This window comes from Salvelinus alpinus, chromosome 24 (genome assembly GCF_045679555.1).
Source record: "Salvelinus alpinus chromosome 24, SLU_Salpinus.1, whole genome shotgun sequence".
NCBI classification, from domain to species: domain Eukaryota; kingdom Metazoa; phylum Chordata; class Actinopteri; order Salmoniformes; family Salmonidae; genus Salvelinus; species Salvelinus alpinus.
In genome coordinates, this window is record NC_092109.1 from 38347028 (window position 1) to 38635385 (window position 288358).

The 288358-nt window shown below is 42.9% G+C and overlaps 8 protein-coding genes and 1 pseudogene across 17 annotated transcripts in view; 3 read left to right on the plus strand and 6 right to left on the minus strand.

Annotated features, from left to right (window-relative positions):
- LOC139552801 (GTPase IMAP family member 4-like) overlaps window positions 1–1923 on the plus strand; it is a 5008-nt gene extending 3085 nt beyond the window's left edge. For 2 of the 3 annotated variants that reach the window (XM_071364846.1, XM_071364847.1), the window contains exon 3: window positions 1–1923. This exon is cut by the window's left edge and continues 832 nt beyond it. In XM_071364846.1, coding sequence (XP_071220947.1) covers window positions 1–181 — 181 coding nt within the window. In that variant the 3' untranslated portion in view covers window positions 182–1923. The other variant, XM_071364845.1, reaches the window with a different exon arrangement.
- Window positions 1924–8949: 7026 nt separating this feature from the next.
- Window positions 8950–11155, plus strand: LOC139552803 (GTPase IMAP family member 4-like). Its single transcript, XM_071364850.1, has 2 exons — window positions 8950–9274; window positions 9667–11155. Exon 2 carries the CDS (start codon window positions 9699–9701, stop codon window positions 11022–11024), a length of 1326 nt encoding a protein of 441 aa, XP_071220951.1. The 5' UTR covers window positions 8950–9274; window positions 9667–9698; the 3' UTR covers window positions 11025–11155.
- A 13052-nt stretch (window positions 11156–24207) lies between these two features.
- LOC139551896 (sister chromatid cohesion protein PDS5 homolog B-like) lies at window positions 24208–176772 on the minus strand. Its single transcript, XM_071363234.1, has 4 exons — window positions 176554–176772; window positions 166799–166972; window positions 24535–24693; window positions 24208–24351 (listed from the first exon to the last, which is right to left on the minus strand). The coding sequence occupies exons 1-4, from the start codon at window positions 176770–176772 to the stop codon at window positions 24208–24210; spliced, it is 696 nt and encodes a 231-aa protein (XP_071219335.1).
- On the minus strand, window positions 105411–108677 carry LOC139552804 (GTPase IMAP family member 9-like; annotated as a pseudogene).
- Window positions 144726–148881, plus strand: LOC139552802 (GTPase IMAP family member 4-like). Its single transcript, XM_071364848.1, has 2 exons — window positions 144726–145347; window positions 145722–148881. Exon 2 carries the CDS (start codon window positions 145754–145756, stop codon window positions 146564–146566), a length of 813 nt encoding a protein of 270 aa, XP_071220949.1. The 5' UTR covers window positions 144726–145347; window positions 145722–145753; the 3' UTR covers window positions 146567–148881.
- Window positions 176773–180632: 3860 nt separating the features above from the next.
- LOC139552805 (GTPase IMAP family member 4-like) lies at window positions 180633–212981 on the minus strand. Of its 5 annotated transcripts, XM_071364855.1 has the most exons (4): window positions 185285–185577; window positions 184417–184509; window positions 183772–184311; window positions 180633–182990 (listed from the first exon to the last, which is right to left on the minus strand). In XM_071364855.1, the coding sequence occupies exons 2-4, from the start codon at window positions 184454–184456 to the stop codon at window positions 181885–181887; spliced, it is 1686 nt and encodes a 561-aa protein (XP_071220956.1). In that variant the 5' UTR covers window positions 184457–184509; window positions 185285–185577; the 3' UTR covers window positions 180633–181884. The 5 variants fall into 5 exon arrangements, with proteins under 5 accessions (XP_071220956.1, XP_071220954.1, XP_071220955.1 ...); XM_071364853.1 differs by lacking the exon at window positions 185285–185577 and adding an exon at window positions 212571–212981 and having other exon boundaries at window positions 180634–182990; window positions 183772–184509; XM_071364854.1 differs by lacking the exon at window positions 185285–185577 and adding an exon at window positions 212567–212981 and having other exon boundaries at window positions 180634–182990; window positions 183772–184509.
- On the minus strand, window positions 204804–209881 carry LOC139552806 (GTPase IMAP family member 8-like). Its single transcript, XM_071364856.1, has 3 exons — window positions 208670–209881; window positions 206952–207533; window positions 204804–205608 (listed from the first exon to the last, which is right to left on the minus strand). The coding sequence occupies exons 1-3, from the start codon at window positions 209277–209279 to the stop codon at window positions 205562–205564; spliced, it is 1239 nt and encodes a 412-aa protein (XP_071220957.1). The 5' UTR covers window positions 209280–209881; the 3' UTR covers window positions 204804–205561.
- A 5725-nt stretch (window positions 212982–218706) lies between the features above and the next one.
- Window positions 218707–222665, minus strand: LOC139552807 (GTPase IMAP family member 9-like). Its single transcript, XM_071364857.1, has 3 exons — window positions 222539–222665; window positions 221967–222038; window positions 218707–221367 (listed from the first exon to the last, which is right to left on the minus strand). Exons 1-3 carry the CDS (start codon window positions 222564–222566, stop codon window positions 220412–220414), a joined length of 1056 nt encoding a protein of 351 aa, XP_071220958.1. The 5' UTR covers window positions 222567–222665; the 3' UTR covers window positions 218707–220411.
- Window positions 222666–237967: 15302 nt separating this feature from the next.
- Window positions 237968–288358, minus strand: part of LOC139552820 (sister chromatid cohesion protein PDS5 homolog B-like) — a 95117-nt gene continuing 44726 nt past the window's right edge. For 3 of the 4 annotated variants that reach the window (XM_071364880.1, XM_071364883.1, XM_071364882.1), the window contains 22 exons: window positions 286712–286793; window positions 286557–286605; window positions 283447–283586; window positions 280434–280549; window positions 279876–279981; window positions 279525–279685; window positions 278563–278686; window positions 278101–278259; window positions 277916–277984; window positions 277002–277138; window positions 276645–276768; window positions 276092–276296; window positions 274063–274177; window positions 266329–266461; window positions 266058–266177; window positions 259588–259650; window positions 254329–254474; window positions 253963–254032; window positions 253124–253527; window positions 251411–251494; window positions 247404–247536; window positions 237968–239395 (listed from right to left, as the gene is read on the minus strand). In XM_071364880.1, coding sequence (XP_071220981.1) covers window positions 239363–239395; window positions 247404–247536; window positions 251411–251494; window positions 253124–253527; window positions 253963–254032; window positions 254329–254474; window positions 259588–259650; window positions 266058–266177; window positions 266329–266461; window positions 274063–274177; window positions 276092–276296; window positions 276645–276768; window positions 277002–277138; window positions 277916–277984; window positions 278101–278259; window positions 278563–278686; window positions 279525–279685; window positions 279876–279981; window positions 280434–280549; window positions 283447–283586; window positions 286557–286605; window positions 286712–286793 — 2773 coding nt within the window. In that variant the 3' untranslated portion in view covers window positions 237968–239362. The remainder of the gene's footprint in view (window positions 239396–247403; window positions 247537–251410; window positions 251495–253123; window positions 253528–253962; window positions 254033–254328; window positions 254475–259587; window positions 259651–266057; window positions 266178–266328; window positions 266462–274062; window positions 274178–276091; window positions 276297–276644; window positions 276769–277001; window positions 277139–277915; window positions 277985–278100; window positions 278260–278562; window positions 278687–279524; window positions 279686–279875; window positions 279982–280433; window positions 280550–283446; window positions 283587–286556; window positions 286606–286711; window positions 286794–288358) is intronic. The other variant, XM_071364881.1, reaches the window with a different exon arrangement.

The window sequence follows — 288358 nt, forward strand, 5'->3', positions numbered from 1 at the left end:
GATTGAGAAGAAGAGGGTGGAGAGGGAGAGTATGGAGAGAGAGAAGCTCAAAAAATTTTGGGCTAGATGCGGGGAAAGTATTAGAGATGCATTGATAGTCCTGGGTGTTGCTGTGGTAGGTGTTGCTGTGGTAGGTGTTGCTGTGGTAGGTGGTGCTGTGGTAGGTGTGTTGTTTTTGTAGGTAAAAAAAAAAATAGGTCCACCGCTTTATCTTGTCTGCATACATTTTTAATTTTTATTTTTTTTACATACAGTATAACATGATTAAAGCTATAGTATATAACAGGGGTCTCCAACCCTGTTCCTGGAGAGCTACCCTGTTCATTCTTTCTACACATTTTGTTACGTTACAGTCTTATTCTAAAATTTATTAAATTGTATTTTTTCCCCTCATCAAACTACACACAATACCCCATCATGACTTAACAACAACTTGTTTTTATACATTTTTGCAAATATATTAAAAATAAAAAACGGAAATATCAAATTTACATAAGTATTCAGACCCTTTACTCAGTACTTTGTTGAAGCACCTTTGGCAGCGATTACAGCATCAAATCTTCTTGGGTATGACGCTACAAGCTTGACACACCTGTATTTGGGGAGTTTCTCCCATTCTTCTCTGCAGATCCTCTCAAGTTCTTTCAGGTTGGATGTGGAGCGTCGCTGCACAGCTATTTGTGCCTTTTACTGAGGACTGTCTTCCGTCTGACCACTCTACCATAAAGGCCTGATTGGTAGAGTGCTGCAAAGATGGTTGTCCTTCCTGACCAAGACACAATCCTGTCCTGGACAATTCCTTCAACCTCATGGCTTGGTTTTTGCTCAGACATGCACTGTCAACTGTGGGACCTTTATATAGACAGGTGTGTGCCTTTTCAAATCATGTCCAAATTGAATTTACCACAGGTGGACTCCAATCAAGTTGTAGAAACATCTCAATGATGATCAATGGAAATAGGATGCACCTGAGCTCAATTTCAAGTCATAGCAAAGGGTCTGAATACTTATGTAAATAAGGTATTTCTTTTGTTTTAGATTTGCAAACATTTCGCTTCATCATTATGGGGTATGGTGTCTAGATTGATGAGGATTCTTTATTTATTGTATACATTTTAGAATAAGGCTGTAATGTAACAAAATGTGGGAAAAGTCAGGGGGTCTGAATACTTTCCAAAGGAACTGTACTACAAAATATAACTTTGTGGATTTCCCCAAATCTTTGTAGCACTTTCACTCTTAAGAAATGCTGGATAGAAGAGGCTTTGGGTTATTTTGACCCAGTTGGATCACTTGGTTTGTTTTTGTTGAAGACTGGAGGTGTGCCTTAGTAGGGGCGTGGCTTTCAGGTAGTTATTTTTGGCGACCCATGTGAGTCAATGTTATTCTCTTTAATCTGTTATGTTGTATTGTCATCACATGTTAATCTTTATATACTGTACGTATCCATATTGCCCAGGTATCGTCATGTCATATACATCATAACCCGTGGGGGTTCAAAGCTGTTCAAATGTTGCATATACATTTTTTAGTATCTCGATATTGTGTCATATGTTAGAATGTCTAATAAACAACTATATTGTATACATGAATAATATGCTTTCATTATTTTGCATAAAATCTTTATTGACCTTAAATTATTATTGAATGCGTGTAAAACTAAGTATATGTTGTTTTCTCGAGTGTACGAAAATTATTCTAATGATTGAAGTGTATGTACCTAGTATGTTGTATTAGTATAGACATTAAGCTGACTTTTAAAAAAACATATTGATGAGTTAGTTAATTAAGAAGCTAAATGTAAAAAATGTGTCTTCTTCCATAGAAATAGGCCAGGCCTCTTGCTCAATAGTACAAAGCAGATCATTCAATCTATGTTCTTACTGGTTCTAGACTATGTTGAAATAATCTATATGAATGCAGCGTTCTTTTCATATAAAACTTTAGATGCATTTGACTGTAGATCATTTTGTTTTATAATGGGTACATGCTCAGTACACATCCCTGCATTCTCTATTACGGCTGTCCGTCTTTGAGGTCACGTAGTTCAATTTGTTGCTCTCTTTGCCTTTATACAGCTACTGTAAACTCCCTCGGTTGTTAACAAGCATAAATACAGTAGATTTTTAGAGTGGAGTGAAATATTGTTTATGTTGAGAACAAGAACTTTTGTTGAATCAAAGAGTCACGGATGTTTGATATACAGTACTACACATATCCAGAAGACAGGTCCGTACTTCAGTACTACACTATTACACTGTTATGTACAACTAATGTACTAATATCAAGGATGGTAAGGAATATCTATCGGGGGGAACATGTACCAGATATAACGCATTCCCCACATCATCGAAGGATGCAGACACTGACACTGACATTGTATTATGTTATGTGAAAGTAGTTTAAGCATGTCAAAAGAGTTTACAATTTAGTTTAAAAGTTCAGAATATGTCTCTTGTGAAAATTGCGATGGGGTACATATATTAGGTAATTCATTTTCTTACATATTTTTTATTTTCTATAATTTCAAGAACTACAGGCAATTACACTAACATGGGTAAATTACATGTAGTTGTTACAACTCTAAAATAATCTAAACGTATGTGTTGTGCAAAGTATTTTTATTCTCAGTCCACAGAATGGAACACCTTTCATTGAACCATGATTAGGTGAGTTACCAACGATATACACTATTAGTTTCTGGGAAATAGATCCTTGTTTCTATCGCTTCTTGCATATTTATTTAATTGGCCTAGGAAACATAATTTTCTGTTTAATGTTCTGGGTTTTATTTTTAGAATCTTGTTTAGTGTTCTGGGGCTGCATGTGTTGTTCTGGGTCTTATTTATAATGCGTCTGCCGCCAACACAATCGCCCCCCCGGACATTCCTGCTTCATAGACAACAGCCCTAAGGGCACTAAAATAGGTGGGATGTGGGGCCATCCTCTTTGAAATGTTCAAACACATCCCCCCCAGTTCAACCAGGTCCCTACACATCAATCATCAATGACAACTTCAAAGGAATAGATGCAATATAGCCATAAAATAACACACACACTCTAACACGTGATAACAGGAACAGGATGCACTTATATTGGCATAACCAATATGTAACACCTTCCCGCCAGGATGTCCTGGATAGATGCCCATATTTGGGCATATACGCGTCATCCAGACATAGGGTCATAAATCAGACGTTTGACGCGCGCCGTCTACTTTATTCTCTCTTTCATCTAATAAGATTCATATTGAAAAAATATGCTGCACCTTGAAAGTACGTCTTGGACAACATAAATCCACTTTTAGACGTCAAGATATCATCTCGTCAGTAGCGAGACACTTTATAGAACAACATCATTCTGTTAATGAATTGTGTTGCATCAGGGTCGAAAAAGTTAATCCACCACGTAGAGGAGGTAACTATGACAACCAATTACTTCAAAGAGAAGCAATGTGGATATATACATTCAATTCTGTTTCTCCACACAGTTTAAACAAAGAAATAGATTTCACCTCCTTCCTATAAGCCACATTTAGACTGTTATACAAGAACACTGTCCATATCAGATTTTGCATATCGTTTATGAGTTGACCCCACATATTTATGAACGGCTTTGCCTTATGTCCCTTGTGGCGGGCTATCTCATTAATTGATATGATGTATTTAGGTGAGCGAGTACACCTGGGGTGATTGATTTCTGAGTTGCCCTTTGTGCTCGCTCCCATAATTCTGTATTTCTTTGTGACTAATTTGTATACAGGTAGACCAAAATATCCACATCCCTGATTGGCAGATGAGTGACAACCCTGATTAGAAACACCTGCTGTTCTTTACAAATGTTGTTTTGAATTCAAATAAAATTGTACCTGCACACTGAAGGCTGTGAAGCCGAAACGTCTGTGTTTGCTATCCCTGACGCAGTGAAAATAATTAAAAACATTGAATAATGAAGTAAGCTTTATACGATATCTTTTTAGGTGTGAACCCATTCCACCTCTTAGTTTGTCTGAGTAAATGTACCAAACATAAAACTTCTGATATATAAAACAAAAAAGAGCAGGTGGGATACAGGATTCTAACACACAGCATTCTAACACACAGCATTCTAACACACAGCATTCTAACACACAGCATTCTAACACACAGCATTCTAACACACAGTATTTTAACACACAGTATTTTAACACACAGCATTCTAACACACAGCATTCTAACACACAGTATTTTAACACACAGTATTTTAACACACAGCATTCTAACACACAGCATTCTAACACACAGTATTTTAACACACAGTATTTTAACACACAGCATTCTAACACACAGCATTCTAACACACAGTATTTTAACACACAGTATTTTAACACACAGCATTCTAACACACAGCATTCTAACACACAGCATTCTAACACACAGTATTCTAACACACAGTAATCTAACACACAGTATTCTAACACACAGTATTCTAACACACAGTATTCTAACACGCAGCATTCTAACACGCAGCATTCTAACACGCAGTATTCTAACACACAGTATTCTAACACACAGTATTTTAACACACAGTATTTTAACACACAGTGTTTTAACACACAGTATTCTAACACACAGCATTCTAACACACAGGTAACAAGTCAATAGCCTGATGTGGACACCAATTCAGAGGCAAACTATGTGAAAGTGTCTAGGAGTCATCTATAGGTAATACCATACAACATGAGAAAGAGACACCTTGAGAGCATCATGCCAAACAGGAAGTGTAAAGAAGGTGCTTTTCCTGAAAGAGGGGAAGGAGAGGAGGGTCTCAGCTGAGGTCCAAGCATTCTGATATGTTCTGTCCAGTTGTCCCTCAAACAGTCCTGTAGGTGCCATCAACCAGCCGTCATACCATCTGAGTGAGTGAACAGTGAGGATGGCAGAGAGGAAGAGAGAGAGATCAATCATCACTGTTGAGTGTTCCATTTAAAAAATAGTGTAATACTGTTGTCAGATTGTCTCAGCATGGTAGGGTACAGCAGGGTTAGAGAGACAAGCAAACGTACAGTCATGGGGGAAGACTTTTTAACTTCTCATCAGGGTGTTGTAAGAGGAAGTAGTGTAGGACCTTGCGAGCTTCTGAGTGACTGGACTGGATAGGGCTGAGTGACTGGACTGGATAGGGCTGAGTGACTGGACTGGATAAGGCTGAGTGACTGGACTGGATAGGGCTGAGTGACTGGACTGGATAGGGCTGAGTGACTGGACTGGATAAGGCTAAGTGATTGGACTGGAAAGGGCTGAGTGATTGGACTGGAAAGGGCTGAGTGATTGGACTGGAAAGGGCTGAGTGATTGGACTGGAAAGGGCTGAGTGATTGGACTGGAAAGGGCTGAGTGATTGGACTGGAAAGGGCTGAGTGACTGGACTGGAAAGGGCTGAGTGACTGGACTGGATAGGGCTGAGTGACTGGAATGGATAGGGCTGAGTGACTGGACTGGATAGAGCTGAGTGACTGGACTGGATAGAGCTGAGTGACTGGACTGGATAGAGCTGAGTGACTGGACTGGATAGAGCTGAGTGACTGGACTGGATAGAGCTGAGTGACTGGACTGGATAGGGCTGATTGACTGGACTGGATAGGGCTGAGTGACTGGACTGGATAGGGCTGAGTGACTGGACTGAGTGAATGGAATGGATAGGGCTGAGTGACTGGACTGTGCGAATGGTCCTGTGAATGAGAGAAAGGGAGAGAGTGTAGGGGGAATCAGTAATTAAGTAATATCAGACTTTCTTTGTATCATTGATCATGATACATTGATCAGACAGAAGATCTAGCGAACTTAGCAACAGAAAGTAATGTAGAAATCTTACCTTTCTGCAGAAGGTACATATGGCTGGGCCGTTTCATCTTGTAGCATCAACATACTTCCACTAGCTACTTACTACTAGCTAGCATGAGGGACTGACTTACTTCCACTAGCTAGCATGACTACAACCAGTAGCCTGGTAGGGCTAGCCAGCTTGCTAGCTAGTCAGCAGTAACGTTAGCCGGCTAATGCATGCCAACTTTGTTCAGTTGTTGTTGAGTTCGTTCTATTGGCATGCTAACTTCATCATAAGTTAAGCATCGTAGTGAACATTACTATTTTTATCTTCAATGTCTTCTATTGTTTCCTGTTCCTCGATGCCCAATTTTGAAACCATAAACGAAGAAAACGAGTTGATATCAATTTTGGTTTTGAATAATAAAATTATAAAACTATTAATTTCCTGTTGATGGCCTTGCGGAGATTAGAGGAAATATGAATTATCAATAAGCACACGTAGCCAAAAGACACTGTATTCGTGGAATGACCCAATACATCATCCATCTATTTACTTTTTATTCAAATATTGAAATACCAAAAGTTGTTACAAAACAAAATAATTGTTTAAATGTGTATGTTTGTAATATGATTGTATTATTTGATTTTCATTGTGGTTAATCTTGTTGTAAAGGGTGGGTAACTGGTGGCAGGGAAGTCAGACACAGGAGAGCAGAACTTGGTAAATAGCCGGAGCAGTTTAATAGTAAAACCAACGGCATAAGAAAATACAAACTATGTGTACAATAACCCGACGCACACCAGTCAAACATATGTGCACAAGCAATAAACAATACCACACAAAGACATGGGGGGAACAGAGGGTTAAATACACAACACATAATGAGGGAAATGAGAACCAGGTGTGTTGGGAAACAAGATAAAACAAATGGAAAATTAAAAATGGATCAGCGATGGCTAGAAGACCACGTCGACTGCCGAACACCGCCCGAACAAGGAGAGGCATCGACTTCGGCAGAAGTCGTGACACTTGTACAGTACAATGAATATTGAATATTGTACTTAGACCTAATCTTTTAGTCAATTGTAAGGTCCTATGGGTTTTTAAAGCACTAGGGCTAGAAGCACCTTATCTAAAGCAGGGGTCCTCAAACTCTGGGTCTGGGACCCCTTTGTGATAGAAAATTCACTAGGGACCCTCTCATATTCTCATATAAAAATAGTATACAAGGAGTTTTACTATGATGTAGGCAGTGCATGGCTGGACAAACCAATTCTTGGGCCCTGTGAAGGAACATTTTAAAGGGTGGCCTCTTGGCATTGGAGAGAACATTTTTGTTGTTGCAGCTTTAAATCTAATATCTTGCAATTCTACACATTTTGCCAGGAGGAAGAGAGAACATTTTGCAATTGAAAGCTTAAATTGCAGTGCATTTATGTTAAAAAATGATTTGGGGGGTACACAAGAGATAATTGGTGGAGTACTGTGGATACCGATATCCCTGTGAGCCTCCCAGGCCCATGTTGCCCAGGGTTAAGAACATAGATTCATAATATTTCATTGTATTATATTACACCCTCTAAACTTATTCCACGGATCCCTTGGCCAAATATTGTTCAATCTGTTGTTAGTAATATTAATTTAAAAAATGAACTGTAAAAATACAAAATGTTATTTTATTTGACATATTTTGAGATCTGACCACGGACCCTCTGCAGTACCTCTGCGGACCCCACATTGAGAACCCCTGATCTATAGGACTGCCTCTGAATAAATACCTGGTTGGGCCCTCAAGTTGTTAACTTTTGTCAGACGCCAAACTGTTAACTTTTTAATTTACCCAGGTGAACTGTATGAAAAGTGGTGAAGCAGCGTTTTTCTTTTACACCCCCACATTCTGGAATGCCCTGCACGCAACATCAGAGAGGGAAAACTGTTAACTCTTTTTAACACCAAATAAAGACTCAGTTTGGCTTTTAATTATCTGGCTGGTTTTGTCTTTTAATATCCTATTTCTGTTCTTGTGTTTGTACTCATTGATATTCTTCTGTGAGTTAATGTTTACCATGTTTCCTTTTAATCCATATTTTATTTGTATTATGTACAGCACCTTGTGTTGTGGTTTCTGTATGCAGTGGCGACCAGTCATTCAGGGCTGCCCCACCTGTTTTGAGCCCCACCTGTTTTGAGCCCCACCTGTTTTGAGCCCCACCTGTTTTGAGCCCCACCTGTTTTGAGCCCCACCTGTTTTGAGCCCCACCTGTTTTGAGCCCCACCTGTTTTGAGCCCCACCTGTTTTGCTGTTTTGCATGTTATATTGGGATTAATACTGTCACATATCAGTTTGCAAACAATGTAAAAAAAATATTGAGTTAATAAAGCTGCATACAAACATGGTCTCTTTTTGTTTTCTTGAGGAAAGCAGCTCCAAAATGCAGGTGTTTCAGTCTAGCTCAGTGCTTTCTGTGGTGGAGGGGCAGCCAGAGGAAAATACAGAGCGTTGGTGTACAGCACCTTAGTTAGTGGTCTCTGTATGACGTGTTATATAAATAATGTGTTGGCTATTATTATAAAATAAAACACTGAAATAAAGTAAACAAATACATGGAAATACATTACTTAATTAACTAATTGTATAATAAATTCGTTTAAAACCTTGAATGTACCATTTCCTCCTGAGAGACTGGTATAAAAGTAAGATACATGATCTATGTTCATCTTAGTGAGGAGGGATACGGATGTTTAGTAAATTTGCTTTATTTATAGCTGCTTCAAGGCCTTGTGAAAGTAGGGTTGGCATGAATTCATCAATTCAGTAGCCTAAATTCAATGAAGGATGTAAATTGTGAACTGAAAAATCCTCTTTGAAAATAGATGACAGTTGTCAATTCTTGATTTGTAATTAGGGGCCCTTAGTCCATTATGGCAACTTAACATATATAGGGCAGGTCTATAATTGGCTACAACATTTGTTTTATGAAGCCTAACAAAGGTCTAGTCCTATTGTAAATGACAGTCGACCTATGACTACTATAAAATGCCTGCGAGACGAGTGCGACAGGCAGGAAACTGGTTATGTGACCTCACCTTCTCATGTTCTGTGTGAAAGTGAAACTAAACAAACAGGCGCTGACATTTTGTTCAGGATAGAGACATTTTACTGTTGACTGCAGCTCATATCCTCGATTGATGTCTGTAACCTGGTTATAGGAATATAGGCTTGCCTACTCTTGTCGTGGCATATTTTCGAGGTTAAAGCCGTCTTTGGATCAACAGCGTGACAAGTATAGACTACTCAGAACATGTTGCAGTAATAATTGTTTACTGAAATTACCGAATAATCTTCTTGTCACTATTTGGTAACTTGTCTGTGAGGAAGAAAACGGAGTAACAGTCGGGACCATTTCTTGAAGACAGACGGCGCACTCACACTCATTGAACTATCAGACTTTACATTCTATACCCCTGTAAGTACATTTATATACATTTTATTTTAAATACGTAAACCTTTAGTTTATATGACAAGCTTTAGGTCTAATATAATGCGCAGATTCTTCATCATTCAATTGTTTTAGTCTACGGCGCCATCTGCCCTTGTAACATGATATTACGACTTCAAGACAAAGTTTAATAAACACTATGGGCCACATTTGTGTTAACGCAAAATGGTAGAACTAGAAGTCAAATTAAGAATGAATTTGCTATAACAGTTACGTTAATAAAGACAAAGACTAGGCCCCATTACACTATAATTCATGTCATGTTTTAACTTTGTTAATTGTTTTAATCCCTTTGGGACAAACAGGTGCAAATTTCACAGAGCCTTTAGTTTGACACATTTGTTGTCTATGATTAACAGGACTGGTGGTTAGTATCCTACAACAATCGACAATGGACAGACCTGGATTCACTACAGCCCCTCATCCTCCTGATGTCAGGATTGTGCTGCTGGGTAAAACTGGAGTGGGGAAGAGTGCAACAGGAAACACCATTCTGGGTCAAGACGTGTTTCACTCAGCTTTGGACTTTTCCTCAGTTACCATGAAATGTCAGGAGAGAACTGTTCTCATTGGACAGAATAGAGTCAGTGTGGTTGACACTCCAGACTTCTTCTATGCAACACACACACAGGAGGGTTTGAGTTCAGAGATAGAGAGATGTATCCACCTGTCTGACCCTGGACCCCATGCATTTATCTTTGTTCTAACTCTTGATACTTTCACTGAGCAGGAGACAGATGTAGTCACTGTATTTGAGAAATGTTTTGGTGAAGTAGCTTCAAGATACACCATCATTGTCTTTACTCATGGAGACGAGCTGAACAACAGAACAATAGAGGAACTAGTAGAGAACAATGTTAAGTTGTCTGAGCTCATTGAAGAGCGTGGTTGGAGATATCATGTCCTTAACAACAAACACAGAGCCAATAGAAACCAGGTGACTGAGCTGCTGGAAAAGATACTCATCATGATGAATGTGAATGAAGGTAGCTGTTACACACATGACATGTTGCAGGAGGCAGAAAGAAAGAGAAGAGAAGAGATTGAGTTGATGAAAGAGGAGAGTCGCAGGGAGGAAGAGAGGAGAAGAGAAGAACACCAGAGATGGTTAGAGAAGGTGAGAAGAGAGACGGAGGATAGAGTACGGAGAGAGATTGAGGATAGAGAAGGGAGAGAGATGGGGGATAGAATACGGAGAGAGATGGAGGATAGAGAAGGGAGAGAGATGGAGGATAGAGTAGGGAGAGAGATGGAGGATAGAGTAGGGAGAGAGATGGAGAGAGAAACTCAAGAGAAGACAGCACAGCGCAGGGCAGCGATTCTGTCCATTTTATATATGAAACCAAAGCATTTCTATCTGCTCAGTGCTTTAGTTGCAGTGGCCATGGGAGGCATTTGTGTGTGGAGCAAAGACCCTGTGAATGTGACAGAGTTCATAAGGGGTTCTCTGATAGGGGTGTTAGCTGAGACAATGGGAGCTGGATCATACACACTTATGGACATAGCCTGGGGACAGATTTTAAGACGGGGTGTAAGGTCTACTATAGCCACTGAGATCCAGACTGGGAAATCAGTTGGAAAAGCTATGGGTTTCATAGGAGCAGCAGCATTTGGTGGATTGACAGGAAGGTTAGTTGGCCCAGGAGGAGGAGTGGTGTTAGGTGGATTATCAGGGTTGTTAGGAGGAGTTGCTGTGATGGCGTTAAGAAATAATTAAAAGAATAGAAAAAAGCAGATATTTCCCTCTGATGCACTTCTAAACTACAGCTCCACTTCCTATCTCTCTATGGGAGGAGCTCTGATTGCATCTTCCTATGAATCCCCTCTTCATAATGATGTCATTCTATATTAAAATACCCTTTTGGAAAATGGTGTCAAGTAGGTGTTCAACACAGAGATTCATGTGAGAGGAGAGTACATAGAGATGAGCCCTTGATGAGTACATATCATTCTCTATTTCATATAGACCAGTATAACATCTAGCTTCATATGACATTTTACAGTCTTGGTTAGAATACTCTATGAACTGCTAAATGTTTGTGAGCAGGTATTAGTGCATAAACGGCATTACAATGTATTATGCATAGCTCATGAGGCGTTAATACATGAGCTTATAATGCATTATGAAAAGGGTATTCATAGGAAGTGTTACCAACAAATAAATATGTTTTATTGTCACACACCGGATAGGTGCAGTGAAATGCGTTGTGTCACAGGGTCACCCTCCTGGAGCAAATTAGGGTTTAGTGCCTTGCTCAAGGACACATTTTCCACCTTGACAGCTCAGGTTGCTGGCCCAACACTCTAACCACTAGGCTACCTGCCACCCTATCTTTGGTGTTCACTCTTCTACAGTCTACCATCTTATTCTTAATCTCTCTATAACATCAAAACACTCCTTCCACACAATCTGTTTATAGACCAAGAACTGTTGGGTCCGGTCCACTATTACTAAATGTAATGATTTGTTCTGCATGTGAGAGGGGTGTTGAATACTGCAGTCATGTTGCATAGCTGGTAATGGACAGTATTTCAAACTGCATTTTACAATCTTGAAATATACTCAACTAAACTGCAGTTTTTTTCTGTTCGTAACAATGCCAAGAATCATATCTATCCAGGTTCATTACTCTGTAAAAAACACAAGTGTGTAATTTGGGGAGGCATGTATTATATATCAAAGTTGTCAAGGAAACCAGTTTGTCTACTTCATATGCCTCACTCCTCCAGTTTGTTGAACGTCAACAGTGAGATACATGGAAATGTAAGTTTCACTGTGCTTTGTTCACTTGTACAGAAAGATGTAGACATCAGATATAAATGAAACCTTGTCCTCACCTGATGTGTTTGTGGTTTATTATGTACTGTCTATCAAAGGGTTTATATGATTTTATATATTTATGGCCCACAGAGGACTAACAGGCTGATAACCAATGATGTTGAATGCAAGGTATGTATCATTTATCTCCACTGCTGAGAGACACCATTTACCATCACATCTGATGTGATACTGATGTTAATGGAAGAGTTCTGATCTGGAGATAAAATGTAGTAAAATATGTGTGGGACTAATAATGATACTGTTTGAGACATTAGAATAACAGCTTCTTCGTTTTCACACTGACACATTAATATTCATGCCTCAGACAATGCAGTAAAACACATCAGAGCTGCCATCTTGTGTAAATAATAGAACACAGAGTTAGAATTGGGTCAATCAGGAACACCAGATCAGATTTTGGTATTCAAGGTGAATGTACCCAGGTGTCTCCTCTACCTTCACAAACATAGAATAGATGTGGATTTTTATTGACCATCTATCATTAAAAATGGTAATGTGTATTTTTCAATTCCTAACCCTCCTCATATGACACACACAAGAGGCTGGTAGCAGTACAATGTCGCACCCCTGAAGCAGTTACAGTATGTGCCTTGCTCAAGGGCACAACAGCAGTAGGCAGCACTTGATATATTCTGACACCAGCAACCCTCAAGTTGCCGGCTCACTTTTGGATTTCCCCATCAGCACTGGGATTCAAACCAACAACCTTCTGCAAATCAAGGCCAGGTGCAGAATCACCAATTGGGATGTAAGGTGATTTGTGTCAGTGATATGTCTTAAACATACCAGCAGTACATGTAGAGGTATGGAAACTAACATGTCATCTCATACAGCTGTGATGTGACTTGGTATTTTTACCTTTATTTAATCCCTTCCTTCTTGAATAGCAGTTTGAACATTGTTTTCTGGTTGTGAACCAAATTACAACCTAGTCTTAATAAATATTCCTCCAAAAGATGTAAGTTGTTTCTGAGAAATCTTCTTATTGCATAAACTACATACAGCTAACTGACCCTAGAGATGCTGACCAGCTGACAGATACACACCTAACCACACACTTTAAAACAATAATAAACATTATATGCAGTCTTCCCTCCTTCTGCTTCTCAACCAGTAGATGTCAGTAGAGATCTTCATAACATTTGTTCTGTCAGTGAAACATGGAAATGGAAATTCAGACCGTAATCGTTGTACAAAACGTTTCCTCCCTCTGTCTCCCTCCACCTCTCCTCTTCCTCTCTCCCTCTCCCCCATGTAGACCCATGTGGACCACATTATACAACAGTAGCCATTTAGCAGTTGTTGACACTAAAACGTCTGTATAAATTATTAGTTAATGTTGTTAACCCCCTGCTGAACAATTAATCAAATGGCCATTGACACCCCCCTCCATTTGTTTTGTACACTGCTGCTACTCGCTGTTTATTATCTATGCATAGTCAATTCTCCCCTACCTACATGTACAAATTACCTGTACCCTGCACACTGACTCGGTACCGGTACCACCTGTATATAGCCTCGTTATTGTTTTTTTATTGTGTTACTTTTTATAATATTTTTTACTTTAGTTTATTTGGTAAATATTTTCTTAACTCTTCTTGAACTGCACTGTTGGTTAAGGGCTTGTAAGTAAGCATTTCACAGTAAGATCTACACTTGTTGTATTCGGCGCATGTGACAAATAACGTTTGATTTGATTTGTCTCCTGCTCAGGGAAAGTATCAAGAGTTAGAACAAAGATAAATGAATGGGGTTCAGGGTTAGACAGATGGATACAATTCAATTCAAGGTGCTTTGTTGGCACGGGAAAAACATATGTTAACATTGCCAAAGGAATAAACAATAAAAATTAACTGTAAACATTACACTCACAGAAGTTCCAAAAGAATAAAGACATTTCAAATGTCATATTATGTATATATACAGTGTTGTAACGATGTACAAATGGTTAATTAAAGTACAAAACATCTCTGAACTCAAACCCTCCTGTCTGTGTTGCATAGAAGAAGTCTGGAGTGTCAACCACACTGACTCTGTTCTGTCCAATGAAAACAGTTCTCTCTTGACATTTCATGGTAACAAGTTAAAACGTGATATTCATTATAGTGTAACGGGACCTAATGTTTGTCTTTATTAACATAACTGTTATAGCATATTCATTCTTAATTTGACTTCCTGTTTTACCATTTTGTGTTAACACAACCATAGTGTTTACTACAACTATTTGTGACTCACCACTTGGATTTTGTCTTATTTAGCAACATTTGGTACATCATACACTGCATTTTTGAAGAACAATGGAAAGTAATTCTGCTTTGAAAGTTGATAAACCTGTAAACTCACGTTTGAGAAAATGTCCTTTGAATGTTTTGGTATCTAGTGAAGAGTTCTTCTTTGTCTACACCCATTCAGCATCAGTCACACCCTCTTAAGCTTTAGCCCCACCCATCTCGTTTCGCTCTCAGAGCATTCTGAGCGCACACTTGATGCTCTGGCCGATGATTTATTTACCTCTGGATAACATGAAAACAGCCTAACCAGCTCTCCTGGCAACACATTTATTACACTTTTTTGCCGAAATTTACTGACACCGGCCATATTCAACGGGTGTTGTACACTTTAGCTTAAGACATGTAGCTAGCTAGCTAGGTAAACAATGAACCTAGCTAGGTAAACAACGTGTAAGATCACACACGTCATGTAACGTTAGCTAACGAGCCAGCCAGCTAATGTTAGCTAGTTAAACAACAATGAACCTAATGCCAAATTATGTCGTTACTACCCTGCATGAATCTGCTTGGAGCTAACCAACCAGGTTCAATTGTAGCTAGCTAACATTGGGCTCTAACTAGCTAAGCAAAAAGTTCTGGGATACAAATAATAACGTCATACACGTAACGTTAGCTAGGGAGCCAACCAGCTAACGTTAGCTAGCTAACAGTACACTTTAGCTTGAAATTAAAACAAAATTAGAAACGTGTAATATCTGAAAATGTAACTAGCTAGACTATGTCACGGATGCCATGCCACGGTTGCCCTTAGTTTGAAGATGTAATCCGGAGACAGATGTTTTCTCCATCTCTTTAGTTATTATGATTTCAAAACTCGATCCACCAGAAAGTGGAGAGCAACACTTATGCAGCTCCACTACACAAAGCATTTATTTGTACTGCTCTAATTATGTTGGTAATCAGTTTCTAATAGCAATAAGGCACCTTGGGTGTTTGTGGTATATGGCCAATATACCACGGCTACGGGCTGTATCCAGGCCACAGCCCTTAGCCGTGGTATATTGGCCATATATCACATCCCTTTTGGCCTTATTTCTTAATTATATAAAGTATATGCAACAAATTTTCCACGAAAAGATTTCTGTGCCAATGCACCACACAACCAATAAACAATGCATATTGACTTGGGGCACTTCAATATCATGGTTTGCGTTTTAGGGACCACAATTAATAGACTTTCAATTTCGCAAAAATAATATACATCCCTTCTTAATCAAATCAAATTGTATTTTTCACATGTGCTGAATACAACAGGTGTAGAACTTACATTGAAATGCTAACTTACAAGCCCTTAACCAACAATGCAGTTGAAGAAATAGAGTTAATAAAAATGTACTAAATAAACTAAACGAAAAAAATCGAATTAAGTCAAAAAGTAACAATACATTTACATAACAAAAACGAGGCTGTATACCGGTACCGAGTCAATGTGCGGGGGTACAGGTTAGTCGAGGTCATATGTAAAGTGACTATGCATAGATATTAAACAGCGAGAGGCAGCAGTGTAAAAACAAAGGGGGGGGGGTCAATGTAAATAGTCAGAGAAAACAGTCTATAACTTGGGTGACTGGAGTCTCGGACAATTTTATGGTCTTTCCTCTGACACCGCCTAGATGGCAGGAAGCTTGGCCCCGGCCCCAGTGATGTACTGGGCCGTTTCCCATTACCCTCTGTAGCACGTTACGGTCAGATGCCGAGCAGTTGCCATACCAGCCGGTGATGCAACTGGTCAGGGTGCTCTCGGTGGTGCAGCTGTAGAAACCTTTGAGGTTCTGGGGACCCATGCCAAATCTTTTCAATCTCGTGAGGGGGAAAAGGTTTTGTCGTGCCCCCTTCACGACTGTCTTGGTATGTTTGGTCCATGATCGTTTGTTGGTGATGTGGACACCAAGGAACTTGAATGCTGTCGATGTTAATGGTGGCCTGTTTGGACTGCCTTTTCCTGTAGTCCACGATCAGCTCCTTTGTCTTGCTCACATTGAGGGAGAGGTTGTTGTTTTTGTCCTGGCACCACACTGCCAGTTCTCTGACCACCTCCCTATAGGCTGTCCCATCGTTGTCGGTGATCAGGCCTACCACCGTTGTGTCATCAGCAAACTTAATGATGGTGTTGGAGTCGTGTTTGGCCACGCAGTCGTGGGTGAACAGGGAATACAGGAGGGGACTAAGTACACATCAATGAGGGGCCCAAGTGTTAAGGATCAGCGTGGCAGACGTGTTGTTGCCTACCCTTACCACCTGGGGGCGGCCCGTCAGGAAGTCCTGGATCCAGTTGCAGAGGGAGGTGTTTAGTCCCAGAGTCCTTAGCTTAGTGGTGAGCTAGGTGTTCCTTTTGTCCAGGTGAGAAAGGGCGGTGTGGAGTGCGATTGAGATTGCGTCATCTGTGGATCTGTTGGGGCGGTATGTTAATTGGAGTGGGTCTAGGGTGTCCGGGAGGATGCTGTTGATGTGAGCCATGACCATCCTTTCAAAGCATTTCATGGCTACCGACGTGAGTGCCACGGGCGGTAATCATTTAGGCAGGTTACCTTCGCTTCCTTGGGCACAGAGACTATGGTGGTCTGCTTGAAACATGTAGGTATTACAGACTCGGTCAGGGAGAGGTTGACAATGAAGACACTTGACAGTTGGTCCGTGCATGCTTTGAGTACACATCCTGGTAATCTGTCTGGCCCTGCGGCTTTGTGAATGTTGACCTGTTTAAAGGTTTTGTTCACATCGGCTACCGAGAGCGTTATCACATAGTCATCCAGAACAGCTGGTGCTCTCGTGCATGCTTCAGTGTTGCTTGCCTCAAAGCGAGCATAAAAGGCATTTAGCTCGTCTGGTAGGATCGCGTCACTGGGCAGCTCGCATCTGGGTTTCCCTTTGTAGTCCGTAATAGTTTTCAAGACCTGCCACATCCGACGAGCGTCAGAGCCTGTGTAGTAGGATTCAATCTTAATCTTGTATTGTCGCTTTGCTTGTTTGATGGTTCATCTGAGGGCATAGCAGGATTTCTTATAAGCGTCCGGATTAGTCTCCCGCTCCTTGAAAGCGGCAGCTCTAGCCTTTAGCTCAATACGGATGTTGCCTGTAATCCATGGCTTCTGGTTGGGATATGTACGTACAGTCACCTTGGGGACAACGTCATCAATGCCCTTATTGATGAAGCCGATGACTGAGGTGGTGTATGAATCCCGGAACATATTCAAGTCTGTGCTAGCAAAACAGTCCTGTAGTGTAGCATCTGCATCATCTGACCACTTCCGTATTGAGCGAGTCACTGGTACTTCGTGCTTTAGTTTTTGCTTGTAATCAAGACTCAGGAGGATAAAAATGTGGTCAGATTTGCAAAATGGAGGGCAGGGGAGAGCTTCTATGCATCTCTGTGTGTGGAGTAAAGGTGGTCTAAGTTTTTTTTCCCTGGTTGCACATGTGACATGCTGGTCAAAATTTTGTAAAACTGATTTAAGTTTGCCTGCATTAAAGTCCCCGGCCACTAGGAGCGCTGCTTCTGGGTGAGCATTTTCTTCTTTGCTTATGGCCTCATAGAGTTGGTGAGAGAGGTCTTAGTGCCGGCTTCGCTTTGTAGTGGTAAATAGATGGCTACGAATAATACAGATGAGAACTCTCTTGGTAGATAGTGTGGACGACAACTTATCATAAAGGTACTCTACCTCAGGCGAGCAATACCTCAAAACTTCTTCAATATTAGACATCGCGCACCAGCTGTTATTGACAAAAAGACACACACCCCCACCCCTCGTCTTACCAGAGGTAGCGTCTCTGTTCTGCCGGTGCATGGAAAGTCCCGCCAGCTCTATATTGTCCGTTTCTTCGTTCAGCCAAGTCTCTGTGAAACATAAGATGTTGCAGTTCTTAATGTCCCGTTGGTAGGATAATCTTAACAGTAGGTATTCTTTATTCTCTAATGATTGCACGTTAGCAAGGAGTCTGGAAGGCATTGGGAGTTTACTCGCTCAGAAGGATCCCTGATCTGCGTCCCCTTCTCCGGCGTCTTTTCTTCACGCAAAAGGCATGGATCTGGGCCTGTTCCAGTGAAAGCAGGATATCCTTCTCGTCGGACTCGTTAAAGGAAAACGTTTCTTCTAGTCCGCGGTGAGTTATCACTTTTCTGATGTCCACAATTTATTTTCGGTCATAAGAGACTGTAGCAGCAACATTATGTACACAATAAGTTAAAAAAATAAGTTACACAAAATGAAAAAAATTAAATAAAATTGCACAATTGGTTGGGAGAACGTAAAACATCAGCCATGTTCTTCGTCGCCATCTTAGTCCACCTGTAACTAACACCCCGTGGGAATGACCCTTGACCCCCTAATCATACCATTTACAGTGATGGATTTCTATCTACAAGCATTTCGCTACACCCACAATAACATCTGCAAAACACGTTGTGTGTGACCAATAACATTTAATCAGTCACTAGTTCAGCCCCTAAATTAGTCTAAGTATGCCTTATTTTGCTCATATGCATCTTCTTTCCCCTGAAGCTTGACAGTAAGACTAGTTTTGTTCCCATATTCCCCCCTTAGGATGTTGTCCAGAGTATAATTACCCAACAAGCTATCTTGACCCAGGTTCGTGGTCTACTGGTTTCTAAAACCTTCCCTGACCCCTTCACTCCCTTAGTTGCTGTACTAAAGGGCATCACTAGTAAATAAAACCTCCTTTACGAGATAGCACGTTCCCCACACTATCCTTTGCTGCTCTATCGTCAGCAATGGTTGTGTCAACGCTACCAACTTCCTGAAATGGTTTGAGTTCTGTTAGCATTGGTCTGAAAGTTATCGACTGAGCTTCAGCTGATTTAGAACCCTGGCACATGACGACCATTCAATCCTTGTTGAAATCATCAGTTCCTTTCTTCCGGTAAACCTTCTTCTCCACCAAAAATCTGTCTCCCCAATAACCTCCTACTCCTAGACCTGCCGGGGTCAAAGAAAAGACCAAGAAAGAAACCCAGGGTGCGTTTAAGTAGAGGCCCTGATTGGGTTCCCCTGAGCTGTCCATGGTCCTGCCTCTGGGGAATACTTCTCATTGCATGGTCCTGGCAGTCAGAAAACAAAGAAACCTCGCAGGCACATACCGTCCATCCACCACACAACCCCTGAAACCACTACAAGGCTTCAGTAACCATTAATGCAAATGACACAAAGACTATGGCAGTTAACTTACACAGGATCAGTGTCCCCCCGCGGGACGGTTGAGCTAACGTAGGCGAATATGATTAGCATAAGGTTGTAAGTAACATGACAATTTCCCAGGACATAGACATATCTGATATTGGCAACCTGGGATAATACATTGTGGCCTTTCTCTTGCATTTCAAAGATGATGGAACAAAAAAACACATTTTTTTCTTTATATTATCTTTTACCAGATCTAATTAATTAACCAGATCCTACATTAATTTCACATTTCCACAAACTTCAAAGTGGTTCCTTTCAAATGGTATCAAGAATATGGATATCCTTGATTCATGTCCTGAGCTACAGTCATTTTGGTATGACATTTTAGGCGAAAATTGAAGAAAAGGCTCCGATCCTTAGTTACTCCCAGACCCCACCCAACTGCTTGTTTACAGTGGAATCTACTCTTCCTCTCTCTCTTTATCTCTGCTTCCTCTATCATGGTGGCTTCCAGCTCACCCATTATGCAGCTGGATCTCATTTCACGTGAGAAGTGTGAACCCACTGAGGAGAGGCTGTGGTCTTTACCGCTGCAGGTGCTGTAAGGAGTACTGTGTGTGGTCCAGACCAACGCCGTCCCAACACCCCCACCTGGTGGATGGTGATGTACAACTCGGTCTCCAGGATTCAGCCCGTGCTCTCGGTTATCTCCTGGCGCCTGCTCCTCATGTGCTGCTTTCACCTGGGAGTATACAAAATTCAACGCATGGTTCATTTTCTGACAATAGGACAACATAGAATCTCCCATTATTGCCAGATATCTAATTTGTGACATGTGAATAACAACTCCCAGTACTCTCATCGGTCTCCCAGTTACCACTTCATGTGAGTCCTGTGGCGGCGTTACTTGACGCCCTCATTGACATCAGTACCATGGGTAAATTCATAACCCAGTCTTTCCCTTCGGTGCTCAACGTTTTAGTCAATTTGTCCTGAATCAAATGATTCTGACGCTCCGTAAACCCCGCCACGTGCACCCTCTATGGACAATGAAAGGCATGTGCGATTCCCAAAGCCTTACAAACCGCCTGTAGCACTTTGGAGGTGAAATGTGTCTGAAATAAGCCCCATCTCGGTATCACTTCCCTTATCAAAGTTTGTCCTATGAAGTTTGCTGAAGCTGAGGAAGTGTCACGTTCTGACCATAGTTCTTTTGTGTTTTCCTTGTTTTAGTGTTGGTCAGGACGTGAGCTGAGTGGGCATTCTATGTTGTTTGTCTAGGTTTCCCGTTTCTATGTTTGGCCTGATATGGTTCTCAATCAGAGGCAGGTGTTAGTCATTGTCTCTGATTGGGAACCATATTTAGGTAGCCTGTTTTGTGTTGGGTTTTGTGGGTGGTTGTCTTCTGTCTTTGTGTCTTTGCACCAGATAGGACTGTTTCGGTTTTTTCACATTTATTGTTTTGTATTTTGTAGTGTTCACGTTTATTGTCGTTATTAAACCATGATGAACACTAACCACGCTGTGTCTTGGTCCAATCCCTGCTACACGAAGTTTGCCGTTACAGGAAGTTGCAAATACTTCTGTCCATCTGGAGAATCTGCCCACCACTACCAATGCATGAGTCTTTCCCCTGCTTCGAGGGAGTGGCCATTTTTTTTATTGGTGTTCCTGTCGCTGTTAACATGCCCCATTGTGACAACAATGTACCGAAATCATGAACTACATCAAACACATATCGAGAATCAGTGTCTATTGTTACATTCTCCCCTTCCAACAACTTACCGGCCTGGGCTAATGCATATAACTCCACATCCTGGGCTGACACAGAGGCTGGTAGTGGGCCAGCCTTTACTACACCCCTGTCATCACACACAGTGTACCCCGTTACTCTCTTCTGTTTTATGGTCATGTAGCTGTAGCCCTCTGTATACAATACTTGTCCCGATTCCAATGCTGTCTCTTGCAAATCGGACTGAGGCTTTGAAGTAATTTGATCTGGGTCACACATATATACAGTGGGGAGAACAAGTATTTGATACACTGCCGATTTTGCAGGTTTTCCTACTTACAAAGCATGTACTTGTTCTCCCCACTGTATATCACTTGGCCGGTTCCCCTCTCTCCACTGGGATTCTCTGCCTCTAACCCTATTATGGGGGCTGAGTCACTGGCTTACTGGTGCTCTTCCATGCAGTCCCTAGGAGGGGTGCGTCACTTGAGTGGGTTGAGTCACTGACGTGATCTTCCTGTCTAGGTTGGCGTCCCTTCTGGGTTCGTGTCGTGGATCGAGATCTTCGTGGGCTAGTAAGTTGGTGGTTGAAGATATCCCTCTAGTGGTGTGGGGGCTTTGCTTTGGCAAAGTGGGTGGGGTTATATGTTTGGCCCTGTACCATCGGACGGGACCACAGTGTCTCCCAACCCCTCCTGTCTCAGCCTCCAGTATTTTTTGCTGCAGTATTTCTCCTGTCTTATCCGGCGTCCTGTGTGAATTTAATTATTCTCCCTCCAACTCTTTCTCCCTCCAACTCTCTCTCTCTCTCTCTCTCTCTCTCTCTCTCTCTCTCTCTCTCTCTCTCTCTCTCTCTCTCTCTCTCTCTCTCTCTCTCTCTCTCTCTCTCTCTCTCTCTCTCTCTCTCTCTCTCTCTCTCTCTCTCTCTCTCTCTCTCTCTCTCTCTCTCTCTCTCTCTCTCTCTCTCTCTCTCTCTCTCTCTCTCTCTCTCTCTCTCTCTCTCTCTCTCTCTCTCTCTCTCTCTCTCTCTCTCTCTCTCTCTCTCTCTCTCTCTCTCTCTCTCTCTCTCTCTCTCTCTCTCTCTCTCTCTCTCTCTCTCTCAGAGGACCTGTGCCCTAGGACCATGCCTCAGGACTACCCGGCCTGATGACTCCTTGCTGTCCTCAGTCCACCTGGTCGTGCTAATGCTCCAGTTTCAACTGCTCTGCCTGCGGCTATGGAACCCTGAGCTGTTCAACGGACGTGCTACCTGTCCCGGACCTGCTGTTTTCAACTCTCTAGAGACAGCAGGAGCGGTAGTGATACTCTTAAATCGGCTATGAAAAGCCAACTGACATTTACTCCTGAGGTGCTGCACCCTCGACAACTACTGTGATTATTATTATTTGACCATGCTGGTCATCTATGAACGTTTCAACATCTTGGCCATGTACTGTTATAATCTCCACCCGGCACAGCCAGAAGAGGACTGGCCAGAGCCTGGTTCCTCTCTAGGTTTCTTCCTAGGTTCCGGCCTTTCTAGGGAGTTTTTCCTAGCCACCGTGCTTCTACACCTGCATCGCTTGCTGTTTAGGGTTTTAGGCTTGGTATCTGTACAGCAGACATTGTGACATTGGCTGATTTAAAAAGGGCTTTTGTAAAAAGGGCTTTTGTAAAAATTGGCTGATGTAAAAAGGGCTTTATAAATACATTTGATTGATTGATGTGATTGATATATGCGACTCACCCTTCCCGGGCAACGGCATTAACGAAGCAGGATTCAAGCACCAATCTTATGGAATTGTAGATTTTCACCATTTAATGTTAACTCCCATTTTGTCCATTAGTAACATGTTGTGCTTTTGTGCTGTTAACTATGGTTGCTACTGCATGTGGAACATACAGATCCACATTTTGACCCATTGTAATCACAGCTGTGTTATGCAACACCATTTCTGTCGCTTGTACCGCCCTCAGGCAAGGTGGCATTCCTCTCACCATTGAGTCTAATGATTTACTACAGTACATTACTGGTTTCTCTTTTCCCGCATTATTTTGTGTAACCACCATGCTACAATGTCCTCCATTGGCAACCCAAATGCTGGCACTTGACACAATTTCTTCTTTAGCTCAACAAACGCTTCCTCACACTCTTGACTCCATTCGATTCTTTCTTGGGGACCCTTCCCTCCTTTTGTCAATTCTGTAAGTAGCTCAGCAATTTCAGAAAATGACAGAATAAAATGTCTCTCAAAATTGAAAACACCTAGGGTTTTCCTGAGTATGCAAGGAGTGTTTGGTCATGCCAAAGAACGCATTGTTTCTACTCGATCACATGTAATGTGTTTTGTGCCTTTTGAAATTGAAACCCCCAGATATGTTACCTCTTGTTTCGCTAGTTGTGCTTTCTCATATGATGCTTTGTGACCCTGTTCTGCCAAATAGTTTACTAATGTTTAGAGGTCTCGCAAATGAGTTTCTACATCTTTTGACGCCAACAACAAATAATCTAGAGGAGGGGGGAGGTTGGGAAGGAGGTAGAAGAGAGGGGGAGGTTGGAGAAGGAGGTAGAGGAGGGGGGAAGTTGGGAAGGAGGTAGAAAAGAGGGGGAGGTTGGGGAAGGAGGTAGAAGAGAGGGGAGTTTGGTTGGGGTGGTAGAGGAGAGGGGGAGGTTGGGGAAGGAGGTAGAAGAGAGGGGAGGTTGGGTGGGGCGGTAGAGGAGAGGGGGAGGTTGGGGAAGGAGGTGGAGGAGAGGGGGAGGTTGGGGAAGGAGGTAGAGGAGAGGGGGAGGTTGGGAAGGAGGTAGAGGAGAGGGGGAGGTTGGGAAGGAGGTAGAGGAGAGGGGAGGTTGGGTAAGGTGGTAGAGGAGAGGGGGGTGTTGGGAAAGGAGGTAGAAGAAGAGGAGAGGGGAGGGGAGGTTATGAAAGGAGGTGGAGGAGGTAGAGGAGAGGGGGGAGGTTGGGGAAGGAGGTGGAGGAAGAAGGGAAACCAACCTTGGCCAGAGTTTCAGAAGACACCTCATCATCAGGAACCCACAGCTTGGTGGTCTTCTTACCTGGGATCTACACAACAACCACACATCCACAATAAACAGAGAATGTTAAAACCAGGAACACTGTGACCCGTCTTTTGATTTGAGAGGAGAAGCCAAGTGTGCTTGCCGGCCTGTGTGTGTGCATGCATATGTGTGTGTGTGCGTGTTTGAGAGTGAGTCTGTGTTTGAATGTGTTTGTGTGTGTACCCACCCTGTCGCTCATGAGCAAGTCCTTAACTATGAAGTTGGCCACCAGTGATTTGAGTGGAGCGGCAAACTGTTCTGGGGCCAGCAGAGCCAGGTGACCCAGAGTGGTGAGAGGAGTTATCAGCTGATCCAGGTCCTCAAGGTCCAGGCCTTTATGCAGCGGCTGGGAAGAGACAGACAAGATATTTAACTATTTACTTTATCATCTGTTTAGATGTGTAGAACTTCATACACAGATTAAGCCCTTGACTATAAAGCACGTTCAATGGAGAATCACTATTCAGAAAGCTTTTTAGGCGTGGACTCGGCTCTTCCGGTTAGAATGTAATATTTCATATTATGACATTTGTATAATATTTCATTAAGTAGCAAAATTTGAAATTGTGTTTTTTATATGGGATAAAAGTAGCTCAGTCTTTGTTCTTGTTGCCCTGACTTATAGCATTGTTGCTTTTAGGTCCATCCATAGGGATGAGGTGATGTCTGTTCCTGTGGACAGACCCGTGGGGAACTTCCACCATGTAGGATCGTGGTGCTGCATGTTCCTGTGACTTTTGAGTCAGTCACCCACACCTGTTTTCCAGGTGGGAGTCTGCTGAGGTCGCTGACTCTGTGACGCTTGTTGAAGTGTTGCTGATCCGCACTCCTTCTCTCCTTTTCATTGAGCTGACTGCAGCTGTGTTCGGGAGTGATGGGTCTAGCAGTGATGGGAGTGTTGGCACTGTGGTATGAATCAAATCAAATGTATTTATTATAGCCCTTCGTACATCAGCTGATATCTCAACGTGCTGTACAGAAACCCAGCCTAAAACCCCAAACAGCAAGCAATGCAGGTGTAGAAGCACGGTGGCTAGGAAAAACTCCCTAGAAAGGCCAAAACCTAGGAAGAAACCTAGAGAGGAACCAGGCTATGAGGGGTGGCCAGTCCTCTTCTGGCTGTGCCGGGTGGAGATTATAACAGAACATGGCCAAGATGTTCAAAATGTTCATAAATGACCAGCATGGTCAAATAATAATAATCACAGTAGTTGTTGAGGGTGTAGCAAGTCAGCACCTCAGGAGTAAATGTCAGTTGGCTTTTCATAGCCGATCATTAAGAGAATCTCAGCCGCTCCTGCGGTCTCTAGAGAGTTGAAAACAGCAGGTCTGGGACAGGTAGAACGTCCGGTGGAAAGGTCAGGGTTCCATAGCCGCAGGCAGAACAGTTGAAACTGGAACAGCATCAAGGCCAGGTGGACTGGGGACAGCAAGGAGTCATCATGCCAGGTAGTCCTGACGCATGGTCCTAGGGCTCAGGTCCTCCGAGAGAGAGAAAGAAAGAAGAGAAGGAGAGAATTAGACAGAGCATACTTAAATTCACACAGGACACCGGATAAGACAGAAGAAGTACTCCAGATATAACAAACTGACCCTAGCCCCCCAACACATAAACTACTGCAGCATAAATACTGGAGGCTGAGACAGGAGGGGTCAGGAGACACTGTGGCCCCATCCGATGATACCCCCGGACAGGGCCAAACAGGAAGGATATAACCCCACCCACTTTGCCAAAGCACAGCCCCCACACCACTAGAGGGATATCTTCAACCACCAACTTACCGTCCTGAGACAAGGCCGAGTATAGCCCACAAAGATCTCCGCCACGACACAAACCAAGGGGGGGCGCCAACCCAGACAGGAAGATCACGTCAGTGACTCAACCCACTCAAGTGACACACCCCTCCTAGGGACGGCATGAAAGAGCACCAGTAAGCCAGTGACTCAGCCCCTGTAATAGGGTTAGAGGCAGAGAATCCCAGTGGAGAGAGGGGAACCGGCCAGGCAGAGACAGCAAGGGCGGTTCGTTGCTCCAGAGCCTTTCCGTTCACCTTCACACTCCTGGAACAGACTACACTCAATCATATGACCTACTGAAGAGATAAGTCTTCAGTAAAGACTTAAAGGTTGAGACCGAGTCTGCGTCTCTCACATGGGTAGGCAGACCATTCCATAAAAATGGAGATCTATAGGAGAAAGCCCTGCCTCCAGCTGTTTGCTTAGAAATTCTAGGGACAATTAGGAGGCCTGCGTCTTGTGACCGTAGCGTACGTGTAGGTATGTACGGCAGGACCAACTCGGAAAGATAGGTAGGAGCAAGCCCATGTAACGCTTTGTAGGTTAACAGTAAAACCTTGAAATCAGCCCTTGCCTTAACAGGAAGCAAGTGTAGGGAAGCTAGCACTGGAGTAATATGATTTAAAAAATTGGTTCTAGTCAGGATTCTAGCAGGCGTATTTAGCACTAACTGAAGTTTATTTAGTGCTTTATCCGGGTAGCCGGAAAGTAGAGCATTGCAGTAGTCTAACCTAGAAGTAACAAAAGCATGGATACATTTTTCTGCATCAATTTTGGACAGAAAATGTCTGATTTTTGCAATGTTACGTAGATGGAAAAAGGCTGTCCTTGAAACAGTCTTGATATGTTTGTCAAAAGAGAGATCAGGGTCCAGAGTGTCATGATGTTGCCTGCTTGGGTACTGCAAACCCCATCCACCTCTCCCTGCCTCTCCCTTTCCACCACAACCCATGCGGTGAACACAGAGATATGTCGTAAATTCCTGATAATCTCCCCACCACAAACAGTATTAAGAGAGAGGGTAAACTTTCAGGACAAAGGAATTCTCTTCCACCTCACAGAACTTGGGGTACGAACATATTTCATATTCCTGCAAAAGTATGAAAGATCGGTGGACAGTCCAGCTATGAACCGGTCCATCTGTCACCACGTGGGAAACTCAGGAGAGACTGTGGGACCACATTACCATACCGCTGTTTATATAATAACCTCAGATATGAGGTTTACATCTGTGTGTTGTATAAAATGAATGAGTGAGTATGATACTGTTTGTATAATTGTGTAATATGATTTTGAACTGTTTAATGAAGGAAAATACAACTCCCTGTTGTATTTGAACTAAATCCAAGGACCGCCCCTGAGCCAGTTGGGTCAGAGACCATGGGACCACCCCTCTCTGCTATCTGAATAAAAGCCAACTTTAAGAAATTACCATTTAGACCATGTTTCTCTCAATCACGAGAGGACAAAGGTTGCTGACCATGTTTATCCTCCATGGGGAAAACGAAGGTTACCATTGCTGAATCTTTAACCATACCACGTGGTTAAAACTCTTATACCAATAATAACAAGTTTTGATATTGACTACTAGTCTGCAGCTAGGAATTCGGTATCATTGAACGCGAAGAAAGACAACCGCCGAAACATCCATTCTATAACGAATGACACTGAACAATCCACAACCGAGACAGAACTTCATTCCAACCAAAACGAACTTCTCTCCAACGGCCAAGACGACACACACACTGAACGTAACTATATATATATTGATTGCAATTGTTCCCGAATGAGTGAGCGTTCATGTGTAAGGATTAGCATGTCAATTGTTATAATTATGGACTCTGTAGTGAATTCTTAGTCGAACGCAACTTTCCCTTTGACTAACAGCCGCCATGCCGGTTCAGCCCACTAGGGCATTTTGCTCCCATCATTTCATGTAACTATTTTAAGTTTGTTTGTTTGTTTATGCATTTCTGTGAATTAATTAGTTAGTAATAAATAAATGATTTAAGACAATTGATGTATGGATGACTCATAGTGAAGACTGGGTTCGTGCAGATAATCAACGAATTACGACGTTTGGAATGAGACTGACGTGAGGTAGAGTAAATAAATCATTAATTAGAAGACTATTGATCAGATATGAAAATATTTGAAAGGTTATATTGGGAAATTATAACTTTGTAATCTAATAACTTTCCCTGGTGCCCTCGAATTCATAGTTAATTAATTACGTTATTACTCAAGTGATCGCGTAATCCCTAATTACAGGAATCTATGATAAAAACTATAAGTCTTCAATTTAACGATAGCAAAGACACGACAAGAGTAACGCCGAGGTCCTTCACAGTTTTATTCGAGACGACTTTACAAACCATCAAGATTAATTGTCAGATTCAACAGAAGATCTCTTTGTTTCTTGGGACCTAGAACAAGCATCTCTGATTTGTCCGAGTTTAATAGTAGAACGTTTTCAACCATCCACTTCCGTATGAAGCTGTCGTCCTATCATCGGTTGAGCCGGGTTAAAGCCAGTCTGGAGTTGAGTTGACTGACAGGCCAGGAAAGCAAGGTAAGGGCCGGCTGCTTTCTTGAGGAGGTTCTAAAATGTATCAACGATAAGTGTCCCTTTTTTTCTCTCTCCCCCCTACCCCTTTTCATTTTCTGTGTAACAAGCCACCATATGTTGTCAGTCCGCTAGGGGCCTTCTTCTCATGTATTAAGTGTGTATGTTATCCTGTTTTCTCATTTAGTTAGCTAGTAAATAAATAATTGAACCAATTTGTGTAGTACTGAATCATTTGTAAGGCTGGGGTTTTTGCAGATGCATGAGGTTACGACTGTTCAGAATGATGATATGCTAAGAGGTTATGATTTAATAAGCTGACTGTTTATGGATGTGATATCTTTAGTGTTTAATTCAGGAGATGGTAACTCTTTAAACAACCGCTATTGTGGTGCCCCAAATTCCTAATGAGTTCATTGTTAGATGATTAATTTAATCGGGTAACAATTAAACATAGTTAGTTGATTCGAAGAATAACAATCATCAGATTAACTTCTCTAGGGTAGGGGGCAGCAGTTTCACGTTTGGATGAAAAGCATACCCAAATTCTACTGCCAGCTACTCATCCCCAGGAGATAAGATATGCATATTATTAGTAGATTTGGATGGAAAACACTCTGAAGTTTCTAAAACTGTTTGTATGATGTCTGTGAGTTTAACATATTTAAATTTCAAGTTTAACTTATTTAGCAGGCGAAACCCCGAGGACAAACCATTCCGAATTTTTTTTTTTGAGATCACTGTCTTTTCAATACGTTTTCATTGGGAAACCAGATTTCTAAGCGAATTGTTTGCAGTTCCTACGGCTTCCACTGGATGTCAACAGTCCTGAGAAATAGGTTGAGGTTATTTCTTTGTCTAATGAAGAAATACGGCCATCTTGAAGTCGAGTCACTCCAGGTGTCCTGGACATGCGCTTCAATCAAACAGAAGGCATGCTACATTTCGTTTTAATCCTGTATTGAACACAGATCATCCCGTCTTCAATTTTATCGATTATTAACGTTGAAAAATACCTAAAGTTGTATTACAAAAGGAGTTTGACATTTTTTGGCAAAGTTTACAGGTAACCTTTGAGATATTTTGTCGTCACGTTTGAGCAAGTTGGAACCTGTGTTTGTCTGGATCAAACGCCCCAAATAAATGGACATTTTGGATATATATTGACGGAATTAATCAAATAAAAGGACCATTTGTGATGTTCATGGGACATATTGGAGTGCCAACAACAGAAGCTCGTCAAAGGTAAGGCATGAATTATATTTTTATTTCTGCGTTTTGTGTCGCGCCTGCAGGTTTGAAATATGCTTATCTCTCTTTGTTTACAATGTTGCTATACTCATATAATAGCATCGTATGCTTTCGCCGAAAGGCCTATTTCAATTCTGACATGTTGGCTGGATTCACAACCAGTGTAGCTTTAATTTGGTATCTTTCATGTGTGATTTAATGAAAGTTAGATTTTATAGTAATTTTCATAGTAATTAATTTGAATATGGCGCTCTGCAATTTCTCAGGCTTTTTGCCCAGTGAGACAGTAGCGTTTTGCCTAAACTCAGATTTTTGGATATGTATGAACTTTACTGAACAAAAAATACATGTATTGTGTAACATGAAGTCCTATGAGTGTCATCTGATGAAGATCATCAAAGGTTAGTGATTCATTTTATCTCTATTTCTGCTTTTTGTTACTGCTCTCTTTAGCTGGAAAAATTGCTGTCTTTTTCTGTGACTTGGCTCATACCTAACATAATCGTTTGGAGTGCTTTCGTCGTAAAACCTTTTTGAAATCGGAGACTTTGGCTGGATTTACAACAAGTGTAGCTTTAAAATGTTGTAAAATACTTGTATGTTTGGGGAATTTAAATTATGGGATTTTTGTTGATTTGAATTTGGCGCCCTGCAGTTTCACTGGCTGTTGACGAGGTGGGACGCTACCGTCCCATATACCCTAGAGAAGTTAATGAAAGTAAAGTCACGACAACAGGATGCTTGTTTTGGAATATTTTTTATTCTGTACAAGCTTCCTTCTTTTCACTCTGTCAATTAGGTTAGTATTGTGGAGTAACTACCATGTTGTTGATCCATCCTTTCATCAGTTTTCTTCTATTACAGCCATTAAAGTTTATGTCACGATCGTTTGTAGAATTAATGGACCAAGGCGCAGCGTGCGTAGAGTTCCACATGTTTAATTATTGAAACTCACCAGAACAATACAATAACAATACAGAACAAAAACGAACGTGAAGCTATGCAGGACTCCGTACGCAAAACCTGACTCTATGGGGGAGGGTCCGGGTGGGCATCTAGCCTCGGTGGCGGCTCTGGTTCGGGACGTAGACCCCGCTCCGCTCGTTGATCCCTCCGCTTCTGTGGAACCGGACCATGGATCGTCGCCGGAGGCTCCGGAGCGTGGATCGTCGCCGGAGGAACCATACCGTAGATCGTCACCGGAGGAACCGGACCTTAGATTGTCGCCGGGGCCTCCGGACCGAAGATCGTCGCCTGAGGAACCGGACCATGGATCATCACTGGAGGCTTCGGGCCATGGATCATCACTGGAGGCTTCGTGCCATGGATCATCACTAGAGGCTTGGTGCGTGGAGCTGGCACAGGACGTGCCGGGCTGGGGAGACGCCCTGGAGGCCGTGTGCGTGGAGCCGACACAGGACGTACCGGGCTGGGGAGACACAGAGGAGGCCTGGAGCGTGGAGCTGGCACAGGACGTACCGGGCTGGGGAGACACGCAGGATATACTGGACCGTGGAGGCACACTGGAGGTCTGGAGTGTAGAGCTGGCACAACGCGTCCTGGACAAAGTACCACCTTCGCACGGCAAGTGCAGGGGAGCTGGCACAGGAAGCACTGGGCTGTGAAGGCGCACCGGAGATACATTGCGTAGAGCCGGCGCAGGATATCCTGGACTGAGGAGGCGCACTGGAGACCAGGCACGCTGAGCCAGCACCACCCGTCCTGGACAGATGCCCACTCAGGCCTTCGTATCTTTTTTTTATTTTTTTATTATTTTATTTATCCGTTATTTTACCAGGTAAGTTGACTGAGAACACGTTCTCATTTGCAGCAACGACCTGGGAAATAGTTACAGGGGAGAGGAGGGGGATGAATGAGCCAATTGTAAACTGGGGATTATTAGGTGACCGTGATGGTTGAGGGCCAGATTGGGAATTTAGCCAGGACACCGGGGTTAACACCCCTACTCTTACGATAAGTGCCATGGGATCTTTAATGACCTCAGAGAGTCAGGACACCCGTTTAACGTCCCATCCGAAAGACGGCATACTACACAGAGCAGTGTCCCCAATCACTGCCCTGGGGCATTGGGATCTTTGTTTAGACCAGAGGAAAGAGTGCCTCCTACTGGCCCTCCAACACCACTTCCACATCTTTCCAGGACTTCCTCCCAAGTCTAGGATATTCTCTCCTCAACCTCCTCCAAAGACCAGGATGCCATCTCCTCCCGGGCACGCTGCTTGGTCCAGTTGAGGTGGGATCTTCTGTCACGCTCGTTAGAAAGATTGGACCAAGGCGCAGCGTGCGTAGAGTTCCACATGTTTAATAAATATGAAACTCACCAAATACAAACAGAAGAAAATGAAACGTGAAGCTCTGGGCTGCTCACAGGCAGCTACACAAAAACAGGATCCCACAAACTAATGGTGGAAAAGGCTGCCGAAATATGATCCCTAATCAGAGACAACGATAAACAGCTGCCTCTGATTGGGAACCATACCAGGCCAACAAATAAATACACAACCTAGATTACCCACCCTAGTCACACCCCGACCTAACCAAAATAGAGAATAAAAGGCTCTCTATGGTCAGGGTGTGACACTTTATTTGACAGATAATTGTATGTGTGGGGTAGGTATTGAGATGAGGGTCATTCAAAAATAATGTTAAACACAAAGTCCATGCAACTTATTATGTGACTTGTTAAGCACATTTGTACTCATGAATTTATTGAGGCTTGCCATAACAAAGGGGTTGAATACTTATTGACTCAAGACATTTCAGCTTTCCATTTTGTATTACTTTGTAAAAATGTTGAAAAACATAATTTCACTTTGACATTATTCAGTGTTGTGCCTAGGGGTGTGCATATTTTCTGAAGGCAGTGTACACAAGCCATGTAGAGTTTCCTTCATGCTTTCAATGGAAAAACATTTACGTTTCTAACATCTCTTCACTATTCCATTATTGTCTACAAAGCTCTACTACACAAGCTTCCAACTGACCTAACTTCATTGTCAAGGTTAAAATATAAAAACATGAGAAACCAAACCCGTTCACAAGATTTGTTAACTCTTGAGGTTTCTCAGGTCTCCACCGAACAAGGTAAATGCACTTTTAGTTTTAAAGCACCTCATTGTTGGAACCAACTACAAAATACATTACAATTGGATGTTCTGATGCTGCTCAGGGATTTACAAATATTGATTGGGGAACTTCTTATTGAGGAATGTAACAGTTTTTCTTGAATATTTGTGTTGTGCTGTATTTAACTTGTTTTACATTGTATTGTCTTATGAAATTGAAATGAAATAGACCCTGGTCTCAATGGTGACTCCCAGCATAAATAAAGGTTAAACAAGATATTCAAGGCAGTTAGTTGAGGAACTCATACCTTAACATGTGATGACAATACAACATAACAGATTAACCAGAATAACATTGACTCAAAAATAACTATCTGAAAGCCATGCCTCCAGTAGTCAAACGGAAACAAACCAACTAAGTGATCCAACTGGGTCAAAATAATCCAAAGTCTGTTCTGTCCACTATTTACCCAGCACTGGGTCGTTTTTAACCCAGCATTTTGTTTAGAGTGAAAGTGCTACAAAACTTTTGGAAAATCCACAAAGTGATATTTTGTAGCAGTGCCTTCGGAAAGTATTCAGACCCCTTGACATTTTCCACATTTCGTAATGTTACAGCCTTATTCTAAAATGTATTAAATAAATACAAATCCTCAGCAATCTACACACAATACCCCATAAAGCGAAAACAGTTTTTTATACATTTTTGCAAATACAGTGGGGAGAACAAGTATTTGATACACTTCCGATTTTGCAGGTTTTCCTACTTACAAAGCATGTAGAGGTCTGTAATTTTTATCCAGAAAATCACATTGTATGATTTTTAAGTAATTAATTTGCATTTTATTGCATGACATAAGTATTTGATACATCAGAAAAGCAGAACTTAATATTTGGTACAGAAACCTTTGTTTGCAATTACAGAGATCATACGTTTCCTGTAGTTCTTGACTAGGTTTGCACACACTGCAGCAGGGATTTTGGCCCACTCCTCCCTACAGATCTTCTCCAGATCCTTCAGGTTTCGGGGCTGTCGCTGGGCAATACGGAGTTTCAGCTCCCTCCAAAGATGTTCTATTGGGTTCAGGTCTGGAGACTGGCTAGGCCACTCCAGGACCTTGAGATGCTTCTTACGGAGCCACTCCTTAGTTGCCATGGCTGTGTGCTTTGTGTCGTTGTCATGCTGGAAGACCCAGCCACGACCCATCTTCAATGCTCTTACTGAGGGAAGGAGGTTGTTGGCCAAGATCTCGCGATACATGGCCCCATCCATCCTCCCCTCAATACGGTGCAGTCGTCCTGTCCCCTTTGCAGAAAAGCATCCCCAAAGAATGATGTTTCCACCTCCATGCTTCACGGTTGGGATGGTGTTCTTGGGGTTGTACTCATACTTCTTCTTCATCCAAACACGGCGAGTGGAGTTAGACCAAAAAGCTCTATTTTTGTCTCATCAGACCACATGACCTTCTCCCATTCCTCCTCTGGATCATCCAGATGGTCATTGGCAAACTTCAGACAGGCCTGGACATGCACTGGCTTAAGCAGGGGGACCTTGCGTGCGCTGCAGGATTTTAATCCATGACGGCGTAGTGTGTTACTAATGGTTTTCTTTGAGACTGTGGTCCCAGCTCTCTTCAGGTCATTGACCAGGTCCTGCCGTGTAGTTCTGGGCTGATCCCTCACCTTCCTCATGATCATTGATGCCCCACGAGGTGAAATCTTGCATGGAGCCCCAGACCGAGGGTGATTGACCGTCATCTTGAACTTCTTCCATTTTCTAATAATTGTGCCAACAGTTGTTTCCTTCTCACCAAGCTGCTTGCCTCTTGTCCTGTAGCCCATCCCAGCCTTGTGCAGGTCTACAATTTAACCCTGATGTCCTTACACAGCTCTCTGGTCTTGGCCATTGTGGAGAGGTTGGAATCTGTTTGATTGAGTGTGTGGACAGGTGTCTTTTATACAGGTAACGAGTTCAAACAGGTGCAGTTAATACAGGTAATGAGTGGAGAACAGGAGGGCTTCTTAAAGAAAAACTAACAGGTCTGTGAGAGCCGGAATTCTTACTGGTTGGTAGGTGATCAAATACTTATGTCATGCAATAAAATGCAAATTAATTATTTAAAAATCATACAATGTAATTTTCTGGATTTTTGTTTTAGATTCCGTCTCTCACAGTTGAAGTGTACCTATGATAAAAATTACAGACCTCTACATGCTTTGTAAGTAGGAAAACCTGCAAAATCGGCAGTGTATCAAATACTTGTTCTCCCCACTGTATATATATATATATATATATATATATATATACATTTGAAGTCGGAAGTTTACATACACTTAGGTTGGAGTCATTCAAACTTTTTTTTCAACCACTCCACAAATTTCTTGTTAACAAACTATAGTTTTGGCAAGACGGTTAGGACATCTACTTTGTGCGTGACACAAATAATTTTTCCAACAATTGTTTACAGACAGATTATTTCACCTATAATTCACTGTATCACAATTCCAGTGTGTCAGAAGTTTACAGACACTAAGTTGACTGTGCCTTTAACCTTTCTAGCCCGCTAGAGGAAGACCCACAACATTCCGCTGAAAAGGCAGCGTGCGAAATTCAAAAATATTTTTTTGAAATATGTAACTTTCACACATTAACAAGTCCAATACAGCAAATAAAAGATAAACATCTTGTTAATCTACCCATCGTGTCCGATTGTTTTACAGCGAAAACACAACATATATTTGTTAGATCACCACCAAATCCAAAAAACACACAGCCATTTTTCCCAGCCAAAGATAGTCACAAAAGCAGAAATAGAGATAAAATTAATCACTAACCTTTGATAATCTTCATCAGATGACACTCATAGGACATCATGTTACACAATACATTTACGTTTTGTTCGACAATGTGCATATTTATATCCACAAATCTCGGTTTACATTGGCGCCATGTTCAGAAATGCCTCCAAAATATCCGGAGTAATTACAGAGAGCCACGTCAAATAACAGAAATACTCATCATAAACTTTGATGAAAAATACATGTTTTACATATAATTAAAGATACACTTGTTCTTAATGCAACCGCTGTGTCAGATTTTTAAAAAACTTTACGGAAAAAGCATACCATGCAATAATCTGAGACGGCGCTCAGAAATACACAACATTTCTCTGCCATGTTGGAGTCAACAGAAATACGAAATTACATCATAAACATTCCCTTACCTTTGATGATCTTTTATCAGAATGCAGTGCCAGGAATCCTAGTTCCACAATAAATCGTTGTTTTGTTCGATAATGTCCGTGGGCCGACGCACAATTGGCATAGCGTCGTCCGGGTTAGGGAGGGTTTGGCCGGTAGGGAGGGTTTGGCCGGTAGGGATATCCTTGTCTCAGTATGTAAAAAATAAAAAAATATAAAAATATGTCATAAAATGTATGCACTCTACTGTAAGTCGCTCTGGATAAGAGCGTCTGCTCTTGGCCGGTAGGGATATCCTTGTCTCAGTATGTAAAAATGTAATAAAAATGTATGCACTCTACTGTAAGTCGCTCTGGATAAGAGCGTCTGCTAAATGACTAAAATGTCAAATGTAAATGTCCATTACTAGTGTCCAATTAGCTACTTTTGCTTGCACGTTTAGTTCACATGTCCAAACGCTGGCGCCGGTCCAGGCGAACTCGGGCGAAAACTTCAAAAAGTTATATTCCAAGTCGAATAAACTGGTCAAATTAAGTAGAGAATCAATCTTCAGGATGTTGTTATCATATATATACAATAACATTCCAACCGGAGCATTCGTTTTTGTCTACAGAGAACGCATGGCCATATCATGACTAGTGCGCATGACTAGGAACTAGCATTCTGCCAGACCACTGACTCAAATAGCTGCCATCCGGCCCCACATCACACTAGAGGCTTCATTCCACGTTCTACTGACTGTTGACATCTAGTGGAAGGCGTAGGAAGTGCGAACAGATCCATATCTTACTGGGATGTGAATAGACGATGAGTTTAACATCAACCAGCCCCAGAATTTCCACTTCCTGTTTGGAAGTTTGCCTGCCATATGAGTTCTGTTATACTCACAGACATAATTCAAACAGTTTTAGAAACTTCAGAGTGTTTTCTATCCAATAGTAATAATAATATGCATATATTAGCATCTGGGACAGAGTAGGAGGCAGTTCACTATGGGCAGGCGATTCATCCAAAGTGAAAATGCTGCCCCCTATCCCTAAAAAATTAATTTAAACAGCTCTGAAAATTCCAGAAAATTATGTCATGGCTTTTCTGATTTGCTAATAGACATAATTTGAGTCAATTGGAGGTGTACCTGTGGATGTATTTCAAGGCCTACCTTCAAACTCAGTGCCTCTAAAGCTTGACATCATGGGAAAAGCAAAAGAAATCAGCCAAGACCTCAGAAAAAAATGGTAGACCTCCACAAGTCTGGTTCATCCTTGGGAGCAATTTCCAAAAGCTTGAAAGTACCACATTCATCTGTACAAACAATAGAACGCAAGTATAAACACCATTGGACCACGCAGACGTCATACAGCTCAGGAAGGAGACGTGTTCTGTCTCCTGGAGATGAATGTACTTTGGTGCGAAATGTGCAAATCAATCCCAGAACAACAGCAAAGGACCTTGTGAAGATGCTGGAGGAAACGGGTACAAAAGTATCTCTATCCAGAGTAAAACGAGTCCTAAATCGACATAACCTGACATAATCTGCACCAAAACCGCCATAAAAAAGCCAGACTACGGTTTGCAACTGCACATGGGGACAAAGATCATACTTTTTGGAGAAATGTCCTCTGGTCTGATGAAACAAAAATACAACTGTTTGGCCATAATGACCATTGTTATGTTTGGAGGAAAAAGGGGGATGCTTGCAAGCCAAATAACATGATCCCAACCATTAAGCACAGGTGTGGCAGCATCATGTTTTGGGGGTGCTTTGCTGCAGGAGGGACTGGTGCACTTCACTAAATAGATTGAATCATGAGGTAGGAAAATTTTGTGGCTAAATTGAAGCAACATCTCAAGACATCAGTCAGGAAGTTAAAGTTTGGTCGCAAATGGTTCTCCCAAATGGACAATGACCCCAAGCATACTTCCAAAGTTGTGTCAAAATGGCTTAAGGACAACAAAGTCAAGGTATTGGAGTAGCCATCACAAAGCCCTGACCTCAATCCTATAGAACATTTGTGGGCAGAACTGAAAAAGCGTGTGCGAGCAAGGAGGCCTACAAACCTGACCCAGTTACACCAGCTCTGTCAGGAGGAATGGGACAAAATTCACCCAACTTATTGTGGGATGCTTGTGGAAGGCTACCCAAAATGTTGGACCCAAGTTTAACAATTTCAAGGCAATGCTACCAAATATTAATTGAGTGTATGTAAATTCTGACCCACTGGGAATGTGATGAAAGAAATAAAAGCTGAAATAAATCATTCTCTCTACTATTATTCTGACATTTCACATTCTTAAAATAAAGTGGTGATCCTCACTATTCTAAGGCAGGGAATTTTTGCTAGGATTAAATGTCAGGAATTGTGAAAAACGTAGTTTAAATGTATTTGGCTAAAGTGTATGTAAACTCCAAAGGGTCCCAGACACCCTAAAATGTAATCAAACTATAATATATCTTTCTGAAAGAATTGAGTTCAATAGGAAACCGGTTTTAGCAGGTGAGCAACTTCATCATTACGCGCAATGACACAGATTTTCAAGACTGTGTCTTCATACAAAAACTCTTTTGTCTTATTCATTTTTGAAGTTACAAGCCTGAAACTTTGAACATATTTTACACTATTTTACAATATGAGCTTTCTCTTGCATTTCTAAGAGGATGGTCTCTCTCTCTCAAAAATAATTCTGGTTGTTTTTTCTTTGGATTTTCTCCTACCATATCTATTGTGTTATATTCTCCTACATTATTTGAACATTTCTACAAACTTCAAAGTGTTTTCTTTCAAGTGGTACCAATTATAATTACAGAATATGCATATTCTGGCTTCAGGGCCTGAGCTACAGGCAGTTTGCTTTGGGCATGTCATTCAGGCGGAAATTGAGAAAAAGAGGCCTGCTCCCTAAGAAGTTTAATGTATGAAAGAAGATTCATCATCAGACTGCAAACAATGTATTCACAAGAATCTAATATGTTCTGATACATTTCCACAGTGTAAATGTAATGTAAAATGTTGTCTATTTAAAACCTTTTCTCAATAGGGGGGCGCCATTTCGACTTTGTATAAATTCGTTCCCAAATTAAACTGCCTCTGACTCAATTCTTGCTCGTACAATATGCATATTATTATTAATATTGGATAGAAAACACTCTCTAGTTTCTAAAACCGTTTGAATTATATCTGTGAGTAAAACAGAACTCATTCTGTAGCAAACTTCCTGTCAGGAACTGAAAAATCTCAAATCGGGGGCTCTGTTCCAGGGTCAGTTTATAAATTTCCATGTAATCTATGGGTCGACATGCACTGCATACGCCTTCCCCTAGATGTCAGTAAGCAGTGAGAATTGGAATGGAGTGTCTGGGTAGTTCTGAGGCCGTATAAAAGCTCATGGAACCGGGTGTGCACTCTTTTCAACGTTCATCATGACGCAAGACAGACCTCAGGATTGCATTCTGAAAAGCTCTCGTTATAGGCTTTAGATATATCCGGCTCTGATTTTATTCGATATAGGTGTTAAAAACATCATAATGTAGTTATTTTAAACCGAGTTATATCAGTTTATATCAGTATATTGCGATTTTCGGTATTTCATTTGTGCTGCGTTATAGTGAGTTGGACACGTCTTCGTCACATGGCTAATGTTTGCTGCTAATTCCAAAGTTGAAGACGACAATCTACAACCGAGCAACGATTCTTCTGGACAAAGGACAACTTGCACAAGATTCTGATGGAAGCTCATCAAATAGTAAGAACTATTTATGATGTTAATTCGTTGTTCTGTTGAAAAATGTTACACTACTTTTCCGCCATTAATTTCAGTGCGGTCTCGCTTTAACGCACGCTGTATGTCGTAGTAACGTTAATTTTAAAAATCTAACACAGCGGTTGCATTAAGAACTAATGTATCTTTCATTTGCTGTCCAACCTGTATTTTTTAGTCAAGTTTAAGATTAGTTATTGATTAGATTAGGTGCCTCTCCCAAGATTTCTCCCGACATTTTGTTGGCAGCTTGGCTACTATTCTCATTGTATAACCACGATTTGTGCCGCTAAATATGCACATTTTCGAACAAACAATATATGTATTGTGTAATATGATGTTATAGGACTGTCATCTGATGAAGTTTTGAGAAGGTTAGTGAAAAATGTAATATCTTTTGCTGGTTTATTCGAAATCGCTAACGTGCATGAATCAATGCTGCTGTGTGGTTGGCTATTGTAGTAAGCTAATATAATGCTAAATTGTGTTTTCGCTGTAAAACCCTTAAAAAATCTGAAATATTGGCTGGATTCACAAGATCTTTGTCTTTCATTTGCTGTACGCTGTGTATTTTTCATAAATGTTTTATGATGAGTATTTAGGTAATTCACGTTGCTCTCTGTAGTTATTCTAGTTGCTTTGGTGAGAGTTGTGATGGTGGCTGCAATGTAAAACTATGATTTATACCTGAAATATGCACATTTTTCAAACAAAACATATGCTATACAATAAATCTGTTATAAGACTGTCATCTGATGAAGTTGTTTATTAGTTAGTGACTATTTATATCTTTATTTGGTCGAATTTGTGATAGCTACCTATGCGGTAAAAAAATTGTGAAAATATGCGGTTGAGTCTTTTACTATCATGGTTAGCTAATAGAAATACATAGTGTCTTCCCGGTAAAACATTTTAAAAATCAGAAATGATGGCTGGATTCACAAGATGTGTATCTTTCATCTGGTGTCTTGGACTTGTGATTTCATGATATTTAGATGCTAGTATTTACTTGTGGCGCTATGCTAGGTTATGCTAGTCAGCTTTTTTACTGATGAGGGTGCTCCCGGATCCGGGATTGGGACCAACTAGAAGATAACTATATACCAGGGTTCTCCAACCTGTAGGTTAACTCCAACCCTAAACTAGCACACCTCATTCTAATAATTAGCTGGTTGATAAGCTGAACCAGGTTAGTTTCAACTCGGATTGGAGCAAAAACCTAAAGGAGGGTAGCTCTCCAGGAACAGGGTTGGAGTTAAAACCTAAAGGAGGGTAGCTCTCCAGGCACAGGGTTGGAGTTTTCTATTAGTCTTCAATTAATGAATTATTACCTCATCAGTTCTCATTCCAAATGTCGTAAATTATTGGCTATCTGCACAAACCCATCCTTTACTATAAATCATCCATACACCAATTGGCTCAATCATGTATTTACTAACTAACTAACTAATCACAGAAATACATAAAACAGTAGATATTGGTTACTAACAATGTTAGAAAAGTCCCTAGTGGGCTAAGCCGCTATGACAGCTTGGTAGACAAAAGAAAGGGGGTGGAACTGAGAAAGAGCGGGACAGACAAAAGGGATTCATTACAGTCTATAATTATATACATCGAAATGCTAATCCTTCGCACATGAACGGCCGCTCATTCGAGAATAATTGCAAGTCTATATTTACGCCCATATGTCACTGTTGTCTTCTCTGTTGGAATCCGGTCAGTCTGCTGGAGAGTTCAGAGTCTCTCTGGTTGCGTTTCCACGAAGATCCAAGTATTTTGTGGTTAGGATGGATACGTCATAGTACCATTCAGAAATGTGCTCATTTGTTTCGGCGGTTGTCTGTATTCTCATCCTCGGTTTACGTAATTTCTAGCTGTAGACTAGTAATTTGTGTGTAAGATTTGCTCTCATTCTGTAGGGATCGATAGTCTCAGAGATTAACCATTTCCAGCCATGTAGCTAATGCTCCACGTGGAATAGTCTTGTCCTTTGGTAGAGTTGTAGTTTCAACCACTTCGCACACCAGCGTCACCCGGCATGTTTTGGTCTCAGAAATTCAACCATTTGCAACCTCAGCTCACGCTGGGGGTTTGCTTAGTCTTAACTATTCGCAACCACAGCTCACGCTGGTGTTTGCTTAGTCTGAAGTGAATTTCATTGAGTGGATTTTATGCATTTCAGTAGAAAAGAGTGGTTCCACGATGCCAACGTAATGTCTACACTCACATGGGCGTGGCCGCTGACTAGTTAATCTTTATATGAAAAACCCATACTCTCATTTAGAAGGTAAACATCACATTACATCTTTTCACAAATAGTTTCATGTTTAATCACATAAGTTTCACAATATTTAGCTGTAAACCTGACAGCTGGGAAATGTGCACTTTAACTTCTCTAGGATATGTGGGACGGTAGTGTCCCACTTTGCCAAAATCCAGAAAAAATGTAGCGCGCCAAATTCAAATATATTACTATAAAAATCAATCTTTCATGAAATCACACATGAAAGACACCAAATTAAAGCTACACATGTTGTGAATCCAGCCAACATGTCTGATTTCAAAAGGGATTTACGGGGAAAGCACACCAAACAATTATGTTAGCTCAGTACATAGCCACAGAAAAACACAGCCATTTTCCCAGCAAAAGATAGTAGTAACAAAAATCAGAAATAGAGATAAAATTAATCACTAACCTTTGAACATCTTCATCAGATGACACTCATATGACATCATGTTACACAATACATTTATGTTTTGTTCGATAATGTGCATATTTATATCCACATATCTCGGTTTACATTGGCTCCATGTTCAGAAATGGCTCCAAAATATCCGCAGTAATTACAGAGAGCCACGTCAAATAACAGAAATACTCATCATAAACTTTGATGAAAGATGTTATGTTTTGAAATGAAATATGTTTTACATATAATTAAAGATACACTTGTTCTTAATGCAACCACTGTGTCAGATCTTTAAAAAACTTTAGGAAAAAGCATACCATGCAATAATCTGAGACGGCAATAAATCGTTGTTTTGTTCGATAATGTCCATTACTTATGTCCAATTAGCTAATTTTGCTAGCATGTGTAGTACACGTGTCCAAACGCTCGCGCAGCTGCAGGCAAAGGTCGGACAAAAAGTTATATTCCAGGTCGAATAAACTGGTCAAACTTAGTAGAGAATCAATCTTCAGGATGTTGTTATCATTTATATCCAATAAGGTTCCAACCGGAGAATTCTTTTCAGTCTCTATAAGTAATGGAACGCAAGACGATATAATGAGGAAAGCGCGTGACCAAGAACTGGCAATCTGTCAGACCACTGACTCATTCCCCTCCCATCCGGTCCCAAAACACAGCATAAGCTTCATTCCACATTCTACTGACTGTTGACATCTAGTGGAAGGCGTATGAAGTGCAAACAGATCCATATATTACAGGGAATTGAATAGGCGATGACTTTAACAACAGGTTTTTGATACTTCAGAGTGTTTTCTATCCAATAGTAATAATAATATGCATATATTAGCATGTGGGACAGAGTAGGAGGCAGTTCACTATGGGCACGAAATTCATCCAAAAGTGAAAATGCTGCCCCCTATACCAAAGAAGTGAAGAGGTACCGTTATGTGTGTTTTCTGTCTTTCATGAGATCACCAAATGAAACACACTCAACATAACTGTCCCTTAAGTGTCCATGGACAATTCCCACACTCTCAAAAGTAGACATATTTTTTTATTCTCCCTTTTGGGGGATTTGGGAGTTTGGCCAAGTGAAGTCTCTTGTTCTCTCTCCCTCTCTTTCTGCATGACCAGGGGGAGAGTCTTTGCCAGGAATATAAGACCTGAGACAATAAAACCTGGGTTTCGGAGAGAGAGTGAGAGAGAGGGGGAAGCCACGATCTACAACCAGAAAGGGCCACGTCATGACAGTATACTCTATAAAAAACTAAAAAATACATTTAAAATGCGTGCAGACAAGATCTTCATAAAGCGGTAGGCCTGTTTTTGTACTAGGCTCTAAGTTGAATTGGAGTGTAGGTTGTTTAGACACATTTTCAGAATGTTTATAGTTTTCAGGAGATTGGGGAAACCCGACCACCTACCACAGAAACACCTACCGCACCACCTACCACAGCACCACCTACCATAATGCTTGCCCCATATTTCCCACCTACAATGGCACCAGCTACACCACCTACACAAAGCCCTACCACTACACATAACCCTGCACCTATCGCTGCACCTATAATCGTTTTCCCCCAGTTACCAAAAAATCCTTTCCCGCAAACCATGTCAGATACGTTTGAGACCGAAAGGAGCATGTAAGACACTCATGTGTCCAAAATCAGTACTCTAAGGGCTCAAGTGGACTCTGCAATGCAGCAGAATACCACCCTTAGATACCATCTGGAGGAAGTCCAGAATGGTCATGCTCTACAGCGTGACTACCCATCCAAGAGACCAGAGACCTGTACTCATAGGAGTAAAGACGATAGGTTTCAGACTTTGCCTCCCTCATGTGTCCCTCAGTCTTCTCCTCTTGGCCATTCGGCACTGAGTAATATGGTGCTTCTTGACAAACAAAGCCCAAGCTTGGCTCCTCCTCTTGGCTTTCCGGCCCCAATTTCCCCACAGTATGAAGCCAACCCTCTCCGCCCGCTTGGCACGGAATACCTTGACAAACTCGTCAAGAATTTCCCCACCTTTGACCCTGTTCCAGGTCAGCCAAACGATACTGAGACGTTCCTAGCTGACATAGAGGACGCATTGGATGGCTACCCGAACGCTACGGATTCTGACAGGGTTTACCTGTTGAAGCGAACGTCGAATAGACACGTGACTAGGTTCATTCGTCTACAACAGCAACATGTGCTAAATGACTACGCTAAACTTGCCACAGCTTTGAAATTAGAATTCAGTGGTTCTGCGACACAAACATGATAGCTCACTGGCTAACACCATAAAACAAGCTCGGAACAAACACCCACAAGCTTACTATCATAGGCTTCGTTCAGCTTACTTTGGCCTACTCACTGAAACAGGAACGGAAGAGCTGTTACCATTCAAACAAATGTTTCTGTCGAACATGTATCCCACCTTCATTACCTACTTGGGCCCTGCAGCCAAAGTTGGCTTGCCTATCTTACAACTCAGAGAGCTTGAAAGCACAGCTTTTGAGGCATCAAATGTTCACAAAGTTAAGAGCTCTGATCCCTCGGTTTTGAAGTGTGACCAGGGGCACTCACTCCAGTTAGAGGGTGCACTATCAGGTATTGGAGCGTTGAGAGATGACGCACAACAACAGTTTCTACCACGAAACCACGATTCCAATAACCTCCGCGGTCGAAATAACTGTAAAGTACGTTGCCATCGAAACGACTACCGCGACAATCAACCTGTTCACAACGTTCCTGCACCCAACCCATACAAAGTGTCAAAGCACAAGGGTAACAAAGGGTTGAAGGACGATCAAAATGTAGACCAATGTTCTCCAGAAGTTCCACTACGTGAAGAACTAAAGCGAGAAACATTTGAGAAAAGGGTAAAAGATAAGTCACACGGACTAGAAGGGGAATTACCGGAAACCAGGTCCGCAGGAATTAACACCCATAGAAAGGACGTAAAAAGTAAAATTTCTCCTGCTCTCACTCGAGACCCTATCCAGGGCCCACTTGATCAAGAAACAAGCCAACAGGCTTTGTCTATAGGCTCTGATACAAAGGTTGCGAAGAGAAAGGTCAAATGCTTCGTTAAAGCCAAGCCCACTCAAAATCTGAAAAGCCGATCTGCTTCGACCTTGAACAGAAATGGTACATCAAGTCGTTGCGAACGACCACTCCACTTTGTGGGGAATGTCCACTAAACACGAATCTAAACGCCCATACCTGGAAACAGTCCTGGAGGACTGCTTAACTTGTCATGCGCTAATTGATTCGGGCGCGACAATATCGCTCATCTCTCAAACATTGTTCGATGATCTCAAAAGGGCTTTGAAGCAAACAAAACATTGGTTAAAAGTGGAACGAAGCAACACTACACTTCGAGGGGTCACTCAGACTACCTCGCCTCTCACATTGCGAGTCATGCTGAAACTACACTTCCTGTCCCACGCTCGTTCACCCTGTGTATGTTACCAGCCTCGAATCTGTACCCCTGCTACTTGGAGCAGACTTGATGGATCGGTTACTCCCACTAATGGATTGGAAAACCAATCAGGTATGGTCACAGGCCACAGTGCCTTCTCCACTGACCACACTGTCTTCCCCTAACGCTAGCTGCAACGCAGTCATTCACAAGGGGTATCTGTCGAAAGCACCCCTTGGGAAAAAGATGTTTAGAAACCTCTTGGTGCAGAATCCGATCCAAGGAGATATTCCGATATCTCGATACATTCCATCAGCCAACCTGATTGACCATTCTTTTCATGATTTCGAGCCAGCTGTCTCTGTGAATGAACAACTTCCCTCCTCCTTGCAGTCGTGCAATACGGTAGTATTGCCCTTCGGACACCTTCGGACACTTTCGGACACTTCCGCAAGCACTGCGGCCGTCTCAGCAAGAAAAACAAAGATGTGCAGATGATACACCTTCCGCTTTGTGGGACACTGTCACCCCTTACAATGACACTAATGGCGTCAGTCCAGTAACTGACCCGATGACTCCCACTGGTGAAACACTTTGCGATATCACAGACCGATATCCTCGTCTCAGTTGGCAGGTACTGAAGAGGTTGCCACACGCGGACGCGGTTGTGACTGACAGGCCTCGACAGCCACTCAGCATTTTGAAGCACAAACACCAGGAGATTTGGTTGAAAGGTTACAGCCATTCTCATAACAATGCGTCCGCTGACAACTCGTACATAGGGTCCGACCTTTTTGTTTGCGCCTCGGATACCAACACTACTTGCTGGTGGGGGGGTCCCGAGACACAAAGGGGGGGCGGGGAATAGTAGCCCAGACTCATGATGAGCCTCATCGAGGTCGGTGGGGGGGTCGAGACTACGGGCAACACCGTACGAGGCCGCCAGAGCATAAAACAAATCTAGTTGTAAATTCACCTATGAGAACAGTGAGGAGCAGACAGGCCCCTAGACGTGGATAATCTTAGAACACATCTAGAATATTACTGAGGTGTACCACACTGGTTGTAGAAGTCCGGTGGACTTCCACCTCAAACAAATGGCAAAAATAGTAATTCCTTGCCATGTGTAGGTTCAACTACAATACAACTAGTAAAATGCTCTAATCATGTGTTCCGGTATGATAATATTTCAGAATAAATCTGTAGGATAACTGGTCCCCAATACCAGCAACAGCCAGTCCAGCTACAATCAGTAAGAAGGTTAGAGACCTAACCAATCCAATTACCCTTGACAACAGCGACATAGGAGTCACTCAGTGCAACACGGGGAATGGAATCTCCAGAGCACTCTTCCAATGGTTAACACACATGCCACTAATAAATAGAATCCTCCATTCAGGAGTAAAGTTATTTGAAGTCATGAACCATTAACACACCACGTACGACTGGTCCAATACTTAAAGTGTACTTCCTTCGTGAGGTTAGCTCCTCCGTGGATAACATAGCTATGAAATAGACTTCCTCATAGCTATCGCCACTACAATAGTGGAAGACAGTGACTTGTAGTAAAACCACTACAGACTCCCTCGACACCAATTCTGACTGACCTCCAGGCATTGACCTGAAAATTACCTGATTACGTCAGACTCATTCTGAACAAGTTGTAATCTGCCAGGATACGTGGTTTTCTTACCTTGACTTGAGTGCTTGTGTAAGCATAAACGCACATGCACAACGGAACATCCAATTAGGATTTATGCTAGGATCACTTAAGGTTCCGAGCAAAATACCAGCCTTAGTAAAGTTGAACATTTACTTTGAGGCCTTTGACTCTACAGCTACAGTACTCACCAGTTTTCTAACCAGAAGTCCATAGGTCATCACTGTAGACTGCCCAAAACTAGTGTCTTACAGCTGTAGACTTATCATATAGTTATCAATTTAGGATAGTGCCCAAGCAACACACCAAGGAGGAAAACCCTAGACATGACATTAGAGACAATGCCAAGATAGAGTCATTTAGCCAGGACATTGGATGTATATGTGGTGAACTGCTCCGCTTTCCAAGAGCCAACCAAGTTCAACCACCAGAGGTGGACTGCTAGGATGATCTACAAACAGGACATCACGTGGTCATTATTTTTATGTTGATTTGTAATCACAAGATCCAAACCACAGGGGGACTGTCATGACGTGGCCTTTTCTAGGTATAGATCGTGGCATCCCCCTCTCTCTCTCTCCTACACCCAGGTTCTGTTATCTCAGGTCGTAAATTCCTGGAGGAGACTCTCTCCCCCTGGCCATGCAGTATATAGAGAGAGTTTCACAGTAGAACAAAGGAACTTCTTCAACATCACAGAACTTGAGAACTGAACAATACCCATATTTTGGAGAATGTGTAAACGGTCGGTGGAGAAACCAGCTACGACCTGGTCCATTTTGTTTCATGTTTGTGACCTCATGAAAGACAATACAGCCACATTACCATAACTCTGTTTATACAGGTGCCTGCGTTACGAGGTTTGCGTCTAATTATTGCATAAAATAAATGAGTAAAGATTAAACTATTTGTGAAATTATGTAAGGTGATGTTCAACCTTTAATGAAAGAGAATTGTATTCGCTTTAAAGTTTAACCAAGTCATTGGCCCGTCCCCATGAGCACAGACATGATCTGGCGTCATAGAACCACCTTTTCTATTGTTATGAATAAAATCCCCTCCCGAAGAAATCCTCTTCAGACTACACATACCTTGATGGACACCGAGGGGGCACAGGTTGAGTAGAGACCACAAAAACCTCAGTATAAGCTAAGGTTGTAATGGTTGTTGAATTCCTAACCATACCACGTGGAGCATTGGCTACACGGCTGGGAATGGTTAAACTCTGAGACTATCTGACAGAATAAGAGCAAATCTTAGATACTAATTACTAGTCTGCAGCTAGAAATTATGTCAACCTGGGATGCGAAGACTGACAACCTCCGAAACATCTATATTAACATTTCTGAGTGGTACTCTGAGGTATCCAATTCTAACCACGAAAGACTTCAGGGAAGCAGAGAGACGCTGTCACGATCGTGTGGAGAGACGGACCAAGGCGCAGCGCGTGAAAAGAACATCTTCTTTTATTTAGAAGAGAACAAACACAAAACGAAACCACTTTACAAACTAACAAAATAACAAAACTGACGAACGTGAAGCTAAGCATGAACTAGTGCATACATGCAACATAGAACATCGACATAGACAATTACCCACAAACACCTAAAGCCTATGGCTACCTTAAATATGGCTCCCAATCAGAGACAACAATAACCAGCTGTCTCTGATTGAGAACCAAATCAGGCAACCATAGACTTTCCTAAACTCAACCATAGACATACCTAGACACATACACTCCACACAAACCCATACACTACAACCAACAACTATACCATATAATCACCCAAAACACACACATACCCCATGTCACACCCTGACCTAACTAAAATAATAAAGAAAACAAATAATACTAAGGCCAGGGCGTGACAGTACCCCCCCCAAAAGGTGCGGACTCCGGCCGCAAAACCTGACATATAAAGGGAGGGTCCGGGGTGGGCCCTAATATGGCGGCGGCTCGGGTGCGGGACGTGGCCCCCACTCCAGCATTGTCAATATCCGCTTCGGTGTCTCTGGTAGATCCTGGCTGACTGGCGGATTCAGCCGATGCCGGCTGACTGGCGACTCTGGCTGCTCATGGCTGGCGGGCGACTCTGGACGCTCATGGCTGGCTAACGGCTCTGGACGCTCATGGCTGGCTGACGGCTCTGGACGCTCATGGCTGGCTGACGGCTCTGGACGCTCATGGCCGGCTGATGGCTCTGGACGCTCATGGCAGGCTGACGGCTCTGGACGCTCATGGCCGGCTGACGGCTCTGGACGCTCATGGCCGGCTGACGGCTCTGGACGCTCATGGCCGGCTGACGGCTCTGGACGCTCATGGCTCGCTGGCGGCTCTGGCAGATCCTGTCTGGTTGGCGGCTCTGGCAGATCCTGTCTGGTTGGCGGCTCTGGCAGATCCTGTCTGGCTGGCGGCTCTGGCAGATCCTGTCTGGTTGGCGGCTCTGGCAGATCTTGTCTGGTTGGCGGCTCTGGCAGATCCTGTCTGGTTGGCGGCTCTGGCAGATCCTGTCTGGTTGGCGGCTCTGGCAGATCCTGTCTGACGAATGGCTCTAGCAGCTCCTGACTGACGAACGGCTCTGATGGCTCGGGACAGACGGACGGCTCTAATGGCTCGGGACAGACGGATGACTCAGACGGCACTGGGCAGACGGATGGCTCAGACGGCACTGGGCAGACGGATGGCTCAGATGGCGCTGGGGAGACGGATGGCTCAGATGGCGCTGGGGAGACGGATGGCTCAGATGGCGCTGGGGAGACGGATGGCTCAGGTGGCACTGCGGCGACGGACGGCTCTGGCCGGATGAGGCGCACTGTAGGCCTGGTGCGTGGTGCCGGAACTGGTGGTACCGGGCTGGAGACACGCATCTCAAAGCTAGTGCGGGGAGAAGGAACAGGGCATACTGGACCCTGGATACGCACATTAGGCCTAGTGCGTGGTGCCGGCACTGGTGGTACCGGGCTGGGGACACGCACTTCAAGGCTAGTGCGGGGAGCAGCAACAGGATGCACAGGACTCTGGAGACGCACAGGAGACTTGGTGCGTGGCGTAGGCACAGGTGGTAATGGGCGGGAGACACGCACCATTGGACGAGTGCGTGGAGGAGGAACAGGGCTCTGGAGACACACTGGAAGCCTGGTGCGTGGTGTAGGCACTGGTGGAACTGGACTGGGGCGGGGAGGTGGCGCCGGAAATACCGGACCGTGCAGGCGTACTGACTCCCTTGAGCACCGAGCCTGCCCAACCTTACCTGGTTGAATGGTCCCCGTCGCCCGCCCAGTGCGGGGAGGTGGAATAACCCGCACCGGGCTATGTAGGCAAACCGGGGACACCATGCGTAAGGCTGGTGCCATGTAAGCCGGCCCGAGGAGACGCACTGGAGACCAGACGCGTTGAGCCGGCTTCATGGCACCTGGCTCAATGCCCAATCTAGCCCTACCAGTGCGGGGAGGTGGAATAACCCACACCGGGCTATGAACACGTACAGGAGACACCGTGCGCTCTTCTGCGTAACACGGTGTCCGCCCGTACTCCCGCTCTCCACGGTTAGCCTGGGAAGTGGGCGCAGGTCTCCTACCTGCCCTCGGCCCACCACCTCTAAGCCCCCCCCAATAAATTTTTGGGTTGTACTTGCGGGCTTCCAGCCTTGCCTCCGTGCTGCCTCCTCATATCGCCTCCTCTCGGCTTTCGCTGCCTCCAGCTCTTCACGAGGGAGGCGATATTCTCCCGGTTGTGCCCAAGGTCCCTTACCATCCAATATCTCCTCCCATGTCCATGAATCCTTTGTTCCTTGCTCCTGTTGCCACTGATCACGCTGCTTGATCCTTGTTTGGTGGGTAATTCTGTCACGATCGTGTGGAGAGACGGACCAAGGCGCAGCGCGTGAAAAGAACATCTTCTTTTATTTAGAAGAGAACAAACACAAAACGAAACCATTTTACAAACTAACAAAATAACAAAACTGACGAACGTGAAGCTAAGCATGAACTAGTGCATACATGCAACATAGAACATCGACATAGACAATTACCCACAAACACCTAAAGCCTATGGCTACCTTAAATATGGCTCCCAATCAGAGACAACAATAACCAGCTGTCTCTGATTGAGAACCAAATCAGGCAACCATAGACTTTCCTAAACACCTACACTCAACCATAGACATACCTAGACACATACACTCCACACAAACCCATACACTATACACTATACCATATAATCACCCAAAACACACACATACCCCATGTCACACCCTGACCTAACTAAAATAATAAAGAAAACAAATAATACTAAGGACAGGGCGTGACAGACGCTCGGATGAACTTTCCAACAGAAAGATGGATGATTCCAACAGAGATCACGACGACACACTGCGCGTAAATATATATTGATTGCAATTATTCCCGAATGAGTGAGCGTTCATGTGCAAAGGATTAGCATTTCAATTTATATATATCAACTGTGTAGTGACTCTTTTTGTAATTCCCGCCCTTCTCAGTCCACATCCACTTCCCTTTGTCCACCAAGCCGTCATATCGGCTTAGCCCACTAGGGAACCTCCCCTATCATTTCCTTGTAACCATATCTACTGTTTGTTTGTGCATTTCTGTGATTATTTAGTTAGTTAGTAAATAAATGATTAAGACATTTGGTGTATGGACGATTCATAGTAAAGGCTGGGTTCATGCAGATAACCAACAATTTATGACGTTTGGAATGAGACTAACGTGAGGTAAAGAATAATTAATTAATTAGAAGACTAAATGATCAGATATTAAAATATCTGAAGAGTTAAATTATGAAAATTATAACTTTGTAATCTGAAGATTCTCCTTGGTGCCCCAACTTCCTAGTTAATTACATTTACATGATTAGTTTAATCACATAATAATAATTACAGAGAATTGATTTGATAAAATAACAGTCTTCAATTTAATGATGCCAAAGACATGACATATGCTTGTGGTCATTGTCCATTTGGAAGACCCATTTGCGACCAAGCTTTAACTTCCTGACTGACATCTTGAGATGTTGCTTCAATATATCTGCATAATTTTCCTACCTCATGATGCCATCTATTTTGTGAAGTGCACCAGTCCTTCCTGCAGCAAAGCACTCCCACAACATGATGCTGCCAATCCCGTGCTTCACGGGTGGGATGGTGTTCTTCGGCTTGCAAGCCTCCTCCTCTTTCCTCCAAATATAACGATGGTCATTATGGCCAAACAGTTCTATTTTTATTTCATCAGACCAGAGGACATTTCTCCAAAAAGTATGAGTTTTGAAGCAGTGGCTTCTTCCTTGCTGAGCAGCCTTTCAGGTTATGTCGATATAGGGCTCGTTTTACTGTGGATATAGATACTTTTGTACCTGTTTCCTCCAGCATCTTCACAAGGTCCTTTGCTGTTGTTGTGGGATTGATTTGCACTTTTCGCACCAAAATACGTTTATCTCTAGGAGACAGAATGCGTCTCCTTCCTGAGCGGTATGACGGCTGCGTGGTCTCATGGTGGTTATACTTGCGTACTATTGTTTGTACAGATGAACGTGGTACCTTCAGGCATTTGGAAATTGCTCCCAAGGATGAACCAGACTTGTGGAGGTCTACAAAAAAATTTCTGAGGTCTTGGCTGATTTCTTTTGATGTTCCCATGATGTCAAGCTTTAGAGGCACTGAGTTTGAAGGTAGGCCTTGAAATACATCCACAGGTACACCTCCAATTGACTCAAATGATGTCAATTAGCCTATCAGAAGCTTCTAAAGCCATGACATCATTTTCTGGAATTTAACAAGCTCTTTAAAGGCACAATCAACTTAGTGTATGTAAACTTCTGACCCACTGGAAATGTGATACAGTGAATTATAGGTGAAATAATCTGTCTGTAAACAATTGTTGGAAAATTACTTGTGTCATGCATAAAGTAGATGTCCTAACCTACTTGCCAAAACTATAGTTTGTTAACAAGAAATTTGTGGAGTGGTTGAAAAACAAGTTTTAATGACTCCAACCTAAGTGTATGTAAACTTCCGACTTCAAATGTATATATTTATGGCCCAAGAGAAGACAATCAATACTAACAGGCTGATAGCCAATGATGTTGAATGCAAGGTCTGCATCACATGTCTAAAATACAGTAGAATAGAATACAGTATATACATATGAAATGAGTAAAGCAGTATGTAAACATTATTAAAGTGACCAGAGATTCCATGTCTATGTATGGGTTGGATGCAGGGTTGGTAGTAGCCAGCTAGTGATGGCTATTTAACAGTCTGATGGTCTTGAGATAGAAGCTGTTTTTCAGTCTCTTGGTCCCAGCTTTGATGCTCCTATACTGACCTCACCTTCTGGATGGTAGCGGGGTGAACAGTCCGTGCCTGGGGTGGTTGATGTCATTTATGATCTGTTTGGCCTTCCTGTGACATCGGGTGCTGTAGGTGTCCTGAAGGGCACGTAGTTTGCCCCTGGTGATGCGCTGGGCAGAACACACCACCCTCTGGAGAGACCTACGGTTGCGGGCGGTGCAGTTGCAGTACCAGGCAGTGACACAGCCCGACAGAATGCTTTCAATTGTGCATCTGTAAAAGTTTGTGAGGGTCTTCGGAGCCAAGCCAAATTTCTTCAGCCTCCTGAGGTTGAAGAGGTATTGTTGCGCCATCTTCACCACACTGTCTGTGTGCGTGGACCATTTCAGATTGCCAGTGATGTATACTCTGAGGAACTTGAAGCTTTTCACCTGCTCCACTGCAGTCCCGTCGATGTAGATAGGGGTGTGCTCCCTCTGCTGTTTCCTGAAATCCACAATCAGCGCCTTCATTATGTTGACTTTGAGAGAGAGGTTATTTTCCTGGCACCACTCTGCCAGGACCCTCACCTCCTCCCTGTAGGCTCTCGTCATTGTTGGTAATCAGGCCTACTACTGTTGCATCGTCTGCAAACTTGATGATTGAGTTGGAAGCGTGCACAGTGCTTAATTTGAGCCGGAACAGGGTCCTGCACCTCACAGATTTCACTTTGTTTGTTCCGTCACCTATTTGCCCAGATACGGTACCTCTCGCGGCATGATTTATTAATTGTTTCAAGGTTCTCACTGTATACATTCTAATTAAAGCGATCAGCGTTAAATAAAGATGCCTCCTCGTTATTTCTCCCACCCACTAGAAAGACCATCATGTAAAAGCACAGTGATCCTTCTGTGTAATCATCCTATCCTGCCACACTGATTACAGACCTGCTCTCTTATTTCTAGAGGTTATGGGGAGTAGAAATACCCGATTACTAGCTATTGTTGAAAGATGTTTTTGAGCACCTCAGTTACCTTCTATAACATCGTGTACTTCCAAGTCATTCTACTTTCACTTTTATTTAAGGTGCTCTGAAAACAATGGGTGTTTTTCACCATGGGAGTATGAATATATTCCATCCCTTTCTTGGACACAGTTTTTCTATTAGTTAGACAGTCCATTGGGAATGAATAACCACATCATTGCAGATTAAAGATATTTGTTACAAAACCCAGGCAGTATCACCACAACTGTGTAACTTTATGGGAAGTAGCATATATATTTTTTTATTTCCAGTATGTTTTTTATTTATTTCAAACTGTCAAGGTTTTACATTTACATGAACATGAGTGTATGACAGACAAGAGGATTGAATAATTCGTTAATATTGCAGTATGTATTTTATGTGATGTTTTCAATGTGTCATTTTGTAGTGGGGAAGGATGAAGACACAGATAAACAGACTGGGTAGAAGAAGAAACCCCTTATGAGAGGAAGTTGAGGGCTGTGAGGGAGGAAGCAGAATGAATCCAAGATAACAAAGGAATGTCCACAGAGGTCTATAAAAAGTTACAGGATCTCCATTTCTGAAATGGCTGGTGATTGTGATGGTTGTATTTAATTCTCCCCACTATTATTTGTGCTCGCTTATGAACCACTCGCTAAATCCACCAGGAACAGTCACAACCTGATCTGTTTCACCTGTCTTTGTGCTTGTCTCCACCCACTCCAGGTGTCTCCCATCTCCCCTCATTATCCTGTGTATTTATACCTGTGTTATCTGTTTGTCTGTTGCCAATTTGTCTTGTCCCGGAAAGTCCTACCAGTGAGTTCCTGTGTTCTAGTTTTTCTTAGTTGTCTCAGTTTTGACCTGTCTGTCTGACCTGTCTGACCTGTCTGACCTGTCTGTCTGTCTGACCTGTCTGACCTGTCTGACCTGTCTGACCTGTCTGACCTGTCTGACCTGTCTGTCTGTCTGACCTGTCTGACCTGTCTGTCTGACCTGTCTGTCTGACCTGTCTGTCTGACCTGACTGTCTGTCTGTCTGTCTGTCTGACTGACCTGATCCTGCCTGACTCTGATTTGGATTATGACCCTTTGCCTGTCTTGACCTACCTTTTGCCTGCCCCTTGAACTATGATAAACTCTGAGAACTATGATAAACTCTGAGATTCTTACTATCTGCCTCCTGTTTCTGCATCTGGGTCTTAGCCTGAGCCTTGATAAGAAACTTGATAAACTATGCTGGTATTGACAACCCAAACTGGGAACAACAACCCATACAATGTAATATATGCAGATGACACAAATATTTTTGTACAAATTTGAACCATCTATCCCTGTTATCCTTGACATCGTTTAAAAAAACTTCTGGCTATGAAATTGATTACTCAGAGGCTATGCTGCAGGTGATGTTGCAGCTCTAACTAATGTCACAATTAACATTTAAAGGGAAACTGACACAATCAGGACTTCTTAACAAAAATGCAACAATCAGGTCTACATTGTATGACTAGAATGTGTTACATTATTGTAGTTGCCACAACTTAGGTGTTAAAACAGAATTTCAACAGTATCCTCTTTTAACCACTTTTAAAAAGTATGAATAAGAGTAAGAAAAAGAACAAGTAATTAAAGAGCAGCAGTAAAATAACAATAGTGAGACTATATACAGGTGGTACAGGTACAGAGTCAATGTGCGGGGGCACCGATTTGTTGAGGTAATATGTACATGTAGGTAGAGTTATTAAAGTGACTTATGCATAGACAGTAACAGAGAGTAGCAGCGGAGTTAAAGGGGGGGGGGGGGGGAATGCAAATAGTCTGGGTAGCCTTTTGATTAGATGTTCAGGAGTCTTATGACTTGGGCGTAGAAGCTGTTTAGAAGCCTCTTGGACCTAGACTTGGCCTTCCGGTACCGCTTGCCGTGCGGTAGCAGAGAGAATAGTCTTTGACTAGGGTGGCTGGAGTCTTTTACAATTTTTATACCAGACACTGCCTGGTATAGAGGTCCTGGATGGCAGGAAGCTTGGCCGCAGTGATGTACTGGGCCCTACACACTACCCTCTGTAGTGCCTTGCGGTCAGAGGCTGAGCAGTTGCCATACTAGGCAGTGATGATCACGTTGACGGAGAGGTTGTTGTCCTGGCACCACATGGCCAGGTCTCTGACCACCTCCCTATAGGCTCTCTCGGTGTTGGAGTCGTGCCTGTCATGCGTGAACATGGAGTACAGGAGGGGACTGAGCAAGCACCCATGAGGGGCCCCTGTGTTGAGGATCAGCGTGGCGGATGTGTTGTTACCTACCCTTACCACCTGGGGCGGCCCATCAGGAAGTCCAGGATCCAGTTGCAGAGGGAGGTGTTTAGTCCCAGGGTCCTTAGCTTATTGATGAGCGTTGAGGGCGCTATGGTGTTGAACGCTGAGCTGTAGTCAATGAATAGCATTCTCACATAGGTGTTCCTTTTGTCCAGTTGGGAAAGGGCAGTGTGGAGTGCAATAGAGATTGCATCATCTGTGGATCTGTTAGGGTGGTATGCAAATTTGAGTGGATCTAGGGTTTCTGGGATAATGGTGTTGATGTGAGCCATGACCAGCCTTTCAAAGCACTTCATGGTTACAGACGTGAGTGCTACGGGTCGGTAGTCATTTAGTTAGGTTACCTTAGTGTTCTTGGGCACAGGGACTATGATGGTCTGCTTAAAACATGTTTGTATTACAGACTCGGACAGGGAGAGGTTGAAAATGTCAGTGAAGACACTTGCCAGTTGGTCAGCGCATGCTCGCAGTACACGTCCTGGTAATCCGTCTGGCACTGCGGCCTTGTGAATGGTGACCTGTTTAAAGGTCTTACTCACATCGGCTACGGAGAGCGTGATCACACACTCGTCCGGAACAGCTGGTGCTCTCATACATGTTATTTGCATAGAAGTAGTTTAGCTCGTCTGGTTTGCTCGTGTCACTGGGCAACTCTCGGTTGTGCTTCCCTTTGTAGTCTGTAATGGTTTGCAAGCCCTGCCACATCCGACGAGAGTCGGAGCCGGTGTAGTACGATTCGATCTTAGTCCTGTATTGACACTTTGCCTGTTTGATGGTTCGTTGGAGGGCATAGCGGGATTTCTTATAAGCTTCCGGGTTAGAGTCCCGCTCCTTGAAAGCGGCAGCTCTAGCCTTTAGCTCAGTGTGGATGCTGCCTGTAATCCATGGCTTCTGGTTGGGGTATGTACGTACAGTCACTGTGGGGACGACGTCATCGATGCACTTATTGATGAAGCCAGTGACTGATGTGGTGTACTCCTCAATGCCATCGGAAGAATCCCGGAACAAATTCCAGTCTGTTCTAGCAAAACAGTCCTGTAGCTTAGCATCTGCTTCATCTGACCACTTTTTTATTGACCGAGTCACTGGTGCTTCCTGCTTTAATTTCTGCTTGTAAACAGGAATCAGGACGATAGAATTATGGTCAGATTTGCCAAAGGGAGGGCGAGGGAGAGCTTTGTATGCGTCTCTGTGTGTGGAGTAAAGGTGGTCCAGAGTTTTTATCCCTCTGGTTGCACATTTAACATGCTGATAGAAATTAGGTAAAACGGATTTAAGTGTCCCTGCATTAAAGTCCCCGGACACTAGGACCGCTGTCTCTGGATGAGCGTTTTCCTGTTTGCTTATGGCGGAATACAGCTCATTGAGTGCGGTCTTAGTGCCAGCATCGGTCTGTGGTGGTATGTAGACAGCTACGAAAAATACAGATGAAAACTCTCTAGGTAGATAGTGTGGTCTACATCTTATCATGAGATACTCTACCTCAGGTGAGCAAAACCTCGAGACTTCCTTAGATATTGTGCACCAGCTGTTGTTTTCAAATATACATAGCCCGCCACCCCTTGTCTTACCAGACGCCGCTGTTCTATCCTGCCGATACAGTGTATAACCAGGCAGCTGTATGTTGATTATGCCGTTGTTCAGCCACGACTCCGTAAAAGTATAAAATATTACAGTTTTTAACGTCCCGTTGGTACTTTAATCTTCCTCGTAGGTCATCAATTTTATTTTCCAATGATTGCACGTTAGCTAGTAGAACGGAAGGCAGTGGGAGTTTATTTGATCGCCTATGAATACGGTAGCAGCAACATTATGTACAAAATATGTTTAAAAAAAAATTACAAACAGGTGCAAAAAACGAACAAAAAAACATAGTTGGTTAGGAGCACGTAAAACGTCAGCCATCTTCTACATACATTACCACTGCAATCATTGCATTGAACGTTTTTGATCAAAAACCAAATACTCATCACCATTCTTTAATCTCAAGAAACAAGTTTAGAAAGTTTTTGTAAATTTTCTAACTTAAAGCTGCTTAGTGTTTACATGGACTTACTTGCTCTAAAACCCTTAAGCAGTGAAGTGACTACTTTACTATCTATGAGGTCACATACTAGAGGAGCAGTGTAGTGACTACTTTACTATCTATGAGGTCACATACTAGAGGAGCAGTGTAGTGATTACTTCCCTATCTATGAGGTCACATACTAGGGGAGCAGTGTAGTGACTAATTTTCTATCTATGAGGTCACATACTACAGGAGCAGTGTAGTGACTACTTTACTATCTATGAGGTCACATACTAGAGGAGCAGTGTAGTGATTACTTCCCTATCTATGAGGTCACATACTAGGGGAGCAGTGTAGTGACTAATTTTCTATCTATGAGGTCACATACTACAGGAGCAGTGTAGTGACTACTTTACTATCTATGAGGTCACATACTACAGGAGCAGTGTAGTGACTACTTTACTATCTGTGAGGTCACATACTAGAGGATCAGTGTAGTAACTACTTTACTATCTATGAGGTCACATACTAGAGGAGCAGTGTAGTGACTACTTTACTATCTATGAGGTCACATACTAGAGGAGCAGTGTAGTGACTACTTTACTATCTATGAGGTCACATACTAGAGGAGCAGTGTAGTGACTACTTTACTATCTATGAGGTCACATACTAGAGGAGCAGTGTAGGGACTACTTTACTATCTATGAGGTCACATACTAGAGGAGCAGTGTAGTGACTACTTTACTATCTATGAGGTCACATACTAGAGGAGCAGTGTAGTGACTACTTTACTATCTATGAGGTCACATACTAGAGGAGCAGTGTAGTGACTACTTTACTATCTATGAGGTCACATACTAGAGGAGCAGTGTAGTGACTACTTTACTATCTATGAGGTCACATACTAGAGGAGCATTGTAGTGACTACTTTACTATCTATGAGGTCACATACTAGAGGAGCAGTGTAGTGACTACTTTACTATCTATGAGGTCACATACTAGAGGAGCAGTGTAGTGACTACTTTACTATCTATGAGGTCGCATACTAGAGGAGCAGTGTAGTGACTACTTTACTATCTATGAGGTCACATACTAGAGGAGCAGTGTAGTGACTACTTTACTATCTATGAGGTCACATACTAGAGGATCAGTATAGTGACTACTTTACTATCTATGAGGTCACATACTAGAGGAGCAGTGTAGTGACTACTTTACTATCTATGAGGTCACATACTGGAGGAGCAGTGTAGTGACTACTTTACTATCTATGAGGTCACATACTAGAGGAGCAGTGTAGTGACTACTTTATTATCTATGAGGTCACATACTAGAGGAGCAGTGTAGTGACTACTTTACTATCTATGAGGTCACATACTAGAGGATAAGTGTAGTGACTACTTTACTATCTATGAGGTCACATGCTAGAGGAGCAGTGTAGTGACTACTTTACTATCTATGAGGTCACATACTAGAGGAGCAGTGTAGTGACTACTTCCCTATCTATGAGGTCACATACTAGGGGAGCAGTGTAGTGACTACTTTACTATCTATGAGGTCACATACTAGAGGAGCAGTGTAGTGACTACTTTACTATCTATGAGGTCACATACTAGAGGAGCAGTGTAGTGACTACTTTACTATCTATGAGGTCACATACTAGAGGAGCAGTGTAGTGACTACTTTACTATATATGAGGTCACATACTAGAGGATCAGTGTAGTGACTACTTTACTATCTATGAGGTCACATACTAGAGGAGCAGTGTAGTGACTACTTTACTATCTATGAGGTCACATACTAGAGGAGCAGTGTAGTGACTACTTTACTATCTATGAGGTCACATACTAGAGGATCAGTGTAGTGACTACTTTACTATCTATGAGGTCACATACTAGAGGAGCAGTGTAGTGACTACTTTACTATCTATGAGGTCACATACTAGAGGAGCAGTATAGTGACTACTTTACTATCTATGAGGTCACATACTAGAGGAGCAGTGTAGTGACTACTTTACTATCTATGAGGTCACATACTAGAGGAGCAGTGTAGTGACTACTTTATTATCTATGAGGTCACATACTAGATGAGCAGTGTAGTGACTACTTTATTATCTATGAGGTCACATACTAGATGAGCAGTGTAGTGACTACTTTACTATCTATGAGGTCACATACTAGAGGATAAGTGTAGTGACTACTTTACTATCTATGAGGTCACATGCTAGAGGAGCAGTGTAGTGACTACTTTACTATCTATGAGGTCACATACTAGAGGAGCAGTGTAGTGACTACTTCCCTATCTATGAGGTCACATACTAGGGGAGCAGTGTAGTGACTACTTTACTATCTATGAGGTCACATACTAGAGGAGCAGTGTAGTGACTACTTTACTATCTATGAGGTCACATACTAGAGGAGCAGTGTAGTAACTACTTTACTATCTATGAGGTCACATACTAGAGGAGCAGTGTAGTGACTACTTTACTATCTATGAGGTCACATACTAGAGGAGCAATGTAGTGACTACTTTACTATCTATGAGGTCACATACTAGAGGAGCAGTGTAGTGACTACTTTACTATCTATGAGGTCACATACTAGAGGAGCAGTGTAGTGACTACTTTACTATCTATGAGGTCACATACTAGAGGAGCAGTGTAGGGACTACTTTACTATCTATGAGGTCACATACTAGAGGAGCAGTGTAGTGACTACTTTACTATCTATGAGGTCACATACTAGAGGAGCAGTGTAGTGACTACTTTACTATCTATGAGGTCACATACTAGAGGAGCAGTGTAGTGACTACTTTACTATCTATGAGGTCACATACTAGAGGAGCAGTGTAGTGACTACTTTACTATCTATGAGGTCACATACTAGAGGAGCAGTGTAGTGACTACTTTATTATCTATGAGGTCACATACTAGAGGAGCAGTGTAGTGACTACTTTACTATCTATGAGGTCACATACTAGAGGATAAGTGTAGTGACTACTTTACTATCTATGAGGTCACATGCTAGAGGAGCAGTGTAGTGACTACTTTGCTATCTATGAGGTCACATACTAGAGGAGCAGTGTAGTGACTACTTCCCTATCTATGAGGTCACATACTAGGGGAGCAGTCTAGTGACTACTTTACTATCTATGAGGTCACATACTAGAGGAGCAGTGTAGTGACTACTTTACTATCTATGAGGTCACATACTAGAGGAGCAGTGTAGTGACTACTTTACTATCTATGAGGTCACATACTAGAGGAGCAGTGTAGTGACTACTTTACTATCTATGAGGTCACATACTAGAGGAGCAATGTAGTGACTACTTTACTATCTATGAGGTCACATACTAGAGGAGCAGTGTAGTGACTACTTTACTATCTATGAGGTCACATACTAGAGGAGCAGTGTAGTGACTACTTTACTCTCTATGAGGTCACATACTAGAGGAGCAGTGTAGGGACTACTTTACTATCTATGAGGTCACATACTAGAGGATCAGTGTAGTGACTACTTTACTATCTATGAGGTCACATACTAGAGGAGCAGTGTAGTGACTACTTTACTATCTATGAGGTCACATACTAGAGGATAAGTGTAGTGACTACTTTACTATCTATGAGGTCACATGCTAGAGGAGCAGTGTAGTGACTACTTTACTATCTATGAGGTCACATACTAGAGGAGCAGTGTAGTGACTACTTCCCTATCTATGAGGTCACATACTAGGGGAGCAGTCTAGTGACTACTTTACTATCTATGAGGTCACATACTAGAGGAGCAGTGTAGTGACTACTTTACTATCTATGAGGTCACATACTAGAGGAGCAGTGTAGTGACTATTTTACTATCTATGAGGTCACATACTAGAGGAGCAGTGTAGTGACTACTTTACTATCTATGAGGTCACATACTAGAGGAGCAATGTAGTGACTACTTTACTATCTATGAGGTCACATACTAGAGGAGCAGTGTAGTGACTACTTTACTATCTATGAGGTCACATACTAGAGGAGCAGTGTAGTGACTACTTTACTCTCTATGAGGTCACATACTAGAGGAGCAGTGTAGGGACTACTTTACTATCTATGAGGTCACATACTAGAGGATCAGTGTAGTGACTACTTTACTATCTATGAGGTCACATACTAGAGGAGCAGTGTAGTGACTACTTTACTATCTATGAGGTCACATACTAGAGGAGCAGTGTAGTGCCTACTTTACTATCTATGAGGTCACATACTAGAGGAGCAGTGTAGTGACTACTTTACTATCTATGAGGTCACATACTAGAGGAGCAGTGTAGTGACTACTTTACTATCTATGAGGTCACATACTAGAGGAGCAGTGTAGTGAATACTTTACTATCTATGAGGTCACATACTAGAGGAGCAGTGTAGTGACTACTTTACTATCTATGAGGTCACATACTAGAGGAGCAGTGTAGTGACTACTTTACTATCTATGAGGTCACATACTAGAGGAGCAATGTAGTGACTACTTTACTATCTATGAGGTCACATACTAGAGGAGCAGTGTAGTGACTACTTTACTATCTATGAGGTCACATACTAGAGGAGCAGTGTAGTGACTACTTTACTCTCTATGAGGTCACATACTAGAGGAGCAGTGTAGGGACTACTTTACTATCTATGAGGTCACATACTAGAGGATCAGTGTAGTGACTACTTTACTATCTATGAGGTCACATACTAGAGGAGCAGTGTAGTGACTACTTTACTATCTATGAGGTCACATACTAGAGGAGCAGTGTAGTGACTACTTTACTATCTATGAGGTCACATACTAGAGGAGCAGTGTAGTGACTACTTTACTATCTATGAGGTCACATACTAGAGGAGCAGTGTAGTGACTACTTTACTATCTATGAGGTCACATACTAGAGGAGCAGTGTAGTGACTACTTTACTATCTATGAGGTCATATACTAGAGGAGCAGTGTAGGGACTACTTTACTATCTATGAGGTCACATACTAGAGGATCAGTGTAGTGACTACTTTTATATCTATGAGGTCACATACTAGAGGAACAGTGTAGTGACTACTTTACTATCTATGAGGTCACATACTAGAGGAGCAGTGTAGTGACTACTTTACTATCTATGAGGTCACATACTAGAGGAGCAGTGTAGTGACTACTTTACTATCTATGAGGTCACATACTAGAGGAGCAGTGTAGTGACTACTTTACTATCTATGAGGTCACATACTAGAGGAGCAGTGTAGTGACTACTTTACTATCTATGAGGTCACATACTAGAGGATCAGTGTAGTGACTACTTTACTATCTATGAGGTCACATACTAGAGGAGCAGTGTAGTGACTACTTTACTATCTATGAGGTCACATACTAGAGGAGCAGTATAGTGACTACTTTACTATCTATGAGGTCACATACTAGAGGAGCAGTGTAGTGACTACTTTACTATCTATGAGGTCACATACTAGAGGAGCAGTGTAGTGACTACTTTATTATCTATGAGGTCACATACTAGAGGAGCAGTGTAGTGACTACTTTATTATCTATGAGGTCACATACTAGAGGAGCAGTGTAGTGACTACTTTACTATCTATGAGGTCACATACTAGAGGAGCAGTGTAGTGACTACTTTACTATCTATGAGGTCACATACTAGAGGAGCAGTGTAGTGACTACTTTACTATCTATGAGGTCGCATACTAGAGGAGCAGTGTAGTGACTACTTTACTATCTATGAGGTCACATACTAGAGGAGCAGTGTAGTGACTACTTTACTATCTATGAGGTCACATACTAGAGGATCAGTATAGTGACTACTTTACTATCTTTGAGGTCACATACTAGAGGAGCAGTGTAGTGACTACTTTACTATCTATGAGGTCACATACTAGAGGAGCAGTGTAGTGACTACTTTACTATCTATGAGGTCACATACTAGAGGATCAGTGTAGTGACTACTTTACTATCTATGAGGTTACATACTAGAGGAGCAGTGTAGTGACTACTTTACTATCTATGAGGTCACATACTAGAGGAGCAGTGTAGTGACTACTTTACTATCTATGAGGGCACATACTAGAGGAGCAGTGTAGTGACTACTTTACTATCTATGAGGTCACATACTAGAGGAGCAGTGTAGTGACTACTTTACTATCTATGAGGTCACATACTAGAGGAGCAGTGTAGTGACTACTTTACTATCTATGAGGTCACATACTAGAGGAGCAGTGTAGGGACTACTTTACTATCTATGAGGTCACATACTAGAGGAGCAGTGTAGTGACTACTTTTATATCTATGAGGTCACATACTAGAGGAACAGTGTAGTGACTACTTTACTATCTATGAGGTCACATACTAGAGGAGCAGTGTAGTGACTACTTTACTATCTATGAGGTCACATACTAGAGGAGCAGTGTAGTGACTACTTTACTATCTATGAGGTCACATACTAGAGGAGCAGTGTAGTGACTACTTTACTATCTATGAGGTCACATACTAGAGGAGCAGTGTAGGGACTACTTTACTATCTATGAGGTCACATACTAGAGGATCAGTGTAGTGACTACTTTTATATCTATGAGGTCACATACTAGAGGAACAGTGTAGTGACTACTTTACTATCTATGAGGTCACATACTAGAGGATCAGTGTAGTGACTACTTTACTATCTATGAGGTCACATACTAGAGGAGCAGTGTAGTGACTACTTTACTATCTATGAGGTCACATACTAGAGGAGCAGTATAGTGACTACTTTACTATCTATGAGGTCACATACTAGAGGAGCAGTGTAGTGACTACTTTAATATCTATGAGGTCACATACTAGAGGAGCAGTGTAGTGACTACTTTATTATCTATGAGGTCACATACTAGAGGAGCAGTGTAGTGACTACTTTATTATCTATGAGGTCACATACTAGAGGAGCAGTGTAGTGACTACTTTACTATCTATGAGGTCACATACTAGAGGATAAGTGTAGTGACTACTTTACTATCTATGAGGTCACATGCTAGAGGAGCAGTGTAGTGACTACTTTACTATCTATGAGGTCACATACTAGAGGAGCAGTGTAGTGACTACTTTACTATCTATGAGGTCACATACTAGAGGAGCAATGTAGTGACTACTTTACTATCTATGAGGTCACATACTAGAGGAGCAGTGTAGTGACTACTTTACTATCTATGAGGTCACATACTAGAGGAGCAGTGTAGTGAATACTTTACTATCTATTAGGTCACATACTAGAGGAGCAGTGTAGGGACTACTTTACTATCTATGAGGTCACATACTAGAGGAGCAGTGTAGTGACTACTTTACTATCTATGAGGTCACATACTAGAGGAGCAGTGTAGTGACTACTTTACTATCTATGAGGTCACATACTAGAGGAGCAGTGTAGTGACTACTTTACTATCTATGAGGTCACATACTAGAGGAGCAGTGTAGTGACTACTTTACTATCTATGAGGTCACATACTAGAGGATCAGTGTAGTGACTACTTTACTATCTATGAGGTCACATACTAGAGGAGCAGTGTAGTGACTACTTTACTATCTATGAGGTCACATACTAGAGGAGCAGTATAGTGACTACTTTACTATCTATGAGGTCACATACTAGAGGAGCAGTGTAGTGACTACTTTACTATCTATGAGGTCACATACTAGAGGAGCAGTGTAGTGACTACTTTATTATCTATGAGGTCACATACTAGAGGAGCAGTGTAGTGACTACTTTACTATCTATGAGGTCACATACTAGAGGATAAGTGTAGTGACTACTTTACTATCTATGAGGTCACAAGGTAGAGGAGCAGTGTAGTGACTACTTTACTATCTATGAGGTCACATACTAGAGGAGCAGTGTAGTGACTACTTCCCTATCTATGAGGTCACATACTAGGGGAGCAGTGTAGTGACTACTTTACTATCTATGAGGTCACATACTAGAGGAACAGTGTAGTGACTACTTTTATATCTATGAGGTCACATACTAGAGGAACAGTGTAGTGACTACTTTACTATCTATGAGGTCACATACTAGAGGAGCAGTGTAGTGACTACTTTACTATCTATGAGGTCACATACTAGAGGAGCAGTGTAGTGACTACTTTACTATCTATGAGGTCACATACTAGAGGAGCAGTGTAGTGACTACTTTACTATCTATGAGGTCACATACTAGAGGAGCAGTGTAGGGACTACTTTACTATCTATGAGGTCACATACTAGAGGAGCAGTGTAGTGACTACTTTTATATCTATGAGGTCACATACTAGAGGAACAGTGTAGTGACTACTTTACTATCTATGAGGTCACATACTAGAGGATCAGTGTAGTGACTACTTTACTATCTATGAGGTCACATACTAGAGGAGCAGTGTAGTGACTACTTTACTATCTATGAGGTCACATACTAGAGGAGCAGTATAGTGACTACTTTACTATCTATGAGGTCACATACTAGAGGAGCAGTGTAGTGACTACTTTAATATCTATGAGGTCACATACTAGAGGAGCAGTGTAGTGACTACTTTATTATCTATGAGGTCACATACTAGAGGAGCAGTGTAGTGACTACTTTATTATCTATGAGGTCACATACTAGAGGAGCAGTGTAGTGACTACTTTACTATCTATGAGGTCACATACTAGAGGATAAGTGTAGTGACTACTTTACTATCTATGAGGTCACATGCTAGAGGAGCAGTGTAGTGACTACTTTACTATCTATGAGGTCACATACTAGAGGAGCAGTGTAGTGACTACTTTACTATCTATGAGGTCACATACTAGAGGAGCAATGTAGTGACTACTTTACTATCTATGAGGTCACATACTAGAGGAGCAGTGTAGTGACTACTTTACTATCTATGAGGTCACATACTAGAGGAGCAGTGTAGTGAATACTTTACTATCTATTAGGTCACATACTAGAGGAGCAGTGTAGGGACTACTTTACTATCTATGAGGTCACATACTAGAGGAGCAGTGTAGTGACTACTTTACTATCTATGAGGTCACATACTAGAGGAGCAGTGTAGTGACTACTTTACTATCTATGAGGTCACATACTAGAGGAGCAGTGTAGTGACTACTTTACTATCTATGAGGTCACATACTAGAGGAGCAGTGTAGTGACTACTTTACTATCTATGAGGTCACATACTAGAGGATCAGTGTAGTGACTACTTTACTATCTATGAGGTCACATACTAGAGGAGCAGTGTAGTGACTACTTTACTATCTATGAGGTCACATACTAGAGGAGCAGTATAGTGACTACTTTACTATCTATGAGGTCACATACTAGAGGAGCAGTGTAGTGACTACTTTACTATCTATGAGGTCACATACTAGAGGAGCAGTGTAGTGACTACTTTATTATCTATGAGGTCACATACTAGAGGAGCAGTGTAGTGACTACTTTACTATCTATGAGGTCACATACTAGAGGATAAGTGTAGTGACTACTTTACTATCTATGAGGTCACATGCTAGAGGAGCAGTGTAGTGACTACTTTACTATCTATGAGTTCACATACTAGAGGAGCAGTGTAGTGACTACTTCCCTATCTATGAGGTCACATACTAGGGGAGCAGTGTAGTGACTACTTTACTATCTATGAGGTCACATACTAGAGGAGCAGTGTAGTGACTACTTTACTATCTATGAGGTCACATACTAGAGGAGCAGTGTAGTGACTACTTTACTATCTATGAGGTCACATACTAGAGGAGCAGTGTAGTGACTACTTTACTATATATGAGGTCACATACTAGAGGATCAGTGTAGTGACTACTTTACTATCTATGAGGTCACATACTAGAGGAGCAGTGTAGTGACTACTTTACTATCTATGAGGTCACATACTAGAGGAGCAGTGTAGTGACTACTTTACTATCTATGAGGTCACATACTAGAGGATCAGTGTAGTGACTACTTTACTATCTATGAGGTCACATACTAGAGGAGCAGTGTAGTGACTACTTTAATATCTATGAGGTCACATACTAGAGGAGCAGTATAGTGACTACTTTACTATCTATGAGGTCACATACTAGAGGAGCAGTGTAGTGACTACTTTACTATCTATGAGGTCACATACTAGAGGAGCAGTGTAGTGACTACTTTATTATCTATGAGGTCACATACTAGAGGAGCAGTGTAGTGACTACTTTATTATCTATGAGGTCACATACTAGATGAGCAGTGTAGTCACTACTTTACTATCTATGAGGTCACATACTAGAGGATAAGTGTAGTGACTACTTTACTATCTATGAGGTCACATGCTAGAGGAGCAGTGTAGTGACTACTTTACTATCTATGAGGTCACATACTAGAGGAGCAGTGTAGTGACTACTTCCCTATCTATGAGGTCACATACTAGGGGAGCAGTGTAGTGACTACTTTACTATCTATGAGGTCACATACTAGAGGAGCAGTGTAGTGACTACTTTACTATCTATGAGGTCACATACTAGAGGAGCAGTGTAGTGACTACTTTACTATCTATGAGGTCACATACTAGAGGAGCAGTGTAGTGACTACTTTACTATCTATGAGGTCACATACTAGAGGAGCAATGTAGTGACTACTTTACTATCTATGAGGTCACATACTAGAGGAGCAGTGTAGTGACTACTTTACTATCTATGAGGTCACATACTAGAGGAGCAGTGTAGTGACTACTTTACTATCTATGAGGGCACATACTAGAGGAGCAGTGTAGTGACTACTTTATTATCTATGAGGTCACATACTAGAGGAGCAGTGTAGTGACTACTTTACTATCTATGAGGTCACATACTAGAGGAGCAGTGTAGGGACTACTTTACTATCTATGAGGTCACATACTAGAGGATCAGTGTAGTGACTACTTTTATATCTATGAGGTCACATACTAGAGGAACAGTGTAGTGACTACTTTACTATCTATGAGGTCACATACTAGAGGAGCAGTGTAGTGACTACTTTACTATCTATGAGGTCACATACTAGAGGAGCAGTGTAGTGACTACTTTACTATCTATGAGGTCACATACTAGAGGAGCAGTGTAGTGACTACTTTACTATCTATGAGGTCACATACTAGAGGAGCAGTGTAGGGACTACTTTACTATCTATGAGGTCACATACTAGAGGATCAGTGTAGTGACTACTTTTATATCTATGAGGTCACATACTAGAGGAACAGTGTAGTGACTACTTTACTATCTATGAGGTCACATACTAGAGGAGCAGTGTAGTGACTACTTTACTATCTATGAGGTCACATACTAGAGGAGCAGTGTAGTGACTACTTTACTATCTATGAGGTCACATACTAGAGGAGCAGTATAGTGACTACTTTACTATCTATGAGGTCACATACTAGAGGAGCAGTGTAGTGACTACTTTAATATCTATGAGGTCACATACTAGAGGAGCAGTGTAGTGACTACTTTATTATCTATGAGGTCACATACTAGAGGAGCAGTGTAGTGACTACTTTATTATCTATGAGGTCACATACTAGAGGAGCAGTGTAGTGACTACTTTACTATCTATGAGGTCACATACTAGAGGATAAGTGTAGTGACTACTTTACTATCTATGAGGTCACATGCTAGAGGAGCAGTGTAGTGACTACTTTACTATCTATGAGGTCACATAATAGAGGAGCAGTGTAGTGACTACTTTACTATCTATGAGGTCACATACTAGAGGAGCAATGTAGTGACTACTTTACTATCTATGAGGTCACATACTAGAGGAGCAGTGTAGTGACTACTTTACTCTCTATGAGGTCACATACTAGAGGAGCAGTGTAGTGAATACTTTACTATCTATTAGGTCACATACTAGAGGAGCAGTGTAGGGACTACTTTACTATCTATGAGGTCACATACTAGAGGAGCAGTGTAGTGACTACTTTACTATCTATGAGGTCACATACTAGAGGAGCAGTGTAGTGACTACTTTACTATCTATGAGGTCACATACTAGAGGAGCAGTGTAGTGACTACTTTACTATCTATGAGGTCACATACTAGAGGAGCAGTGTAGTGACTACTTTACTATCTATGAGGTCACATACTAGAGGATCAGTGTAGTGACTACTTTACTATCTATGAGGTCACATACTAGAGGAGCAGTGTAGTGACTACTTTACTATCTATGAGGTCACATACTAGAGGAGCAGTATAGTGACTACTTTACTATCTATGAGGTCACATACTAGAGGAGCAGTGTAGTGACTACTTTACTATCTATGAGGTCACATACTAGAGGAGCAGTGTAGTGACTACTTTATTATCTATGAGGTCACATACTAGAGGAGCAGTGTAGTGACTACTTTATTATCTATGAGGTCACATACTAGAGGAGCAGTGTAGTGACTACTTTACTATCTATGAGGTCACATACTAGAGGATAAGTGTAGTGACTACTTTACTATCTATGAGGTCACATGCTAGAGGAGCAGTGTAGTGACTACTTTACTATCTATGAGGTCACATACTAGAGGAGCAGTGTAGTGACTACTTCCCTATCTATGAGGTCACATACTAGGGGAGCAGTGTAGTGACTACTTTACTATCTATGAGGTCACATACTAGAGGAGCAGTGTAGTGACTACTTTACTATCTATGAGGTCACATACTAGAGGAGCAGTGTAGTGACTACTTTACTATCTATGAGGTCACATACTAGAGGAGCAGTGTAGTGACTACTTTACTATCTATGAGGTCACATACTAGAGGAGCAGTGTAGTGACTACTTTACTATCTATGAGGTCACATACTAGAGGAGCAGTGTAGTGACTACTTTACTATCTATGAGGTCACATACTAGAGGATCAGTGTAGTGACTACTTTACTATCTATGAGGTCACATACTAGAGGAGCAGTGTAGTGACTACTTTACTATCTATGAGGTCACATACTAGAGGAGCAGTATAGTGACTACTTTACTATCTATGAGGTCACATACTAGAGGAGCAGTGTAGTGACTACTTTACTATCTATGAGGTCACATACTAGAGGAGCAGTGTAGTGACTACTTTATTATCTATGAGGTCACATACTAGAGGAGCAGTGTAGTGACTACTTTACTATCTATGAGGTCACATACTAGAGGATAAGTGTAGTGACTACTTTACTATCTATGAGGTCACATGCTAGAGGAGCAGTGTAGTGACTACTTTACTATCTATGAGTTCACATACTAGAGGAGCAGTGTAGTGACTACTTCCCTATCTATGAGGTCACATACTAGGGGAGCAGTGTAGTGACTACTTTACTATCTATGAGGTCACATACTAGAGGAGCAGTGTAGTGACTACTTTACTATCTATGAGGTCACATACTAGAGGAGCAGTGTAGTGACTACTTTACTATCTATGAGGTCACATACTAGAGGAGCAGTGTAGTGACTACTTTACTATATATGAGGTCACATACTAGAGGATCAGTGTAGTGACTACTTTACTATCTATGAGGTCACATACTAGAGGAGCAGTGTAGTGACTACTTTACTATCTATGAGGTCACATACTAGAGGAGCAGTGTAGTGACTACTTTACTATCTATGAGGTCACATACTAGAGGATCAGTGTAGTGACTACTTTACTATCTATGAGGTCACATACTAGAGGAGCAGTGTAGTGACTACTTTAATATCTATGAGGTCACATACTAGAGGAGCAGTATAGTGACTACTTTACTATCTATGAGGTCACATACTAGAGGAGCAGTGTAGTGACTACTTTATTATCTATGAGGTCACATACTAGAGGAGCAGTGTAGTGACTACTTTATTATCTATGAGGTCACATACTAGATGAGCAGTGTAGTGACTACTTTACTATCTATGAGGTCACATACTAGAGGATAAGTGTAGTGACTACTTTACTATCTATGAGGTCACATGCTAGAGGAGCAGTGTAGTGACTACTTTACTATCTATGAGGTCACATACTAGAGGAGCAGTGTAGTGACTACTTCCCTATCTATGAGGTCACATACTAGGGGAGCAGTGTAGTGACTACTTTACTATCTATGAGGTCACATACTAGAGGAGCAGTGTAGTGACTACTTTACTATCTATGAGGTCACATACTAGAGGAGCAGTGTAGTGACTACTTTACTATCTATGAGGTCACATACTAGAGGAGCAGTGTAGTGACTACTTTACTATCTATGAGGTCACATACTAGAGGAGCAATGTAGTGACTACTTTACTATCTATGAGGTCACATACTAGAGGAGCAGTGTAGTGACTACTTTACTATCTATGAGGTCACATACTAGAGGAGCAGTGTAGTGACTACTTTACTATCTATGAGGGCACATACTAGAGGAGCAGTGTAGTGACTACTTTATTATCTATGAGGTCACATACTAGAGGAGCAGTGTAGTGACTACTTTACTATCTATGAGGTCACATACTAGAGGAGCAGTGTAGGGACTACTTTACTATCTATGAGGTCACATACTAGAGGATCAGTGTAGTGACTACTTTTATATCTATGAGGTCACATACTAGAGGAACAGTGTAGTGACTACTTTACTATCTATGAGGTCACATACTAGAGGAGCAGTGTAGTGACTACTTTACTATCTATGAGGTCACATACTAGAGGAGCAGTGTAGTGACTACTTTACTATCTATGAGGTCACATACTAGAGGAGCAGTGTAGTGACTACTTTACTATCTATGAGGTCACATACTAGAGGAGCAGTGTAGGGACTACTTTACTATCTATGAGGTCACATACTAGAGGATTATTGTAGTGACTACTTTTATATCTATGAGGTCACATACTAGAGGAACAGTGTAGTGACTACTTTACTATCTATGAGGTCACATACTAGAGGATCAGTGTAGTGACTACTTTACTATCTATGAGGTCACATACTAGAGGAGCAGTGTAGTGACTACTTTACTATCTATGAGGTCACATACTAGAGGAGCAGTATAGTGACTACTTTACTATCTATGAGGTCACATACTAGAGGAGCAGTGTAGTGACTACTTTAATATCTATGAGGTCACATACTAGAGGAGCAGTGTAGTGACTACTTTATTATCTATGAGGTCACATACTAGAGGAGCAGTGTAGTGACTACTTTATTATCTATGAGGTCACATACTAGAGGAGCAGTGTAGTGACTACTTTACTATCTATGAGGTCACATACTAGAGGATAAGTGTAGTGACTACTTTACTATCTATGAGGTCACATGCTAGAGGAGCAGTGTAGTGACTACTTTACTATCTATGAGGTCACATACTAGAGGAGCAGTGTAGTGACTACTTTACTATCTATGAGGTCACATACTAGAGGAGCAATGTAGTGACTACTTTACTATCTATGAGGTCACATACTAGAGGAGCAGTGTAGTGACTACTTTACTATCTATGAGGTCACATACTAGAGGAGCAGTGTAGTGAATACTTTACTATCTATTAGGTCACATACTAGAGGAGCAGTGTAGGGACTACTTTACTATCTATGAGGTCACATACTAGAGGAGCAGTGTAGTGACTACTTTACTATCTATGAGGTCACATACTAGAGGAGCAGTGTAGTGACTACTTTACTATCTATGAGGTCACATACTAGAGGAGCAGTGTAGTGACTACTTTACTATCTATGAGGTCACATACTAGAGGAGCAGTGTAGTGACTACTTTACTATCTATGAGGTCACATACTAGAGGATCATTGTAGTGACTACTTTACTATCTATGAGGTCACATACTAGAGGAGCAGTGTAGTGACTACTTTACTATCTATGAGGTCACATACTAGAGGAGCAGTATAGTGACTACTTTACTATCTATGAGGTCACATACTAGAGGAGCAGTGTAGTGACTACTTTACTATCTATGAGGTCACATACTAGAGGAGCAGTGTAGTGACTACTTTATTATCTATGAGGTCACATACTAGAGGAGCAGTGTAGTGACTACTTTATTATCTATGAGGTCACATACTAGAGGAGCAGTGTAGTGACTACTTTACTATCTATGAGGTCACATACTAGAGGATAAGTGTAGTGACTACTTTACTATCTATGAGGTCACATGCTAGAGGAGCAGTGTAGTGACTACTTTACTATCTATGAGGTCACATACTAGAGGAGCAGTGTAGTGACTACTTCCCTATCTATGAGGTCACATACTAGGGGAGCAGTGTAGTGACTACTTTACTATCTATGAGGTCACATACTAGAGGAGCAGTGTAGTGACTACTTTACTATCTATGAGGTCACATACTAGAGGAGCAGTGTAGTGACTACTTTACTATCTATGAGGTCACATACTAGAGGAGCAGTGTAGTGACTACTTTACTATATATGAGGTCACATACTAGAGGATCAGTGTAGTGACTACTTTACTATCTATGAGGTCACATACTAGAGGAGCAGTGTAGTGACTACTTTACTATCTATGAGGTCACATACTAGAGGAGCAGTGTAGTGACTACTTTACTATCTATGAGGTCACATACTAGAGGATCAGTGTAGTGACTACTTTACTATCTATGAGGTCACATACTAGAGGAGCAGTGTAGTGACTACTTTACTATCTATGAGGTCACATACTAGAGGAGCAGTATAGTGACTACTTTACTATCTATGAGGTCACATACTAGAGGAGCAGTGAGGTGACTACTTTACTATCTATGAGGTCACATACTAGAGGAGCAGTGTAGTGACTACTTTATTATCTATGAGGTCACATACTAGAGGAGCAGTGTAGTGACTACTTTATTATCTATGAGGTCACATACTAGATGAGCAGTGTAGTGACTACTTTACTATCTATGAGGTCACATACTAGAGGATAAGTGTAGTGACTACTTTACTATCTATGAGGTCACATGCTAGAGGAGCAGTGTAGTGACTACTTTACTATCTATGAGGTCACATACTAGAGGAGCAGTGTAGTGACTACTTCCCTATCTATGAGGTCACATACTAGGGGAGCAGTGTAGTGACTACTTTACTATCTATGAGGTCACATACTAGAGGAGCAGTGTAGTGACTACTTTACTATCTATGAGGTCACATACTAGAGGAGCAGTGTAGTGACTACTTTACTATCTATGAGGTCACATACTAGAGGAGCAGTGTAGTGACTACTTTACTATCTATGAGGTCACATACTAGAGGAGCAATGTATTGACTACTTTACTATCTATGAGGTCACATACTAGAGGAGCAGTGTAGTGACTACTTTACTATCTATGAGGTCACATACTAGAGGAGCAGTGTAGTGACTACTTTACTATCTATGAGGTCACATACTAGAGGATCAGTGTAGTGACTACTTTACTATCTATGAGGTCACATACTAGAGGAGCAGTGTAGTGACTACTTTACTATCTATGAGGTCACATACTAGAGGAGCAGTATAGTGACTACTTTACTATCTATGAGGTCACATACTAGAGGAGCAGTTTAGTGACTACTTTACTATCTATGAGGTCACATACTAGAGGAGCAGTGTAGTGACTACTTTATTATCTATGAGGTCACATACTAGAGGAGCAGTGTAGTGACTACTTTATTATCTATGAGGTCACATACTAGAGGAGCAGTGTAGTGACTACTTTACTATCTATGAGGTCACATACTAGAGGATAAGTGTAGTGACTACTTTACTATCTATGAGGTCACATGCTAGAGGAGCAGTGTAGTGACTACTTTACTATCTATGAGGTCACATACTAGAGGAGCAGTGTAGTGACTACTTCCCTATCTATGAGGTCACATACTGGGGGAGCAGTGTAGTGACTACTTTACTATCTATGAGGTCACATACTAGAGGAGCAGTGTAGTGACTACTTTACTATCTATGAGGTCACATACTAGAGGAGCAATGTAGTGACTACTTTACTATCTATGAGGTCACATACTAGAGGAGCAGTGTAGTGACTACTTTACTATCTATGAGGTCACATACTAGAGGAGCAGTGTAGTGACTACTTTACTCTCTATGAGGTCACATACTAGAGGAGCAGTGTAGGGACTACTTTACTATCTATGAGGTCACATACTAGAGGATCAGTGTAGTGACTACTTTACTATCTATGAGGTCACATACTAGAGGAGCAGTGTAGTGACTACTTTACTATCTATGAGGTCACAAACTAGAGGAGCAGTGTAGTGACTACTTTACTATCTATGAGGTCACATACTAGAGGAGCAGTGTAGTGACTACTTTACTATCTATGAGGTCACATACTAGAGGAGCAGTGTAGTGACTACTTTACTATCTATGAGGTCACATACTAGAGGAGCAGTGTAGTGACTACTTTACTATCTATGAGTTCACATACTAGAGGAGCAGTGTATTGACTACTTTACTATCTATGAGGTCACATACTAGAGGAGCAGTGTAGTGACTACTTTACTATCTATGAGGTCACATACTAGAGGAGCAGTGTAGGGACTACTTTACTATCTATGAGGTCACATACTAGAGGAGCAGTGTAGTGACTACTTTACTATCTATGAGGTCACATACTAGAGATTCAGTGTAGTGACTACTTTACTATCTATGAGGTCACATACTAGAGGAGCAGTGTAGTGACTACTTTACTATCTATGAGGTCACATACTAGAGGAGCAGTGTAGTGACTACTTTACTATCTATGAGGTCACATACTAGAGGAGCAGTGTAGTGACTACTTTACTATCTATGAGGTCACATACTAGAGTAGCAGTGTAGTGACTACTTTACTATCTATGAGGTCACATACTAGAGGAGCAGTGTAGGGACTACTTTACTATCTATGAGGTCACATACTAGAGGAGCAGTGTAGTGACTACTTTAATATCTATGAGGTCACATACTAGAGGAACAGTGTAGTGACTACTTTACTATCTATGAGGTCACATACTAGAGGAGCAGTGTAGTGACTACTTTACTATCTATGAGGTCACATACTAGAGGAGCAGTGTAGTGACTACTTTACTATCTATGAGGTCACATACTAGAGGAGCAGTGTAGTGACTACTTTACTATCTATGAGGTCGCATACTAGAGGAGCAGTGTAGTGACTACTTTACTATCTATGAGGTCACATACTAGAGGAGCAGTGTAGTGACTACTTTACTATCTATGAGGTCACATACTAGAGGATCAGTATAGTGACTACTTTACTATCTATGAGGTCACATACTAGAGGAGCAGTGTAGTGACTACTTTACTATCTATGAGGTCACATACTAGAGGAGCAGTGTAGTGACTACTTTACTATCTATGAGTGCACATACTAGAGGAGCAGTGTAGTGACTACTTTACTATCTATGAGGTCACATACTAGAGGAGCAGTGTAGTGACTACTTTACTATCTATGAGGTCGCATACTAGAGGAGCAGTGTAGTGACTACTTTACTATCTATGAGTTCACATACTAGAGGAGCAGTGTAGTGACTACTTTACTATCTATGAGGTCACATACTAGAGGAACAGTGTAGTGACTACTTTACTATCTATGAGGTCACATACTAGAGGAGCAGTGTAGTGACTACTTTACTATCTATGAGGTCACATACTAGAGGAGCAGTGTAGTGACTACTTTACTATCTATGAGGTCACATAGTAGAGGAGCAGTGTAGTGACTACTTTACTATCTATGAGGTCACATACTAGAGGAGCATTGTAGTGACTACTTTACTATCTATGAGGTCACATACTAGAGGAGCAGTGTAGTGACTACTTTACTATCTATGAGGTCACATACTAGAGGAGCAGTGTAGTGACTACTTTACTATCTATGAGGTCACATACTAGAGGAGCAGTGTAGTGACTACTTTACTATCTATGAGGTCACATACTAGAGGAGCAATGTAGTGACTACTTTACTATCTATGAGGTCACATACTAGAGGAGCAGTGTAGTGACTACTTTACTATCTATGAGGTCACATACTAGAGGAGCAGTGTAGTGACTACTTTACTCTCTATGAGGTCACATACTAGAGGAGCAGTGTAGGGACTACTTTACTATCTATGAGGTCACATACTAGAGGATCAGTGTAGTGACTACTTTAATATCTATGAGGTCACATACTAGAGGAGCAGTGTAGTGACTACTTTACTATCTATGAGGTCACATACTAGAGGAGCAGTGTAGTGACTACTTTACTATCTATGAGGTCACATACTAGAGGAGCAGTGTAGTGACTACTTTACTATCTATGAGGTCACATACTAGAGGAGCAGTGTAGTGACTACTTTACTATCTATGAGGTCACATACTAGAGGAGCAGTGTAGTGACTACTTTACTATCTATGAGTTCACATACTAGAGGAGCAGTGTATTGACTACTTTACTATCTATGAGGTCACATACTAGAGGAGCAGTGTAGTGACTACTTTACTATCTATGAGGTCACATACTAGAGGAGCAGTGTAGGGACTACTTTACTATCTATGAGGTCACATACTAGAGGAGCAGTGTAGTGACTACTTTACTATCTATGAGGTCACATACTAGAGATTCAGTGTAGTGACTACTTTACTATCTATGAGGTCACATACTAGAGGAGCAGTGTAGTGACTACTTTACTATCTATGAGGTCACATACTAGAGGAGCAGTGTAGTGACTACTTTACTATCTATGAGGTCACATACTAGAGGAGCAGTGTAGTGACTACTTTACTATCTATGAGGTCACATACTAGAGTAGCAGTGTAGTGACTACTTTACTATCTATGAGGTCACATACTAGAGGAGCAGTGTAGGGACTACTTTACTATCTATGAGGTCACATACTAGAGGAGCAGTGTAGTGACTACTTTAATATCTATGAGGTCACATACTAGAGGAACAGTGTAGTGACTACTTTACTATCTATGAGGTCACATACTAGAGGAGCAGTGTAGTGACTACTTTACTATCTATGAGGTCACATACTAGAGGAGCAGTGTAGTGACTACTTTACTATCTATGAGGTCACATACTAGAGGAGCAGTGTAGTGACTACTTTACTATCTATGAGGTCGCATACTAGAGGAGCAGTGTAGTGACTACTTTACTATCTATGAGGTCACATACTAGAGGAGCAGTGTAGTGACTACTTTACTATCTATGAGGTCACATACTAGAGGATCAGTATAGTGACTACTTTACTATCTATGAGGTCACATACTAGAGGAGCAGTGTAGTGACTACTTTACTATCTATGAGGTCACATACTAGAGGAGCAGTGTAGTGACTACTTTACTATCTATGAGTGCACATACTAGAGGAGCAGTGTAGTGACTACTTTACTATCTATGAGGTCACATACTAGAGGAGCAGTGTAGTGACTACTTTACTATCTATGAGGTCGCATACTAGAGGAGCAGTGTAGTGACTACTTTACTATCTATGAGGTCACATACTAGAGGAGCAGTGTAGTGACTACTTTACTATCTATGAGGTCACATACTAGAGGAACAGTGTAGTGACTACTTTACTATCTATGAGGTCACATACTAGAGGAGCAGTGTAGTGACTACTTTACTATCTATGAGGTCACATACTAGAGGAGCAGTGTAGTGACTACTTTACTATCTATGAGGTCACATAGTAGAGGAGCAGTGTAGTGACTACTTTACTATCTATGAGGTCACATACTAGAGGAGCATTGTAGTGACTACTTTACTATCTATGAGGTCACATACTAGAGGAGCAGTGTAGTGACTACTTTACTATCTATGAGGTCACATACTAGAGGAGCAGTGTAGTGACTACTTTACTATCTATGAGGTCACATACTAGAGGAGCAGTGTAGTGACTACTTTACTATCTATGAGGTCACATACTAGAGGAGCAGTGTAGTGACTACTTTACTATCTATGAGGTCACATACTAGAGGAGCAGTGTAGTGACTACTTTACTATCTATGAGGTCACATACTAGAGGAGCAATGTAGTGACTACTTTACTATCTATGAGGTCACATACTAGAGGAGCAGTGTAGTGACTACTTTACTATCTATGAGGTCACATACTAGAGGAGCAGTGTAGTGACTACTTTACTATCTATGAGGTCACATACTAGAGGAGCAGTGTAGTGACTACTTTACTATCTATGAGGTCACATACTAGAGGAGCAGTGTAGTGACTACTTTACTATCTATGAGGTCACATACTAGAGGAGCAGTGTAGTGACTACTTTACTATCTATGAGGTCACATACTAGAGGAGCAGTGTATTGACTACTTTACTATCTATGAGGTCACATACTAGAGGAGCAGTGTAAGTGACTACTTTACTATCTATGAGGTCACATACTAGAGGAGCAGTGTAGGGACTACTTTACTATCTATGAGGTCACATACTAGAGGAGCAGTGTAGTGACTACTTTACTATCTATGAGGTCACATACTAGAGATTCAGTGTAGTGACTACTTTACTATATATGAGGTCACATACTAGAGGAGCAGTGTAGTGACTATTTTACTATCTATGAGGTCACATACTAGAGGAGCAGTGTAGTGACTACTTTACTATCTATGAGGTCACATACTAGAGGAGCAGTGTAGTGACTACTTTACTATCTATGAGGTCACATACTAGAGGAGCAGTGTAGTGACTACTTTACTATCTATGAGGTCACATACTAGAGTAGCAGTGTAGTGACTACTTTACTATCTATGAGGTCACATACTAGAGGAGCAGTGTAGTGACTACTTTACTATCTATGAGGTCGCATACTAGAGGAGCAGTGTAGTGCCTACTTTACTATCTATGAGGTCACATACTAGAGGAGCAGTGTAGTGACTACTTTACTATCTATGAGGTCACATACTAGAGGATCAGTATAGTGACTACTTTACTATCTATGAGGTCACATACTAGAGGAGCAGTGTATTGACTACTTTACTATCTATGAGGTCACATACTAGAGGAGCAGTGTAGTGACTACTTTACTATCTATGAGGTCACATACTAGAGGATCAGTGTAGTGACTACTTTACTATCTATGAGGTCACATACTAGAGGAGCAGTGTAGTGACTACTTTACTATCTATGAGGTCACATACTAGAGGAGCAGTGTAGTGACTACTTTACTATCTATGAGGGCACATACTAGAGGAGCAGTGTAGTGACTACTTTACTATCTATGAGGTCACATACTAGAGGAGCAGTGTAGTGACTACTTTACTATCTATGAGGTCACATACTAGAGGAGCAGTGTAGTGACTACTTTACTATCTATGAGGTCACATACTAGAGGAGCAGTGTAGGGACTACTTTACTATCTATGAGGTCACATACTAGAGGATCAGTGTAGTGACTACTTTAATATCTATGAGGTCACATACTAGAGGAACAGTGTAGTGACTACTTTACTATCTATGAGGTCACATACTAGAGGAGCAGTGTAGTGACTACTTTACTATCTATGAGGTCACATACTAGAGGAGCAGTGTAGTGACTACTTTACTATCTATGAGGTCACATACTAGAGGAGCAGTGTAGTGACTACTTTACTATCTATGAGGTCACATACTAGAGGAGCAGTATAGTGACTACTTTACTATCTATGAGGTCACATTCTAGAGGAGCAGTGTAGTGACTACTTTACTATCTATGAGGTCACATACTAGAGGAGCAGTGTAGTGACTACTTTATTATCTATGAGGTCACATACTAGAGGAGCAGTGTAGTAACTACTTTATTATCTATGAGGTCACATACTAGAGGAGCAGTGTAGTGACTACTTTACTATCTATGAGGTCACATACTAGAGGATAAGTGTAGTGACTACTTTACTATCTATGAGGTCACATGCTAGAGGAGCATTGTAGTGACTACTTTACTATCTATGAGGTCACATACTAGAGTAGCAGTGTAGTGACTACTTCCCTATCTATGAGGTCACATACTAGGGGAGCAGTGTAGTGACTACTTTACTATCTATGAGGTCACATACCAGAGGAGCAGTGTAGTGACTACTTTACTATCTATGAGGTCACATACTAGAGGAGCAGTGTAGTGACTACTTTACTATCTATGAGGTCACATACTAGAGGAGCAGTGTAGTGACTACTTTACTATCTATGAGGTCACATACTAGAGGAGCAGTGTAGTGACTACTTTACTATCTATGAGGTCACATACTAGAGGATAAGTGTAGGGACTACTTTACTATCTATGAGGTCACATACTAGAGGGTCAGTGTAGTGACTACTTTACTATCTATGAGGTCACATACTAGAGGAGCAGTGTAGTGACTACTTTACTATCTATGAGGTCACATACTAGAGGAGCAGTGTCGTGACTACTTTACTATCTATGAGGTCACATGCTAGAGGAGCAGTGTAGTGACTACTTTACTATCTATGAGGTAACATACTAGAGTAGCAGTGTAGTGACTACTTCCCTATCTATGAGGTCACATACTAGGGGAGCAGTGTAGTGACTACTTTACTATCTATGAGGTCACATACTAGAGGAGCAGTGTAGTGACTACTTTACTATCTATGAGGTCACATACTACAGGAGCAGTGTAGTGACTACTTTACTATCTATGAGGTCACATACTAGAGGAGCAGTGTAGTGACTACTTTACTATCTATGAGGTCACATACTAGAGGAGCAGTGTAGTGACTACTTTACTATCTATGAGGTCACATACTAGAGGATCAGTGTAGTGACTACTTTACTATCTATGAGGTCACATACTAGAGGAGCAGTGTAGTGACTACTTTACTATCTATGAGGTCACATACTACAGGAGCAGTGTAGTGACTACTTTACTATCTATGAGGTCACATACTAGAGGAGCAGTGTAGTGACTACTTTACTATCTATGAGGTCACATACTAGAGGAGCAGTGTAGTGACTACTTTACTATCTATGAGGTCACATACTAGAGGATCAGTGTAGTGACTACTTTACTATCTATGAGGTCACATACTAGAGGAGCAGTGTAGTGACTACTTTACTATCTATGAGGTCACATACTAGAGGAGCAGTGTAGTGCCTACTTTACTATCTATGAGGTCACATACTAGAGGATAAGTGTAGTGACTACTTTACTATCTATGAGGTCACATACTAGAGGCTCAGTGTAGTGACTACTTTACTATCTATGAGGTCACATACTAGAGGAGCAGTGTAGTGCCTACTTTACTATCTATGAGGTCACATACTAGAGGATAAGTGTAGTGACTACTTTACTATCTATGAGGTCACATACTAGAGGATCAGTGTAGTGACTACTTTACTATCTATGAGGTCACATACTAGAGGAGCAGTGTAGTGACTACTTTACTATCTATGAGGTCACATACTAGAGGATCAGTGTAGTGACTACTTTACTATCTATGAGGTCACATACTAGAGGAGCAGTGTAGTGACTACTTTACTATCTATGAGGTCACATACTAGAGGAGCAGTGTAGTGACTACTTTACTATCTATGAGGTCACATACTAGAGGAGCAGTGTAGTGACTATTTACTATCTATGAGGTCACATACTAGAGGAGCAGTGTAGGGACTACTTTACTATCTATGAGGTCACATACTAGAGGAGCAGTGTAGTGACTACTTTAACTATCTATGAGGTCACATACTAGAGGAGCAGTGTAGTGACTACTTTACTATCTATGAGGTCACATACTAGAGGAGCAGTGTAGTGACTACTTTACTATCTATGAGGTCCCATACTAGAGGAGCAGTGTAGTGACTACTTTACTATCTATGAGGTCACATACTAGAGGAGCATTGTGGTGACTACTTTACTATCTATGAGGTCACATACTAGAGGAGCAGTGTAGTGACAACTTTACTATCTATGAGGTCACATACTAGAGGAGCAGTGTAGTGACTACTTTACTATCTATGAGGTCACATACTAGAGGAGCAGTGTAGTGACTACTTTACTATCTATGAGGTCGCATACTAGAGGCGCAGTGTAGTGACTACTTTACTATCTATGAGGTCGCATACTAGAGGAGCAGTGTAGTGACTACTTTACTATCTATGAGGTCGCATACTAGAGGAGCAGTGTAGTGACTACTTTACTATCTATGAGGTCACATACTAGAGGATCAGTATAGTGACTACTTTACTATCTATGAGGTCACATACTAGAGGAGCAGTGTAGTGACTACTTTACTATCTATGAGGTCACATACTGGAGGAGCAGTGTAGTGACTACTTTACTATCTATGAGGTCACATACTAGAGGATCAGTGTAGTGACTACTTTACTATCTATGAGGTCACATACTAGAGGAGCAGTGTAGTGACTACTTTACCATCTATGAGGTCACATACTAGAGGAGCAGTGTAGTGACTACTTTACTATCTATGAGGGCACATACTAGAGGAGCAGTGTAGTGACTACTTTACTATCTATGAGGTCACATACTAGAGGAGCAGTGTAGTGACTACTTTACTATCTATGAGGTCACATACTAGAGGAGCAGTGTAGTGACTACTTTACTATCTATGAGGTCACATACTGGAGGAGCAGTGTAGTGACTACTTTACTATCTATGAGGTCACATACTAGAGGATAAGTGTAGGGACTACTTTACTATCTATGAGGTCACATACTAGAGGGTCAGTGTAGTGACTACTTTACTATCTATGAGGTCACATACTAGAGGAGCAGTGTAGTGACTACTTTACTATCTATGAGGTCACATACTAGAGGAGCAGTGTCGTGACTACTTTACTATCTATGAGGTCACATGCTAGAGGAGCAGTGTAGTGACTACTTTACTATCTATGAGGTAACATACTAGAGTAGCAGTGTAGTGACTACTTCCCTATCTATGAGGTCACATACTAGGGGAGCAGTGTAGTGACTACTTTACTATCTATGAGGTCACATACTAGAGGAGCAGTGTAGTGACTACTTTACTATCTATGAGGTCACATACTACAGGAGCAGTGTAGTGACTACTTTACTATCTATGAGGTCACATACTAGAGGAGCAGTGTAGTGACTACTTTACTATCTATGAGGTCACATACTAGAGGATCAGTGTAGTGACTACTTTACTATCTATGAGGTCACATACTAGAGGATCAGTGTAGTGACTACTTTACTATCTATGAGGTCACATACTAGAGGAGCAGTGTAGTGACTACTTTACTATCTATGAGGTCACATACTACAGGAGCAGTGTAGTGACTACTTTACTATCTATGAGGTCACATACTAGAGGAGCAGTGTAGTGACTACTTTACTATCTATGAGGTCACATACTAGAGGAGCAGTGTAGTGACTACTTTACTATCTATGAGGTCACATACTAGAGGATCAGTGTAGTGACTACTTTACTATCTATGAGGTCACATACTAGAGGAGCAGTGTAGTGACTACTTTACTATCTATGAGGTCACATACTAGAGGAGCAGTGTAGTGCCTACTTTACTATCTATGAGGTCACATACTAGAGGATAAGTGTAGTGACTACTTTACTATCTATGAGGTCACATACTAGAGGATCAGTGTAGTGACTACTTTACTATCTATGAGGTCACATCCTAGAGGATCAGTGTAGTGACTACTTTACTATCTATGAGGTCACATACTAGAGGAGCAGTGTAGTGACTACTTTACTATCTATGAGGTCACATACTAGAGGAGCAGTATAGTGACTACTTTACTATCTATGAGGTCACATACTAGAGGAGCAGTGTAGTGACTATTTACTATCTATGAGGTCACATACTAGAGGAGCAGTGTAGGGACTACTTTACTATCTATGAGGTCACATACTAGAGGAGCAGTGTAGTGACTACTTTAACTATCTATGAGGTCACATACTAGAGGAGCAGTGTAGTGACTACTTTACTATCTATGAGGTCACATACTAGAGGAGCAGTGTAGTGACTACTTTACTATCTATGAGGTCCCATACTAGAGGAGCAGTGTAGTGACTACTTTACTATCTATGAGGTCACATACTAGAGGAGCATTGTGGTGACTACTTTACTATCTATGAGGTCACATACTAGAGGAGCAGTGTAGTGACAACTTTACTATCTATGAGGTCACATACTAGAGGAGCAGTGTAGTGACTACTTTACTATCTATGAGGTCACATACTAGAGGAGCAGTGTAGTGACTACTTTACTATCTATGAGGTCGCATACTAGAGGCGCAGTGTAGTGACTACTTTACTATCTATGAGGTCGCATACTAGAGGAGCAGTGTAGTGACTACTTTACTATCTATGAGGTCACATACTAGAGGAGCAGTGTAGTGACTACTTTACTATCTATGAGGTCACATACTAGAGGATCAGTATAGTGACTACTTTACTATCTATGAGGTCACATACTAGAGGAGCAGTGTAGTGACTACTTTACTATCTATGAGGTCACATACTGGAGGAGCAGTGTAGTGACTACTTTACTATCTATGAGGTCACATACTAGAGGATCAGTGTAGTGACTACTTTACTATCTATGAGGTCACATACTAGAGGAGCAGTGTAGTGACTACTTTACTATCTATGAGGTCACATACTAGAGGAGCAGTGTAGTGACTACTTTACTATCTATGAGGGCACATACTAGAGGAGCAGTGTAGTGACTACTTTACTATCTATGAGGTCACATACTAGATGAGCAGTGTAGTGACTACTTTACTATCTATGAGGTCACATACTAGAGGAGCAGTGTAGTGACTACTTTACTATCTATGAGGTCACATACTAGAGGAGCAGTGTAGGGACTACTTTACTATCTATGAGGTCACATACTAGATGAGCAGTTTAGTGACTACTTTACTATCTATGAGGTCGCATACTAGAGGAGCAGTGTAGTGACTACTTTACTATCTATGAGGTCACATACTAGAGGAGCAGTGTAGTGACTACTTTACTATCTATGAGGTCACATACTAGAGGATCAGTATAGTGACTACTTTACTATCTATGAGGTCACATACTAGAGGAGCAGTGTAGTGACTACTTTACTATCTATGAGGTCACATACTAGAGGAGCAGTGTAGTGACTACTTTACTATCTATGAGGTCACATACTACAGGAGCAGTGTAGTGACTACTTTACTATCTATGAGGTCACATACTAGAGGAGCAGTGTAGTGACTACTTTACTATCTATGAGGTCACATACTAGAGGATCAGTGTAGTGACTACTTTACTATCTATGAGGTCACATACTAGAGGATAAGTGTAGTGACTACCTTTCTATCTATGAGGTCACATACTAGAGGAGCAGTGTAGTGACTACTTTACTATCTATGAGGTCACATACTAGAGGAGCAGTGTAGTGACTACTTTACCATCTATGAGGTCACATACTAGAGGAACAGTGTAGTGACTACTTTACTATCTATGAGGTCACATACTAGAGGAGCAGTGTAGTGACTACTTTACTATCTATGAGGTCACATACTAGAGGAGCAGTGTAGTGACTACTTTACTATCTATGAGGTCACATACTAGAGGAGCAGTGTAGTGACTACTTTACTATCTATGAGGTCACATACTAGAGGAGCAGTGTAGTGACTACTTTACTATCCATGAGGTCACATAGTAGAGGAGCAGTGTAGTGACTACTTTACTATCTATGAGGTCACATACTAGAGGAGCAGTGTAGTGACTACTTTACTATCTATGAGGTCACATACTAGAGGAGCAGTGTAGTGCCTACTTTACTATCTATGAGGTCACATACTAGAGGATAAGTGTAGTGACTACTTTACTATCTATGAGGTCACATACTAGAGGATCAGTGTAGTGACTACTTTACTATCTATGAGGTCACATACTAGAGGAGCAGTGTAGTGACTACTTTACTATCTATGAGGTCACATACTAGAGGATCAGTGTAGTGACTACTTTACTATCTATGAGGTCACATACTAGAGGAGCAGTGTAGTGACTACTTTACTATCTATGAGGTCACATACTAGTGGAGCAGTGTAGTGACTACTTTACTATCTATGAGGTCACATACTAGAGGAGCAGTGTAGTGACTACTTTACTATCTATGAGGTCACATACTAGAGGAGCAGTGTAGGGACTACTTTACTATCTATGGGGTCACATACTAGAGGAGCAGTGTAGTGACTACTTTACTATCTATGAGGTCACATACTAGAGGAGCATTGTAGTGACTACTTTACTATCTATGAGGTCACATACTAGAGGAGCAGTGTAGTGACTACTTTACTATCTATGAGGTCACATACTAGAGGAGCAGTGTAGGGACTACTTTACTATCTCTGAGGTCACATACTAGAGGAGCAGTGTAGTGACTACTTTACTATCTATGAGGTCACATACTAGAGGCGCAGTGTAGTGACTACTTTACTACCTATGAGGTCGCATACTAGAGGAGCAGTGTAGTGACTACTTTACTATCTATGAGGTCACATACTAGAGGATCAGTATAGTGACTACTTTACTATCTATGAGGTCACATACTAGAGGAGCAGTGTAGTGACTACTTTACTATCTATGAGGTCACATACTGGAGGAGCAGTGTAGTGACTACTTTACTATCTATGAGGTCACATACTAGAGGATCAGTGTAGTGACTACTTTACTATCTATGAGGTCACATACTAGAGGAGCAGTGTAGTGCCTACTTTACTATCTATGAGGTCACATACTAGAGGAGCAGTGTAGTGACTACTTTAATATCTATGAGGGCACATACTAGAGGAGCAGTGTAGTGACTACTTTACTATCTATGAGGTCACATACTAGAGGAGCAGTGTAGTGACTACTTTACTATCTATGAGGTCACATACTAGAGGAGCAGTGTAGTGACTACTTTACTATCTATGAGGTCACATACTAGAGGAGCAGTGTAGGGACTAGTTTACTATCTATGAGGTCACATACTAGAGGAGCAGTGTAGTGACTACTTTAATATCTATGAGGTCACATACTAGAGGAACAGTGTAGTGACTACTTTACTATCTATGAGGTCACATACTACAGGAGCAGTGTCGTGACTACTTTAATATCTATGAGGTCACATGCTAGAGGAGCAGTGTAGTGACTACTTTACTATCTATGAGGTCACATACTAGAGTAGCAGTGTAGTGACTACTTCCCTATCTATGAGTTCACATACTAGGGGAGCAGTGTAGTGACTACTTTACTATCTATGAGGTCACATACTAGAGGAGCAGTGTAGTGACTACTTTACTATCTATGAGGTTACATACTACAGGAGCAGTGTAGTGACTACTTTACTATCTATGAGGTCACATACTAGAGGAGCAGTGTAGTGACTACTTTACTATCTATGAGGTCACATACTAGAGGATCAGTGTAGTGACTACTTTACTATCTATGAGGTCACATACTAGAGGATCAGTGTAGTGACTACTTTACTATCTATGAGGTCACATACTAGAGGAGCAGTGTAGTGCCTACTTTACTATCTATGAGGTCACATACTAGAGGAGCAGTGTAGTGACTACTTTACTATCTATGAGGTCACATACTAGAGGATCAGTATAGTGACTACTTTACTATCTATGAGGTCACATACTAGAGGAGCAGTGTAGTGACTACTTTACTATCTATGAGGTCTAATGCTAGAGGAGCAGTGTAGTGACGACTTTACTATCTATGAGGTCACATACTAGAGGATCAGTATAGTGACTACTTTACTATCTATGAGGTCACATACTAGAGGAGCAGTGTAGTGACTACTTTACTATCTATGAGGTCACATACTAGAGGATCAGTGTAGTGACTACTTTACTATCTATGAGGTCACATACTAGAGGAGCAGTGTAGTGACTACTTTACTATCTATGAGGTCACATACTAGAGGATCAGTGTAGTGACTACTTTACTATCTATGAGGTCACATACTAAAGGAGCAGTGTAGTGACTACTTTACTATCTATGAGGTCACATACTAGAGGAGCAGTGTAGTGACTACTTTACTATTTTTGAGGTCACATACTAGAGGAGCAGTGTAGTGACTACTTTACTATCTATGAGGTGACATACTAGAGGAGCAGTGTAGGGACTACTTTACTATCTATGAGGTCACATACTAGAGGAGCAGTGTAGTGACTACTTTACTATCTATGAGGTCACATACTAGAGGAGCATTGTAGTGACTACTTTACTATCTATGAGGTCACATACTAGAGGAGCAGTGTAGTGACTACTTTACTATCTATGAGGTCACATACTAGAGGAGCAGTGTAGTGACTACTTTACTATCTATGAGGTCACATACTAGAGGAGCAGTGTAGTGACTACTTTACTATCTATGAGGTCGCATACTAGAGGCGCAGTGTAGTGACTACTTTACTATCTATGAGGTCACATACTAGAGGAGCAGTGTAGTGACTACTTTACTATCTATGAGGTCACATACTAGAGGATCAGTATAGTGACTACTTTACTATCTATGAGGTCACATACTAGAGGAGCAGTGTAGTGACTACTTTACTATCTATGAGGTCACATACTAGAGGAGCAGTGTAGTGACTACTTTACTATCTATGAGGTCACATACTAGAGGAGCAGTGTAGTGACTACTTTACTATCTATGAGGTCACATACTAGAGGAGCAGTGTAGTGACTACTTTACTATCTATGAGGTCACATACTAGAGGAGCAGTGTAGTGACTACTTTACTATCTATGAGGGCACATACTAGAGGAGCAGTGTAGTGACTACTTTACTATCTATGAGGTCACATACTAGAGGAGCAGTGTAGTGACTACTTTACTATCTATGAGGTCACATACTAGAGGAGCAGTGTAGTGACTACTTTACTATCTATGAGGTCACATACTAGAGGAGCAGTGTAGGGACTACTTTACTATCTATGAGGTCACATACTAGAGGAGCAGTGTAGTGACTACTTTACTATCTATGAGGTCACATACTAGAGGAACAGTGTAGTGACTACTTTACTATCTATGAGGTCACATACTAGAGGAGCAGTGTAGTGACTACTTTACTATCTATGAGGTCACATACTAGAGGAGCAGTGTAGTGACTACTTTACTATCTATGAGGTCACATACTAGAGGAGCAGTGTAGTGACTACTTTACTATCTATGAGGTCACATACTAGAGGAGCAGTGTAGTGATTACTTTACTATCTATGAGGTCACATACTAGAGGAGCAGTGTAGTGACTACTTTACTATCTATGAGGTCACATACTAGAGGAGCAGTATAGTGACTACTTTACTATCTATGAGGTCGCATACTAGAGGAGCAGTGTAGTGACTACTTTACTATCTATGAGGTCACATACTAGAGGAGCAGTGTAGTGACTACTTTATTATCTATGAGGTCACATACTAGAGGAGCAGTGTAGTGACTACTTTATTATCTATGAGGTCACATGCTAGAGGAGCAGTGTAGTGACTACTTTACTATCTATGAGGTCACATACTAGAGGATAAGTGTAGTGACTACTTTACTATCTATGAGGTCACATGCTAGAGGAGCAGTGTAGTGACTACTTTACTATCTATGAGGTCACATACTAGAGGATAAGTGTAGTGACTACTTTACTATCTATGAGGTCACATGCTAGAGGAGCAGTGTAGGGACTACTTTACTATCTATGAGGTCACATACTGGAGGAGCAGTGTAGTGACTACTTTACTATCTATGAGGTCACATACTAGAGGATCAGTGTAGTGACTACTTTACTATCTATGAGGTCACATACTAGAGGAGCAGTGTAGTGCCTACTTTACTATCTATGAGGTCACATACTAGAGGAGCAGTGTAGTGACTACTTTAATATCTATGAGGGCACATACTAGAGGAGCAGTGTAGTGACTACTTTACTATCTATGAGGTCACATACTAGAGGAGCAGTGTAGTGACTACTTTACTATCTATGAGGTCACATACTAGAGGAGCAGTGTAGTGACTACTTTACTATCTATGAGGTCACATACTAGAGGAGCAGTGTAGGGACTAGTTTACTATCTATGAGGTCACATACTAGAGGAGCAGTGTAGTGACTACTTTAATATCTATGAGGTCACATACTAGAGGAACAGTGTAGTGACTACTTTACTATCTATGAGGTCACATACTACAGGAGCAGTGTCGTGACTACTTTAATATCTATGAGGTCACATGCTAGAGGAGCAGTGTAGTGACTACTTTACTATCTATGAGGTCACATACTAGAGTAGCAGTGTAGTGACTACTTCCCTATCTATGAGTTCACATACTAGGGGAGCAGTGTAGTGACTACTTTACTATCTATGAGGTCACATACTAGAGGAGCAGTGTAGTGACTACTTTACTATCTATGAGGTTACATACTACAGGAGCAGTGTAGTGACTACTTTACTATCTATGAGGTCACATACTAGAGGAGCAGTGTAGTGACTACTTTACTATCTATGAGGTCACATACTAGAGGATCAGTGTAGTGACTACTTTACTATCTATGAGGTCACATACTAGAGGATCAGTGTAGTGACTACTTTACTATCTATGAGGTCACATACTAGAGGAGCAGTGTAGTGCCTACTTTACTATCTATGAGGTCACATACTAGAGGAGCAGTGTAGTGACTACTTTACTATCTATGAGGTCACATACTAGAGGATCAGTATAGTGACTACTTTACTATCTATGAGGTCACATACTAGAGGAGCAGTGTAGTGACTACTTTACTATCTATGAGGTCTAATGCTAGAGGAGCAGTGTAGTGACGACTTTACTATCTATGAGGTCACATACTAGAGGATCAGTATAGTGACTACTTTACTATCTATGAGGTCACATACTAGAGGAGCAGTGTAGTGACTACTTTACTATCTATGAGGTCACATACTAGAGGATCAGTGTAGTGACTACTTTACTATCTATGAGGTCACATACTAGAGGAGCAGTGTAGTGACTACTTTACTATCTATGAGGTCACATACTAGAGGATCAGTGTAGTGACTACTTTACTATCTATGAGGTCACATACTAAAGGAGCAGTGTAGTGACTACTTTACTATCTATGAGGTCACATACTAGAGGAGCAGTGTAGTGACTACTTTACTATTTTTGAGGTCACATACTAGAGGAGCAGTGTAGTGACTACTTTACTATCTATGAGGTGACATACTAGAGGAGCAGTGTAGGGACTACTTTACTATCTATGAGGTCACATACTAGAGGAGCAGTGTAGTGACTACTTTACTATCTATGAGGTCACATACTAGAGGAGCATTGTAGTGACTACTTTACTATCTATGAGGTCACATACTAGAGGAGCAGTGTAGTGACTACTTTACTATCTATGAGGTCACATACTAGAGGAGCAGTGTAGTGACTACTTTACTATCTATGAGGTCACATACTAGAGGAGCAGTGTAGTGACTACTTTACTATCTATGAGGTCGCATACTAGAGGCGCAGTGTAGTGACTACTTTACTATCTATGAGGTCACATACTAGAGGAGCAGTGTAGTGACTACTTTACTATCTATGAGGTCACATACTAGAGGATCAGTATAGTGACTACTTTACTATCTATGAGGTCACATACTAGAGGAGCAGTGTAGTGACTACTTTACTATCTATGAGGTCACATACTAGAGGAGCAGTGTAGTGACTACTTTACTATCTATGAGGTCACATACTAGAGGAGCAGTGTAGTGACTACTTTACTATCTATGAGGTCACATACTAGAGGAGCAGTGTAGTGACTACTTTACTATCTATGAGGTCACATACTAGAGGAGCAGTGTAGTGACTACTTTACTATCTATGAGGGCACATACTAGAGGAGCAGTGTAGTGACTACTTTACTATCTATGAGGTCACATACTAGAGGAGCAGTGTAGTGACTACTTTACTATCTATGAGGTCACATACTAGAGGAGCAGTGTAGTGACTACTTTACTATCTATGAGGTCACATACTAGAGGAGCAGTGTAGGGACTACTTTACTATCTATGAGGTCACATACTAGAGGAGCAGTGTAGTGACTACTTTACTATCTATGAGGTCACATACTAGAGGAACAGTGTAGTGACTACTTTACTATCTATGAGGTCACATACTAGAGGAGCAGTGTAGTGACTACTTTACTATCTATGAGGTCACATACTAGAGGAGCAGTGTAGTGACTACTTTACTATCTATGAGGTCACATACTAGAGGAGCAGTGTAGTGACTACTTTACTATCTATGAGGTCACATACTAGAGGAGCAGTGTAGTGATTACTTTACTATCTATGAGGTCACATACTAGAGGAGCAGTGTAGTGACTACTTTACTATCTATGAGGTCACATACTAGAGGAGCAGTATAGTGACTACTTTACTATCTATGAGGTCGCATACTAGAGGAGCAGTGTAGTGACTACTTTACTATCTATGAGGTCACATACTAGAGGAGCAGTGTAGTGACTACTTTATTATCTATGAGGTCACATACTAGAGGAGCAGTGTAGTGACTACTTTATTATCTATGAGGTCACATGCTAGAGGAGCAGTGTAGTGACTACTTTACTATCTATGAGGTCACATACTAGAGGATAAGTGTAGTGACTACTTTACTATCTATGAGGTCACATGCTAGAGGAGCAGTGTAGTGACTACTTTCCTATCTATGAGGTCACATACTAGAGGATAAGTGTAGTGACTACTTTACTATCTATGAGGTCACATGCTAGAGGAGCAGTGTAGGGACTACTTTACTATCTATGAGGTCACATACTAGAGGAGCAGTGTAGTGATTACTTTACTATCTATGAGGTCACATACTAGAGGAGCAGTGTAGTGACTACTTTACTATCTATGAGGTCACATACTAGAGGAGCAGTATAGTGACTACTTTACTATATATGAGGTCGCATACTAGAGGAGCAGTGTAGTGACTACTTTACTATCTATGAGGTCACATACTAGAGGAGCAGTGTAGTGACTACTTTATTATCTATGAGGTCACATGCTAGAGGAGCAGTGTAGTGACTACTTTACTATCTATGAGGTCACATACTAGAGGATAAGTGTAGTGACTACTTTACTATCTATGAGGTCACATGCTAGAGGAGCAGTGTAGTGACTACTTTACTATCTATGAGGTCACATACTAGAGGATAAGTGTAGTGACTACTTTACTATATATGAGGTCACATGCTAGAGGAGCAGTGTAGTGACTACTTTACTATCTATGAGGTCACATACTAGAGTAGCAGTGTAGTGACTACTTCCCTATCTATGAGGTCACATACTAGGGGAGCAGTGTAGTGACTACTTTACTATCTATGAGGTCACATACTAGAGGAGCAGTGTAGTGACTACTTTACTATCTATGAGGTCACATACTAGAGGAGCAGTGTAGTGACTACTTTACTATCTATGAGGTCACATACTAGAGGAGCAGTGTCGTGACTACTTTACTATCTATGAGGTCACATGCTAGAGGAGCAGTGTAGTGTCTACTTTACTATCTATGAAGTCACATACTAGAGTAGCAGTGTAGTGACTACTTCCCTATCTATGAGGTCACATACTAGGGGAGCAGTGTAGTGACAACTTTACTATCTATGAGGTCACATACTAGAGGAGCAGTGTAGTGACTACTTTACTATCTATGAGGTCACATACTACAGGAGCAGTGTAGTGACTACTTTATTATCTATGAGGTCACATACTAGAGGAGCAGTGTAGTGACTACTTTATTATCTATGAGGTCACATGCTAGAGGAGCAGTGTAGTGACTACTTTACTATCTATGAGGTCACATACTAGAGGATAAGTGTAGTGACTACTTTACTATCTATGAGGTCACATGCTAGAGGAGCAGTGTAGTGACTACTTTACTATCTATGAGGTCACATACTAGAGGATAAGTGTAGTGACTACTTTACTATCTATGAGGTCACATGCTAGAGGAGCAGTGTAGTGACTACTTTACTATCTATGAGGTCACATACTAGAGTAGCAGTGTAGTGACTACTTCCCTATCTATGAGGTCACATACTAGGGGAGCAGTGTAGTGACTACTTTACTATCTATGAGGTCACATACTAGAGGAGCAGTGTAGTGACTACTTTACTATCTATGAGGTCACATACTAGAGGAGCAGTGTAGTGACTACTTTACTATCTATGAGGTCACATACTAGAGGAGCAGTGTCGTGACTACTTTACTATCTATGAGGTCACATGCTAGAGGAGCAGTGTAGTGTCTACTTTACTATCTATGAAGTCACATACTAGAGTAGCAGTGTAGTGACTACTTCCCTATCTATGAGGTCACATACTAGGGGAGCAGTGTAGTGACAACTTTACTATCTATGAGGTCACATACTAGAGGAGCAGTGTAGTGACTACTTTACTATATATGAGGTCACATACTAGAGGATCAGTGTAGTGACTACTTTACTATCTATGAGGTCACATACTAGAGGAGCAGTGTAGTGACTACTTTACTATCTATGAGGTCACATACTAGAGGAGCAGTGTAGTGACTACTTTACTATCTATGAGGTCACATACTAGAGGAGCAGTGTAGTGACTACTTTACTATCTATGAGGTCACATACTAGAGGAGCAGTGTAGTGACTACTTTACTATCTATGAGGTCACATACTAGAGGAGCAGTGTAGTGACTACTTTACTATCTATGAGGTCACATACTAGAGGAGCAGTGTAGTGACTACTTTACTATCTATGAGGGCACATACTAGAGGAGCAGTGTAGTGACTACTTTACTATCTATGAGGTCACATACTAGAGGAGCAGTGTAGTGACTACTTTACTATCTATGAGGTCACATACTAGAGGAGCAGTGTAGTGACTACTTTACTATCTATGAGGTCACATACTAGAGGAGCAGTGTAGGGACTACTTTACTATCTATGAGGTCACATACTAGAGGAGCAGTGTAGTGACTACTTTAATATCTATGAGGTCACATACTAGAGGAACAGTGTAGTGACTACTTTACTATCTATGAGGTCACATACTAGAGGAGCAGTGTAGTGACTACTTTACTATCTATGAGGTCACATACTAGAGGAGCAGTGTAGTGACTACTTTACTATCTATGAGGTCACATACTAGAGGAGCAGTGTAGTGACTACTTTACTATCTATGAGGTCACATACTAGAGGAGCAGTGTAGTGATTACTTTACTATCTATGAGGTCACATACTAGAGGAGCAGTGTAGTGACTACTTTACTATCTATGAGGTCACATACTAGAGGAGCAGTATAGTGACTACTTTACTATCTATGAGGTCGCATACTAGAGGAGCAGTGTAGTGACTACTTTACTATCTATGAGGTCACATACTAGAGGAGCAGTGTAGTGACTACTTTATTATCTATGAGGTCACATACTAGAGGAGCAGTGTAGTGACTACTTTATTATCTATGAGGTCACATGCTAGAGGAGCAGTGTAGTGACTACTTTACTATCTATGAGGTCACATACTAGAGGATAAGTGTAGTGACTACTTTACTATCTATGAGGTCACATGCTAGAGGAGCAGTGTAGGGACTACTTTACTATCTATGAGGTCACATACTAGAGGAGCAGTGTAGTGATTACTTTACTATCTATGAGGTCACATACTAGAGGAGCAGTGTAGTGACTACTTTACTATCTATGAGGTCACATACTAGAGGAGCAGTATAGTGACTACTTTACTATCTATGAGGTCGCATACTAGAGGAGCAGTGTAGTGACTACTTTACTATCTATGAGGTCACATACTAGAGGAGCAGTGTAGTGACTACTTTATTATCTATGAGGTCACATACTAGAGGAGCAGTGTAGTGACTACTTTATTATCTATGAAGTCACATGCTAGAGGAGCAGTGTAGTGACTACTTTACTATCTATGAGGTCACATACTAGAGGATAAGTGTAGTGACTACTTTACTATCTATGAGGTCACATGCTAGAGGAGCAGTGTAGTGACTACTTTACTATCTATGAGGTCACATACTAGAGGATAAGTGTAGTGACTACTTTACTATCTATGAGGTCACATGCTAGAGGAGCAGTGTAGTGACTACTTTACTATCTATGAGGTCACATACTAGAGTAGCAGTGTAGTGACTACTTCCCTATCTATGAGGTCACATACTAGGGGAGCAGTGTAGTGACTACTTTACTATCTATGAGGTCACATACTAGAGGAGCAGTGTAGTGACTACTTTACTATCTATGAGGTCACATACTAGAGGAGCAGTGTAGTGACTACTTTACTATCTATGAGGTCACATACTAGAGGAGCAGTGTCGTGACTACTTTACTATCTATGAGGTCACATGCTAGAGGAGCAGTGTAGTGTCTACTTTACTATCTATGAAGTCACATACTAGAGTAGCAGTGTAGTGACTACTTCCCTATCTATGAGGTCACATACTAGGGGAGCAGTGTAGTGACAACTTTACTATCTATGAGGTCACATACTAGAGGAGCAGTGTAGTGACTACTTTACTATCTATGAGGTCACATACTACAGGAGCAGTGTAGTGACTACTTTACTATCTATGAGGTCACATACTAGAGGAGCAGTGTAGTGACTACTTTACTATCTATGAGGTCACATACTAGAGGATCAGTGTAGTGACTACTTTACTATCTATGAGGTCACATACTAGAGGATCAGTGTAGTGACTACTTTACTATCTATGAGGTCACATACTAGAGGATCAGTATAGTGACTACTTTACTATCTATGAGGTCACATACTAGAGGATCAGTATAGTGACTACTTTACTATCTATGAGGTCACATACTAGAGGATCAGTATAGTGACTACTTTACTATCTATGAGGTCACATACTACAGGAGCAGTGTAGTGACTACTTTACTATCTATGAGGTCACATACTAGAGGAGCAGTGTAGTGACTACATTACTATCTATGAGGTCACATACTAGAGAATCAGTGTAGTGACTACTTTACTATCTATGAGGTCACATACTACAGGAGCAGTGTAGTGACTACTTTACTATCTATGAGGTCACATACTAGAGGAGCAGTGTAGTGACTACATTACTATCTATGAGGTCACATACTAGAGGATCAGTGTAGTGACTACTTTACTATCTATGAGGTCACATACTAGAGGATCAGTGTAGTGACTACTTTACTATCTATGAGGTCACATACTAGAGGAGCAGTGTAGTGACTACTTTACTATCTATGAGGTCACATACTAGAGGAGCAGTGTAGTGACTACTTTACTATCTATGAGGTCACATACTAGAGGAGCAGTGTAGTGACTACTTTACTATCTATGAGGTCACATACTAGAGGATCAGTATAGTGACTACTTTACTATCTATGAGGTCACATACTAGAGGAGCAGTGTAGTGACTACTTTACTATCTATGAGGTCACATACTAGAGGAGCAGTGTAGTGACTACTTTACTATCTATGAGGTCACATACTAGAGGAGCAGTGTAGTGACTACTTTACTATCTATGAGGTCACATACTAGAGGAGCAGTGTAGTGACTACTTTACTATCTATGAGGTCACATACTAGAGGAGCAGTGTAGTGACTACTTTACTATCTATGAGGTCACATACTAGAGGAGCAGTGTAGTGACTACTTTACTATCTATGAGGTCACATACTAGAGGAGCAGTGTAGTGACTACTTTACTATCTATGAGGTCACATACTAGAGGAGCAGTGTAGTGACTACTTTACTATCTATGAGGTCACATACTAGAGGAGCAGTGAATGGAAAGTGTTCAGTTCCAGTGTTTAGAACAGCTTCTGTCCAATCAGAATGTAAAACCAGTTCACCACTGGAACCAACTTCCAGTAAAGGTTCAAATGTGTTGCTAGTGTCAGTGATTTACAGTGACAATGTGGTTAAAACAACAGCAGGTTTGGAGCCACTTATGAACCTTTCTTGTTGCTGTTTTAACTGTGTTTTAACAACTCATAGCTTCAATAGCAATGTGTCACATGATTATTATGTGCAATGTCTTGACTTCTGTGTGGAAAAGCATCTGTATGTCCTGACCTCTGTTTTACTAATATACATTTAGTAAAGGTCTTATGTTTGTATGTTTTCTGTTCGTATATAATGTTGTTCTTGTTTATATGTTTACCTGCCTGGGGGCTGCAGACAGAAATTAGCTGTTGGCTAAATCTGGTACAACGCATCTTTTCTCAAGTGTACTGAAACGTTTTGGTTGTACATTGTCCCTGTTCAAATTAACATAATAATGAGTGCAGATGATTGACTGAGAATTACAGGGCAGCAACCTATCTCCAGTCAATGGTTAAACCCTACACCTGGTCCTGAGCACTCTGTTCTACCACTGGTCTCTTGACACCTCCACCCCTACAAGGGTTTAAAGCATGTCGATATCCTCTGGCTTCTCTTATCTTGGTCTGTTAGTGTCACCCACCCAATGTCAGTGTGTTAAGATGAGTTCACACAGACCCTCAGAGAAAATCTAGACTCATCTCAATACAACTGGATTCCATCAGTCTGGCAGTGTGACAGGGTTGGATTGATGATGGTTATGTTCATTTAATTCATTTAGTAACAGTATGTTCATAGAATGTGAAAAATTCTGTGGGTGTAATAAGTGTGTTTTATTTTATTTTATTTTATTAAACAAGTAAAAAACCTAGCGCTCATTACAAATGTATTTATTTAAAACATATGTGTTTTCTGTTGAAAGTTATCTCTTAAATTGTTTTTAATTTACTCTTTGTTTAAGTGGTGAATTACAATGTGTAGCCTTATAACATAGTTAAAACTGTCACGTTGATGGACTGTCAGGCCGGGATTCAATCATAATGCATATTGTCCACAAGAGCAGTGCACTGTCAACAATGCAACTTTAAAAGGCAATGTCACAGTTGTCAAGCATAGATTACCTTAAATGCAGTGTGCTTGTCAATCCCACCTTTGATTGAATCCTGGCCTTAGTCCTTCCATCCATCTATTCATTACATTTCTCCAGCTTCATCCACCAGCTTAATAGTAAACCATGTAGACCAAGTGGGGCTCCCGTTTGGCTGAAACACACATCTGGACTGAAGCTTTTAGGCTTTACTTGTATGGAAATGCTGGTCAGAGGCTGCTGAAAGCAACAAACATTTTTTTTTTATTCTGGCTATCTGGATCTATCAACAAGTGAGAAAACAGATAACAAATATTTATGTGAACTAACACTTTAAACATGATTATACTCCCTACCTGATTTCTACCTTTTCACTACTTGGCAAACATCAGATAGCACACAACTCTGTCTGTCTCTGGCACTCTGTCTTTACCTTGCTGTCACTATCTGTTGTGCTGGTGAATGTGCCAACTTTGAATTGGTGCAAACTCATAGTAAAACATTTGTCTGGCTTCCCATCTACATCACGATGAGTGTGGATTTGCCTCCCTCCCGACAATTTCTAGAATGCGAACACATTCTGATCGTTCTGATTGGTCCCATAAATCGATGGGTTGGGCCAGAGCCAGCCTACATTGATGACTTGGCAAAAAGTCATCAAAAAGGGAATTTCAGGGATTTTTGTCATTTTTTTTCACCCTTGAAACCTAAATCCAATGATATAGTTACAATTTTTGTTCACTTGACTTTGAATTCAAGTTAGTTGATAACTCAATCAAATGCAAATCAAAATTCACTTTTACTTGAGTCATTTTCTATTAAGGTATTTATACTTTTACTCAAGTATGACAATTGGGTCCTTTTTCCACCACTTCTGATTCTACAGGAGTAGCTGAAGGATGTTCCTGACTGTCAGATCGCAAACCAACCCCAAAGCCTATCATTCCTACTACACCACCTCCTACAAAACCTCCTACAAAACCTCCTACACCACCTCCTACACCAGCTCCTATACCAGCTCCTACAGCAGCTCCAATCCCTGCACCTATCAGAGCTTTGCAAATCCTTGCACCGAATTTGTCCATAAACCATTTTAGTATTGACTCTATGATTGAGAATATTCCTGACCTTGAGGCAAGAGCTGAAGTTTGATTTGTAGGATCATTCTCGTGGTCTGGCTGCCCAGTTCCTGTTACCTGGTTTTCCTCTACTTCTCTTCTAATTGTATCTTCATTTATCTCTGTCACGCCCTGGCCTTATTATTCTTTGTTTTCTTTATTATTTTAGTTAGGTCAGGGTGTGACATGGGGAATGTTTATGTTTTGTTGTTTTGGGTGTTTATTTGGTTAAGGGGTTAATGGGTGTAGTTATGGGTTTGTGTTGAGTGTAGATGTCTAGCGTTGTCTATGTATGTTTAGTTGTCTAGGAGAGTCTATGGTTACCTGAATGAGTTCCCAATTAGAGACAGCTGATTTCGGTTGTCTCTGATTGGGAGCCTTATTTAGGGTAGCCATAGGCTCTCATTAGTTGTGGGTAATTGTCTATGTAAGAACGTTTGTAGCCTGTTTGTATGTGCACAACGTTTGTAGCGTCACGGTCGTTTTGTTGTTTTGTTAGTTTGTAAAGTGTTTTTGTGTCGTGTTCATCTTCGTCTTTTAAATAAAAAAAGAGAAGATGTATTCATATCCAGCTGCGCCTTGGTCCTCATTCTCTCCAGTACACGATCGTGACAGAATTACCCACCATAGGACCAAGCGGCATGGAAGGCGGCAACAGGACCTAACCACAAAGGATTTCTGGACATGGGAGGAGATACTGGATGGTAAGGGGCCTTGGGATCAACCTGGAGAATATCGCCTCCCTCGTGAAGAGCTGGAGGCAGCGAAAGCCGAGAGGAGGCGGTATGAGGAGGCAGCACGGAGACAAGGCTGGAAGCCCGTGAGTACAACCCAAAAATTTCTTGGGGGGGGCCTTAAAGGGAGTGTGGCGAAGTCAGGTAGGAAACCTGCGCCTACTCCCTGTACTTACCGTGGAGAGCGAGAGTACGGGCAGACACCGTGTTACGCAGTAGAGCGCACGGTGTCTCCTGTACGCGTGCATAGCCCGGTTCGGTACATTGCAGCTCCACGTATCGGCCGGGCTAGACTGAGCGTTGAGCCATATGTCATGAAGCCGGCCCAACGCAACTGGTCACCAGTGCGTCTCCTCGGGCCGGCGTACATGGCACCAGCCTTACGCATGGTGTCCCCGGTTCGCCTACATAGGCCGGTGCGGGTTATTCCACCTCCCCGCACTGGTCAGGCGACGGGGAGCATAGAACCAGGTAAGGTTGGGCAGGCTCGGCGTTCAAGGGAGCCAGTACGCCTGCACGGTCCGGTATTTCCGGCGCCACCTCCCCGCCCCAATCCAGTACCACCAGTGCCTCCTCCACGCACTAGCTATATGGTGCGTGTCTCCAGCCCTTTACCACCAGTGTCTAAACCACGCACCAAGCCTCCTGTGTGTCCCCAGAGTCCTGTGCGTCCTGTTGCTGCTCCCCGCACTAGCCCTGAGATGCGTGTCCCCAGCCCGGTGCCACCAGTCCCGGCACCACGCACCAGGCCTACAGTGCGCCTCAGCCGGCAGGAGTCTGCCGTCTGCACTGCAATGACTGAACTGCCCGTCTGCCAAGCGCCATCTGAGCCATCCGTCTCCCCAGCGCCATCTGAGCCATCCGTCTCCCCAGCGCCATCTGAGCCATCCGTCTGCAATGAGCCTGCAAAGCCGCCCGTCTGCCATGAGCCTGCAAAGCCGCCCGTCTGCCATGAGCCCACTGAGCCGTCCGCCAGACAGGAGCCGCTAGAGCCGCCAGCCAGACAGGAGCCGCTAGAGCCGTCCGTCAGACAGGATCTGCCAGAGCCGCCAACCAGACAGGATCTGCCAGAGCCGCCAACCAGACAGGATCTGCCAGAGCCGCCAACCAGACAGGAGCAGCCAGATCAGTCAGCCAGCCATGAGCAGCCAGATCCGTCAGCTAGCCATGAGCAGCCAGATCCGTCAGCTAGCCATGAGCAGCCAGATCCGTCAGCTAGCCATGAGCAGCCAGATCCGTCAGCTAGCCATGAGCAGCCAGATCCGTCAGCTAGCCATGAGCAGCCAGATCCGTCAGCTAGCCATGAGCAGCCAGATCCGTCAGCTAGCCATGAGCAGCCAGATCCGTCAGCTAACCATGAGCAGCCAGATCCGTCAGCTAGCCATGAGCAGCCAGATCCGTCAGCCAGCCATGAGCAGCCAGATCCGTCAGCCAGCCATGAGCAGCCAGATCCGTCAGCCAGCCATGAGCAGCCAGATCCGTCAGCCAGCCATGAGCAGCCAGATCAGTCAGCCAGCCATGAGCAGCCAGATCAGTTAGCCAGCCATGAGCAGCCAGATCCGTTAGCCAGCCATGAGCAGCCAGATCTGTCAGCCAGCCATGGGCCGTCCCTCAGTCCGGAGCTGCAGTCCCTCAGTCCGGAGCTGCAGTCCCTCAGTCCGGAGCTGCCATTCCTCAGTCCGGAGCTGCCCCTTACCCTGGAGCTGCCCCTTCCCCTGGTGCTGCCCCTTACCCTGGTGCTGCCCCTTACCCTGGTACTGCCCCTTATCCTGGTACTGCCCCTGACCCTGGTACTGCCCCTTACCCTGGTACTGGTTCTTAGTCCGGAGCTGTCCCTTAGTCCGGAACTCCCCCTTAATGCAATGGGGTTAATGTGGAGGGGGGTCGTTTGGAGGAAGCCTAGGAGGTGGTTAGGTACTGTGGTGACGTGGGGAGGACGACCAGAGCCGGAGCCGCCACCGTGGAGGGGAGCCCACCCAGATCCTCCCCTAGACTGTGTATGGTGCGCCCGGAGTTCGCGCCTCAAGGGGGGGGTTATGTCACGCCCTGGCCTTATTATTCTTTGTTTTCTTTATTATTTTAGTTAGGTCAGGGTGTGACATGGGGAATGTTTATGTTTTGTTGTTTTGGGTGTTTATTTGGTTAAGGGGTTAATGGGTGTAGTTATGGGTTTGTGTTGAGTGTAGATGTCTAGCGTTGTCTATGTATGTTTAGTTGTCTAGGAGAGTCTATGGTTACCTGAATGAGTTCCCAATTAGAGACAGCTGATTTCGGTTGTCTCTGATTGGGAGCCTTATTTAGGGTAGCCATAGGCTCTCATTAGTTGTGGGTAATTGTCTATGTAAGAACGTTTGTAGCCTGTTTGTATGTGCACAACGTTTTGTAGCTTCACGGTCGTTTTGTTGTTTTGTTAGTTTGTAAAGTGTTTTTGTGTCGTGTTCATCTTCGTCTTTTAAATAAAAAAAGAGAAGATGTATTCATATCCAGCTGCGCCTTGGTCCTCATTCTCTCCAGTACACGATCGTGACAATCTCTGTTTAATGTCCATGTCTGAGGGGCCGTCTGATTCTTCTTTACACCTTTGCTCTGTGTCTTTCTGAACTTGTTGCTTTCTCTCTTGAAGTTCTCTCCTCCTCCCTCTGGATCCTCTCCTCCTCCCTCTGGATCCTCTCCTCCTCCTCTTTTCTTTAAAAACACACTAAAACCCTTTTCCTCTTTTATCTCCTTTTGGATCCCTTCTGGATACCCTCTCGATCCTCTCTCATCTCTCTCCTTCTGGATCCTCTCCTTCATCTCCCTCTGGATCCTCTCCTCTATCTCTCTATGGATCCTCTCCTCCTCCTCCCTCTGGATCATCTCCTCCTCCTCTTTCTTAATCCTGGCTGCATCCTCAAACATCTCATTGGTGTAGCAGGTTCCTCCATTCTCCTCCACCATTCTGTCTATCTTTTCCATCAGCTCTGTGACCTGATCTCTGTTTCTTCTGGCTTTATTGTTGAGGACATGGTACCTCCACCCACACTGCTCTACCAATCTACTGAGGTCTCTGTTCCCACCAATCAGCTTCTCTAGACTGTTACCCTCTAAAGCATCTCCATGGGTGAAGAGGATGATGGCGTGCTTTGCCAGTCCTGACCCAAACAAACTCTCTAGAATTTCAATAGGTTTTTTCTCCTGCTCTGTGAACCTGTCATTGACTCGTAAAACTAAGAGGAAGGCATGAGGCCCTGGACTAGACTCATAGATGCTCCTAACAATCTTCTTTGTCGAACAGTCCTGGAGTGTCAACTACACTGACATCCCTCCCATCTACTGCTGCCTGCTTCCTTTCTGTTTTACGTGTTACTGAGGACGAGTTCTGTTCAGAATGGAAAATATTTCCATTTAGGATTGTGTTTCCTGTTGCACTCTTCCCAACACCGCTTTTCCCAAGCAGAACAATCCTTCTCTCTGGGTGATTCCTGATGGAGGAGCTCCTTGAAACGGTTGAATCTGTATAGAGAAATACATCACATTTGATACACTGATACATTAAAATGACTACCATCTCATCCCCTATACAGACAGTTATTGGTGCACTGAATAATGATTTATGTCGGGTGTTTAAATCTTTATGATGAATGTGGAGTTCAGGTGGGATTTGTAACAGGGATCTGCACACCAAGACAACGTATTAAAGTTACAATTGTGGGGGATAATTAATTTACATTATTGTTGTCCCAGAATAAGAGACCAGAGGGATATACTACGTAGCGGGAATGAGGAGTTAAGAAGATAACTTTGGTAAATTCTGAGTTCAACTCGGGATAACTGTTAAACTTAACGAGGACCTCTTTTTCCACGCCTATTGAAAATAGCTGTATTAAGTCACATTAAGTTTTACTGTGTGTTATGATTCAAATGCATCCTGTCATTACTAAATGTGTAGTGTGATGTATTTCAATATTACTATTTTTAACACAAAATAACATCTGATTACTTAAATATTTAATCAATCTTCCTCAAGTATTTTCTCAGTCATTGTCATGCCAAACAAAATAACTGTTCTTACAATTCTCAGGCAGGACTACCTATAATCACCTCAGCTACAGGAGACTTATGAAAAGATTGTGTTCATAATGTTATCAATGACACGACCTACTGAGCTCTCATCTAGAATATCTAGTTTTCTATCATCAGTATTATACTGCTTCAAAACACAGTATTTCAATCATGGAAACATTTACAATTAGCCTACATTACATTTCTGGCTAATCCTTTATATAAACAGTTAGTTATACTTACTGAGACATGGAGATGTCTTTTCCAGCAGTGATTTGACCTGCTCAGGATCATCACTCTTGTTGTTGAACACATGGTATCGTCCACCGTATTTTCTCATCACTTCTGTGAGGTCATCTGAGCCATATCATCGCATTTTGGAATGAATTCTTCTATAGTCTGGTCTTCCAACTCATCTCCTCTGGTGAATAGGATCCAGGTTTGCTTCAAAACACTCTCTTCTAGAAGATCTTCTACTTTACTGATGACCCTCATCTCTTCTCTTCTTCTGTTAATCTGTCTGTCTTCACCACCAGGAGAAACAAACAGGGACCAGATGAGGTTAACTTGAGGACATTCTGGACTTTCTCCTGAATTTGCTCTTCAGGTTGATCGGGTTAACAGAATCCTGGAGTGTCATACACGACAAGATCTATTCCTTCAATGGTGACATTTTGTTTCTCAAAATTAGCAGTCACTGATTTTAATATTTTCTTTGAGACAAAATCCTTTCGCCCCAGGATGGTGTTTCCTGCGGCACTCTTCCCTGCTCCTGTTTTACCAAGTAACACCACCTGCAATGGTCTGGATGTCTGTTGCCCAGGTCTGGATAGGTGCCCCATCTTCAAGGAATTATCTTGTTATAGCCGAGCAGTGTGACGTGTGAGGCAGGAATCTAAATACAAATTCAATAGAAATAAATAATTACATTATTTTCTAAGATGCAAAATGCAGAAAAACAAGTAACAAACCAATTATATGAATAGTCATCACCTGGTTATTACATACAAGCTGGAATTAATAATTTACACACAAAAAAATGTGATTTGAGAAAAAAAGGGTAAACGGTAGTCTAGCAGAACTATAAACTGCCTGGAACATGCCTAGTTAACAGCATTGATTGTTTATCTATAACTGTTTGCAGATGGTAGGCTACAAGCACCCCAATGGGCACAGACATCAGTTCAACATCTAGTTTTGATTTATACTTGATGTCAAATAACGTGAATTTAATATTAAATCCACAAAACCCAGAGCCATGTCATTGCATTTTGGTTTAAAGTTTATTTAAACTGACAGCTTTCCTGCATTGTTTCAGGAATAGGACTATGTGTCACGCCCTGACCATAGAGAGCCCTTGTTTCTCTATGGTGTAGTAGGTCAGGGTGTGACTAGGGGGTATTCTAGTTTATAATTTCTATGTTATGTTCTAGTTTTTATTTTCTATGTTGGTGTTTTGTATGATTCCCAATTAGAAGCAGCTGGTAATCGTTGTCTCTAATTGGGGATTATATTTAAATAGCTATTTTTCCCACCTGTGTTTGTGGATTATTATTTTGTGTTTGTGCATGTGCACCACGTAGTCACGTTCCGTTTTTCGTTTATTTGATCTATTGTTTTTGGCTTAAGTTTCACATTGAAATAAATATGTGGAACTCAACATCAGCTGCGCCTTGGTCCCATTCTTACGACAACCGTGACAGAGTATCCCACCAACCAAGGACCAAGCAGCGTGCAACGATGGGAAAAATAAGTTGGTCCTGGGAAGAAAACATGGAAGGAAAGGAGACCCTTCCCTGGCAGGAGTCGCAGAGGACGCAAGAAGGACGGCGACGACGCCGGGGACCGCGGCCACAGAAACCCCAAGATTTTTTTTGGGGGGGGGGGACAGATGGAGCTGGCGGCTGAGCAGAGGGAAGAGCCAGAGAACATCTGGGAAGAGATAGAGAGGTGGTTGGTCGACCCAAGGAGAGTACCAGAGCCCGCCTGGGATGCGATGGAACAGAGAATGGAGTTGGCTAGGAGTATGCGGCAACGCAGGCATTTGGAGGAGCGTGTCATCAGTCAGGTGAAACCTGGGCCGGCTCCACGCACCTGGCCTCCAGTGCGCCTCCCCAGTCCGGTGCGTCCTGTGTCTTCTCCTCGCACTCTCCCTGAAGTGCCAGAGACGGTCAGGGAGGCATTGGGGAGGTTAGGAGAGAGAGAGATGAGAGAGATGTTGTGCAAGTGTGTTCTGCTCAACATCTGACCAGGGGACGTCACTTCCTGTTGAATCTGCAGACGTGTTGCTGTGCGTTTTGTTGCTGTGCGATTTGCTGCGAACTTTACTTTACTTTGCTAGCTGACAACTTTACGTTTTTTGTTTTGTTTCTGTTTTTAATTACCGTTTATATTTTTAGTTTTTCCATCGCAACTTTTTTCCCTCATTCAACCTTTTCACTCCGGACGCTTTATCTGGACATGGTTCGTCAACACCTTCAACAACCGAAGCTAAGTAGTAACATTAACATGATGTCTTCTAATTGCAGTCGCTGTACTCATAATATACAGGAGAACGATCGCCTTACGGCGAAAATAGCTGTGCTGCAATCCCAGCTTCAGACGCAATCGTTAGGCAAGGGTATTTTCAGTGTAGGAAAGGAAGAAACAGCGTCTGTGCCACCAGTAAGTACAGATAGTAACGTTAGTATAAATCCCCCCGCACAGTCCCCGCAGCCGGACAACTTTCTCATGGCTTCTGGAGGGAAATGCTGTTGGAATGCTCAACCGGTGTCGCTCATTCAGCCGACAGAAACTTTCAACCGGTTTTCCCCATTATGTAGCGAGTCGGAGTCTGAGTCTGAGTCTTCTCTTGTCTCTACTCCTCCCGTTACGGGGTCTGAGACGCCGAAGGCTTCCACCGTTAGCTCTGACAAATTGAAAACCCTAGTCATTGGCGACTCCATTACCCGCAGTATTAGACTTAAAACGAATCACCCAGCGATCATACACTGTTTACCAGGGGGCAGGGCTACCGACGTTAAGGCTAATCTTAAGATGGTGCTGGCTAAAGCTAAATCTGGCGAGTGTAGAGAGTATAGAGATATTGTTATCCACGTCGGCACCAACGATGTTAGGATGAAACAGTCAGAGGTCACCAAGTGCAACATAGCTTCAGCGTGTAAATCAGCTAGAAAGATGTGTCGGCATCGAGTAATTGTCTCTGGCCCCCTCCCAGTTAGGGGGAGTGACGAGCTCTACAGCAGAGTCTCAGCACTCAATCGCTGGTTGAAAACTGTTTTCTGCCCCTCCCAAAAGATAGAATTTGTAGATAATTGGCCCTCTTTCTGGGACTCACCCACAAACAGGACCAAGCCTGACCTGCTAAGGAGTGACGGACTCCATCCTACCTGGAGGGGTGCTCTCATCTTATCTACCAACATAGATAGGGCTCTAACTCCTTTAGCCCCACAATGAAATAGGGTGCAGGCCAGGCAGCAGGCTGTTAGCCAACCTGCCAGCTTAGTGGAGTCTGCCAATAGCACAGTCAGTGTAGTCAGCTCAGCCATACCCATTGAGACTGTGTCTGTGCCTCGACCTAGGTTGGGCAAAACTAAACATGGCGGTGTTCGCCTTAGCAATCTTATTAGGATAAAGACCTCCTCCATTCCTGCCATTATTGAAAGAGATCGTGATACCTCACATCTCAAAATAGGGTTACTTAATGTTAGATCCCTCACTTCAAAGGCAGTCATAGTCAATGAACTAATCACTGATCATAATCTTGATGTGATTGGCCTGACTGAAACATGGCTTAAGCCTGATGAATTTACTGTGTTAAATGAGGCCTCACCTCCTGGTTACACTAGTGACCATATCCCCCGTGCATCCCGCAAAGGCGGAGGTGTTGCTAACATCTACAATAGCAAATTTCAATTTACAAAAAAAAAAATGGCGTTTTCGTCTTTTGAGCTTCTAGTCATGAAATCTATGCAGCCTACTCAATCACTTTTTATAGCTACTGTTTACAGGCCTCCTGGGCCATATACAGCGTTCCTCTCTGAGTTTCCTGAATTCCTATCAGACCTTGTAGTCATAGCAGATCATATTCTAATTTTTGGTGATTTTAATATTCACATGGAGAAGTCCACAGACCCACTCCAAAAGTCTTTCGGAGCCATCATCGACTCAGTGGGTTTTGTCCAACATGTCTCTGGACCTACTCACTGCCACAGTCATACTCTGGACCTAGTTTTGTCCCATGGAATAAATGTTGTAGATCTTAATGTTTTTCCACATAATCCTGGACTATCGGACCACCATTTTATTACGTTTGCAATCGCAACAAATAATCTGCTCAGACCCCAACCAAGGAGCATCAAAAGTCGTGCTATAAATTCTCAGACAACACAAAAATTCCTTGATGCCCTTCCAGACTCCTTCTGCCTACCCAAGGACGTCAGAGGACAAAAATCAGTTAACCACTTAACTGAGGAACTCAATTTAACCTTGCGCAATACCCTAGATGCAGTTGCACCCCTAAAAACGAAAAACATTTGTCATAAGAAACTAGCTCCCTGGTATACAGAAAATACCCGAGCTTTGAAGCAAGCTTCCAGGAAATTGGAACGGAAATGGCGCCACACAAAACTGGAAGTCTTCCGACTAGCTTGGAAAGACAGTACCGTTCAGTACCGAAGAGCCCTCACTGCTGCTCGATCATCCTACTTTTCCAACTTAATCGAGGAAAATAAGAACAATCCAAAATTTCTTTTTGATACTGTTGCAAAGCTAACTAAAAAGCAGCATTCCCCAAGAGAGGATGGCTTTCACTTCAGCAGTAATAAATTCATGAACTTCTTTGAGGAAAAGATCATGACCATTAGAAAGCAAATTACGGACTCCTCTTTGAATCTGCGTATTCCTCCAGGGCTTAGCTGTCCTGGATCTGCACAGCTCTGCGAGGGCCTGGGATCGGGAGAGACACCTAAGTGTTTTAGTACTATATCTCTTGACACAATGATGAAAATAATCATGGCCTCTAAACCTTCAAGCTGCATACTGGATCCTATTCCTACTAAACTGCTGAAGGAGCTGCTTCCTGTGCTTGGCCCTCCTATGTTGAACATAATAAACAGCTCTCTATCCACCGGATGTGTACCAAACTCACTAAAAGTGGCAGTGATAAAGCCTCTCTTGAAAAAGCCAAACCTTGACCCGGAAAATATAAAAAACTATCGGCCTATATCGAATCTTCCATTCCTCTCAAAATTTTTTGAAAAAGCTGTTGCGCAGCAACTCACTGCCTTTCTGAAGACAAACAATGTATACGAAATGCTTCAGTCTGGTTTTAGACCCCATCATAGCACTGAGACTGCACTTGTGAAGGTGGTAAATGACCTTTTAATGGCGTCAGACCGAGGCTCTGCATCTGTCCTCGTGCTACTAGACCTTAGTGCTGCCTTTGACACCATCGATCACCACATTCTTTTGGAGAGACTGGAAACCCAAATTGGTCTACACGGACAAGTTCTGGCCTGGTTTAGATCTTACCTGTCGGAAAGATATCAGTTTGTCTCTGTGAATGGTCTGTCCTCTGACAAATCAACTGTACATTTCGGTGTTCCTCAAGGTTCCGTTTTAGGACCACTATTGTTTTCACTATATATTTTACCTCTTGGGGATGTTATTCGAAAACATAATGTTAACTTTCACTGCTATGCGGATGACACACAGCTGTACATTTCAATGAAACATGGTGAAGCCCCAAAATTGCCCTCGCTAGAAGCCTGTGTTTCAGACATAAGGAAGTGGATGGCTGAAAACTTTCTACTTTTAAACTCGGACAAAACAGAGATGCTTGTTCTAGGTCCCAAGAAACAAAGAGATCTTCTGTTAAATCTGACAATTCATCTTGATGGTTGTAAAGTCGTCTCAAATAAAACTGTGAAGAACCTCGGCGTTACTCTTGACCCTGATCTCTCTTTTGACGAACATATCAAGACTGTTTCAAGGACAGCTTTTTTCCATCTACGTAACATTGCAAAAATCAGAAATTTTCTGTCCAAAAATGATGCAGAAAAATTAATCCATGCATTTGTTACTTCTAGGTTAGACTACTGCAATGCTCTACTTTCCGGCTACCCGGATAAAGCACTAAATAAACTTCAGTTAGTGCTAAATACGGCTGCTAGAATCCTGACTAGAACCAAGAAATTTGATCATATTACTCCAGTGCTAGCTTCCCTACACTGGCTTCCTGTTAAGGCAAGGGCTGATTTCAAGGTTTTACTGTTAACCTTTAAAGCGTTACATGGGCTTGCTCCTACCTATCTTTCCGAGTTGGTCCTGCCGTACATACCTACACGTACGCTACGGTCACAAGACGCAGGCCTCCTAATTGTCCCTAAAATTTCTAAGCAAACAGCTGGAGGCAGGGCTTTCTCCTATAGATCTCCATTTTTATGGAACAGTCTGCCTACCCATGTGAGAGACGCAGACTCAGTCTCAACCTTTAAGTCTTTACTGAAGACTTATCTCTTCAGTAGGTCATATGATTGAGTGTAGTCTGGCCCAGGAGTGTGAAGGTGAACGGAAAGGCTCTGGAGCAACGAACCGCCCTTGCTGTCTCTCCAGGGCCGGTTCCCCTCTCTCCACTGGGATTCTCTGCCTCTAACCCTGTTACTGGGGCTGAGTCACTGGCTTGCTGGTGCTCTTTCATGCCGTCCCTAGGAGGGGTGCGTCACTTGAGTGGGTTGAGTTACTGACGTGAACTTCCTGTCTGGGTTGGCGCCCCCCCTTGGTTGTGCTGTGATGGAGACCTTTGTGGGCTATACTCGGCCTTGTCTCAGGATTGTAAGTTGGTGGTTGAGGATATCCCTCTAGTGGTGTGGGGGCTGTGCTTTGGCAGAGTGGGTGGGGTTATATCCTTCCTGTTTGGCCCTGTCCGGGGGTTTCTTCTGATGGGGCCACAGTGTCTCCTGACCGCTCCTGTCTCAGCCTCCAGTATTTATGCTGCAGTAGTTTATGTGTCGGGGGGCTAGGGTCAGTTGGTTATACCTGGAATACTTCTCCTGTCTTATCCAGTGTCCTGTGTGAATTTAAGTATGCTCTCTCTAATTCTCTCGTTCTCTCTTTCTCTCTGAGAACCTGAGCCCTAGGACCATACGTCAGGACTACCGGGCATGCTGACACCTTGCTGTCCCCAGTCCGCCCGGCCTTGCTGTTATTCCAGTTTCAACTGTTTCTGCCTGCGGTTACGAAACCCCTACCTGTCCCAGACCTGCTGTTTTCAACTCTTAATGATCGGCTATGAAAAGCCAACTGAGATTTATTCCTGATTATTATTTGACCATGCTTGTCATTTATGAACATTTTGAAAATCTTGGCTCTCTCTCTAATTTTCTCCTTCTCTCTTTCTCTCGGAGGACCTGAGCCCTAGGACCATACGTCGGGACTACCGGCCGTGGTGACTCCTTGCTGCCCCCAGTCCGCCTGGCCTTGCTGCTATTCCAGTTTCAACTCTTCTGCCTGCGGTTATGGAACCCCTACCTGTCCCAGACCTTAATGATCAGCTATGAAAAGCCAACTGAAAATTATTCATGATTATTATTTGACCATGCTTGTCACTTATGAACATTTTTGAACATCTTGGCATAGTTCTGTTATAATCTCCACCCGGCACAGCCAGAAGAGGACTGGCCACCCCTCATAGCCTGGTTCCTCTCTAGGTTTCTTCCTAGGTTTTGGCCTTTCTAGGGAGTTTTTCCTAGCCACCGTGCTTCTACACCTGCATTCTAGCTGTTTGGGGTTTTAGGCTGGGTTTCTGTACAGCACTTCGAGATATTATCTGATGTACGAAGGGCTATATAAAATAAAATTGATTGATTGATTGATCCGTTTAGCAGTCTGGCGCAACTTGGGCTGGCTCCACCCTTCTGGTCTCCAGTGCGCCTCCCCAGTCCGGTACATCCTGTGTCTCCTCCTTGCACTTGCCCTGAAGTGTGTGTCACCAGTCCGGTACCACCTGTGCCGGCTCCACGCAATAGGCCTCCAGTGCGCCTCCCCAGTCCGGTACGTCCTGTGTCTCCTCCTCGCACTCGCCCTGAAGTGTGTGTCACCAGTCCGGTACCACCTGTGCTGGCTCCACGCACTAGGCCTCCAGTGCGCCTCCCCAGTCTGGTACGTCCTGTGTCTCCTCCTCGCACTCGCCCTGAAGTGTGTGTCACCAGTCCGGTACCACCCACCTACCGTCTTATAGGCAGAAACTCAAACAGGATGTATCAGTGACTAGAACCATTCAATGCTGGTCTGACCAATCGGAATCCACGCTTCAAGATTGTTTTGATCACTAGGATATGTTGAAAGCTCAAAACACCGCATTTAACCATGGAAAGAGGTCTGGGAATATGGCTGAATATAAACAGTGTAGTTATTCCCTCCGCAAGGCAGTCACACAAGCGAAATGCCGGTACAGGGACAAAGTGGAGTCGCAATTCAACGGCTCGGACACGAGACGTATGTGGCAAGGTCTACAGGAAATCATGGACTACAAAAAGAAAACCAGCCACGTCACAGACACCGACGTCACGCTTCCAGACAAACTAAACACCTTCTTTGCCCGCTTTGAGAATAATACAGTGCCACCGTCAGGGCCCACTAACAAGGACTGCGCCCCCCCTCTCCTTCTCCATGGCCGATGTGAGTAAAACATTTAAACGTGTTGACCATCGCAAGGCTGCTGGCCCAGACGGCATCCCTAACCGCGTCCTCAGAGCATGCTCAGACCAGCTGGCTGGTGTGTTTACAGACATATTCAATCGCTCCCTATCCAAGTCTGCTGTCCCCACATGCTTCAAATCAATTCAAATGTTATTTGTCACATACACATGGTTAACAGATGTTAATGCGAGTGTAGCGAAATGCTTGTGCTTCTAGTTCCGACAATGCAGTAATAACCAACGAGTAATCTAACCTAACAATTTCACAACTACCTTATACACACAAGTGTAAAGGGATGAAGAATATGTACATAAAAATATATGAATGAGTGATGGTACAGAACGGCATAGGCAAGATGCAGTAGATGGTATCGAGTACAGTATGAGATGAGTAATGTAGGGTATGTAAACATTATATTAGGTGGCATTGTTTAAAGTGGCTAGTGATACATTTTTTACATACATTTTTCCATTATTAAAGTGGCTGGAGTTGAGTCAGTATGTTGGCAGCAGCCACTCAATGTTAGTGGTGGCTGTTTAACCTCTCTGGGATCGTTCGGGACGCTAGCGTCCCACCTCGCCAACAGCCAGTGAAATTGCAGGGCGCCAAATTCAAAACAGAAATCTCATAACTAAAATTCCTCAAACATACAAGTATTTTACACCATTTTAAAGATACACTTCTCGTTATTCCAACCAGAGTGTCTGATTTCAAAAAGGCTTTTCGGCGAAAGCAGGACATATCATTATGTTAGGTCAGCAACTAGTCACAGAAAGCATTCAGCCATTTTCCAACCAAAGCGAGGTGTCACCAAAAGCAGAAATATAGATAAAATTAATCACTAACCTTTGACGATCTTCATCAGATGACACTCCCAGGACTCAATGTTACACAATACATGTATGTTTTGTTCGATAAAGTTCATATTTATATCCAAAAACCTCAGTTTACATTGGCGCCATGTTCAGAAATGCCTCCAAAACATCCGGAGAAATTGCAGAGAGCCACATCAAATAACAGAAATACTCATCATAAACTTTGATGAAAGATACATGTTTTACATAGAATTAAATATGAACTTGTTCTTAATGCAACCGCTGTGTCATATTTTAAAAAAGCTTTACGGCAAAAGCACAATATTCAATCATCTGAGTACAGCGTTCAGCCACTAAAGCAAGCCATACAGTTACCCGCCAAATTGTGGAGTCAACAAAAGTCAGAAATAGCATTATAAATCTTCACTTACCTTTGCTGATCTTCGTCGGAACACACTCCCAGGACTCGCACTTCCACAAGAAATGTTAATTTTGTTCGATTACGTCCATATTTATGTCCAAATACCTCCGTTTTGTTTGCACGTTTAGTTCACTATTCCAAAGGCACAATGCGCGAGTTCAAAATCCAGACGAAAAGTCAAAAGAATTCCATTACAGTTTGTAGAAACATATCAAACGATATTTACAATCAATCATTACGGTCTTTTTTATAATACATCTTCAATAATATTCCAACCGGACAATAGCGTATTCATTACAGAGGAAAAAGAGGCAACGGCACGCAAGCGTGACTACGCAGTAAACAACTCATTGGCCTCAGCCTAGTCCACTTGTTGAAACAGCTCTTATTCGACCCCCTTCCACAATAGAAGCCTCAAACAACTTTCTACAGAATATTGACATCTGCTGGAAGCCTTAAGAAGTGCAATCTGGCCCCATAGACACAGCATATTGGATAGGCAATCACTTAACTTCTTATGGCTGCAGGGCGGTGCCGGTACACTTATGACAACAGCCACTTCAAGTGCAGGGCGCGAAATTCAAAATATATATTTTTTAAATATTTAACTTTCACACATTAACAAGTCCAATACAGCTAATGAAAGATACACATCTTGTGAATCCAGCCAACATGTCCGATTTTTAAAATGTTTTACAGGGAAAACACCACGTATATTTATGTTAGCTCACCTCCAAATAGAAAAAAGCACAGATATTTTTCACAGCACAGGTAGCATGCACAAAACCAACCAAACTAACCTAGAACCAACCAAACTAACCAAGAAAACTTCATCGGATGACAGTCTTATAACATGTTATTCAATAAATCTATGTTTTGTTCGAAAAATGTGCATATTTCAGGTATAAATCAGTTTTACATTGCAGCTACCATCACAGCTACCGTCACAAAAAGCACCGAAGCAGTCAGAGTAATTACAGACACCAACGTCAAATACCTAAATACTCATCATAAAACATTTCTGAAAAATACATGGTGTATAGCAAATGAAAGACAAAGATCTTGTGAATACAGCCAATATTTCCGATTTTTTTAAGTGTTTTACAGCGAAAACACAATATAGCGTTATATTAGCTTACTACAATAGCTAACACACAACAGCATTGATTCAAGGCAAACGGTAGCGATAGCTAATAAACCAGCAAAAGATATTAATTATTTCACTAACCTTCATAAACTTCATAAACTTCATCAGATGACAGTCCTCTAACATCATATTACACAATACATATATGGTTTGTTCGAAAATGTGCATATTTAGAGCTGATATCAGTGGTTATACATTGTGCTAACGTAGCATATTTTTCCCAGATTGTCCGGGTGTGTTAACAACACTCACCTATTCTGACCAAATAACAATTCATAATCTTTACTAAAAAATACATGTTGTATAGGAAATGATAGATACACTAGTTCTTAATGCAATCGCCGTGTTAGAATTCTAAAAATATCTTCATTACGACATAAGGCTTACGTTATAGCCAGAGAGTGCCCAAAACCTGGGCGCAAAACTAATAGTACACAGTTCGACAGATATATGGAATAGCATCATAAAATGGGTCCTACTTTTGATGAGCTTCCATCAGAATGTTGTACAAGGGGTCCTTTGTCCAGAACAGTCGTTGTTTGGATTTAGAACGTCCTTTTTCCCTCGTCCCAAATAAATTTCAATAATCTAATAAAACTATATTGAAAAAACATACTTTACGATGATATGGTCACATTTATCAAATAAAATCAAAGCCGGAGATAGTAGTCGCCTATAACGACAGCTTTTCAGAAGGTTATTCCAGGTCCATCCTCGCGCCTTCCAGAAAACAGGAAATGGGGGACACGTCATGCAAAGATGATTTATTCCACCTCAGACCAAGATAAACACTCCATTTCTTCTCTCACTTCCTCTTAACTAGTGGAAGGTGTATGACGTGCATGTATACTAATACGTATCATGCCCATTTATAGGCAGGCCCGAGAACAGAGCATCGATTTCAGACTTTCCACTTCCTGGTCAGGAAGTGTGCTGCCAAATGAGTTCTGTTTTACTCACAGACATAATTCAAACGGTTTTAGAAACTAGAGAGTGTTTTCTATCCAATAGTAATAATAATATGCATATTGTACAAGCAAGAATTGAGTACGAGGCCGTTTGAAATGGGCACATTATATCCATCTACTCAGTACCGTCCCTGCAGCCCAAACAGGTTAAATGAAACTACAATCCTCAGATTTCCCACTTCCTGGTTGGATTTGTCTCAGGTTTTTGCCTGCCATATGAGTTCTGTTATACTCACAGACATTATTTTAACAGTTTTGGAAACTTTAGAGTGTTTTCTATCCGAATCTCCTACTTATATGCATATCATAGCTTCTGGGCCTGGGTAACAAGCAGTTTACTCTGGGCACCTTATTCATCCAAGCTACTCAATACTGCCCCGCTTTCCCAAAGAAATTAACAGTCTGATGGCCTTGAGATAGAAACTGTTTTTCAGTCTCTCGGTCCCTGCTTTGATGCACCTGTACTGACCTTGCCTTCTGGATGATAGCGGGGTGAACAGGCAGTGGCTCGGGTGGTTGTTGTCCTTGATGATCTTTTTGGCCTTCCTGTGACATCGGGTGGTGTAGGTGTCCTGGAGGGCAGGTAGTTTGCCCCCGGTGATGTGTTGTGCAGACCTCACTACCCCCTGGAGCGCCTTATGGTTGTGGGCGGAGCAGTTGCCGTACCAGGCGGTGATATAGCCCGACAGGATGCTCTCGATTGTACATCTGTAAAAGTTTGTGAGTGCTTTTGGTGACAAGCCAAATTTCTTCAGCCTCCTGAGGTTGAAGAGGCGCTGCTGCGCCTTCTTCACCACGCTGTCTGTGTGGGTGGACCAATTCAGCTTGTCCGTGATGTGTACGCAGAGGAACTTAAAACTGACTACCCTCTCCACTACTGTCCCGTCGACGTGGATAGGGGGGTAATCCCTGTGCTGTTTCCTGAAGTCCACGATCATCTCCTTTGTTTTGTTGATGTTGAGTGTAAGGTTATTTTCCTGACACCACACTCCAAGGGCCCTCACCTCTTCCCTGTAGGCCGTCTCGTCGTTGTTGGTAATCAAGCCTACCACCAGTGTCGTCTGCAAACCTGATGATTGAGTTGGAGGCGTGCATGGCCACGCAGTCTTGGGTGAACAGGGAGTACAGGAGAGGGCTCAGAATGCACCCTTGTGGGGCCCCAGTGTTGAGGATCAGCGGGTTGGAGATGTTGTTTCCTACCCTCACCACCTGGGGACGGCCCGTCAGGAAGTCCAGTTGCACAGGGCGGGGTCGAGACCCAGGGTCTCGAGCTTGATGATGAGTTTGGAGTGTACTATGGTGTTAAATGCTGAGCTTTAGTCGATGAACAGCATTCTCACATAGGTATTCCTCTTGTCCAGATGGGTTAGGGCAGTGTGGTTGCGATTGCGTCATCTGTGGACCTATTGGGGTGGTAAGCAAATTGGAGTGGGTCTAGGGTGTCAGGTAGGGTGGAGGTTATATGGTCCTTGACTAGTTTCTCACAGCACTTCATGATGACGGAAGTGAGTGCTACGGGGCGGTAGTCGTTTAGCTCAGTTACCTTAGCTTTCTTGGGAACAGGAACAATGGTTCCTCTTGAAGCATGTGGGGACAGGATTGATTGAATATGTCCTTAAACACACCAGCCAGCTGGTCTTTGCATGCTCTGAGGACGCGGCTGGGGATGCCGTCTGGGCCTACAGCCTTGCGAGGGTTAACACGTTTAAACGTTTTACTCACCTCGGCTGCAGTGAAGGAGAGTCCGCAGGGTTTGGTAGCGGGCCATGTCAGTGGCACTGCATTGTCCTCAAAGCGAGCAAAGAAGTTGTTTAGTCTGTCTGGGAGCAAGACATCCTGGTCCGCGACGGGGCTGGTTTTCTTTTTGTAATCCGTGATTGACTGTAGACCCTGCAACATACCTCTTGTGTCTGAGCCGTTGAATTGCGACTCCACTTTGTCTCTATACTGACACTTAGCTTGTTTGATTGCCTTGCGGAGGGAATAGCTACACTGTTTGTAATGGCCACCATTGTTCTAACACACAGCATTCTAACACACAGCATTCTAACACACAGAATTCTAACACACAGGTAGCAAGTCAATAGCCTGATGTGGACACCAATTCAGAGGCAAACTATGTGAAAGTGTCTAGGAGTCATCTATAGGTAATACCACACAACATGAGAAAGAGACACCTTGAGAGCATCATGCCAAACAGGAAGTGTATAGAAGGTGCTTTTCCTGAAAGACGGGAAGGAGAGGAGGGTCTCAGCTGAGGTCCAAGCATTCTGATATGTTCTGTCTAGTTGTCCCTCAAACAGGCCTGTAGGGGCCATCAACCAGCCGACATACCATCTGAGTGAGTGAACAGTGAGGATGGCAGAGAGGAAGAGAGAGAGATTAATCATCACTGTTGAGTGTTCCATTTAAAAATAATGTAATACTGTTGTCAGATTGTCTCAGCATGGTAGGGTACAGCAGGGTTAGAGAGACAAGCAAACTTACAGTCATGGGGAAAGGCTTTTTGGTTTGGTATTGTAGGAGGAAGAAGTAGTGTAGGACCTTGAGATATTCTGGATAGGGCTGAGTGACTGGACTGGGCTGAATTACTGGACTGGATAGGGCTGAGTGACTGGACTGGATAGGGCTGAGTGACTGGACTGGATAGGGCTGAGTGACTGGACTGAGTGACTGGACTGGATAGGGCTGGGTGACTGGTCTGGATAGGGTTGAGTGACTGGACAGGATAGGGCTGGGTGACTGGACTGGATAGGGCTGAGTGACAGGTCTGAATGACTGGACTGGATAGGGCTGGGTGACTGGACTGAGTGACTGGATTGGATAGGGCTGAGCGACTGGTCTGGATAGGGTTGAGTGACTGGACTGAGTGACTGGAATGGATAGGGCTGAGTGACTGGACTGAGTGACTGGAATGGATAGGGCTGAGTGACTGGACTGGATAGGGCTGAGCGACTGGTCTGGATAGGGTTGAGTGACTGGACTGGGTGACTGGACTGGATAGGGCTGAGTGACTGGACTGGATAGGGCTGAGTGACTGGACTGGATAGGGCTGGGTGTGAATGGTCCTGTGAATGAGAGAAAGGGAGAGAGAGTGTGGGGGGGATTCAGTAATTAAGTAATATCAGACATTCTCCGTATCATTGATCATCAGCCCCCCTGAAAGGTGGTACAGAGCATTCAGAAAGTAGTCAGACCCCTTCCAATTTTCCACATTTTGTTATGTTACAGCCTTATTCTAAAACTGAATATTATTTTTTTATCGGAAATACCTTATTTACATAAGTATTCAGACCCTTTGCTATGAGAGTTGAAATGGAGCTCAGGTGCATCCTGTTTCCATTGATCATCCTTGAGATGTTATGCAATTATTAGGAGACTAGATACAAACAGCTAATCCTGGCTACCAATGTTCTAGCATAAATTTATTGAGGCAAGCAGATCAGAGATACAGTGCCTTAGACCGCTGCGCCACTCGGGAGCCCTATAACCAGGTACCATGAAGAAATTAATGTAAATTAGTACTTGCAAATAGGATCCTGGATAGATTCTGTATTTACAGAAATAAATTGAGGACATGAGCTGCAGTCAACAGTACAATGTCTCTATCCTGAACAAAATGTTGGCGCATGTTTGTTTAGTTTCACTTTCACAGCACACAATACGGTCTCATACCAGTTGTCTGCCTGTTGCACTTGTCTCACAGGCATTTTATAGCAGTCATAGGTCGACTGTCATTTACAATAGGACTAGGACTATGTTAGGCTTTATAAGACGAATGTTGTAGCCAATAATAGACCTGCGCTGTATAGCCTACGTTAAGTTGCCATAATGGAAGGACCCCTAATTACAGTTCAAGAATTGACAATTGTCATCTATTTTCAAAGAGGATTTTTCAGTTCACAATTCACCTTCATTGAATTTAGGCTACTGAATTGATGAAATCATTCACACCCCACTTTCTCAAGGCCTTGCAGCAGCTGTTCTATATAAAGCAAGTTTACTAAACATCAGTATCCCTCCTCCCTAATATGAACAGAGATCATTCAGATTACTTTTATACCAGTCTCAGGAGGAAATGGTACATTCATGTTTAATACAAATTAATTATAGAATGAGTTGATGAAATAATTGATGTATTTTCATGTATTTGCTTGTTTTATATTAACCAACACTTTATTTATATAACATGTCATACAGAGACCGCAACCCAAGGTGCTGTACATAAAACAAATAAAAGATGGATTAAAAAGAAACATGGTAACCAATAACTCACAGAAGAATATCAATGAGTACAAACACAATAACAGAAATAGGATATTAAAAGACAAAACCAGCCAGATAATTAAAAGCCGAACTGAGTCTATCTGGTGTTTAAAAGAGTTAACAGTTTTTTCCTCCCTGATGTTGCGTGGTAGGGCTGGGCATTCCAGAATTTGGGGGTTGTTAAAGTTAAACGCTGCTTCACCACTTTTCATGCGGTTCACCTGAGTATATTAAAAAGCCTGGCGTCTGACAAAATGTAACAATCTTTTACACTCAGTGTAAAAGCAGCTGACCTGGGTTTACTCTTTTTGGCCATTTTCAGTTTTTTCGTGGTGGAACACTGAGCAGGTCGAGCATAACATGTCAACCCATTGATAGATGGGCTAGAAATAAAAATAAAACATGTAATTTTCTTTCTGTGAAGCTTGCATTCAATTGCCCTCCCTGTTACACACAACAAGCTTCCATTCCCCCAGTCAGAAGGGGAGTTATGGCTGATTTAAGATGAAAAACTCAACCCTGCTATAAATCAATCTGTTACTTTATTTGGGCACTTAATAGGCCTGACTATAGTATTTATTTATATTTTTCTATTTGAGATGGGAAGTTTATGTTTAAGATGAAGTTGAACATGTGCTCTTACCAAATTAAACTACCCAAAAGGTACTCTATTGTTGGAATGACCCTATTGGTTTCTTTCACACATTAACACCATTACAAATATAATGACAACCATAATAATCACAACAAAACACATCAAAATAAATGCCTGATGCCTTTTAAACCAATCTAGTGTGTTATGTCGAGAGCCAAGCAATATCATTTCTTCCCCATTTTCTCTCTCTGATTCCTCTCCCCTCTTTTCCCTTTCACCCTGTCTTTTAACTTCCTCTATCTCTCTCCCTACTCTATCCTCCATCTCTCTCCCTATTATATCCTCTGTCTCTCTTCCCACCTTCTCTAACCATCTCTGCTGTACTTCTCTTTTCCTCTCTTTCCCTGAGACTCTCCTCTTTCATCAACTCAGTCTCTTCTCTTGCCTTTCTTTGTGCCTCCTGCAGCATGTCATGAGTGTAACAGCTACCTTCATTCACATACATCATGATGAGTATCTTTTCCAGCAGCTCAGTCACCTGGTTTCTATTGGCTCTGTCTTTGTTGTTAAGGACATGACATCTCCAACCACGCTCTTCAATGAGCTCAGACAACTTAACATTGTTCTCTACTAGTTCCTCTATTGTTCTGTTGTTCAGCTCGTCTCCATGAGTAAAGACAATGATTGTGTATCTTGAAGCTACTTCACCAAAACATTTCTCAAATACAGTGACTACATCTGTCTCCTGCTCAGTGAAAGTATCAAGAGTTAGAACAAAGATAAATGCATGGGGTCCAGGGTCAGACAGGTGGATACATCTCTCTATCTCTGAACTCAAACCCTCCTGTGTGTGTGTTGCATAGAAGAAGTCTGGAGTGTCAACCACACTGACTCTATTCTGTCCAATGAGAACAGTTCTCTCCTGACATTTCATGGTAACTGAGGAAAAGCCCAAAGCTGAGTGAAACACGTCTTGACCCAGAATGGTGTTTCCTGTTGCACTCTTCCCCACTCCAGTTTTACCCAGCAGCACAATCCTGACATCAGGAGGATGAGGGGCTGTAGTGAATCCAGGTCTGTTCATTGTCGATTGTTGTAGGATACTAACCACCAGTCCTGTTAATCATAGACAACAATGTGTCAAACTAATGGCTCCTGTTTGTTCAATAGGGGTTAAAGCAAAGTTAAAACATGACATGAATTATAGTGTAATGGATCCTAATCTTTGTCTTTATTAACATAATTGTTATATTCATTCTTAATTTGACTTCTAGTTCTACCATTTTGCGTTAACACAAATCTGGCCCATTGTGTTTATTATAACTTTGGCTTGAACTCGTAATATTATGTTACAAAGGCAGATGGCGCCTTAGACTAAAGTTATTGAATGATGAAGAATCTGCACATTCTATTAGACAAAGTTTGACATATAAACTAAAGGCTTAAGTATTTAAACTAAGATTGATATAATTTTACTTACAGGGGTATATAAAGTAAAGTCCGATAGAGATCAATGAGTGTGAGTGCGCCGTCTGTCTTCAAGAAATGGTCCCGAATGTTACTCCGTTTTCTTCCTCACAGACAAGTTGCCAAATAATGAGCGGAAATTTATTCGGTAATTTCAGTAACCAGTTATTTACTGCAACATGTTCTGAATAGTCTATACTTGTCACGCTGTTGATCCAAAGACGGCTTTAACCTAAAAAATATGCCACGACAAGAGTAGGCTAGCCTATATTCCTATAACCAGGTTACAGACATCAATCGAGGATATGAGCTGCAGTCAACAGTAAAATGTCTCTATCCTGCACAAAATGTCAGCGCCTGTTTGTTTAGTTTCACTTTCACACAGAACATGAGAAGGTGAGGTCTCATACCCAGATACCTCCCTGTCGCACTGGTCTCGCATGCATTTTATAGCAGTCATAGTTCGACTGTCATTTACAATAGGACTAGGTCTTTCTTAGGCTTTATAAGACGAATGTTTAGCCAATTATAGTGCTGCACTATATATGTTACATTTCCATAATGGACTAAGGACCCCTAATTACAATTCAGGAATTTAATCTATTTTCAGTTCACATTTGACATCCTTCATTGAAATCATTCCAACCCCACTTACTCGAGGCCTTGCAGCAACTGTATAAATAAAGCACATTTACAAATGTGGCCCATCGTGTTTATTATAACTATTTGGCTTGAAGTCTTGAAGGAAGATACCACTGTAGACTAAAATAATAGTATGATCAAGAATCTGGGCATTCTATTTAGGCCTAAAGCTTGACATATAAACTAAACGCCTACGTCTTTTGACCAAGCTTGATACAGTTTGAAATGTAACTGTTTACTTACAGGGTATAAAAAATCAAGTCCCATAGAATTCAACGAGTGTGCCGTCTGTCTTCAATCAGCAACAACACACTGTAGCTGCTGTCGACAGATGTTAAATCCAGTAGAAGTGGTCAAGAGTGTTACTTCGTCAGAACCAAGTATGCCAAATAATGAGCGGAAACTTCTTCGGTAATTTCAGTAAACAATTACTTACTGCAACATGTTGTGAATTGCCTAACTTATACTTGTCACGCCGTTTATCCAAAAACGTCTCTAACGTCAAATATGCCACATGACAAAGAGTAGGCAAATCTATATTCCTATATCCATGTGACGCCTGCCACAAGAAATTCATATAAATTGGTACATGCAAATAGGATCCTGGATCGATTCTGTATTTACAGGCATCAATCGAGGATATGAGCTGCAGTCAAAAGTAAAATGTCTCTATCCTGCACAAAATGACGGAGCCTATTTTTATGTTTCACTTTCACACTGCAAGTAGTAAGGTGCTGTCTCATACGCAGTTGCCTGCGTTATGGGGGGTGATATGTGCCAAAATTAAACCTCGTGAAGCTACTGATACCTCTCACCAAGTCACCTAACATTTTCCTAGCGCCATAAAATACCACCATGAATTAACATAGACTGTCAATGAAGACGCGTTCACGTCACGTGACACGTACACATAGTGTTCACGTCGTGTAACGTGGCACTGACACACCACGTGTCAGTTTGCTTCTAAGTTTATGATGAAAGATATTACCATGAATGCCTTAAAAACGTCGACATGTGTTACCGTCACGTGTTAGATTAAGTGTTTGTTTAGTTTATTATTAAAGATCTCAACACAAATGCCTTACAAACGTCTACATGACGTCTACATGAGCATGATTTTCAAAAAAATATTTTTTGTTGCCAGAGTTTTGTCAATTTGTCATTTTATTGACATTTGTCAATTTAGCTAAAATAGGCATATCTCCTCAATACAAAAATGATTAGGCTAGTTGATTTCCCAGCCAGCCACCATTACTTTGTAGATATGCCTATGTCTCACATCAATACAGACACAAAGTCTTCTTTGTTGGAGGTAGCCCTATTCAGAAATAAGAGGTAGCACATTCAAAACAACTGGGAACTCGGCAACCTCTGCCTTCCGACCAGTGCGTTCAAGACAACTGGGAACTCGGAAAAGAATGAGCTCAGACGGGAAATTTGTCATCCAACTCAGAATTCCAATTAAAAAACTCTGGCATCTTTCTCTGACCTGAAAATGACTGATGTCATGATTTGACCTCGTTTTCCCCCCAGAATTCCCAGTTTAACAGACACAATCACTGTTATCATGCAATCCTTAGGCTATACATTTCTGTAGAGATATCTTATGGTTAAAAGCAGGGCTCGAATGGAGGGGGTATGTGAGGATATGGGCCTAACCCTTGTTATAGAGACGAGCAAAAAGCATATGCCACCCCTTGTTTGCTTGGCCTTAGATAAAACAACGGTCCAGATTATATAAAGCGATCTAGGCTATAACAATGATTAACTCCACGATTATTTACGCATAGTCTATTAGCCTATGTGGGAGTAAATGAGACACATAGATAACACAGACGTATAGGACAGCACATAGACGTATAGGACAGCTGAACATTAAAAACAGACCACAGGAAGACAGGGAGACACATAGGAGCCTAAGACAACTGGACACACTAAGGATAGGGGAGACACAGAGTCTGCTGATTCCAATAAAGGCAAACAAAACAAAGAGTACATTGACACATTAATGAAAGGAAGAGACACATGGTCTGCTGACACACTAATGATAGAGGGACCCATAGTCAGCTGCTTCTAAAAAGACGTAGGCCTATAGGATAGATAGTCATATATTATTTTTAGGACAAGCAAGGGCTCTGCCACCATTATAATCTAACTGAAAGCAGATATGGGCGTTAGTAGGCGTGAACAAGCAGGAAGTCTGAACTAAAAAGAGAATGGTGGCAGAGGAATTAGGGGAAGAATGGTTATTTGCATGTGGGACGGACTCATATGCTATATATGTATAAATACAGGAGCCGGGGCTCTGGGAAGCGGTGTGTTCCGCGGACCATTCCGGCTTGCTATACAATTGTATTAAAAGCCTATTTGATTTCACAAGTTCTTGTAAACATTATATTTGAACCGATTTTCCACGACATAACTTGGCGAGCTTGCCAGGAGAAGAAAGTCTGTTGTCAGGAAATAACCCATGTGTTAGTGTGTATGTCCTCAGGAAAAAAAAACAGCCGGAAATGGAAGGGCTTGGACTGAATTCTGGAGACTGAGTGTACATCAAGATACACCAGGCTGGGGGTATACTTCTTACAACACTGCAGTGGTAAACCTATACAATTGTATTAAAAGCCTATTTGATTTCACAAGTTCTTGTAAGCGTTATATTTGAACCGATTTTCCACGACACCTATCGAAGGTCTTGCTCAGCGTCAACATCACATGAATATTCGGTTGGTTCATTAAAATCTCCACAATTTAGAATATTAGTGGTAGGCTATGCCTGTCGCAAAATACCAAAAAGATAGAATCAGTATGGGTCTATGCTTAGACCAAACAGCTTAACAAATAAATCGTTTTTTATTCAGAAGAATCGCATTGAATCAGCCTATTAATTTCAGTGCAGTTGCGTTCTTACGCATAACCTTAGCCTTAATGGAACCGAAAACACCCCAGCCTGTTTTGATCACAGATCATGATGAAGCCTGAACATTTCAGCTGTTTGTCATTGATTTAGCCCAGAATCGCCTACAGATTTGATACACATGTAGACCTATATTTAATCTGGATTTGACAAACAATAGCCTGACTAGGATCCTCATTTTTTCACCACGTTATATTTGTTACCAATTAGGCTAAATGTATTCCTATTAATTTGCATAGGCTAACCATTGCGATCAATGTTATTTACCATCTTCTGCTTTTTATGAATAAAACAGCATCGGGTTAAAAAATAATATAATTTCGCTGCTCTCTTTGTTCTGAATGTTTTGCAGTGCTAGTGTTTTTAGCTAATTATGTGCCCAGTGTGATATTTTTCTTGCTCTTTCTTAGCAGATAAAGACAACATGACAATAACAGTAGCTGATGTAATGAAAAGTTGCGAGGGTGGTTGGATAATGGAGGACATCAGGTAAATCCATGTCTGAGTGTTAGGCAGAACTACTAGGTCCTGGAGAACAGGAGCAGAGTAAAGGGAACAGGGTAGGAGACAGACGTAAACAAGCAAACACACAGGTTAAAGGATTATCAGGTATGTAAAAATACAGTTATTGAATTTTATAATTTAAATGTTTGATAAGACATGCAATAATGTTAATGGTAGACAGAAAATAAAGGATACCTGTCTAATTGTTTATGTCCGTGGGGTTGATGAGGGAGGTAGGGGATGGTCCCTGGAAAAGATGAGAGAGGTGAGTTGTGAGAGAAACTCTAGGGTGGTGTCATGACCACTTGAGTCATACACGTTTACAGTACCTACCTGTAAGCGACGGTTACTTAACGTGACCCAGTGGTTAGCCTTTAGTCCAATCAATTGTGTTGTGACAAGGTAGGGGGGTTATACAGAAGGTAGCCCTATTAGGTAAAAAACCAAGTCCATATTATGTCAAGAACAGGTCAAATAAGCAAAGAGAAATGACAGTCCATCATTACTTTAGGACATGTAGGTCAGTCATGACGGAAACTTTCAAGAACTTTCTTGAAGTTTCTTCAAATACAGTGTCAAAAACCATCAAGCGCTATGATGAAACTGGCTCTCATGAGGATCGCCACATGAATGGAATTACCTCTGCTGCAGAGGATAAGTTCATTAGAGTTACAAGCCTCAGAAATTGCAGCCCAAATAAATGCTTCACAGAGTTCAAGTAACAGAAACATCTCAACATCAACTGTTCAGAGGATACTGTGTAAATCAGGCCTATATGATCAAATTGCTGCAAAGAAACCACTACTAAAGGACACCAATAATAAGAAGAGACTTGCTTGGGCCAAGAAACACGAGCAATGGACATTAGACCGGTAGAAGTTTGTCCTTTTGGCCTGGAGTCCAAATTTGGAGATTTTTGGTTCCAACCGCCGTGTCTTTGTGAACAGATGATCCCCGCATGTGTATATCCCACTGTAAAGCATGGGGGAGGAGATGTTATGGTGTGGGAGTGCTTTTACTGGTAACACTGTCTGTGATTCTTCCGCTGTCCCCATAGGAGAACACTTTTTGGTTCCAGGTAGAACCCCTTCTGTGTCTAGGTAGAACCCTTTTGGGCTCAATTCCACAGAGGGTTCTACATGGAACCAAAAAGGGATCTCCTTTTGGTGGCAGCCAAAGAACCCTGTTGGAACCCCTTTCTCAAAGAGTGTACTCAACCTGTTTAGCCTGTTAACATATATAGGGCAGGTCTATAATTGGCTACACCATTTCTTACATTTACATTTACATTTAAGTCATTTAGCAGACGCTCTTATCCAGAGTGACTTACAAATTGGTGCATTCACCTTATGATATCCAGTGGAACAACCACTTTATAATCGTGCATCTAACTCTTTTAAGGGGGGGGGGGGGGGTTAGAAGGATTACTTTATCCTATCCTAGGTATTCCTTAAAGAGGTGGGGTTTCAGGTGTCTCCGGAAGGTGGTGATTGACTCCGCTGACCTGGCGTCGTGAGGGAGTTTGTTCCACCATTGGGGTGCCAGAGCAGCGAACAGTTTTGACTGGGCTGAGCGGGAACTGTACTTCCTCAGAGGTAGGGAGGCGAGCAGGCCAGAGGTGGATGAACGCAGTGACCTTGTTTGGGTGTAGGGCCTGATCAGAGCCTGAAGGTACGGAGGTGCCGTTCCCCTCACAGCTCCGTAGGCAAGCACCATGGTCTTGTAGCGGATGCGAGCTTCAACTGGAAGCCAGTGGAGAGAGCGGAGGAGCGGGGTGACGTGAGAGAACTTGGGAAGGTTGAACACCAGACGGGCTGCGGCGTTCTGGATGAGTTGTAGGGGTTTAATGGCACAGGCAGGGAGCCCAGCCAACAGCGAGTTGCAGTAATCCAGACGGGAGATGACAAGTGCCTGGATTAGGACCTGCGCCGCTTCCTGTTTGAGGCAGGGTCGTACTCTGCGAATGTTGTAGAGCATGAACCTACAGGAACGGGTCACCGCCTTGATGTTAGTTGATAACGACAGGGTGTTGTCCAGGATCACGCCAAGGTTCTTAGCACTCTGGGAGGAGGACACAATGGAGTTGTCAACCGTGATGGCGAGATCATGGAACGGGCAGTCCTTCCCCGGGAGGAAGAGCAGCTCCGTCTTGCCGAGGTTCAGCTTGAGGTGGTGATCCGTCATCCACACTGATATGTCTGCCAGACATGCAGAGATGCGATTCACCACCTGGTTATCAGAAGGGGGAAAGGAGAAGATTAATTGTGTGTCGTCTGCATAGCAATGATAGGAGAGACCATGTGAGGATATGACAGAGCCAAGTGACTTGGTGTATAGCGAGAATAGGAGAGGGCCTAGAACAGAGCCCTGGGGGACACCAGTGGTGAGAGCACGTGGTGCGGAGACAGATTCTCGCCACGCCACCTGGTAGGAGCGACCTGTCAGGTAGGACGCAATCCAAGCGTGGGCCGCGCCGGAGATGCCCAACTTGGAGAGGGTGGAGAGGAGGATCTGATGGTTCACAGTATCAAAGGCAGCCGATAGGTCTAGAAGGATGAGAGCAGAGGAGAGAGAGTTAGCTTTAGCAGTGCGGAGCGCCTCCGTGACACAGAGAAGAGCAGTCTCAGTTGAATGACTAGTCTTGAAACCTGACTGATTTGGATCAAGAAGGTCATTCTGAGAGAGATAGCAGGAGAGCTGGCCAAGGACGGCACGTTCAAGAGTTTTGGAGAGAAAAGAAAGAAGGGATACTGGTCTGTAGTTGTTGACATCGGAGGGATCGAGTGTAGGTTTTTTCAGCAGGGGTGCAACTCTTGCTCTCTTGAAGAGGGAAGGGACGTAGCCAGCGGTCAAGGATGAGTTGATGAGCGAGGTGAGGTAAGGGAGAAGGTCTCCGGAAATGGTCTGGAGAAGAGAGGAGGGGATAGGGTCAAGCGGGCAGGTAGTTGGGCGGCCGGCCGTCACAAGACGCAAGATTTCATCTGGAGAGAGAGGGGAGAAAGAGGTCAAAGCACAGGGTAGGGCAGTGTGAGCAGAACCAGCGGTGTCGTTTGACTTAGCAAACGAGGATCGGATGTCGTCGACCTTCTTTTCAAAATGGTTGACGAAGTCATCCGCAGAGAGGGAGGGGGGGGGGGGAAGGAGGATTCAGGAGGGAGGAGAAGGTGGCAAAGAGCTTCCTAGGGTTAGAGGCAGATGCTTGGAATTTAGAGTGGTAGAAAGTGGCTTTAGCAGCAGAGACAGAAGAGGAGAATGTAGAGAGGAGGAAGTGAAAGGATGCCAGGTCCGCAGGGAGGCGAGTTTTCCTCCATTTCCACTCGGCTGCGCGGAGCCCTGTTCTGTGAGCTCGCAATGAGTCGTCGAGCCACGGAGCAGGAGGGGAGGACCGAGCCGGCCTGGAGGATAGGGGACATAGAGAGTCAAAGGATGCAGAAAGGGAGGAGAGGAGGGTTGAGGAGGCAGAATCAGGAGATAGGTTGGAGAAGGATTGAGCAGAGGGAAGAGATGATAGGATGGAAGAGGAGAGAGTAGCGGGGAGAGAGAGCGAAGGTTGGGACGGCACGATACCATCTGAGTAGGGGCAGTGTGGGAAGTGTTGGATGAGAGCGAGAGGGAAAAGGATACAAGGTAGTGGTCGGAGACTTGGAGGGGAGTTGCAATGAGATTAGTGGAAGAACAGCATCTAGTAAAGATGAGGTCAAGCGTATTGCCTGCCTTGTGAGTAGGGGGGAAGGTGAGAGGGTGAGGTCAAAAGAGGAGAGGAGTGGAAAGAAGGAGGCAGAGAGGAATGAGTCAAAGGTAGACGTGGGGAGGTTCTTAAGGCTGCAAGCCCGAGGCCGGTACACTTATGACAACATCCAGCTCAAGTGCAGGGCGCGAAATTCAAAATCTATTTTTTTTAAATATTTAACTTTCACACATTAACAAGTCCAATACAGCATTTGAAAGATAAACATCTTGTGAATCCAGCCAACATGTCCGATTTTTAAAATGTTTTACAGCGAAAACACCACGTATATTTATGTTAGTTCACCACCAAATACAAAAGAGGACAGACATTTTTCACAGCACAGGTAGCATGCAGGTAGCATGCACAAAGCCAACCTAACTAACCTAGAACCAACCAAACTAACCTAGAAACAACTTCCTCAGATGACAGTCCTATAACATGTTACACAATAAATCTATGTTTTGTTCGAAAAATGTGCATATTTGAGCTATAAATCAGTTTTACATTACTGCTACCATCATAGCTACAGTCAGAAATAGCACGGGAGTAGCCAGAGTAAATACAGACACCAACGTCAACTACCTAATTACTCATCATAAAACATTCAGAAAAATATATGGTGTATAGCAAATGAAAGACAAAGATATTGTGAATACAGCCAATATTTCCGATTTTTTAAGTGTTTTACAGTGAAAACACAATATAGCGTTATATTAGCTTACTGCAATAGCTAACACACAACAGCATTGATTCCAAGTAATCGGTAGCGATAGCACAGTTCGACAGATATATGAAATAGCATCCCAAATTGGGTCCTACCTTTGTTGATCTTCCATTAGAATGTTGTACAATGGGTCCTTTGTCCAGAACCGTCTTTATTTGGATCCAGAACGAACTCTTTCCCTCTTGAATTAGCAAGCACACTGGCCATGCGGCGCTAACCTCTCCTTCGTCAACAAATTCATACAACGCATCACGCCTAAAGTCCCGAATAAATTTCAATAATATAATAAAACTATATTGAAAAAACATACTTTAGGATGATATTGTGACATGTATCAAATAAAATTTAAGCCGGAGATTGTTTTCGCCCATAACGACGGCTTTCCAGAAGGCGATACCAGGTCCTACTTCGCGCTCTCGGAAAAAAAATTAATGGCGGACCTCTCATTCCAAGATGGTGTATTCAATCTCTGAACAAGATAATCAACTCATTTCTGCTCTCACTTCCGCTTGACACCCAGGGGAAGGTGTATGACGTGTATCTATAGTCCTAAGTGACATGCCCTTTTATAGACAAGCTCTTGAACAAAGACCTCGCATTTGGAAATCTCACTTCCGGATAGGAAATGGGCTGCAGAAAGAGTTCTGTTTCACTTAGAGAAATAATTCAAACGGTTTTAGAAACTAGAGAGTGTTTTCTATCCAATAGTAATAATAATATGCATATTGTACGAGCAAGAATTGAGTACGAGGCCGTTTGAAATGGGCACCTCTTTCCAGGTTACTCAATACTGCCCCTTCAGCCATAACAGGTTAAAGTCACCCAGAACTGTGAGAGGTGAGCCATCCTCAGGAAAGGAACTTATCAAGGCGTCAAGCTCATTGATGAACTCTCCAAGGGAACCTGGAGGGCGATAAATGATAAGGATGTTAACTTCTACCGACTCAGAAACCCGGATCCGGGAGCACCCCCCACCTCCCCCACCAGTAAAAAAGCTGAATAGCATAGCTAGCATAGCGTCACAAGTAAATACTAGCATCTAAATATAATTCAATCACAAGTCCAAGACACCAGATGAAAGATCCACTTCTTGTGAATCCAGCAATCATTTCTGATTTGTAAAATGTTTTACAGGGAAGACACAATATGTAAATCTATTAGCTAACCACGTTAGCAAAAGACACCATTTTTCTTTGTCCACCATTTTTTCTCTCCACCAGTAGCTATCACCAATTCGGCCAAATAAAGATATTGATAGCCACTAACCAAGAAAAAACCTCATCAGATGACAGTCTGATAACATATTTATTGTATAGGATAGGTTTTGTTAGAAAAATGTGCATATTTCAGGTAGAAATCATAGTTTACAATTGCACCCACCATCACAACTCGACTAGAATAAATACAGAGAGCAACGTGTATTACCTAATTACTAATCATAAAACATTTCTTAAAAATACACAGCGTACAGTAATTGAAAGACACAGATCCTGTGAATCCAGACAATATTTCAGATTTTCTAAGTGTCTTACAGCGAAAACACAATAAATCGTTATATTAGCATACCACATGTGCAAACATTTCCCCAGCATTGATTCAAGGCAAAAAGAGCGATAGCATTATCACCACCAAAATGTATTAATTTTTTCACTAACCTTCTCAGAATTCTTCCGATGACACTCCTGTAACATCATATTACAACATACATATAGAGTTTGTTCGAAAATGTGCATATTTAGCCACAAAAAAACGTGGTTATACAATGAGAATAGTAGCAAAACTGGCCTGAAAATGTCGGGCGCCATATTGGACAGTGATCTAGTCTAATGAATAAATATTCATAAACTTGACAAAAAAATACAGGGTGGACAGCAATTGAAAGACAAATTAGTTCTTAATGCAATCGCTGAATTAAATTTTTTAAATTATCCTTACTGTGCAATACAGGGTGCGCCAAAGCGAAGCTACCCCAAAGAAAATGGCGGAATATGCGTTTAACATTTTTCTACAGAACAACGATTTATCATCATGAATAGTTCTTACTATTAGCTGAACTCCCATCAGAATCTTGGGCAATGTATCCTTTCTCCGGTCTAATCATCTTTTGGTCGAAAGATGTCCTCTTGTCCCGTCGAAATGGCCACTAACGTTCGGCATGTACTAGAAAAGTGCCCAGCTCTTGGAAGTGCGTCACAAAGAAATGCCAGAAAATCGCACTAAACGGATATAAATTGCTATAAAATGGTTTAAATTAACTACCTTATGATGTTTTTAACACCTATAACGAGTAAAAACATGACCGGCGATATATTACTGGCTAAACCAAAGCTTGGAAAGAGGCCAGTCCGACGTCCATCGTGCGCCAAGCGCAGGGAAGAAAAGACATGTACTTCCGCTCTTTGGTCTTTTATACAGGCCCTGATTGCGCAATCGACTCCATTCAAATTGTCACCACTTACTGACATCTAGAGGAAGGCGTAGGCAGTGTTTGTATCCCCATAGCATTCACAGGGACATTAAAACTGACCTGGGAACAGGGGCCAAGATTTCTGAAATCTCACTCCTGTCAGGAAAAGTGCTGTAGAATGAGTTCTGTTTCACTCAGAGACATAATTCCAACGGTTATAGAAACTAGAGAGTGTTTTCTATCCAATAATAATAATATGCATATTGTACGAGCAAGAATTGAGTACTAGGCAGTTTAATCTGGAGACCAATATATGCTAAGTCGAAACAGCACCCCCTATATTTGCAAGAAGTTAAGCTTGAAAGGGCTGGTAACTGTGACAGCATGGAATTCAAAGGAGGCGATAGACAGATGGGTCAGGGGAGAAAGAGAGAATGTCCACTTGGGAGAGATGAGGATCCCAGTGCCACCACCCCGCTGACCAGAAGCTCTCGGGGTGTGCGAGAACACGTGGGCAGACGAGGAGAAAGCAGTAGGAGTAGCAGTGTTATCTGTGGTAATCCATGTTTCCGTCAGTGCCAAGAAGTCGAGGGACTGGAGGGAAGCATAGGCTGAGATGAACTCTGCCTTGTTGGCCGCAGATCGGCAGTTCCAGAGGCTGCCGGAGACCTGGAACTCCACGTGGGTCGTGCGCGCTGGGACCACCAGGTTAGAGTGGCAGCGGCCACGCGGTGTGAAGCGTTTGTATGGTCTGTGCAGAGAGGAGAGAAGAGGGATAGACAGACACATAGTTGACAGGCTACAGAAGAGGCTACGCTAATGCAAAGGAGATTGGAATGACAAGTGGACTACACGTCTTGAATGTTCAGAAAGTTAAGCTTACGTTGCAAAAAATCTTATTGACTAAAATGATACAGAACTGCTGGCTGGTGAAGTAGGCTAGCTAGCAGTGGCTGCGTTGTTGACTTTGTTTGAAAGTGTAGCTGGCTAGGTAACCTCGATAACTGGCTAGGTAACCTCGATAATTACTCTAAACTACACAATTATCTTGGATACAAAGACAGCAAAGACAACTATGTAGCTAGCTAACACTACTCTAATCAAGTCGTTCCGTTGTAATGTAATAGTTTCTACAGTGCTGTTATTCGGTAGAAGTTGGCTAGTTGGCTGGCTGGCTAGCTAGCAGTGTTGACTAGGTAGGAGAACGGCGGCGCGGCAGACGAAAATAGCTGGCTAGCTAACCTCGATAATTACTCTAAACTACACAATTATCTTAGATACAAAGACAGCAAAGACAACTATGTAGCTAGCTAACACTACACTAATCAAGTCGTTCCGTTGTAATGTAATAGTTTCTACAGTGCTGCTATTCGGTAGAAGTTGGCTAGCTGGCTAGCTAGCTGGCTAGCTAGCAGTGTTGACTAAAGCCTAACAAAGGCCTAGTCCTACTGCAAATGACAGTTGACTTATGACTGCTATAAAATGCCTGCGAGAGGAGTGCAACAGCAGGCAACTGGGTTTGAGACCGCACCTTATTATATGCTGTGTGAAAGTGAAACTAAACAAACAGGCGCTGACATTTTGTGCAGGATAGAGACATTTTACTTTTGACTGCAGCTCATATCCTCGATTGATGTCTGTAAATACAGAATCGATCCAGGATCCTATTTGCATGTACCAACTTACATGAATGTCTTATGGTGCCTGGTTATAGGAGATGTAGGTTGTGGGTCCCAAAGACCCTCCCCATTATTGATTAAGGGGACCTCAAGATTCATATGTTTTGCTGCAGGCCTTATAATAAGATGCTGTTGCTATGTGTCTAAACACTCTGCCACTATACGTTGCACAAGCTATCTATATTAGTCTTTGTGGTTAACCTCTAACGAGCCTCTACCCCGGGTCCGGGAGCACCCCCCACCCCCCCACACACTGATTAGCATAGCTAGCATAGCTTCACAAGTAGATAGTAGCATCTAAATATCATTAAATCACAAGTCCAAGACACCAGATGAAAGATACAGATCTTGTGAATAAAGCCACCATTTCAGATTTTTAAAATGTTTTACAGGGAAGACAAAATATGTAAATCTATTAGCTAAACACGTTAGCAAAATACACCACTATTCTAACTCCATCAGTTTCTTACTCCTTCAGGTGCTATCACCAATTCGGCTCAACTAAGATATTGATAGCCAATAACCTATAAAAAAAAACATCAGATGACAGTCTGATAACATATTCATGGTATAGGATAGTTTTTGTTAGAAAAAAGTGCATATTTCAGGTAGAAATCACAGTTTACAATTGCACCGACCATCACAAATCGACTAGAATTACTAGATAGAGCAACGTGTATGACCAATTTACTCATCATAAAACATTTCATAAAAATAGACAAAGCATAGCAATGGAAAGACCCAGTTCTTGTGATTTCAGACCATATTTCAGATTCTCTAAGCGTTTTTCAGCGAAAACACAATAAATCGATAAGTTAGCATACCACATGTGCAAACGTTACCAGAGCATCGATTCCAGCCAAAGAGCGCTATAACGTAATCACCGCCAAAATATATTAATTTTTTCACTAACCTTCTCAGAATTCTTCCGATGACACTCCTGTAACATCATTTTACAACATACATATACAGTTTGTTCGAAAAGGTGCATATTTAGCCATACAAAACCGTGGTTATACAATGGAAATAGTCACAACTCAAGCCTCAAAATGAGGAACGTCAGCTTTCAGAGTGATCTAGTTTAATCGAAAGCTAATCATATACTTGACTAAAAAATACAGGGTTGACAGGAATCGAAAGACAAATTAGTTCTTAATGCAACCGCTGATTTACATTTTTAAAATTATCCTTACTTTTCAATACAGGGTTCGCCAAGTGAAGCTATACCAAACAAAATGGCGAAATATGCGTTTAAAATATTTCGACAGATCAACGATTTATCATATTAAATATTGCTTACTTTGAGCTGTTCTTCCATCAGATTCTTGGGCAATGTATCCTTTCTATGTTATAAACGTCTTTTGGTCGATAGATGTCCTCTGTCCTTCGAAATATCCACTAACGATCGAACGGGACCCCAAAACGTGTCCAAAGTTTCAGAGTGCACAACAAAGAAATTCCTCAAAATCGCACTAAACGGATATAAATTGCTATAAAACGGTTCAAATTAACTACATTATGATGTTTTTAACAACTATAACGACTGAAAACATGACCGGAGAAATATTGCTGGTTAGACAACGATTTGGAATGAGGCAAGTCCGATGTCCTTCACGCTTCAGGCGCGCGACGAGAAAGGGCGGTCCCTATACATTTTGTGGTTTTATAATGGCTGGGATTGTGCAATAGACTCCATTCAAAACGTGATGACGTACAGACACCCAGAGGAAGACGTAGGCAGTGTCGGTTTCTTCATAGCATTCACTGTCGCCTTAAAAACAGACTCCAGATCAGGGGTAAAAATTTCTGAAATCTGACCCCTGTCATGAAAAGTGCTGTAGATATTGTTCTGTACCACTCAGAGACAAAATTCCAACTTCTATAGAAACTAGAAGGTGTTTTCTATCCAATAATAACAATAATATGCATATTGTACGATCAAGAATTTAGCACGAGGCAGTTTAATTTGGAGACCCAAATATGCTAATGCGGAACAGCACCCCCTATAGTTGCAAGAAGTTAAGCCCTGGCTGTTGCGAGAGTGTGCTTGCAGGCTAGGTCTGAGTCAGACCGAAACTAGATAAAGAGAAGTAACCACTGTCTAGTTTTGACATTTTGATCTTGTGTGACAGTGGACAATGCTAATAAATTCAGAGAAGCTACTGTACTAGGTTGCCTTATAAGGTAACCTCAGCTTATTGATACACACATACATTGACGTAGGTGATCATACCACCAGGGAGTGACCACATGTATATAATCAGCTGTGCCCGTAGGTGGGGTGCAGAACTTACTCTGAAACATACGTGCTGTGTTTCCGTTGTCAAGTTCTGTCTGCAATTGCATTAATAAAGGTTTGATTGATTTACTTAAGATATTGTCTGATTGCTGATTTCACCAATAAGCCAATGATTGACAAGGAACAAGGAACCTACCCCAACAGTGACATCTTCTTCCAAGATGGCGTAGCAGTCGGACGTGTGTTTTGTCTTGTCCAGTGTATATATCGTTTTCCCTCGTATATATTTTAATATCACTTTTATACTTTTTATACTTTTATACTTTTATACTATACTTTTATAGTATAAAAGCCCCCATCATCAGCTAGCCAGCTAACTAGCTACTAGCTAGTAGTCAGTTAACGGTGATGACCGCTATCAGTGGCTATCACCGTTAACTCGGACATCAGCCAGCATCAGCTAGGTCAATATCTGCCCGTCGGCACAGCGCGATATCAACCCAGAGCATATTGGACTGCTTTTTCTCTACCACATCTGCGGATTCCTATCGCAAGCTCTGAACCTTTACACCGGATCATCGCTGCTAGCTAACTGCAATCCAAGTGGCTACTCCTGGCTGATGTCTCTGTCCCGAAGCAAGCACCAGTTAGCCTGGAAATAGCCTCGACCTAGGCCCATCTCCGAGCTAGCCGAAGAGGTCCACCAGCAAATTCTTGGGCTACAATACCTCTTTTGCCAACTGGCCTGGACCCTCTACTGCCGACACGGAGCCCCGCCAACACATCACGACTGGTGTGCCGACGTAACTGTCCGAGGTGGTCTCAAACAGGCTCTTCCGTTGCGACATCGCCGGAGGCCCATCTGCTAGCCCCGGCCCGCTAGCTGTCTGAATTGCCGTGTCTCCAGCTAGCCTAGCGGAGTAGCGACTACTGAATCGTCTCCCTGACTCCTCTATTGCTACTCATTGGACCCTATGATCACTCGGCTACACATGCCTCTCCCTAATGTCAATATGCCTTGTCTATTGCTGTTTAGGTTAGTGATTATTGTCTTATATCACTGTAGAGCCCCCATCCCTGCCCAATATGCCTTAGGTAGACCTTTTGTTCCACCCCACACATGCGGTGACCTCCCCTGGCTTAACTGGTGCCTCTAGAGACAAAACCTTGCTCATCGTCACTCAATGCCTAGGTTTACCTCCACTCTACTCTTCTCCATACCCTTGTCTGTACATTATGCCTTGAATCTATTCTTCCACGCCCAGAAAATCTGCTCCTTTTACTCTCTGTTCCGAACGCACTAGACGACCAGTTCGTACAGCCTTTAGCCGTACCCTTATCCTACTCCTCCTCTGTTCCTCTGATGATGTAGAGGTTAACCCAAGCCCTGCAGCCCCCAGCACCACTCTCATTCCTCAGGCACTCTCCTTTGTTGACTTCTGTAACCGTAAAAGCCTTGGTTTCATGCATTTTAACATTAGAAGTCTCCTCCCTAACTTTGTTTTATTCACTGCTTTAGCACACTCCGCCAACCCTGATGTCCTAGCCGTGTCTGAAGTCTGGGGCCCTGGGAAAGAACATTATAAAGGTCCGTCTCTTGGCATTGGAGAGAACATTTTTGTTGTTGAAGCTTTAAAGCTAATATCCTGTAATTCTACATATTTTGTCAGGTGGCAGAGAGAAAACTTTGCAGTTTTAAAGCTAAAATTGCAGTGCATTTATTTATTTTTTTTAAATGGGGGAATATCAGATGTATTTAGTTGAAAAATGTATAATTGGTGGAGTACTGTGGATCCCTGTGAGCCTCCCAGTCCCATGTTACCCAGGGTTAAGAACATAGATTCATAATATGTCATTGTATTACACCCTCTAAACTTATTCCACGGATCCTTTGGCCCAATTTAGTTTAATCTGTTTTTAGCAATATTCATAAAGAAAATGAAATGTAAAAATAACATATTTTGAGATCTGCCCGCGACCCCCTGCAGTACCTCTGCAGATCCCACTTTGAGAACCCCTGATCTAACGGACTGCCTCTGAATATATGAGTGGTTGGGCCCTCAAGATTGTTACATTTTGTCAGACGCAAGGCTTTTTAATATACTCAGGTGAACCGCATGAAAAGTGGTGAAGCAGCGTTTAACTTTAACACCCCCAAATTCTGGAGTGCCCAGCCCTACCACGCAATACCAGGGAGGAAAAAATGGTTAACTATTTTTAACGCAAGATTATCTGGCTGGTTTTATCTTCTTTTAATATCCTATTTCTGTTCTTGTGTTTGTACTCATTGATATTCTTCTGTGAGTAATTGTTTACACGGTTTCCTTTTAATCCATCTTTTATTTGTATTATGTACAGCACCTTGGGTTGTGGTCTCTGTATGCAGTGGCGACCAGTCATTCAGGCCTGCCCCACCTGTTTTGAGCCCCACCTGTTTTGAGCCCCACCTGTTTTGAGCCCCACCTGTTTTGAGCCCCACCTGTTTTGAGCCCCACCTGTTTTGAGCCCCACCTTTTTGCATGTTATATTGGGATTAATACATTTCACATATCAGATTGCAAACAATGTAAAAAAATATATTGAGTTAATAAAGCTGCATACAAACACGGTCTCTTTTTTGCTTCCTTAAGGAAGGCAGCTCTAAAATGCAGGTGTTTCAGCCTAGCTCAGTGCTTTCTGTGGTGGAGGGGCAGCCAGAGGAAAATACAGAGCGTAGGTGTACAGCACCTTGGGTTGAGGTCTCTGTATGACTTGTGTTATATAAATAAAGTGTTGGCTGTTATTATAACATATAACACTGAAATAAAGTAAACAAATACATGGCAATACATTAATTAATGAACTCATTCTATAATAAATTTGTTTAAACCTTGAATGTACAATTTCCTCCTGAGAGACTGGTATAAAAGTAAGTTACATGATCTCTGTTCATCTTAGGGAGGAGGGATACGGATGTTTAGTAAACTTGCTTTATTTACAGCTGCTTCAAGGCCTTGTGAAAGTAGGGTTGGAATGATTTAATCAATTCAGTAGCTTAAATTCAATGAAGGATGTAAATTGTGAACTGAAAAATCCTCTTTGAAAATAGATGACAGTTGTCAATTCTTGAATTGTAATAAGGGGTCCTTAGTCCATTATGGAAACTTAACATATAAAGGGCAGGCCTATAATTGGCTACAACATTCGTCTTATAAAGCCTAACATAGTCCTAGTCCTACTGTAAATGACAGTCGACGTATGAATGCTATGAAATGCATGCGAGACCAGTGCGACAGGCAGGTATCTGGGTATGAGACCTCACCTTCTCATGTTCTGTGTGAAAGTGAAACTAAACAAACAGGCGCTGACATTTTGTGCAGGATAGAGACATTTTACTGTTGACTGCAGCTCATATCCTCGATTGATGTCTGTAACCTGGTTATAGGAATATAGGCTAGCCTACTCTTGTTGTCACGTTCCTGACCTGTTTTCTGTTGTTTTGTATGTGTTTAGTTGGTCAGGACGTGAGCTGGGTGGGAATTCTATGTTGTGTGTCTAGTTTGTCTGTTTCTATGTCAGCCTAGTGTGGGTTCTCAATCAGAGACAGATGGTAGTCGTTGTCTCTGATTGAGACTCATATATAGGAGGCTTGTTTTGTGTTGGGATTTTGTGGGTGTTTGTTACCTGTCTCTGTGTTTGTGTTCTGCACCAGATAGGTCTGTATCGGTTTTGCACATTTGTTATTTTGTATGTTGTTTGTAGTGTTTCACTTGTGTTTGTATTAAACATGTTTAACACTAGCCGCGCTGCACTTTGGTCCTCTCCTTCACCCCTGGAAGAAAACCATTACACTTGTCGTGGCATATTTTTGAGGTTAAAGCCGTCTTTGGATCAACAGCATGACAAGTATAGGCTATTCAGAAAATGTTGCAGTAAATAACTGGTTACTGAAATTACCGAATAAATTTCCGCTCATTATTTGGCAACTTGTCTGTGAGGAAGAAAACGGAGTAACAGTCGGGACCATTTCTTGAAGACAGACGGCGCACTCACACGTATTGAACTCTATCGGACTTTACATTCTATACCCCTGTAAGTAAAAGTATATCAATCTTAGTTTAAAGACGGAAGCATTTAGTTTATATGTCAAGCTTTAGGCCTAATAAAATGCCCATAATATTGATCATGCTATTGTTATAGTCTAAGACGCCATCTGTCTTTGTAACATAATATTACGACTTCAAGACAAAGTTCTAATGAACATTATGGGCCACAATTTAGAATGAATTTGCTATAACAGTTATGTTAATAAAGACAAAGATTAGGCCCCATTACACTATAATTCATGTCATGTATATACTTTGATTTAATTGTTTTAATCCGTATTGAAGAAACAGGTGCTAATGCACCCTACTCTGACTTCCACAGAGACATTAGTTTGACACATTGTTGTCTATGATTAACAGGTCTGGTGGTTAGTATCCTACAACAATCAACAATGAACAGACCTGGATTCACTACAGCCCCTCATCCTCCTGATGTCAGGATTGTGCTGCTGGGTAAAACTGGAGTGGGGAAGAGTGCAACAGGAAACACCATTCTGGGTCAAGACGTGTTTCACTCAGCTTTGGGCTTTTCCTCAGTTACCATGAAAAGTCAAGAGAGAACTGTTCTCATTGGACAGAATCGAGTCAGTGTGGTTGACACTCCAGACTTCTTCTATGCAACACACACACAGGAGGGTTTGAGTTCAGAGATAGAGAGATGTATTTATCTGTCTGCCCCTGGACCCCATGCATTTATCTTTGTTCTAACTCTTGATACTTTCACTGAGCAGGAGACAGATGTAGTCACTGCATTTGAGAAATGTTTTGGTGAAGTAGCTTCAAAATACACAATCATTGTCTTTACTCATGGAGACGAGCTGAACAACAGAACAATAGAGGAACTAGTAGAGAACAATGTTAAGTTGTCTGAGCTCATTGAAGAGCGTGGTTGGAGATGTCATGTCCTTAACAACAAAGACAGAGCCAATAGAAACCAGGTGACTGAGCTGCAGGAAAAGATACTCATCATGATGTATGTGAATGAAGGTAGATGTTACACACATGACATGCTGCAGGAGGCACAAAGAAAGGCAAGAGAAGAGACTGAGTTGATGAAAGAGGAGAGTCTCAGGGAGGAAGAGAGGAAAAGACCACCAGAGATTGTTGGAGAAGGTGGGAAGAGAGACAGAGGAGAGAGTATGGAGAGAGATGGAGGAGAGAGTACGGAGAGAGACGGAGGGCAGAGTAGGGAGAGAGACGGATGAGGAAGTTAAAAGACAGAGTGAAAGGGGAAACATGGCAAGAGAAGAAGGGGAAAGGAGGGGAGAGGTATCAGTGACAAAATGGGGAAGAAATGATATTGCTTGGCTCTCGACATAACACACTAGATTGGTTTAAAAGGCATCAGGCATTTATTTTGATGTGTTTTGCTGTGCTAATTATTATGGTTGTCATTATATTTGTAATGGTGTTAATGTGTGAAAGAAACCAATAGGGTCATTCCAACAACAGAGTACCTTTTGGGTAGTTTAATTTGGTAAGAGCACATGTTCAACTTCATCTTAAACATAAACTTCCCATCTCAAATAGAAAAATATAAATAAATACTATAGTCAGGCCTATTAAGTGCCCAAATAAAGTAACAGATTGATTTATAGCAGGGTTGAGTTTTTCATCTTAAATCAGCCATAACTCCCCTTCTGACTGGGGGAATGGAAGCTTGTTGTGTGTAACAGGGAGGGCAATTGAATGCAAGCTTCACCAAAAAATAATCTATCAATGTTATGTTATGCTCGACCTGCGCAGTGTCCCACAAAACACCAGAAAATGGCAAAAAAGAGTAAACCCAGCTCACCTGCTTTTACACCATGATTTAACTACTATATGTTCAATGTTTCTTTAATAAAAAGTTCCGGTAGCAGGGTTGACCTTAAAATGATGTAGAAACGTAAATTAATCACTAATCACGTGAAACAAATATAATTTTCAGAAATGACTTTGTCAAAGCAGCAAAGTGCTTTACAATGATGGTGAAAACATACCTCATTTTGGGGGGGTTACGTGGCTTAAAATCTTTGTAGAAGTCTGAAAAACTTGAAGAGGGACATGTCAATTGTGATTTATTGAATTTTCCGTGTGGTCTATATTAAAGGGTAATGAAAGGGTAATTAAGATACAGCAACAGGCTTTCAAAATTCATTATTGGTTGACAATTTCTACTTAAAATATCAAAGGGACACAAATGGCACTGTACTCCTGGAATGACCCAATACATCATCTATCTAATCACTTTTCATTCAAATATTGAAATCACCAAAGTTGTTACAAAACAAAAATAATTGTTGAAATGTGTGTTTGTAATATGATTGTATTATTTGATTTTCATTGTGGTTAATCTTGTACAGTACAATGAATATTGAATATTGCACTTAGGTCTAATCTTTTAGTCAATTGTAAGGTCCTCTGGTATTTAAAGCATTAGGGCTAGAACCACCTTATCTAAAGCAGGGGTCCTCAAACTCTGGGTCTGTGGACCCCTTTTATGATAGCAAATTGGGAAAGAGGGAAAGAACATTTTAAAAGGCGGGCTTCTTGGCATTGGAGAGAACATTTTTGTTGCTGAATCTTTAAAGCTAATATCCTGCAATTCTACACATTTTGCCAGGAGGAAGACGGAAAACGTTGCAGTTTAAAGCTTACATTTTTTTGCAGGGGATACAAGATGTTTTGAGTTGAGAAGATTTATAATTGATGGAGTACTGTGGATACCAATATCCCTGTGAGCCTCCCAGGCCGATGTTGCCCAGTGTTAACAACATAAATTGAAGATTAATAATATTATATTGTATTACACCCTCTAAAACTATCCCACAGACCCATTGGTTAAATTTTTTTAATCTGTTAGTAATATTTAAAAAAAATGTAATGTAAAAATAAAAACATTTTATTTTATATATTTTGACATCTGGCCGCGGACCTGCAGTACCTCCGTAAACCCCACTTTGAGAACCCCTGATCTAAAGGACTGCCTTTCTGATATGCCTGGTTGGGCCCTCAAGATTGCTAGGTTCTCTCAGACGCTAGGCTTTATAATATACCCAGGTGATTTGCATGAAAAGTTGTGAAGCAGTTTAGCTTTTAGACCCCAAAATTCTGAAATGCCTAGCCCTACCACGTTGGTGTTGGTGTTGGTGTTAGGAGGATTATCAGGGTTGTTAGGAGGATTATCAGGGTTGTTATTGTCACGTTCCTGACCGGTTTTCTGTTATTTTGTATGTGTTTGACGGTCAGGGCGTGAGTTTGGGTGGGTAGTCTATGTTATGTGTTTCTATGTTTGTTTAAGGGTGACCTGATATGGCTCTCAATTAGAGGCAGGTGGTTTTCATTTCCTCTGATTGAGAGTCATATTAAGGTAGGTGTTTTCACATTGTTGGGTGTGGGTGGTTGTCTCCTGTGTCTGTGTTTGTCGCGCCACACGGGACTGTTTCGGTATCGTTCGTTCGTTCGTTTTGTATGTAGTCTGTTTCCTGTTAATGCGTTCTTCACGTTATATGTAAGTTCGTGCCCAGGTCTGTCTACATCGTTTATTTGTTTTGTTTCTATTCAAGTGTTCGTCGTGTTTTCGGTTTTGTTTAAATAAATAATATGTCGAACTACAACGCTGCATTTTGGTTCAATCCCTGCTCCTCCTCTTCGGATGAAGAGGAGGAGGAACACCGTTACAGAACCACCCACCAATCCAGAACCAAGCAGCGTAAGTTCGAGCAGTGGCCTACTAAACAGGAGTCTTGGACATGGGAAGAAGTCTTGGAGGGAAAAGGACACTGGGTACATATTGGGGAATATCGCCGCGCTCGTGAGGAGATGGAGGCAGCGAGAGCCCAAGAGCAGCGATATGAGGAGGCAGCAAGGAGACATGGCTGGAAGCCGGAGAATCAAGCTCAAGACCGGAGATATGAAGGTACGCGGCTAGCAAGGAAGCCCGAGAAGAAACCCCCAAAATTTCTTGGGGGGTGGCTAAGTGGTAGTGGGCCAAGGGCAGGTAGGAGACCTGCGCCCACTTCCCAGGCTAACCGTGGAGAGCGGGAGTACGGGCAGACACCGTGTTACGCAGTAGAGCGCACGGTGTCTCCTGTACGTGTTCATAGCCCGGTGCGGGTTATTCCACCTCCCCACACTGGTAGGGCTAGATTGAGCGTTGAGCCGGATGTCATGAAGCCGGCCCTACATATCTGGCCACCAGTACGTCTCCTCGGGCCAGCTTACATGGCACCAGCCTTACGCATGGTGTCCCCGGTTCGCCTACATAGCCCGGTGCGGGTTATTCCACCTCCCCGCACTGGTCGGGCGACGGGGAGCATTCAGCCAGGTAAGGTTGGGCAGGCTCAATGCTCAAGGGAGCCAGTACGCCTGCACGGTCCGGTATTTCCAGCGCTACCTCCCCGCCCCAGCCCAGTACCACCAGTGCCTACACCACGCACCAGGCTTCCAGTGCGTTTCCAGAGCCTTGTTCCTCCTCCACGCACTCTCCCTATGGTGTGTGTCTCCAGCCCAGTGCCTCCAGTTCCGGCACCACGCACTAAGCCACCTGTGCGTCTCCAGAGCCCTGTACGCAATGTTCCTTCTCCCCGCACTCGCCCTGAGGTGTGTGCCCTTAGCCCGGTACCACCAGTGCCGGTACCACGCACCAGGCCTATAGTGCGCTTCGAGAGGTCAGTGTGCCCTGTCCCTGCTCCCCGCACTAGCCTGAAGGTGCGTGTCCTTAGCCCGGTGCGTCCAGTTCCGGCACCACGCACCAGGTCTACAGTGCGCCTCATCCGGCTAGAGCCATCCGTCTCCCCAGCGCCATCTGAGCCATCCGTCTCCTCAGCGCCATCTGAGCCATCCGTCTCCCCAGCGCCATCTGAGCCATCCGTCTCCCCAGCGCTATCTGAGCCATCCGTCTCCCCAGCGCCATCTGAGCCATCCGTCTGCCCAGCGCCGTCTGAGCCATCCGTCTGCCCAGTGCCGTCTGAGCCATCCGTCTGTCCCGAGCCATTAGAGCCGCCCGTCTGTCCCGAGCCGTCAGAGCCGGTAGTCAGTCAGGAGCCGCTAGAGCCATTCGTCAGTCAGGATCTGCCAGAGCCGCCAACCAGACAGGATCTGCCAGAGCCGCCAACCAGACAGGATCTGCCAGAGCCGCCAACCAGACAGGATCTGCCAGAGCCGCCAACCAGACAGGATCTGCCAGAGCCGCCAACCAGACAGGATCTGCCAGAGCCGCCAACCAGACAGGATCTGCCAGAGCCGCCAACCAGACAGGATCTGCCAGAGCCGCCAGCGAGCCATGAGCGTCCAGAGCCGTCAGCCAGCCATGAGCGTCCAGAGCCGTCAGCCAGCAATGAGCGTCCAGAGCCGTCAGCCAGCCATGAGCGTCCAGAGCCGTCAGCCAGCCATGAGCGTCCAGAGCCGTCAACCAGCCATGAGCGTCCAGAGCCGTCAGCTAGCCATGAGCGTCCAGAGCCGTCAGCTAGCCATGAGCGTCCAGAGCCGTCAGCCAGCCTGGAGCTGCCAGTAATCCAGAACTGCCCCTCAGTCCAGAGCTGTCTCTCTGTCCGGAGCTGCCCTTCAGTCCGGAGTTGCCCCTCTATCCTGAGCTACCTCTCTATCCTGAGCTACCTCTCTATCCTGAGCTATCCCTCTGTCCTGAGCTAACTCTCTGTCCTGAGCTACCTTGTCCCGGAGCTGTCCTTTATCTTGGTGTTGCCCCTTAAATTAAGTGGGTGGAATAGGAGGGTGGTCATTCAGAGGGAGAGACGTAAGCTGGGATTGACTATGGTGGGGTGGGGACCTCGCCCAGAGCCTGAGCCACCACCGTGGTCAGACGCCCACCCAGACCCTCCCCTAGACTTTTGGTGGTGCGTTCGGAGTACGCACCTTGAGGGGGGGGTTATGTCACGTTCCTGACCGGTTTTCTGTTATTTTGTATGTGTTTGACGGTCAGGGCGTGAGTTTGGGTGGGTAGTCTATGTTATGTGTTTCTATGTTTGTTTAAGGGTGACCTGATATGGCTCTCAATTAGAGGCAGGTGGTTTTCATTTCCTCTGATTGAGAGTCATATTAAGGTAGGTGTTTTCACATTGTTGGGTGTGGGTGGTTGTCTCCTGTGTCTGTGTTTGTCGCGCCACACGGGACTGTTTCGGTATCGTTCGTTCGTTCGTTTTGTATGTAGTCTGTTTCCTGTTAATGCGTTCTTCACGTTATATGTAAGTTCGTGCCCAGGTCTGTCTACATCGTTTATTTGTTTTGTTTCTATTCAAGTGTTCGTCGTGTTTTCGGTTTTGTTTAAATAAATAATATGTCGAACTACAACGCTGCATTTTGGTTCAATCCCTGCTCCTCCTCTTCGGATGAAGAGGAGGAGGAACACCGTTACAGTTATGGGGATTATCAGGGTTGTTAGGGGGATTATCAGGGTTGTTAGGAGGAGTTGGTGTGATGGCGTTAAGATTAAAATCAGACTAGAAAAAAGCCAATATTTCCCTGTGATGCACTTCTAAACAACAGCTCCACTTCCTATCTCTCTCTATGGGAGGAGCTCTGATTGCATCTTCCAATGAATCCCCTCTTCATAATGACATCTTTCTATATTAAAATACCCTTTTAGAAAATGGTGTCAAGGTGTACAAGACAGAGATACGTGTGAGAGGAGAGTACATAGAGATGAGCCCTTGATGAGTACATATCATTCTCTATTTCATATAGACCAGTATAACATCTAGCTTCATATGGCATTTTACAATCTTGGTTATAATGCTCTATGAACTGCTAAATGTTTGTGAGCAGGTATTAGTGCATAAACTGCATTACAATGTATTATGCATAGCTCATAAGGCGTTAATACATTTGTGTTTAATGCATTATGAAAAGGGTATTCATAGGAGGTGTTACCAACAAAAAAAAAGTTTTTATTGTCACATACACCGGATAGGTGCAGTGAAATGTGTTGTTTTACAGGGTCACCCACCTGGAGCAAATTAGGGTTAAGTGCCTTTCTCGAGGACACATTGACAGATGCTTCACCTTGACAGCTCAGGTTGCTGGCCCAACGCTCTAACCGCTAGGCTACCTGCCACCCTATCTTTGGTGTTAACTCTTCTACAGTCTACCATCTTATTCGTAATCTTTCTATAACATCAAAACACTCCTTCCACACATACTCTGTTTATAGACCAACAACTGTTGGGGCTGGTCCACTATTACTAAATGTAATGATTTGGTCTGCATGTAAAAGGGGTGTTGAATACTGCAGTCATGTTGCATAGCTGGTAATGGACAGTATTTCAAACTGCATTTTACAATCTTGAAATATACTCAACTAAACTGTGCAGGTTTTTTCTGTTCTTAACAAAGCCAAGAATCATATCTATCCAGTTACATTACTCTGTAAAAACCACAAGTGTGTAATTTTTGGAGGCATGTATTATATATCAAAGTTGTCAAGGAAACCAGTGTGTCTACTTTATAGGCCTCACTCCTCCCATTTGTTGAAAGTCAACAGTGAGATCGGTGGAAATGTAAGTCTCACTGTACTTTGTTCACTTGTACAGAAATATGTAGACATCAGATATTGTTCCAAGATGGCGTAGCAGTCAGACGTCCTTTGTCTTGTCCCGTGTATTTATATTTTATATATTTTTCTTCGCATATCTTTTCATATATATTTTTTTTTAACTCAACTTCAAAACACTCTCCTGCAACCCGCCTCACCAAATGTGGTGCGGATCTGTTTTTTTCCAAAAGTATTATTCACCTCGTATCCGAAATCCACAACAGAAGCTAGCCAGAAGTTAGCTAGCTCACTAGCTAACGTTAGTATTCAGCTAACCACGGCTAGCTGTCATCAGCTATCCTTTAGCTCGGAACGCTAATCGCCAGTTTTGTGCAACGCGACTCAGACCAGAGCATGCCTGGACCAATTTTCTCTCCATTTCCCCGGATTCCTACTGCAAGCTCTGGACATTTTCACCTGGATCTTGCAGCTAGCTAGCTGCTATTCCCGAGTGACTATTGGCTAACGTCGGTCCCGGAGCAAGCACCAATTAGCCCTGAGCTAGCCCATGCTAGGCCCATCTTCCGGCCAGCTGAAGAGTTCCATTAGCCACTCCTGGGCTACAATCACCGATCCGGACCTGTTTTACTGCCGATGCGGAGCCCCACCGGGCCTTCACGACTGGACTACCGACGTAATCTGCCCGAGGGAGTTATTCAACTGGCCCCTCCGTCGCGACGTAACCCGAACGCCCATCTGCTAACTGTGGCCCGCTAATTGTTAGCTGTCTTATCGGCTGCTATCTGAATAGGTCCATCGGACAATTTTCTTGGGCCACTATAACTAAACAATTTTGCCAATTGGATTGGTCCCGTCTACCACATGGAATCCCACTAATCTACCGACGGAAATGCACAAGGAGGCCAAAAACAGACTTCCTCCATCTTCTGCTAGCTTGCTACCCATGGCCCGGCTAGCTGTCTGAATCGCCGTGTCCCCAACCCACCTCAACAACTCACTGGACCCTTTTGATCACTCGGCTAAGCATGCCTCTCCTTAATGTCAATATGCCTTGTCCATTGCTGTTCTGGTTAGTGTTTATTGGCATATTTCACTGTAGAGCCTCTAGCCCTGCTCAATATACCTTATCCAAACCTTCAGTTCCACCACCCACACATGGGATGACATCACCTGGTTTCAAAGATGTTTCTAGAGACAATATCTCTCTCATTATCACTCGATGCCTAGGTTTACCTCTACTGTATTCACATCCTACCATACCTTTGTCTGTACGTTATGCCTTGAATCTATTTTATCGCCCCCCAGAAACCTACTCCTTTTACTCTCTGTTCCGGACGTCCTAGACGACCAATTATTATAGCTTTTAGCCATACCCTTATCCTACTCCTCCTCTGTTCCTCTGGCAATATAGAGGTTAATCCAGGCCCTGCAGTGCCTAGCTCCAACATTTTCAGACAAGATAGAACGGCCAAAGTGGGCAGTGTTGCAATCTACTGCAGAGATAGCCTGCAGAGTTCTGTCCTACTTTCCAGGTGAACTTCTACTTTTAAAAATCGACCTCTCTAAAAATACGTCTCTCACCGTTGCCGCCTGCTATAGACCACCCTCTGCCCCCAGCTGTGCTCTGGACACCATATGTGAACTGTTTGCCCCTCATCTTTCTTCAGAGCTCATGCTGCTAGGTGACCTAAACTGGAACATGCTTAACACCCCGGCCATCCTACAATCTAAGCTTAATGCCCTCAATCTCACACAAATGATCAATGAACCTACCAGGTACAACCCCAAAGCCGTAAACACGGGCACCCTCATAGATATCATCCTAGTCAACTCGCCCTCTAAATACACCTCTGCTGTTTTCAACCAAGATCTCAGCGATCACTGCCTCATTGCCTGCATCCGTAAAGGGTCAGCGGTCAAATGACCTCCACTCATCACTGTCAAACGCTCATGAAACACTTCAGCTAGCAGGCCTTTCTAATTGACCTGGCCCGGGTATCGTGGAAGGATATTGACCTCATCCAGTCAGTAGAGGATGCCTGGTTATTCTTTATAAATGCCTTCCTCACCATCTTAAATAAGCATGCCCAATTAAAGAAATTTTGAACCAGGAACAGATATAGCCCTTGGTTCTCTCCGGACCTGACTGCCCTTCACCAGCACAAAAACATCCTGTGGCGTTCCGCATTAGCATCGAACAGCCCCCGTGATATGCAACTTTTCAGGGAAGTTAGGAACCAATATACACAGGCTGTTAGAAAAGCCAAGGCTAGCATTTTCAAGCAGAAATTTGCTTCCTGCAACACACACTCAAAAAAGTTCTGGGACACTGTAAAGTCCATGGAGAATGAGAGCACCTCCTCCCAGCTGCCCACTGCACTGAGGATAGGAAACTCTGTCACCACCGATAAATCCACCATAATTGAGAACTTCAATAAGCAATTTTCTACGGCTGGCCATGCTTTCCCACCTGGCTACCCATACCCCGGTCAACAGCACTGCACCCCCCACAGCAACTCGCCCAAGCATTCCCAATTTCACCTTCTCCAAAATCCAGTCAGCTGATGTTCTGAAAGAGCTGCAAAATCTGGACTCCTACAAATCAGCCGGGCTAGACAATCTGGACCCTTTCTTTCTAAAATTATCTGCAGAAATTATTGCAACCTCTATTACTAGCCTGTTCAACCTCTCTTTCTTGTCGTCTGAGATCCCCAAAGATTGGAAAGCAGCCGCGGTCATCCCCCTCTTCAAAGGGGGAGACACTCTTGACCCAAACTGCTACAGACCTATATCTATCCTACCCTGCCTTTCTAAGGTCTTCGAAAGCCAAGCAAACAAACAGATTACTGACCATTTCGAATCCCACCGTACCTTCTCCGCTATGCAATCTGGTTTCAGAGCTGGTCATGGGTGCACCTCAGCCACGCTCAAGGTCCTAAACGATATTATAACAGCCATCGATAAGAAACAATACTGTGCAGCCGTATTCATTGACCTGGCCAAGGCTTTCGACTCTGTCAATCACCACATCCTTATTGGCAGACTCAACAGCCTTGGTTTCTCAAATGATTGCCTCGCCTGGTTCACCAACTACTTCTCCGATAGAGTTCAGTGTGTCAAATCGGAGGGCCTGTTGTCCTGTTGTATGGGGGTGCCACAGGGTTCAATTCTTGGGCTGACTCTCTTCTCTGTATACATCAATGATGTCGCTCTTGCTGCTGGTGAGTCTCTGATCTACGCAGATGACACCATTCTGTATTCTTCTGGCCCTTCTTTGGACACTGTGTTACCTACCCTCCAGACGAGCTTCAATGCCAGACAACACTCCTTCCGTGGCCTCCAACTGCTCTTAAATACAAGTAAAATTAAATGTATGCTCTTCAATTGATCGCTGCCTGCACCTGCCCGCCCGTCCAGCATCACTACTCTGGATGGTTCTGGCTTAGAATATGTGGACAACTACAAATACCTAGGTGTCTGGTTAGACTGTAAACTCTCTTTCCAGAATCACATCAAACATCTCCAATCCAAAGTTAAATCTAGAATTGGCTTCCTATTTCGCAACAAAGCATCCTTCACTCATGCTGCCAAACATACCCTCGTATAACTGTCCATCATACCGATCCTCGACTTCGGCGATGTCATTTACAAAATATCCTCCAACACCCTACTCAACAAATTGGATGCAGTCTATCACAGTGCCATCCGTTTTGTCACCAAAGCCCCATATACTACCCACCACTGTGACCTGTATGCTCTCGTTGGCTGGCCCTCGTTTCATACTCGTCGACAAACCCACTGGCTCCAGGTCATCTACAAGACCCTGCTAGGTAAAGTCCCGCCTTATCTCAGCTCGCTGGTCACCATAGCAGCAGCCACCCGTATCACGCGCTCCAGCAGGTATATCTCACTGGTCACCCCCAAAGCCAATTCCTCCTTTGGCCGCCTCTCCTTCCAGTTCTTTGCTGCCAATGACTGGAACGAACTGCAAAACTCACTGAAGCTGGAGACTCATATCTCCCTCACTAGCTTTAAGCACCAGCTGTCAGAGCAGCTCACAGATCACTGCACCTGTACATAGCCTATCTGTAAATAGCCCATCCAACTACCTCATCCCTATACTGTACTTATTTTTTTATATTGCTCGTTTGCACCCCAGTATCTCTACTTGCACATTCATCTTCTGCACATCTACCATTCCAGTGTTTAATTGCTATATTGTAATTACTTCGCCACCATGGCCTATTTATTGCCTTACCTCCCTTATCCTACCTCATTTGCACACACTGTATATATACTATTTCTACTGTATTATTGACTGTATGTTTGTTTATTCCATGTGTAACTGTGTTGTTGTATGTGTCGAACTGCTTTGCTTTATCTTGGCCAGGTTGCAGTGTTAAATGAGAACATGTTCTCAACTAGCCTACCTGGTTAAATAAAGTCACTGGCTTACTGGTGCTAGAGTCACTGGCGCGTCACTGGCTTACTGGTGCTCTTCCATGCCGTCCCTACGAGGAGTGCGTCACTTGAGTGGGTTGAGTCACCGACGTAATCTTCGTGTCCGGGTTGGCGCCCTCTCCGGATTTGTGAACTGTACACCGGACGCGCTACCTTGTTCCGGACCTGCTGTTCTCGACTCTCTCTCTAACGCACCTGCTGTCTCTAACTCTGAATGATCGGCTATGAAAAGCCAACTAAGATTTAATCCTGAGGTGCTGACTTGCTGCACCCTCGACAACCACTGTGATTATTATTATCTGACCCTGCTGGTCATCTATGAACGTTTGAGCATCTTGGCCATGTACTGTTATAATCTCCATCCGGCACAGCCAGAAGAGGACTGGCCACCCCTCAGAGCCTGGTTCCTCTCTAGGTTTCTTCCTAGGTTCCGGCCTTTCTAGGGAGTTTTTCCTAGCCACCGTGCTTCCACATCTACATTGCTTGCTGTTTGGGGTTTTAGGCTGGGTTTCTGTACAGCAGACATTGTGACATTGGCTGATGTAAAAAGGGCTTTTGTAAAAATTGGCTGATGTAAAAAGGGCTTTATAAATACATTTGATTGATTGATTTGATTGATATATGCGACTCACCCTTCCCGGGCAACAGCATTAACGAAGCAGGATTCAAGCACCAATCTTAAGGAATTGTAGATTTTAACCATTTAATGTTAACTCCCATTTTGTCCATCTCGCACTAGTAACATGTTGTGCTTTTGTGCTGTTAACTATGGTTGCTACTGCATGTGGAACATACAGATCCACTTTTTGACCCATTGTAATCACAGCTGTGTTATGCAACACCATTTCTGTCGCTTGTACCGCCCTCAGGCACGGTGGCATTCCTCTCACCATTGAGTCTAACTATTTACTACAGTACATTACTGGTTTCTCTTTTCATTATTTTGTGTAACCACCACGCTACAACGTCCTCCGTTGGCAACCCTAATGCTGGCGCTTGACACTTGACACTTCTTTAGCTCAACAAACGCTTCCTCACACTCTTGACTCCATTCAAGTCTTTCTTGGGGACCCTTCCCCCCCTTTGTCAATTCTGTACGTTGCTCAGCAAATTCAGAAAATGACAAAATAAAATCTCTCACAAAATTGAAAACACCTAGGGTTTTCCTGAGTATGCAAGGAGTGTTTGGTCATGCCAAAGAATGCATTGTTTCCACTCGATCACGTGTAATGTGTTCCGTGCCTTTTGAAATTGAAACCCCCAGATATGTTACCTCTTGTTTCGCTAGTTGTGCTTTCTTATATGATGCTTTGTGAACCTGTTCTGCCAAATAGTTTACTAATGTGTAGAGGTCTCGCATATGAGTTTCTACATCTTTTGACGTAAATAACAAATAATCTACGTATTGTACCAACACTTACTCTAAAGAAGAATTGAATATGTTTCTAAGCACTTCTACATGAATTTGGATGTTACCATGATTACGGATAGTCTTGAATGAATTGTGAATAATAATGAGTGAAAAAGTTAGATGCACAAATATCTGGGCAGCGTCTAACTTTCTAACTTATTATGAGGGGGATGTTGGTCAAGGAGGTAGAGGAGAGGGAGAGGTTGGAGAAGGAGGTAGAGGAGAGGGGGGAGGTTGGAGAAGGAGGTAGAGGAGAGGGGAAGGTTGGAGAAGGAGGTAGAGGAGAGGGGGAGGTTGGAGAAGGAGGTAGAGGAGAGGGGGAGGTTGGGGAAGGAGGGAGAGGGGGAGGTTGGAGAAGGAGGTATTAGAGAGGGGGAGGTTGTGGAATGAGGTAGAGGAGAGAGGGAGGTTGGGTGGGGAGGTAGAGGAGAGGTGGGAGGTTGGGAGGTAGAGGAGAGTGGGAGGTTGAGGAAAGAGGTAGAAGAGAGGGGGAGGTTGGGTGGGGAGGTAGAGGAGAGGGGGAGGTTGGAGAAGGAGGTAGAGGAGAGTGGGAGGTTGGGTGGGGAGGTAGAGGAGAGGTGGGAGGTTGGGAGGTAGAAGAGAGTGGGAGGTTGGGTAAGGAGGTAGAGGAGAGTGGGAGGTTGGGGATGGAGGTAGAGGAGAGGGGGAGGTTGGGTGGGGAGGTAGAAGAGGGGGAGGTTGGAGAAGGAGGTAGAGGAGAGTGGGAGGTTGGTTGGGGAGGTAGAGGAGAGGTGGGAGGTTGGGAGGTAGAAGAGAGTGGGAGGTTGGGGAAGGAGGTAGAGGAGAGTGGGAGGTTGGGGATGGAGGTAGAGGAGAGGGGGAGGTTGGGTGGGGAGGTAGAAGAGGGGGAGGTTGGAGAAGGAGGTAGAGGAGAGTGGGAGGTTGGGTGGGGAGGTAGAGGAGAGGTGGGAGGTTGGGAGGTAGAAGAGAGTGGGAGGTTGGGGAAGGAGGTAGAGGAGAGTGAGAGGTTGGGGAAGAAGGTAGAGGAGAGGGGGAGGTTGGGTGGGTAGGTAGAAGAGGGGGAGGTTGGTTAAGGAGGTAGAAGAGAGGTTGGAGGTTGGGGAAGGAGGTGGAGGAAGAAGGGAAACCAACCTTGGCCAGGGTTTCAGAAGCTGATCAGCTGATCCAGGTCCTCAAGGTCCAGGCCTTTATGCAGTGGCTGGGAAGAGAGAGACAAGACATTTAACTATTTACTTTATCATCTGTTTACATGTGTAGAACTTCAGACACAGATTAAAAACTTCTTGCGAATATAGGGGGTGCTGTTTCGACTTAGCATAAATTGGTCTCCAGATTAAACTGCCTAGTACTCAATTCTTGCTCGTACAATATGCATATTATTATTATTATTGGATAGAAAACACTCTCTAGTTTCTATAGCCGTTGGAATTATGTCTCTGAGTGAAACAGAACTCATTCTACAGCACTTTTCATGACAGGGAATTGAGATTTCAGAAATCTTGGCCCCTGTTCCCAGGTCAGTTGTAATGTCCCTGTGAATGCTATGGGGATACAAACACTGCCTACGCCTTCCTCTAGATGTCAGTAAGTGGTGACAATTTGAATGGAGTCGATTGCGCAATCAGGGCCTGTATAAAAGACCAAAGAGCGGAAGTACATTTCTTTTCCTCCCTGCGCCTGACGCACGATGTACGTCGGACTGGCCTCCTTGCAAGCTGTTGTTTAGCCAGTAATATATCTCCGGTCATGTTTTTACTCGTTATAGGTGTTAAAAACATCATAAGGAAGTTAATTTAAACCGTTTTATAGCAATTTATATCCGTTTAGTGCGATTTTCTGGCATTTCTTTGTGACGCACCTCCAAGAGTTGGGCACTTTTCCAGTACATGCCGAACGTTAGTGGCCATTTCGACGGGACAAGAGGACATCTTTCGACCAAAAGACGATTAGACCGGAGAAAGGATACATTGCCCAAGATTCTGATGGCAGTTCAGCTAATAGTAAGAACTATTTATGATGATAAATCGTTGTTCTGTCGAAAAATGTTAAACGCATATTCCGCATTTTCTTTGGGGTAGCTTTGCTTTGGCGCACCCTGTATTGCACAGTAAGGATAATTTAAAAAATGTAATTCAGCGATTGCATTAAGAACTAATTTGTCTTTCAATCGCTGTCCACCCTGTATTTTTTAGTCAAGTTTATGAGTATTTATTCATTAGACTAGATCACTGTCCAATATGGCGCCTGACATTTTCTGACCAGCTTGGCTACTTTTCTCATTGTATAACCACGATTTTTGTGGCTAAATATGCACATTTTCGAACAAACTCTATATGTATGTTGTAATATGATGTTACAGGAGTGTCATCTGAAGAATTCTGAGAAGGTTAGTGAAAAAATTAATACATTTTGGTGGTGATAATGCTATCGCTCTTTTTGCCGTGAATCAATGCTGGGGTAATGTTTGCACATGTGCTATGCTAATATAACGATTTATTGTGTTTTCGCTGTAAGACACTTAGAAAATCTGAAATATTGTCTGGATTCACAGGATCTGTGTCTTTCAATTACTGTACGCTGTGTATTTTTAAGAAATGTTTTATGATTAGTAATTAGGTAATACACGTTGCTCTCTGTATTTATTCTAGTCGAGTTGTGATGGTGGGTGCAATTGTAAACTGATTTATACCTGAAATATGCACATTTTTCTAACAAAACCTATCCTATACAATAAATATGTTATCAGACTGTCATCTGATGAGGTTTTTTCTTGGTTAGTGGCTATCAATATCTTTATTTGGCCGAATTGGTGATAGCTACTGGTGGAGAGAAAAAATGGTGGACAAAGAAAAAATTGTGTCTTTTGCTAACGTGGTTAGCTAATAGATTTACATATTGTGTCTTCCCTGTAAAACATTTTACAAATCAGAAATGATTGCTGGATTCACAAGAAGTGGATCTTTCATCTGGTATCTTGGACTTGTGATTGAATGATATTTAGATGCTACTATTTACTTGTGACGCTATGCTAGCTATGCTATTCAGCTTTTTTACTGGTGGGGGAGGTGGGGGTGCTCCCGGATCCGGGTTTCTGAGTCGGTAGAAGTTAAGCCCTTGACTAAAAAGCACTTTCAATGGAGAATCACTATTCAGAAAGCTTTTTAGTCGTGGACTCGGCTCTTCCGGTTAGAATGTAATATTTCATATTATAACATTTGTATAATATTTTATTAAATGATTGCTTGATTGACTGACTGATAGGTGTCAGGTCTAAACTATAATCAGAGGTTGTAAGGCTCTGAGTTTCTACTTAAGAAGAATAGTTTAACCCCATCATAGACACTAAACCCAGCGTACTGTTTGTAAGCGTTTATTCAGAGAGCTCTGAAAATCATAAAATGCACATAGCTTTTTATACCTCACATTTGGTTATACAACACATTTTATAAATGCCCCTCCCCTTCTCTAACTCTGTCACAATGTTCTACTTTAATAGCTCCTTTTGTCTAACAGGGTACATCTATAATCAAATCAAATGTTATTTGTCACATACACATGGTTAGCAGATGTTAATGCGAGTGTAGCGAAATGCTTGTGCTTCTAGTTCTGACAATGCAGTAATAACCAACGAGTAATGTAACCTAACAATTCCACAACAACTACCTTATACACACAAGTGTAAAGGGATAAAGAATATGTACATAAAGATATATGAATGAGTGATGGTACAGAACGGCATAGGCAAGATGCAGTAGATGGTATAGTGTACAGTCTATACATATGAGATGAGTAATGTAGGGTATGTAAACAAAGTGGCATAGTTTAACCTTTCACGGCTACTAACCCCGGATCCGGGAGCACCCCCCACCCCCCACACACTGATTAGCATAGCTAGCATAGCTTCACAAGTAGATAGTAGCATCTAAATATCATTAAATCACAAGTCCAAGACACCAGATGAAAGATACAGATCTTGTGAATAAAGCCACCATTTCAGATTTTTAAAATGTTTTACAGGGAAGACAAAATATGTAAATCTATTAGCTAAACACGTTAGCAAAATACACCACTATTCTAACTCCATCAGTTTCTTACTCCTTCAGGTGCTATCACCAATTCGGCTCAACTAAGATATTGATAGCCAATAACCTATAAAAAAAACCATCAGATGACAGTCTGATAACATATTCATGGTATAGGATAGTTTTTGTTAGAAAAAAGTGCATATTTCAGGTAGAAATCACAGTTTACAATTGCACCGACCATCACAAATCCACTAGAATTACTAGATAGAGCAACGTGTATGACCAATTTACTCATCATAAAACATTTCATAAAAATAGACAAAGCATAGCAATGGAAAGACCCAGTTCTTGTGATTTCAGACCATATTTCAGATTTTCTAAGCGTTTTTCAGCGAAAACACAATAAATCGATAAGTTAGCATACTACATGTGCAAACGTTACCAGAGCATCGATTCCAGCCAAAGAGCGCTATAACGTAATCACCGCCAAAATATATTAATTTTTTCACTAACCTTCTCAGAATTCTTCAGATGACACTCCTGTAACATCATTTTACAACATACATATACAGTTTGTTCGAAAAGGTGCATATTTAGCCATACAAAACCGTGGTTACACAATAAAAATACTAGGAAATCAAGCCTCAATATGTCTGACGTCATCTATCAGAGTGATCTAGTTTAATTGAAAGCTAATCATATACTTGACTAAAAAATACAGGGTTGACAGCAATCGAAAGACAAATTAGTTCTTAATGCAACCGCTGATTTACATTTTTAAAATTATCCTTACTTTTCAATACAGGGTTCGCCAAGTGAAGCTATACCAAACAAAATGGCGAAATATGCGTTTAAAATATTTCGACAGAAACACGATTTATCATATTAAATATTGCTTACTTTGAGCTGTTCTTCCATCATATTCTTGGGCAATGTATCCTTTCTATGTTATAAACGTCTTTTGGTCGATAGATGTCCTCTGTCCTTCGAAATGTCCACCACCAACGACCGACACCCCGAAACGTTTCCAAAGCTAAAAAGGGCACGACAAAGAAATTCCTCAAAATCGCACTAAACGGATATAAATTGCTATAAAACGGTTCAAATTAACTACATTATGATGTTTTTAACAACTATAACGACTGAAAACATGACCGGAGAAATATTGCTGGTTAGAAAACGATTTGGAACGAGGCAGGTCCGATGTCCTTCACGCTTCAGGCGCACGATGAGAAAGGGGGGTCTCTGTACATTTTGGTCTTTTATAATGGCTGTGAATGTCCCATCGATTTCATTGAAAACGTGATGACGTACAGACACCCAGAGGAAGACGTAGGCAGTGTCGGTTTCTTCATAGCATTCACTGTCGCCTTAAAAACAGACCCCAGATCAGAGGTAAAAATTTCTGAAATCTGAACCCTGTCATGAAAAGTGCTGTAGAAATTGTTCTGTACCACTCAGAGACAAAATTCCAACTTCTATAGAAACTAGAAGGTGTTTTCTATCCAATAATAACAATAATATGCATATTGTACGATCAAGAATTTAGCACGAGGCAGTTTAATTTGGAGACCCAAATATGCTAATGCGGAACAGCACCCCCTATAGTTGCAAGAAGTTAAAGTGGCTAGTGATACATTCTTTACATCAATTTTCATTATTAAAGTGGCTGTAGTTGAGTCAGTATGTTGGCAGCAGCTGGTGGCTGCACCTGTACTGACCTCACCTTCTGGATGATAGCGGGTTGAACAGGCAGTGGCTCGGGTGGTTGTTGTCCTTGATGATCTTATGGCCTTCCTGTGACATCAGGTGGTGTAGGTGTCCTGGAGGGCAGGCAGTTTGCCCCCAGTGATGCGTTGTGCAGACCTCACTACCCTCTGGAGAGCCTTACGGTTGTGGGCGGAGCAGTTGCCGTACCAGGTGGTAATACAGCCCGACAGGATACTCTCGATTGTGCATCTGTAAAAGTTTGTGAGTGCTTTTGGTGACAAGCCAGATTTCTTCAGCCTCCTGAGGTTGAAGAGGCGCTGCTGCGCTTTCTTCACAACGCTGTCTGTGTGGGTGGACCAATTCAGTTTGTCCATGATGTGTACGCCGAGGAACTTAAAACTTACTACCCTCTCCACTACTGTCCCGTCGATGTGGATAGGGGGGTGCTCCCTCTGCTGTTTCCTGAAGTCCACGATCATCTCCTTTGTTTTGTTGATGTTGAGTGTGAGGTTATTTTCCTGACACCACACTCCGAGGGCCCTCACCTCCTTCCTGTAGGCCGTCTCGTCGTTGTTGGTAATCAAGCCTACCACTGTAGTGTCGTCCGCAAACTTGATGATTAAGTTGGAGACGTGCATGGCCACGCAGTCTTGGGTGAACAGGGAGTACAGGAGAGGGCTCAGAACGCACCCTTGTGGGGCCCCAGTGTTGAGGATCAGCGGGGTGGAGATGTTGTTACCCACCCTCACCACCTGGGGGAAGCCTGTCAGGAAGTCCAGTACCCAGTTGCACAGGGCGGGGCCGAGACCCAGGGTCTCGAGCTTGATGACGAGTTTGGAGGGTACTATGGTGTTAAATGCTGAGCTGTAGTCTATGAACAGCATTCTCACATAGGTATTCCTCTTGTCCAGATGGGTTAAGGCAGTGTGCAGTGTGGTTGCGATTGCGTCGTCTGTGGACCTATTGGGGCGGTAAGCAAATTGGAGTGGGTCTAGGGTGTCAGGTAGGGTGGAGGTGATATGGTCCTTGACTAGTCTCTCAAAGCACTTCATGATGACGGAAGTGAGTGCTACGGGGCGGTAGTCGTTTAGCTCAGTTACCTTAGCTTTCTTGGGAACAGGAACAATGGTTCCTCTTGAAGCATGTGGGAACAGCCGACTGGGATAAGGATTGATTGAATATGTCCGTAAACACACCAGCCAGCTGGTCTGCGCATGTTTTGAGGACGCGGCTGGGGATGCCGTCTGGGCCTGCAGCCTTGCGAGGGTTAACACGTTTAAATGTTTTACTCACGTCGGCTGCAGTGAAGGAGAGTCTGCAGGTTTTGGTAGAGGGCCGTGTCAGTGGCACTGTATTGTCCTCAAAGTGAGCAAAGAAGTTATTTAGTCTGTCTGGGAGCAAGACATCCTGGTCCGCGACGGGGCTGGTTTTCTTTTTGTAATCCGTGATTGACTGTAGACCCTGCCACATACCTCTTGTGTCTGAGCCGTTGAATTGCGACTACTTTGTCTCTATACTGACGCTTAGCTTGTTTGTACACTGTTTGTATTCGGTCATGTTTCCAGTCACCTTGCCGGTTAAAAGCAGTGGTTAAAAGCAGTGGTTCGCGCTTTCAGTTTCGCGCGAATGCTGCCATCAATCCACAGTTTCTGGTTTGGGAATGTTTTAATAGTTGCTGTGGGTACGACATCGCCGATGCACTTTCTAATGAACTCGCTCACCGAATCAGCGTATTCGTCAATGTTGTTGTTGGACACAATGCGGAACATATCCTAATCCACGTGATCGAAGCAGTCTTGAAGCGTGGAATCAGATTGGTCGGACCAGCGTTGAACAGACCTGAGCGCGGGAGCTTCCTGTTTTAGTCTCTGTCTATAGGCTGGGAGCAACAAAATGGAGTCGTGGTCAGCTTTTCCGAAAGGAGGGCGGGGAGGGCCTTATATGCGTCGCGGACGTTAGAATAACAATGATCCAGGGTTTTACCAGCCCTGGTAATTCTTCTTCATGCCTGCAGTTGACAACTCTAGCTCAAAACAGGAAACCTCAGTGGTAACGCAGTGCCTCCCTTACTTCTCTTCTCAGAACTCAGTCTCGCCTAATCTTCTGAGAATAGACAAAACAGGAAACTTCACACTCACACAGACATGTTCCATTCTAACAGACACATTCTTTTATGCATTCAATATTTCTCTAACCTACTGTTAAACACACTTACAAATGCTAAATGTTCTCTTCTATTTTTCAACATTAGCTCAATTAATGAATACTATTTACAACTTTTCCCCAACAATAGCAAAGAGGGCTGAAGCAGTAAATAGCAGTAAATACTAGATCGTAAAGGCAGACTGGTCCTCACCTCAAAGATCTGAGCGAAGTGTGATTCTCTGTGTGTGAACATGGCACGGATACAGTCAATGGCATATTTGGCCTGGCGAGGGGGTCCTCTCTTAGCTTTGGTCTGAAGTACTGGCAGCAGAACACTAGGAGGAGAAGAGGAACATTGCCAAGGTTTGGCCGTTTCGCTCTCAGGCTGATACAGAAAGACTCATCCATACTTTTATTACAAGCAGGCTTGACTACTGTAATGCTCTCCTGTCTGGTCTACCCAAGAAAGCCATTGGTCAACTGCAAAACATACAGAATGCTACAGAACGGGTGCTGACCAAGACAAGACGGAGAGCTCACATTACACCGGTTTTAAGGTCTCTGCACTGGCTGCCTGTGAGTTTAGAATTCATTTGAAGATTATTCTATTGGTTTTTAAATCAATCCACGATTGTGTACCCCAATACACGTCAGACATGCTTTTAAGTTATGTACCCAGTAGGTCCCTCAGGTCCTCTGACACTGTCATTTTAACTATCCAAAAGCCTAGAACCAAGAGGCATGGAGAGGCAGCCTCTAGTTACTATGCCCCCAGCCTCTAGAATAGCCTGCCAGAGAACCTGAGGGGGCCGAAACTGTGGACATATTTAAAAGAGATCTTCAAACACATCTTTGTAGCTTTGCTTTTCCTCAGGGTACTTTTTGGTTGTTCAGTTTTTATAGTTAATCTTTAGTTTTTTATCCTCATGTTTGTTGTATATATATGTCGTGTCTTTGACTATGCCAGATTGATTGCTATGACATGCTATTCTATAAAAAAAATTCTCCGTAATTAATATTACCTGATTGAACTAATCATGTAAATATTAATTAACTAGACAGGGACACCACAAAATAATATTTATAGAGCTGTTATCTTTCGAATAAACTCTTAAAGATTTTGTAATATTTTACTAAATAGCAGTCACATTAATCGTCATTATATTCAGTCTCATCTGAAAGTTGTAAGTCCTTGGTTATCTGCAAGAATCCTGGCTAACAAGTTGAATCAGTAATACAAAATTGGGTTTAATTATTTATTTACTAAATACCTAACTAATCACACAGAATCACACATATACAATTAAATCATAACTTGATCACAAATTACGTCATACAGAAAAACGTCCCTGGCGGGCGTTATAGATATGACAGCTTGTTACACAAAGGAAAGGGGCGGGATTTTAGTGAAAGAGCGGGAGGCTGGAACATAGGCGAGCTGTGCTGTCGTAAATACAGTATCTGATGCATTCTAAATTACCGCCCATTTGAAAAAGAAAATGCAATACATATTTACTCTGAGCTGCGCTTCAGTAGGTTGGTGGTAGATGGACCGTGTCGCCAACCCGAGTCCTCTGTCCTTTGAAGAATGTCTCTGGTTGTCACGGGATACGTTGTAGTAACGTTGTATGTAGTAGACGGGATACTCGGACTGTCCTTCCTAACCTGCGTTTCGCTGTTGCTAACTCAACGGTTAGGAGATATCACTTCTGTAGTGAACACGAGTTCAAAGTTCATACCATTCACAATCAAAGTCCATGCTGATGTTGGCCTAGTTCTGTAGTTATTGTCTGAACCATCTTGACATCGGATCGTCATCCAAAATGTACCCGGAACAGGAAGTTATATTCTTGTCAATGGATTTATATAGTGGAGGTAGAGGGGTGTGTCTGAAAAGTTTATAACCCATGCCTCTTCACAGGGGCGGGCCACTGTGGGCAGAGGAAAACTTATGAAAGCACAGATCTCTCATTTGGAAGCTAAAATTACATTTCACCTCTTCACAAATAATGTCATATTCAAACGTTTCAATTAAACAACAATTCCATGTGAATCCGATACCTCTGACGTTTAGACTTTCCATAGTAGAGTTTATGTCATTCTATCTTAGATGAGAATGTGTCAGAGGGCAACCGAACTGACATAATATACCTTAATATGGCTGCAAGGCAAAGTGTTGAGTAGCCAGTGAAATCGTGCCCATTTCAAACGGCCTCCTACTCAAATCTTGCTCGTACAATATGAATATTATTATTCTTTTTGGATAGAAAACACTTTCTAGTTTCTAAAAGAGTTGGAATTATTTCTCTGAGTGAAACAGAAGTCCTTCTGCAGCACTTTTCCTGACCAGGAAGTGAAATGTCAGAAATCGATGCTCTTTTCAACTTGATGCCTATACATGGTCTTGACATTTAGGAGTCTGCTGACACTCTATACGCCTTCCTATTGGTGTAAAGAGGATGTCAGAGAAGAAATTTTTGTGCTCATCTTGTTCTGTGGTGGAAAAAAAACTATTTCTTTGACGTGACCGTCCACTTCCGGTACTCTGAAGGAAGTGGGATTGACTTCTGTTTTGCCTTGGTAACGAACGGCTAACGTCTCCGGCTCGAATTTTTTTTGATACATGTGACCATATCATCGTAATGTATGTTTTTTCAATATAGTTTAATCAGATTATTGAAACTTTATTCGGGAGTTTTGCCGTGTTCCGTCCTCTGACTGTGTTTACGTTGGAGAAATTTATGCCACTCGGCTAGTGCCAATGCTAATTGAAGAGGGAAATTTGCCATTCTGAATCGAAACAACGACTCATCTGGACAGAGGACACCTTCTTCAACATTCTGATGAAAGATCAGCAAAAGTAAGACCCATTTTATGATGTAATTTCATATATCTGTCGTGCATGTGAACTGGCCGTGGGCGCCCAATTGTGTCTGTCTATTGTAGCTACGCTAATATAGCGATACATTTTGTTTTCGCTGTAAAAATGTTAATAAATCGGAAATATTGTTTGGAATCACAAGATGCCTGTCTTTCAATTGCTGCAGACTATGTATTTTTCAGAAATGTTTTATGATGAGTAATTAGCTATTTGACGTTAGTGTCTGTAAATATTATGGCTGCTTTCGGTGCAATTTCGGATTGTAGCTGAAATGTAAACTATGGTTTATACATGAAATATGCAAATTTTTCGAACAAAACATATGCTATACAATAAATATGTTATCAGACTGTCATCTGATGAATTTGTTTCTTGGTTAGTGGCTATTTATATCTTTATTTGGTCGAATTTGTGATAGCACCTGATGGAGTAAAAAGTTGTGTCTTTTGCTAACGTGGTTAGCTAATAGATTTACATATTTTGTCTTCCCTGTAAAACATTTAAAAAATTGATTCACAAGATGTGCACCTTTCATCTGGTGTCTTGGACTTGTTAATGTGTGAAAGTTAAATATTAAAAAAAAATAGATTTTGAATTTCGTGCCCTGCACTTTGAGCTGGATGTTGTCATAAGTGTAACGGTGTCGGGCTGCCCCCGTAAAAGGTTAAGTACCACCGCATTTGTTCAGTTGGTTTGATTACCAGAATATAGTTCATTTCCCCCAACTTCTGATGTTACCCAGAATCTCTATGTTAACCCATGGGTTTCCTTATGTCACATCAGTTATAGTGGGGAGAGAGAAAAAGGGGGAAAGAGGTATTTATGACTGTCGTAAACCTACCCCCAACCCAACGTCATGACATATATATTTCAGTTTTTATTTTCATAGTTTTTAAATTACATATATATTTCAGTTTTTATTTTTCATTCTTTAAAGAAAAACGTTTTTTCCTGTGAAGCACATTGTGTTGCATTCCATGTCTGAAATGTGCTGTATAAATAAAGCTTGATTTGATTTGAGCCGCCTTTGATGGTAGTGTACATTTTGAACAATACATTTTTAACTGTCCCTAAGAGAAGGCTGACAGAGAGAGCTCATCCTGAGAAGGGCACAGCACATGCATTTTAAAGGTAATTTAGGCTTGATCTGACATTTGCAGCATTTGCTGTGTTAATGCGATCTGCAAGAAGTCAAAGAAATTGAAATGAATAAGGTGCCAACAGCAACCTATAGCCTACAGTCAAAGTGTGCACAGACCTTTTGGGGGGCATGTGCTCAATCAAAACTGGAATTAATTCTGCACTTATTAACAATGACCAGCACAATTCCAGTCAAAATAGAAGATTGTAAGAAATACTGTACTCTACATTACAGAAATGCCTTCTCGAACATGTGAACTTTCACATGTCTTAATAACAACCTTGTACGCCATCTGTAAATACAAATAAAATGGTTAAAATACGAGCCTAGTTGGTTTAGCCACAGAAAAGACAGCAACTTTCCCGCTAGCCATGATTGGCTGAGATGAGTGGGCTGGACATGCCGAGAGATGAGTTTGGATTGGTCTGCCATATAGCATGCTGCTGTCTATTTGAGCTGGTCAGTATGTGTAGGTAATCCTGTCTAACACAGCTTTTTTGTATGTACCGCGTAGTAAAACTGCATAAGAGTTGCTCTCCACTTTCTGAAGGACCCAGTTTTGAAATCATTGGAATTCGAGTATGATAGCTAAGGAGATGGAGAAAACCCCTGTCTCCGGATTACATCTTCAAACTAAGGGCAACCATGGCATCCGTGACAGGAGACGCCTCCATCCATGATGTATATGGGTAAGTTAGTCTAGCTAGCTATATTTGCAGATATTACACGTTTCTAATTTTGTTTTAATTTCAAGCTAAAGTGTACTGTTAGCTAGCTAACGTTAGCTGGCTGGCTCACTAGCTAACGATACGTGTATGATGTTATTATTTGTATCTCAGAGCATTTGCTTGGTTACTTATACACTAATGTTAGCTACCTGCAGATTCATGCAGGGTAGTAACGGCAGGAGTTGGGATTATGGTTCATTGTTTAGCTACATGTCTTATCAAAAGACTCCACTATGCAAGTAACCATTTCGGGTGTATTCGTGAATTCAGTCTGGGCATCTACTCAGATTTCAGAGCACTTTCGCCTGAGTGTGCCAGAGCGCAGAATATCCGATGAATTTACGAACGCTCAACATATGTTGAATATGGCCGGTGTCAGTAAACGTTGGCAAAAAAACGTAATTAAATTGTTGCCTGCAGCACAGTTACAGCCACCAACGCTCTGGATAACATGAAAACAGCCTAACCATTCTGCTAAGGCGAGTAAAATGGTCAGAGCTTGGGTGTGGGCTTAAGCTTAAGAGGGTGTGAATGAAGCTGAATGGGTGTAGACAAAGAAGAGCTCTCCAGTAGGTACCAAATCATTCAAAGGCCATTTTCTCAAAAGTGAGGTTACAAGTTTATTAACTTTCAAAGCAGAATTACTTTCCCATTGTTCCTCAAATGCAGTGTATGATATACCATTATGTAGCTCTTTGTCTCAATTTCCTATTTTGCTACATAAGACCGAATCAAAGCGGTCGGTCACATATATACTTATAGTGGAGGTTGCAGGATCAGATGGAAAGCATGCTCTGCATGTGACATCACTTTGGAGTGCAGCCTGACTGCAGAGTGCTTGTTGCCGGGTAGACCTGTTATTCCTCACATGTGACTCACCACCTATTAAGTAGCAAAATTTGAAATTGTGTTTTTTATATGGGATAAAAGTAGCTCAGTCTTTGTTCTTGTTGCCCTGACTTATAGCATTGTTGTTCTCAGGTCCATCCATAGGGATGAGGTGATGTCTGTTCCTGTGGACAGACTTGTGGGGAACTTCCACCATCTACTTTATCTTTGCCAGGTCGCAGTTGCAAATGAGAACTTGTTCTCAACTAGCCTACCTGGTTAAACAAAGGTGAAAAAAAAGTAGGATCGTGGTGCTGCATGTTCCCTCAGCACTGTTCCTGTGACTTTTGAGTCAGTCACCCACACCTGTTTTCCAGGTGGGAGTCTCCTTCTCTCCTTTCCCTTGAGCTGACTGCAGCTGTGTTCGGGAGTGATGGGTCTAGCAGCGATGGGAGTGTTGGCACTGTGGTATGAAGCTGTCGTCCTATCATCGGTTGAGTCGGGTTAAAGCCATTCTGGAGTGGAGTTGACCGACAGGCCAGCAGATATGCTAAGAGGTTATGATTTAATAAACTGACAGTTTATGGATGTGATAGATAAGGACCTTTAGAGTTTAATTCAGGAGATGGTAACTCTTTAAACAACCACTATTGTGGTGCCCTAAATTCCTAATGAGTTCATTGTTAGGTGATTAATTTAATCGGGTAACAATTAAACATAGTTAGTTGATTCGATGAATAACAATCATCAGATTAATGAAAGTAAAGTCACGACAACAGGATGCTTGTTTTGGAATATTTTTTATTCTGTACAAGCTTCCTTTTTTCACTTTGTCAATTAGGTTAGTATTGTGGAGTAACTAACATGTTGTTGATCCATCCTCAGTTTTCTTCTCTTACAGCCATTAAACTTTATTTGACAGATAATTGTATGTGTGGGGTAGGTATTGAGATGAGGGTCGTTCAAAAATCATTGTCACGACTTCCGCCGAAGTCGGTCCCTCTCCTTGTTTGGGCAGCGCTCGGCGGTCGACGTCACCGGCCTTCTAGCCATCGCCGATCCACTTTTCATTTTCCATTGGTTTTGTCTTTGTTTTACACACCTGGTCTCAATTCCCCAATTAAATGTTAATTATTTAACCCTCTGTTTCCCATGTTTGTTTGTGAGTGATTGTTTATTGTATTGCGGTCCGTTATTTGTGGCCTTGGATTTATTGATGTGTATTGTGATTATTGTTGAATATAATTACGTACATTACTCATATCTGCTGTCCTGCGCCTGACTCATCTACACCAGCTACACACAGACGCATTACAATCATGTTAAACACAAAGTCCATGCAATGTGACTTGTTCAGCACATTTGTACTCCTGAACTTATTGAGGCTTGTCATAACAAAGGGGTTGAATACTTATTGACTCAAGACATTTCAGCTTTTCATTTTGTATTACTTTGTATAAATGTTGAAAAACATAATTCCACTTTGACATTATTGGGTATTGTGCCAAGGGGTATGAATATTTTCTGAAGGCAGTGTACACGAGCCATATAGAGTTTCCTTCATGCTTTCATTGGAAAAACATTTACGTTTTCTAACATTTACTGTTCAGATTTTATTAATATAAATATAAACTAAGCACTTTTGACGCAAGGCTCCGTTATTCAACTTTGAGGGGGTTTAAAGTTCTGTAGATCACTTGACTATTCCATATTTGTTAACAAAGCTCTACTACACAAGATTCCAACTTACCTAACTTCATTGTTACCTAACTGTATCTGTACATGTACCTACATGTATCTGTATCTGTACATGTACCTACATTCGATACGAAAGTAGATATGTTTAAATTCTTTCGCAAGATTAAACTCAAGCATGTGTTTTTGCAAAACACTGATTCGGGCCTAGTAATACATCAAAGAACTGGTACCCATTTTAAGCCCAAAAGCAAATGCTGTCCCATGGTTAACAACTCCTCGATTAATACCTATTGTAGGTTAGTCGAACAAGAAGCTATGTCAGTATATACGAGACAAATAAACCACATTCAGAAGAATCTCACTAGAACAGAAGAACAGGCACTCAATGAATGAATGAAAGATTCATCTTTGGTTATAAGACCTGCAGACAAGGGGGGTGCTGTGGTTGTTTTAGACTATGACAAATATAAAGAAGAAATTCAGAGACAACTCAGCAATGAACGTTTCTATAGAAAACTGAGTGTTGATCCCACACAGGTGTTCCAAAGGGATATGCTCGAATCTGGAGCAAGCCCTATTAAACAACCTTATCTCAAAACCTGAATATATTTGCTGCAAATGCAAATTAATTACTTAAAAATCATACAATGTGATTTTCTGGATTTCTGTTTTAGATTCCGTCTCTCACAGTTGAAGTGTACCAATGATAAAATTACAGACCTCTACATGCTCTGTAAGTAGGAAAACCTGCAAAATCGGCAGTGTATCAAATACTTGTTCTCCCCACTGATATATATATATATACATATACAGTTGAAGTCAGAAGTTTACATACACTTAGGTTGGTGTCATTAAAACCCATTTTTCAACCACTGCACACATTTCTTGTTAACAAACTATAGTTTTGGCAAATTGGTTAGGACATATACTTTGTGCGTGACACAAGTCACTTTTACAACAATTGTTTATAGACATATTATTTCACTTAAAATTCACTGTATCACAATTCCAGTGGGTCAGAAGTTTACATACACTAAGTTGACTGTGCCTTTAAACAGCTTGAAAAATTCCAGAAAAGGATGTCACGGCTTTAGAAGCTTCTGATATGCTAATTGACATAATTTGAGTCAATTGGAGGTGTACCTGTGGATGTATTTCAAGGCCTACCTTCAAACTCAGTGCCTCTTTACTTGACATCATGGGAAAATCAAAAGAAATCAGCCCAGACCTCAGAAAATTGTTTTTAGACGTCCACAAGTCTGGTTCATCCTTGGGAGGAATTTCCAAACGCCTGAAAGTACCACGGTCATCTGTACAAACATCAGTACGCAAGTATAAACACCATTGGACCACGCAGCCGTCATACTGCTCAGGAAGGAGTCGCATTCTGTCTCCTAGAGATGAACATACTTTGGTGCGAAAATTGCAAATCAATCCCAGAACAACAGCAAAGGACCTTGTGAAGATGCTGGAGGAAACAGGTACAAAAGTGTCTATATCCACAGTAAAACGAGTCCTATATCGACATCACGTGAAAGGCCGCTCAGCAAGGAAGAAGCCACTTCTCCAAAACAGACATAAAAAAGCCAGACTACGGTTTGCAACTGCACATGGGGACAAAGATCGTACTTTTTGGAGATATGTCCTCTGGTCTGATGAAACAAAAATAGAACTGTTTGGCCATAATGACCATCGTTATGTTTGGAGGAAAAAGGGGGAGGCTTGCAAGCCGAAGAACACCATCCCAACCGTGAAGCATGGGGGTGGCAGCATCATGTTGAGGGGATGCGTTGCTTCAGGAGGGACTGGTGCGCTTCACTAAATAGATGGCATCATGAGACAGGAAAATTATGTGGATATATTGAAGCAACGTCTCAAGACATCAGTCAGGAAGTTAAAGCTTGGTTGCAAATGTGTCTTCCAAATGGACAATGACCCCAAGCATACTTCCAAAGTTGTGGCAAAATGGCTTAAGGACAACAAAGTCAAGGTATTGGAGTGGCCATTACAAAGCCCTGACCTCAGTCCTATAGAAAATTTGTGGGCAGAACCGAAAAAGCGTGTGCGAGCAAGGAGGCCTACAAACCTGAATCAGTTACACCAGCTCTGTCAGGAGCAATGGGCCAAAATTCACCCAACTTATTGTGGGAAGCTTGTGGAAGACTTCCCGAAACGTTTGACCCAAGTTAAACAATTTCAAGGCAATGCTACCAAATATTAATTGAGTGTATGCAAACTTCTGACCCACTGGGAATGTGATGAAAGAAATAAAAGCTGAAATAAATAATTCTCTCTACTATTATTCTGACATTTCACATTCTTAAAATAAATTGGTGATCCTAACTGACCTAATACAGGGAATCTTTGCTAGGATTAAATGTCAGGAATTGTGAAAAACTTAGTTTAAATGTATTTGGCTAAGGTGTATGTAAAGTGTATCCCAGACACCCTAAAATGTAATCAAACTATAATATATCTTTCTGAAAGAATTAAGTTCAATAGGAAACCAATTTTAGCAGGTGTGCAACTTCATCATTACTCGCAATGACACAGATTTTCAAGACTGTGTCTTCCTCAAAAATGAATAAGACATAAGAGTTTTTGTATGGAGTACAGCGACGACGCCGGGGTTCGCGGCCACAAAGACAGCCCAAAAGACAGCCCAATTTTCTTTTGGGGGGGTGGCACACGGAGTGGTCGGCGGAGCCGAGGGGTGAACCAGAGACAACCTGGGAGGAGGTAGAGAGGTTGTTGGTTGACCCAGGGATAGTGCCAGAGCCCGACTGAGAGTCAATGGAACAGTGCGAGGAGGCATACCGGAGAATGGAGTTGGCGAGGAGTATGCGGCAAAGAAGGCGTTTGGAGTAGTGTGTCACCAGTCTGGTGCAATCTGTGCCGGTCCCACGCATCAGGCCTCCAGTGCGCCTCCCCAGTCCGGTACGTCCTGTGTCTCCTCCTCGCACTCGCCCTGAAGTACTTGTCCCCAGTCCGGTACGTCCTGTGCCTGCTCCCCGCACTCGCCTTGATGTACGCCTCCACAGCCCAGTACGTCCTGTGCTAGCTCCCCGCACTCGCCGTGCAGTGTGTCATCTGTCCGGGACAATTTGTCCCGGCTCTACGCACCAGACCTCCAGTACGCCTCCACAGTCCGGTACGTCCTGTGCCTGCCCCTCGCCCTCGCCCTGAAGAGCGTGTCACCAGTCCGGTGCAACCTGTACCAGCCCCACGCTGGTTTTTGTGGGATCTTGTTTCTGTGTAGTTGCCTGTGAGCACTGCTTGAGCTTCACGTATCGTATATGGTTTATTGTTTTGTGAGTTTAATTTAATAAACATGTGGAACCCAGATCACGCTGCACGTTGGTCCGAGTATGCTTCCAGTTCGTACGACGAGCGTGACACCCTTTAAAGTTTAACCAGGTCATTGGCCCGCCCTCGTGAGTACAGACATGATCTGGCGTCATTGACCCACCTTTTCTATTGTTACAAATAAAATCCCCTCCTGAAGAAATCCTCTTCAGACTACGCATACCTCGCTGGACACCGAGGGGGCACAGGTGGAGTAGAGACCACAAAAACCTCAGTATAAGCTAAGGTTGTAATGGTTGTTGAATTCCTAACCATACCACGTGGAGCATTGGCTACACGGCGGGGAATGGTTAAACTCTGAGACTATCGAACCTGACAGAATAAGAGCAAATCTTAGATACTAATTACTAGTCTGCAGCTAGAAATTATGTCAGCCTGGGATGCAAAGGCTGACAACCGCTGAAACATCTATTCTATAAGAACATTTCTGAATGGTACTTGAAGTATCCATTCGAAAGACTTCAGGAAAGCAGAGAGACGCTCAGATGAACTTTCCAACAGAAAGACGGATGATTCCAACAGAGATCACGACGACATACTGGGTGTAAATATATATTGATTGCAATTATTCCCGCATTTCAATTAATATAATTATCAACAGTGTAGTGACTATTTTTGTAATTCCCGCCCTTCTCAGTCCACACCCACACCTTTGTCCACCAAGCCGTCATATCGGCTTAGCCCACTAGGGAACCTCCCCTATCATTTCCTTGTAACCATATCTACTGTTTGTTTGTGCATTTCTGGGATTATTTAGTTAGTTAGTAAAAAAAAGATTAAGACAATTGGTGTATGGATGATTCATAATAAAGGCTGGGTTTGTGCAGATAACCAACAATTTACGACGTTTGGAATGAGACTAACGTGAGGTAAAGAATAATTAATTAATTAGAAGACTAAATGATCAGATATTAAAATATCTGAAGTTATATATTAGGAAAATAATAACTTTGTAATCTGAATATTTTCCTTGGTGCCCCAACTTCCTAGTTAATTACATTTACATGATTAGTTTAAAACTTCTTATGGCTGAGATCCCGCTAACGGGATCGATATGACAACAGCCAGTGAAAGTGCAGTGTGCCAAATTCAAAACAACCGAAATCTCATATTTAAAATTCCTCAAACATACATGTATTTTATACAGTATTAAAGGTAATCTTGTTGTTAATCCCACCACAGTGTCCGATTTCAAATATGATTTACGGTGAAAGCACCACAAACGGTTATGTTAGGTCACCACCAAGCCACAGAATAAGCACAGCCATTTTTCCAGCCAAAGATAGCAGTCACAAAAAGCACAAATAGAGATAAAATTAATCACTAACCTTTGATGATCTTCATCAGATGACACTCATAGGACTTCATGTTACACAATACATGTATGTTTTGTTTGATAAAGTTCATATTTATAGCAAAAAATCTGAGTTTACATTGGTGCCTTACTTTCACTAGTTCCAAAAACATCCAGTAATTTTGCATAGCCACATCGATTCAACAGAAATACTCATCATAAATGTAGATGATAATACAAGTTATACACATGGAATTATAGATATACCTCTCCTTAATGCAACCGCTGTGTCAGATTTTTAAAAAACTTTACGGAAAAAGCAAACCATGCAATAATCTGAGACGGCGCTCAGAAATATAATAAAATTAGCCGCCATTTTGGAGTCAACATAAACCAGAAATTACATGATAAATATTCCCTTACCTTTGATGATCTTCATCAGAATGCACTCCCAGTAATCCCAGGTCCACAATAAATGCTTGATTTGTTCGATAATGTTCGTTATTTATGTCCAATTAGCTACTTTTGTTAGCGCGTTTGGTACACCTATCCAAACGCTGGTGCTGTTCGAGCATTTCTTCGGACAAAAACTTAAAAAATGTATATTACAGGTCGAAGAAACATTTCAAACTAAGTACAGAATCAATCATTAGGATGTTTTTATCATACATCTTCAATAAAGTTCCAACCGGAGAATTCCTTTGTGTCTTGAGGAGAAACGGACCGCAAGTGGATATCATGTGAAATGCGCATGACCAGGAAATATCTCTCTGCCAGTAGCCTGACTCATTCCCATCTTATTCAGTCCCACAACACAGTAGAAGCCTGTGTCACCGCCAAATGTTAAGTTTTCAGACCCTTACTCAGTACTTTGTTGGAGCACCTTTGGAAGCAATGTGCCATGATTACAGCCTTGACTCTTCTTGGGTATGACGCTACAAGCTTGGCACACCTGTATTTGGGGAGTTTCTCCCATTCTTCTCTGCAGATTGTCTCAAGCTCTGTCAGGTAGGATGGGGAGCGTCGCTGCACAGCTATTTTAAGGTTTCTCCAGAGATGTTAGATCGGGTTCAAGTCCGGTCGCTGTCTGGGATACTCAAAGACATTCAGAGACTTGTCCCGAAACCACTCCTGCGTTGCCTTGGCTGTGTGCTTAGGGACATTGTCCTGTTGGAAGGTGAACCTTTGCCCCAGTCTGAGGTCCTGAGCACTCTGGAGCAGGTTTTCATCAAGGATCTCTCTGTACTTTGCTAAGTTCATCGTTCCCTTGATCCTGACTAGTGTCCCATTCCCTGCCGCTGAAAAACATCTGCACAGCATGATGCTCCCACCACCATGCTTCACCGTAGGGATGGTGACAGGTTTCCTCCAGACGTGACGCTTGGCATTCAGGCCAAAGAGTTCGATCTTGGTTTAATCAGACCAGAGAATCTTGTTTCTCATGGTCTGAGAGTTGTTTATGTGCCTTTTGGCAAACTCCAAGCGGGCTGTCAATGTGCCTTTTACTGAGGAGAGGCTTCCATCTCTGGCAACTCTACCAAAAAGGCCAACTTGGTGGAGTGCTGGAGAGATGGTTGTCCTTCTAGAAGGTTCTCACATCTCCCCAGAGGAACTCTTGAGCTCTTCCTAGAGCCAGGCGGACAGCTCTAGGAAGAATGTTGGTGGTTCCAAAGTTCTTACATTTAAGAATGATGGAGGCCACTGTGTTCTTGGGGACCTTCAATGCTGCAGAAATGTTTTGGTACCCTTCCCCAGATCTGTGCCTCGACACAATCCTGTCTCGGAGCTCTACAGACAATTCCTTCGACCTCATGGTTTGGTTTTTGCTCTGACATGCACTGTCAACTGTGGGATCTTCTATAGACAGGTATGTGCCTTTCCAAATAATTATCACAGGTGGACTCCAATTTGTAGAAACATCTGAACGATGATCAGTAGAAACAGGATGCACCTAAGCAACATTTTGAGTCTCATAGCAAAGGGTTTAATACTTATGTATTTAAGCTAATTCAGTTTTTTTATTTCTAAAAACCTGTTTTCGCCTTGTCATTATGGAGTATTGTGTTTAGATTGATGAGGGGAAAAAATGATTTAAACCATTTTAGAATAAGGCTGTAACGTAACAAAATGTGGAAAAAGAGAAGGGGTCTGAATGCTTTCCGAAGGCATTTTGGGAAATCCACAAAGTTATATTTTGTAGTATCTATTTGTGAACAAAGCAGATGAAACATGAGCTATAATCAAAGGATGACAAGAGTTTATAGTTTTGATGGGAATATATATTTTATTTTTTGAAGGCCTTTTTTCCTGTCTGAAAAATGAAAAAATGTATTCACAAAAATCTAATATATTCTGATATATTTCCACAGTGTAAATGTAATGTAAAACGTTTTTAGACGAGGGCTCTCCAACCCTGTTCCTGGAGTGCTACGATCCTGTAGGTTTTCACTCCAACTCTAAACTAGCACACCTCATTCTAATAATTAGCTGTTTTTTTAATATATTTTTATTTTAAGTAACTAGGCAAGTCAGTTAAGAACAAATTCTTATTTACAATGACGGCCTACCCCGGCCAAACCTGGACGACGCTGGGCAAATTGTGCACCGCCCTATGGGACTCTCATTCACGGACGGATGTGATGCAGCCTGGATTCCAACCAGTGCCTTAGACCGCTGCGCAACTCAGGAGACCGAAATGATGAGCCCAAAATGATAAGCTGAACCAGGTTAGTTACAACTGGGGTTGGAGTTATAACCTACAGGAGGGTAGCTGTCCAGGAACAGGGTTGGAGTTAAAACCTACAGGAGGGTAGCTCTCCAGGAACAGGGTTGGAGTTAAAACCTACAGGAGGGTAGCTGTCCAGGAACAGGGTTGGAGTTAAAACCTACAGGAGGGTAGCTGTCCAGGAACAGGGTTGGAGTTAAAACCTACAGGAGGATATCTCTCCAGGAACAGGGTTGGAGTTAAAACCTACAGGAGGATATCTCTCCAGGAACAGGGTTGGAGTTAAAACCTACAGGAGGGTTGCTCTCCAGGAACAGGGTTGGAGTTAAAACCTACAGGAGGGTTGCTCTCCAGGAACAGGGTTGGAGACCCCTGTTATATACTATAGCTTTAATCATGATATACTGTATGTAAAATTTTTAAATAAAATACTTTTTATTTAAATTTAAATGATGTATGCAGAGAAGATTTTCATAAAGCGGTAGACCTGTTATTGTACTAGGCTCTAAGTTGAATTGGAGTGTAGGTTGTTAAGACATTTTCAGAATGATTGGGGATGTAATAGCTACCAACACTGCATTTCACAGTAAATTACTGTTGGTGATTTTTGACTGACAACTTTGCTGCCAGATGTTTCTATTTTTCAGGAGATTCAGAAACACGTGAATCTATCACATAACTTACCACACCACCTACCGCAACACCTACCGCACCATATACCAAAGCACCACCTACCGTTGCCCCACATTTCCACCCTGCAATGGCACCAGGTGCAGCACCTACAAAGAACCCTACCCCTGCACCTAACACTGCACCTAACCCTGCACCTTTCACTGCATGTTTAATAGTTTCCCCCCATCTATCCCAAAATCCTTTCTCCCTCTGGATCCTCATCTCCTTCTGGATCCTCTCCCTCTCTACTCTCTCCTTCTGGACCCTCCCCTGTGTCTCCTTCTGGATCCTCTCCTCTATCTCTCTATGGATCCTCTCCTCCCACTCCATTATGACCCTCTCCTCCTCCTCCTTCTGGATCCTCTCCCTCCTCTCCTCCTCCTCCCTCTGGATCCTCTCCCTCCTCTCCTCCTCCTCCTCCTCCTTAATCCTGGCTGCATCCTCAAACATCTCATTGGTGTAGCAGGTTCCTCCATTCTCCTCCACCATTCTGTCTATCTTCTCCATCAGCTCTGTGACCTGATCTTCGTTTCCTCTAGCTTTATTGTTGAGGACATGGTACCTCCCCCCACACTGCTCTACCAATCTACTGAGGTCTCTGTTCCCACCAATCAGCTTCTCTATACTGTTAACCTCTAAAGCATCTCCATGGGCGAAGAGGACGATGGCGTGCTTTGCCAGTCCTGACCCAAACACACTCTCTAGAATTTCAATAGGTTTTTTCTCCTGCTCTGTGAACCTGTCATTCACTCGCAACACTAAGAGGAAGGCATGAGGCCCTGGACTAGACACATAGATGCTCGTACCAATCTCCTCTGCTAATTCTTCAGCAGTAAGCTGTGTGTCAAACAGTCCTGGAGTGTCAACCACACTGACATCCCTCCCATCTACTGCTGCCTGCTTCATTTCTGTTTTACGTGTTACTGAGGACGAGTTCTGTTCAGAAAGGAAACTACTCCCACCAAGGATGGTGTTTCCTGTTGCACTCTTCCCAACACCGCTTTTTCCAAGCAGAACAATCCTTCTCTCTGGGAGATTCCTGATGGAGGAGCTCTTTGAAACAGTTGAATCTGTGTATAGAAAAATACATCACATTTGTTAAACTGATACAGTAAAATGACTACCATCTCATCCCCTATACAGGCAGTTATTGGTGCACTGAATAATAATGATTTATGTCTGGTGTTTAAATCTTTAAGGTGAATGTGGAGTTCAGGTGGGATTTGTAACAGGGATCTGTCACACACCAAGACAACTTATTAAAGTTACAATTGGGGGGGTAATTTACATGATTGTTATCCCAGAATAAGAGACCAGAGGGGTATACTACGTAGTGGGATAGAGGAGTTAGCTAGTGAAGTCTGAGTTCAACTCGGGATAACTGTTAAACTTAACGAGAACCCCCTTTTCACACCTATTGAAAATAACGGTATTAAGTCACACTAAGTTTCACTGTGTGTTATGATTCAAATGCATCCTTTCATTACTAAATGTGTAGTGTGATGTATTTCAATATGACTATTTAACACAAAACAACATCTGATTAATTAAATATTTAATACATCTTCCTCAAGTATTGTCTCAGTCATTGTCATGCCAAACAAAATAACTGGTCTTACAATTCTCAGGCAGGACTACCTATAATCACCTCAGCTACAGGAGACTTATGAAAATATTGTGTTCATAATGTTATCAATGACACGACCTACTGAGCTCTCATCTAGAATATCTAGTTTTCTATCATCAGTATTATACGCTTCAAAACACAGTATTTCAATCATGGAAACATTTACAATTAGCCTACATTACATTTATGGCTAATCCTTTATTTAAACAGTTAGTTATACTTACTGAGACAGATGGATGTCTTTTCCAGCAGTGATTTGACCTGCTCAGGATCATCACTCTTGTTGTTGAACACATGGTATCTTCCACCATATTTTCTCATCACTTCTGTGAGGTCATCTGAGTCAGCAATGAATTCTTCTATAGTCTGGTCTTCCAACTCATCTCCTCTGGTGAACAGGATCCAGGTTTGCTTCAAAAGACTCTCTCCTAGAAGATCTTCTACTTTACTGATGACCCTCTTCTCTTCTTCTGTTAATCTGTCTGTCTTCACCACCAGGAGAAACACACGGGGACCAGATGAGGTTAACTTGAGGACATTCCGGATTCTCACCTGAATTTGCTCTTCGGATTGATCGGGGTAACAGAATCCTGGAGTGTCATACACGACAAGATCTCTTCCTTCAATGGTGACATTTTGTTTCTCAATTTCAGCAGTCACTGATTTGAATCTTTTCTTTGAGACAAAATCTTTTCGTCCCAGGATGGTGTTTCCTGTGGCACTTATCCCTGCTCCTGTTTTACCAAGTAACACCACCTGCAATGGTCTGGATGTCTGTTGCCCAGGTTTGGATGTCTGTTGCCCAGGTTTGGATGTCTGTTGCCCAGGTTTGGATGTCTGTTGTCCAGGTTTGGATGTCTGTTGCACAGGTCTGGATGTCTGTTGCCCAGGTTTGGATGGGTGCCCCATCTTCAAGGAATTATCTTGTTATAGCCGAGCAGTGTGACGTGTGAGGCAGGAATCTATATACAAATACAATAGAAATAAATAATGACATTATTTTCTAAGATGCAAAGTGCAGAAAAACAAGTAACAAACCAATGATATGAATATCATCACCTGGTTATTACATGCAAACTGGAATTAATCATTTACACACAAAAAAATGTGATTTGAGAATAAGAGGGTAAACGGTAGTCTAGCAGAACTATAAACAGCCTGGAACATGTCTAGTTAACAGCACTGATTGTTGACCTATAACTGTTTTCAGATGGTAGGCTACAAGCACCCCAATGGGCACAGACATCAGTTCAACGTCAAGTTTTGGTTTATACTTGATGTCAAATAACGTGAATTCAATGTGAAATCCACCAAACCTGAGCCATGTCATTGCATTTTGGTTAAAAGTTTATTTAAACTGACAGCTTTCCTGCTTTGTTTCAGGAATATCACTATGTGTCATCGACATTTAGCATAAAACTATCAGCCTAAATGTAAAATGACTTCATTGAAATTACTGTTAATTACTGAAAGAATAATATTTAGGCTACATATTCGTATTACATCAGACAAACACAATCGTAGTATAACACAATAATATTGACAATAGGACTGTCTATTGACAAAGGTCTTCCATGACGCAGTTATAATTTTCTAAACCCAGACCATTTAGGAAGCTAACACATTGTTCTTCATTTGGGCCATTATTCTACTGAAAACAGTCCTAGGTTACTAATAATGTAGTAATCTAATAGATTGTCATAAATCATTAGAATAAATAACAACTTACCTACTTACCTCGTATTAGATATCTTGAACGTTCTTAAATGCTACGGAGTTGAAATTGTTCAGCTTCAACAGTTTCACTTTCAGCCTCGTGTTCTCATTTTATCTGACACTATAACCACTCCCCTAAGTTCACTAGACAAACCCTATATCATCGTATCATCTCTTTCCTGCTGATAAACTCCCAACAAAACTCAGTTTATCAATAACATTTCAAAATGTATCAAAATACGGCTAGGCAAAATCATTCATAAACGTAGCCTATGTGTTGAGGCCAGTAAACAATCAAAGGCACATTATCGGCAAACGCACTGTCGGCCACAGGCTACTGTCTGCACCTTTTAAAAGGACATTTCCATGAAGTTCGTGCAAATCGCAACAGCACAGCGAATGATGCAGAAAGGCTCAAGGCTAAATTACCTTTAAAATGTATGCACCTTTAAAATGTCTGCACAGCCTTCTCCTTAGGGACAGTTCAACATATGTACTGTTCGAAATTTACACGACCATCAGAGTCGGCTGCAGATAATAATGATCAGCTGGGGGGAAATCAGATTTTCAACATTTACACAACCATCAGAGTCGGCTGCAGATAATAATGATCAGATGGGGGGAAATCAGATTTTCAACATTTTGGATGCCATATTTATAATAATATAAAATATATGCAACGAATTCTTCACCTACAGGTTTCTGTGCCAATAGACCACACAACCAATAAACAAAGCATACCTTCTGCAGGCGCTTCAATAAATCTACTATTTAAGAAAGCATAGGGTACTAGGGGGTAACTAGTATGCTAATTGCCGACAGAAAAAAGCAAGGTTTGAAACAAATTGGTATGTGGATGAAGGTCATTATGAGGGGAATTAACTATGAAGGGAAATAAATGGCTACAGTTTACACCTTTGTTGTTATTTCATGTAATGTTGTTTTCAGAAAAGGAGTGTTTATGGGGTATCTGACTCCACACACAGAGACGCGTACAAAGCTCTCCCTCCCTCACCCTCCATTTGGCAAATCTGACCATAATTCTATACTCCTGATTCCTGCTTACAAGCAACAATTTAAGCAGGAGACACCAGTGACTCGGTCAATAAAAAGGTGGTCAGATGAAGCAGATGCTAAACTACAGGACTGTTTTGCTAGCACAGACTGGAATATGTTCTGTGATTCTTCCTATGGCATTGAGGAGTACACCACATCAGTCATTAGCTTCATCAATAAGTGCATCGATCACGTCGTCCCCACAGTGACTGTACGTACATACCCCAACCAGAAGCCATGGATTACAGGCAACATCCACACTGAGCTAAAGGCTAGAGCTGCTGCTTTCAATGAGCAGGACTATAACCCGGACGCTTATAAGAAATTGCGCTATGCCCTCCGACGAACCATCAAACAGGTAAAGTGTCAATACAGGACTAAGATCGAATCGTACTACACCGGCTCCGACGCTCGTCGGATGTGGCAGGGCTTGCAAACCATTACAGACTACAAAGGGAAGCACAGCCGAGAGCTGCCCAGTGACACGAGCCTACTAGACGAGCTAAACTACTTCTATGCCTTGCTTCGAGGCAAATAACAATGAACCATGCTCTCCGCAGTCGATGTAAGACCTTGAAACAGGTCAACATTCACAAGGCCGCAGGGTCAGACGGATTACCAAGCTGTGTCCTGTGAGCATGCGCTGACCAACTGGCAAGTGTCATATTTCCTCAAAAGGTTCTACAGCTGCACCATCGAGAGCATCCTGACTAGTTGCATCACTGCCTGGTATGTCAACTGCTCGGCCTCCGACCGCAAAGCACTACAGTCCATTTAACTTTAATTGGAGATTAATAGTAGATTAATTAACAGAAAACATTATAGTACCAAGTTCAATTAATACTTTTAACTATTTGGAAGATTCAGTGTCAGCTATGTAAAACTTATTACAAAAAAGGATAATAGTAATGGAAAAACTTAGAAACAATTTACTGTCAAAAACAAAACATTTAAAAGGTGAATGAAAATGTACTGGGTTTACGGCCCAGTACATCACTGGGGCCAGGCTTCCTGCCATCCAGGACCTCTACACCAGGCGGTGTCAGAGGAAGGCCCTAAAAATTGTCAAAGACTACAGCCACCCGAGTCATCAACTGTTCTCTCTGCTACCGCACGGCAAGCGGTACTGGAGCGCAAAGTCTACGTCCAAGAGGCATCTAAACAGTTTCTACCCCCAAGCCATAAGACTCCTTAACATCTAATCAAATGGCTACCCAGACTATTTGCATTGCCCCCCCCCCCCTCTTTTATGCCGCTGCTACTCTCTGTTATTATTTATGAATAGTCACTTTAATAACTCTACCTACAGTTAATCCTTGTAAAAATCCCCTGTCTTAGGTCAGTTAGGATCACCACTTTATTTTAAGAATGTGAAATGTCAGAATAATAGTAGAGTGAATGATTTATTTCAGCTTTTATTTCTTTCATCACATTCCCAGTGGGTCAGAAGTTTACATACACTCAATTAGTATTTGGTAGCATTGCCTTTAAATTGTATAACTTGGGTCAAACGTTTCGGGTAGCCTTCCACAAGCTTCCCACAATAAGTTGGGTGAATTTTGGCCCATTCCTCCTGACAGAGCTGGTGTAACTGAGTCAGGTTTGTAGGCCTCCTTCCTCGCACACGCTTTTTCAGTTTTCTATGGTATTGAGGTCAGGGCTTGTGATGGCCACTCCAATACCTTGACTTTGTTGTCCTTAAGCCATTTTGCCACAACTTTGGAAGTATGCTTGGGGTCATTGTACATTTGGAAGACCCATTTGCGACCAAGTTTTAAATCCCTGACTGATGTCTTGAGATGTTACTTCAATATATCCACATCATTTTCCTGCCTCATGATGCCATCTAATTTGTGAAGTGCACCAGTCCCTCCTGCAGCAAAGCACCCCCAAAACATGATGCTACCACCTCCGTTCTTCATGGTTGGGATGGTGTTCTTCGGGATGCAAGCCTCCCCCTTTTTTGCTCCAAACATGACGATGGTCATTATGGCCAAAGAGTTACATTTTTGTTTCATCAGACCAGAGGACATTTCTCCAAAAAGTACGATCTTTGTCCCCATGTGCAGTTGCAAACCGTAGTCTGGCTTTTTTTATGTCGGTTTTGGAGGAATTTTTACTCTGATTAAATGTCAGGAATTGTGAAAAACTGAGTTTAAATGTATTTGGCTAAGGTGTATGTAAACTTCCGACTTCAACTGTAGGTCCTGGATGGCAGGAAGCTTGGCCCCAGTGATGTACTGGGCTGTTCGCACTACCCTCTTTAGCACCTTACGGTCAGATGCCGAGCAGTTGCCATACCAGCCGGTGATGCAACTGGTCAGGATGCTCTCGATGGTGCAGCTGTAGAACCTTTGGAGGATCTGGGGAACCAAAGTCTATTCATTGTGGTATTGAAAATGCAAACCATGATATTTAGTCGATATGCATTGTTTATTGGTTGTGTGGTGCATTGGCACAGAAATCTGTTGGTGGAAAATGTGTTGCATATACTTTATATAATTAAGCAATAAGGCCAAAAGGGATGTGGTATATGGCCACATCCCTTAAGCACGATGCAACGCAGAGTGCCTGGATACAGCCCTTAGCCGTGGTATATTGACCATATAAGAAAAACACCCAAGGTGCCTTATTGTTATTATAAACTGATTACCAACATAATTAGAGCAGTAAAAATAAATGCTTTGTCATATGGTCTGATATACCACGCCTGTCAGACAATCAGCATTCAGGGCTTGAACCACCCAGTTTATAATTATAAATATGGCATTAAAATGTTGAAAATCTGATTTCCCCCTAGCTGATCATTGTCTCCAACCGGCTCATTTTGAACAGTACATTTCAAACTGTCCCTAAAAGAAGGCTGGCCGAGAGATCTCATCCTGAGAAGGGCACAGCACATGCATTTTAAAGGTAATTTAAGCTTGAGCTGACATTTGCAGCATTTGCTGTGTTAATGCAATCTGCACCAAGTCATGGAAGTTGCCTTTAAACTGGTGCCGACAGGAACCTAAGCCTACAGTCAGAGTGTGCATAGACCTTTTGGGGGGCATGTGCTCAATCAAAAGAAAAGGGCACTCAACCCCCCAAATAAAACCACACGGTCACAGACTTGTTGAGCAATTATTATAAGAAGAGGGGAAAGCAGCACAATCTGATGAGTAAACTATTTATTAAACTACTTTGAACTGGAATAAATGCTGCACTGATTAACAATGACCAGCACAATTCCAGTCAAAATACAAGATTGTATGAAATACTGTTGTCTACATTACTATATCAACCCAACTCCATGTGTTGCCTCTATCATTTATCCCAGTGCTTTTCAACCATAAAAGGAGTGCATGTGCGCACAATTGCTGCAAATGTAGCCAATCATTACATCCATAAACGTTTATGCACGATATGATACATTATGACATTAAACCAAATCTGTGTCATTGGAAAAAGCATTGTTACTGTAGCCTAGTAGCCTATTTAGGTGAAAGTGAAACAAAAAAAATATGCACCGACATTTTGTCCATGTTAGGAAGCTGCCATTTTAGTTTTTATAGATCACGGTGTCCTGTCGTCTCCTGTAAATATGGACATGTAGGCTAGGCTATTGACAGTGACTGACAGACATGCAGCAAACAATTATAGCCTATTGAAGATAACCGAAGAGTTAACAGGTGTTTTGAGCTCAATACATGATATTTCAATATTCATTGAATTAGCAGAGAAGGAATAAACATTTGTCCTACCAAAGATAAGGTTAAAAAAAATATATATATATATTAAGCCTGCAAAAGTTGCCCAATTGAGGAGAGACTGGCTTGCATATAACTATCACCCGTGACTCCCACAATCTCTATGATAGGCCTATAGCCTAGCCTAGCTAAATGTATGATTATTCGGTTTAGCTTTACAGCAGTCATGTCAAGAACAATAAAGCAGCAGCAGGGCTGTGCCAACTGACTGCAATATTTATCAATATTATTTTTCTGGCCATATGATCCGAGTTTAAACCGACATCTGGAACAATAAAATCACTAAATTAATTGTAGGCACATTTGAGTCATGGCTACCCGTACCCTAAACATCCCAACAGGACAATAAAGTAGAAAGAAAACAACTCTCACACATAGCCTAGGCTGAAGAAAACAGAACATATCATCAGAAGCCTATATGAACCTATAGCCTGAAGCTACACAAAAGTAGCCTTGTTCAATGTGGAGAAGGGACTAGTTTTGCGAGGAAACAGCGCCATCTGTGGTCCAATTTGTGGACAAATTGTGTGACATAATTTTTTCTCCAAAATGCAGCATTTCTCAAAGTTCTTCTGCCAAACTGCAGTACTTCTCAATGTCTTTCCACCAATATATATATATATTTATATGTATTATAGAGGCGTTTTGACATTATTTTAGTCTACGGCACCATCTGCCTTTGTGACATAGTTTCAAATCAAAATCAAATTTTATTTGTCACATACACATGGTTAGCAGATGTTAATGCGAGTGTAGCGAAATGCTTGTGCTTCTAGTTCCGACCATGCAGTAATAACCAACGAGTAATCTATCTTAACAATTTCACAACAACTACCTTATACACACAAGTGTAAAGGGATAAAGAATATGTACATAAAGATATATGAATGAGTGATAGTACAGAACGGCATAGGCAAGATGCAGTAGATGGTATCGAGTACAGTATATACATATGAGATGAGTAATGTAGGGTATGTAAACATTATATAAAGTGGCATTGTTTAAAGTGGCTAGTGATACATTTTTTACATCCATTTTTCCATTATTAAAGAAGCTGTTTTTCAGTCTCTCGGTCCCTGCTTTGATGCACCTGTACTGACCTCGCCTTCTGGATGATAGCGGGGTGAACAGGCAGTGGCTCGGGTGGTTGTTGTCCTTGATGATCTTTATGGCCTTCCTGTGACATCGGGTGGTGTAGGTGTCCTGGAAGGCAGGTAGTTTGCCCCCGGTGATGCGTTGTGCAGACCTCACTACCCTCTGGAGAGCCTTACGGTTGTGGGCGGAGCAGTTGCCGTACCAGGCGGTGATACAGCCCGACAGGATGCTCTCGATTGTGCATCTGTAGAAGTTTGTGAGTGCTTTTGGTGACAAGCCGAATTTCTTCAGCCTCCTGAGGTTGAAGAGGCGCTGCTGCGCCTTCTTCACAACGCTGTCTGTGTGGGTGGACCAATTCAGTTTGTACGTGATGTGTATGCTGAGGAACTTAAAGCTTACTACCCTCTCCACTATTGTCCCGTCGATGTGGATAAGGGGGTGCTCCCTCTGCTGTTTCCTGAAGTCCACAATCATCTCCTTTGTTTTGTTGACGTTGAGTGTGAGGTTATTTTCCTGACACCACACTCCGAGGGCCCTCACCTCCTCCCTGTAGGCCGTCTCGTCGTTGTTGGTAATCAAGCCTACCACTGTAGTGTCGTCCGCAAACTTGATGATTGAGTTGGAGGCGTGCATGGCCACGCAGTCGTGGGTGAATAGGGAGTACAGGAGAGGGCTCAGAACGCACCCTTGTGGGGCCCCAGTGTTGAGGATCAGCGGGGTGGAGATGTTGTTACCTTCCCTCACCACCTGGGGGTGGCCCGTCAGGAAGTCCAGTACCCAGTTGCACAGGGCGGGGTCGAGACCCAGGGTCTCGAGCTTGATGACGAGTTTGGAGGGTACTATGGTGTTAAATGCTGAGCTGTAGTCGATGAACAGCATTCTCACATAGGTATTCCTCTTGTCCAGATGGGTTAGGGCAGTGTGCAGTGTGGTTGCGATTGCGTCGTCTGTGGACCTATTGGGTCGGTAAGCAAATTGGAGTGGGTCTAGGGTGTCAGGTAGGGTGGAGGTGATATGGTCCTTGACTAGTCTCTCAAAGCACTTCATGATGACGGAAGTGAGTGCTACGGGGCGGTAGTCGTTTAGCTCAGTTACCTTAGCTTTCTTGGGAACAGGAACAATGGTGGCCCTCTTGAAGCATGAGGGGACAGCAGACTGGGATAAGGTTTGATTGAATATGTCCGTAAACACACCAGCCAGCTGGTCTGCGCATGCTCTGAGGACGCGGCTGGGAATGCCGTCTGGGCCTGCAGCCTTGCGAGGGTTAACACGTTTAAATGTTTTACTCACCTCGACTGCAGTGAAGGAGAGCCCGCAGGTTTTGGTAGCGGGCCGTGTCAGTGGCACTGTATTGTCCTCAAAGCGAGCAAAAAAGTTATTTAGTCTGTCTGGGAGCAAGACATCCTGGTCCGCGACGGGGCTGGTTTTCTTTTTGTAATCCGTGATTGACTGTAGACCCTGCCACATACCTCTTGTGTCTGAGCTGTTGAATTGCTACTCTACTTTGTCTCTATACTGGCACTTAGCTTGTTTGATTGACTTGCGGAGGGAATAGCTACACTGTTTTTGTATTCGGTCATGTTTCCGGTCACCTTGCCCTGGTTAAAAGCAGTGGTTCGCGCTTTCAGTTTCGCGCGAATGCTGCCATCAATCCACGGTTTCTGGTTTGGGAATGTTTTAATCGTTGCTGTGGGTATAATTTCGCCGATGCACTTCCTAATGAACTCGCTCACCGAATCAGCGTATTCGTCAATGTTGTTGTTGGACGCAATGCGGAACATATCCCAATCCACGTGATCGAAGCAGTCTTGAAGCGTGGAATCAGATTGGTCGGACCAGCATTGAACAGACCTGAGTGCGGGAGCTTCTTGTTTTAGTTTCTGTTTTGTAGGCTGGAAGCAACAAAATGGAGTCATGGTCAGCTTTTCCGAAAGGAGGGCGGGGGAGGGTTTGTCGACTTCAAGCCAAATGTGACCGGTTTCAGGAAACTAGGCGTATGTCGCAAGTCACGACTTCACAGGAGAGCCATTTGATTTATTTATTTATTTTTAATCAAAATGCGTTATTTGTCAGAAATGCCTTCTGGAATATATGAACTTTCATGTGCCTTAATAACAAACTTGTATACCATCTGTAAATATTTATAAAATTGTTAAATGATGAGAAAAGGCCACAGAAAAGGACTGCAACCTTCCCACTAGTCTTGAGATAATGAGTCGGGTGGACATGCCGAGTTCGAATTGGTCTGCCATATAGAAGGCTTCTGTCTATTTGAGCTGGTCAGTCTGTGTTGGTAATCCTGTTGAAAAAAAATATTGTGTAGTGGAGCTGCATAAGTGTTGCTCTCCACTTTCTGGAGGATCAAGTTTTGAAATCATGATAGCTAAAGAGATGGATAAAACATCTGTCTCCGGATTACATCTTCAAACTAAGGGCAACCGTGGCATGGCATCCGTGACAGGGAGATGTCTCCATCATGCATGATGATGTATCCGGGTAAGATAGTCTAGCTTTTCAGATATTACACGTTTCTAATTTTGACAGAAAGTGGTTTAATTTCAAGCTAAAGTGTACTGTTAGCTAGCTAACGTTAGCTGGCTGGCTCCCTAGCTAATGTTACGTGTATGACGTTATTATTTGTATCCCAGAACTTTTTGCTTAGCTAGTTAGAGCCCAATGTTAGCTAGCTACCATTGAACCTGGTTCGTTAGCTCCCAGCAGATTCATGCAGGGTATTAACAACATAATTTGGCACTATGTTCATTGTTGTTTAACTAGCTAACATTAGCTGGCTGGCTCGTTAGCTAACGTTACATGACGTGTGCGATCTTACACGTTGTTTACCTGGCTAGGTTCATTGTTTACCTAGCTAGGTTTATTGTTTACCTAGCTAGGTTCATTGTTTACCTAGCTAGGTTCATTGTTTACCTAGCTAGGTTCATTGTTTACCTAGCTAGCTAGCTACATGTCTTAAGCTGAAGTGTACAACACCCGTTGTATATGGCCGGTGTCAGTAAACGTCGGTAAAAAAGCGTAATGAATTTGTTGCCAGCATAGCTTGTTAGGCTGTTTTCATGTTATCGAGGTAAACAAATCGTCAGCCAGAGCATCAAGTGTGCGCTCTGAATCCTCAAAGAGATGGGTGGGGCTAAAGCTTTAGAGGGTGTGAACGATGCTGAATGGGTGTAAACAAAGAGGAACTCTTCACTAGATACCAAAACATTCAAAGGCCATTTTCTCAAAAGTGAGTTTACAGGTTTATCAACTTTCAAAGCAGAATTACTTTCCCATTGTTCCTCAAAAATGCAGTGTATGATGTACATTTTTTTAGCTCTGAGTCTCTACTTTTATCCAATGTAAAAAACACCAAATGTTGCTGAATAAGACAAAATCCAAGTGGTGAGTCACAAATAGTTGTAGTAAACACTATGGTTGTGTTAACACAAAATGGTAAAACAGGAAGAAAAATTAAGAATGAATATGCTATAACAGCTATGTTAATAAAGACAAAGATTAGGCCCTGTTACTCTATAATTAATGTCATGTTTTAACTTGCTACCATGAAATATCAAGAGAGGACTGTTTTTCATTGGACAGAACAGAGTCAGTGTGGTTGACACTCCAGACTTCTTCTATGCAACAAACACACAGGAGGGTTTGAGTTCAGAGATGTTTTGTACTTTAATTAACCATTTGCACATTGTTAAAACACTGTATATATACTGTACATAATATGACATTTGAAATGTCTTTATTCTTTTGGAACTTCTGTGAGTGTTATGTTTACTGTTCATTTTTATTGTTTATTTCACTTTTGTATATTATCTACTTCACTTGCTTTGGCAATGTTAACATATGTTTTTCCCGTGCCAATAAAGCGCCTTGAATTGAATTGTATCCATCTGTCTAACCCTGAACCCCATTCATTTATCTTTGTTCTAACTATTGATACTTTCCCTGAGCAGGAGACAAATCAAATCAAACTTTATTTGTCACGTGCTGAATACAACAAGTGTAGACCTTACCGTGAAATGCTTACTTACAAGCCCTTAACCAACAGTGCAGTTCAAGAAGAGTTAAGAAAATATTTACCAAATAAACTAAAGTAAAAAATTATAAAAAGTAACAAAATAAAATAACAATAACAAGGCTATATACAGGGGGTACCGGTACTGAGTCAGTGTGCAGGGTACAGGTTAGTTGAGGTCATTTGTACATGTATGTAGGGGCAACTTGACTATGCATAGATAATAAACAGGGAGTAGCAGCAGTGTACAAAACAAATGGAGGGGGTGTAAATGGCCATTTGATTAATTGTTCAGCAGGGTGTTAACAACATTAACTAATAATTTATACATACGTTTTAGTGTCAACAACTGCTAAATGGCTGCTGGTGTATAATGTGGTCCACATGGGTCTACATGTGAGAGAGAGAGAGGGGAAGAGGAGGGGTGGAGGAAGACAGAGGGAGGAAACGTTTTGTACAACAATTACGGTCTGAATTTCCATTTCCATGTTTCACTGACAGAACAAATGTTATGAAGATTTCTACTGACATCTACTGGTTGAGAAGCAGAAGGACGGAAGACTGCATAATTTTTACATTTACATTTAAGTCATTTAGCAGACGCTCTTATCCAGAGCGACTTACAAGTTGGTGCATTCACCTTATGATATCCAGTGGAACAACCACTTTACAATAGTGCATCTAACTCTTTTAAGGGGGGGGGGGGGGTTAGAAGGATTACTTTATCCTATCCTAGGTATTCCTTAAAGAGGTGGTGTTTCAGGTGTTTCCGGAAGGTGGTGATTGACTCCGCTGACCTGGCGTCGTGGGGGAGTTTGTTCCACCATTGGGGTGCCAGAGCAGCGAACAGTTTTGACTGGGCTGAGCGGGAGCTGTACTTCCTCAGAGGTAGGGAGGCGAGCAGGCCAGAGGTGGATGAACGCAGTGCCCTTGTTTGGGTGTAGGGCCTGATCAGAGCCTGAAGGTACGGAGGTGCCGTTCCCCTCACAGCTCCGTAGGCAAGCACCATGGTCTTGTAGCGGATGCGAGCTTCAACTGGAAGCCAGTGGAGAGAGCGGAGGAGCGGGGTGACGTGAGAGAACTTGGGAAGGTTGAACACCAGACGGGCTGCGGCGTTCTGGATGAGTTGTAGGGGTTTAATGGCACAGGCAGGGAGCCCAGCCAACAGCGAGTTGCAGTAGTCCAGACGGGAGATGACAAGTGCCTGGATTAGGACCTGCGCCGCTTCCTGTGTGAGGCAGGGTCGTACTCTGCGAATGTTGTAGAGCATGAACCTACAGGAACGGGTCACCGCCTTGATGTTAGTTGAGAACGACAGCGTGTTGTCCAGGATCACGCCAAGGTTCTTAGCACTCTGGGAGGAGGACACAATGGAGTTGTCAACCGTGATGGCGAGATCATGGAACGGGCAGTCCTTCCCCGGGAGGAAGAGCAGCTCCGTCTTGCCGAGGTTCAGCTTGAGGTGGTGATCCGTCATCCACACTGATATGTCTGCCAGACATGCAGAGATGCGATTCGCCACCTGGTTATCAGAAGGGGGAAAGGAGAAGATGAATTGTGTGTCGTCTGCATAGCAATGATAGGAGAGACCATGTGAGGATATGACAGAGTATAGCGAGAATAGGAGAGGGCCTAGAACAGAGCCCTGGGGGACACCAGTGGTGAGAGCACGTGGTGCGGAGACAGATTCTCGCCACGCCACCTGGTAGGAGCGACCTGTCAGGTAGGACGCAATCCAAGCGTGGGCCGCGCCGGAGATTCCCAACTCGGAGAGGGTGGAGAGGACGATCTGATGGTTCACTGTATCAAAGGCAGCCGATAGGTCTAGAAGGATGAGAGCAGAGGAGAGAGAGTTAGCTTTAGCAGTGCGGAGCGCCTCCGTGACACAGAGAAGAGCAGTCTCAGTTGAATGACTAGTCTTGAAACCTGACTGATTTGGATCAAGAAGGTCATTCTGAGAGAGATAGCAGGAGAGCTGGCCAAGGACGGCACGTTCAAGAGTTTTGGAGAGAAAAGAAAGAAGGGATACTGGTCTGTAGTTGTTGACATCGGAGGGATCGAGTGTAGGTTTTTTCAGCAGGGGTGCAACTCTCGCTCTCTTGAAGGCGGAAGGGACGTAGCCAGCGGTCAAGGATGAGTTGATGAGCGAGGTGAGGTAAGGGAGAAGGTCTCCGGAAATGGCCTGGAGAAGAGAGGAGGGGATAGGGTCAAGCGGGCAGGTTGTTGGGCGGCCGGCCGTCACAAGACGCGAGATTTCATCTGGATATGTTCATTATTGTTTTAAAGTGTGTGGTTAGGTGTGTATCTGTCAGCTGGTCAGCATCTCTAGGGTCAGTTAGCTGTATGTAGTTTATGCAATAAGAAGATTTGTCAGAAACAACTTACATCTTTTGGAGGAATATTTATTAAGACTGGGATTTAATTTTGTACACAGTCCAGAATACAAGGTTCAAAGTGCTATTCAAGAAGGAAGGGGTTTAAATGTAAAAATACTAAAGTCACATCACAGCTGTATGAGATGACATGTTAGTTTCCATAGCTATACATGTACTGTTGGTATGTTTTAATCATATCACTGACACAAATCGCCTTACATCCTAATTAACAATTTTTGACTTGCAGAAGGTTGTTGGTTCGAATCCCAGTGCCAAGTGCTGCCAGTCCAAGTACTGCCTACTGCCGTTGTGCCCTTGAGCAAGGCTCATAACTCCTTCTAACCTGCTTCAGGGTGCTGCTCTGCAGCTGACCTTGTACTGCTGCCAGCCTTTTGGGTGGGTGCTGCTCTCCAGCTGACATTGTGTGTTTGTGTGTCATATAAGGAGGGTTAGGAATTGAAAAATCCACATCTCCATTTTTATTGTTAGATGGACAACACAGTTCCACATCTATTATATTCTATGTTTGTGAAGGTAGAGGAGACACCTGGGTACATTCACCTTGAATACCAATATCTGACCTGGTGTTCCTGATTGACCCAATTCTAACTCTGTGTTCTATTATTTACACAAGATGGCAGCTCTGATGTGTTTTACTACATTGTCTGAGGCATGAATATTAATGTGTCAGTGTGAAAACGAAGAAGCTGATATTCTAATGTCTCAAACAGTATCACACATATTTTACTACATTTTATCTCCAGATCAGAACTCTTCCATTAACATCAGTATCACATCAGATGTGATGGTAAATGGTGTCTCTCAGCAGTGGAGGTAAATGATGCATACCTTGCATTCAACATCATTGGTTATCAGCCTGTTAGTACTGTTTGTCCTCTGTGGGCCATAAATATATCAAATGAAATAAACCCTTTGATTGAGAGTACTTAATAATATATAATACATGCCTCCCAAAATTACACACTTGTGGTTTTTAAAGAGTAATGAACCTGGATAGATATGATTCTTGGCATTGTTAAGAACAGAAAAAAAAATGCAGTTTAGTTGAGTATATTTCAAGATTGTAAAATGCACAGTTTGAAATACTGTCCATTACCAGCTATGCAACATGACTGCAGTATTCAACACCCCTCTCACATGCAGAACAAATCATTACATTTAGTAATAGTGGACCGGACCCAACAGTTGATGGTCTATAAACAGATTGTGTGGAAGGAGTGTTTTGATGTTACAGAGAGATTAAGAATAAGATGGTAGACTGTAGAAGAGTTAACACCAAAGATAGGGCAGCAGGTAGCCTAGCGGTTAGAGCGTTGGGCCAGCAACCTGAGCTGTCAAGGTGAAACATCTGTCAATGTGTCCTTGAGCAAGGCACTAAACCCTAATTTGCTCCAGGAGGGTGACCCTGTGAAACAACGCATTTCACTGCACCTATCCGGTGTGTGACAATAAAACATATTTATTTGTTGGTAACACTTCCTATGAATACCCTTTTCATAATGCATTATAAGCTCATTTATTAATGCCTTATGAGCTATGCATAATACATTATAATGTAGTTTATGCACTAATACCTGCTCACAAACATTTAGCAGTTCATAGAGTATTATAACCAAGACTGTAAAATGCCATATGAAGCTAAATGTTATGCTGGTCTATATGAAATAGAGAATGATATGTACTCATCAAGGGTTCATCTCTATGTACTCTACTCTCACACGTATCTCTGTCTTGTACACCTTGACACCATTTTCTAAAAGGGTATTTTAATATAGAATGACATCATTATGAAGAGGGGATTCATAGGAAGATGCATTCCTATCTACTGTGCATGTTCTAACTGCCCAATCAGAACTCCTCCCATATAAAGACAGGAAGTGGAGCTGTAATTCAGAAGTGCATCACAGGGAAATATCTGCTTTTTTCTAGTCTTTGATTTTAATCTTAAAGCCATCACACCAACTCCTCCTAACAACCCTGATAATCCTCCTAACAACCCTGATAATCCTCCTAACAACCCTGATAATCCTCCTAACAACCCTGATAATCCCCCTAACAACCCTGATAATCCTCCTAACAACCCTGATAATCCCCCTAACAACCCTGATAATCCCCCTAACAACCATGATAATCCTCCTAACAACCCTGATAATCCTCCTAACAACCCTGATAATCCTCCTAACAATCCTGATAATCCTCCTAACACCACTCCTCCTCCTGGGCCAACTAACCTTCCTGTCAATCCACCAACTGCTGCTGCTCCTATGAAACCCATTGCTGTTCCAACTGATTTCCCAGTCTGGATCTCAGTGGCTATAGTAGACCTTACAACCCGTGTTAAAATCTGTCCCCAGGCTATGTCTATAAGTGTGTATGATCCAGCTCCCATTGCCTCAGCTAACACCCCTATCAGAGAACCCCTTATGAACTCTGTTACATTCACAGGGCCTTTGCTCCATACACAATTACCTCCCATGGCCACTGCAACTAAAGCACTGAGCAGATAGAAATGCTTTGGTTTCATACATAAAATGAACAGAATCGCTGCCCCGTGCTGTGCTGTCTTCTCTTGAGTTTCTCTCTCCGTAATCTATCCTCCATCTCTCACCGTACTCTATCCTCCATCTCTCTCCCTACTCTATCCTCCATCTCTCTCCCTACTCTATCCTCTATCTCTCTCCGTACTCTATCCTCCGTCTCTCTCCGTAATCTATCCTCCATCTCTCTCCGTACTCTATCCTCCATCTCTCTCCGTATTCTATCCTCCATCTCTCTCCCTACTCTATCCTCCGTCTCTCTCCCTACTCTATCCTCCATCTCTCTCCGTACTCTATCCTCCATCTCTCTCCGTATTCTATCCTCCATCTCTCTCCCTACTCTATCCTCCGTCTCTCTCCCTACTTTATCCTCCATCTCTCTCCGTACTCTATTCTCTATCTTTCTCCCTACTCTATCCACTATCTCTCTCCGTACTCTATTCTCTATCTTTCTCCCTACTCTATCCACTATCTCTCTCTCTTTATCTGGCGTTTAAAAGAGTTAACAGTTTTTTCCTACCTGATATTGCGTGGTAGGGCAGGGCATTCCAGAATTTGGGAGGGTAAAAGTAAAAACCTGCTTCACCGGTTCACCTGGGTATATTTAAAGTTTTTGTTGCAAAGCCCAGGCAGTATCACAGCAAGTGTGTAACTTTATGGGAGGAAACATATGCAAAACTAATTTCCTATGGGATGTTTTTATTTATTTCAAACTTTCAAGGTTTTAAATTGACATGAACATGAGCGTATAACAGACAAGATGTTTGAATAATCTGTTAATATTGCAGTATGTATTTTATGTGATTTATTCAATGTGTCATTCTGTAGTGGTACTCCTGTGAATCAACTTATTTTCACGATAAGAAACATACGCCATCAATAAATACCATTTCTAAAATGGAAGGGAGGAAAATCCCTTTTCCAGTTTCCAACAGACGTTGAAATGTATGTAATAAATAATAAAGAGGCATTTGTAGTAATTATTGCATGGTGAGGTGTAATCAGTAGAGTGTAATCCGTTCTTAACTGACTTGCCTAGTTAAATAAAGGTCAAATAAAAATGAGTTGGAAGAATATTCAACCTACATATCATTCCATCTAACCCATAACACATTAGTCACTACTAATGCACTTCTACAGTGTCATGAGAATTTTCAATCCCAATGATAATAACTAATAATCAACAGCTTTGACCAATCCCCGAGGCTTGTAAGACCATGGGTTCAATAATAATTAGGCAAAGACTCAGCTTAATGCAAAAGGTTAGTACAGTTTATTCACGAGAACGTCCTGAAGTCCATTATATAAGAACATCCATTTTATACTGGCTTCTTTCTTATGCACATACTTTCACACAACAGTAGATATCCTACGCACATACAGTGGGGCAAAAAAGTATTTAGTCAGCCACCAATTGTGCAAGTTCTCCCACTTAAAAAGATGAGAGAGGCCTGTAATTTTCATCATAGGTACACTTCAACTATGACAGACAAAATGAGAAAAAAAATCCAGAAAATCACATTGTAGGATTTTTAATGAATTTATTTGCAAATTATGGTGGAAAATAAGTATTTGGTCACCTACAAACAAGCAAGATTTCTGGCTCTCACAGACCTGTAACTTCTTCTTTAAGAGGCTCCTCTGTCCACTCATTACCTGTATTAATGGCACCTGTTTGAACTTGTTATCAGTATAAAAGACACCTGTCCACAACCTCAAACAGTCACACTCCAAACTCCACTATGGCCAAGACCAAAGAGCTGTCAAAGGACACCAGAAACAAAATTGTAGACCTGCACCAGGCTGGGAAGACTGAATCTGCAATAGGTAAGCAGCTTGGTTTGAAGAAATCAACTGTGGGAGCAATTATTAGGAAATGGAAGACATACAAGACCACTGATAATCTCCCTCGATCTGGGGCTCCACGCAAGATCTCACCCCGTGGGGTCAAAATGATCACAAGAACGGTGAGCAAAAATCCCAGAACCACACGGGGGGACCTAGTGAATGACCTGCAGAGAGCTGGGACCAAAGTAACAAAGCCTACCATCAGTAACACACTACGCCGCCAGGGACTCAAATCCTGCATGGCCAGACGTGTCCCCCTGCTTAAGCCAGTACATGTCCAGGCCCGTCTGAAGTTTGCTAGAGAGCATTTGGATGATCCAGAAGAAGATGGGGAGAATGTCATATGGTCAGATGAAACCAAAATAGAACTTTTTGGTAAAAACTCAACTCGTCGTGTTTGGAGGACAAAGAATGCTGAGTTGCATCCAAAGAACACCATACCTACTGTGAAGCATGGGGGTGGAAACATCATGCTTTGGGGCTGTTTTTCTGCAAAGGGACCAGGACGACTGATACGTGTAAAGGACAGAATGAATGGGGCCATGTATCGTGAGATTTTGAGTGAAAACCTCCTTCCATCAGCAAGGGCATTGAAGATGAAACGTGGCTGGGTCTTTCAGCATGACAATGATCCCAAACACACCGCCCGGGCAACGAAGGAGTGGCTTCGTAAGAAGCATTTCAAGGTCCTGGAGTGGCCTAGCCAGTCTCCAGATCTCAACCCCATAGAAAATCTTTGGAGGGAGTTGAAAGTCCGTGTTGCCCAGCAACAGCCCCAAAACATCACTGCTCTAGAGGAGATCTGCATGGAGGAATGGGCCAAAATACCAGCAACAGTGTGTGAAAACCTTGTGAAGACTTACAGAAAACGTTTGACCTCTGTCATTGCCAACAAAGGGTATATAACAAAGTATTGAGATAAACTTTTGTTATTGACCAAATACTTATTTTCCACCATAATTTGCAAATAAATTCATAAAAAATCCTACAATGTGATTTTCTGGATTTTTGTCATAGTCTGTCATAGTTGAAGTGTACCTATGATGAAAATTACAGGCCTCTCTCATCTTTTTAAGTGGGAGAACTTGCACAATTGGTGGCTGACTAAATACTTTTTTGCCCCACTGTATCTGTACAGGATCTCTTTGGTTGATCCTGTACCTGTTCCCATGGTGTTAGCTTTAAGCTATAACTCTCCCTATGGATTCAGCTGTCTGTACCCATGTCACTGCCCATATCACTACCACTAGCACTGCTGTTGCCCATCTCCAGTCTGATATCTCTGTTATCTCTGTCCCTGTTGCTACCACAAGTCTTAGCACCCGATAAAACATCCCTACCCCTGTTGCTGGTCCTACCACTATCACTGCTGCTAACAATCTCCCTGCATTTACCACTGGCACTACCAGTGCCCCTATACCTACCACTGCTGCTACCCATAACCTAACCCCTGAAGCTACCACTACTCTTACCCCTTCTGCTACCCCTACGAATTTCCAAATCTCTACTGTATTCACTAACGGGTCCCCTGTCATTACCCCTTCCACTACCACTATCACTGCTGCTACCACAGTTAGCACCTCTACCTCTCCCCATAACAGTATCCCTGCCCCTGCTGTTAGCCCTGACAGCACTGCTGATGTCCCTATGCTTAGCCCTATCACTAGATCTGCCCATTGTCCTACCATTTCCTTTTTCTTTACTAAAAATATATATACCCCTGCTGCATACCCTACCTATCCACATAGTGTTGGCATTACTGCTAACTCTGCCCCTCCCTCTGTTCCCATCACTGCCCCTTTCCCTACAGGTATCATTGCTGCTATCACTAGCACTACTGCTACCACTGCCCTAATTCCTGCCCACTCCCCTGTCCCTGTCCTTGCCCCAGTCCTTACCCCAGTCCCTGTCCTTGCCCCTACCCTACCCTTGCCCCAGTCCCTGTCCTTACCTCAGCCTGCTTAAATTTAGTTTCCGATTTTACAGAGGATTCCTTATTCTCATAGTGGAAAACTCTTTCATAAATGTTTGTTTCCGTTTGTACTCTTCTCAGGATCGTGTTTGCCATGCAGCAGCATTCTTGGTTCTGGGAGATAGTCAGTCCTAACATAGACAATCCCTTGATGTTCTTGAAGCTGTTCAGAGAAAAAGAGAACTGTGAAGAGATGGTAGGCTACATATTTTGAACCACAAATGTTTTGTTAGATGGGCAGATATTTTACTGGCTACATTGTTGTATTTTGTCATTCATAAGAACTTATTTATACTTATTACTAAGAACTTATTAACAATAAATATTTTGACAAAAAACAATAATATATATAACTTATTATTTCTAAACATTTATAATAGCTTATTAGTGAACATTAATATAAAGTAATACCAATAATTGTTCAACTCACTGTTGGGACGGTCAGCATGAGGTCTGCTTCCCTTGGCCCGATTGTCTCAGTCTCCATCCTCCCTCACTAAAGAAAATGTTACATCACAACGCTGTCTTCACATAGAAAGAACAGTGTTTTTTTTAGCACCATCTACACTCCCACAAACATATATTGTCTGCCCCTAAGTGTTGCTCCATTGTAGTGGGGTAATATTTGATATGTGCATATTGTTTTATTTATTTTACCTTTATTTAACTAGGCAAGTCAGTTCAGAACAAATTCTTATCCACAATGACAGCCTAGGAACACTGGGTTAACTTCCTTGTTCAGGGGCAGAACGATAGATTTTTACCATGTCAGCTCGGGATTCGATCTTGCACAAGATCGAACTAACCACTAGGCTACCTGCCGCCCCAAGCGGCACCAGTCAAAAATGTGGACACACCTACTCATTCAAGGGTTTTTCTTTATTTTTTACTATTTTCTACATTGTAGAATAATAATGAAGACATCAAAACTATGAAATAACATGTAGTAACCAAAAAAGTGTTAAACAAATATTTTATATTTGAGATTCTTCAAAGTAGCCACTCTTTGCCTTGAAAGCTTTGCACTCTTCGCATTCTCTCACCCAGCTTCATGAGGTAGTCACCTGGAATGCATTTAAATTAACAGGTGTGCCTTGTTAAAAGTTAATTTGTGGAATTTCTTTCCTTCCTAATGCGTTTGAGCCGATCAGTTGTGTTGTACCACTCCTTCAAGGTAGGGGTGGAACACAGCCCTATTTGGTAAAAGACCAAGTCCATATTATGGCAAGAACAGCTCAAATAAGCAAAGAGAAACAAGAGTCCATCATTACTTTAAGACATGAAGGTAAGTCAATCTGGAACATTTCAAGAACTTTGAAAGTTTCATCAAGTACAGTGGAAAAAAACATCAAGCGCTATGATGAAACTGTCTCTCATGAGGACCGCCACAGGAAATGAAGACCCAGAGTTACCTCTGCTGCAGAAGATAAGTTCATTCGAGTTAGAGTCCTGGAGTGTCAACTACACTGACATCCCTCCCATCTACTGCTGCCTGCTTCATTTCTGTTTCACGTGTTACTGAGGACCAGTTCTGTTCAGAATGGAAACTTCTCCCACCAAGAATGGTGTTTCCTGTTGCACTCTTCCCAACACCGCTTTTTCCAAGCAGAACAATCCTTCACTCTGGAAGATTCATGGTGGAGGAGCTCCTTGAAAGTGTTGAATCTGTGTATAGAGAAATACATCACATTTGTTAAACTGATACAGTAAAATGACTACCCTCTCATCCCCTATACAGGCAGTTATTGGTGCTCTGAATAATTATGATTTATGTCTGGTGTTTAAATCTTTAAGGTGAATGTGGAGTTCAGGTGGGATTTGTACCAAACAGGGAGCTCTGGTACGCCAAGGCAACTTATTAAAGCTTCAATCTGGGATTTGGGAAACTGTTCCATAGTCATTTCAATTATATTATTGCATTGATTCTTGAATAATATAACTTATAAATGCCTCATAAGATCATTATAACACAATGTAAGATTTCATTACTCCCAATTTTTGCAAACAAAAATATAAACAAACAAGTCTATAGCTTCAACATATAAAACTATCTATTGGTTATCATGGACTGTCAGTCATTGCATCTAAACCACTGAGAGGTTACAATTCTCCAGCTCCATCCCAGCTGTAAACCACATTAAGTGGCTGAGGGGGACATTGTTGTTATCCCAGAATGTATATCTTTAACCAAAAGACCAGAGGGATATACTACGTAGTGGGATAGAGGAGTTAGCTAGCTAACTTTGGTGAATTCTGAGTTCAACTCGGGATAACTGTTAAACTTAACGAGAACCCCTTTTTCCACACCTATTGAAAATACTAGTATTAAGTCACACTAAGTTTCACTGTGTGTTATGATTCAAATGCATCCTGTCATTACTAAATGTGTAGTGTTATGTATTTCAATATTACTATTTTTAACACAAAATAACATTTGATTAACACAACATTTTATAAATCTTCCTCAAGTATTGTCTCAGTCATTGTCATGCCAAACAAAATAACTGGTCTTACAATTCTCAGACTCCAGTCACCCAAGTCATAGACTGTTCTCTCTGCTACCGCACGGCAAGCGGTACCGGAGTGCCAAGTCTAGGTCCAAGAGGCTTCTAAACAGCTTCTATCCCCAAGCCATAAGACTCCTGAACATCTAATCAAATGGCTACCCAAACTATTTGCATTGCCCCCCCCCCCCCTTTTTACACTGCTGCTACTCTCTGTTATTATCTATGCATAGTCACTTTAATAACTCTACCTACATGTACATATTACCTCGACCAACCGGTGCCTCCGCACATTGACTCTGTACTGGCACCCCCTGTATACAGCCTCCCTATTGTTATTTTACTGCTGCTCTTTAATTATTTGTTACTTTTATATATTTATTTTCTTAAAAACTGCGCTGTTGGTTAAGGGCTTGTAAGAAAGATTTCACTGTAAGGTCTACACCTGTTGTATTCAGCGCATGTAACAAATCAATTTTGATTTAAACAGTTAGTTATACTTACTGAGACAGATGGATGTCTTTTCCAGCAGGGATTTGACCTGCTCAGGATCACCACTCTTGTTGTTGAACACATGGTATCTTCCACCGTATTTTCTCATCACTTCTGTGAGGTCATCTGAGTCCTCAATGAATTCTTCTATAGTCTGGTCTTCTAACTCATCTCCTCTGGTGAACAGGATCCAGGTTTGCTTCAAAAGACTCTCTCCTAGAAGATCTTCTACTTTACTGATGACCCTCTTCTCCTCTGCTGTTAATCTATCTATCTTCACCACCAGGAGAAACACACAGGGACCAGATGAGGTTAACTTGAGGACATCCTGGAATTTCTCCTGAATTTGCTCTTCACATCGGTCGGGGTTACAGAATCCTGGAGTGTCATACACGACAAGATCTCTTCCTTCAATGGTGACATTTTGTTTTTCAATATCAGCAGTCACTGATTTGGAACTCTTCTTTGAGATAAAAACTTTCCGTCCCAGGATGGTGTTTCCTGTTGCACTCTTCCCAGCACCGCTTTTTCCAAGCAGAACAATCCTTCTCTCTGGGAGATTCCTGATGGAGAAGCTCCTTGAAAGTGTTGAATCTGTGTAGAGAGAAATACATCACATTTGTTAAAATGATACATTAAAATGACTACCATCTCATCCCCTATACAGGCAGTTATTGGTTCACTGAATAATAATGATTTATGTCTGGTGTTTAAATCTTTATGGTGAATGTGGAGTTCAGGTGGGATTTGTACCAACTGAGGAGCTCTCGTACACCAAGGAAACTTATTAAAAGATTCAATCTGGGATTTGGGAAGCTTTTCTACAGTCATTTCAATTCTTGATCTGCATTGATTCTTGAATAATAATATCACTGTAGCTTCAACATATAAACTATCTATTGGTTGTCATGGACTAATAATATCACTTACAAATGCCTCATAATATCATTATAACACAAAATGTAAGATTTCATTACTCAAATTTTTGCTAACAAAAATTTTCAAAAAACAAGTCTATAGCTTCAACATATAAACTATCTCTTGGTTATCATGGACTGTCAGTCATTGCATCTAAACCACTGAGAGGTTACATTTCTCCTGCACCATCCCAGCTGTAAATCACCATTAAGTGGCTGAGGGGGACATTGTTGTTATCCCAGAATGTATATCTTTAACCAGAAGACCAGAGGGATAAACTACGTAGTGGGATAGAGGAGTTAGGAAGATAACTTTGGTGAATTCTGAGTTCAACTCGGGATAACTGTTAAACTTAACGAGAACACCTTTTTCCACACCTATTGAAAATACTAGTATTAAGTCACACTAAGTTTCACTGTGTGTTATGATTCAAATGCATCCTGTCATTACTAAATGTGTAGTGTGATGTATTTCAATATGACTATATTTAACACAAAATAACATTTTATAAGTAAACATTTAATAAATCTTCAAGTATTGTCTCAGTCATTGTCAGGCCAAACAAAATAACTGGTCTTACAATTCTCAGGCAGGACTACCTATAATCACCTCAGCTACAGGAGACTTATGAAAAGATTGTGTTCATAATGTTATCAATGACATGACCTACTGAACTCTCATCTAGAATATCTAGTTTTCTATCATCAGTATTATACTGCTTCAAACACAGTATTTCAATCATGGAAACATTTACAATTAGTCAACATTACATTTCTGGCTAATCCTTTATATAAACAGTTAGTTATACTTACTGAGACAGATGGATGTCTTTTCCAGCAGTGATTTGACCTGCTCAGGATCATCCCTCTTGTTGTTGAACACATGGTATCTTCCACCGTATTTTCTCATCACTTCTGTGAGGTCATCTGAGTCAGCAATTAATTCTTTTATAGTCTGGTCTTCTAACTCATCTCCTCTGGTGAACAGGATCCAGGTTTGCTTCAAAAGACTCTCTCCTAGAAGATCTTCTACTTTACTAATGACCCTCATCTCTTCTTCTGTTAATGCATCTATCTTCACCACCAGGAGAAACACACAGGGACCAGATGAGGTTAACTTGAGGACATTCTGGACTTTCTCCTGAATTTGCTCTTCGGATTGATCGGGGTTACAGAATCCTGGAGTGTCATACACAACAAGATCTTGTCCTTCAATGGTGACATTTTGTTTCTCAATATCAGCAGTCACTGATTTGGAACTCTTCTTTGAGACAAAATCTTTTCGTCCTAGGATGGTGTTTCCTGTGGCACTCTTCCCTGCTCCTGTTTTACCAAGTAACACCACCTGCAATGGTTTGGATGTATCTTGCAAAAGTTTGGATTGGTGCCTGATCTTGAAGGAATGATCAAAACCCTGAGCCATGTCATTGCATTTACGTTAAAAGTTGATTCAAACTGACAGCTTTCCAGCTTTGGTTCACCAATAGGCGTATGTGTTATTGAGTTGTATCATAAAACTATCATGTAAAAGGATTCCACTGAAATGTATTATTGGTAGGGTAATATTTAGGCTACATATTCGTATTAAATCAGACATAACACAATCAGATTGATGTCTTCCGTGACGCAATTAGCTTGAAACTTCGTATTATCGGCATATTCAACAGCGTTTAATAAATATTACCTTCAACAGTGTTATCCTGTGATCAGGCCATCAATGTTTTGTGATTATTGTTGGCGTAAAAATGTTAGCTAACGGTTTAGAAACTAGCATGTTTAACGTTTCAGTGGAAATATTACTATTATCAGCTTTTTGATAAGCGGTTTAGCAAAAAAATACGTCCCGTATTATCGGAATACAGTCCCCAGTAATTGGCCACCTTATTATTTTGTTCAATTACAAGATATATCCGTTTAATTGTGTTCGAAAAAGAGACACCAACCTCGTCTCCGAAGTGTTTACTAGATAGTTGGCTAGCCTTCCGGTTAAAAAAAAGATACATGTCCGTCAACTTTTCATTGCGTAGCTCGGTGCGTCCGCTTGTGGACTTCTTCTTCTATGAGGTTTAACGGCGGTTGGCATCCAGTTTGTTATATTACCGCCACCTACTAGATTGGAGTACATCTCCCTTATACTTTACTTGAAAAAATAAATACCCTACCATCTAACACTATACTCACTAATTTCCAAATTATATAAAATAAAATGAACTACTCCCTACTCCACTAATTAAACGTATTTATTCCTACCTCATGCCATCACCCTGACACACTATTCTGCTGTCAAGATTCGCACACCCAAATACCTCTCTGCAGCTGCCACTACAACCTCAATTTTCGGAGACTTCCGATCCGTCCCTGCAGTACAATTAATAACCATTGCTTAAATTCTAAAAATCTAATCTTACTGAATCTTATTTAGCTTTTTGGCCTATCCCTCTCTACTGGTATATCTCTACTACTCACCAATCCTCCCCCTTGACCCATCTTCTTCTACTTTCTTCACTGCCTCAGCATATGACAACTTCTGCTCTACTCTAACCCTGGAAACCTCAACCTGCCTCGGTGGCACGGGACATTTCTGATCCCCAGCCCCATGGGCACCCCATTCAATTAACACATTCCACTACTTTCCCCAATGCTACACATTCCTTTGTCTAATGCCCTTCTGCACACTTCTCACAACCTGGACCCTCCCTCCTATACACTGCTGCCACATGCCCATAAGCTGGACACCTGTCACATGTATTCGGCACATACGCTCATACAGGATAACTTATATATCCTAACTTCACATTGTCAGGCAAAGACTCAACTTCAAAACTCAAAAGAACAGATAATGACTCTCGTTTCCCCACTCTCGCCACTCTGTCTGCGTCGCATCAAACAACGAGCATCACATACACCGGGAATCTTTGCCCTCAGCTGGTCAACGTTTATATCTACTGCTACCCCAGTTATCACTCCTTTCATTGGTGCCCTTTTCTTGAACGAAACAATTCACTTTTCTTGCCCCCATTCGTTTTACTCTGAGAGCCTTCTTCCTCTGCCCAGCAGAAACACAATTACACCACTACACCACTTCTAGTTACCCTCACCGATTCCATGACCCAACTCTTTTTTCACCCACCGTGAAACCACAAATGGATCAGCCAAAAGGCAAGAGTCCACTTTTTCCATAAACTTCACTCCTACTGTCACAGACTCTTCTTCATCCTGATCCTCTGTGCATACTGGTTTTGCAGATTCATCTTATGTTTTGAGAAACTAGATAACAGTTTTATACTAAAATGTAAATGAGTATGAATCATTTAAATCAAATAAAACTGTAATTTCAGTGATGTGCATTGACATAAACAATTAAATTACTGTTTGAATTTGTGTTGCAGAGATGCACTTGGAAAGTAAAGGAAGAAATACACAAGATGGGTTGAATAAATATAGATTACATTTTACACACACACAATATTTGTATTCTTACAAATAAATAATTGCATATGAAAACAATTAAATCTTGACCTCCATCTCTATATTGTCAAAGAAATCACAATTCAAATCCAGCTCCACCGTCAAAGCACACACCCGCAGTGGAACCAGTGCTGGCAGAAGTCACAGCACACACCTGCAGTGGAAACAGTATTGGCAGAAGTCACAGCACACACCTGCAGTGGAACCAGTGCTGACAGAAGTCACAGCACACACCTGCAGTGGAAACAGTATTGGCAGAAGTCACAACACACACCTGCAGTGGAACCAGTGCTGACAGAAGTCACAGCACACACCTGCAGTGGAACTAGTGCTGACAGAAGTCACAGCACACAGCTGCAGTGGAACCAGTACTGACAGAAGTGACAGCACACCATGGCACCTGACTCATACTCCTGCAAGGAGCTTGCAGGTGGATCATGCTCCCCGCAGTGAGCACAGCAGGTGGTGTCTCCTTTTCTAAAAATAAAAAAATACCATCAAATTGATTAACATGGTTTGCAAATGTAGAAGTACCGCAGCAACAATAGTAAGTAATACAACTGAGAGAGAGAAAAACAAACAGATGAAGTACCTGAGAGTGCTGCCATGGGTGGCCTGACAGAGGTGGCAGGTGGAACTTTTCGCTTCCTTTTCTGTGCTGCAGTTTGAGAAAAGTACTGTTAGACAGAGCATGTCTCATGAAAACCCTTTTCAACTGGAGGAAGCTGCAGGGGTTTTGGAGGAGGTGGACATGCCTCGGGGGCTGGTGCTGTGGACTTTAGATATGTAAAGATATCTCCACCCGGCACAGCCAGAAGAGGACTGGCCACCCCTCATAGCCTGGTTCCTCTCTAGGTTTCTTCCTAGGTTTTGGCCTTTCTAGGGAGTTTTTCCTAGCCGCCGTGCTTCTACACCTGCATTGCTTGCTGTTTGGGGTTTTAGGCTGGGTTTCTGTACAGCACTTCGAGATATTAGCTGATGTACGAAGGGCTATATAAAATAAACTTGATTTGATTAAAGAGAGAAACAAATGTTTGAACGTTGCTGTTTTATAAAAGGCATAGCAATCAGTATTATTTCATACTTGAACATATGGAGTTGGCTGTATTTCATAGTTTAACCTGTGGAGGTGACTGTATTCGAATTGCAGGGGGCAGGGAAACCAGTCGAGGCTGCTGTGGCTACTAATAATGTAGTAATGTAATAGATTGTCATAAATCATTCAAATAAATAACAATTTACCTACTTTCGTATTAGATATCTTGAACGTTCTTAAATGCTATGGAGTTGAAATTGTTCAGCTTCAACAGTTTCACTTTCAGTCTCCAGTGTTCTCATTTTATCTAACACTTAAACCACTCCACAAAGTTCACGAGACAGACCCTATTCACCCCATACAGAACAAATCAGTCGATATAATCGAGGCCTATCATCATAAATCACGCGATATGAATCAAACAGTGGGGCGCCGCCTGACCCACTAGTTGGTCAGATAGTTCAAATCAACGTTTTATATCATAATTTCCGAGTAAGCAAAAAGCATCAACCACGGCTAATACACCCCGTATACGTTGGTGGCGGAAATGACAATTTTTATTGTGCTTTAACTAAAACTAGAAGATCTTCTGACGTCCTTTACTTTCGTCAACTGTAGGTTATCGCATTATTTTTGTTATTTACAAAGGTAATGTAATGGATTATACGTGTTATTAGCGGGCTATCCCGAGGTAACATGACCCATAGTAGGGGAGAACATATCTTGAGTTTAATTCGATCTGAATATATAATCAATTTAAAAGGTATTTTTGGTAAACATTTCCCGGGATCAATGGCATGGTGTCATTTCCTGTTTCTGGTGCGAGGCTGCGTCTAATTTCTTTGGTTGTGTCTCTTGTGTCCGTGTCTTAAATCTCCATACTTTTCCTGAAGTGAGCACTAGTGCATTTTCTAGCATGGATTTAAACTCTAGCGAATGCTTACCATTCATATAACCAGGAGCCAATATCCAAAGTGGATACTTAGAAAGACTAATTTCATATGACATGCCTACATGCTTTTATGCATATGGGGGGGTACTTTGGGAGCACTATGGGCAGAGCAACATATGATTGGGCCGACAATGACCAAAGGTTAAGTATCACTGGACTAGGCAAGTATTAGATGGTACATTATAACAATTCCAACAATAATCATCCATTAGCCAAGATGCCCAATATATTCCTATCCCATGCTTGTTGAAGCCCAAAGATGTGTCATCATCTGTCTCTGGAGCCCTTTCAGGCTACTTAATGTCCATGCGAAGCACAACTTCCTACCCATAACTTTCTTTAGAGTGTAAGCAAAGTAACTCCACTAGTCATGCATACCGCCCCCAACAGACCCACAGATGATGCAATCTCTATTGCACTCCACACTGCCCTTTCACACCTGGACAAAAGGAACACCTATGTGATAATGCTATTCATTGACTACAGCTCAGCGTTCAACACCCTAGTGCATTATGATAGGAAACAATCATCTATGTATCAGATCATTTAAATGTAATTAATATTCCATCTTAATTTAGAATAAATCCAACTTAGTTGTCTTGTTTTTCTTTACAGATGCCATCTTTCAGAAGAAAAAGAGCCACGCTGGTTTACAGAGACCTGACTAGAGGCGTGATAGCACGTACACCCCTGCCATCAACTTGGATCGGTGAGAAAGTTGCTCTGTTCAGTTCTGTTCAACTTAATTTAACCAGGATAGTCCACTCTGTAACAGCTGTCACTACTCTCTAGAGAGTACTGGGAGAACAGAGCCGGTTCCCTCTGCAGCAGAAGTTGTGCCCAGCTGCAGTGATGCACCTCCTCCACCAGCATCAAAAAAAGGAAGGCAGCCGATATTGAGACCTGGAAGTGGTTGAGGGAGCTACTCCACATGCCTGCAGTGGAGCTGGAATGTCCTCCACCCAACACCATATGCAGTGTGTGTAGAGCTTTGGAGGAGGCTGAGCTATGGGGCTGTGGGGATTGTGGCTCAGATAAATATTCCTGTGCTGTGAGAGCACACAGCACTCTCAACATTGTCCACCAGTTGGAGTTATGGAAGGTCATGTATTTTATGTCAACAAACCTGTTAACTTCTGTCTTCAAAAAAATTGCTTCCCAGTCAAAAATGTTGATATTGTACATACAGTTCAGTTTTCACTACAGCGGTAAGGTAAATGTGGCTAAATCTGTCGTGCCAAGCACAGAGTTGATTTGGAGTTTTATAACAACTTCTGCAATGAAATATCCCCCTGATAGTGTCGTTTCAAATCTGCAGCTACTGTAGTCTGTTCTACAACAACGTTGTGTCTGTCTGTCTGTCTGTGTCAAGGCAGTTCATCTCATCTGTCACGGTGGGTCTACGATGGGAAGAGAAAAGATAACCATGACTGTCACAGCCAGTACAACAGTCTTCCATTTTACAAACTGTATCAGAACATCAAGTGTAGCAGCACCATGCTCGGAAGTTTACATACACTTAGGTTGGAGTCATTAAAACTTGTTTTTCAACCACTCCACAAATTTCTTGTTATCAAACTATAGTTTTGGCAAGTCGGTTAGGACATCTACTTTGTGCATGACACAAGTAATTTTTCCAACAATTGTTTACAGACAGATTATTTCACTGCATCACAATTCCAGTAGGTCAGAAATTTACATACACTAAGTTGACTGTGCCTTTAACAGCTTGGAAAATTCCAGAAAATGATGTCATGGCTTTAGAAGCTTCTGATAGGCTAATTTACATAATGTGAGTCAATTGGAGGTGTATCTGTGGATGTATTTCAAGGCCTACCTTCAAACTCAGTGCCTCTTTGCTTGACATCATGGGAAAATCAAAATAAATCAGCCAAGCCAAAAAAAATTGTAGACCTCCACAAGTCTGGTTCGTCCTTGGGAGCAATTTCCAAACACCTGAAGGTACCACGTTCATCTGTACAAACAATAATACGCAAGTATAAACACCATGGGACCACGCAGCCGCCATACCGCTCAGGAAGGAGACGCGTTCTGTCTCCTAGAGATGAATGTACTTTGGTGCGAAAAGTACAAATCTATCCTAGAACAACAGCAAAGGACCTTGGGAAGATGCTGGAGGAAACGGGTACAAAAGTATCTATATCCACAGTAAAACGAGTCCTATGTCGACATAACCTGAAAGGCTGCTCAGCAAGGAAGAAGCCACTGCTCCAAAACCACCCTAAAAAGCCAGACTACGGTTTGCAACTGCACATGCGGACAAAGATTGTACTTTTTGGAGAAATAGTATTTTATCTGGTCAAACACAATTTTTTCCAAAAGTTGCCTAAGGGTTGGTAACAGGCTGATTGGTCAGCTATTTGAGCCAGTTAAGGGGGCTTTACTATTCTTGGGTAGCGGAATGACTTTTGCTTCCCTCCAGGCCTGAGGGCACACACTTTCTAGTAGGCTTAAATTAAAGATATGGTGTTGGAGGGCCAGTAGGAAGCCCCCCCTCCCAAAATAATATCCCAATACCCCAGGGCAGTGATTGGGGACATTTCCCTGTTAAACGGTTGTCCTGATTCTCAGTTGTCACTGAAGATCCCATGGAACTTATTGTAAGAGTAGTGTTGTTAACCCTGGTGTCCTGGTTAAATTCCCTATCTGGCCCTCAAACCGTCATGGTGTTTGTAGCTCAGTTGGTAGAGCATGGTGCTTGTAACCATAATAATAATAATGGGTAATGGGTTCAATTCCTGGGACCATCCATACGTAAAATGTATGCAAGCATGAGTATAAAAGCGTCTGCTAAATGGTATATATATTATCCCCACCTTCCAATTGGCTCATTCTTCCCTGTAACTATTCCCCAGGTTGTTGCTGTAAATGAAAATGTGTTCACGGTCAACTGACCTGGTAAAATAAGGGTAAAAAAAACTGCATGAAAATCTGAAATGCTAAGGATCTTATATGAAACATTTACTATCTATTTCACATACATCTATTCATTTGACAAAACTTCACTTTTAGTGATGCAAATTATTTTAACTGCAACACACTTCAGGACAGGATAACCAAAGATGTAAACGTGCGTTTAGTTCGTCCAATTCATTATCCAGCGCTTGTATGTTGACCAATAGTACCGATGGCAACGGCAGATTAGCCACTCGTCAGCGGATCCTCACAAGGCACCCCAATCTCCTTCTGCGATACCTTTTCCATCTCTTTCTCCCGCGAATGACGGGGATATAGGCACAAACCCACCATTGCTGGAACAGACAGGCCTGGCAAAAAGTGCTCTTCACTGCCGAGTCACGGTTGTGTCTCACCTGGGGTGATGGTCAGATTTGCGTTTATCGTCGAAGGAATGAGCGTTACACCGAGGCCTGTACTCTGGAACGGGATCGATTTGGAGGTGGAGGGTCCGTCATGGTCTGGGGCGGTGTGTCACAGCATCATCGGACTGAGCTTGTTGTCATTGCAGGCAATCTCAACGCTGTGCATTACTGGGAAGACATCCTCCTCCCTCATATGGTACCCTTCCTGCAGGCTCATCCTGACATGACCCTCCAGCATGACAATGCCACCAGCCATACTGCTCATTCTGTGCGTAATTTCCTACAAGACAGGAATGTCAGTGTTCGCTGGCCATGGCAGAAGAGGCCCGGATCTCAATCCCATTGAGCACGTCTGGGACCTGTTGGATCAGAGGGTGAGGGCTTGGGCCATTCCCCACAGAATTGTCCGGGAACTTGCAGGTGCCGTGGTGGAAGAGTGGGGTGACATCTCACAGCAAGAACTGGCAAATCTGGTGCTGTCCATGAGGAGGAGATGCACTGCAGTACTTAATGCAGCTGGTGGCCACACCAGATACTAACTGTTAATTTTGATTTTGACCCCACCTTTGTTCAGAGACACATTATTCAATTTCTGTTAGTCACATGTCTGTGGAACTTGTTCAGTTTATGTCTCAGTTGTTGAATGTTATGTTCATACAAATATTTACACATGTTAAGTTTGCTGAAAATAAACACTGTTGACAGTGAGAGGACGTTTCTTTTTTTGCTGAATTTACTTCCAGACACATACGAGAGAACGCCTAGACCATTTTACTCACCATAGCAGAGCTAGATAGGCAGGTTTCATGTTATCCAGAACGTTGGTGACTGTAACTGTGCTATTGGCAACAATTGAATTACTGTTACGCTTTTTTTTGCTGACGTTTACTGACACCGGACATATTCAACAGGTGTTGAGCGTTAGTAAATTCATCAGTTATTCTGCGCTCTGTAATTTACGAACGCACCCGAATGTCCATTGAGACTATACCACTTAGCTAAGCTAAGAATGACGGGAATAATCAAGTCAATAAACGTTAGACAGCAAATAGTTAATATACTGGCAAGTTTGATGTATTAGTAGCCAACTAATGTTAAGTAGCTAGCTAACATACCGCTGTAATGATACGCTATGCGGTTTATAAGGATAGCGTAGCTAACAAATTGTCAGCCAACATAAATTTTAAGGTAACTCATTATAAAAGGCATTACTTTATTACATTGCTTAACATTTGTCATAATTAGTTAAAGCAATGAATTAGTATCCGCTGTCGTTGCATATGTCACGCAATGTCCTTCAAATCTGAAAAAGTTGTGAAGCCACACCCATTTCCTGAAGAATTGCATTATGGGCCCTAAAAGCACGGAAAGTGTCCGCTGCTTGTGTACTTTCTATTTTGGCGAATGTAATACGTCATCCGGGATCTTTTGACATACTAACTATATCCATGTATAACCAATAAGCATACTATATACTCAATTTACGTCACAAATAGTACAGTTAGTGTGTTTAGTATGAGTATTGGAACACAACTCGGGTCTGGATAACCATTATTGTTGTTGAACAGATGAACTTCCTTGTATTCAGTGTTATCCACGTTGCTCTATGCTCCGTCTCTGCTGAACGTGTCCGTTCACCGCCCCTCGAGACCGCTTGTACGAACCATAGAGAATGATATAAGCCTCTAGTGGCGAAAATACGTTTTAGCATGGGCAGCGCCATTGTGAACTTCCACCATCTTAATGTAGTGAACTGGGTGGGACTTCCAACTTCATTGGTTGATCCCTCCTGATGACCCTGTTAAGAGTCATGTCCAACCGGGTCATCAGGAGGGATCAACCAATCGTGAAAAATGTAATATTTAAAAAAGATCGCCTCAATGGTACGTTGTGCTGTGTGCTCACAGACGCCATAATGGGAACTACTGTATATAGGGATACTTTCTCTATCATTCTCTTTGGTACGAACACACACGCACGATAGTGGCAGTTAGATGCTGTGGGTGGACTATAGGTTGTCTATAGACTTTGGCTTCAATAATTGACACATAAACCTACCCTATTTGTTTAATAAAAAAATATGAATTTATCTGAATTTGCAGACATGTAAATCATGACAAATTGGTGTATGTTTGATCTGAAGTATAAAAGGTATTCATTCAATTCATAATTACAAACATTTCATATTTTCCCTCTGATCAAATCAAATAAATGTGCACATGTAACGGATGTGAAATGGCTAGCTAGTTAGCGGTGGTGCGCGCTAATAGCGTTTCAATCGGTTACGTCACCTGCTTTGAGACCTTGAAGTAGTGGTTCCCCTTGCTCCACAAGGGCCGCGGTCTTTGTGGAGCGATGGGTAACGACGCTTCGTGGGTGACTGTTGTTGATGTGTGCAAAGGGTCCCTGGTTCGCGCGAGGGGACGGACTAAAGTTAAACCGTTACACACAATTCCCTCAGTTCCCCAATTTTTGTTATGCTTTTTGGATACTTATACAGAGTCAATAACAATAAAATAGAAGACTAAGAAATAAAATGACATTTTAATATTTTTGTGACAATAACAAAGTAAAAAAAATCATAAAAAATATACATAGAAATGTTTTGTTATTTTTTAACTCAGAGTGCAGACAAATAGCCTACTATTTGCTGGACTTTTCATTGAAACTGAAATGAATAAGAAACCATTAGTAAGCACAAGTTTATATTTTGGGTTCTGGTTGGGTACAACAATTTAACTAAGCTGACATGTCTTAATTCAGCATGTTTCCATCAACTTTTATTTTCACGCTGTTTTTTTTTATGTACTCATTTTGTTTACTCATCTTGTGTTTGTTGTTTTATATGTTAAAAATACGGGCTCAGATTGTATACTGTATGACAATGCTTCACAATAAACAGATTTTTTTTTTTTAAAACAACAATTTAACCAAGTTCATGAAGCATTTATAAGATATATTCTTCAAGAATGAATGGTTATATTGATTAATTTAAAAGTCCACAAATGTATGTACTGTACCAATCCCATATTTCCCCTTTTGGGTCTATCATGAGTGTTTTAATAAGAAAGCATTTTGCTTTAATTCTTCCTCCTTACTTTTTTTATTTAACCTTTATTTAATTAGGCAAGTCAGTTAAGAACAGATTCTTATTTACAATGACTGCCTACCAAAAGACAAAAAGCCTCCTGCGGGGACAGGGGCTGGGATTAAAAATAAAAATAATACAATCAAAATATAGGACAAAACACACATCATGACAAGAGAGACACCACAACACTACATAAAGAGAGACCTAAGACAACAACATAGCATGGCAGCATCACATGACACAGCATGGTAGCAACACAACATGACAACAACATGGTAGCAACACAACATGGCAGCAGCACAAAACATGGTATAAACACAACAGCACAAAGGGCAAGAAGGTAGAGACAACAATACATCATGCAAAGCAGCCACAACGTTCAGCAAGAGTGTCCATGATTGAGTCTTTGAATGAAGAGATTGAGATAAAACGGTCCAGTTTGACTGTTTGTTGGGGTTCTAGGCTGGGTTTCTGTACAGCACTTTGTGACATCAGCTGATGTAAGAAGGGCTTTATATAATACATTTAATTGATTGATTGTTGCAGCTCCTTCCAGTTGTTTCCTGCAGCGAACTGAAATGATGAGCAGCCCAGGGATGTGTGATTAAAGCAGAGGGTTTTGATGTTTAACCGTTTTCATGTTTACACACAACCCCTCAAATGCTTATCATTCAACAGTTTCTTGTGTAAGATAGAGGCCTTGTAACTTGCTACAAAAGTCTGTTGATATTTCTTTGTTAAGTTGTATTTGTTCTGCTTCCTCTCTCACAGCCCTCAACTTCATCTCATAATAAAGTATATGGTTAACGATCCACGGGATCTTGTTTTGCTCCAGAGATTTCAAGTCTTTAAGTTTATTTTCTTTGTCTTGGAGTGACTCCTTTAGCGCCTCAATTTCTTCCCGTAGCGCTTTACTTTTCTCCTGGTATTCAGGAGGCAGTTGGTTCTCTTGGTCTTGTAGCTTCCGCAGTTCTTCTTCATACTGCTTCCTCAACTCTTCCTTCTTGTGACAAATCTTTCTCTCCACCTCCTCGTACATTTTGTTGGTGTAGTGGTCTTGGCCATTTAATTTCACCATGTTGTCAACTTTCCCCAGGAAATCCAGCGCTTGTCCCCTGTTTTCCATCTTTGTGTTGTCAAAAACATGGTACCTCCCACCGCACTGGGCCACAAGTCTCTTGAGATCTTCCTGAGCTTCATGGACATACTGCTCAATGCCGCCATCATCCAACTCATCTCCATGGGTGAAGAGGATCATGGTATACTTTTCAGCTTCTTCTCCAAACAGCGCCCTGATTTTCTTTACCGCGTTCTGTTCCTCTTCTGTGAAAGGGCCCACATCTAAGACCAATACGATGGCGTGTGGACCAGGTGACGTCATGTTGATACATTTACTGATCTCTGTCTCCAAGTCACTGTCAGGACGGTTAGTGTCAAATATTCCAGGTGTGTCCACTATCACTACCTGCCTCCCTGCCACCTCTCCTGTCTCCTTGGAACACTCTTGTGTCACAGATTTGCTAGATTTGGCATCTCTGAAAGCCTTCCTCCCCAGAATGGTGTTTCCTGAAGAGCTTTTTCCAGCACCTGTCTTCCCCACCAGCACAATCCTGGTCATGGACACTACAAGAGAGAACAGAGAAAATATGAAAAACTGTCACATCATGGTTTTGAATCACATAAGCAAGTCTTGCTGTTGTGTTTTTAAAACACTACTTAGTAATGGGTCTCCCATAACAAATGCAAATTGATATTAATAATCATTCCTCTTCACTACTGGCTGCCATCTTGAAATGTAGATAATCAACGCACAATAAATATTACTACTAAATTAACCTTTTACTGCAGTGGGATAAATCAGGGTCACACAGAGTGTTTCTTGGTAGTTTCTTGGTAGACATAGTACAAAAGTACACACTTCACACACATGGTTATGGGCTTAAAAAATAGAAGGTATCATGTCAGATATAGTTGAAATGTATTTAATTTGGAGTTTGCATCCCAATATTACACTTTATATACATCACAGAAGACTGAAATATAATGAAACCGTTTGATATAGAAACACCAGATTTTCGGCTGTTAAAAAAATATATGTTTATTAATTATGAAATAGATTAATAACATTCCACCCATGATGTCATTTGACTGCAGGAAAGGGCTACATTATTGGTAAATAATCACTTATTACATGTTTTTTTTAATATAAGTTTTCAACTTACTGTCTGGACCTTCACCTTTGGAGTGTCTTCTTCTACCCAGAGGGTGTTTATCTGTGTCGTCATCCTTCTCCACTACAGAATGACACATTGAATACATCATATAAAATACATACTGCAATATTAACAGAATATTCAAACCTCTTGTCTGTTATACACTCATGTTCATGTCAATTTAAAACCTTGAACGTTTGAAATAAAATAAAAAACACAGTTTTTTGCATATGCTACTTCCTTCGCATAAAGTTACACAGTTGCAGTGATACTGCCTGGGTTTTGTAACAAATTACTTTAATCTACAATGATATGGTTATGGGCTGTCTAACTAATAGAAAAACTGTGTACAAGACAGGGATGCAATATATTCATACTCCAAAGATAAAAACACCCATTGTTATACTACTTCATGTTATTACACACGTTTTCAGAGCACCTTAACTGAAAGTGAAAGTAGAATGACTTGGGAGTGACGATGTTAAATAAGTAAACTAAGGTGCTCGAAAACATCTTTCAATGTTCACAAAAATAGCTAGCAATCGGGTATGTCTACTGCTGGCATCATTAAATAAACTTACAGGTTTTTGTTGCGCTTGATGAAGCCATTTTGTCAGATTTTTCCGGTACGTCTCCTACGTTAACGTTTACCTCCCCTCTGCTGTTCAGTCAAAGCCACGCCCATTTGGAGGGAGGAAGTAGAGCTACATTTCAACAAGAATCACAGAAATATTGAGATGAACGAGTTTACATGAAACAGTCACCCTTCAATAAATCCTAAACCAGACCATAGTTAGACTATTATCAACGACTATGAAACAGACGAGAAAAGTTTCAATAAACTAGAAGAGTTATTATTTAGTTTCTGTACCGATCCATGCGAAGCTGCCACACCTTGTTCAACATTGCAGCTCTTAACATAGTCTTCATATAATGAGTAGCAGTAAAATTAATGATTGGCAATGAGAGCATGAGTTATGGCTCATAGGAAACATACTTTATTAGTTTGTTTGAAAGTCTACATAAATGGAAGGTGTAATAGGGAGGCCAAATGCCATAATGTGATTCAGTGTGAACACTTAGTTACATTTACATTTACATTTAAGTCATTTAGCAGACGCTCTTATCCAGAGCGACTTACAAATTGGTGCGTTCACCTTATGACATCCAGTGGAACAGCCACTTTACAATAGTGCATCTAAATCTTTTAAGGGGGGGGGGGGGTCAGAAAGATTACTTTATCCTATCCTAGGTATTCCTTAAAGAGGTGGGGTTTCAGGTGTCTCCGGAAGGTGGTGATTGACTCCGCTGTCCTGGCGTCGTGGGGAAGTTTGTTCCACCATTGGGGTGCCAGAGCAGCGAACAGTTTTGACTGGGCTGAGCGGGAACTGTACTTCCTCAGTGGTAGGGAGGCGAGCAGGCCAGAGGTGGATGAACGCAGTGCCCTTGTTTGGGTGTAGGGCCTGATCAGAGCCTGAAGGTACTGAGGTGCCGTTCCCCTCACAGCTCCGTAGGCAAGCACCATGGTCTTGTAGCGGATGCGAGCTTCAACTGGAAGCCAGTGGAGAGAGCGGAGGAGCGGGGTGATGTGAGAGAACTTGGGAAGGTTGAACACCAGTCGGGCTGCGGCGTTCTGGATGAGTTGTAGGGGTTTAATGGCACAGGCAGGGAGCCCAGCCAACAGCGAGTTGCAGTAATCCAGACGGGAGATGACAAGTGCCTGGATTAGGACCTGCGCCGCTTCCTGTGTGAGGCAGGGTCGTACTCTGCGGATGTTGTAGAGCATGAACCTACAGGAACGGGCCACCGCCTTGATGTTAGTTGAGAACGACAGGGTGTTGTCCAGGATCACGCCAAGGTTCTTAGCGCTCTGGGAGGAGGACACAATGGAGTTGTCAACCGTGATGGCGAGATCATGGAACGGGCAGTCCTTCCCCGGGAGGAAGAGCAGCTCCGTCTTGCCGAGGTTCAGCTTGAGGTGGTGATCCGTCATCCACACTGATATGTCTGCCAGACATGCAGAGATGCGATTCGCCACCTGGTTATCAGAAGGGGGAAAGGAGAAGATTAATTGTGTGTCGTCTGCATAGCAATGATAGGAGAGACCATGTGAGGTTATGACAGAGCCAAGTGACTTGGTGTATAGCGAGAATAGGAGAGGGCCTAGAACAGAGCCCTGGGGGACACCAGTGGTGAGAGCACGTGGTGAGGAGACAGATTCTCGCCACGCCACCTGGTAGGAGCGACCTGTCAGGTAGGACGCAATCCAAGCGTGGGCCGCGCCGGAGATGCCCAACTCGGAGAGGGTGGAGAGGAGGATCTGATGGTTCACAGTATCAAAGGCAGCCGATAGGTCTAGAAGGATGAGAGCAGAGGAGAGAGAGTTAGCTTTAGCAGTGCGGAGCGCCTCCGTGACACAGAGAAGAGCAGTCTCAGTTGAATGACTAGTCTTGAAACCTGACTGATTTGGATCAAGAAGGTCATTCTGAGAGAGATAGCGGGAGAGCTGGCCAAGGACGGCACGTTCAAGAGTTTTGGAGAGAAAAGAAAGAAGGGATACTGGTCTGTAGTTGTTGACATCGGAGGGATCGAGTGTAGGTTTTTTCAGAAGGGGTGCAACTCTCGCTCTCTTGAAGACGGAAGGGACGTAGCCAGCGGTCAAGGATGAGTTGATGAGCGAGGTGAGGTAAGGGAGAAGGTCTCCGGAAATGGTCTGGAGAAGAGAGGAGGGGATAGGGTCAAGCGGGCAGGTTGTTGGGCGGCCGGCCGTCACAAGACGCGAGATTTCATCTGGAGAGAGAGGGGAGAAAGAGGTCAGAGCACAGGGTAGGGCAGTGTGAGCAGAACCAGCGGTGTCGTTTGACTTAGCAAACGATGATCGGATGTCGTCGACCTTCTTTTCAAAATGGTTGACGAAGTCATCTGCAGAGAGGGAGGAGGGGGGGGGGGGGAGGAGGATTAAGGAGGGAGGAGAAGGTGGCAAAGAGCTTCCTAGGGTTAGAGGCAGATGCTTGGAATTTAGAGTGGTAGAAAGTGGCTTTAGCAGCAGAGACAGAAGAGGAAAATGTAGAGAGGAGGGAGTGAAAGGATGCCAGGTCCGCAGGGAGGCGAGTTTTCCTCCATTTCCGCTCGGCTGCCCGGAGCCCTGTTCTGTGAGCTCGCAGTGAGTCGTCGAGCCACGGAGCAGGAGGGGAGGACCGAGCCGGCCTGGAGGATAGGGGACATAGAGAGTCAAAGGATGCAGAAAGGGAGGAGAGGAGGGTTGAGGAGGCAGAATCAGGAGATAGGTTGGAGAAGGTTTGAGCAGAGGGAAGAGATGATAGGATGGAAGAGGAGAGAGTAGCGGGGGAGAGAGAGCGAAGGTTGGGACGGCGCGATACCATCCGAGTAGGGGCAGTGTGGGAAGTGTTGGATGAGAGCGAGAGGGAAAAGGAAACAAGGTAGTGGTCGGAGACTAGGAGGGGAGTTGCAATGAGGTTAGTGGAAGAACAGCATCTAGTAAAGATGAGGTCAAGCGTATTGCCTGCCTTGTGAGTAGGGGGGGAAGGTGAGAGGGTGAGGTCAAAAGAGGAGAGGAGTGGAAAGAAGGAGGCAGAGAGGAATGAGTCAAAGGTAGACGTGGGGAGGTTAAAGTCACCCAGAACTGTGAGAGGTGAGCCGTCCTCAGGAAAGGAGCTTATCAAGGCATCAAGCTCATTGATGAACTCTCCAAGGGAACCTGGAGGGTGATAAATGATAAGGATGTTAAGCTTGAAAGGGCTGGTAACTGTGACAGCATGGAATTCAAAGGAGGCGATAGACAGATGGGTAAGGGGAGAAAGAGAGAATGACCACTTGGGAGAGATGAGGATCCCGGTGCCACCACCCCGCTGACCAGAAGCTCTCGGGGTGTGCGAGAACACGTGGGCAGACGAGGAGAGAGCAGTAAGAGTAGCAGTGTTATCTGTGGTGATCCATGTTTCCGTCAGTGACAAGAAGTCGAGGGACTGGAGGGAAGCATAGGCTGAGATGAACTCTGCCTTGTTGGCCGCAGATCGGCAGTTCCAGAGGCTGCCGGAGACCTGGAACTCCACGTGGGTTGTGCGCGCTGGGACCACCAGGTTAGGGTGGCCGCGGCCACGCGGTGTGAAGCGTTTGTATGGTTTGTGCAGAGAGGAGAGAACAGGGATAGACAGACACATAGTTGACAGGCTACAGAAGAGGCTACGCTAATGCAAAGGAGATTGGAATGACAAGTGGACTACACGTCTCGAATGTTCAGAAAGTTAAGCTTTACGTTGCAAAAAAATTATTGACTAAAATGATTAAAATGATACAGTACTGCTGACTGGTGAAGTAGGCTAGCTAGCAGTGGCTGCGTTGATGACTTTGTTTGAAAGTGTAGCTGGCTAGGTAACCTCGATAGCTGGCTAGGTAAACTCGATAATTACTCTAAACTACACAATTATCTTAGATGCAAAGACAACTATGTAGCTAGCTAACACTACACTAATCAAGTCGTTCCGTTGTAATGTAATAGTTTCTACAGTGCTGCTATTCGGTAGAAGTTGGCTAGCTAGCAGTGTTGACTAGGTAGGAGAACAGCAGCGCGGCGGACGAAAATAGCTGGCTAGCTAACCGATAATTACTCTAGACTACACAATTATCTTAGATACAAAGACAGCAAAGACAACTATGTAGCTAGCTAACACTACACTAATCAAGTCGTTCCGTTGTTCCGTTGTAATGTAATAGTTACATTACAACAGTTAAATACAAAGGTAGAGATATACGCATTTCATCTGTACACTCTTAGAATAAAAGGTGCCTTAATAAACCTTAAAGGATGTCTTTGGCTGTCCCAATAGCAGAATGCTTTTGAAGAACCCTTTTTTGGTTGTAAGTAGAACACTTTTGGTTCCAGGTAGACCCTATCTACGTGTGTCTCTTGGCAGTGTAACAGTATAACTTTAGCACGTCCCCTCGCCCCGACCTCGGGCACGAACCAGGGACCCTCTGCACACATCAACAACAGTCACCCACGAAGCGTCGTTACCCATCGCTCCACAAAAGCCACGGCCCTTGCAGAGCAAGGGGAAATACTACTTCTAGGTTTCAGAGCAAGTGACGTAACTGATTGAAACGCTATTAGCGCGTACCCGCTAACTAGCTAGCCATTTCACATCCGTTACACTCACCCCCCTTTCAACCTCCTCCTTTTCCGCAGCAACCAGTGATCCGGGTCAACAGCATCAATGTAACAGTATAACTTTAAACCGTCCCCTCGCCCCGACACGGGCGCGAACCAGGGACCTTCTGCACACATCAACAACAGTCACCCACGAAGCGTCGTTACCCATCGCTCCACAAAAGCCGTGGCCCTTGCAGAGCAAGGGGAAACACTACTTCTAGGTTTCAGAGCAAGTGACGTAACTGATTGAAGCGCTATTAGCGCGTACCCGCTAACTAGCTAGCCATTTCACATCCGTTACAGCAGCGTGGTAGATAATCAGCCTCAGGGTGACCAGGACCTCTGACCCCACCAGAGACAGGAACCCCACCAGGACCTCTGACCCCACCAGAGACAGGAACCCCACCAGGACCTCTGACCCCACCAGAGACAGGAACCCCACCAGGACCTCTGACCCCACCAGAGACAGGAATCCCACCACAGGCCTCTTAGCCAGGACCAGACATCCCGGGCCGGCTGGGGCTCTACAGGGCCGATGCAGAGGCCCACTGGAGGTGGAGTCTCATTGTCAAATCAAATCAAATGTTATTTGTCACATGCGCCGAATACAACAGGCGTACCTTACATAGAAATGCTTACTTACAGGCCCTTAACCAAGAATGCCGTTTTAAGAAAAATACCTCCCAAAATTAAGAGATAAAAGTAACAAATAATTCAAGAGCAGCAGTAAAATAACAATAGCGAGGCTAAATACAGGGGGGTACCGGTACAGAGTGAATGTGCGGAGGCACCGGTTAGTCGAGGTAATTGAGGTTGTGCTGGATGATGTTCAGGTACTGGGACAGAGAGGCCTTAAGGAGGGCTTCATCCTGGACAGGGCCGTAGCCTGAGGCTCCCTGGTCGTTCAGGTACTGGGACAGAGAGGCCTTAAGGATGGCCTCATCCTGGACAGGGCCGTAGCCTGAGGCTCCCTGGTCGTTCAGGTACTGGGACAGAGAGGTCTACTTGGTCACAATCCCGGATCCGGGAGCACCCCCATCAGTAAAAAAGCTGACTAGCATAGCCTAGCATAGCGTCACAAGTAAATACTAGCATCTAAATATCATTAAATCACAAGTCCAAGACACCAGATGAAAGATACACATCTTGTGAATCCAGCCATCATTTCAGATTTTTAAAATGTTTTACAGGGAAGACACAATATGTAAATCTATTAGCTAACCACGATAGCAAAAGACACAACTTTATTTTCCACCATTTTTTTCCTGCATAGGTAGCTATCACAATTTCGACCAAATAAAGATATAAATAGCCACTAACCAAGAAACAACTTCATCAGATGACAGTCTGATAACATATTTATTGTATAGCATATGTTTTGTTAGAAAAATTTGCATATTTCAGGTATAAATCATAGTTTACCATTGCAGCCACCATCACAACTCTCACCAAAGCAACTAGAATAACTACAGAGACCAGCGTGTATTACCTAAATACTCATCATAAAACATTTCTGAAAAATACACAGCATACAGCAAATGAAAGACAAAGATCTTGTGAATCCAGCCAATATTTCAGATTTTTTAAGTGTTTTACAGCGAAAACACAATTTAGCATTACATTAGCTAACTACAATAGCCAACCACACAACAGCATTGATTCAGGCCAACAATAGCGATAGCGACAAAACCAGCAAAAGATATTAATTTTTTCACTAACCTTCTCAAACTTCTTCAGATGACAGTCCTATAACATCATATTACACAATACATATAGAGTTTGTTCGAAAATGTGCATATTTAGCGGCACAAATCGTGGTTATACAATGGGAAAAGTAGCCAAGCTGCCAACAATATGTCAGGAGAAATCTTGGGAGAGGCACCTAATCTAATCAGTAACTAATCCTAAACTTGACTAAAAAATACAGGTTGGACAGCAAATGAAAGATACATTAGTTCTTAATGCAATCGCTGTGTTAGATTTTTTAAATTAACGTTACTACGACATACAGCGTGCGTTAAAGCGAGACCGCACCGAGATTAATGGCGGAATATGAGTTTTACATTTTTCAACAGAACAACGAATTAACATCATATATAGTTCTTACTATTTGATGAGCTTCCATCAGAATCTTGGGCAAGTTATCCTTTGTCCAAAAGAATCGTTGCTCGGTTGTAGAATGTAGTCTTCAACGTTGGAATTAGCAGTAAACATTAGCCATGTGGGCGAGACGTGCCCAAGTCCCTAGAACGCAGCACTTATAAATATCCGAAAATCGCAATAAACTGATATAAACTGATATAACTCGGTTTAATATAACAACATTATGATGTCTTTAACACCTATATCGAATAAAAACAGAGCCGGATATATCTAAGGGCTATAACGGGAGCTTTCTCGAACGACATCCAGAGGTCCTTTTTGCGTCAGGGCGAAGAGCAGAAAGGGGGAACCCCACGTTGCCAGCCCATTTATAAGCTCTCAGATCTGCCTAGCAACTCCATTTCAATTCTCACTATTCTTTGACATCCAGGGGAAGGCGTATGCAGTGCATCTCAACCAATAGAAGACAGGCAAATTTATAAACCGACCTCAGAACAGCCAGCAGAATTCAGCATTCTCACATCCTCATAGGAAAAAGGCTCCAACTCCAGTTCTGTTTTACTCACAGATATAATTCAGACGGTTTTAGAAACTAGAGAGTGTTTTCTATCCAATAGTAATAATAATATGCATATTGTACGAGCAAGAATTGAGTACGAGGCAGTTTAATTTGGGAACGAAATTATTACAAAGTGCCAACAGCACCCCCTATTGAGAAAAGGTTTTAAGGAGGGCCTCATCCTGGACGGGGCCGTAGCCTGAGGCTCCCTGGTCGTTCAGGTACTGGGACAGAGAGGCCTTAAGGAGGCCCTCTTCCTGGACAGGGCTGTAGCCTGGGGCTCCCTGGTCATTCAGGGAGTAGGTGAAGTAGCACTTCATATTCACCTCCAATGTGGTTAGCTAAAAAAGATGACAAGATAGTTCACACATTCATCATTCAGGGTTACTATCAAACAGATACAGTGTATGTCTCATTTCTGGTTCCTCCAGAACTTGTTTCCTGCTTGTAGCAGGGCGTGTTAACAGGAATCCTTTTCTCTAACTATAAGTCACGAGACCAGATGCTGCTGGAAGTGGTGTTGGAAGGCCAGTAGGAGGCACTCTTTCCTCAGGTCAAAAGAAAATATATATATACAATGCCACAGTGACGCTGTCCTGTGTAGGGTGCCATCTTTCAGATGGGATGTTAAATGGGTGTCCTGACTCTCTGTGGTCATTAAAGATCCCATAGTACTTATTGTAAGAGTAGGGGTGTTAACCCCGGTGTCCTGGCTATATTCCCAATCTGGCCCTCAAACCATCACGGTCACCTAATAATCCCCAGTTTACAATTGGCTCATTCATCCCCCCTCCTCTCCCCTGTAACTATTCCCCAGGTCATTGCTGTAAATGATAATGTGTTCTCAGTCAATTTACCTGGTAAAATAACAGAAAAATAATTACATAAATAAAAAACATGATTTCATGACAAAATGATTCTGCAATGAGAGTGTAATGCAAGTCAAGGTGTCCTTGGATGAATATCAACCAGATTTATAACCAGCATTGTTAAATTAACTGTTGTAATTCAATCTGACCATACCACTTCACACCCTAAAAGAAGACAATGTTCAAATGTAATCCATAAAGAAGAATTGGGATTATGTGTACAGCTATTCTGCCGGAGAATTGCAAATTGTTGTTACACATTTGGTAAATGATGAGTTAAGACCGAAATCAGGCTTTGTAGTAATCTTGTATCTTGTGACAACGTGTTCTGGTTCAACTGTCTTCCGTTTCAGAGAACATGCAGTGACAAATTTGAAGTAACTACAAAATCCCAGTAAAAACCAAGGTCAACAGCAGTAAGTGAAGTTACTAAGCGAAGTCACTGCACTCTTGCTTTGTTCCACCAGTTAGTCTTGATATTCTATCAGGCTCTGAGTTCAGGCCATCCCGATCATGACACACGACACCATGAGACAGCCAGTGATTTATAAACATGGCACAATCCTGCTGAGAAATTATGGTTGGTTTAACATTGAAATACAAATACCCAGATAATGGAAAGAAAGATAGCAAACAAAATATTTAATAGCTAGCTAACATAAATCAATTTAGAGTGTTTATAATGATAGTTATACTAAGTCAAATATTTCTTAAAAAGTTGAAACATTCTCTGTGATGAAATAGTTCTTACCTTATGGTGAAAAACATGCTTGAAGGTTACTTCAATACAACATTTAAAACATAAAAACATTACTACATAAAACCATTAAATACAGTTGGAATGTAGTTAGAATTCTCCAAACAACCAGAAAGTTGGATCAACACATTAGGATTTCTATATACTTCACTTTCCTTTTGCATTACCCATATAGTTGTTCAAGGTCATACCAAGGCAGAGGGCAGTATCAGTATCCATCTCTTTAATTTTAGGAACCCTTTAAGTATATATTTTTTTTAATGATTTTATATATTTTTTCTTTTGGCCTTATTATTTTATTTATTTATTTATTTTTGCATTGAATAACACATTCATAAATGTTAAAAAAGACAGTTCAAAATAAATCATAAGGAAAAATGTTTTGAAGTGTGTGGATACCCCTTCAAATTTGTGGATTTGGCAATTTCAGCCACACCTGTTGCTGACAGGTGTATACAATCGAATACACAGCCATGCAATCTCCATAGACAAACACTAGAATGACCTTACTGAAGAGCTCAGTGACTTTCAATGTGGGACCGTCATAGGATGCCACCTTTTCAACAAGTCAGTTCATAAAAGTTCTACCCTGCTAGATCTGCCCCGGTCAACTGTAAGTGCTGTTATGTGAAGTGGAAACATTTAGGAGCAACAACGGGTCAGCCGCGAAGTGGTAGGCCACACAAGCTCACAGAACAGAACTGCCGAGTGCTGAAGCGCGTACCGTGTAAAAAACGTCTGTCCTCGGTTGCAACACTCACTACCCAGTTCCTAATTGCCCCTGGAAGCAACATCAGCACAATAACTGTTCGTTGGGAGCTTCATGTAATGGGTTTCCATGGCCGAGCAGCTGCACACAAGCCTTAGATCACCATGCGCAATGCCAAGTGTCGGCTGGAGTGGTGTAAAGTTCGCCTCCATTGGACTCTGGAGCAGTGGAAACGCGTTCTCTGGAGTGATGAATCACGCTTCATCATCTGGCAGTCCAATGGACGAATCTGGGTTTAGCGGATGCCAGGAGAACGCTACCTGCCCCAATGCATAGTGCCAACTGGAAAGTTTGGTGGAGGAGGAATAATTGTCTGGGGCTGTTTTTCATGGTTCGGGCCCCTTAGTTCCAGTGAAGGGAAATCTTAAATCTACAGCAAAGGCCCTTTCCTGTTTCAGCATGACAATGCCCCTGTAAACAAAGCAAGGTCCGTACAGAAATGGTTTGTCGAGATCGGCGTGGAAGAACTTGACTGGCCTGCACAGAGCCCTGACCTCAACCCCATCGAACACTTTTGGGATGAATTGAATTGGAACGCCAACTGCGATCCAGGCCTAATTGCCCAACATCAGTACCCAACCTCACTAATGCTCTTGTGGCTGAATGGAAGCAAGTCCCCGCAGCAATGTTCCAACATCTAGTGGAAAGCCTTCCCAGAAGAGTGGAGGCTGTTATAGCAACAAAAAGTGGGGACCAACTCTATATTAATGCCCATGATGTTGGAATGAGATGTTCAACGAGTAGGTGTCTACATACTTTTGGTTATGGGCATTAAGAAAGTGCAGTTTCCAATAAAATAAGAACGTTGGAAATATAGTCTGTGTCCCAAATAGCACCCTATTCCCTTTAGGTCTCTGGTCTAAAGTAGTGCACTATATAGGGAATAGGGTGTCATTTTGATAGGGAATAGGATGCCATTTGGATAGGGAATAGGGTGCCATTTGGATAGGGAATAGGGTGCCATTTGGATAGGGGATAGGGTGCCATTTGGATAGGGAATAGGATGCCATTTGTATAGGGGATAGGGTGCCATTTGGATAGGGGATAGGGTGCCATTTGGATAGGGAATAGGATGCCATTTGTATAGGGGATAGGGTGCCATTTGGATAGGGGATAGGGTGCCATTTGGATAGGGAATAGGATGCCATTTGTATAGGGGATAGGGTGCCATTTGGATAGGGGATAGGGTGCCATTTGGATAGGGAATAGGGTGCCATTTGGATAGGGAATAGGATGCCATTTGGATAGGGAATAGGATGCCATTTGGATAGGAGATAGGGTGCCATTTGGATAGGGGATAGGATGCCATTTGGATAGGGGATAGGGTGCCATTTGGATAGGGAATAGGGTGCCATTTGGATAGGGAATAGGGTGCCATTTGGATAGGGAATAGGGTGCCATTTGGATAGGGGATAGGGTGCCATTTGGATAGGGGATAGGATGCCATTTGGATAGGGGATAGGGTGCCATTTGGATAGGGAATAGGGTGCCATTTGGATAGGGAATAGGGTGCCATTTGGATAGGGAATAGGGTGCCATTTGGATAGGGGATAGGGTGCCATTTTGATAGGGGATAGGGTGCCATTTGGAAAGGGAATATGGTGCCATTTGGATAGGGAATAGGATGCCATTTGGATAGGGAATAGGGTGCCATTTGGATAGGGAATAGGATGCCATTTGGATAGGGGATAGGGTGCCATTTGGATAGGGAATAGGATGCCTTTAGGAACTCTGTATAAATGTAGATCAGAAGAAAGAGCTCCACCTGCTGGTGAATGGAAGCATAGTCTGCACAGTGCTGTGCCTGGCGGAGGGGCGGGGCCTGGAACTCCTCTAGAGCCTCAGCTCTCCGTTACCTGAGATGTTACACAAACACACTGGGGTTCACAACCTGGGTGGGGTCTCCACCTGGACACACAAATACACTGGTGTCCACAACCTGGGTGGGGTCTCCACCTGGACACACAAACACACTGGGGTTCACAGCCTGGGTGGGGTCTCCACCTGGACACACAAACACACTGGTGTCCACAACCTGGGTGGGGTCTCCACCTGGACACACAAACACACTGGTGTCCACAACCTGGGTGGGGTCTCTACCTGGACACACAAACACACTGGTGTCCACATCCTGGGTGGGGTCTCCACCTGGACACACGCGCACGGACATATTAACACACACACACGACTGGGACGGACATACAATGAGTGTTCAAAACATTATGAACACCTGCTCTTTCCATGACATAGACTGATCAGGTGAATCCAGGTGAAAGCTATGATCCCTTATTCATGTCACCAGTGTGTATCAAGAATGGTCCACCACCCAAAGGATATCCAGCCAACTTGACACAACTGTGGGAAGCATTGGAGTCAACATGGGCCAGCATCCCTGTGGAACGCTTTCCACACCTTGTAGAGTCCAAGCCCAGATGAATTGAGGCTGTTCTGAGGGCAGAAAGGAGAGAGTGCCACTCAATATTAGGAAGGTGTTCTTAATGTTTTGTAAACTCAGTGTATAATCAAAATCAACATATTGTAAGGAACAGAGAGACAGGGAAGTGAGCCGGGGTTGCTGGTATGAAAGTCGAACAGCCTAAGGCATCGAGCCAATAAGGTCAACAAGGTTCATATTAGGAAGGATTGCTACACCATATTAAATACTACATTCATTTATTATGTTTATTTGGACAGGGACAATGTACAACAAAAACGTGAACATTAATCTCAGAAGTGAGAAGGGATTCGTTGCACCAGATTTAGCTAACAGATCATTTACATCTGCAGTCCCCGAGCAGTGAACATGTAAACAGAACATGTAAACATGTATAAAACAGTTATGTCCTACCCTGACCCTGCAATGACCCAGTCTACTTCCTGCTGAGCAGTCCCCGAGCAGTGAACATGTAAACATGTATAAACAGTTATGTCCTACCCTAACCCCCTAACCCTGACCCCCAACCCCCTAATCCTGACCCTACCCTGACCCTAACCCTGCAATGACCCCGTCTACTTCCTGCTGAGCAGGTCCCGAGGCAGAGGAGGGATATCACGAGTTAGGACCACGCCTCATGGAGAGGGAGGGGCCTTGGTCATCAGATTGTACCTGAGTGGCGGGGTTGGCAGGGGGTCCGACAGGCAGTGGTGTAAAGTACTTAAGTAAAAATACTTTAAAGTACAACTTAAAGTACTTTTTGGGGGGAGGACCTTCAGGAGGACGTAGCCTCGACTCTGACGGTGCTGAGAGGAGACATCTCCAAGGTGGAGAACCTCAGTGAGAGAAAATAAGCCTCCACCCTGAAGGAGGAGAAAGAAAAGCAGAGGGGTCAGATCAGCTCCTGGTACATATGAGGCTAGATGAGATCAGCTCCTGGTACGTATGAGTCTAAATGAGATCAGCTCCTGGTACGTATGAGGCTAGATGAGATCAGCTCCTGGTACGTATGAGGCTAGATGAGATCAGCTCCTGGTACGTATGAGGCTAGATGAGATCAGCTCCTGGTACGTATGAGGCTAAATGAGATCAGCTCCTGGTACGTATGAGGCTAAATGAGATCAGCTCCTGGTACGTATGAGGCTAAATGAGATCAGCTCCTGGTACGTATGAGGCTAAATGAGATCAGCTCCTGGTACGTATGAGGCTAAATGAGATCAGCTCCTGGTACGTATGAGGCTAGATGAGATCAGCTCCTGGTACGTATGAGGCTAAATGAGATCAGCTCCTGGTACGTATGAGGCTAGATGAGATCAGCTCCTGGTACGTATGAGGCTAAATGAGATCAGCTCCTGGTACGTATGAGTCTAGATGAGATCAGCTCCTGGTACGTATGAGGCTAGATGAGATCAGCTCCTGGTACGTATGAGGCTAGATGAGATCAGCTCCTGGTACATATGAGGCTAAATGAGATCAGCTCCTGGTACGTATGAGGCTAGATGAGATCAGCTCCTGGTACATATGAGGCTAAATGAGATCAGCTCCTGGTACGTATGAGGCTAGATGAGATCAGCTCCTGGTACGTATGAGGCTAGATGAGATCAGCTCCTGGTACGTATGAGGCTAGATGAGATCAGCTCCTGGTACGTATGAGGCTAAATGAGATCAGCTCCTGGTACGTATGAGGCTAGATGAGATCAGCTCCTGGTACGTATGAGGCTAGATGAGATCAGCTCCTGGTACGTATGAGGCTAGATGAGATCAGCTCCTGGTACGTATGAGGCTAAATGAGATCAGCTCCTGGTACGTATGAGGCTAGATGAGATCAGCTCCTGGTACGTATGAGGCTAGATGAGATCAGCTCCTGGTACGTATGAGGCTAGATGAGATCAGCTCCTGGTACGTATGAGGCTAGATGAGATCAGCTCCTGGTACGTATGAGGCTAGATGAGATCAGCTCCTGGTACGTATGAGGCTAAATGAGATCAGCTCCTGGTACATATAAGGCTAAATGAGATCAGCTCCTGGTACATATAAGGCTAAATGAGATCAGCTCCTGGTACGTATGAGGCTTGATGAGATCAGCTCCTGGTACGTATGAGGCCGGAAGAGATCAGCTCCTGGTACGTATGAGGCTAGATGAGATCAGCTCCTGGTACGTTTGAGGCTAGATGAGATCAGATCCTGGTACGTATGAGGCTAGATGAGATCAGCTCCTGGTACGTATGAGGCTAGATGAGATCAGCTCCTGGTACGTATGAGGCTAGATGAGATATAGAGCAAATACACTTGTAAGACCAGCACATGTCAGTGTTCCTCAGTAAAGCAGCTATCAGCAACATCAGTGCCAGTAATAAAAGACAAGTGGTGGAGAACAAACAAAACAGTACATTTCTTTTTGTTATACATATGTAAGTACACTGTTTATGCCTTTCCCTAACCTCACTGAAACTATACCTAATCTTGACCATCGCCTAGCTTCTAAACCTTAACCCTTAATTTAGACCACTGACAAACCATACGTTTACAATTCCTTTTTAGTATCCTCTCATTCCAGGTTTGAAGAGTTCTGTGAGCAACTGAGGCAGAAGCTGAAGAAGGGGTAGAAGGGAGGTCTGGGGGGCATGGAGAACCTGAGATGAATAATGCTTCCATAATGCTTTCCAGGGTTGGGGTCAATTACACTTCAATTTATAAAGTAAACCAAACTTCAATTCAAATTCAAAATGTTCCCAATTTAAAAAACATTTGAGTATTTGAATTCCTGAACTTCCTGAATTGACCCCAGTCCTGATGCTTTCATTTGGACTCATATCAAATCAATCAACCAGGGGGACTGTGCTGCAGTACGCTGTAGACATCCGACTCCATCACGAGAAGTGTGGATGGAAAACCACCCAGAGGGGACGACATGCCCTCTCCCCTCCAGGAGTTTCCCTCACCCGAAGCTGCAGAAGAGTGGGTTGCTGTTCAGGAAACCAGGGTGGTCTTAAAGGCCCACATCAACCAGGCACGCAGCATAAATCACCCTCCCTACACTCTGTGAACCTCTCTTTGGGAATGAGTTCGATTGGTGTCCGTCTGTTTTTCATCCAGGTGGATGAGACAGACAAAAGAGATAAGAAAATGATAACATATGACAATAAAAACACTTAACTGTACTTTTCACTAACTAGAGGCCAGTTCCCATAGCAACTAATCCCACGTGTTAATAAGCCTGCACCCTAATCCCTACATACTGCTTTACTTTGTAAACGGTCTCCAGAGGATTGAGGAAGTTGCAGTGTGTAGGAGTGACAAAAACAACACAATGTGAGTGTATACATTACATAAAGAAAACCACAGAAAGTCCCGTTGTATGGACAACTTTATTAATACGACAGAGACAGACAGGAGCTGACTGGGTGGATGTGACGACGTGATCTGCATCTCAAACGGCACGGGTTCCCCATCTAGTGCACAACATTTGACCAGGGACCTTTGAGTTGACTGAGAACACGTTCTCATTTACAGCAACGACCTGGGGAATAGTTACAGGGGAGAGGAGGCGGGGATGACTGAGCCAATTGGAAGCTGGGGATGATTAGGTGACCGTGATGGTATGAGGGTCAGATTGGGAATTTAGCCAGAACACCGGGGTTAACACCCCTACTCTTATGATAAATGGGGTGCCATTTGGGACATAGAGCAAGTCTCTAACGCAGCGTTATCCAGACTAAAACCACATCTGATCGCAGCAGGAGGTGCCAGCCAGGTGTCAAATGGAACGAACACTAAAACCACATCTGATCGCAGCAGGAGGTGCCACCCAGGTGTCAAATGAAACGAATACTAAAACTTTATTGATTTATAATAAACATTCAACATTCCGACACAATTCTGAAATTTTCTCCCAGAGGGTTTAAAAAGAACAAAACGACAACTCAACAAGGCGTGAATATACAATGCTGTAAACAAACCAATTGACTTTTTTTGTTGTTAAAAAACTACAAAAGGAAAAATTACATGATTGACTTCACAAAAAAGAGTAAAATAGAAAATGTACGGGAAATCTAAAGTCAGGATTTCAGGCGAAGTCAGGGTTTCAGACGAAGTCAGGGTTTCAGACGAAGTCAGGGTTTCAGGCGAAGTCAGGATTTCAGGTGAAGTGGACACAGAGGGGAACATGACAAAAAGACAATATTGCCAAAAGGCCTTGTTTAAAAACTGATTTCATTTTGAAGGTAAAACAAGTAGCGCACTTTCAGATCCGGGGACAAAATAACACCCTATTCCCTATACAGTGCACTATTGTTGACCAGAGACCAAAGTAGAGCACTATATATAGGGAATACGGTAGCATTTGGAACAGACAGGAGCTAAAAGCTATACAACAGCACCCAGTCAGTCAATCAACAAAACAACCATAACACAGACATGAAAGATACTATTTACAACTCATGGGATCTTCATCAGCTGAGATCTCTCTCTCGAACAGATGTGGCGAACAATATCACAATGCATCACAAAAACAACTTACGGTTATTGATACTGATGTTATAAGAGTGTGTGTGTGTGTGTGTGTGTGTGTGTGTGTGTGTGTGTGTAACGGTAGGAGCGTCAGCGTATGAAAAGTTCAGAAAAGTCTAATCTCCATCCCTCCCATCTTCCATCTCTCCTTCGCTCCCTCTCTCCTTTAGAGAAGGCAAGACAAGTGTCCAAGGATCAACTCCACCTCTCTCTCCCTTTTTTTCTTGTCCTCCGTTCATCTTTTTCTTCCTCCGGTCTTCCGTCGACCCTGTGGAATCAGAGAGTCAGTCAGTCAGATGTTTAACCAATCAACAGTCAGTCTGATGTTTAACCAACTAATACTCAACATACACTATATATACACAGAAGTGTGTGGGGTGGACACCCCTTCAAATGAGTGAATTCGGCTATTTCAGCCCGTTTCTGACAGGTGTATAAAATTGAGCACACAGCCATGCAATCTCGATACACAAACACTGGCAGTAGAATGGCCCGTACTGAAGAGCTCAGTGACTTTCAACGTGACACCGTCATAGGATGCCACCTTTCCAACAAGTCAGTTCATCACATTTCTGCCCTGCTAGAGCTGCCCCAGTCAACTGTAAGTGCTGTTATTGTGAAAACGTCTAGGAGCAACAACGGCTCAGCTATGAAGTGGTAGGCCACACAAGGTCACAGAACCGGACCGCTGAGTGCTGAAGGGCGTAGCACGTAAAAATTGTCTGTCCTCGGTTGCAACACTCACTACTGAGTTCCAAACTGCCTCTGGAAGCAACGTCAGCACAAGAACTGTTCGTCAGGAGCTTCATGAAATGGGTTTCCATGGCCCAGCAGACGCACACAAGCTTAAGATGCCAAGTTAAAGTAGACAGATTTTATTTAAAAAAACTGTTGATGCAATATGAAAAAGAAATGGGTGGTGGAGATTAATCACAAACCCAAATTCAGAATCTTTTGTTTAAGGATGAATTAATGTGTGTGAAATATATAATGTATAACTGAACTAAAAGCAAGAGATCGCTATCGTCCCTGAGTATCAAAGCAGGTCGGTATTGTGGTGAAATGGAAGAGGAAGGACTAACTATTGTGACCTTGAAGAAAAAGAGAACAAAACATTTGATCCTCTATTGCCCTTTTTACCACGACATGCCCCTGTCCTTATTCCAGAAAGACCACCAGATATACCCTGGTATTATGTAGCTGAGGAGACAGACCACCAGATATACCCTGGTATTATGTAGTCATGATGAGACAGACCACCAGATATACCCTGGTATTATGTAGCTGAGGAGACAGACCACCAGATATACCCTGGTATTATGTAGTCATGATGAGACTGACCACCAGATATACCCTGGTATTATGTAGCCATGAGGAGACAGACAACCAGATATATCCTGGTATTATGTAGTCATGAGGAGACAGACCACCAGATATACCCTGGTATTATGTAGTCATGAGGAGACAGACCACCAGATATACACTGGTATTATGTAGCCATGAGGAGACAGACCACCAGATATACACTGGTATTATGTAGTCATGATGAGACAGACCACCAGATATACCCTGGTATTATGTAGTCATGATGAGACAGACCACCAGATATACCCTGGTATTATGTAGCCATGAGGAGACAGACAACCAGATATATCCTGGTATTATGTAGTCATGAGGAGACAGACCACCAGATATACCCTGGTATTATGTAGCCATGAGGAGACAGACCACCAGATATACCCTGGTATTATGTAGTCATGAGGAGACAGACCACCAGATATACCCTGGTATTATGTAGTCATGAGGAGACAGACCACCAGATATACACTGGTATTATGTAGCCATGAGGAGACAGACCACCAGATATACACTGGTATTATGTAGCCATGAGGAGACAGACCACCAGATATACCCTGGTATTATGTAGTCATGAGGAGACAGACCACCAGATATACCCTGGTATTATGTAGCTGAGGAGACAGACCACCAGATATACCCTGGTATTATGTAGCCATGAGGAGACAGACAACCAGATATATCCTGGTATTATGTAGCCATGAGGAGACAGACCACCAGATATACCCTGGTATTATGTAGCCATGAGGAGACAGACCACCAGATATACCCTGGTATTATGTAGTCATGAGGAGACAGACCACCAGATACAGTGGGGAGAACAAGTATTTGATACACTGCCGATTTTGCAGGTTTTCCTACTTACAAAGCATGTAGAGGTCTGTAATTTTTATCATAGGTACACTTCAACTGTGAGAGACGGAATCTAAAACAAAAATCCAGAAAATCACATTGTATGATTTTTAAGTAATTAATTAGCATTTTATTGCATGACATAAGTATTTGATACATCAGAAAAGCAGAACTTAATATTTGGTACAGAAACCTTTGTTTGCAATTACAGAGATCAGACGTTTCCTGTAGTTCTTGACCAGGTTTGCACACACTGCAGCAGGGATTTTGGCCCACTCCTCCATACAGACCTTCTCCAGATCCTTCAGGTTTCGGGGCTGTCGCTGGGCAATACGGACTTTCAGCTCCCTCCAAAGATTTTCTATTGGGTTCAGGTCTGGAGACTGGCTAGGCCACTCCAGGACCTTGAGATGCTTCTTACGGAGCCACTCCTTAGTTGCCCTGGCTGTGTGTTTTGGGTCGTTGTCATTCTGGAAGACCCAGCCACGACCCATCTTCAATGCTCTTACTGAGGGAAGGAGGTTGTTGGCCAAGATCTCGCGATACATGGCCCCATCCATCCTCCCCTCAATACGGTGCAGTCGTCCTGTCCCCTTTGCAGAAAAGCATCCCCAAAGAATGATGTTTCCACCTCCATGCTTCACAGTTGGGATGGTGTTGTTGGGGTTGTACTCATCCTTCTTCTTCCTCCAAACACAGCGAGTGGAGTTTAGACCAAAAAGCTCTATTTTTGTCTCATCAGACCACATGACCTTCTCCCATTCCTCCTCTGGATCATCCAGATGGTCATTGGCAAACTTCAGACGGGCCTGGACATGCGCTGGCTTGAGCAGGGGGACCTTGCGTGCGCTGCAGGATTTTAATCCATGACGGCGTAGTGTGTTACTAATGGTTTTCTTTGAGACTGTGGTCCCAGCTCTCTTCAGGTCATTGACCAGGTCCTGCCGTGTAGTTCTGGGCTGATCCCTCACCTTCCTCATGATCATTGATGCCCCACGAGGTGAGATCTTGCATGGAGCCCCAGACCGAGGGTGATTGACCGTCATCTTGAACTTCTTCCATTTTCTAATAATTGCGCCAACAGTTGTTGCCTTCTCACTAAGCTGCTTGCCTATTATCCTGTAGCCCATCCCAGCCTTGTGCAGGTCTACAATTTCATCCCTGATGTCCTTACACAGCTCTCTGGTCTTGGCCATTGTGGAGAGGTTGGAGTCTGTTTGATTGAGTGTGTGGAAAGGTGTCTTTTATACAGGTAACGAGTTCAAACAGGTGCAGTTAATACAGGTAATGAGAGGAGAACAGGAGGGTGTCTTAAAGAAAAACTAACAGGTCTGTGAGAGCCGGAAATCTTACTGGTTGGTAGGTGATCAAATACTTATGTCATGCAATAAAATGCAAATTAATTACTTAAAAATCATACAATGTGATTTTCTGGATTTTTGTTTTAGATTCCGTCTCTCACAGTTGAAGTGTACCTATGATAAAAATTACAGACCTCTAAATGCTTTGTAAGTAGGAAAACCTGCAAAATCGGCAGTGTATCAAATACTTGTTCTCCCCACTGTATACCCTGGAATTATGTAGCTGAGGAGACAGACCACCAGATATACCCTGGTATTATGTAGCTGAGGAGACAGACCACCAGATATACCCTGGTATTATGTAGCTGAGGAGACAGACCACCAGATATACCCTGGTATTATGTAGCCATGAGGAGACAGACCACCAGATATAACCTGGTATTATGTAGCTGAGGAGACAGACCACCAGATATACCCTGGTATTATGTAGTCATGATGAGACAGACCACCAGATATATCCTGGTATTATGTAGCCATGAGGAGACAGACCACCAGATATACCCTGGTATTATGTAGCTGAGGAGACAGACCACCAGATATACCCTGGTATTATGTAGTCATGATGAGACAGACCACCAGATATATCCTGGTATTATGTAGCCATGAGGAGACAGACAACCAGATATACCCTGGTATTATGTAGCCATGAGGAGACAGACAACCAGATATACCCTGGTATTATGTAGCCATGAGGAGACAGACAACCAGATATACCCTGGTATTATGTAGCCATGAGGAGACAGACAACCAGATATACCCTGGTATTATGTAGTCATGAGGAGACAGACCACCAGATATACCCTGGTATTATGTAGTCATGAGGAGACAGACCACCAGATATACCCTGGTATTATGTAGCTGAGGAGACAGACCACCAGATATACCCTGGTATTATGTAGCCATGAGGAGACAGACCACCAGATATACCCTGGTATTATGTAGTCATGAGGAGACAGACCACCAGATATACCCTGGTATTATGTAGCTGAGGAGACAGACCACCAGATATACCCTGGTATTATGTAGCTGAGGAGACAGACCACCAGATATACCCAGATATACCCTGGTATTATGTAGTCATGAGGAGACAGACCACCAGATATACCCTGGTATTATGTAGCCATGAGGAGACAGACCACCAGATATACCCTGGTATTATGTAGCTGAGGAGACAGACCACCAGATATACCCTGGTATTATGTAGTCATGAGGAGACAGACCACCAGATATACCCAGGTATTATGTAGCTGAGGAGAGAGACCACCAGATATACCCTGGTATTATGTAGCTGAGGATACAGACCACCAGATATACCCTGGTATTATGTAGTCATGAGGAGACAGACCACCAGATATACCCTGGTATTATGTAGCCATGAGGAGACAGACCACCAGATATACCCTGGTATTATGTAGCCATGAGGAGACAGACCACCAGATATACCCTGGTATTGTGTAGCTGAGGAGACAGACCCCTAGATATACCCTGGTATTATGTAGTCATGAGGAGACAGACCCCTAGATATACTCTGGTATTATGTAGCCATGAGGAGACAGACCACCAGATATACCCTGGTATTATGTAGCCATGAGGAGACAGACCACCAGATATACCCTGGTATTATGTAGCTGAGGAGAGAGACCACCAGATATACCCTGGTATTATGTAGCTGAGGATACAGACCACCAGATATACCCTGGTATTATGTAGCTGAGGAGACAGACCACCAGATATACCCTGGTATTATGTAGTCATGAGGAGACAGACCACCAGATATACCCTGGTATTATGTAGCCATGAGGAGACAGACCACCAGATATACCCTGGTATTATGTAGCCATGAGGAGACAGACCACCAGATATACCCTGGTATTATGTAGTCATGAGGAGACAGACCCCTAGATATACTCTGGTATTATGTAGCCATGAGGAGACAGACCACCAGATATACCCTGGTATTATGTAGTCATGAGGAGACAGACCCCTAGATATACCCTGGTATTATGTAGTCATGAGGAGACAGACCCCTAGATATACCCTGGTATTATGTAGCCATGAGGAGAGAGACCACCAGATATACCCTGGTATTATGTAGCTGAGGATACAGACCACCAGATATACCCTGGTATTATGTAGCCATGAGGAGACTGACCACCAGATATACCCTGGTATTATGTAGTCATGAGGAGACAGACCACCAGATATACCCTGGTATTATGTAGTCATGAGGAGACAGACCACCAGATATACCCTGGTAATATGTAGCTGAGGAGACAGACCACCAGATATACCCTGGTATTATGTAGTCATGAGGAGACAGACCACCAGATATACCCTGGTATTATGTAGCTGAGGAGACAGACCACCAGATATACTCTGGTATTATGTAGCCATGAGGAGACAGACCACCAGATATACCCTGGTATTATGTAGTCATGAGGAGACAGACCCCTAGATATACTCTGGTATTATGTAGTCATGAGGAGACAGACCACCAGATATACCCTGGTATTATGTAGCCATGAGGAGACAGACCACCAGATATACCCTGGTATTATGTAGCCATGAGGAGACAGACCACCAGATATACCCTGGTATTATGTAGATGAGGGGACAGACCACCAGATATACCCTGGTATTATGTAGCTGAGGATACAGACCACCAGATATACCCTGGTATTATGTAGTCATGAGGAGACAGACCACCAGATATACCCTGGTATTATGTAGCCATGAGGAGACAGACCACCAGATATACCCTGGTATTATGTAGATGAGGGGACAGACCACCAGATATACCCTGGTATTATGTAGCCATGAGGAGACAGACCACCAGATATACCCTGGTATTATGTAGATGAGGAGACAGACCACCAGATATACCCTGGTATTATGTAGCCATGAGGAGACAGACCACCAGATATACCCTGGTATTATGTAGCTGAGGAGACAGACCACCAGATATACCCTGGTATTATGTAGCTGAGGAGACAGACCACCAGATATACCCTGGTATTATGTAGATGAGGGGACAGACCACCAGATATACCCTGGTATTATGTAGATGAGGAGACAGACCACCAGATATACCCTGGTATTATGTAGCCATGAGGAGACAGACCACCAGATATACCCTGGTATTATGTAGTCATGAGGAGACAGACCACCAGATATACCCTGGTATTATGTAGCCATGAGGAGACAGACCACCAGATATACCCTGGTATTATGTAGTCATGAGGAGACAGACCACCAGATATACCCTGGTATTATGTAGTCATGAGGAGACAGACCACCAGATATACCCTGGTATTATGTAGTCATGAGGAGACAGACCACCAGATATACCCTGGTATTATGTAGTCATGAGGAGACAGACCACCAGATATACCCTGGTATTATGTAGTCATGAGGAGACAGACCACCAGATATACCCTGGTATTATGTAGCCATGAGGAGACAGACCACCAGATATACCCTGGTATTATGTAGCCATGAGGAGACAGACCACCAGATATACCCTGGTATTATGTAGTCATGAGGAGACAGACCACCAGATATACCCTGGTATTATGTAGCTGAGGAGACAGACCACCAGATATACCCTGGTATTATGTAGCTGAGGAGACAGACCCCTAGATATACCCTGGTATTATGTAGCCATGAGGAGACAGACCCCTAGATATACCCTGGTATTATGTAGCCATGAGGAGACAGACCCCTAGATATACCCTGGTATTATGTAGCTGAGGAGACAGACCACCAGATATACCCTGGTATTATGTAGCTGAGGAGACAGACCCCTAGATATACCCTGGTATTATGTAGCCATGAGGAGACAGACCCCTAGATATACCCTGGTATTATGTAGTCATGAGGAGACAGACCACCAGATATACCCTGGTATTATGTAGTCATGAGGAGACAGACCACCAGATATACCCTGGTATTATGTACTCTATATTATATTAATGCCCACGATTTTGTAATGAGATGTTCAACGAGCAGGTGTCCACATACTTTTGGTCATGTAGTGTTGGATTCTGGAGTAAACTTTGAACATTGTTATACTCAGAGTATAGGATCATTAGATACACAAGAGACATGAGGTATACCATAATGAAGTTTGGGAGGGGCTGAGTGCAGGAAAAACAATCACATGTGACAGTACTGATAAGGGGAGAAACCATTTGAAGGCTCATATCACTTAGTTCCCTGCTTAGCAGGAAGGATGCAATGTTTAGAAATAAGGAGGAGACTCCACCCAAAGTGGGGAATGAATACCACCATGGTGGAAGCCATGTCTTTTGTCTGAATACAGCTGTGTCGACCCTTGGTTCAGCTTCTCTAGTGTCCGTGAGTTTTTTACTCTGAATAGTGAAGAACAAACAGCCAGACAGTCTGACATTTAACCAACTAACATTCAACATAAGAACAAACAGCCAGAAAACAAGGGTCAATTGCATTTAAATCCCAGTTCAATCCAGAAAGTAAACCAAATTCAAATTCCACCTCTTGCTAATTGAAAAGGAAAAAAGAGAATTGGAATTTCAGTGTTCTTCCTGAATTGACCCCCACCCTGAAAGACAGAGCTGGTCAGAACATACAAGATACCAAAAGGGTTGAGTTTCTGCATATCCAATTGGGGGTTAAAGGGTTTCGGGTTAGGGGTGAAAGGTTAGGGGTCAGAGTTGAAGTTTCCTTTACTTTAGGAGTGGTCTGTTCTTCCTCCTTCTCCACTTCCTCCTGCTCCTCCTCTTCTTCCTCAGCCGGTGTCTCCATCTCCTCCTCAGACTCCTCTTTGGCTGCTGGTGGTGCTGCTGCCTTACCACGGCCACGCCTACAGGACAGGGGAGAAGGCTGGTTTAGACACACACAAGGACATACACACAAGGGCTGCACACACTCATACACACGCAAACAAATGCAAAACATTTGTTTCACGTACACTAGGGATGTAACGTTTCACCAACACTTATCGGTCCCTGGTTCAAATGTTTAAGATACAAGTGCATCGGTCCATGGACCCCAAACCGATCCAAAACAGGAAGTAAAAGACGCAAAACAATACTTAAGCACGGAAAGCGCACATAGAACAGATCTACCGCTTCTTAGACTTGCTTTTAATGAGAATTACAGATCTATAACTCACATTTCTATCTGAATTTGGTTGGGTCATATATATATATATATTCATTGGCTATGTCATTGCTAATTTATAAATATTAATACATTACTAGCTCAAACACTTAATCTCTGTTAATTAGTGGGCGATGGAGATTTCAGATCCAAAGAGGGGGGGGGACAAAAAGGATACATTGGATACATTGCCCCCCCCCCTATTCTGATAGTGGGCTGGTAGATGCCTAGTTTCCCTTATGGATCAGATCAAGTACATTGCCCCCCCCTATTCTGATAGTGGGCTGGTAGATGCCTAGTTTCCCTTATGGAGCAGATCAGGTACATTGTCCCTCCCTATTCTGATAGTGGGCTGGTAGATGCCTAGTTTCCCTTATGGAGCAGATCAGGTACATTGTCCCTCCCTATTCTGATAGTGGGCTGGTAGATGCCTAGTTTCCCTTATGGATCAGATTTGCACATTTTGGTGAATATTCAGAGGTGGAAACGTTCCGTGGGATTTAACGGAAATATATGCAAATTAATATTAATACGATTTAAATGTAGATGTTTTTTTGCATTATATATATTTACCATATCATATGGAGACAGAAACATAAACCTTTTCATAAGTAGACAATTGCAAATTATTAAACCCTTCCAATAGAAAAAAAACAAAAACAATTTAGTTAGGAATTGAATTTTAATTAAATGACTTGACTCTTCACATGGGATGATTTCACTGAACAACAAGAGAAAGGGAATATTGAATGATCCCCAATGATCCATCGCATCTCCAAAAAACGTTTTCAACATACATTTGTAAAATGATAGTCTAGAAACTAAAGCTTTGGTTGTCTTCCTCTCAGGCTTCCGTGTCTTCTCTCCTGGACCTCCTCAATGGCCATCTCTTGAACATCAGACTCCGAGGCCTCATCTTCACTGTCACTTTCCAACCTGGTTGAGAATGGCTCGTTGTCAGGCTCAAAAAGCCTTAAATTTGCCCGGATGGCCACCAATTTTTCAACCCTTGTATTGGTCAGCCTGTTGCGTGCTTTGGTGTGTGTGTGTGTGTTCCCAAACAAGGACCAGTTGCACTCTGAGGCGGCTGATGTTGGTGGGATGTGGAGGAAGATGGAGGAAACAGGGGAAAGAGCCTCAGATCCACAAAGTCCCTTCCACCAGGTGGCTGATGAGATATGTTGGCACGACTGCCATATTGCATCTCCATCCCAAAGCCCTTGCTTGGAAGTGTACTTCGCCAGACTGCCAAGAACCTTGCCCTCATCCAGGCCAAGGTGGCGAGACACGGTAGTGATGACACCATAGGTCTTGTTGATCTCCGCACCAGACAGGATGCTCTTGCCAGCATACTTGGGGTCCAACATGTACGCTGCGGCATGTATGGGCTTCAGGCAGAAGTCTTCACACTTTTTGATGCATTTCAGAACTGCAGTTTCCTCTGCTTGGAGCAACAGTGAAGTGGGCAGGGCAGTACGGATTTCTTCTCTTACATCTGTAAGCAGTCTGAACATCAGACAGGATGGCATTGTCTCCCTCAATCCGAGCAATGGCTACTGCTATAGGTTTCAGGAGTTTCAGGCTGCTTAACACTCCCTCCCAAAATACATGATCCAGGCAGACTGTGATATGGCCATTTCTTGGATAAACTCCTTCCCCTCCAGGAGACTGTCAAACATGATGACAACACCACCTCAACGGGTGTTGCTGGGCAGCTACAATGTGGTGCTCTTATTCTTCTCACTTTGCTTGGTGAGGTAGATTTCTGCTATAACTTGATGACTCTTCACATACCTAACCATTTCCTTGGCTCTCTTGTTGGGTGTATCCATTGTTTTCAGTGCCATGATGTCCTTGAGGAGCCGATTCAATGCATGAGCAGCACAGCCAACGGGTGCGATGTGAGGGTAGGACTCCTCCACTTTAGACCAAGCAGCCTTCATGTTCGCAGCATTGTCTGTCACCAGTGCAAATACCTTCTGTGGTCCAAGGTCATTGATGACTGCTATCAGCTCATCTGCAATGTAGAGACCGGTGTGTCTGTTGTCCCTTGTGTCTGTGCTCTTATAGAATACTGGTTGAGGGTTGGAGATGATGCAGTTAATGATTCCTTGACCACGAACATTCGACCACCCATCAGAGATGATTACAACACAGTCTGCTTTCTCTATGATTTGCTTGACCTTCACTTGAACTCTGTTGAACTCTGCATCCAGCAAATTAGTAATAAAGCATGTCTGGTTGGAGTGGTGCATGCTGGGCAAAGAACCTTCATGAAATCTCTTTCAATACACATGGCCTGTGAGCATCAGAGGTGAACCAGTTTGCCTACACAGCTCGAGCAAGACATTCATCAGCATTTCTCTGACTACATTCCTCCATTGAGTCAACAACAAAAAACTTCTGATTCCAGGAGGACCATAAGCTTTTGCTATCGATAAGGTGTCAGATTCATCATTTTCACCTCGAATAGAAGTAGAGAGATTTTTGTCAGAGGTTGCTTGTTGTGAGCGCCGAGGGAACTTTATGCACTTGGCCAGATGATTCTGCATCTTTGTTGCATTCTACACATATGATTTGGCACAGTATTTGCAAATGTACACGGCTTTTCCTTCTACATTAGCAGCAGTGAAATGTCTCCACATCAGATAGTGCGCCTGTGGCATTTTCCTGTAAAGATGAGAAAAAAAAGTGTAAAAAAACAAACAAATACCATTCCATGTACAGATAAATAGCTAGGCAGTTAGATTAAAACAACTCCTTCGTAAGATAAATGTTTTATAATGAAACATGTATGGAAACAGGTGAATTAACACTCCTCAGTTAGCAGGCTCAAGCAAGCTAAAACCCACATGGTAGCAAAAACTAACTAGCAGAAATTGTTAACAAGTTAGAAATTATTTAAACACACTTTGCTGTAGGCTACAATTTACTAGTTAACAAAAAATCTTGTCATATAAAATATATTCACCCCACCCAGTATTGTAATCAAAACTTACCAGAAAGCATGTTGTCCTTGGCTCAGACAGGCTAGTAGTGTGGACTCAATAGCATCTCATTAGTGTGCAAGATCTTGAGAATCAGCTGTACATGTGATGGAAGAATGCACTGTGCATGCAGAGGGTTGCAATTCCATTGAATTGGGGATAGTTTAACCAAAATATGCCACAAGACCTAGAATTGCCTTATGTGTATCCCACAACAAAAGGTTCACTGTTATAAGATGGATTTAAGCAAAATTCCCAGGCTTAACTTGCCATGGAAAATTACTGGAAAGTTACTGACCCTTTGCAACCCTAGATCAGGTACACACCGTAGACATAAACCATTTACACACACACAGCTCAGAGAGGCCCAGCTCATGAGCTCCATCAGCAGCAGATTTTAATGTAGAAAACGAATGTGTCAACGTAACAAATGTTAATGCATCGTATCGAACCCAAACGCATCCAATCATTTCAGACTATAATGTATAGTTCCTGTATCATATCCCATGTTTCTCCATACATATCGAATCGTCTTGTAAGGGAAAGGTCCACATCACTAATGCACACACCTGCCACACACACACTTACGCTGGTTGTTTCTTGGCGGGCTGTGCTGCTGCCTTGGCCGGCCGTCCTCTCTTCTTCACTGGGGTGGACTCAGCAGACTCAGAACTGGGAAGGAAAACAACAGGATTTAGAGGTTATTGACAACAAACATAGATAAATGTGTGATTCTTTCAACACCGCAGTTAATATTTCACTTTGAAATAACAGATCATTCAAAAAGAGCATAAATGTCTACAGTGAATTCAGAAAGTATTCAGACCGCTTGACTTTATCCACATTTTGTTACGTTACAGCCTTATTCTAAAATGGATTAAATTAATTGTTTTCCTCAATCTACACATACATACCCTATAATGACAAAGCCAAAACAGGTTGAGAAATGTTTGCAAACGTATTAAAACAAAAAACATAAATACTTTATTTATATAAGTATTCAGAACCTTTGCTATGAGACTCGAAATTGAGCTCAGGTGCATCCTGTTTCCATTGATCATGCTTGAGATGTTTCTACAACTTGATTGGAGTCCACCTGTGGTAAATTACATTGATTGGACATGAGTTGGAAAGGCACACATCTCTTTATATAAGGTCCCACAGTTGACATGGCTTGGTTTTTGCTCTGACATGCACTGAGGTCGAAGGAATTGTCCGTAGAGACAGGATTGTGTCGGGACACAGATCTGGGGAAGGGTACCAAAACCTTTCTGCAGCATTGAAGATCCCCAAGAACACAGTGACCTCCATCATTCTCAAATGGAAGAAGTTTGGAACCACCAAGACTCTTCCTAGAGCTGGCCGCCCGGCCAAACTAAGCAATCGGGGGAGAAGGGCCTTGGTCAGGGAGGTGACCAAAAACCTGATGGTCACTCTGACAGAGCTCCAGAGTTCCTCTGTGGTGATGGGAGAACCTTCCAGATGGAAAACCATCTCTGCAGCACTCCACCAATCAGGCCTTTATGGTAGAGTGGCCAGACGGAAGCCACTCCTCAGTAAAAGGCACATGACATCCCAAAAGGCACCTAAGAAACAAGATTCTCTGCTCTGATGAAACCAAGACTTAACTTTTTGGCCTGAATGCCAAGCGTCACGTCTGGAGGAAACCTGGCACCATCCCTACGGTGAAGCATGGTGGTGGCAGCATCATGCTGGGGGGATGTTTTTCAGCAGCAGGGACTGGGAGACTAGTCAGGGTCGAGGGAAAGATGAACGGAGCAAAGTACAGAGAGATCCTTGATGAAAACCTGCTCCAGAGCGCTCAGGACTTGAACTCGATCTAACATCTCTGGAGAGACCTGAAAATAGCTGTGCAGCGACGCTCCCCATCCAACCTGACAGAGGTTGAGAGGATCTGCAGAGAAGAATGGGAGAAACTCCCCAAATACAGGTGTGCCAAGCTTGTAGCGTCATACCCAATAAGACTGAAGGCTGTAATTGCTGTAAAAGGTGCTTCAACAAAGTACTGAGTAAATAGTCTGAATACTTATGCAAATGTGATGGGTTTTTGTGTGTTTTTTTTATACTGTTTTTGCTTTGTCATTATGGGGTATTGTGTGTAGATTAATGAGGGGGAAAAAACTATTTAATCCATTTTAGAATAAGGCTGTAACATAACAAAATGTGGAAAAAGTCGAGGGGTCTGAATACTTGTCAACAGAACTGTAACAGATCTTACAGGATGGTTTATGAGGTGGCTACATCACATATCAAGGAGAAAAACACCAAATGCCCTCTGACCTTTGTGTCGATCTCCTTGCCGCCCGCGCTGGTCTTCCTCCCTTAGTCTTCAACTCGATATTCTCCTCCTCTTCCTCTTCCTCCTCTTCTTCCTCCTCTCCTCCCTCATCCTCTTCTTCAGGGGGAGGAGTTGCCTTCTTCCGACCCCGCCCCCTCCCCTTAGCTGGAGTTTCCTGATTGACTGCTGCAGCCTTCGTGGACCGCCCCCTACGCCCTTTTTTGGGCGGGCTGTTCTGCTCGTCTTCCGTCTGGGCGTCGCCGAGTCGGGACTCCTCTCCCCATTGGTCCTCGGGGTCGACTACTGCTGCTGCCTTCTTGCGGCCGCGCTTGGGTTTAGGAGAAGGGTTGTCGTCAAGGTTACTGGAGGCTGCGCCTCGTTTACGGCCCCGGGGTTTGTCACTGTCCTGTAAGAAGGTCGTATTGTCAACGAACTGCTATTTGACTGTAAGGAGACAGTAGTGTCGACTAAGTTGGATTTGACAGTTTGTGTTACTTTGAGGAACACAGGTAACTGATTGATCGCTTGTTTGGATTACCCAAGAACAAATAGATATATTTCCAAGTGAAAATACACTTTCTCAGTAAATGAGTCTTACTTGGTGGGATAGTTAAACGACACGTTGGATTGCTTCCCCTGTAAGCAGTGTATGGGATAAGGTATGGATAGAAACCATTGTTTTGGTTTTAACCGGCCACCGTTCCCCAGTGCTAACTTTTTAGCATTTGTGATATAAAAACCAATGCAGGTCAATATCCCTGATATTAACATTTTCACATTTCATGTACAAATCATCTTAAAGTAACTTCATGGAGCTACACAATACATTTCAGACACTTACCTTTGTGTCAGAGGTGTCTCCTTTCTTCATGATGTCTTCATTCTCACTGTGGTCCTCTGCACTGTCATGTCTGGGACAGGGAGACAGGAGGACAGGTTAGAGACACTCATGTCTGGTACAGGGACAGGTTAGAGACACTCATGTCTGGGACAGGGAGACAGGAGGACGGGTTAGAGACACTCATGTCTGGGACAGGGAGACAGGAGGACAGATTAGAGACACTCATGTCTGGGACAGGGAGACAGGAGGACAGGTTAGAGACACTCATGTCTGGTACAGGGAGACAGGAGGACAGGTTAGAGACACTCATGTCTGGTACAGGGAGACAGGAGGACGGGCCAGGTCTAGGGTAAGAGGTGTGTGTACCTGGTCTTGGTGCGTTGAGGAGAGCTGGGGTTTGAGGTACTATCCTCGTTGCTAGCCGTCTCCATGCGTGATGCTTTACTCTGGATGGGTTTGCCTGCTGAGGCCAGGGGCTTGTTCACCGCTCCTAACACGTTAGCTGCTTTAGGCTGGGGGGAGGGAGAGAGAGAAGGTGTGTAGGGGTGAGGGAGGGTGTGTAGGGGTGAGGGAGGGTGTGTAGGAGTGAGGGTGTGCAGGAGTGAGGGAGGGTGTGTAGGGGTGAGGGAAGATGTGTAGGGGTGAGGGAGGATGTGTAGGGGTGAGGGAGGATGTGTAGGGGTGAGGGAGGATGTGTAGGGGTGAGGGAGGATGTGTAGGGGTGAGGGAGGATGTGTAGGGGTGAGGGAGGATGTGTAGGAGTGAGGGAGGATGTGTAGGAGTGAGGGAGGATGTGTAGGAGTGAGGGAAGATGTGTAGGAGTGAGGGAGGATGTGTAGGAGTGAGGGAAGATGTGTAGGGGTGAGGGAGGATGTGTAGGGGTGAGGGAGGATGTGTAGGAGTGAGGGAGGATGTGTAGGGGTGAGGGAAGATGTGTAGGAGTGAGGGAGGATGTGTAGGGGTGAGGGAAGATGTGTAGGGGTGTGGGAAGATGTGTAGGGGTGATGGAGGATGTGTAGGGGTGAGGGAGGGAGGATGTGTAGGGGTGAGGGAGGGAGGATGTGTAGGGGTGAGGGAGGATGTGTAGGGGTGAGGGAGGATGTGTAGGGGTGAGGGAGGATGTGTAGGGGTGAGGGAGGATGTGTAGGGGTGAGGGAGGATGTGTAGGGGTAAGGGAGGATGTGTAGGGGTGAGGGAGGGAGGATGTGTAGGGGTGAGGGGGCACAGGGAAGAAGGGAAGAGAGGAAAGGTCAGAGGTCAGAACAGGGGAGTCAAACTCATTTTTCTCACTTATATCTCCCCTCTGGAAATGTATTTTTGAATTTCTGTGATTATTAATTAGCCAGCTGGACACAGTGGAGACACTGCATGAATGTAGGTCCATTATTTCTACACAGTTTCAATTTGGTTTTAGTCATTTTAAAAAGTATACTATATATACAAAAGTATGTGGACACCCCTTCAAATTAATGGATTCCGCTATTTCAGCCTCACCCGTTGCTAACAGGTATAAAATCGAGCACAGAGTCATGCAATCTCCATAGACCGACATTGAGCTCTTCAGTAAGGCCATTCAACTGCCAGAGACTTTCAACGTGGCACAGTCATAGGATGCCACCTATCCAACAAGTCAGTTCATCAAATTTCTGTCCTGCTAGAGCTGCCCCGGTCAACTGTAAGTGCTGTTATTGTGAAGTGGAAATGTCTAGGAGCAACAACGGCTCCGCTGCTAAATGGTAGGCCACACAAGCTCACAGAACGGGACCGCAGAGTGCTGAAGCGTGTAAAAATCATCTGTCCTCGGATGCAACACTCACTACCGAGTTCCAAACTGCCTCTAAGCAACGTCAGCACAATAACTGTTCGTCGGGAGCTTCATGAAATGGGTTTCAATGGCCGAGCAGCCAAACACAAGCCTTAGATCACCATGCGCAATGCCAAGCGTCGGCTGGAGGGGTATAAAGCTCGCCGCCATTAGACTCTGAAGCAGTGGAAACGCATTCTCTGGATTGATGAATCACACTTTACCATCTGGCAGTACGATGGATTAATCTTGGTTTGGCGGATGCCAGGAAAACGCTACCTGCCCAAATGCATAGTGCCAACTGTAAAGTTTGGTGGAGGAGGAATAATGGTCTGGGGCTGTTTTTCATGGTTTGGGCTAGACCCCTTAGTTCCAGTGAAGGGAAATCTTAACGCTACAGCATACAATGATTTGTCGAGATCGGTGTGGAAGAACTTCACTGACCTACACAGAGCCCTGACTTCAACTACATCGAACACCTTTGGGATGAATTGGAACGCCAACTGCGTGCCAGGCCTAATCGCCCCACATCAGTGCCCGACCTCACTAACATCTTGTGGCTGAATGGCGGCAAGTCCCCGTAGCAATGTTCCAACATCTAGTGGAAAGCTTTCTCAGAAGAGTAGAGGCTGTTATAGCAGCAAAAGGGGGACAAACTCTATATTAATGCCCATGATTTTGGAATGAGATGTTCAACGAGTAGGTGTCCACATACTTTTGGTCACGTAGTGTATATAGATTGTTATTTTATTACTCAAACTACCATGTCTGACCACCCTGGGTTAGACAATTTATCCCACTGTTTGGCAAGGGCTCCCAATCGCTGATTCTAACAACCGAAGTTGAGCAAATGAATACCATGGGCAGTCATCCTACCGCTAAGGGCTGTCTGAATGACTACCATGGGCAGTCATCCTACCGTTAAGGCTTGTCTGAATGAATACCATGGGCAGTCATCCTACCGTTAAGGGCTGTCTGAATGAATACCATGGGCAGTCATCCTACCGCTAAGGCCTGTCTGAATGAATACCATGGGCAGTCATCCTACCGTTAAGGGCTGTCTGAATGAATACCATGGGCAGTCATCCTACCGCTAAGGGCTGTCTGAATGAATACCATGGGCAGTCATCCTACCGTTAAGGATTGTCTGAATGAATACCATGGGCAGTCATCCTACCGCTAAGGGCTGTCTGAATGAATACTATGGGCAGTCATCCTACCGCTAAGGGCTGTCTGAATGAATACCATGGGCAGTCATCCTACCGCTAAGGGCTGTCTGAATGAATACCATGGGCAGTCATCCTACCGCTAAGGGCTGTCTGAATGAATACCATGGGGCAGTCATCCTACCGCTAAGGGCTGTCTGAATGAATACCATGGGCAGTCATCCTACCGCTAAGGGCTGTCTGAATGAATACCATGGGCAGTCATCCTACCGCTAAGGGCTGTCTGAATGAATACCATGGGGCAGTCATCCTACCGCTAAGGGCTGTCTGAATGAATACCATGGGGCAGTCATCCTACCGCTAAGGGCTGTCTGAATGAATACCATGGGCAGTCATCCTACCGCTAAGGGCTGTCTGAATGAATACCATGGGCAGTCATCCTACCGCTAAGGGCTGTCTGAATGAATACCATGGGCAGTCATCCTACCGTCAACTTCTTATGGATGGGGGGCAGTATTGAGTAATTTGGATGAATAAGGTGCCCAGAGTAAACTACCTGCTACTCAGTCCCAGAAGCTAAGATATGCATATTATTAGTAGATTTGGATAGAAAACACTCTGAAGTTTCTAAAACTGTTTGAATGATGTCTGTGAGTATAACAGAACTCATATGGCAGGCAAAAACCTGAGAAAAAATCCAACCAGGAAGTGGGAAATCTGAGGTTTGTAGGTTTTCAAGTCTTTGCCTATCCAAGATACAGTGTAAATTTGGTCCGATTGCACTTCTTAAGGCTTCCACTAGATGTCAACAGTCGTTAGAACCTTGTTTCAGGCTTCTACTGTGAAGGGGGAGCGAATAAGAGCTGTTTGAGTCAGGGGTCTGGCAGAATGCCATGAGCTAAATCATGCCCGTGGCCGTGAGAGCGAGCTCTGTTCCTTTTCATTTCTAAAGACAAAGGAATTGTCCGGTTGAAACATTATTGAAGATTTATGTTAAAAACATCCTAAAGATTGATTATATACATCGTTTGACATTTTTCTACGAACTGTAATACAACTTTTTTGACTTTTCGTCTGGACTAAGTGCCTGTGCCTCGTGAATTTGGATTTGTGAACTAAACGCGGGAACAAAAAGGAGGTATTTGGACATAAATGATGGACTTTATCGAACAAAACAAACATTTATTGTGGAACTGGGATCCATGGGAGTGCATTCCGATGAAGATCATCAAAGGTAAGTGAATATTTATAATGCTATTTCTGACTTCTGTTGACTCCACAACATGGCGGGTATTTGTATGGCTTGTTTTGGTGCCTGAGCGCTGTACTCAGATTATTGCATGGTGTGCTTTTTCCGTAAAGCTTTTTTGAAATCTGACAGCGGTTGCATTAAGGAGAAGTGTATCTTTAATTCCATGTTTAACACTTGTATTTTTATCAACATTTATGATGAGTATTTCTGTAAATTGATGTGGCTCTCTGCAAAATCACCAGATGTTTTGGAAGCAAAACATTACTGAACATAACGCGCCAATGTAAACTGGGATTTTTGGATATAAATATGAACTTTATCGAGCAAAACATACATGTATTGTGTAACATGATGTCCTATGAGTGTCATCTGATGAAGATCATCAAAGGTTAGTGATTAATTTTATCTCTATCTCTCTTTGGCTGGAAAAATGGCTGTGTTTTTCTGTGACTAGGTGCTGACCTAACATAATCATTTGGTGTGCTTTCGTCGTAAAGCCTTTTTGAAATCGGACACTGTGGCTGGATTTACAACAAGTTTATCTTTAAAATGGTGTAAAATACTTGTATGTTTGAGGAATTTTAATTATGAGATTTCTGTTTGAAATTGGCGCCCTGCACTTTCACTGGCTGTTGTCAAATCGATCCCGTTAACGGGATTTCAGCCCGTCTCATCCCTAAGAAGTTTAAGGCCTGTCTGAATGAATACCATGGGCAGTCATCCTCCCGTTAAGGCCTGTCTCAATGAATACCATGGGCAGTCATCCTACCGTTAAGGCCTGTCTGAATGAATACTAAGGGCAGTCATCCTACCGTTAAGGCCTGTCTGAATGAATACTATGGGCAGTCATCCTACCGTTAAGGCCTGTCTGAATGAATACTAAGGGCAGTCATCCTACCGTTAAGGACTGTCTGAATGAATACCATGGGCAGTCATCCTACCGTTAAGGCCTGTCTGAATGAATACCATGGGCAGTCATCCTACCGTTAAGGCCTGTTTGAATGAATACCATGGGCAGTCATCCTACCGTTAAGGCCTGTCTGAATGAATACCATGGGCAGTCATCCTACCGTTAAGGCCTGTCTGAATGAATACCATGGGCTGTCATCCTACCGTTAAGGCCTGTCTGAATGAATACCATGGGCTGTCATCCTACCGTTAAGGCGGCAGGGTAGCCTAGTGGTTAGAGCGTTGGACTAGTAACTGAAAGGTTGCAAGTTCAAATCCCCGAGCTGACAAGGTACAAATCTGTCGTTCTGCCCCATGAACAAGGCAGTTAACCCACTGTTCCTAGGCTGTCATTGAAAATAAGAATTTGTTCTTAACTGACTTGCCTAGTTAAATAAAGATAAAATAAAATAAAAAAGGCCTGTCTGAATGAATACCATGGGCAGTCATCCTACCTTTCCAGGTGTAAAGAAGGACTTCATCTCTGGAGGGAGATAGTTCTTTGTGTTGCTGAAATTCTACAGAAGAGATGTTTAGTCAGAAAGTGAATCCATTGAATGGTTTTATTTGCAGATTAGAGCGAGCACACACACACACACGCACACACACACAGTAGAGGTCTTCACAGATCTTCCCGAACCGGATTACCCGACCCGGGATGTTGTCGTTGATCCCGGGTCGGATCCTGCTCAGTGGCCACGGACTTCGGATCTGAGTGAAAATGTGTGAAATACCGACCAGATCCTAAATTATATTTGAATAATTTAAATCTAAAAACAGCATTGGCCTAAACTCAAATTTCACACATTCAATGATTATTCTCTTAAATTATTGTCAGGGGGTCCCCTTTCATCAAACTAAATGTGGCAAAGTATCATTTTGTGACATGAAAACTAGCCAAAACTAGCCACTGCACGTGACACCGGGTAAAACAGTGTACTAGAAGTGGGTGACTAGGAGGAGGTCTCCCTCAGTCTATATAAACAGGTCTGTCCTAGTCTATATGTAAAGAGGTCTCCCCTAGTCTATATAAAGAGGTCTCCCCCAGTCTATATAAAGAGGTCTCCCCCAGTCTATATAAAGAGGTCTCCCCCAGTCTATATAAAGAGGTCTCCCCCAGTCTATATAAAGAGGTCTCCCCCAGTCTATATAAAGAGGTCTCCCCCAGTCTATATAAAGTCTCCCCTAGTCGATATGTAAAGAGGTCTCCCCTAGTCGATATGTAAAGAGGTCTCCCCTAGTCGATATGTAAAGAGGTCTCCCCTAGTCGATATGTAAAGAGGTCTCCCCTAGTCGATATGTAAAGAGGTCTCCCCTAGTCGATATGTAAAGAGGTCTCCCCTAGTCGATATGTAAAGGGGTCTCCCCTAGTCGATATGTAAAGAGGTCTCCCCTAGTCGATATGTAGAGGTCTCCCCTAGTCGATATGTAAAGAGGTCTCCCCTAGTCGATATGTAAAGAGGTCTCCCCTAGTCGATATGTAAAGAGGTCTCCCCTAGTCGATATGTAAAGAGGTCTCCCCTAGTCGATATGTAAAGAGGTCTCCCCTAGTCGATATGTAAAGAGGTCTCCCCTAGTCGATATGTAAAGAGGTCTCCCCTAGTCGATATGTAAAGAGATCTCCCCTAGTCTATATGTAAAGAGGTCTCCCCTAGTCTATATGTAAAGAGGTCTCCACTAGTCTATATAAACAGGTCTCTCCCAGTCTATATAAACAGGTCTCTCCCAGTCTATACAAACAGGTCTCTCCCAGTCTATACAAACAGGTCTCCCCCAGTCTAAACAAAAAGGTCACTCCCAGTCTACACAAAGAGGTCACTCCCAGTCTACACAAAGAGGTCACTCCCAGTCTACACAAAGAGGTCACTCCCAGTCTACACAAAGAGGTCACTCCCAGTCTACACAAAGAGGTCACTCCCAGTCTACACAAAGAGGTCACTCCCAGTCTACACAAAGAGGTCTCCCCTAGTCTACATAAAGAGGTCTCCCCAGTCTATATAAAGAGGACTCCCCCAGTCTATATAAAGAGGTCTCCCCCAGTCTATATAAAGAGGTCTCCCCCAGTCTATATAAAGTCTCCCCTAGTCGATATGTAAAGAGGTCTCCCCTAGTCGATATGTAAAGAGGTCTCCCCTAGTCGATATGTAAAGAGGTCTCCCCTAGTCGATATGTAAAGAGGTCTCCCCTAGTCGATATGTAAAGAGGTCTCCCCTAGTCGATATGTAAAGGGGTCTCCCCTAGTCGATATGTAAAGGGGTCTCCCCTAGTCGATATGTAAAGAGGTCTCCCCTAGTCGATATGTAGAGGTCTCCCCTAGTCGATATGTAAAGAGGTCTCCCCTAGTCGATATGTAAAGAGGTCTCCCCTAGTCGATATGTAAAGAGGTCTCCCCTAGTCGATATGTAAAGAGGTCTCCCCTAGTCGATATGTAAAGAGGTCTCCCCTAGTCTATATGTAAAGAGGTCTCCCCTAGTCTATATGTAAAGAGGTCTCCCCTAGTCTATATAAACAGGTCTATCCTAGTCTATATAAACAGGTCTCTCCCAGTCTATACAAACAGGTCTCTCCCAGTCTATACAAACAGGTCTCCCCCAGTCTACACAAAGAGGTCACTCCCAGTCTACACAAAGAGGTCACTCCCAGTCTACACAAAGAGATCACTCCCAGTCTACACAAAGAGGTCACTCCCAGTCTACACAAAGAGGTCACGCCCAGTCTACACAAAGAGGTCACTCCCAGTCTACACAAAGAGGTCACTCCCAGTCTACACAAAGAGGTCACTCCCAGTCTACACAAAGAGGTCACTCCCAGTCTACACAAAGAGGTCACTCCCAGTCTACACAAAGAGGTCACTCCCAGTCTACACAAAGAGGTCACTCCCAGTCTACACAAAGAGGTCACTCCCAGTCTACACAAAGAGGTCACTCCCAGTCTACACAAAGAGGTCACTCCCAGTCTACACAAAGAGGTCACTCCCAGTCTACACAAAGAGGTCACTCCCAGTCTACACAAAGAGGTCACTCCCAGTCTACACAAAGAGGTCACTCCCAGTCTACACAAAGAGGTCACTCCCAGCCTACACAAAGAGGTCACTCCCAGCCTACACAAAGAGGTCACTCCCAGCCTACACAAAGAGGTCACTCCCAGCCTACACAAAGAGGTCACTCCCAGCCTACACAAAGAGGTCACTCCCAGCCTACACAAAGAGGTCACTCCCAGCCTACACAAAGAGGTCACTCCCAGCCTACACAAAGAGGTCACTCCCAGCCTACACAAAGAGGTCACTCCCAGCCTACACAAAGAGGTCACTCCCAGCCTACACAAAGAGGTCACTCCCAGCCTACACAAAGAGGTCACTCCCAGCCTATACAAAGAGGTCACTCCCAGCCTATACAAAGAGGTCACTCCCAGCCTATACAAAGAGGTCACTCCCAGCCTATACAAAGAGGTCACTCCCAGCCTATACAAAGAGGTCACTCCCAGCCTATACAAAGAGGTCACTCCCAGCCTATACAAAGAGGTCACTCCCAGCCTATACAAAGAGGTCACTCCCAGCCTATACAAAGAGGTCACTCCCAGCCTATACAAAGAGGTCACTCCCAGCCTATACAAAGAGGTCACTCCCAGCCTATACAAAGAGGTCACTCCCAGCCTATACAAAGAGGTCACTCCCAGCCTATACAAAGAGGTCACTCCCAGCCTATACAAAGAGGTCACTCCCAGTCTATACAAAGAGGTCTCTCCCAGTCTATACAAAGAGGTCTCTCCGAGTCTATACAAACAGGTCTCTCCCAGTCTATACAAACAGGTCTCTCCCAGTCTACACAAACAGGTCACTCCCAGTCTACACAAACAGGTCACTCCCAGTCTACACAAACAGGTCACTCCCAGTCTACACAAACAGGTCACTCCCAGTCTACACAAACAGGTCACTCCCAGTCTACACAAACAGGTCACTCCCAGTCTACACAAACAGGTCACTCCCAGTCTACACAAACAGGTCACTCCCAGTCTACACAAACAGGTCACTCCCAGTCTACACAAACAGGTCACTCCCAGTCTACACAAACAGGTCACTCCCAGTCTACACAAACAGGTCACTCCCAGTCTACACAAACAGGTCACTCCCAGTCTACACAAACAGGTCACTCCCAGTCTATATAAACAGGTCACTCCCAGTCTATATAAACAGGTCTCCCCTAGTCTAGATAAAGAAGTCTCCCCTAGTCTAGATAGAGATCACTCCCAGTCTACACAAACAGGTCACTCCCAGTCTACACAAACAGGTCACTCCCAGTCTACACAAACAGGTCACTCCCAGTCTATATAAACAGGTCACTCCCAGTCTATATAAACAGGTCACTCCCAGTCTATATAAACAGGTCACTCCCAGTCTATATAAACAGGTCTCCCCTAGTCTAGATAAAGAAGTCTCCCCTAGTCTAGATAGAGATCACTCCCAGTCTACACAAACAGGTCACTCCCAGTCTACACAAACAGGTCTCTCCCAGTCTACACAAACAGGTCACTCCCAGTCTATACAAAGAACTCACTCCCAGTCTATATAAACAGGTCACTCCCAGTCTATATAAACAGGTCTCCCCTAGTCTAGATAAAGAAGTCTCCCCTAGTCTAGATAAAGAAGTCTCCCCTAGTCTAGATAGAGATCACTCCCAGTCTACACAAACAGGTCACTCCCAGTCTACACAAACAGGTCACTCCCAGTCTATATAAACAGGTCACTCCCAGTCTATATAAACAGGTCACTCCCAGTCTATATAAACAGGTCTCCCCTAGTCTAGATAAAGAAGTCTCCCCTAGTCTAGATAGAGATCACTCCCAGTCTACACAAACAGGTCACTCCCAGTCTACACAAACAGGTCTCTCCCAGTCTATATAAACAGGTCACTCCCAGTCTATACAAAGAACTCACTCCCAGTCTATATAAACAGGTCTATCCCAGTCTATATAAACAGGTCTCTCCTAGTCTATACAAAGTGCCTTTCTGAAACATTAAGTCGTTCTTTGCTGATGTGAAGATGAAACTGAATGAACGAGGAAAAACGGACAGGTCAGTTGTCTGTACGGGCCTCATTTATACACATTGTGGCGACGGAGGGGAGAAAGGCTGCTTCTCTTGGTCCATATTTTCAAGACCTGATATATTTTAGTTATTAGTTTACATTTGGCCTATTTAGTAGGCAATTTTAATTTGGGCTATTTTCTTTATTTAAATACATTAGTTAACTAATGTTGAATGACTCAAATCAAGTGGAATATTTCTCAGCATAAACATGAGGCTCATTCACGCGCTACTTAAAAAATAAATAAGTTATACTATAATGCAGAATTACTGACACTATCTTTCTGATCGTCTTTATAGTTGGATAGAGAATATGTTTTGTCAAACAGAGTTGTCATAGCGGGAATACTAACCTTTAAATCCCAAATTGTTGGAAATGAAACAGGAAGGCAGATGGGGGCCATGAATTTGAAGCGTGCTGGTCAAACAGGCTATAGTCTACCTTTAGTCTAAACGCATGTTCATCAAGACAGTTAAATAAGCTGGATGTTAACGGTGCACAGTAGAATAGGCTGTTCTGAAGGCTATCAGGTTACAGAGAAAAGGGAATTATTCTCTGCTTCCTGTCTGGCACACGATGATCATCACATTTCTGAAAACCTCAATGTTGTCCATCTGACTATAGAGACGTCCTCCATCTGACTATAGAGACGTCCTCCATCTGACTATAGAGACGTCCTCAATGTCCTCCATCTGACTATAGAGACGTCCTCCATCTGACTATAGAGACGTCCTCAATGTCCTCCATCTGACTATAGAGACGTCCTCAATGTCGTCCATCTGACTATAGAGACGTCCTCAATGTCCTCCATCTGACTATAGAGACGTCCTCAATGTCCTCCATCTGACTATAGAGACGTCCTCAATGTCGTCCATCTGACTATAGAGACGTCCTCAATGTCGTCCATCTGACTATAGAGACGTCCTCAATGTCGTCCATCTGACTATAGAGACGTCCTCAATGTCCTCCATCTGACTATAGACGTCCTCAATGTCGTCCATCTGACTATAGAGACGTCCTCAATGTCGTCCATCTGACTATAGAGACGTCCTCAATGTCGTCCATCTGACTATAGAGACGTCCTCAATGTCCTCCATCTGACTATAGAGACGTCCTCAATGTCGTCCATCTGACTATAGAGACGTCCTCAATGTCGTCCATCTGACTATAGAGACGTCCTCAATGTCCTCCATCTGACTATAGAGACGTCCTCAATGTCCTCCATCTGACTATAGAGACGTCCTCAATGTCCTCCATCTGACTATAGAGACGTCCCCAATGTTGTCCATCTAACTATAGAGACGTCCTCAATGTCCTCCATCTGACTATAGAGACGTCCTCAATGTCCTCCATCTGACTATAGAGACGTCCCCAATGTTGTCCATCTGACTATAGAGACGTCCTCAATGTCCTCCATCTGACTATAGAGACGTCCTCCATCTGACTATAGAGACGTCCCCAATGTTGTCCATCTGACTATAGAGACGTCCTCAATGTCCTCCATCTAACTATAGTACTAAGCTGTAGGGATGTCATTATGAAAATACTTAGCTATTACTTCAGAAACAACCCAAAATGCACCAGTAGAGTCCAAACTATTTTGCTGGCTTGACCTTCAATTAAGCTGGATTTGTAATATTTTGGATCCGATACAGACAGACCCAATTTGGATCCGATTCTCGCTCAACTCGAACATACAGTATTTCGGATAGGATCCGAATCGGATATTGATTTTTTTTAAAGAAATGACTGGATCCTGTCGTGGGCCGAGTGATAATTTGGAGGATCCAATTCGGATCTGAATTTGGTGATCTGAGAAGACCTCTAACTAAGACTCCTACCTTGTCAGGCTTGGTGAAGTAGCGTGTGGGAAGGACCGGGTCTTTGGGAGACTCCAGACTGTAGGTGGTGCTCTTAGAGATTATGATGTTCATGGCCACGTCACACACCGTGTACAACTTCTGTAGAGGGAAAGAGAGGGTGTGAGAGTGTGTGTGTGTGAGCGTGAATCTGTATGTGTGAGCGTGAAACTGTGTGTGTGTGTATGTCAATCTCTGTGTGTGTGTGTGTGTGTGTGTGTGTGTGTATGTGAATCTCTGTGTGTGTGTGTACCTCGTTGATCTTGGCGTCGGTAGGAGCCTGTGCGTCCTTGGTCTGTTTGATGTTCTCCACCATCTTCCTGATGAAGGCGTGGCTGTTGTTCTCATTCTTAGACATGATGATCTCCAGGATGAACCACAGAGACCTGGGGAGGAGGAGAGGAGGGAGGGGGAGAGGAGGGGGGATTGGAGGAGAAGGGGGAGGCGGGCGGAGTGGAGAAGGGGGAGGATTGGAGGAGAAGGGGAGGCGGGAGGAGTGGAGAAGGGGGAGGATTGGAGGAGAAGGGGAGGCGGGAGGAGTGGAGAAGGGGGAGGCGGGCAGAGGGAGGAGTGGAGAAGGGGGAGGTGGGCGCAGGGAGGAGTGGAGAAGGGGGAGGTGGGCGCAGGGAGGAGTGGAGAAGGGGGAGGTGGGCGGAGTGGAGAAGGGGGAGGTGGGCGCAGGGAGGAGTGGAGAAGGGGGAGGTGGGCGCAGGGAGGAGTGGAGAAGGGGGAGGTGGGCGCAGGGAGGAGTGGAGAAGGGGGAGGTGGGCGCAGGGAGGAGTGGAGAAGGGGGAGGCGGAGGGAGGGAGGAGTGGAGAAGGGGGTTAGTTATTTGTATAAGGTTTTAGTCTCATAACTTCGCAGTTCATTATAATCATCTATATGTCGCTGTGTTTTTTCGCTTTGATGATGTTAGATAATATGACTGCCGATCAAACTGGCTGAATTAAGAGAGAAAACGATGGGTGAGAGGCCTTGAGAAAGGACTCACAGCACCCCAATATGTCAACACACAGCAGACTATGACAGCCGACTATGACAGCCGACTATGACAGCCGACTATGACAGCCGACTATGACAGCAGACTATGACAGCAGACTATGACAGCCGACTATGACAGCCGACTATGACAGCCGACTATGACAGCCGACTATAAACAGCAGACTATGACAGCCGACTATGACAGCCGACTATGACAGCCGACTATGACAGCCGACTATAAACAGCCGACTATGACAGCCGACTATAAACAGCAGACTATGACAGCCGACTATGACAGCCGACTATGACAGCCGACTATGACAGCCGACTAGGACAGCCGACTAGGACAGCCGACTAGGACAGCAGACTAGGACAGCAGACTAGGACAGCAGACTAGGACAGCAGACTATGACAGCAGACTATGACAGCAGACTAGGACAGCAGACTAGGACAGCAGACTAGGACAGCAGACTATGACAGCAGACTAGGACAGCAGACTAGGACAGCAGACTAGGACAGCAGACTATAAACAGCAGACTATAAACAGCAGACTATGACAGCAGACTATGACAGCAGACTATGACAGCAGACTATAAACAGCAGACTATAAACAGCAGACTATAACAGCAGACTATAACAGCAGACTATAACAGCAGACTATAACAGCAGACTATAACAGCAGACTATAACAGCAGACTATGACAGCAGACTATGACAGCAGACTATAACAGCAGACTATAACAGCAGACTATAACAGCAGACTATGACAGCAGACTATGACAGCAGACTATAACAGCAGACTATAACAGCAGACTATAACAGCAGACTATAACAGCAGACTATAACAGCAGACTATAACAGCAGACTATAACAGCAGACTATGACAGCAGACTATAACAGCAGACTATGACAGCAGACTATGACAGCAGACTATGACAGCAGACTATGACAGCAGACTATGACAGCAGACTATAACAGCAGACTATGACAGCAGACTATAACAGCAGACTATAACAGCAGACTATAACAGCAGACTATGACAGCAGACTATGACAGCAGACTATAACAGCAGACTATAACAGCAGACTATGACAGCAGACTATGACAGCAGACTATGACAGCAGACTATAACAGCAGACTATAACAGCAGACTATAACAGCAGACTATAACAGCAGACTATGACAGCAGACTATGACAGCAGACTATGACAGCAGACTATGACAGCAGACTATGACAGCAGACTATGACAGCAGACTATGACAGCAGACTATAACAGCAGACTATGACAGCAGACTATGACAGCAGACTATAACAGCAGACTATAACAGCAGACTATAACAGCAGACTATAACAGCAGACTATGACAGCAGACTATGACAGCAGACTATGACAGCAGACTATAACAGCAGACTATAACAGCAGACTATGACAGCAGACTATGACAGCAGACTATGACAGCAGACTATAACAGCAGACTATAACAGCAGACTATAACAGCAGACTATGACAGCAGACTATGACAGCAGACTATGACAGCAGACTATAACAGCAGACTATAACAGCAGACTATAACAGCAGACTATGACAGCAGACTATAACAGCAGACTATGACAGCAGACTATGACAGCAGACTATAACAGCAGACTATAACAGCAGACTATGACAGCAGACTATAACAGCAGACTATGACAGCAGACTATGACAGCAGACTATGACAGCAGACTATAACAGCAGACTATGACAGCAGACTATAACAGCAGACTATAACAGCAGACTATAACAGCAGACTATAACAGCAGACTATAACAGCAGACTATAACAGCAGACTATAACAGCAGACTATGACAGCAGACTATGACAGCAGACTATAAACAGCAGACTATAACAGCAGACTATGACAGCAGACTATAACAGCAGACTATGACAGCAGACTATGACAGCAGACTATAAACAGCAGACTATAACAGCAGACTATAACAGCAGACTATGACAGCAGACTATAACAGCAGACTATAACAGCAGACTATAACAGCAGACTATAACAGCAGACTATGACAGCAGACTATGACAGCAGACTATGACAGCAGACTATAAACAGCAGACTATAACAGCAGACTATAACAGCAGACTATAACAGCAGACTATAACAGCAGACTATAACAGCAGACTATAACAGCAGACTATAACAGCAGACTATAACAGCAGACTATGACAGCAGACTATGACAGCAGACTATAACAGCAGACTATAACAGCAGACTATGACAGCAGACTATAACAGCAGACTATGACAGCAGACTATGACAGCAGACTATAAACAGCAGACTATAACAGCAGACTATAACAGCAGACTATAACAGCAGACTATGACAGCAGACTATAACAGCAGACTATAACAGCAGACTATGACAGCAGACTATGACAGCAGACTATAAACAGCAGACTATAACAGCAGACTATGACAGCAGACTATAACAGCAGACTATAACAGCAGACTATAACAGCAGACTATAACAGCAGACTATAACAGCAGACTATGACAGCAGACTATGACAGCAGACTATGACAGCAGACTATAAACAGCAGACTATAACAGCAGACTATAACAGCAGACTATAACAGCAGACTATAACAGCAGACTATAACAGCAGACTATAACAGCAGACTATAACAGCAGACTATAACAGCAGACTATAACAGCAGACTATGACAGCAGACTATAACAGCAGACTATAACAGCAGACTATAACAGCAGACTATAACAGCAGACTATAACAGCAGACTATAACAGCAGACTATAACAGCAGACTATAACAGCAGACTATAACAGCAGACTATGACAGCAGACTATAACAGCAGACTATAACAGCAGACTATAACAGCAGACTATAACAGCAGACTATAACAGCAGACTATAACAGCAGACTATAACAGCAGACTATAACAGCAGACTATGACAGCAGACTATAACAGCAGACTATGACAGCAGACTATGACAGCAGACTATAAACAGCAGACTATAACAGCAGACTATGACAGCAGACTATGACAGCAGACTATAACAGCAGACTATGACAGCAGACTATGACAGCCGACTATGACAGCCGACTATGACAGCCGACTATGACAGCAGACTATGACAGCCGACTATGACAGCCGACTATGACAGCCGACTATGACAGCCGACTATGACAGCCGACTATGACAGCCGACTATAAACAGCAGACTATGACAGCCGACTATGACAGCCGACTATGACAGCCGACTATGACAGCCGACTAGGACAGCCGACTAGGACAGCCGACTAGGACAGCCGACTAGGACAGCCGACTAGGACAGCCGACTAGGACAGCAGACTAGGACAGCAGACTAGGACAGCAGACTATGACAGCAGACTATGACAGCAGACTATGACAGCAGACTATGACAGCAGACTAGGACAGCAGACTAGGACAGCAGACTAGGACAGCAGACTAGGACAGCAGACTAGGACAGCAGACTATAACAGCAGACTATAACAGCAGACTATAACAGCAGACTATGACAGCAGACTATAACAGCAGACTATAACAGCAGACTATAACAGCAGACTATAACAGCAGACTATAACAGCAGACTATAACAGCAGACTATAACAGCAGACTATAACAGCAGACTATGACAGCAGACTATGACAGCAGACTATGACAGCAGACTATGACAGCAGACTATGACAGCAGACTATGACAGCAGACTATGACAGCAGACTATAACAGCAGACTATGACAGCAGACTATAACAGCAGACTATAACAGCAGACTATAACAGCAGACTATAACAGCAGACTATAACAGCAGACTATGACAGCAGACTATGACAGCAGACTATAACAGCAGACTATAACAGCAGACTATGACAGCAGACTATGACAGCAGACTATGACAGCAGACTATGACAGCAGACTATAACAGCAGACTATAACAGCAGACTATAACAGCAGACTATAACAGCAGACTATGACAGCAGACTATGACAGCAGACTATAACAGCAGACTATGACAGCAGACTATGACAGCAGACTATGACAGCAGACTATGACAGCAGACTATAACAGCAGACTATGACAGCAGACTATGACAGCAGACTATAACAGCAGACTATAACAGCAGACTATAACAGCAGACTATAACAGCAGACTATAACAGCAGACTATGACAGCAGACTATGACAGCAGACTATGACAGCAGACTATAACAGCAGACTATAACAGCAGACTATGACAGCAGACTATGACAGCAGACTATGACAGCAGACTATAACAGCAGACTATAACAGCAGACTATAACAGCAGACTATGACAGCAGACTATGACAGCAGACTATGACAGCAGACTATAACAGCAGACTATAACAGCAGACTATGACAGCAGACTATGACAGCAGACTATAACAGCAGACTATGACAGCAGACTATGACAGCAGACTATAACAGCAGACTATAACAGCAGACTATGACAGCAGACTATAACAGCAGACTATGACAGCAGACTATAACAGCAGACTATGACAGCAGACTATAACAGCAGACTATGACAGCAGACTATAACAGCAGACTATAACAGCAGACTATAACAGCAGACTATAACAGCAGACTATAACAGCAGACTATAACAGCAGACTATAACAGCAGACTATGACAGCAGACTATGACAGCAGACTATAAACAGCAGACTATAACAGCAGACTATGACAGCAGACTATGACAGCAGACTATGACAGCAGACTATAAACAGCAGACTATAACAGCAGACTATAACAGCAGACTATGACAGCAGACTATAACAGCAGACTATAACAGCAGACTATAACAGCAGACTATAACAGCAGACTATGACAGCAGACTATGACAGCAGACTATGACAGCAGACTATAAACAGCAGACTATAACAGCAGACTATAACAGCAGACTATAACAGCAGACTATAACAGCAGACTATAACAGCAGACTATAACAGCAGACTATAACAGCAGACTATAACAGCAGACTATAACAGCAGACTATAACAGCAGACTATGACAGCAGACTATGACAGCAGACTATAACAGCAGACTATAACAGCAGACTATGACAGCAGACTATAACAGCAGACTATGACAGCAGACTATGACAGCAGACTATAAACAGCAGACTATAACAGCAGACTATAACAGCAGACTATGACAGCAGACTATAACAGCAGACTATAACAGCAGACTATGACAGCAGACTATGACAGCAGACTATAAACAGCAGACTATAACAGCAGACTATGACAGCAGACTATAACAGCAGACTATAACAGCAGACTATAACAGCAGACTATAACAGCAGACTATAACAGCAGACTATGACAGCAGACTATGACAGCAGACTATGACAGCAGACTATAACAGCAGACTATAACAGCAGACTATAACAGCAGACTATAACAGCAGACTATAACAGCAGACTATAACAGCAGACTATAACAGCAGACTATAACAGCAGACTATAACAGCAGACTATAACAGCAGACTATGACAGCAGACTATAACAGCAGACTATAACAGCAGACTATAACAGCAGACTATAACAGCAGACTATAACAGCAGACTATAACAGCAGACTATAACAGCAGACTATAACAGCAGACTATAACAGCAGACTATGACAGCAGACTATAACAGCAGACTATAACAGCAGACTATAACAGCAGACTATAACAGCAGACTATAACAGCAGACTATAACAGCAGACTATAACAGCAGACTATAACAGCAGACTATGACAGCAGACTATGACAGCAGACTATGACAGCAGACTATGACAGCAGACTATAAACAGCAGACTATAACAGCAGACTATGACAGCAGACTATGACAGCAGACTATAACAGCAGACTATGACAGCAGACTATGACAGCAGACTATAACAGCAGACTATGACAGCAGACTATGACAGCAGACTATAACAGCAGACTATAACAGCAGACTATGACAGCAGACTATAACAGCAGACTATAACAGCAGACTATGACAGCAGACTATGACAGCAGACTATGACAGCAGACTATGACAGCAGACTATAACAGCAGACTATGACAGCAGACTATGACAGCAGACTATGACAGCAGACTATGACAGCAGACTATAAACAGCAGACTATAATAACAGCAGACTATAAACAGCAGACTATAATAACAGCAGACTATAAACAGCAGACTATAATAACAGCAGACTATAACAGCAGACTATAAACAGCAGACTATAAACAGCAGACTATAAACAGCAGACTATAATAACAGCAGACTATAATAACAGCAGACTATAATAACAGCAGACTATAATAACAGCAGACTATAAACAGCAGACTATAAACAGCAGACTATAAACAGCAGACTATAAACAGCAGACTATAAACAGCAGACTATAAACAGCAGACTATAAACAGCAGACTATAAACAGCAGACTATAAACAGCAGACTATAATAACAGCAGACTATAACAGCAGACTATAATAACAGCAGACTATAAACAGCAGACTATAAACAGCAGACTATAAACAGCAGACTATAATAACAGCAGACTATAATAACAGCAGACTATAACAGCAGACTATAATAACAGCAGACTATAACAGCAGACTATAATAACAGGAGACTATAAACAGCAGACTATAACAGCAGACTATAAACAGCAGACTATAAACAGCAGACTATAATAACAGCAGACTATAACAGCAGACTATAACAGCAGACTATAACAGCAGACTATAATAACAGCAGACTATAAACAGCAGACTATAATAACAGCAGACTATAATAACAGCAGACTATGACAGCAGACTATAAACAGCAGACTATGACAGCAGACTATGACAGCAGACTATAACAGCAGACTATAATAACAGCAGACTATAACAGCAGACTATAACAGCAGACTATAACAGCAGACTATAACAGCAGACTATGACAGCAGACTATGACAGCAGACTATGACAGCAGACTCACTCCTTGATGTCTTTGAGTTGTTCAATGTCCTGGACCTTGATGTAGTCTGGGTCGTGGACCAGCAGGTGGATGGCGTAGGGAACCACATACTCAGGAAGCAGAGAGAACAACTTCTCTGGAATATATAAAACACACAGAGACAGGTTAATACACACCCTGGTCCAACATTACCAATGACCCACTGGCCCGGGGCAAGTAAAAACATGCATTGGGCCAGTGGATCTAGTCAGACACTGGCCCGGTCAACATCTCAGTGCATTTGACGTTCCAGTTTGAAATTGACATGCTCTGTCGCAGTCTGCCGTAGAACACTGCGTCTCTGTGCCGCCATTCTGTTACCAAACTTTGCATCGACACGGTTAAAAGGAAATGTGTTTTTTGTAAAATGTCAACAGTGAACATAGACAGTAGCCTATTGCTAATTTGATACTATAAAAACGACACTTTGCATTCGTCTGGGCTAATGTAGCCAGATCGATAATGTAGCCAGATCGATAATGTAGCCAGATCGATAATGTAGCCAGATCGATAATGTAGCCAGATCGATAATGTAGCCAGATCGATAATGTAGCCAGATCGATAATGTAGCCAGATCGATAATGTAGCCAGATCGATAATGTAGCCAGATCGATAATGTAGCCAGATCGATAATGTAGCCAGATCGATAATGTAGCCAGATCGATAATGTAGCCAGATCGATAATGTAGCCAGATCGATAATGTAGCCAGATCGATAATGTAGCCAGATCGATAGCTTCTCTCGTTTTGAGAAGAAGTTGTTTTAAAAGGGCAACGTCCTATTTTTTCCCACACAGCACTTGGATGGCATAGGACTGATCTGGTTTCATGGAGCAGATTGACTTAGAATATGTGGACAACTACAAATACCTAGGTGTCTGGTTAGACTGTAAACTCTCCTTCCAGACTCACATTAAGCATCTCCAATCCAAAATTACATCTAGAATCGGCTTCCTATTTCGCAACAAAACCTCCTTCACTCATGCCGCCAAACACACCCTCGTAAAACTGACCATCCTACCGATCCTCGACTTCGGCGATGTCATCTATAAAATAGCCTCCAACACTCTACTCAGCAAACTGGATGTAGTCTATCACAGTGCCATCCGTTTTGTCACCAAAGCCCCATATACTACCCACCACGCTCTCGTTGGCTGGCCCTCGCTTCATACTCGTCGCCAAACCCACTGGCTACAGGTTATCTACAAGTCTCTGCTAGGTAAAGCCCCACCTTATCTCAGCTCACTGGTCACCATAGCAGCACCCACCCGTAGCACGCGCTCCAGCAGGTATATCTCACTGGTCACCCCCAAAGCCAATTCCTCCTTTGTCCGCCTTTCCTTCCAGTTCTCTGCTGCCAATGACTGGAACGAACTGCAAAAATCTCTGACGCTGGAGACTCGTATCTTCCTCACTAACTTTAACCACCAGCTGTCAGAGCAGCTCACAGATCACTGCACCTGTACATAGCCCATCTGTAAACAGCCCATTGAACTACCTCATCCCCATACTGTTATTTATTTATTTTCATTAATTTTGCTCCTTTGCACCCCAGTATCTCTGCTTGCACACTCATCTTCTGCACATCTACCATTCCAGTGTTTTAATTGCTATATTGTAATTACTCCGCCACCATGGCCTATTTATTGCCTTACCTCCCTTATCCTACCTCATTTGCACATGCTGTATATAGACTTTTTGTTTTCCTTTTTTCTACTGTATTATTGACTGTATGTTTGTTTATTCCATGTGTAACTCTGTGTTGTTGTTTGTGTCGCACTGCTTTGCTTTATCTTGGCCAGGTCGCAGTTGCAAATGAGAACTTGTTCTCAACTAGCCTACCTGGTTAAATAAAGGTTAAATAAAAATAAAGAAAGATTAAATAGTAACCAGGACTGGTTTGGTTTCATAGAGCAGATTAAATAGTAACCAGGACTTTCTCCTGATGTTGATATTATTGACCAGACACTGCCTGGTGTGTGTGTGTGTGTGTGTGCCCCCATCTCCCTCACCGCTGACAGCAGCGTGTTGTTTAAGGTACTCTCTCCTGATTGTAATGTTCTTCACCAGACACTGCCTGGCGTGGGCCCGTCTCTCCTTCACAGGGTCCTTGGCACACAGGGCAAACACCGCCAGGTACTCCAGGGGCAGACGCAGGCGGCACAGACCCTTATGGAGCTTCTGGGCAAAACCCTGACGCACCTGGTAACACTCATCCTGGAGAGAGAGGTGAGGAGAGAGAGGTAGGGGGGGAGAGAGGTGAGGAGAGAGAGGGGGAGAGAGGTAGAGGGAGGTAGAGAGGTAGAGGGAGAGAGATGAGGAGAGAGAGGGTGAGGGGGGAGAGAGAAGGGGAGGGAGGTAGAGAGATGAGGAGAGAGGGGGGGTAGAGGGAGGGGGAGAGAGAGAGGGGGAGGTAGAGGGAGGTAGAGGGAGGGAGGTAGAGGGAGGGGGGAGAGAGAGAGAGGCAGAGAGGTGGAGGGAGGTAGATGAGTAGGTGTTTTGAATGAGAGAAGAACAGGACATGTGTGTGTCTAGGAAAGTGTTTTGGAGTGTGTGTGTTCTTACATTGATGACCAGGGCACAGAGTTGGTACTGCTCTAGGGTGATGATCTCATGGTAGCAGGGCTCCTGTGCCAGCTTCAGTAGGGCACACGCTGCTGCCAACCTCAGCCTGGACATATCTGGTTTACTGTGGGGGGGAGGGAGGGAGAGGGGAGGGGGGAGGGAGGAGAGGGGAGGGGAGGGGGAGGGGAGGGGAGGAGGAGGGAGTGGAGAGGCGGTGTGGAGAGTTAGAGAGAGAAGAATGTGTCAGGTGTGTGTCAAAGTCCTAGTAAATGCTGGTGTGTGGTGTGTGTGTGTGTGTGTGTGTGATGAGTGTGTGTGTGGTGAGTGATGTGGTGTGTGTGTGATGTGATGTGTTACCCCATCTTGCCCTGCTCTGTCAGGTCTCCATCACTGTGTAGTATAGCAGTCAGCATCCTCAGAGTGGAGTTACCAGACTTAGACAGGGTGTTCTTTACGCCCAACAACCACCTCACCATCAACTTGATACCCTGGATCTACAGACACAGACACAGAGAGAGAGAGAGACAGAGAGAGAGAGAGAGAGAGAGAGAGAGAGACAGAGAGACAGAGAGAGAGGTAGAGAGAGACAGAGGTAGAGAGAGAGAGAGAGAGAGAGACAGAGAGAGAGAGAAAGAGAGAGAGGTAGAGAGAGAGAGAGAGAGAGAGAGAGAGAGGTAGAGAGAGAGAGAGAGAGAGAGAGAGGTAGAGAGAGAGAGAGAGAGAGAGAGAGAGGTAGAGAGAGAGAGAGAGAGAGAGACAGAGACAGAGACAGAGAGAAAGAGAGAGAGAGAGAGAGAGAGAGAGAGAGAGAGAGAGAGAGGTAGAGAGAGAGAGAGAGAGAGAGAGGCACAAAGAGAAACAGAGAGAGAGACAGAGACAGAGAGAAAGAGAGAGAGAGAGAAAGAGAGAGAGAGTGGGAAGGAAAGAGGGAGAGGTTACAAGCCTTTGCTTTGAAATGGGGACAGCAGACTGTCCAACCCGTAACATTATTTCTGAGTATCACTTCAGTGCAGCGGGGGCATCCCCGGCCCCCACGGTGGCGCGTGACACCCACACTGCTCAAATCATAGGCAAATGCATCTTTTTAGCCTCATAATGATGTTGGCAGGACATATTCTCAGTAGGAATGGTAGGTTATAGACTGTTCTGGGTACTCTTCAGTCGCTAACTAGAAATACGTTTTAATGTATAATCAGGGTTCTCCCTCTGAGGTTGGGGAAGGAGGTAGAGGAGAGGTTGGGGAAGGAGGTAAAGGAAGAAGGGAAACCAACCTTGGCCAGGGTTTCAGAAGACACCTCATCATCAGGAACCCACAGCTTGGTAGTCTTCTTACCTGGGATCTACACAACAACCACACATCCACAATAAACAGAGAATGTTAAAACCAGGAACACTGCGATAGCTTCTCCTCTCAAATGAAAAGACGTGTTCTGTGTGTATCTGTGTGTGTGCCCACCCTGTCGCTCATGAGCAGGTCCTTGACTATGAAGTTGGCCACCAGTGATTTGAGTGGAGCGGCAAACTGTTCTGGGGCCAGCAGAGCCAGGTGACCCAGAGTGGTGAGAGGAGTTATCAGCTGATCCAGGTCCTCAAGGTCCAGGCCTTTTTGCAGCGGCTGGGAAGAGAGAGACAAGACATTTAACTATTTACTTTTATCATCTGTTTACATGTGCAGAACTTCCAAGGGCCGGTTTCCCTAGACACAGATTAAACCTTGGCCCAAAAATAACTTTCAATGGAGAATTACTATTCAGAAAGCTTTTTAGTCGCTCTTCCGGTTGGAATATAATATTTCATAATATAACATTTGGATAATATTTTATTAAATTATTGTTTGATTGATTGATTGGAAAGACGACTGAAGAAGCGTAGATATTAGGAGAAAAATTCTAGATCGTAAAGGCAGACTGGTACTCACCTCAAAGATCTGAGCGAAGTGTGTGTCTCTGTGTGTGAACATGGCATGGATACAGTGGATGGCATATTTGGCCTGGCGAGGGGGTCCTCTCTTAGCTTTGGTCTGCAGTACTGGCAGCAGAACACTAGGAGGAGAAGAGGAGAGCATTAGAAGCAGGACACCCACTGTAACAAACCAAATGGTCTGCAGTACTGGCACCAGAACACTAGGGGGACAAGAGGAGAGCATTAGGGGAAGGACCCCCACAGTAACAAACCAAATGGTCTGCAGTACTGGCAGCAGAACACTAGGGGGACAAGAGGAGAGCATTAGAGGAAGGAATTATGGGGAAATAAGAGACTGATTTTCCCCGGGGAGATGAGGTTTATGAATTGCCTGACTGGGCTGTGGTACAGTGGATGACGTGTTACATTTGGATAGTTCAAATGGAACTGTTGACAGGCCTCCCGAACTATCAACCAATCAGCATCCAGGATCCAAACAACCAGTTCTATAATACACATTCATACACTAGAAGGCTGTTTTACACACCACAGCAGCTTGTTCAATGGGATGCAATGTCCAAAAAAATCTCCAAGACTTTCTACCCATTGTTGGAGACATTAGCCGACTCGTTATGTTCTAACCTATAGAAAGATGATTATTTGACGTGGTCGGCTGTCCCAGCGACTTCAGTCTAATAATAACACCAAGGGAACACAATCAAAGAGCTTTATGGGGAAACATTTCTATACATCAAGAAATGGAAAGCGGGAAAAAGTGAACTCACGACTTGATGCGAGGAAGGTATGTAGGTATGTGTATGTGTGTATGTGTGCGTGTGCGCGTATGTGTGTGTGTGTGTGTGTGTGTGTGTGTGTGTGTGTGTGTGTGTGTGTGTGTGTGTGTGTGTGCGTGTGTGTGCGTGTGTGTGTGTGTGTGTACACATCGAATGCAACACAAACATTTGACATTAAACTCACGACTTGATGTGAGGGAAGCTCTCCTCCATCTTGCTGCCTGTGTTTTTAAATATCTGCAGCGCCGCCTCGGCCACCTTCTCATCATCCATCTTCAGACAGCCCAGCAGGGATTCAAACGTCTCCGCAGAGTGGAACGACACCGGGTGGGTAAACGACAGGACCTGGAGGGAGGGGGGGATGAGAGAAGGGTGAATGACAACAGAGAGAGAAAGCACAGGTAGCCAGAGAGGATACAGAGAGAGAAAGCACAGGTAATCAGAGAGGATAAAAAGAGAGAGAGGGGGGGGGGGGGTGAATGACAACAGAGAGAGAAAGCACAGGTAATCAGAGAGGATAAAGAGAGAAAGATACCTTGAGTAGTTCCAGTCCTGCCCTGATGGCCTGTTCAGTAGGAACTCCCTCTTCATCATCCTCAGCTGTTCCATCTATCGACTTGTTCACCTGCTTTACCAGAGCACTGAGAGGGAGGGAAGTAGAGAGGGATGGATGGAGAGAGAGAGAGAGAGAGGGAAGTAGAGAGGGAGGGATGGAGAGGGAGAGGGATGGATGGAGAGAGAGAGAGAGAGAGAGAGAGAGGGAGGGATGGATGGAGAGAGAGAGAGGTAGAGAGAGGGAGAGGTAGAGAGGTAGAGAGGGATGGATGGAGAGAGAGAGGGAAGTAGAGAGGGATGGATGGAGGGAGGGAGCAGTAGAGAGAGGGAGGGAAGTAGAAAGGGAGGGATGAAGAAAAGTAGAGAGGGATGGATGGAGAGAGAGAGGGAGGGAGAGGAGGGAGGGCATAAGAAAGAGAAAACAACATAAGCAAATCATAGATAATCACCTTGTGTGCGTGTGCGCTAGTGTGTGTGCGTGTGCTAGTGTGTGTTGGGGTGTGTACTACCTGATAGACTCTGTGTCGATGTGTATTACCTGATAGACTCTGTGTCGATGTGTACAGGAGCAATTCTTTCCAGCAGGAACTTGACCATCTCTAAGAAGGGATTACTGGGCTGTTTAGGACTGCCTAACTTCTTAGTGATGTCTCTCTGGAGGACACACACACACACACACACACACACACACACACACACACACACACACACACACACACACACACACACACACACACACACACACACACACACACACACACACACACACACACACACACACACACACACACACACACACACACACACACACGGTTTCTGTTAGGGAAATGTGGCGTCAGACATTTGACTGGCAGCATTTTATTTTACCGGACATTTTCAGAAATTTTCCGGACCCATATGCATTGAGTAACCTGATTATGGCGTCCACCCACGGTGTTCAGAATGACATTTAGTTCATGGCAATTCATCTTAACAGGACATGCATGTCGAGGATGTGAGATCCCTTCTTACTAAAGTCCAATGCCCACATTTTTCCTCAGCCATCAAGATGAGTAACGAACAGCAAAATCACTAGCCTATGTCCATCTACTATCCCCCATAAAATAGAAAAGTTTCCCTATTCTATTGGTCAACTTGTCGAGAAATACAAATTAGGTCACAATGTTTAGCTTAAAAATGTTGATAATCTACACAAGGCTGTAGGCTACGCAAGGCAGTAGGCTACGCAAGGCAGTAGGCTACGCAAAAATGTTCGTTACATAATGCAATTAGCAGACACACACTTGTCCAAAGTGAGCGGTTTCATGTCCATTAGAAAAGTAGAAAGAGGGGAGATCTAAGATGTAACAATTAGCATGGAATGCTAATATGACTAGAATAATCAACAACTAGCACGGGATGCTAATATGACTAGAATAATCAACAACTAGCACGGGATGCTAATATGACTAGAATAATCAACAACTAGCACGGGATGCTAATATGACTAGAATAATCAACAACTAGCACGGGATGCTAATATGACTAGAATAATCAACAACTAGCATGGGATGCTAATATGACTAGAATTATCAACAACTAGCATGGGATGCTAATATGACTAGGATTATCAACAACTAGCATGGGATACTAATATGACTAGAATAATCAACAACTAGCATGGGATGCTAATATGACTAGAATAATCAACAACTAGCACGGGATGCTAATATGACTAGAATAATCAACAACTAGCACGGGATGCTAATATGACTAGAATAATCAACAACTAGCACGGGATGCTAATATGACTAGAATAATCAACAACTAGCACGGGATGCTAATATGACTAGGATTATCAACAACTAGCATGGGTTGCTAATATGACTAGAATTATCAACAACTAGCATGGGATGCTAATATGACTAGGATTATCAACAACTAGCATGGGTTGCTAATATGACTAGAATTATCAACAACTAGCATGGGATGCTAATATGACTAGGATTATCAACAACTAGCACGGGATGCTAATATGACTAGAATTATCAACAACTAGCATGGGTTGCTAATATGACTAGGATTATCAACAACTAGCATTGGTTGCTAATATGACTAGGATTATCAACAACTAGCATGGGATGCTAATATGACTAGGATAATCAACAACTAGCATGGGATGCTAATATGACTAGGATTGTTCTTTTGGTTACAGGACAATGAAAGAACATTTCAGATTTTGCTACTTTGAAGCAAGGTAAAACATGTTCAGTTTTCCAACAATGAACTGTATGTTTTCAAAATGCGTACTGCCTCCAGCTCATTGCAAAGTGGTGTGTGCCGGGCTGATGAAGCCTGTCTTCCATTGCCGATACATTTTCTCTTTGAGAGGCTGTAACAGCAGCAGCTGTCTGACAGATTTTACACTCCAAGGCTCTGTATCTGTGTAACAGTTTAACTTTAGTCCGTCCCCTCGCCCCCGACCCGGGCGCGAACCAGGGACCCTCTGCACACATCAACAACAGTCACCCACGAAGCATTGTTACCCATCGCTCCACAAAGACCGCGGCCCTTGCAGAGCAAGGGGAACCACTACTTCAAGGTCTCAAAGCGAGTGACGTCACCGATTGAAACGCTAGTAGCGCGCACCACCGCTAACTAGCTAGCCATTTCACATTGGTTACATCTGTATGCTGTGTGGTAAATAAGATACATAACAAATAGAAACACACGCACCAATTTAAATCCACTAAATTATGTAGATTATTCTATAGACCAATAGGCATGACCGGTCAAATGTATTTCCATGGACTGGTGTTAATGAATAGGCTGAAAAGCATTATGGGATTGTTTTCCTTCTTCTACCGGACAATTTACTTTATCGGCTTTTCAACAAACCAAAAAATTCCGGCCAAAAGCCGGCTAATACCGGCTGACGGAAAACCCTGGTACACACACACACATCAGTATAATCTCACACACACACCAGTATAACAGTTTACTGGGCTGTTTAGGACTGCCTGGCTTCCTAGTGAAGTCTCTCTGTAGAAGGATAAGTAACGGGGGCCCTGGGTGGAGCAGGAGTCGAGGCAACACTACAGCCTGGGGTTCGATCCTGTCATGTTTCAGAGGAAGGCCAGGCGGGTCACGTTTCAGAGGAAGGCCAGGCGGGTCACGTTTCAGAGGACGGACAGGCGGGTCACGTTTCAGAGGACGGCCAGGCGGGTCACGTTTCAGAGGACGGCCAGGCGGGTCACGTTTCAGAGGACGGCCAGGCGGGTCACGTTTCAGAGGACGGCCAGGCGGGTCACGTTTCAGAGGACGGCCAGGCGGGTCACGTTTCAGAGGACTCATGACTCCACCTTTGCCTCTCCGGAGCCCATTGAGAAGTTACAGAGATGAGCCAAGGGACCTAATTATACGCTCGTGGCCACACCCCCTGAACACGCCTGTTAGGGCCTGGTTAGAACTGGGACAGGAGACCGCCTGGGAATACCAGGCGCCGTAAGCAACAACAACAGAAAAAGGAAGAAAGGATAAGTAATAAAAACACACACGCTCTCTCTACTCACCACACAGACTTGGGCCTGTTTGCAGGAGCAGGCCGGTGAGACCAGGGTCTCTAGTTGGTTTCTGATCCGCTCATCATCATCCAAGACCTGGGCTAGCTTCTTCACAAAGTCCTGGGCCTTGCCTGGGTCTGGAAGGTTCCCTGGAGATACACGGGGAGGGATTGGTTAGTGTTGAGAGTGTGTGTGTGGTGAGTGTGCACTTAGAAAATAAAGGTTCTTCGGCTGTCCCCTATTAAGGCTGTCCCCAATTTTTTATTTTTTTTAACTCTTGGTTAACCGAATGTGATCTGTTCGTTCGACCAATCGATTGGTCAAAATGTTTAAACGTGCATTTTTTCCATATATAGTCACCCAATGTGTTTTAATAAAATCAACTATATGCATTGAGCTTGTCTGATGCTTTAAGTGCACTGTTTGCTGAAGTAAGACAAATGCCTCAAGAGGGAACCAGAGATCTAGATAACCAGAAGAAAAATAACTATCCTCTTCACCTCTCCTGCTGGCCTTAGCAGATTCTGCCATTACTCTCCTGAAGATGCCGGTAATAGGCTGCACAAGGAGTCGGCAAGCTTTCTCATGTTGAATAGAAATGTTTCTTACCATTTCTACCGATCTACCAGTTGTGGTTTTCATATGCAAATTTTTATGACAGTTTCATTTAATTTACAATAACGTGTTCATATCTCAAAATCATTTTCATGCGGTTAATCAACATTCTATCTAAATAAATATCCTTTAAATCACATTGGCTACACACAGCCTGTCTGCAACCAACTTGAAACACTGCACCAACTATTAACTTGGGTCCAGCCCTGAAGCTTGCACTAGCCAACTTACAACATCGTATAAAATATTCTGGGCCCTCAGTTTCCCCGCCAGTGAGCTCGGGACAGACACAGCTGTAGGCTATTTTCACAAGGGATAAGAAGCAGTGGGACTTGGACAGGAGCTCACCGGAGCGGAGTACCCGGCACCTCAAATGTTCTACTGCTTGAGCTCCTGTTCCTCTTATAGAATATTAGCTCAAAAGTATTGTGGAGCTCCTGTTCCTCTTGTAGAATATTATCTCTAAAGTATTGTGGAGCTCCTGTTCCTCTTGTAGAATATTATCTCAAAAGTATTGTGGAGCTCCTGTTCCTCTTGTAGAATATTATCTCTAAAGTATGGTGGAGCTCCTGTTCCTCTTGTAGAATATTATCTCTAAAGTATTGTGGAGCTCCTGTACCTCTTGTAGAATATTATCTCTAAAGTATGGTGGAGCTCCTGTTCCTCTTGTAGAATATTATCTCTAAAGTATTGTGGAGCTCCTGTTCCTCTTGTAGAATATTATCTCTAAAGTATTGTGGATCTCCTGCACCTAAATATAAACAGTACCAGCACACAAAATGAGTAACAGAATCTATTTCAGTCCAACTCAAGAACTGATTGAAGTAATCAGGGTTCTGGAAAGATACTTCAGATACATTGAGGAACTATTGTCATTCTCAATGGACGTAAAAACAGTCTTTGTTTGCTTGATGTTTGAGGTGAAGAAAATGTTACTTTGAGAAGCTCCACAGGTCATTAGTGGTGGAGCGTTAGGCCAATCAGAAGACTGGAATAATAATATTGAAGGCATTAACAGAAATTACCGTAGCGGTTTAAGGCGTCACTACAGACACCCTGGTTCCATTCCAGGCTGTATCACAACGGCCTAAGGCACTGCATCTCAGTGCTAGAGGCGTCACTACAGACACCCTGGTTCCACTCCAGGCTGTATCACAGTGGTTTAAGGCACTGCATCTCAGTACTAGAGGCGTCACTAAAGACACCCTGGTTCCATTCCGGGCTGTATCACAGTGGTTTAAGGCACTGCATCTCAGTACTAGAGGCGTCACTAAAGACACCCTGGTTCCATTCCGGGCTGTATCACAGCGGCCTAAGGCACTGCATCACAGTGCTAGAGATGTCACTACAGACCCGGGTTTGTTCCCGGGCTGTGTCACAACCGGCTGTGATCGGGAGTCCCATAGGGCAGCGCACAATTGGCCCAGTGTCGTCCGGGTTAGGCCAGGGGGGCTTTACTTGGCTCTTCGCGCTCTAGCGACCCCTTGTGGCAGGCCGGGCGCATACAAGCAAAACTCTGGTCAGTTGAACGGTGTTTCCTCAGACACATTGGTGTCCCTGGCTTCCGGGTTAAGCTGGCAAGTGTTAAAAAGCGCAATTTGGTGGTACATATTTCGGAGAATGCATGACTCGGACTTCACCTCCCGGGCCCGTTGGGGAGTAGCAGCGATGACACAAGATCGAAATTGGGGGAGAAAAAGGGGGTAAAATAAAAAAATATATACAAAAGTAACAAACATTGTAGATTAGAAATGAGAGGAATAAACAGTAAATATACTACTGGTGATATATGTAATGGGGAATTAACATAGACTTAACAATCAAACAATTCACACAATCAAGATCTGAAACAATGAATGTGAACAAACAGGCGAGAGAGAGAGAAGTGCATTGTGGACACATGGTGAATCCCACGCCAGCCGTGCAGCATTTACGTTGATAACAGCCTCAGCAGTAGTCATGGTGTTCACGCTTCACGGAGCAGCGCAGAGCTGTTGTCAAGGTAGCGAGTTTGTGTTTCCTACAGGATGTACCGCCCCCACATACCGTCAACCAATCATGTCAATACAGAGCCTTGTTCCAACATTTGGGAGGTGCATGGTAATGTGGTACGGCGCTGGATTTGGCCTCTGCATGTCTCTGGAGGGTCTGCCATTCCGTCACACCCTCCATATGGAGCCTCCCACCACATTTTCAGATCGAGCATAAATTGTTTTTTAGTCTAGGCCTCCGCAATGGATTAGTTCACTGAGATGGGCACAAACTATATATTTGTTGCTACTCAACTAAAACAATCACGGTCGACCAACAGCCTAAGGACCAAACAAATCGACCAGTCGACTAATTGGGGTCAGCCCTAGTCCCCATAGAATAATCTTTTTGGGTTCCATGTAGAAACTTTTTGGGTTCTAGTGTTCTACCTGGAACCAAAAAGGGTTCTTCAAAGGGTTGTGTGTGTGTGTGTGTGTGTGTGGGGGGAGGGGGGTTGTGTGAAGTTGACTTACTCGTAATCACCATAACCTTGGCAAACACCGCCTTGCTACCCGCATCAGACTGAAAAAACAAAAACAATAATTTAGTGTTCCAATACATTTCAGTAGCAGTCTTGAAGTAGAGTATATATGAACATTCAGCGTTAGCAGCAATTGATTAGCAGTACCTTGGGCTGTTTGACCAGGTCCAGGAGATCTTTGACATGGTGTCTCAACATGTTCTGACACTTCCACATCTCATTCAGAGCCCTGGGGGAGAGGGGGAGAGGGAGAGGGAGAGGGAGAGGGAGAGGGGGAGAGGGAGAGAGAGGGGGAGAGGGAGAGACAGAGAGAGAGACAGAGAGAGAGAGAGAGAGAGAGAGAGAGAGAGAGAGAGAGAGACAGAGAGAGAGAGAGAGAGAGAGAGAGTGATATTAAAACATATAGTAAGTCGGCTCTGCTAAAGGAGGGCAGTAGTATATTACAGTAGCATTGGTTAGGTATGGAGGAGGCTGGAGACAGAACCTCTGCTGACGAAAGCATGTTTTCCGTTGGCTGCTAACAGCTGAGAACTGCAAGCCATTGGCTGCTAACAGCTGAGAACTGCTAGCCGTTGGCTGCTAACAGCTGAGAACTGCTAGCCGTTGGCTGCTAACAGCTGAGAACTGCTAGCCGTTGGCTGCTAACAGCTGAGAACTGCTAGCCGTTGGCTGCTAACAGCTGAGAACTGCTAGCCGTTGGCTGCTAACAGCTGAGAACTGCTAGCCGTTGGCTGCTAACAGCTGAGAACTGCTAGCCGTTGGCTGCTAACAGCTGAGAACTGCTAGCCGTTGGCTGCTAACAGCTGAGAACTGCTAGCCGTTGGCTGCTAACAGCTGAGAACTGTTAGCCGTTGGCTGCTAACAGCTGAGAACTGCTAGCCGTTGGCTGCTAACAGCTGAGAACTGCTAGCCGTTGGCTGCTAACAGCTGAGAACTGCTAGCTAACTGGCAACCACAAAAACCGTCTCAAACTTTGGGAGGAGAGACCACCAGAAATGGTCATATCGCCCTCTAGTGGGGAACGTAAGAACTGCCAAAAATGTACAGTCAAAGAGGAGAATAATTATTCAGTTTTTTCCCGAAATAGAGGCATACTAAGACAAATTAAACGTGACAGTGTAAATGATAACACATTATAGTGCAGGAAATTAAGAAATGGATTTAAATGCTGGAAGTGAATGATGATATGAAACAATACATTTAGCAAATGAGCAAAAGCAGTGTGAATTAAGGAAATAGAAGCCTGGCTCAAATAGAAGCCTGGCTCAAATAGAAGCCTGGCTCAAATAGAAGCCTGGCTCAAATAGAAGCCTGGCTCCAATAAGCACCTGTTGTGTTCAGTGATTTAAGCAAATAAACACCCGGGCTATTAATTTAAGTTTTACGGTATACAATTACTGTGCCAGGCCTAAGCATTAGTACATTACAGTAGCAGAGGTACTTTACAGTAGCAGAGGTACATTACAGTAGCAGAGGTACATTACAGTAGCAGAGGTACATTACAGTAGCAGAGGTACTTCACAGTAGCAGAGGTACTTTACAGTAGCAGAGGTACTTTACAGTAGCAGAGGTACTTTACAGTAGCAGAGGTACTTTACAGTAGCAGAGGTACTTTACAGTAGCAGAGGTACTTTACAGTAGCAGAGGTACTTTACAGTAGCAGAGGTTAAGTATAGAGGGAGCTGGAGTCAAAAATAGGACAAGAACTAATTGTAAGTGTGAGACTTACTTGACAGCGTTAGTGTCCAGGGTAGGGAGGGAGAAACAGGAGACTTACTTGACAGCGTTAGTGTC

What these genes read in the sequence shown, in the direction of transcription:
- LOC139552803 (XM_071364850.1), top strand. Translation starts at nt 9,699, where the DNA reads ATGGACAGACCTGGATTCACTACAGCCCCTCATCCTCCTGATGTCAGG.
- LOC139552802 (XM_071364848.1), top strand. Translation starts at nt 145,754, where the DNA reads ATGAACAGACCTGGATTCACTACAGCCCCTCATCCTCCTGATGTCAGG.
- LOC139551896 (XM_071363234.1), bottom strand. Translation starts at nt 176,772, where the DNA reads ATGCGTGGGACCGGCACAGATTGCACCAGACTGGTGACACACTACTCC. An exon ending in TCGGCTCCGCCGACCACTCC is followed by an intron (nt 166,973 to 176,553) that starts GTGTGCCACCCC and finishes TTTCTGTATCAG; the next exon opens with CCTGAGAGCGAAACGGCCAA. An exon ending in ACTTGCTCATGAGCGACAGG is followed by an intron (nt 24,352 to 24,534) that starts GTGGGTACACAC and finishes GTTGTTGTGTAG; the next exon opens with ATCCCAGGTAAGAAGACCAC.
- LOC139552805 (XM_071364853.1), bottom strand. Translation starts at nt 184,456, where the DNA reads ATGGGGCACCCATCCAAACCTGGGCAACAGACATCCAGACCTGTGCAA. An exon ending in AAAGACATCCATCTGTCTCA is followed by an intron (nt 182,991 to 183,771) that starts GTAAGTATAACT and finishes TTCTATACACAG; the next exon opens with ATTCAACTGTTTCAAAGAGC.
- LOC139552806 (XM_071364856.1), bottom strand. Translation starts at nt 209,279, where the DNA reads ATGGCTCAGGGTTTTGATCATTCCTTCAAGATCAGGCACCAATCCAAA. An exon ending in AAAGACATCCATCTGTCTCA is followed by an intron (nt 207,534 to 208,669) that starts GTAAGTATAACT and finishes CTCTCTACACAG; the next exon opens with ATTCAACACTTTCAAGGAGC. An exon ending in AAAGACATCCATCTGTCTCA is followed by an intron (nt 205,609 to 206,951) that starts GTAAGTATAACT and finishes CTCTATACACAG; the next exon opens with ATTCAACACTTTCAAGGAGC.
- LOC139552807 (XM_071364857.1), bottom strand. Translation starts at nt 222,566, where the DNA reads ATGGCTTCATCAAGCGCAACAAAAACCT. An exon ending in ATCAAGCGCAACAAAAACCT is followed by an intron (nt 222,039 to 222,538) that starts GTAAGTTTATTT and finishes GTCATTCTGTAG; the next exon opens with TGGAGAAGGATGACGACACA. An exon ending in CAAAGGTGAAGGTCCAGACA is followed by an intron (nt 221,368 to 221,966) that starts GTAAGTTGAAAA and finishes TCTCTCTTGTAG; the next exon opens with TGTCCATGACCAGGATTGTG.